This window comes from Gavia stellata, chromosome 1 (assembly GCF_030936135.1).
Source record: "Gavia stellata isolate bGavSte3 chromosome 1, bGavSte3.hap2, whole genome shotgun sequence".
Lineage (NCBI taxonomy): Eukaryota > Metazoa > Chordata > Aves > Gaviiformes > Gaviidae > Gavia > Gavia stellata.
Genome location: NC_082594.1, coordinates 4191260 through 4402770, shown reverse-complemented (window position 1 = coordinate 4402770; position 211511 = coordinate 4191260). Strand labels below are relative to the sequence as shown.

Below are 211511 nucleotides of genomic sequence, written 5' to 3'. Positions count from 1 at the left end.
AGAGAAGAAGCCTCCCTGCATGCACGCACTCAACGTAGCTGTAAAGGATGGTGCAAACTGCAAATGAGTGAGGGATCCTGTCTCTTTGGGTTCAACAAAGGATTTCTGTCACCATCTGAAACTGACTTTTTTTTTCCCTGAACCCTGTGAGGAAGCCCCTGCTCTGTTCTGCTTTCAGGAAAGCCATGTTTGAATGATGTGACTGGCACGGGGAACGACCAAGGAAGCCATAGCAGAGAGAATGGTGTACTTACAAACTGAGAAGATCTTGGCTGCTGGGGGAACTTTGCTTTGGATGCTCTTAAACCTTTACTTTTACATTCCAAAGGCATCCAAGACAACTAGTGCTTTTCTTTCTTTTACCATCTTAAATTTGTCTGGAGGATGCTGCTGAAAACACTGTCTGAGGTAGAGACATTAAGAGGGCGGAGGTCCCCAAATATCTTCTGAACGTTTGAGCCTCTTCTGCCTGGACATGGCCTTCTTTTGGGCACGTCTCTCTTCAGCAGTGCCTGGAATGCATGGGATGCTCGCTGGGTAGGATGGATTCCATCTGAAAAGACAACCTTCCCATCAGGTTACGCCTAGTATTTTTCATTACAAAAACAGAAGCTCACTTTTCCTATCCCAGTACATTGAGCCATTTTTTTTTATGTCATTGTGAAATGATCAGGTCACTAAGTTAGCATTTTACATGTATGCTTGGCTTTGGTGTCGGATTGTTGGAGGTAAGGCAGTGGGAAATCAGAGATGATGACAATGGTCAAGCTCTTTCCCACATGCCTGGTCTGTGCTACAGTGAAGATCATAATCCACTAGCTGCATGTTAGCTCTAAACACCATTTGTGCCACATTCAAAGTGGTTCATTCTAAGCTAATTATGTTTAAAAGTGTCCTAGCTGTCTTTCCCTAACCAGATTGCTACGTGTGCAATGAGAGACCTGCTGGAACATTTCCCGTTATCTCTAATGAGATAGAAGGGAAAATGCAATAACCAAGTTTTGTATTTAGAATTTTAGTGCTTCCAAAAGTTCTTAGCACAGGGCTGCAAAGCTCAGTATTGCTCATGTTCTTGTTTCCCAAAGTAACTTGTCCATCGTTACATTAAGCTGACCTGTGAACAAGCATAAAGAAGTGTTTTCTTACTGTTGTAAAAACCAGTGGGATAAATGTATTTCTACTGTTCCAAGCTGTAACTGCATGAACAACACAAATCAGGATGCTGACGGTAAAAACGCACATTCTGCAGCTGTTGGCAGCCTGTTGTAAACCACTGCCCCTGTCTGACTTGGTGCTAAACCAGCACCATATACGTGGGACCATGTTGTTAGGAAGCACTGACTTGGCTTGAAGTCCTCAGAACCATTACACCGGGCAAATTTTGTGAACTTTGATAATTGTAAACAGGATTTTGGGGCCAAATTCCAGCTTGAGTCACCATATTCTTCTAGTTTTAGTTGCATTAGGAAGAACTCTTTTTCTCCATTCCTGTCCTGAATTATAAAGCAGGAGTAATCTGTTCCAGGGGTTGCTGCATGCCACTGACAAAGCAAAGCAACTCCTGTGTGAATCTTATTTCTGACATGAGTTTGCTGGTCAGTTGGACATTCACAGTGATGATCTGTGCAAGTAATATGATTATGATCTGCAAAATACCATACATGAACCCTCTTTCATCAAATCTATGCCTTGAAACAGATACGCCTTTGCTGGATTTATGTTACCAGAGCTTTCGGGGGCTGTTGGCAGTACTTCTGTTTAGCCCACACCCTTGAGAGTAGATTTTAAATGATCTGTAACAGAAGTTTTTGTATGTCAGGACTAAAATAATACTTATCTGTAGTAATTTGTTTCCTGTCTGCTTGAATTTATCCAAGGGCAAGAGCAGTGGGCTTAAATTTCATTTAGAAGGGGGAAGAAGCCTGATCTACACCCTTTAGAGCTCTGGATCAGTACTGCTCCATTCTATTTCAGCAAAATCAAAATATTCCCCAGGAGAGTTGAATCATTACTGCATTTTCTGGTGAAAGGCACATTAAGAGGAGTCCCCAGAAGCACTATGCATAGCTTAATCTAGAGCATTTACTCTTCCCCTTTGCCCTCATCCCCTTTTCTTCGGACTGTAGCAGCACCCACACTAAAAGCAGTTATACAGTTTCTTAAAGTCTAAACAAGAAATGAAAAGTGCCCCAACCTGACCTAGACAGTAACTGGGGTAATTCTGCTGACATGGAAATATGGGTTTCAATCCCCACAGACTGAAGAGACAACTGAACCCAGGTCTTCTCCTGGAGTGCTTTAACCCACCCAGTCTATTATGCAAAAGATGGACGACATGAATACACCTTTATCTGTGCTCGTGTAACTTAATCAGACAAAGGTACGGCTGGCCACAAATCTCTGTCATTTATTAATATGCAGAGAGATGCAAAATGTCTCTCTTCTATACGGAGATGCAAAATTTCCAACAAGTATAAAGACATGAGTGAAAACAGGCTTTGGGAGGAATAGAAAAACTTGAGATACTTCTAAATTGCTAAGTAGAATAAATGTTTTTAAGCATGAGATACTATTTACAACGCCACGGTCGTTCTGCATGCTAATCGAGTACGTGAAATAAGCGGTAAGTGAATCACTTGCAATTGCAGTCAAACATACGTTACACAAACGCAGTTGCTATTTCAGACTACGCACTAAGCTAAATTTATAGCTGCTCCTTAATTTTGCAGTCTGAGTTACGTTATAATGACTGTTTATCGGAATGTTCTCCCTCCAAAACATTTGTTCCCTTTTTATCTAGATAGCTGGCTTTTGTTTACCTTCTTTTTCTGAGCCCTAGAGGTATGACTTGCTTTTGTTTACCAGTCAACAGCACTGATTATGATTCTTCTCAGGAGTTTTCCTGAATTAAAGAAAAGTCAACATGCAGAAAGCCATATTAAGTACAGCACAACCCCATCGCTAGTCATGAAAAGCACTTGGCATTTATTAGCAGTATCATCTAAAAGTTATTTCACTGTTGAGTGGAATATTCACTCTCAGAACAAACCAATTTTTTTCCGGTATGGTCCTGAGAACAAGGAAAGGATCTAATGAGGTTTTTTCCCTTAAAGTTTGAAGGGTGCTTTTTTTCCACATCTCGATGCTTAACTCCTGTTCCGATTCTGCCATATGCCTGTTTCTCTCAAAACCTTCATCTACAAAATGAGGCTAAGTCCTACACTTTTTTTTAAATGGTCTAAATGCCGAGAGAGCCACTGAATAGAGAGATCAATAGTGTTAAAGCAGGAAAATATGAGAGTTAGGGCAGATGATAAATAAGTTATTAGCTGTAGTCTAATGGCTTTTTCAGGTATGGGCTTGCATGTATCACAGTGGGATTTCTTATATGACAAAAAGATTATTATGAAGCATCTTCACAGAATCACAGAATCACTAAGGTTGGAAAAGACCTGTAAGATCATCAAGTCCAACCATCAACCCAACCCCCCCATGCCCATTAAACCATGTCCCACAATGCCATGTCCACACGTTCCTTGAACACCTCCAGTGATGGTGACTCCGCCACCTCCCTGGGCAGTTTATTCCAGTGTCTCACCACTCTCTCGGGAGAGAAATTTTTCCTAATATCCAGCCTGAACCTCCCCTGGCGCAACTTGCAGCCATTTCCTCTTGTCTTGTCGCTTGTCACTTGGGAGAAGAGACCAGATCTTAGTGGAGTCCAGAAAGAATCACTCATGGATTTTTAGGCTTGATAGCTCTTAAATATCTAACAATGTCCAGTTATAATGAAGGGACTAAAATAATACATAAATATTAAGACAGCTTTGGTTCATGCAGCTGTTAAGGGTCGGTAGGAATCAGTGGGAGGAATGTTTGTTGCTGTAGGCGATGGTAGGGAAAAAAAAAAGAAATAGGTGTAAAAAGTTAGACCTGAATGAATTCACATGTTAACAAGAAATCCAAGATTTAGAAGGGAGAGGATAAAGAATCTTGATGTGTTCAGGAAAAAAAATAGCAAGATAATAATGGAGACAAAAATTTTGCTATGGAAGGAAGCTGGGATCAGAATGACTCACTGGTCCTTTCCCATTTTAATCTCCTTTTATGCAAGTTAAATACTGGTCACGCCAAGAGTTACACTAGTAACTTGTCAGGAGCAGACAGTTTTGCTTCAATTTGCATGTGCTTTAAATCACCAAACATATGCACTGCTGTAGTTACCCATATTTTAACTGGGTTGCTGAGTATAAATTGCAGCATGAGTTCACTAGCAGTAAATACCTGCAATCAATCAGATTTATTCCCACTCTAGGAAAGGCTGCTGGGGTCCATATATAAAGTTGACGGGAGAGAGAAATACTGCCTTCGGTCCATGCTATAGACTGTGGAAAATAAATCTAGGATCTTCCGATACGTCACAGATAAACGGAGATGTTATGAAAAAGACTACTTTGGGGAGTTTCATTTTCACCCCATCCCTTTGAATTTGGTGTCACTGCTCAGAATTACAATATATTTTGAAATATTTAACTGCCATTCTGTAATGACTCCCATATTCACACACCGATGGACACAAACATGCAGGGTACAAGCACTGCTAATATGTGGCCCTCCCAGAAAAAGTCTTGTATGTGAATCAGTACAAGCAGTCATGTAGATGTTCTGTGCGAGAAGGGCTGGTTCGAGCATAAATGTGCAGATCACGCTCTCAGATTCACTCAGAAATAACATGAGGAATGGTTTCTCTATGGATTCAGAAAACAAGGAGCTATAGGGGAGGGCTGTATGGAAGAATTCCTTTTCTCTTCCTCCTCTTGCCACCTCCCTCCCTCTTATTTTCTTGCTCCTACTCCGAACTCTAGGATTTTAATTGGAATTTGGTCCCCGATTTACTAAAAGCCATGCTTTTGAATGAATGCTATTTGGAAAGTGCCAACATATAGGTTTTATTTCTTACCGCTTTCATAGAGAGCCTGTAGGGCTATCACATTTAAAACTCTGGTTGCATTTCTCTGCCTGTAACTCTCTTGTGAACTGTTACTAATATGTATTTTAGAGAACAGTAAATAAAATCTGAATGAAGCAGGAGATGTGCTACCTGACATACATTTCTTGAGGAAACAGCAGACAGTGATGTTTGCTGGATCTGTAGCTTTTCCTCTCTCTAACGATTTTACACGGTGCGTCTCCATGGCTGAGAATTGTAGGAAGCTCCCCAAAAATGTGCAGTTGTAGAAAACTTGGATAAATAAGCCTTCCTAAATAATCGAAACCACTTTAAATGCATTAGCTCATTTATGTTTCAAACATATATAAACAGAGGGTTCATTTCTCCAGTGAAAACCCTTCTAAACCCTGATGCTTTACTGCTGTTGAAGTTGTCTTTAGTCCCCGAGTTTGAACAAACCATAATATATTGCTGCTGTGCAGGAAAAAATAAGTTTAACGTATTATCTGTATGATTTCATGCAGCCCCTACAAGGTACCCTAGATAGATGAAGGTTTGATGTAAGGAAGCAAAAAGGCATCAGCCTTGCATGCATCCACCCTCCAGGCTGGCAATTTCTTCCAGGTGTTAAAAAATTGAGTTTGTTCCTCTGAAAGAGCACTTCATACCTGGAAGCCAGCTCAGACCCCAGTGACACTGGTTGGAGATGGCACCTCCCTGCAGGAAAGCTAAGCTGGTATCATAATTTGAAGTGGCTTCTGCCCGATGTCAGGCAACTGTTGGCATGGAGCTGCCATAAATTCCCCCATGCTCTTCACCCAACATTAACTCACCCACAGACACCATGTTTCTGCGCATGTGGGGGGACAGTGGTCTCTGGCCCAAATCAACAGGGTTAAGCCTGTGCTGATGGTGAGCAGCGTGGCGGGCTTCCCAGCACCCTGCCCAACATGGCAGAGAGGATGGAAAGGAGCATCCAGAGCAAGATCCTAAAAGATTACCCAGATCCAGGATGAGCCAGAGCTCTCCATCTCTTCAACCATATCCCAGGGACAGAGGAGTCTCCTGGACGAAGCAATGGCTGACGTTGAGCCCTGTAGGAACAGCATTTCTCAGCTCTAGTAAATACAGAGGAGGAGCACAAAGGCATGGAGTTGGGGCTGCACTTAGGTGACGCCAATCCTGTGTGAGGCCAGTGATGATGAATGTGGAACTGACACCCCAGCCTGTCCCCTCCTCACTGAGACAGTGGCCACTAGAACAGCCCAAGCCCAGTCTGCTTCAAGTACAGCAACACTGCAGCCCCACACCACCCAACCCAATCCCACATCATCCAACTCCATACCTACTCCCACAGCCTCCTAACCCCACATCACCCAGGCCTGACACCACCCAGCCCCACACCTGGTCCCACAGCCACCCAATTCCACATCACCCAGGCCCAACACCACCCAATTCCATATCACCCAGGCCTGACACCACCCAGCCCCACACCTGGTCCCACAGCCACATAACTCCACATCACCCAGGCCTGACACCACCCAATTCTGTATCACCCAGGCCTGACACCACCCAGCCCCACACCTGATCCCACAGCCACCCAACTCCACACCACCCAGGCCTGACACCAACCAGGCCCGCACCTGATCCCACAGCCACACAACTCCACATCACCCAGGCCTGACACCACCCAGCCCCACACCTGATTCCACAGCCACCCAACTCCACACCACCCAGGCCTGACACCAACCAGGCCCACACCTGATCCCACAGCCACCCAACTCCACACCACCCAGGCCTGACACCACCCAATTCTGTATCACCCAGGCCTGACACCACCCAGCCCCACACCTGATTCCACAGCCACCCAACTCCACACCACCCAGGCCTGACACCACCCAGCCCCACACCTGATCCCACAGCCACCCAACTCCACACCACCCAGGCCTGACACCAACCAGGCCCACACCTGATCCCACAGCCACACAACTCCACATCACTCAGGCCCAAAACCGCCCAACTCCATAGCTGGTCCCACACCAGCCCTGACCCACACACACCACCGCTCACCCCCAAACCTGGTCCCACATCACCCAACTGACGGCCCTCACTCCCACCCCATCCCAGCCCCACACACAGCACCTCCGCCACCCCACCCAGCTCCCGCGCATGCGCAGTGCTGCGCCCGAGGCAGCGGCCACGCGGCGGGCAGCGCAGCGCATGCGCACCCGCTGCCGTGGGCGGGGCCGTGCGCTTTAAACAGCCCCGGCGGGCCGCTGCGGCGCATGCGCGGCGGTTCTGGCAGCGCGAGGCGTGCCATGGCGGCGGGCGGCCGGAGCTGGTTCCGCGCCCTGGCGCTTGGCGTGTCCTTCCTCAAGTGCCTCCTCATCCCCGCGTAGTAAGGAGCTTCCCCGGGGCTGGGGCGGGTCGGTACGGCCTGTCAGCCCGCCGGGGCGGCGGTTGGCTTCCACCGCCCCTCAGGGCGGCCGGGGATGGGGAGGGGGGCACGGGCCGGCGTGGTGCCGCGGTTCCTGAGGGGGCCCTGAAGGCCCTTATTGTGGGGAGGGGGGTGGTGCTGGAGGGCGCTGCCCCCTCGTCCTCTCGGCGCTGTGGAATAGCTTTGCTTTTGTGGCTGAAGGCGCTTACAGCCCATTCCGGCCGGCTGTTGGTCGGGAGGGCCTTTCAATATGCTGAAACATTAGCGCTTATTAATTTTAAAAGGCACTGTAGCTTTTTTCCTTAAAAAAAAAAAAGAATCAAATTGCTGTTAAAAAAAATCAGTTAGAACCTGGAATTTTGGCACTAATTGCCAGAAAAGGACGAGCTGTAAATAATTCTTGTCCTATAGTCGCCTGTATATGTCCTTGGCACAAAGTTCATGCAGCATCTTTGTTAACTGTTTGAGTTACTTGATCAAAGTCTTGCCCTAGAGCTGATCAGCCTGTGGTGGTGTGCTCTGCAATGTTTCTCCTTTAAGTGCGTGATGTGACTCTTAATATAAACCTTCTGTAGTTACTCCACAGATTTTGAAGTACATAGGAACTGGCTTGCCATCACTCACAACTTACCCCTTTCTCAGTGGTACTATGAAGTAAGTATGTGTTTGGAGGTTTTTTAACTGTGTATAAATTATAGGCATATTGGGTATGTCAGCCTATGTGAACGCTAGAGGAGAAAGGCTTTTATATGCAGAAAGTACATGTCATGGATACGGATGGTTGGCAGCTGTATAGCAGTGGTTCAAAAACATACCAGTCATGATTTGTTGGCCCTGTGTAGCTTTTAGTTAAAAAATGAGAATTGTTTGGGGCAGCTGCTAGTAGTTGTGAAAGTGAAATGGAAAAGACGGGTCAGGCACATGGAGTATTAGAAAGGCTGTGTAACACAGGAGCAAATTGAATGGTAGTCTTAAATTTAGTCTTAAATTGCTGCTGTCTTCGCTCTTGTCATTAATGATACACAGTTACCACGATAAAGAATGAATCATATAAATGGGTATGTATATTATGAAATCAATCACTGTGTTAAAGTTTTAAGCCTCTGCTGGTGCGCTACTAGCATGCATCAATTTTACTCTACATGAATCACTTTTAAGTTGATGATAGACTCAACCTACACAATTGGGTTTTAATCTATCTCATGATATCTCCTGGAGTTCTGGGATAAAGATCATAGTCTCTAGTACTCCTCCACATAAGTGTCTGAGAACTGTGTATCCAGGAGTAAACGATTGGTGTGGGTCAGAACGTTCTGACAGGCTGGTCCAATACTGTAAAACAAATTTCTGCGATGCCAGCATGATCCCAGTACCAAAGCATAGGATGTCTTCTGGCAGCATGACATAAGCATTTGGGAACACACATGCTAACAAATACACCCCATCCCAACCTTCTTCCTCTCCTATTTCCATAGCCAAGGAGTTAATCATTCGTCAGGACATAATAACTGTCCTTGTGGGAAAAGATCAAATAATACTATTTGTTGTCGATAAGATCTTAATTCTAATAAGACTTGTTGACTAATGAGTAAAAATAATTTTGAGACTGTCACAAGGCTAATTGTGCTGGTGTTTCCTCCAATGTAGACAAATATTTGCTGTGAGCTATTTTATTGAGATTTTTTTAATATTAGCCCTATTACTGTAAGTTGATATATCAAGAACAGACAGTTATATATTGGCTAGGTGCAGATTCACAAAACGATGTTTAATCTCTTTCTACTAATGAAGAGATGTCCCATCCCTCTACCAGAACTACAGAAAACAGCTCAAATCATGGTCAGCACCATATAGCTGGCTACTTTATTGTGAAGTAGTTTCTGTTAAATAGAGGCTACTGGCATGCTGATTTGCTGTGATGAACTGTACCTGAAGGACTGTAAACAGCACGGATTATGTTAAACTACTTAACCTTACTTTGTCTTTAGGCAACTTCGGAATGGACCCTGGATTATCCACCATTTTTTGCTTGGTTTGAATATGCGCTTTCGCACGTTGCCAAGTACTTTGACCCCAAGATGTTGGTTATTGAAAATCTGAATTACACCAGCCGTGCAACTATCTTCTTCCAAAGATTTTCTGTCATCTTTACAGATATCCTTTTCATATATGCGGTTCGTGAGTAAGTCTTAATGTTTTAATTTTAAGGACAGTGGGTAGTCACTAATATATGGACTTTTTCTAGAGTAACAACAAATAATTATTCGTATAAATAAGCGTGTAAATGCATGGAAATAGCAAAGTTGCTTTAACCTGTTCAAGGAGAAATTTGGAACACGCTGCTAAACACAAGATAACTTTTTGTTGTTCTTGGAGATGTTATTGCTGTACAAGTGATCAGATTTGTACGCATTCAGATGTTAGCTGCTGTTTCACATGTTACAAGTATTTTGTTTCTGTTGCTGGGTTCATTTTGTAAGACTTGCAGGACAGCTTGTGTGCACCCAACTGTTTCTTCCTGTTCCTTTTCTTATTACTCTGTTCTTCTAGACTAGAAGCGTAAAGGAAACTTGTGATAAAATGCCAGTATCACCTAGTATGCTAAGTCACTCCAGTGGTTTTGATATTCTTGATGATAAACTGATTATTCCAAGTCTAACTTAACAACATCAAGATTGTATGTGTGCCCTGACTTTGTGAAGCGGAAGTCTTTATCTTACACCTAAAGAGTAGGGGGGGAGACATGTTTTGAGAATTATGTTGCCTACCTTAACCTGTAAAGGTCTTACCTCATTTTATTCTATCTGCTCAAAATCTGTGGAGAAAGTTCTCTCTTGCATTGGAGCACTACCTAAGCTCCTTTATTTACTTTCTTTCTTTGAAACGGGCTAGCTTTGCATTGTGACCTTTTTTCCTTTTATTGTTTTAACTCAGATGCATGAATGAGCTGGCTTTCTTAAAATGGCTCTGCTAATAGTATTTCAACACAAATCATCTACAGCTTTTTAATCTGATCTAACTTTACCTTCAAAAATAATATGGACCATATGGCTTCACACTGAGCAGTAGTAAGATTTTTTTAACCAACAGAAATAGCTCATAATGGGGGGGGGGGAAGCCAGGAAGAGGTTAATGTCCGACTGAGGACCTTCAATACCACTTGGTACGTTGTATCCAGATGTAGCAATACGTTGTTCATTCATGAGGAGTTGATAGCAAACGGGTTATGACAACTAAATGGTGGTTATTGAATGTGATGCTTGAACCTGAGGCTAAGTTACTTAATATAAGCTTTAGCATGTGGAACATACTACAGCTATTGAAATTTAAAATCCTCTTTTTACTAAAATTATTCATGATGCTGACTTCTCTTGATGAATTAAGCAGGAATTTTATCATTGCCTTCCATGCTAATAGAATAGTTTTCTCCAGGTTAAGTGTACTTCTCAACTCTTAAAAGCAACAATGTTTTTGTTGACTGTTTCAATTAAAACTTATGTTTCTTCTGCCCTTGTTCAGGTGCTGCAGATGTGTAAATGGGAAACGAACTGCAAAGGATATCCTGGAAAAACCAACATTTATTCTTGCCGTTCTGCTCTTGTGGAATTTTGGGTTGTTAATTGTGGATCGTATCCTTTCAAACCATTGTGGGTTGTTTGTGAGTTTTCTAATCTGTTACAATGTGTGGTACAAACCCACAAGTATTATTAGCATTACTTGCAGTGATAGTACTGTTTGTGTTTCTGGGGTTAGTTGAATCACTTCATTTTCATTAGAATTATTATTTGGCAAAATGGAAATTGTTTAGTTTTTGGTCTGATTTGCCAGAACTGCAGGAGGACCAGTCTGGCAGCAGCATGCCTGTTCCTGCTGGCTGCTTCTCCTCCACCTGCCTACAGAAGTATTAGCAAAGAGCCTCTTTTTTCCTGGGTGTGGTTCTAGGTTTGTCCCATAGGAAAATCTCTACAAGTGTTTTGTGTTCAGGCTGTATTCAGTTGGTTAATGTTCCATGAGAATTAGCAAGGTTTTTTAAAGAGGATATAAAAATAACTCTGGAAAGTCCAATTATTGTGAGTCAGTCTTGACATAATGTGCATTGCTCTAGCTGAGGGGGAACAGAGGGGGGGGAAAAGAACAGTAATCCTTTTATAGGAAGAACTAGTTTTGTCTGTCCCAGTCCTTGTTTAAGTTGCCTGCGTACAGGTGGTAGGTGATAAGTGGGGGCTGTCGTCTCCATCCATTAAGCAATGTGAGGCAGAAACTAATATTTAAAAATTCAAAAAGTGGAGAATTAACCTTTTATTTGTTCTGGTTTATATCATAAATTGCATGATACGTATGTCGTCAGATTGTTACGCTTCATTTCATCAAGATAATGTACTAGTATTAGTAGATTTTGTGTCTGTGCTTACAGGTATGGTTAAGTAATGACTTCATGTCTATGTGAAGTGAATTTAAGGTTACTTTCTTGATTTAAGTTCCATTTTAATTTGAATTTATAGTTTATAAGTTTGAGTCTTCCCCAGAAGACTCATAGTAGTAAAGGAAGCTTGCTTTATTCCTTGACTCAAGTTCAGATATTCACTTTCAGTACAACGGCTTTCTATTTGGGCTGATGCTTCTTTCTGTTGCCCGACTATGTCAGGTAAACTCAAGTGGCTCTTTCCTGTTGTCACCATATGTATTTTAGGTGCATTAATTACCTTCAATATGATCAGCCCCATAAAGTGATTGAGAGTGACTGGAAGTTGAGGTGTACTAAACTGGATGTCTAATTATTTGTTGAGTTTATGGGAAGAGGAGTACTGGAAACTCACCATAATTGCTTGCAGATGCTGCAGTGTTGCGGTTTCCTGTGAGAAAGCTAAATTCTGTGTTATACCTGAGCAATGTGGCATGGTTTCCTGCCATCTTACCTTCTTTCAAGTCACCAGTCCTTAGAAAAAGTACCTCTGAAGCTGTGGGGAGGTGAGGTACTTTTCCAAGTATTGTGTGACAATATAGTTTCCTTCTCCATACTGGTTGTGCATAACACTGAGTTTGTAGTTTGAAGTAAATACTCATTTGTTTCTATGCCTATGATAAATGTTCTGTCACCTTAGGAGTACAACAGAGGACCATTAGAAGTTAGTACAAAGGGAGAACAAGTAGAAAACCTTGGGGTTTGTTTTCTTTTTCCTTTTAGAAAAGATACTTGGAGGGTGCTCTTCTTTTTGCTGTTCTTCTGCATTTCAAACACATCTACATGTATGTGGCCCCAGCATACGGCATTTACTTGCTGCGATCCTATTGTTTTACTGCAAATAATGCAGGTAGGATGGGTTTTTCCTTGCTCACTTTTGGGGGATTTTGTTAATTAGTGGGGCCTGGGGAAGACTCAAGACATGCAGATACCATCGAAATGAAATGGCTGTGGGTCAAACAAAAATTCTGCTTGGGTAGCAGAGTTGGTAAGGTCTTTAAAGATCTTTGAAATTTATTTATTTACTTATGTAAAATTCATGTTTCTAGGGAGTTCTTTATTAAGGAAAACCAACATGAACAAACTGCAGGTGGCAGTTTGCAGCCATGAGAATTATCCTGGATATGAAATGATTAGATAGCATCAGAAGCTATTCCAAAGTCCTCCTTCAAGTTTCTCTCCACTTCTTAGCACTGAAACGTGTCTGGTACTCCTCACGTGAACAGAGAAGGTACTTCTCTTGAAAGAGGAAAATACCAAAAGGCTGTATAATGCAGGAACTGCAATTTGGAAGAAGTCAATGCAAACTGACTGTTGCAGGAAGAACTGAATGTATTGCCATAAAAGGCTATATGCTGCTTTTGGATAGGTGCTAGCAATTCACTGTTGGCATGGAATGCTTTTTCTCCCTCCCCACTTGCCACAGTAACTGTTTTCATAATCTGTTTGCTTCTTGTAGATGGATCCCTGAAGTGGAGAAGTTTCAGCTTTCTTCATGTAACTCTTCTGGGACTGATTGTCTGTCTTGTTTCTGCTCTTTCATTAGGCCCCTTCATAGTGTTGGTAATAACCCCCTTTTTCACCCATTATTCCTGTGAACTGTTAGAAAACTGTGTTATATATATAAACAGTGTCTCATCTGAAGAGACCCATCTCTTTCTTGTTTTTTCTTTTCTCTAGGGCCAGCTGCCTCAAGTCATTTCACGGCTTTTTCCTTTCAAGCGAGGCCTCTGCCATGCTTATTGGGCCCCTAACTTCTGGGCTTTGTACAATGCCATGGATAAAGCACTAACAATTTTTGGTACAGTATGCTAATCTTGCTATTTGGTGCCTATTTGCAGATAGAGCTCTCTGGATTTTAGTCTTCCTTCCCCATTTGAAATGCAGGTAGTAAATTATGTTTTCAAGTTGCCTTAAACCGCCTGATTGTCTGCAAAATCCAGTGCGTGGTAAGTTTTTCCAGCAGTAGGCCAGAAATCAGTCATTCCTCTCTGAAATCATTCCTTTAAAGAAAAGACTTGGCCATGTACTTAGTTCAGCTACTTCATTTTCTTCATTAACATTTATCGGTTTGTGCTTTTTTATCTTTTGTTTTCAGGTTTAAAGTGTAACTTTCTTGATCCCACAAAAATTCCTAAAGCCTCAATGACAGGCGGACTGGTTCAAGAATTTCAGCATACTGTCCTCCCTTCCGTGACTCCACTGGCAACGTTAATCTGTACTTTCATATCTATATTGGTAAGAACAAATAATATTTTTTGAAACTTGATGTGTTTTGTCCCTAGTAGGTTTTATTTGATTAGCATGCACTTCACATGAATTTTAATTCTAGGGCAACAAATAAATTTTCTTTAGAAACAAAAATAAAAACAATTATTAGGATAAATGTGGAATTAATATTTTTATTGATACACAATATAAATTTCTTCAAGCATGGCTAAAATTATGGCCCGTGTCAGCTCTAGAACGGTTAAAAGATTGCTAAAAGCAATCTTGGATCAAAACTACTCTGCATGCTGAACTAGAAGTAACCTTTTGTGATAGAAGGTAGATGAACTAAGATATGAGTAGAGATACTGATGGAACTGTTAGGGCAGCTTATGGTGTTCCTAACAGCATGAGCCACAGGTAAGCCTAGTGTTCTTCACATGACAAGCAAAGCATTGAAGGTTCTTTAAGTAATTACCTGGCTACAGAGTCTTTTTCACTCTAATGAGCAACTAGCCTTTATCTGGAAAGCTTTGTTGCAACGCTTTTATGTAGTAACTTTGATAAAATAAGCTTAGTGGCTTAGATTCAAAGACAGTTCTTGCAAGACAAGTAACAGGGATTTGGCTGTAGTCTTTCAGTCTCCTTTTTCCCCTCCTGTTAAGCCTTAAGTAGAGCCTTAAGGCTCTACTCATACATCCAGATAGATACGGTTCCTCCAGCACATATAGTGCATGTGCCACACAAACACAACCTGGGTGCAGTGGTGTTTATTAACATTGAAAAAATCTCATTGGACAATGGCTTGTGTTCAGGATTGCCAGACTTTTCACTGAAGTCCTGTTTTTGCCTGTTGTTTCTAGCCCTCTGTTTTCTGTCTTTGGTTTAAACCTCAAGGGCCCAGAGGCTTTCTTCAGTGCCTTGTTCTTTGTGCGTTGAGCTCCTTCATGTTTGGCTGGCACGTGCATGAAAAAGCAATACTCCTTGCTATTCTGCCTTTAAGGTAAGTGAATTTTGTATGTAGCAGTTGGCCAAACTGAACCTGCAGCCACTTGTTGAGGATTCCTCAACGAGGATCACTTCGTTTTCAGTATATTTCGGAAAATGAACATGTTTATAGAATGCCTTAAGCTGTAAAGTTTTAGTGTGCTTCAAGTAAATTAATTTCAGGCACAATAAAATGTGGTTGCCTTTGCAACAGAATGTGGTGATGCAGGTATAGCATATGTAGGAAACTGGGGTGGTGTTAAACAGTATCTTTTATGACATACTAACACTGACTTGAACTTTACAATAGTTTGCATTGACAGAAGCTTTAAGTAGAGCTTTATTGGTAGTAGCTGATTCCTGTATCAGCTCTGTGGGGCACAGCAAAGCTTTGTACTAATTTAAAGATCGGAAGAACAGAGCGTGTGGTGTTGGGGTGATTAAGCAATCAATTTAGGAGTCTGATACACAGGCCTACGCACTACATACACTCTTTTGTGTCTCTTTGAATGCTGAGTTGTATTAAGATGCATAGTATACAGAAAATCTCTGTGGTTTTGATTCAGATGCTTGATTGCTGTTAGAATAATGAAAAAAAATCCCCCCAAACCCAAAACAAACCATGCTTGTGAAAGAATAGGGTTCAGACTTTAGGCTGCATGTGGACTCACAGCTCTTAAAAGAATTAATTTAGTTTACCCTTGAAGCCTCCTTTTCTTAGTGACAGCTTGGGAGCAGGCTTGATAAAATGTTTCTCTCATGTGACGTGGTGGACAAAAGCAGGCTGCTTTCTTAGTCTTTTGTTTCCCCCACTGTTATTACTGCATTTTTGCAGTACTCTTATTGCACCTGGAAAGTCCAAGACCTATTTGTTGTGTGTCTTGTGGCTTTGCCTTTTGAAGAGAAAAATTTAATTGGTTTGCCTGGCTTGAAGCATTTGACATTGCTGTCATACTCGAGCTTGGCAAGCATTTGTAGTTGATTTAGTTCTTATTCTCTCTGAATAGTTAAGTTTAGAGATCTACTCTGGCAGGAACAAATGTAAGAATAATGTAGTCTTTTAGCTGCCAGGCAGTTCAAGCCTTGATGAGTGCTGTGGTTCATATTTAAAACACTAGTAGCTTGTTCAGGTGCCAGCTGAGGAAAGGGGCCTTCTGCACTATGCTTGACAAGAAGACTACACAGTTTCTACCAAAAGGACTTAAAATGCCCATTTAGGGTAGAAATGAGGCTGTAGTTCATAAGCTGCCTGACCAGTATTGCTGCAAATGTTTTTTTTCCTGTTCAAAGGTTTAGTGACGCTTAAACTCTTGAAGTGGGAATTGTGGGAGGGAGGGAATTAACACTGGAAAAACAAAAAGAAGAAAAAGTAGGGATGACAATGTTGGCAGCCAGCTGGCAAAGGAAAAAGACCATTTGTAGAAAACTCCAGGCCTTTCTGATGTCTGTGTTCAGTGGGTATATGGTTTTCTGGGGGAGGGTTTCCTGGCTGATTTTTCTCCTTCACTTTTTATCTCTGAGGCCACGTGGTTTGGAAGCAGGAGATTCCATCAAAGGTCCAGTGTCTGGAGGGACTGGGGTACTATGAAACTCTGTGACCTGTTCTTCAGTCTCTTGTGAATTGTGTAGTGTTTTGCTTAAATTAAGTTTCTTTGCTAAAAGACAAAAGCATAACAAATTCTTGTCATTTTTAGCTTGTTGTCTGTTCAGAGAGCGAAGGATGCTGGCATCTACTTGATTCTGACCACCACAGGGCACCTCTCACTTTTTCCTTTGTTGTTCACACCGCCAGGTAAAGTGTGTTCCTTTCTCTGCTTTCATCTTACTGCTTTGGGGTTTTTTGCAGAGCTGACATGCAGGTAATGGTTTTGGATTATTTCATGCAATAAGTTGAAAGTTGCAAGAGGCTGTATGTCAGCCTGTTTCCATAAATATAAACTCTCCAACTAGTGGAAAGAAACATTGGTTTAAAAAGCTGTGGAAGAGCCGTAGGCTTTGAGTTGAAATAGAGATGGGAAATAGTCATAGTCAATACTATTATGCCTCATTCTTCCACAGTTATAGAAATTTCCCCCTGTCTAACATAACCATGTCATACAAGTGATAAAGACAATTTGAAACCACTGTTTTCCAGCTGACTTATCCAGCTGACTGCTACTTCATGCTATCAGTAATGTGTTTAAGCTAAAAAAAAATCACACAGCAGCATCAGTTAAATCTATGTATAGGGACAGATTTGTCTCTGACCAAAGGCGGTTCCTTCCTTCCTCCGCTGCCTCCCCTTTCAATTAATCAAGGGTCTGTTTGCTTCACTTAAACCTTAGGCCTTCATAGCTACGACAGCGCTATAACTATTGCATAATGGTTGCCACCCTTCTGGGAGAGTTCAAATCCAGACACTCGCACTCTTTTGGTCTGATGCTGCCTATTTGCAATAGCAAAGCTGCTGCTTTGAGAAATGGGAAACTTCCTCTGCCTCTCCATTACTTAATTTTCATCTACCATGCAACCTAGAACTAGACAGCATTGAGCTATCTAACTAGATAGTGTTGTCACATTTGTTTTAAGCATCCCAGCCCAGTAATTTCTGATTTAATTTTTAATAGTAAAATCTTCTTTGCAGTGCTATCATATTGTAATTATAATCAGTGTGTTCAGTACGTTTATAGGTAATTGAAGTAAGTGTATTGCAAATGCTTGGCATTTGCTTTAGTGAATATCTATGCTTATTTTTAGGTGTCCTAAGCAGTAAAATATTTATTTCTGTTTGGAGAAAATAATTAAGTTGGGCAATGCATGTGTGACGAATAGGATTTAAAGATACTGCAATTTATATGGCAAAAGGTTTTTATAATTAATCTTAAAAGTACGTTATGTTCCTTGTATTTCAGAACTTCCAATTAAAATACTGCTTATGCTGCTGTTTACTGTTTATAGCTTCTCTTCGTTGAAATCTCTATTCAGGTAATTAAAGAAACTTGTTCCCAAAGCCAAGAACAAAAACATTTCTTCTGTCGCTGGGAACCGTGTTGTTGTAAGGGGCAAACAGCGCAGAAAACTGATGCTGAAGTATCAAATTGAAGTGTTACTAGCCAAAAGATGCTGCTGCCTCTGCTCTTCTCTCAGGAGGCAAGGCTTAAGTTAAGATTATTATAGCACATCCTTGTTATGTTTGAATTGACAGCTACCCAGTTAGTCCCAGCAGGCTCTAAATCCCCACCTGCGTGATGCACTGTTAAAGCACAAAGTTGTAATGTTCTAGCCTGTGAGGATTTAATTCAGTATTGGAGCACTTTACTACAGTGAGTTATCTGGAGATTGTTTGTCTCTGCTAGCAGTTACAAATACTGCTGTGGTTTTTTGCAGTGGTACTTAGTATTTTCATGTGTGGAAGGGGGAGGTTATAAATAACATAAATTTACAAGCTGTAATTTGTCAACAAATCTCCTGCAAACACTTTGGTTCTCAGAACATAAAATCGCCCAAATCATCCTGTGTATTTTTACAGGCCATTGATCTCTTACCCGCTTGACCAAAGATAACGCTTATCCTTATAACCCCTGTAGTGTCCACTTTCAGATTTCCTAAACTTTTCATGGCAAAGCCAAACTGTAATGAAGGATGTCAGAAATGCTATAAACCTGCATTCACTACCTCAGTCATCTGCTTTTTGTACGTCATCCTCTTTCAACCAGACTGCTTTTTTCCCCCTCGGTGTTCCAGAGTTCAATCATTCTGTCTCAAGAGCTCTAACTAAAAACCTCTGTAGAAGCTTAGTTTCTGCATAGAGATGGAGCTTTTGCAAGTTCCTTGTTCCTAACTTTCCAAAACAAATTCCTTCCAGAAGAACATGAATTCCCCTGCAAACTACCTGCAGTCAAAACCCTACCACCAATGCCCTTTGCAAGAGAGATTGGCTCATACATCCTACAGAAAGCTTGGGGGAAGGGGGCAGCGGTTAAGATAAATCTGACATTTCCAGTCTTTGGATGTAGAACAACTTCCATGGAACAAACCTGTGTGTGAAGGTCTCTGTTCAGTTGTTTGCTGGAATGATGTGAGGTGAAGCAGAGCGGCTGCTGGGATTTCTACTTCAATTCCAGGGCATCTTGGAACTTGGTGTGAAAGCCATGTGATAAGGAAATTAGCTGTACCCTGTTATCAGGGGTTTTCCTACCGGAACTCTTTAAATTGTTATTTAAAGCCTTATTGTGAACTAACAGGGGATATTCTTTGCACTGGTCACCAGTGATAGCTGAAAAACAGAACAGTTATTTTTAGTTAACATCATGTATTTTAACACTATCTTTTTTTTTTTAATTCATCTGACAGGAGAGAGAGGCCTCTCCTTAACTGGCTTGAAACAATCTACCTCATCCAACTAGTGCCTTTGGAAATCTTCTGTGAAATTATATTTCCTCTGACCACCTGGAAGCAGCACTTTCCTTTTGTCCCTCTGTTGCTGACCTCTGTATACTGTGCTCTGGGCATCACATACGCTTGGCTGAAGCTCTATGTCTCTGTCTTGACCGAACGAATTTCTGTTAGACAAAAGGCCGAGTAAAGCCGCAGTGTTGGGACCAGGCCCAGGTTTACGGGGATTATCCGGCACGGTCAGGGGTTCTCACAAGGACATACAACTCTTGATAAGACACAGCGTATGTGTACCATCGCCACGAGGTGAGGTTTTTCTTCCAGCACTTCTATACTGCCCAACGAGGATACCTCTGATCGGAAGAGCTCGTCACAACAACATGGGGTGTGGGGAGATGCCACTTGCCGTGGATAAACTGTGAAGCTTAACAAGGTCCAGACTTGTGTCCTGAGGGAAACCTGCCCGGCTTTCCCATTACTCTTGGTATTTGAATAAAAATTGCTGTGGCAAATTACAAGGGATCGTTGCTGTGTAGAAGAGAGCGTTGTAACTGCATTTTGTGGAATATGTAAATTAAAAACTTGATATTTTTTGTTTGAGCATTTTTTGTGTTTTTTTAATCTCAGTCTAAGCCCTACTTTTGAGTGACACCTGCACAAGTAAGGATATAGTGTCTAGCTGAAAGCTTGTCCTGAGGTGCTTTGTCAAACTCTTAAACATCTGAATCTCAAGCTTTAAATTAGTTGCTTAATATATCTGTGTCCCTGTGGTCTCCTTCTTTCATAGTCTTTGTGAAGAGGCTTTAATATTCTTGTAATCATACTTATTTTTGTAGACCAGATTACTAAATTGAGGCGTGCTTCTGAAAGGAAGAATTGTTTTAACACCATTAAACATATCAGCTAATGTAGCTGGATAATCGTATTTATTTGCAATTCATGTAAAAACTCTGCAACTGTGACAAAAGACCAAGTGTCCACAGTTGCTCTAGTAAACTAAGGAAGAGGTATACAGTGTTGTGCCTCTGCAGAATCATGTACCCTTAAAGATGACAGTCACCTACAGCTTGATGCAGTTCATCATTGTACTTTTTTTAAAATCTATATAACTGTCCCTAAAAGATTTTGCTCTAGAAATGGGGGTCTGGTCTGGCTTGGAGCCCAGTGCTGACACATGAAACTGGGAGGGGAGAGGGGATGGAGGGTTTTTTTTTCCCAGCAGTTCTTAAACTTTCTTCCATGTTAGTTGAAGAACATGCCCCCCCTCAGAAGGGATAGCTCATGGGATGGATGTGCTTTTTGTGTTCTTTGAATATTTTGGATGTTAAAATAGAGCATGGCTCTTGTTAGGACAGCGGGTGGGACAGTAGAGTAGTTGCTGTGGCCGTTTGTGTAACCAAATATCTTGCACATCTAAACTTTTCACAGCCGGTGAGCTCCTTTTCAGACTTCTTCATTCTGGTTTTCATGACTTGTTCATAGTTTCTGCTTTTTCTACTCCATTAACTGCTTTGCCACGTTCTTTTTAGCGGCTGTGGCTGCTGGCAGTGCCTCAGTGCCACTTCCACCTGTGTTCTACCTTCGGTTGAAGCCTCAGACCTCTGGGCAGGGGAGGGCATCCACAATGCTCATATTTATCCATCTATAGGTGCCGTCCTGCGTAGGGGAATGGTAATATCCCAAAAAAACCCTCTCCTGGCTCTTTTCCAGCAGCCCCTTTGCACGCGGAGCCAGAATTCTCCAAGGACTCCTGCTTCAACCTTGGCATCTCCTCCTGAGGAGCGGTGACAGCCCGACCTTCTCCTGTGCGGAGAAAAGCAAAGCAATAAATGTTTAGGAAAGAGGCTGGGAATCCTTTCGGACCTGTGATGTGTTCAAACGCGGTTTTTTAATGGTTATGTCAATCCCGGTAGTGTTGCAACTGGTTTAATGTGATTTTTATAGCAATAAAAAACCCCTAACAACACACTGTAGGTGTTAGTCTTTAATCTGTTGGGAGGAAGAGCTCTGAAAAGGAATTGGGTTTGATTTCAGGGTTTAATTAAACCCTTAATTTAATTACAGACCGGCCTGCCTGGCACTGCGCAGGCCGCGGGGCCGACCCGCTTCACCCGGAGCCCTCAGGACTGCGGGAACCCCCCCGCCACCCCGGGGAAAGCCGCCCGATCTGGGAGGGTGGGTCTGTGGGCTGGGGGGGGTTGGGGTTTTTTGGTGAAACAACTAAAAGCGGGGACGGGGGACGGCGGTCAGGCGGAACCCGAGTGCGCGGCGACGGGCGCGGCGGAGGGAGCGCGCTGCCGCACCGCTCCGCCCGGTCACCTTCTGGCGGGGCGGCCGCCATGGTGTTCCTCCCGGACGAGTCGCGGTCGCTGCCGCCGCCCCCCCTCCTCAACAAGGCCTCGGCCTGGCTGGGTCTGGCCGGCTGGGTGGCGGCACTGCTGGACAACGGCTTCAACTACCGCCCCGTCATCCGGGCCGGTGCGGCGGGAGGGGTGGGAGGGGAACGGGGGGGAGCCCTGAGGTGAGGGGCCGGGGGGGGTGGGAGGGGGAGCCTGAGGGGAGGGGGTATGTGGTATTTCGGTCGCTCTGAGGGATATAGGGCGGGAGTGAAGGGGAGAGGGCCCTGAGGTGAGGGGCTGAGGGGATTAGGGGGGTTGAGGAGGGGTGTATGTGGGATTTGGGGTGACTCGGGGGGATATGGGGCAGGGGGAAGAGGAGGGGGCCCTGAGGTGAGGGGATGGGGGCGTTAGAAGGGATTAGGGGGGGTGAGGAGGGGTGTATGTGGGATTTGGGGTGACTCGGGGGGATACGGGGCAGGGGGAAGAGGAGGGGGCCCTGAGGTGAGGGGATGGGGGCGTTAGAAGGGATTAGGGGGGGTGAGGAGGGGTGTATGTGGGATTTGGGGTGACTCGGGGGGATACGGGGCAGGGGGAAGAGGAGGGGGCCCTGAGGTGAGGGGATGGGGGAGTTAGAGGGGATTAGGGGGGGTGAGGAGGGGTGTATGTGGGATTTGGGGTGACTCGGAGGGATACGGGGCAGGGGGAAGAGGAGGGAGCCCTGAGGTGAGGGGCTGAGGGGGTTAGAGGGGATTAGGGGGGGTGAGGAGGGGTGTATGTGGGATTTGGGGTGACTCGGGGGGATATGGGGCAGGGGGAAGAGGAGGGGGCCCTGAGGTGAGGGGCTGAGGGGGTTAGAGGGGATTAGGGGGGGTGAGGAGGGGTGTATGTGGGATTTGGGGTGACTCGGGGGGATATGGGGCAGGGGGAAGAGGAGGGGGCCCTGAGGTGAGGGGCTGAAGGGGTTAGAGGGGATTAGGGGGGGTGAGGAGGGGTGTATGTGGGATTTGGGGTGAGTCGGGGGGATATGGGGCAGGGGGAAGAGGAGGGGGCCCTGAGGTGAGGGGCTGAGGGGGTTAGAGGGGATTAGAGGGGATGAGGAGGGGTGTATGTGGGATTTGGGGTGAGTCGGGGGGATATGGGGCAGGGGGAAGAGGAGGGAGCCCTGAGGTGAGGGGCTGAGGGGGTTAGAGGGGATTAGGGGGGGTGAGGAGGGGTGTATGTGGGATTTGGGGTGACTCAGGGGGATATGGGGCAGGGGGAAGAGGAGGGGGCCCTGAGGTGAGGGGCTGAGGGGGTTAGAGGGGATTAGGGGGGGTGAGGAGGGGTGTATGTGGGATTTGGGGTGACTCGGGGGGATATGGGGCAGGGGGAAGAGGAGGGGGCCCTGAGGTGAGGGGCTGAGGGGGTTAGAGGGGATTAGGGGGGATGAGGAGGGGTGTATGTGGGATTTGGGGTGACTCGGGGGGATATGGGGCAGGGGGAAGAGGAGGGAGCCCTGAGGTGAGGGGCTGAGGGGGTTAGAGGGGATTAGGGGGGTTGAGGAGGGGTGTATGTGGGATTTGGGGTGACTCGGGGGGATATGGGGCAGGGGGAAGAGGAGGGGGCCCTGAGGTGAGGGGATGGGGGAGTTAGAGGGGATTAGGGGGGGTGAGGAGGGGTGTATGTGGGATTTGGGGTGACTCGGAGGGATACGGGGCAGGGGGAAGAGGAGGGGGCCCTGAGGTGAGGGGATGGGGGAGTTAGAGGGGATTAGGGGGGGTGAGGAGGGGTGTATGTGGGATTTGGGGTGACTCGGGGGGATATGGGGCAGGGGGAAGAGGAGGGGGCCCTGAGGTGAGGGGCTGAGGGGGTTAGAGGGGATTAGGGGGGGTGAGGAGGGGTGTATGTGGGATTTGGGGTGACTCGGGGGGATATGGGGCAGGGGGAAGAGGAGGGGGCCCTGAGGTGAGGGGCTGAGGGGGTTAGAGGGGATTGGGGGGGGTGAGGAGGGGTGTATGTGGGATTTGGGGTGACTCAGGGGGATATGGGGCAGGGGAAGAGGAGGGAGCCCTGAGGTGAGGGGCTGAGGGGGTTAGAGGGGATTAGGGGGGGTGAGGAGGGGTGTATGTGGGATTTGGGGTGACTCGGGGGGATACGGGGCAGGGGGAAGAGGAGGGGGCCCTGAGGTGAGGGGCTGAGGGGGTTAGAGGGGATTAGGGGGGGTGAGGAGGGGTGTATGTGGGATTTGGGGTGACTCGGGGGGATATGGGGCAGGGGGAAGAGGAGGGGGCCCTGAGGTGAGGGAATGGGGGAGTTAAAGGAGGAAACAGGACAAGAGGAAATGGCCTCAAGTTGCGCCAGGGGCCGTTCAGGCTGGATATTAGGAAAAATGTCTTTCCTGAGAGTGGTGAAGCAGTGGCAGAGGCTGCCCAGGGAGGTGGTGGAGTCACCATCCCTGGAGGTGTTCAAGGAACGTGTGGACGTGGCATTGTGGGACATGGTTTAGTGGGCATGGTGGGGTTGGGTTGATGGTTGGACTTGATGATCTTATAGGTCTTTTCCAACCTTAGTGGTTCTGTGATTCTGTGAAAGGGGGCGTTACGTGGGATTTGGGGTGACTCTGTGAGGGCTGTAGGGGCAGGAGCGAAGGGGAGGGAGCCCTGAGGTGAGGGGTCTCTTGGCAGGTGCGGGGATTGGGGGTAATCGGAGGGGGCTGGGGAAAGGGGCATCGCATGAGGGTGGAGAGGATTTGGGGTGACTCTCTGCGGGATGGGGGGGGGCAGGAAGGGGAAGGAGCCCTGGGGCAAAGGCAGGGGCCATGGGAGGTCTGCAGGTGAGGGTGCTGTGGGGACCCACCACGGCGGCAAAGCGAGGAAAGAGGAACCGGGGCGTGCGGGGCCAAAGTCTCTGGGGGGACTGCAGAAAGCAGGGGTCCCGCCTGGGGCTGGGAGATGGGCTGAGACAGGGGGACATTCCTCTTCCTGCTGCAGGTGTTCACCGCCAGATCCTGTTCACTACCGTGGGATGGTTTGTTGGCTATTACCTTGCGAAACGTACGGAGTACATACATGCCAAACTGGACAGAGAGATGTTTGAGTATGTCAGGCATCACCCGGAAGACTTCAAGGCAGCAGGTATAATAAGTTGGTATTTTAAGAAGGACCTCAGTCTGCCCTAACGTGCTGGTTAGTAAGTGCTAATGTATGTAAAGATGTTGTTGGGCTGCATGCAGAATCTGTTCCTTTTCTGGCAAATCGTACTGACCACTAATTCTTTCCTGCTTATTCACAGTCTAAATTGCAACAGTATAAAGGATTTTATGGTATGACAATAGATATTTTTATTGAGCTGATCAGCTGCCTTGATGACCAACTCTTCCTCCTAAAAGCTTATTTACTATAAAAGTGGAAGAGCCAAAAAAAATAAGAGTAGACCAAACATGTGCCAGTGAAGGAGAAATAAAGTGACGAAAATTAGAAATGATGGGTTTTATTCTTGTAAAATCACAATTTTACTGATTATTCTTGTAAAATTGCAGTGCATAGCACTGCAATAAAAATTAGGACTACTCAGAAAATAAGCAAGGCAGGTGAAAAAAGAATAAATAGAAATGTCAGGAAACCTGAAGCACCGTTGGCTCTTGCTGGCTTAGAGCCTTGGTGAAGAACAGCTTTTTACTAAATGCGGTCACTAAGCCCAGCAATGCAATGGCAAATTTGGGTGAAAATTGTCTATTTTCTAATAAAATATAGTTAGGTGACTCTGTCTGTTGGATTATAAAACACATTATGCCATTTCGGAAGGAGTCTGTAGAAATAAAGGACTGAGTACTGGCATCTCTTCACACGGGTCTGCAGTTCAGCCCTATGGAAAAAGAAGTTAAGCATTTAGTTAATGTGGCAAGCTAATAGTTCGCTGTTGGAAAAAACAGGTTTATGGTGTCTTTGTTAACCTTAAGACTTAATATTAAAAGTCTTCAGAATCGATCTCGAACACTGAATAGGTTTTCCCACTTCTACCCCTTGCCTCTTGCAGAAAAGAGAAGAATAGGAGAGCTTTTGGAGGATTTCTACCCGGTTCGCTGAGGATTTCTCCAGCGGCGCCGTGTTGCAGGATGCATCTGCTGAACTAATTCCGTACCGAGAAGTTCAGTGGGCTGGCTGTAACTGTTCAACCGTCCATGGCTTGGAAAATGAACCGTTAATCACTTTCGTGTAATAAAAGCTATGATTAAATACTCAGTGGCTAATTATTTGTTCTTCTACTCCATTATGGTGTATCAATATATAGATGACGGATATCTGTAATAGGATAATAACTTTGATTCACCCCTTTTTCAGTTATTTTAATTGTGAAAATGGAAGATTGTTCATGCAGTATATATCCTATTAAAAAAAACCCAGAAAGTAGTTATATAAATTCCTCCTTTTTATTTCTCCTTGGCGTTTCTCCTAACTTGCGCATGCTCCGGACCAGCCCCTGTAGGCACTGTAGCCAAAGTCTCACTGTGAAATTAATTCTGTCCCGCTAACAAAAATAGATTAATTAATTCCCTAATTAATTCCCTCTCTACATTTTGCATTCTTATGTTGCTTTTTCTTTGCTGGGGATCAGGATCCAACCTTTTGACTTTCTCACGTGGTTGTTGGCTCCCGAATCCACATACTGAACCCAAACGTGTTCCAGACGCGCTGAGGGTCTGCAGCTCTTCTGAATTTCCTTGCGGGGTGCTTGGCGCCTCTGGAGCTTGAAGCACTTCCAGTTGTATCTAAATGTTCAAGGATGGAAAGGCAAAAGAAATGTTGAGGCTACTCCTGTTCTGAATGTTTTTTATCGAATTACCCATCTCCTGCGCTGGTTGTCAGCATCTGCCCTGGCTTTCTCCTGCACTGCCACGTTCCCCGTGCGTGCTCGGTGCGACTTTCTGCTCTCTGCAGCATCTCAAAGCTCCTTCTCGAGCGCCTCTTCCCCAGGGAAGCCGCTCACTGTGCTCTGGGTGCCGTTAATTGATCCCTGCTTTCAGCCTGGTGCCGCAGCGAGGTATGGGAGGGTTGGGTCCCTCTCCTTGCCTCATCACCAGGGCCTGATTCTGCTCCCAGGTGATGTTGCAGCAGAACGTCAGCGCTCCTTGGATCCGCTGGTGAAAGCGATCACGCCAGCGGAGCAACGCTGGCAGCCACTGCTGTGGCCGCTGGCTCACCTCGCTCTGTGCCCGTCCCTTGTGGGGCCTCTTCTCTGCTAGAGGGACAGGGACGAGTGTCCCCCTGAACATGCCACATGTCAGGGCTGTGCGTTCAGCAGGTCCACGCCTTTTTTCTGCCCAGAAAATGGGGATCGCGTTTTGCTGCCATTGCTGTCAACATGAGGAAGAAACTCTTTACAATGAGGGTGGTAAGATGCTGGAACATGTTGCCCAGAGAAGTTGTGGATCCCTTGAAGTGCTCAAGGTCAGGTTGGACGGGGCTTTGATCACCTCAGTCTAGTGGAAGATGTCCCTGCCCAAAGCTGGTTTATGTGAAAGAGGAAGACAACCATCAGCTGGATTAAATAGTGACCAGGGAATTATGAAAGGGACTTCTCAAACCAAGAAGGTGTCAGCCTGAAAGGAAGCACGCAAGCTCCGAGCGTGAGGGAGAGACCCTGGAGGGGCAATGGCAGGAGGCAAAGCCTGTTGGACACCGCCGAAAGCAGCCCTGCCGACATCCCAACCTGCGCCCGGGCCCGGTGGAGCATCGTCCCGGTTGGATGCTGTGAGCAGGCTGCAGCCAGCTCCTGGGCTGACAGCACGGGGGGCAGCAGGCAGGGACAGAGGCAGAGTCAGCACTGGAGAGGCTGGAAGGCACCTCTGGAGACACCCTAGTCCAGGGCCCGCTCGAGCAGGGTCAGCGACGGGACCGTGTCCGGTTGGGTCTCGGCTATCTCCGAGGATGGAGACTCCACCACCTCTCTGGGCAGCCTGTGACAGTGTTTGACCACCCTCAGTTTTAGAGGAAAAGAAAGAAAGCTTTTTCTTGTGTTCAGAGGGGATTTCCTTCATTTCAGTTTGTGCCCATCGCCTCTTGTCCTGCCACTGGGCACCACGGGGAAGAGCCTGGCTCCATCTTCTCCGCACCCGCCATTAGGTCTTTATACACATTGGTAAGATCCCCCTGAGCCTTCTCGTCTCCAGGCTGAACAGTTCCATCTCTCCCCGCCTCTCCTCGTAGGGAAGATGCTCCAGTCCCTTCCTCACCTTTGTGGACCTTCTCTCCAGTACGTCCATGTCTCTCTTGTACTGGGGCGCCCGGACGGGACCCAGCACCCGGATGCGTCCCAGCAGGGCTGAGCAGAGGGGAAGGATCCCCTCCCTCCAGCTCCTTCCCGGAGGCTGGTGGCCATCCTTGCCCTGAAGATGCCTTGCTGGGTCACGGCCAACGTGGCCATCCAGGGAGCCAGACCTGGGGGACGCGGGTGTGAATTTGTGGGGTGCTTTCCCCCGGCACCTGCACGAGCGGGCGATAGGCAGCAGCAGGGGGTTCGGCCGCGGCCAGAGCACCCCCGAATGCAAAGGCAGGGGTGTGCAGGCAGGGAACCTGCCCTGCCAGGGCGCCGGGGGTGCTGGCAGCCCACCCATCCTTGGGGGCGTGCGGTGTGTGGCTAGGACTTCTTGGGACTGCGTAGAGAAGGGTATTTGGACTTTCTTATTTATTTAACTTCTTGGTCGAAACTGTGCTTTCTCTCTTATCTTCCCGATACCCAGCCTGTGTGCCCAGGTCACTGCTTTCTGGTTAATTTGATGTCGTTAAACAGATCTAAATAAACCTTCAGTCCTGATTGGCTTCAGCGATGTGATCGGAAAAGTTTATTTCCCCGTGGCTGCTGGCAACAGTGCCGGTGCCCCGGGAGCCTTTCCAGGGCAGCGCGGAGCGAGCATCCCCCCACCATGCCGGAGAGGGCCTGATCTGCTCTGCCTGCCCTTGTCCTGCCAGGGACCGGTGCTGGGTTTTTCAAGGACAAAGGCCTTTTCTGTGACCACCTCGTGTCTCTTATCAGCGGTGGCCAGCAGCAGGGCACCGTCGGGGCTTGACGCATCCCCGGGGGCAGCGTGATGCAACGCCCTGCAATCGGAGCAGGCACAAGTTTCCCGTGAAACCGCGGGGTCGGGGCCGGCTGGCCAGACAGCAGCTCACGGAGAGGGACTTGGCCTGGGGGTCCTGGGGGATTGCAAGTGGCCTACAAGTCATCAGCATGTCCTTCCAGCTGTCCCACGTCACAGACCTTTGCCGGGAACATCTGGCGTCTCTTCTCAGTCATGTTCAACAGCGGTGGTGGGCACTTCCCTGGATGTCCCATGACGATACTTCCCCGGGGCACCACCAGCCTCTCCAGCTGCCCAGCGCACAGCCCGAGCCAGAAGCCCTCGATGGAGGTGACCGCAGGCCCTCCTTGCTGTGACCACCATCTTCTCCAGGCGACGTAAGTCCCATCCCTGAGCTCCAGCCAAGTAGAGCACCAGAGGGACATCACCTCCTCTGTGGTTCTCACCTCACCGGGAACCAACGTCCCTCCGTTCCTCATGGTTCAATGGAGGCAGAAGAGCTCCAAAGGCGGGTTGGAGACCCCACGTTCATCTTCCAGCTCCACTTTCCCCCTAGCCTGTGCTATTGCACCCCAACTTGAGGTGGCGTTGCAATGGGGATGGGTTGGGTGTCTCCCAGTATCCCCCTCATATTTCCCTGTTTCTGGTTAGGACAGAGGGCTGCAACGTTGCCAGGGCTGAGGAGCAACATGGGGGCAGTTCTGCTCTGAAGTCCTCACACTGGTTTTGGGTAGTTGTGTTTGCCTATGTTTTGGGGAACAGGGTGCCCGGCAGCTGCTTTCATAGATGCCATGGTTGCCCTTCCCAGAAATTGAGACATTCGGAGGCTTTTGGCCCAGAGCCAGAGTGAGCACTGGGTCCCATCTGCCCAAAGCGGGGCTGAACCCCATGGGACCCCCCACCTGCCCTGGGCAGCAGCTGGCCGTCAGCCCTGCGAGGACACACAAGCGACATTGCCCGGAGCAGTGTGGATGCAGTGCAGAGCAGGGTTGGTGCTGAGCCCACGGGAGGTGCAATGAGATCTTCAGGTCTCCGGCTGCTGATCTGGCATTTGGGAAAGCCCCACCCCGACCCCTATCCTCATGGGGAGCGCGTCAGCCATGGCTCAGGAAGGTGGAAGGTGCCACCACACGTGTCCCCACGTGTCCCCATGTCATCCCTGACACCTCCTGCTGTCAGATCCCCCGATGTCTCTGTCTCCACAGACACCACCAGGACTGTCCTTGTCCTTGCTCAAACCCACCCAGAACCCCCTCAGAGGTGGGGTGTCCCTCGATCCGGCCTCCGCTGCCCCCTCCAGAGCCCCTTTCCCCCCGCCTTCCATCTAGTGGGCCACAGGTGGCTGGGGACCATGTCCCCACTGCCTGTGAACGGGGAGGACAGGCTGAAGCCAACGTGGTCTCAACAGCCCGGAGAAATGGCCTGAACAGGCAAAAAGACATGTGAACCTCCAACACAGCCCAAATCAGGACATGGGGCTGGGGGTTCTGGGGTTGGTTGCTTTCTAGAGGTGCTGAGACCTGTATCTCTGCTGGCCCTTGGGGATGGTCCCCAGGCTCAGCCCCACTTGGGGCAGCTCCGGGGCAGAAACCCCGATGGCGGGGGGAAAGGCATGGGGAGCTGTGGGGTACAGGGCAGCATCAGCAGCCACGGGACACCCCCAGGGAGGTGTTTAAGGAGAACTGTGAACCTGGTGACTATATCTCTTGCGTGGGCTGATGTCAACCATCTTCCCTTCTGGGAGCACACCAGGGGGTTCAGAAGGAAGTTTTGAAGGATAAGGGTGGTGAGATGCTGGAACAGCTTGCCTGGAGAAGTTGTGGATGCCCCATCCCTGGAAGTGTTCAAGTTTGACAGGGCTTTGAGCAACCTGATCTAATGAAAGATGTCCCTGCCAATGGCAGGGGCCTTGGACTAGATGGTCTTTGAAGGTCCCTTCCAACCCAAACCATCCCATGACTTTGTGATTCTTTGTCCCTTCAAATTCCCCATTGTTGCACGGGAAAGTCCCCTCCCGGCAGAGCCAGTGTTCCCCTGCCCCACACCAGGGCCCCCTCCAAGGTCTCCGGCCGGGGGAAAGCACCACACTGACAATGGCTTGACAGGGCTTGTTTTATTAGCAAAGGGCAGAGAAAACACCCCTTGGAGTCCAGGTACCAGCTGGAACGGGGCTCGGCAGTCGCAGGGGAACTTCGGAGGTTGGGGCCACCACGCAATACCACCACCTTCGTACCACTCTTTGAAAATAAAGAGGAGGGCACGGGGCATGCAGCTCTTCCAATGGACCTCCCAGCACGACCAGACGCTTCTTCCTATGAGGATAAGGCACCGTCTGGTTCTCGGGTGGTTGCAACTGTCGCTGGCGTGCAGTCCCAGCACTTGGAGATCAGCTGCCGCGGTGCGGGGAGGGCGAGCGGGGCTGGGGAAGAGCCCGTGATGGTCAGCGATGGGGACGTCCTCTCCTTCGTGCCACCAGCACCCATCCTGCAACGACAGCTGTCCTTAACTCCGAAGGCCATCCCGGGGAGATACGTGGGCCACCAGCCCTGGGTCCGTAGACCCCGAACCCCCAAAGTCTCTGCACAGAGGGATGGGATGAGTCCCCTCCTTCAGCATGGAGATGGAAATCTGCCACATTTGAGGGGACAGCCTTCATGTCGAGGCACTTCCCAGGAGGTCCCCACCCCTGCAGTGCTGGGGACCTCCCCGTGGCCATCGGCCACCCCTTCCGCGGTGCCCCTGATCTCCGCGTCCCCCCAGCTCTTACCTGGCAGCCAGGGCAGGGTCACCAGCTGGGCTGCCCCTCGCTGGGGCTGATCTGCTCCAGGATCTGGCTGTACCTCCGGGTGAGGGCATTGGTGTCCCTGGTGAGGTGGGTGAGGACCTGCTGCAAGCCGGCCAGGTGGTGGGACAGGCGCTCCTCCAGCTGGGCGTCCATGGTGTCACTGTCGTCCGAGGACGCATCGGTGTCGGTGCTGGTCTGGCTCTGGTCGTTGACAGAGGCCAGGCCTTTCTCCACCACGGGCTTGATGGCCTTGAGGAGCTGGTAGCGCTCGTAGAGGTCCGTGTGGCCGCTCTCGTCCGGGGCCGCCCCCTCCTGCTGCGGGAAGACCCCTCGGAGCAGGCTGGGGAACATCACCTCCTGCTCCATCTTCTGGGTGGCCGAGAAGTACTGCTCCATGGCCCCGCTCTCACGACTCTGGTAGTGCTGGTCTGGGCTCTTCTCGGGGTGCTGCCTGCTCCCCGTCCCTGCGGAGGGCTTTTTATGCGGGGCCGGGGCATGTCCCTCCCCTGCTGTCCTCTGCTGTCCTCTCCTGCCAGCCCCGGGCCGGGCTGGACGGCCGTGGGGCCGGGCTTGGCTCCAGCCCAGCTGGGGCTTGGCCACACCATGTCCCGACTCTGTGCAATCCGTCCTGGTCCAGCCTCCCCGTGGCCTTTGCCCGAGCTGGCCGGGGGTCCCGCTGCATCCGCAGGCAGGGAGCGGGGCAGTGAGGAGGGGAGGTGCCCGGGGCCTCTCCTTACCCGTCCCATATCCCCCGACACAATGGCTTCTGGGGAACTGGGAGAGCGGAGCCAGCTCCTGCCCGCCAGTGCAGGCAGGCTGCAGGCAGCAGTGCTGCCAGGGGGGCCGTCACCTCTCCCCCTTTCTTGCTGCCATGCGCTCCAGACGTGAACCCTCCAGGGACATTGAGCAACCCCCTTCTGCAGACATATGGAAAATCTCACTGGGGATGCGTTGCAACGTGGGGTCCCACGTGGGGGCCTGGGGACACTGCAGCCAGCTGGTGCCCAGCCACAGGGGTCCACAGAAAACATTCCCTTCTCCCGGGCTCTCCCCCAGCCAGGCAGGGACAGGGATGCGGATGCAGATGGGGACGTGACACCATGATGTGAAACTCCTACGTCCACGGCACGGAGCCATCGCTGCCCATGGAGGAGTTCAGATGTGGCCGTCCCCTACTGCCCCTGTCCTGGGGCAGAGCGCATGGCTGGGCCACAGCCAGCACTGCCCGTCCCCGCGTGTCCCTGCGGCATGTGGCAATGGGGGAAGATTGTTCTATTTGGGGAAAGGCCACTGGGTCCCTCATCGATTGTGCAACCTGCGGTGGTGGCAGTTCTCCCACTGTCCCCATGTGTCCCAGCCAGGTGCCCACACTGACGCCTGCCTTCTCCTGCCCAGACCTGTCCCCACCACACCTCTTCTAGAATCATAGAATCATTTTGGTTGGAAAAGATCCTTAAGATCATTGAGTCCAGCTGTTAACCAAACGCTACCAAGTCCACCACTAAACCATGTCCCTAAGTGCCTCATCTACATGTCTTTTAAATACCTCCAGGGATGGCAACTCAACCACCTCCCTGGGCAGCCTGTTCCAACCATTGACAACCCCTTCAGTGAAGAAATTTTTCCTAGTATCCAATCTAAACCTCTCCTGGCGCAATTTGAGGCCGTTTCCTCTTGTCCTGTCACTTGTTACTTTGAAAAAGAGACCAACACCCACCTCACCACAACCCCCTTTCAGGTAGTTGTAGAGAGCATTAAGGTGTCCCCTCAGCCTCCTTTTCTCTTGTCCCTTGCCAGGTGTCCTTGGCATCTCTGGGTGTCCTGCCATGGGACCCTGTGTGTGGGTGCTGCTGGCCCCGTGCAGGTGCCAGCCGGGAGCTTGGCCATGTTGTGAGTCTGGGCCACTGTGGAGCTGCTGGGAGGTGCAGGGACATAGCAGAGCTCTGGGGGCAGAAGGACACTGGGGACATTCCGTCCCCCTGCTCCCTTGTTTTAGCTTTGGCATCATCCTCCAGAGCTGACACAGCGCTTGGGGCAGCAGGTCAGGGGGTTATGGGGGCTCTGCAGCCCCAGGTCACTCCCCAGCGCCCCGTCCCTGGGATGTGAATCATCCCCAAACCCTCCCTGTGCCTCTGGGGACTTCATCAGCCAAAAAAGAGCTCCCCACATCCCACTGGGAGAGGTCAGGGGGAGCCGCCACCACCAGCAGTGATGGCAGGAGCAGGGGGAGAGGGGCCAGGACTGGAGCCTGGCACAGCCACCGCAGGGTTGCAGCAGGGCTGGGACCAGGCTGAGCAAAACGGGGTGCCCAGCCCTGGGTGGGGGCCCAGGGAAGGCTGCTCAGGGCCATCAGGGACCCCGGGAGGTGCAATGAGATCCTCAGGTCTCTGCTGCCACAGACCTGGTGTTTGGGCAAGCCTCCCCCGACCCACCATCCTGCTGGGAAGCCCATCCCCAGCCACAGCTCAGACGGGGAAAATGCCACTACACGTGTCCCTGAGTGTCCCCATGTCATCCCCGGCACCTCCTGCTGTCACATCCCCCCATGGCACCACTGAGAGGCAGGGGGACCAAAGTTCCACAGCCCCTGGGGTGCTGAGCACAGCCGTGCCCCGGGCTGTCCCTAGCCCAGCTACCCCAGGGAAAGGTGGAGATACTGGGTCAGAGTTGTCCCCATGGGCTGAGGACATGTCTGGGGTGGGACCTCATGTCCCAGGGAGTCGTGGCACCAAGCCCCCTCCCAGAAGTTGGCTGGGGTGACACCTGCCCATATGTCTCCACGGGGAAGGACAGCTCCCAGCAGAGGTTGATGGCTGTCACCACAGGCTGCAGACCAACATGTCCTCCAATGAACCCCACAGTGAAGCTCCAGCCCCAAGGCAGATCCATGCCCCCACCCTGGGGGGACACTATGATGTCCCTGCACCTCCAGGAAGCTCCATGGTGGCCCAGACGCCCCAAGAACACAGGGCTGACAGTGCCGGCACACCTCAGTGCAGTGCTGGTCCGCATGGCAGGACACTCAGAAACCCTGGGGACATCCGGAAAGGGACAAGAGGGGCGGTGGGGGCAGGTCTGGTGGGGAAAGGGGAGGCAGCAGCACAGGCAACTGGCTGGGACACGTGGGAATGGTGGGAGAGCTGCCAGCACCGAGGGTTGCAAAATGGACCAGGGACCCTACAGCCTTTCCCTAAATAGGACAATCTTCCCCGATTGCCACACGCTGCAGGGACACGTGGGGACGAGCAGTGCTGGCTGTGGCCCAGCCGTGGCCTCTGCCCCAGGACGGGGTCAGTGGGGGTGGTGGTTTGTCCTTGCTCCCCCATGGGCAGTGATGGCTCCATGCGGCGGCTGCGGGAGTTTTCTGTCTTGGCGTTTGGTTCCATCCCCGTCCCCATCCCGTGTCCCCAGGCCCCCACGTGGGACCCCACGTTGCAGCGCATCCCCAGTGAGATTTTCCATACGTCTGCAGAATGTCCCCAGAGGGTTCACGTCTGGAGCGCATGGCAGCAAGAAAGGGGGAGAGGTGACGGCCCCCCTGGCAGCACTGCTGCCTGCAGCCTGCCTGCACTGGCGGGCAGGAGCTGGCTCCGCTCTCCCAGTTCCCCAGAAGCCATTGTGTCGGGGGATATGGGACGGGTAAGGAGAGGCCCCGGGCACCTCCCCTCCTCGCTGCCCCGCTCCCTGCCTGGGGACGCAGCGGGACCCCCGGCCAGCTCGGGCAAAGGCCACGGGGAGGCTGGACCAGGATGGATTGCACAGAGTCGGGACATGGTGTGGCCAAGCCCCAGCTGGGCTGGAGCCAAGCCCGGCCCCACGGCCGTCCAGCCCGGCCCGGGGCTGGCAGGAGAGGACAGCAGAGGACAGCAGGGGAGGGACGTGCCCCGGCCCCGCATAAAAAGCCCTCCGCAGGGACGGGGAGCAGGCAGCACCCCGAGAAGAGCCCAGACCAGCACTACCAGAGTCGTGAGAGCGGGGCCATGGAGCAGTACTTCTCGGCCACCCAGAAGATGGAGCAGGAGGTGATGTTCCCCAGCCTGCTCCGAGGGGTCTTCCCGCAGCAGGAGGGGGCGGCCCCGGACGAGAGCGGCCACACGGACCTCTACGAGCGCTACCAGCTCCTCAAGGCCATCAAGCCCGTGGTGGAGAAAGGCCTGGCCTCTGTCAACGACCAGAGCCAGACCAGCACCGACACCGACGCGTCCTCGGACGACAGTGACACCATGGACGCTCAGCTGGAGGAGCGCCTGTCCCACCACCTGGCCGGCTTGCAGCAGGTCCTCACCCACCTCACCAGGGACACCAACGCCCTCACCCGGAGGTACAGCCAGATCCTGGAGCAGATCAGCCCCAGCGAGGGGCAGCCCAGCTGGTGACCCTGCCCCGGCTGCCAGGTAAGAGCTGGGGGGACGCGGAGATCAGGGGCACCGCGGAAGGGGTGGCCGATGGCCACGGAGAGGTCCCCAGCACTGCAGGGGTGGGGACCTCCTGGGAAGTGCCTCGACATGAAGGCTGTCCCCTCAAATGTGGCAGATTTCCATCTCCATGCTGAAGGAGGGGACTCATCCCATCCCTCTGTGCAGAGACTTTGGGGGTTCGGGGTCTACGGACCCAGGGCTGGTGGCCCACGTATCTCCCCGGGATGGCCTTCGGAGTTAAGGACAGCTGTCGTTGCAGGATGGGTGCTGGTGGCACGAAGGAGAGGACGTCCCCATCGCTGACCATCACGGGCTCTTCCCCAGCCCCGCTCGCCCTCCCCGCACCGCAGCAGCTGATCTCCAAGTGCTGGGACTGCACGCCAGCGATGGTTGCGACCACCCGAGAACCAGACGGTGCCTTATCCTCATAGGAAGAAGCGTCTGGTCGTGCTGGGAGGTCCACTGGAAGAGCCGCATGCCCCGTGCCCTCCTCTTTATTTTCAAAGAGTGGTACGAAGGTGGTGGTATTGCGTGGTGGCCCCAACCTCCGAAGTTCCCCTGCGACTGCCGAGCCCCGTTCCAGCTGGTACCTGGACTCCAAGGGGTGTTTTCTCTGCCCTTTGCTAATAAAACAAGCCCTGTCAAGCCATTGTCAGTGTGGTGCTTTCCCCCGGCCGGAGACCTTGGAGGGGGCCCTGGTGTGGGGCAGGGGAACACTGGCTCTGCCGGGAGGGGACTTTCCCGTGCAACAATGGGGAATTTGAAGGGACAAAGAATCACAAAGTCATGGGATGGTTTGGGTTGGAAGGGACCTTCAAAGACCATCTAGTCCAAGGCCCCTGCCATTGGCAGGGACATCTTTCATTAGATCAGGTTGCTCAAAGCCCTGTCAAACTTGAACACTTCCAGGGATGGGGCATCCACAACTTCTCCAGGCAAGCTGTTCCAGCATCTCACCACCCTTATCCTTCAAAACTTCCTTCTGAACCCCCTGGTGTGCTCCCAGAAGGGAAGATGGTTGACATCAGCCCACGCAAGAGATATAGTCACCAGGTTCACAGTTCTCCTTAAACACCTCCCTGGGGGTGTCCCGTGGCTGCTGATGCTGCCCTGTGCCCCACAGCTCCCCATGCCTTTCCCCCCGCCATCGGGGTTTCTGCCCCGGAGCTGCCCCAAGTGGGGCTGAGCCTGGGGACCATCCCCAAGGGCCAGCAGAGATACAGGTCTCAGCACCTCTAGAAAGCAACCAACCCCAGAACCCCCAGCCCCATGTCCTGATTTGGGCTGTGTTGGAGGTTCACATGTCTTTTTGCCTGTTCAGGCCATTTCTCCGGGCTGTTGAGACCACGTTGGCTTCAGCCTGTCCTCCCCGTTCACAGGCAGTGGAGACATGGTCCCCAGGCACCTGTGGCCCACTAGATGGAAGGCGGGGGGAAAGGGGCTCTGGAGGGGGCAGCGGAGGGCCGGATCGAGGGACACCCCACCTCTGAGGGGGTTCTGGGTGGGTTTGAGCAAGGACAAGGACAGTCCTGGTGGTGTCTGCGGAGACAGAGACGTCGGGGGATCTGACAGCAGGAGGTGCCAGGGATGACATGGGGACACGTGGGGACACGTGTGGTGGCACCTTCCACCTTCCTGAGCCATGGCTGACGCGCTCCCCATGAGGATAGGGGTCGGGGTGGGGCTTTCCCAAATGCCAGATCAGCAGCCGGAGACCTGAAGATCTCATTGCACCTCCCGTGGGCTCAGCACCAACCCTGCTCCGCACTGCATCCACACTGCTCCGGGCAATGTCGCTTGTGTGTCCTCGCAGGGCTGACGGCCAGCTGCTGCCCAGGGCAGGTGGGGGGTCCCATGGGGTTCAGCCCCGCTTTGGGCAGATGGGACCCAGTGCTCACTCTGGCTCTGGGCCAAAAGCCTCCGAATGTCTCAATTTCTGGGAAGGGCAACCATGGCATCTATGAAAGCAGCTGCCGGGCACCCTGTTCCCCAAAACATAGGCAAACACAACTACCCAAAACCAGTGTGAGGACTTCAGAGCAGAACTGCCCCCATGTTGCTCCTCAGCCCTGGCAACGTTGCAGCCCTCTGTCCTAACCAAAAACAGGGAAATATGAGGGGGATACTGGGAGACACCCAACCCATCCCCATTGCAACGCCACCTCAAGTTGGGGTGCAATAGCACAGGCTAGGGGGAAAGTGGAGCTGGAAGATGAACGTGGGGTCTCCAACCCGCCTTTGGAGCTCTTCTGCCTCCATTGAACCATGAGGAACGGAGGGACGTTGGTTCCCGGTGAGGTGAGAACCACAGAGGAGGTGATGTCCCTCTGGTGCTCTACTTGGCTGGAGCTCAGGGATGGGACTTACGTCGCCTGGAGAAGATGGTGGTCACAGCAAGGAGGGCCTGCGGTCACCTCCATCGAGGGCTTCTGGCTCGGGCTGTGCGCTGGGCAGCTGGAGAGGCTGGTGGTGCCCCGGGGAAGTATCGTCATGGGACATCCAGGGAAGTGCCCACCACCGCTGTTGAACATGACTGAGAAGAGACGCCAGATGTTCCCGGCAAAGGTCTGTGACGTGGGACAGCTGGAAGGACATGCTGATGACTTGTAGGCCACTTGCAATCCCCCAGGACCCCCAGGCCAAGTCCCTCTCCGTGAGCTGCTGTCTGGCCAGCCGGCCCCGACCCCGTGGTTTCACGGGAAACTTGTGCCTGCTCCGATTGCAGGGCGTTGCATCACGCTGCCCCCGGGGATGCGTCAAGCCCCGACGGTGCCCTGCTGCTGGCCACCGCTGATAAGAGACACGAGGTGGTCACAGAAAAGGCCTTTGTCCTTGAAAAACCCAGCACCGGTCCCTGGCAGGACAAGGGCAGGCAGAGCAGATCAGGCCCTCTCCGGCATGGTGGGGGGATGCTCGCTCCGCGCTGCCCTGGAAAGGCTCCCGGGGCACCGGCACTGTTGCCAGCAGCCACGGGGAAATAAACTTTTCCGATCACATCGCTGAAGCCAATCAGGACTGAAGGTTTATTTAGATCTGTTTAACGACATCAAATTAACCAGAAAGCAGTGACCTGGGCACACAGGCTGGGTATCGGGAAGATAAGAGAGAAAGCACAGTTTCGACCAAGAAGTTAAATAAATAAGAAAGTCCAAATACCCTTCTCTACGCAGTCCCAAGAAGTCCTAGCCACACACCGCACGCCCCCAAGGATGGGTGGGCTGCCAGCACCCCCGGCGCCCTGGCAGGGCAGGTTCCCTGCCTGCACACCCCTGCCTTTGCATTCGGGGGTGCTCTGGCCGCGGCCGAACCCCCTGCTGCTGCCTATCGCCCGCTCGTGCAGGTGCCGGGGGAAAGCACCCCACAAATTCACACCCGCGTCCCCCAGGTCTGGCTCCCTGGATGGCCACGTTGGCCGTGACCCAGCAAGGCATCTTCAGGGCAAGGATGGCCACCAGCCTCCGGGAAGGAGCTGGAGGGAGGGGATCCTTCCCCTCTGCTCAGCCCTGCTGGGACGCATCCGGGTGCTGGGTCCCGTCCGGGCGCCCCAGTACAAGAGAGACATGGACGTACTGGAGAGAAGGTCCACAAAGGTGAGGAAGGGACTGGAGCATCTTCCCTACGAGGAGAGGCGGGGAGAGATGGAACTGTTCAGCCTGGAGACGAGAAGGCTCAGGGGGATCTTACCAATGTGTATAAAGACCTAATGGCGGGTGCGGAGAAGATGGAGCCAGGCTCTTCCCCGCGTTGCCCAGTGGCAGGACAAGAGGCGATGGGCACAAACTGAAATGAAGGAAATCCCCTCTGAACACAAGAAAAAGCTTTCTTTCTTTTCCTCTAAAACTGAGGGTGGTCAAACACTGTCACAGGCTGCCCAGAGAGGTGGTGGAGTCTCCATCCTCGGAGATAGCCGAGACCCAACCGGACACGGTCCCGTCGCTGACCCTGCTCGAGCGGGCCCTGGACTAGGGTGTCTCCAGAGGTGCCTTCCAGCCTCTCCAGTGCTGACTCTGCCTCTGTCCCTGCCTGCTGCCCCCCGTGCTGTCAGCCCAGGAGCTGGCTGCAGCCTGCTCACAGCATCCAACCGGGACGATGCTCCACCGGGCCCGGGCGCAGGTTGGGATGTCGGCAGGGCTGCTTTCGGTGGTCTCCAACAGGCTTTGCCTCCTGCCATTGCCCCTCCAGGGTCTCTCCCTCACGCTCGGAGCTTGCGTGCTTCCTTTCAGGCTGACACCTTCTTGGTTTGAGAAGTCCCTTTCATAATTCCCTGGTCACTATTTAATCCAGCTGATGGTCAACTTCCTCCTTTACACAACCAGTTTGGGGCAAACACCCTTCAGACAAGTATCACCTCTTCGTTATCACCTTCTTCTTTTAGCAGGGGTTGTTATCAAGGCCATTAGCCGAGGGTGGGCTGAATGAGCCCCCCGCACCAGACCGGAACGAGGAGGGTGGCTGGGACAGGGCTTGCGAGGGAGTCCCCCTCTCCAGAAAAAACATCACTTGGCCTCCTTCCTCCCTCCTCAACACTGCCCAAATCAAGGCAGCTTTCCCATGGTGCTGCCTGCAGCCTGCCTGCACTGGTGGGCAGGCACTGGACCCACTCTCCTGGGGCTCCGGGAGCAGTGGGGATGGTGGGGACAGGACAGAACTGGACAGGAGAGGCCCCGGGCACCTCCCCTCCTCGCTGCCCCGCTCCCTGCCTGCAGATGCAGCGGGACCCCCGGCCAGCTCGGGCAAAGGCCACGGGGAGGCTGGACCAGGACGGATTGCACAGAGTCGGGACATGGTGTGGCCAAGCCCCAGCTGGGCTGGAGCCAAGCCCGGCCCCACGGCCGTCCAGCCCGGCCCGGGGCTGGCAGGAGAGGACAGCAGAGGACAGCAGGGGAGGGACGTGCCCCGGCCCCGCATAAAAAGCCCTCCGCAGGGACGGGGAGCAGGCAGCACCCCGAGAAGAGCCCAGACCAGCACTACCAGAGTCGTGAGAGTGGGGCCATGGAGCAGTACTTCTCGGCCACCCAGAAGATGGAGCAGGAGGTGATGTTCCCCAGCCTGCTCCGAGGGGTCTTCCCGCAGCAGGAGGGGGCGGCCCCGGACGAGAGCGGCCACACAGACCTCTACGAGCGCTACCAGCTCCTCAAGGCCATCAAGCCCGTGGTGGAGAAAGGCCTGGCCTCTGTCAACGACCAGAGCCAGACCAGCACTGATGCCGACACAGCCTCAGATGAGGGTGCAGGCAGCAACCTGGAAGAGCGCCTGTCCCATCATGTCAACGGCTTGCAGCAGGTTCTGACCGACCTCACCAAAAACACCAAAGCCCTCACCCGGAGGTACAGCCAGATCCTGGAGCAGATCAACCTCAGTGAAGATCAGTCTAGCTCTTGAACCTGCACCCCCAGCCTCCGAGGTAAGAGCCTGGGGAGTTGCAGCACCAAGGACAAGCTGACTGAGGGGTAACATACTTTGCTCTCTTGCCCCATCAGCTGGGTGGCTTTCCAATGTTTGCATCATACCCCCAAATCCCAGGAGTTATGAGTCTGCACTTCATTGCTCAACAGATACATCCTCCTGGATTTTTCTTTCTCAATTGCCCACTGGTGTAAGCTGTGCCACTGAGCAAAGGTCATTTTGTGAGGTCCACATTGTCCCCAAGACTCCCCAGATTGCAACATAGGCAATGTCTGGCTGCTGTTGGGCATACACAAAGATCCCAGGGAGAAAAGGGCTGCCTGGTTGAAGGACCCTGAGGTCTGGACTCCAGGAGCTGCCAGACAATCATGCTCTGGCTGCTTCTCTTTTCTCTGTGATGGAAACCGCAACAGAGTCATTTTTAGGGAGCAATTTGGCACTTTCATGTCTCCAAATGTCTAAATTTGACACACCACCTGCAAACATCCCAGATACATCAACTCTCCACTAGCCTGGGGGATGGAAACCCATCCTCCATGCTGGCGGGACTTTCATCCCTGGGAACCTTTGGGCAGACATCCCTGTGCCCCACCAGAGACGGGGCTCATGGCCAAGCTCCTTGTAGTGAAATAAAGAGTGTAGAAAGGTGACAGCAACAACAGGGAGCATTAACAGGGACTTTGCAAGGTTAACTCTTGTTTTGGGGAAAACATGGCCAGGAATGAGGATGTCCAAGCCAAACCATGTTCATTATGCCCACAGGGTGATCTGTTGTCTGCAGCCCAGCCGCACTTTTTCTCCTGCACCAAGTCCCACCGAGGAACATCCTTCGTGAGCAGCACAGAGCTTGGCTGTCTGCCCACTGGGCACTGCCTATATCATCCAACTTGCCCTGCAGCCGATCCCACCGGCAACTTTGCTGCTTCGTTTCACCCCTGTCCCAGGGGGATTTTGCGGAGCAGAAATGAGTGTTTCATGTTATTGCTTTGTAGAAGGCATCTGTAACTTTGAAGCGATGCTTTTTTCTGCGTGTGCCTACGCCCCCTCCCCCCCCCCAGTCTCTTTGATAATGTAAATGAAAAACAAAGCCTTGTGCAAATGTGTCCTGTGTTTCCTAACAGCTGTCGCTTCTACATAGCTACTGTCCCCCAGCCCATGAGGATGAGGTGACCTTGGCTACCGAGGCCACGCTCCAGTGCAGGGATGTGAGCTGGGTTTCTCCAGCAGGGAGTTGGAATTGGGTTTGCATTGGGATGGATGTTCCCCCAGCCCTCTGGCTCTCACACCTTGCAAAAGCTTGGTGTAATCCTGCCATCATCCTGTGCTGGGTGCTGGAATCCCAACCTGCTGTCCAGCACCCTTCCTTACCTTCCCCAGCATCCCCTCCTCTCCTGGACTCCCAACTTCTCAGCTCCCCTACCCCATCAGTACCTGCCCATCCCTTCCCTTGGTCCACACTCATCCTGCCCTTCAGATGCAGCACCGTCTCCATCATACGCAGCCCTGGGGACAACGTGCCACAATCCCCACCAGCCCCAGCAATGCTGGGGGGCAATTTTGCCTCCTCCCCACTTGGCCATGGCACCCTCCAGAGCCAGGGTCAGAAGAGGAGGTGGGGATGCTCAGCTGGGGTGAGCGGGAAGGCAGGGCTTCGCTCACCTCGATCCCTGTGAGCTGTGGGGAGAGCAGGGTCAAAGCCCTAGTTGGGTGGGTGGGCAGGGGCTTGCAAGCCCTTCGCAGGGGTGTTGGAGCCCTCAGCACAGGCTGGGTCCCACCTCCAGGTGACTCCTTCCCTCCCAGACACACCACCTGGGGAAGTCCTACTGAGCTGGGCACTAGAGGGAGGTGTCCCCTTGTCTCTTCAAGCCATTTTAAAACAAATTCAACTGTTGAAACAGTGCTGCTTTGACTAAACAAACACTGGTCCTCCATCAGCTTTGCAGTTTTGATTAAAGAAACTGGAGATCTCTGAGCATCTGTGGTGAGAGGAAGATTGTGACCCTGCCCTGGACTGTAGGCTCCAGTTGTGTTGCGTGTGCTGCTGCACATGCTTTCTGAATTTGCCTTATCACGAGAGTGAAATAACATCCTTCAGACTGAAATCAGAGACTCATCAGCTCTAAAAGTCTCAGTCCAAAATGAGCAAATGTTCTGCAAATGGTTCCCCTGTTTTTTCCCATGACCTGGAGGCAGCTCCATGCCTTGGTCAGGGATTCACGTTCATGTTAACCCCCACAGTAGAGCCCTGATCACTCAGCAGCACTTTGAAGCTCTACAGCACTGTAAAGAAAGAGAAAGGCAGGAACTCCAACACTTGCTTTTATTTTAGTGAAATTCTAATAGCACAGAAAATAAAAGAGAAAACTTATTTCACAATTTAATAACAAAACACACTGCAGCTTCAAAGCATCCCCCCACCACACTCCCTGCCCTGACATTTTGAGCAATGGTATGCTGTCTCAAAATCAGTGACACTTAAATCTCTGTACAGTCTCAAAAACACCCCAGAAGCGTTGACTGATGGTGTTGGGCAAAAGCAAAAGACACACTATTTTTTGCCCAGTTTTCCCATTCATTCTTACCTTCCCTGAACCTTACCACCCACCAACGCTGAAAAGATAAGACTGTGCCGTGTAGGGCAATGGGACTGGGAAAGTGTCTCAGCAAGGAGGATAACTCGGGCCTCATGGTCCCACTATTGCTCTTCAGGCTTGTCCTGCTGTGGCCATGGGGAAAGACCCAAGGGCCGGAAGACCCAGGTCTGTCTGTAGCCCCTCTACCAACCAGGCAGAGGTCTGGGAAAAACTCCCATATCTTGCCCAACCATAGCTCTGAGGATGCTAATGTAAGGGGTAGAGAGGCTTTACCAGTTTGAAGTGTACGGTTGGTATTAAAACTTTATAACTGGGCATGTTTGGGTATCTCTGACGGATGCAGCAAAACACTGCAGCATCTGCAGCTCTCCTGGGCTTCGTTTTTTCCCTGTGTGCATCCATGTGATTAGATGAATATCTAGTCATTTGTTTAAGACAAAGACTTGTTGCCCCTTGTGAAGGGAATTCTCTTAAAATGTGCTATACAATCATTTTAAAGCTCAAAACAAGAATGCAAATAAAAAGGACTCCCACACATACCCGGGGACAAAAATACTTGTAAGATACATATGCACATCTTACGCAGAGATACACTCCATATGCATATATATATGTGCATACATGTTAATCTTTGTTTCAGACAAAACTTCTCATGGGGAGAGAGCAGACTCAGATTTTGAAGGAGGAGAATTTATGACATAGAATTCAGGAACTTGAACAGTATTTTTTTTGCCTAGCACTCCTTGTATGATTCTGGTCAACCTTTTGCCCATCTGGTCCTCAGCTTCCTCTTCTCCTTGCTTAAGAGTTAATGCTCATTCAGAGCTTTGACTTAGGGGGAAGACACGATGTGCAGAGCAAGGGCAATTTCTCATTTGCTGCATCTTGTTCTCCCAGGGTTTCTTAGAGAGAGACACTCCCAGAAAGGCCCAGCACTGCACAAGGACAAATTACGGTACCCATAAACCGTTGCTAATATTGTGTCCAAGCACCCATCAGGGAAACAGGGCAGGAAGGGATAGAAACCAGAGCTTATCATTGTACTGAAGCTCCCCAAAGGGAATAATGCATTTCCGCAACAGTGTGAACATTGGGAAATGCCCCTGTTCCACCCAGACTGAGCTGCTGTAATGTGGAAAGTGTGAGCAAAATGTGAGTAATATGTGAAATGAGGACTGTATAAACCATCTAATTGCGTGAACAGCCCAAGTCAAGGGAGGAGGTGCTGGAAAAAATACCCCTGAAACCATATATCCCTTTGGCAGGAGCATCTCACCAGGGGACAGGGATATCTGCCACTGACACCCAGAGGGAGTCCCAAAAGTGTAGATCCTTTCTCTAGGTCCCCAGCAGCTTATTTCCACAGCAGATGCCCAAGGATTTCCTCTTGATCGAAGCCTTGATCTCACAGGGTCCCAGAGATACACAGCCAAAGTCTGTCTTCTCTTTTCCTCCTTATTTCTGCATGTCTAGCTGGCAGCAAATGATCTTAACTCTCAGCCTTGCTTTTCCATGACCAGCCCAGCCTCTCCTCTCCTACCACCGGCTTGGGAGAAGTGAGTTGTAGCTTCAGCAACAAGACCAGGCATAAACCCACTGGTTGGGCTACCGCCCTTCATAGACTAAATTGAAATAATCCTCTTTTCTGCAGGTCGTCCTTTTTCTGACTAGATTGACAGCAGCAGCCTGAACTTGGACTGGAGACAATCCAGTGTCCCTCAAGATGGAGCAACCAACTGAATGGACCCATGCCAACACCTTCAATAGGACTGCTGTGTGACAGGGACCTGGGAATAGTGGCACTCATACACTCAGCTCTGCCCCACACCCTCCATGTGGCATGTCAAGAGTTGGGGGAGAGCTCAGGAAGGGAAAGCACATGAGGAGATAGAGAAAGATGGGCAAGAAGAGAGCACTGTTGCATCTAGTTTGGCTTCTTGTCCTGAGAAAGCCTACAACCTAAGCTGAATGTGATATAAACATGGGAAAGAAGTCAATGGGCACCAGCATCAGGAGAATAATGTGGTTTCTCAGGAATGTGGACACTCATGGGCCTGTTGGGTTGTTTTAACTGATGGCAATATGAGTGGTTAAGTCTGTATCCTGAGGATGCCCCCCCACATTCATCCACTGGGGATGGTGCATGCACTTGCTTGGCTAGGAAGCATTTTGCTCCCTTGGCTTTTGATGGTGTCCTGGGGCCTGTCCAAAGCCAGCTCAGATCTCGATACAAGCCACCAGCCATGCATTCCCCAGGTCCATGAAGGTGAGTGGAGCTGATAAACGGTTGGAAGGCAGCGGGTAGAAATGCCGACGGTGTTTGCACAGCACATGGCTGTTTGATTTAGGAGTGGCTCCTGGACTGCAGAGCCACCAGCCCAGTTGCACCAGTGCAATTCCTGAGCAGAGCTAAAGTAAACTGCTGATGGTTTTGCTTTTCAGCCACATCACACTTCGCCCCGCTATGCTAGAACTTTGCCCACATGCGAGTTTCCCTCTTGCTGGGCACTGCTGGCTCGACTAGGAACAAATCCCCAGGATCTGGCCATGCAGGACGCAGATGGAGTGATGTCAGTGAGAGCTGATGTGAGGACAGTGAGCTCTTAGATCCCAAGTGCTCGTGATTGGTGACAAAGAGACGCTTCACAAATTGCACAGGCTGGCTGCTGGTCACCAGAGCAACCTGCCAATTTGCAGGAGTCAGTGAATGTGCTTCAAAAGGCAAACCAAAAATCTGTTTTTCCTGTGACCTTTGCAAGAGACCTGGCTTGTCTTAGTGCATCCCCTGGCAAACTCCAGGACAGAGACAGGGATGCCCTGCAAAGTCCCAGCTGGAGTGAATACTATCCACATGGGAGTTCAGGAGAGCTGCGCCAAGTTTGTTGCCTCTCTTCTTTGCTAACCCATCCACCACTGTTCAAAATAACCTGGCTCATTCCCTGGCTTTCCACAGGAATGTCCTCCACTGAGATGCCCTGGAGCAGATGGGTCCTGGGAATCAGCTTCTTTAGGTGCCCCTTCCCTCGATTTATCATCACTCCCAGCAGTGATAATGCTAAGTGGCTGTAATACACCATGAATGGTGGAGACCAGCTATGGATCATGACCTCCATATTCCAGGCAAATGCTCCAGAGCAAAAGGGCTTTATACCCTCGAGAAACTTAGATACTGGAGAAGAGGGAATAAGAGGAGAAAGGCAAACAGGACCTGCTCCCAGCTGCTTCCTCACATCCAAACTTCTCATTTCCCTTCCTGTTTTAAGCATGTAATTCCTTTTTTTCCCCTTGGATTTAGTGTATTTACTTGTACTAGGGCATAAAACCCAAATCCGAACGTTGTTGATTTTCTTAAACAAAAGGTGCCAATTCAATGTGTTAAGGAAAGCTGTTAAAAATACTTTTATGAATAATACTCTTTTCCAAACTGATGTAGGTACCAACACAGAGATGTTCCAGTTCATTGTTATGTACGTATTTATACAATTTTCAAACAACATATATCTATTCCCCACAAAGCCACTGTCAAGTTATTCATTCTTTGGCAGACACAAAGTTCTCAGCATTAGTATGATTATTCTTATGATTCATACTGTGGTTGCTCGTACAAGGTCCAGGCACAGGCTAATCCTTTATGCAAAGACAGTGAAAGGATGGTCCCTGCCTGAAAGAGCTTACAGTCTTGGAAATATCGTTCTTCCATTAAAAAACATGTGGGCAAAGGGAAATCTACTCTTCAAGTGCCTACAAAAGAAATGTCAGGGCCAGCGGCCGCCCTAAGCAGAATAGGCAGGAGGCTTGAAGCATCGCTGTGCTCGAGGATTCGGGAGAGGAATGAAGAATATTTAACTGATTCTTCTTCCTTGTCCTCCTCATGGCTCCATGACCCATTTGGGCAGCTGGCCTCTCCAACAGGTCTCAGCAGCTTCTCCTTTGAGGACAGGACCTTGCTGATCCTGCTTGATCTCCTCTGCAAACATCCTTAGAGCTCTCTCTCGACAGCAAGCAGGTGGATCCCCAACAGACCACCAGTGTGCATCAGACGCAGCTTTAAAAGGTCCAAAGGATGAAGGATTTCAGGGATCCAGGCCAACTTGTTACAAATATAAAGCCCAACAGAGATCCTGGGTGGAAATTTCAGCTTAATACAAATCAAATCCCATTCCCCAAAGGGAGAAACCCCCCTAACCTCCCTGAAACAGCACAGCCGTGGCCAAGACCTCTCCAGGGGATGTGGAGCAGCAGCTACAATGGAGCTGCTGGTTGTGGGAATCCCAGGACCCTGGTCGCCGGAGGCTATGGAGACTTTCATGGTCTTGGCTTTTTATTTCCTTCCCAAGGGAAGAATGAAATTCAAACCAGTCTCAGCTAGCTGTTACCAGCAGCATGGACTGCTGAGAGCCTTGTCAGAGCTGCCTCTTCTGGTCCCCTCCAAAACCCTGATCCCACTTCTGCCTTTCATGTGCTGCTCCCCCACCCACTGGTTTCCTCAGCATGGCTTTGACCGTGGGGTAAAAGGAGGACTGACAAACTGCAAGAGTGACTGTTTCCACTTAGTTCAGGCACAGAGGGCTTTGATGCAGAGTCAGATGCCTGCCCAGCAAAGCTGTGACACCAAACAGGTCAGATGTGTGGTCCCAGTAATCCAGAATGCCACCTCTGGCATGACCACCTAAAAAAAAGGCTCCAAATCCCCATGGGCAGGCAGCGATATGCCAATGGCTTGGGCTGTGAGAAGTTCTTCCTAAGGCCTCTTTTGAAATCAGAGGAATCTGAGAGTTTAAATCAAATCCTTCTTGAAAAGGGGAAAAAAAAATCCAACTGGGAGTAATTTGTATAGCAGGACTGAAAAATGCCATCTTAAAGCAAGTCATGCAGTTGGTGGGATTAAAAAGTCCCAGAAGAAGCACAAATAATAACAATGAGACTTTTCACATACATGGTGACTTGCAGCCAAAATATTTCACAGACTTTCAGGCTGATTCTTTGTCCCATAATGTGCCAGTAAAAGTGGCCAAGATATAAAAAAGGAGTAAAAGAGCGGGGGAACCAGACCAGTATGTTCATCAGACTGAAGGACCAGCTGTGGTTGGCCTAGCAGCAGAAAAGAGTTGTGGACGTCAGCTAACAACTAGTCCTTTTACTGAAGTGGTGAGGATCTGCACTGCGGCATTGAAGGTTTGGCCTCAAATCCCATCAGCCACCCTTGATTCTGGTTTGCGGAAACCTTCCAGATGAGCTTTTGAACAAAGTAACCTCTTCTACTGCCCTAGTGAAAAGCTTGTGGGAGCAGAGAGGTGACAGTCCACCCGTCTATCCAGTTCTGCAGCTGCAGAAGGAAAGGTTATCACCTCCAGCATCAAACACGTGCCATATAGAACGAGTCTGAACTCCACCTCTCTCAGTTGTATCCAGGTTATTTTCTGAAGCACCTACATAAGCCAGTCCAAAGAATGGGATTTGCAGGAATCAAAGGCACAGAAGCTGCAGATCTTCTAGCTCTCCTTGTTTTCCAGTAAGCATTGATTTTTAAAAATTTATTACAGGTCACAAAACCTGGGCTCCCAAGCAGACCTCACTAGTGCATCCAGCACTATTAATTCTTCTGGTCTAGCAATGGGAAAATCCAAGCCCTTCTATTCAAAGCAGCAGAGATAACTCAGACACAGGTTATTATTGAGGGTCCCTCAGGATGCTTTAGAGCAGCAGAAGCAAAATGTAAGTTGGGTTCGATGAGAGATTCACCCAAATGCACAAAGCATTCAAAAGAATCTGGGTCCAGCTTTGATGGAGCCTTGGGTGAGGACTGGCTTTATCTCAAAGTGAGTGAATCAGTGCAAATCATAACACTTTTTGCTCCGTGCCTCAAGCTTCTGGTCAGATTGATGCTGTCTCCTGGGAGGATAAAGATCCAGCAAAATCCTTCGAGGATGCAAAACCAGCAAAGCTGGTGTCCATGAGCACAATGCAGATTTTGTGCAAATGATTTCCTTATATACCACACTGTCGTTTTTCATCATTAAAATCTCCCCCAGGAAGATTTTTAGGAAGCGCTGTATTTGTCTGAGATTTTCCCTTTGGTTGCTGGTATCAGGAAGCAGCTTGAAATGAAAGAGAGAGAGGCAAGGTTGGTAGAGGAGATAACACCTTTTATTAGACCAACAGAAACTGGAAAAAAATGGAAAAAAACCCAAGCAAGCTGAAAGAGAAGCTGACAGACCTGAGAAAGCCTCCTGTGCCCTAAAGCATGAATGTTTTTATCCATCTGTATCAGCTGATCTAATAAAAGGTATTGTCTCTCGTTACAAACATTGACTTGTACCTCTGGACAATCATGACCACCGTAATTTTGCCACCGTAAGGGAACAAAGACACAGAAATGATGAGTGGCCTGAAGACAAATTTGAAAGCAACACTGCACTCAGAAACACCTAGAATAAAACCAAGGAGACTCTGCAGGCCTGTGGTCCAGATCTGGAGAGGTTATATAGGCTCACTCTGATTTGATCCTCTGCATTTAAAAAATGAACACAGACATCTTTGTGAGTGTTTCAATGCTGCGAGAAACAGTCCCACTACCACCAAATTTGTGGTGCTCTCCACTTTTGATACTTGGTGGATACAGGATATTAGAAAACAATGCCATGCAAAGATACTAATCAAATATTTCTGAACAATTGAAAAGAATAGTTCAGGCTCAAGCAGAGATTCAGGTTTGGTTTTATTTACCTTGCACAAATTACTTGTTGCCCAGAGATTGTATTGGCAAGGAACAAAATGCCACCACCTCGGACAGATTGTAGACACCCTGATCTGTCATCGATGGGTATGACAAATGGGATCAATGAGATGGTTTGGGATAAACCGTGCTTTAAAACAGCAGCGCATGGAAGCCAAAAGCTGTGAAAATCTTTACTGGTTTCAATACAACCGGTTTGTGAGGCAGAGGCAATCACACTGGCACACATTGCGGGGCTCCTTGGAGGTGTTCTGGGCACTGGGCCTCATTTAGAAAGGATTATTTGGCTCTTAGTCACTGCATAGGTAGTATTACAGGAGGTGTGTGCTGGCAGCCAGCCCAAGTCCACCCTTCACCTCGCTGATTGCCAGAAAACTAATGAGCAAATACTTCCGCTTTCAGGCTGTTCCCTTCCCTCTCCCTACACCTGCAACCTGTACCAGGGCTGTGCCTGGAGCAAACTGGAGCCTCCGGGGCAGCGGCTGGGCTGGGAGCTTGGAAAAAAACTGACCCAAAGAAGAAAAAACAAGTGAAAGAGGACTGGAGCACAGCGGGGAGTGATCCTGCGTGTGGGGCGGCACCGGAGCACTGAGCAGCAGGTTTTCGTCCCAGGGAAGATGAGCATTTCGTCGGAGCACAAGTCCCTCGGGAAGCAGGTCACTGGCAGCCTGCATACGGTGAGTAAGGTACGGGCTCGAGGGCAGAGTTTCCTCCTGTGGGATCAAAACATCCCCTTTGGGCTACATTAGAGGGTTTTTTTAGCCCCATCTGCTATTTTGAAGATACCAGGGCTTGCCAGATAAGTGACGAAGAAGAGGACTCTAGGTGAAAATCTGTGTCTGACTCCAACCTGTTTGCACGAGTTTGCTTACACAAGGGCCACGTCTCTCACAGGCATACAAGATCTGGCAACAGCAAATAACCAGAGCGGTTCTTTTTCTCCTTTGACAAGAGTTGGGATTAATTTAATATGAACTTTAATTGGTCATATCCCTAAATAAAAGCCTGTTGTGAGTTTTGGGGTTTTTCAGTAGTTCTTAAGAGTCTCTAATGATGCAAAAGGTGCCCTGTGTCGCAGATGTGCAGAATCATCAGCTGGGACCTGTAGTTTTTCTAGCTCTAAGGAAAATTAATGGCAATCTCAAGATGAGCAGTGTACTACTAGGCAGAAATCAGGGACAAGATCAGATGATGTTTTCCTTTTCCACTCCTCTGCCCTCAGTCTGTTGCTAACCAGTTTGTCTTCTCTGTTGTAGCCATACAGCTTCTCTCCCAGACCTCTCTGTCTTTGAAAGACCCAACCCCGTGTTGCATTTTTCAGGTGCAGGTTGCAAAATGCTTGCCCACTGGCATAACTGTTTTGCAGATCAATAAACTGAGGCACAGATAGGTGGAATGACTTCCTAAGTGTCACCTTGCTGGCTAATTACAGAGCTGGGAATCAGCTGGTGCCAGTCTGCTGGGAACCAGTTTGGTCCCACGCCAAAACCATTAATCAAGATCTGAGAACATAAGGTTAGTTGGGCTACTGTATTAATGAAGAACATGTTATCCATTTGTACTAGCGACAAACAGCATGAAGCATCTGACCTGCCATCTGAAAAAGGAGCAAAGGCTCCAAAGCATGAGACCCTCCTATCAAATGATCCCCACCAGGGAAAGCTGTTGTTATCACTTGGGCTAATGGCAAATTTCCTAACTGAGAGGCTTTACTACAGAAACAGCTTTGGGCCATGTTCTTCGGTGGGTGGAAATCGCAATATAGTCTCAGACAGAATAATTTTTTATGTCTCCTTGGCCCTAGTGTGAATGACTGCCCTCGAGATGAAGCCACCCACTAGAGCAAAGCAATATTTCAGCTGGGTCTTTGGCCTGAATCTTCTGTTGTTTCCCTGGCTTGCCTAGGCTGTGAGCAAATTTCTGCTAAATCTGATAGCTTAATGCTGTTTAAAGGGAAGGTCTCCCCCTGCTCTGGGTTGTCTGTTCCTAGTCCCTTCCTTTTGCTTGTTAAATCCTCTGTGAGCCTCAGCTCAATAAGATAAAGGAGAAGCAGAGCTAGCACGAGGTGAGCCACACAAACACGTAGGTAGGTACAAGGATGGAAAGGGGAGAGGGCAGCAGGAGCTCTCCCTTCTCTTGCTGTGAGCTGTGAGATCAGCTCACGTCATCCTGTGGGTCTGTACCTGTGGGATCCAGCTAAGCACTTAAGTACACCCTTTACTTGAGGCATGTGACTAGCAGCACCGAAGCAGATCCTTGCGTGATTGGATCCGAGCATGTGAGCTCCTGGAAAAAAGGGTTGTTTATTGACTCATGCCTTCCCAATGGCAGGTGTGGTCCTGGCCAGGCATGTGACTTGCATTACAGCAGTGACGACGGGAGGGAAAATAACTGCCTCCTTTCTTCCCTCTCCTTGTTCTCTACTGAGTACTGTAAGAAACGACTGAGTGCAAAGAGAGGCTGTTAAAACTCTTCAGCACTGAACCCTCAGGAAGGTCAGACTAGACACCAGGTCCAGCTTTCCGGGCGTTCAGGCCTCCTCCAATCCATTTCAGGTAGCAGTGGTGTTAATGTATGGTGAAATAAAATAAATCCAACCAAAAATCCAAACTTTACAGTCTTCCTTCTTAGATCCATGTCAGTTGCATGAATTATTTCCTTTACTTCCTAGCTAAAGCTATCATATATTTTTAAAGTGCTTTGACAAACAGTTTCTGTCCTCCACCCCTGACATGCTGGATTTTTGTGTCTTACTTCAGTATTTATAACTAAACCCCCAGATGAGTGGAAGCCAATTCCACCCATTTCTAACATTTCAAAGAGCTTTAGTTCCTCCTTTGAAGAGAAGACACCAGCTCAGGTGAGAGGAATGGAATTGCACAGCTTTGAGCTCGGTCCTTGTCCCTCTGCACGTGGGGAGGGTGAGAGCTCACGGACCGCTCGTGCTGGAAGGACAGGGGCCAGTAGGGACAATGCTTGCGTGGGACTTAGGAGATGGATGTCGAATCCTGTAGTCACCGACAGCTTCCCTGGGCAGGGTACTTCTTGTCCCTGTTCCCCACTGGCAAAATGACACTTTCCTACGTCCCAAAGGTATGGTGAGGACTCAGCCGTTTAGAAATGTCCAAGTCTTTGCTGCTCTGGTTATGAGGGATGTATAAACACCCTGCATCTGCTTTTAGCCATAAATGGGGTGGATGTTCCCATCTGATCCCCAAGAGATGGGGGCTCAAACCACTCTTCACACTGTCATTCCAATTTCCATCTGCAATCGCCTTTTTTTTTCTTGACACTTCCATGTTGACAGCCTCAGATGGGTAACACACATGGCTTTTTGTCCCCTTGTGATACTTGCAGATATCACCAATTGTGGAGTTAAATGTCGGCGGGGAGATGTACACGACAACGCTAAGCACCTTAAAGAAACACCCTGGCTCCAAGCTGGCAGAGATGTTCACTGGCCAGCCCAAACTCAGGACTGACTCCGAAGGGAGGTTCTTCATCGACAGGCCAGGCACCTACTTCAAATACATCTTGGAGTACCTGCGCAGTAACCAAGTGCCCACCCAGTGCATCCAGGATGTCTACAAGGAGGCGTTGTTCTACGACATCGAACCTCTAATCAAGCAGCTAGAGGACTCCCCCCAGATCTTCGGGGAGCTCGTGGCGAGGAAGCAGTTTCTGGCCCGTGTGCCCAACTACAGCGAGAACATCGAACTGATGATCCGCATTGCGAGGGCGGAAGCGGTTGCATCCCGCCGGTCCAGCGTCATTGTGTGCGTGGTGAGAACTGAGGAGGATGCAGCCAGATGTCAGGATGCCTTGAACAGCTTGGACACGGATAAAAAATCCGTGGTGAAGTTTGGCCCCTGGAAGGCAGCGCCAAGTATTTCTGATCTGCTGGACTGCATTCAAATGGATGTTGAAGCCAAAGGGTACAAAATATCCTTTCAGCCCTACGTTGCTGAAAAAGGTTTTCGCTTCAAATCGCACGACTTCTTCTACAAGTTCCTGTTCACGTGGTGGTAGCAAAGTGCCACCATTGATGGGGAATGGAAGAAAGCAATTATTAAAACAAATTAACTTGGGCTGTGGAGACTAAGCCATGGACTACCGGAGGGACAGACAGAAATGCATGGGCCAACGAAAGGATCTCCTTTGGTTGTTTTCCAAATTAAAGAGCGCTTAAGAGCCACTGTTTTCTTGGGCTTTAGGGGATAACTGCACGATTTAAAAGGTATCAGGAAAAGGAGGACTTTTACTCTTTCAGTGTTGCTGACTATTAGTTAAGTTCAGAGAGCCAGATCTGAGGGTGGAGCCAACCTCACTCAACCTAAGAGAAATGAATAATCCCAAATGCTTCTCGTGGACATGTGGAGTTGGTCTCTCAGTGAAACGGGAACAGGTCACATACGCGCAATTCCCGATGGAAATACTGACAGATGCATTAACACATGCTCAAATTAAATTTGGATCCTTAATGAGAAGGCAAAAGCTCTTCTTCTCATTGCTTTTCGCACTAGAACCTAGGTTAAAAAGAAGGATTTCAGTGTCCCATGCTCTCTTCATGTTCCTCCAGTAGACAGCCTACCCTCTAGCCAATATATTTATTACTGTTATTTATTATTTATTCTGAAGGAAAGACAGAAAACCTCAGCTATGGTCCAGGATCAACAAAAGTCAAAAATACCATTGCTGACCTCAGGATTTTATAATCTAAGTATACACACTCCTCTCTCAGGCCACACTATTTTAATCTTTTTCTTAGGACATTCATTATTATTACAATACTATTTCTAAATATGTAAGCTTCTGGAAGAATAGGGAAAACCCACCGTGATTTGTCGGGAAGGAAGCACTACTGAAGCAACAGCCTGGGACATCACTGCAAATTCTCCTTTACAGAACATAAGTTGAGTTCTACATTGTGTTTTAAAAATCTTAGTATTCAAAAGTTTATATTTGTACTGGAGATGGCTGTTAGCTTGATTTTAATCACTCTGAAAATCATAATGGCTAATTTGATTATGATCGTATTTCCTTTACTTCTCAGAAGATGGATTTCTTCCAGTTAAAAACAATAATTTCTGGGAAACATCAGTTAAATAAATAACTTTTATAATAAATAAATAACTGTTAACAACAGTTAAATAAATAACTTTTAAAAGCTCTTCGAATGATACAGAAGTGCTTTATTTATTGATATCTCCCCCCCCAAATCCCGAAATTTTAAAGACCTGAAGTTTTGTCTTTATGCTTAATGAATTTGAATCATTCCTAATTAAGCTTGGTTTCAGATGTGCTCATCCTAGCACAGATTTCCCCCCAGTGAAAGTTGGGAGTCACACCACCAACCTCAGGGCAGTTCTGCTGTAGGTGTGAGGGGACTCTTTGAGACCTCTCACATTTATAACCTTGGTAAGAACAGACACAATCAGTGTCTGAGAAGACAAAAAGGTTCAGAAAATAGGATCTATGATCACATCTATGATCGTAACCAAGCGGTCGGTGGTGCTTAACCTAGAAAAGAGAGATCAAGGAGGCCTCTAAATAGACAAAAGTCTGCTTTAAAGAGACCTGTTACTCTTTGTACATACTAAGAGTAGAAGAACTGGCTTAAGTCGCAACAAAGGAGATTAAAATTAGATGTTAGAAGAAAAAAATCTGATTATAGGGTAGTTAAAGCCTCAAATCAACCAACCTCCTAAGACTACAAGACTGCTGTCATGAGAAAGTTTAATAGTTTTATCAAGGATGGTCTCATAGAACAACCCAGGCTGGAGGGGACCTCGAAGGATCATCTGGTCCAATCTCTGGTGGGAAAGAGAGTCTGGATTTGACTATCAAGCACCCTGTCCTGTCACGTCTTGAAACTGCCAGCGATGTGTACTTCACCACGTCCATGGGGAGGTTGTTCCAGTGAATGAAGGTTCTCACTGTAAGAAATTTCTTTCTTATATTGAGAAGAAACCTCTCCCAGTGCAACTTGTACCCATTGCCCCTTGTCTTCTCCACATGGCTCCTCCCGAAGAGAGAGACGCCATCCTCTTTGTGGATACCCTTTAAGTGCAGGGAACACTGTGCTCGGGTCCCCCCCAGGGAGAAGACACTCAACTCCTTCAATCTTTCCTTGTAAAACAGGTTCTCCAGACCTTCGATTACCTCCCTGGCGCTCCTTTGGACCCTTCAGCCCCTTCCCAAATCACCTTGTCCATAAGATGCGACCAAACTGTGACCACCCCAGTCTACCTCTAGCCCCGCAGCACCACAGACGTAACTGCTGCCTGTGTCTCTTGTCATCTAACTAGACATAGGTCTGTCGGGGGGCTCCTCGGTGCTGAGGCCTCCTTCCCCTCTCCTCGAAGGAGACATGTTTGAAGGCCGTACTAAGCTTTCGTGTGTCTTAACACAAGCTTGCCTGGAAACGTCAAGCCATGTTATTTATATTTTGGTCTTTATACGGTGTAACATCAAATACTAATGAAACTGGTGGGTATTTTGGGGGGAAATCGAGTCTTTGGGCCCTCGCGGAGACCCCCTGGCAGGGTCTGGCTGCGGGGCGGGCCAGGCCGCAGCCGCCATGTTAGGCCCGCGCTGCCATGGCAACGGGAGGCCGTCCCCTCCGGGGCGCCGCCGCCTGACCATAGAGCGCGACCTCCAGCGGGGAAGAGAAGACGCTCCTTCTGCCCACTCCCTGCGGGCGACTCTGTGGTTTCTCTTCCGGGTTGCGCTTACGGCGGCCGCGGAGGGCCAAGCGGCGGTATGGCGGCGCACCTGAAGAAGCGGGTGTACGAGGAGTTCACCAAAGTGGTCCAGGTAACGCACCGGGTCGGGCCGAGAGGGGCGGGGGGGACAGCTCTGAACTCCGCCGTGCCCCGAGTGGCGCCGGCGGGTGAGGCGGAGCTGCGGGAAAAGCCGCCGGCCTAGCCCGAGGCCTAGCCCAGGGGTGCCCGCCGCCTTGGGGTGGGGGCCTCCGGGCCGGGGCGGCCCGTGAGGGGTTGGGGAGGAGCGGGACGCATTGGTCCCGGGTTTAGGGAGGTCGGAGCTGCCTGGAGGGAAGGGGGCTGTCTCCGGGTGTGTGCGGGAGGGGGAAAGTGCTCCCCTCAGGGCGGGCAGGGAGCGACCTGGGGAGGGCCGCGACTGCCCCCAGCTCGGGATGGGGGCGCGGCAGCGAGTTTCTCGGATGCTCTAGGCTGGTCGGCATGGGAGAAGCCGTGTTTGCCCTGGCGTGGTTGTCTGGGGTTGGAAGAGGCAGGATTTGCCCCAGGCTGGGGTGGGGAGAAGCGATGTTTCCCGGGGACAGGGGTTACCTGGGTAGGACGGGAGGTGTCCCAGGGGGCTGGGGATGTGTTCCTTCCTAAGACAGCTGACGGAGAGACCAGTGGCTGCTATGGGGCACAGGACCTTCCTTGGGCTTGGTACTGAGACAGCGTTCACTCTGAGAAGTAGCGGATCAGGATTTGTTCTGTGTTTCTGAACCATTTCTCTGCCCACAGCAGCAGCACGAGGACCTGTCTGCTAAGAAGCTGCGGCTGACCAAGCCCAGCAAGTCAGCGGCGCTCCATGTCGACCTGTGCAAAGCCACCTCACCTGCAGATGCCTTGCAGTACCTTCTCCAGTTTGCCAGGAAGCCCGTGGAAGTGGAGAGCGTGGAAGGAGTTGTCAGGATCCTGCTGGAGCATTATTACAAGGTGGTGAAGCTGGGAGCCAAGCGTGCTTCCAGAATCCTCCCTCTGGTCTCGCTTTCTTGGGGTTGGATGTGGAACAGAGTGTCACAGGCTCCTGGTCCTGACTCAGCTGCCAACAGCCTGGGCTGTTGGAAGCCCTCTGTGAGGAGAGTGGGTGACTGTAGTCCTTTCCCCAAGTGATTTCTGATTATGTTACTTGGTCCCTTTGCTGATGGTTTCAGGAGTCTGTGACAGGGATGTGACTCTGTTATCTCTGCAGATGGTCGTGTGATTAGTCTTAAATTAACAAGGGACAAAGGCATGACAAGTATTCCAGGGAACCCGGCTGTCCAAAGCTGGCTCAACTTTATCCGAATCATTTCTGACTGATTTTTCCTTACTATCCGAATCATTTCTGACTGATTTTTCCTTACTTTGCTCTTAATTTCCTCTCACAGTGGAGAAACTTTTTAGCTATTGCTTATGCTGCAGAAAAAGCACTTTTAAAATGACACTTCTGAAAAACTTTTCAACAAAAAATTCTTAACAGCAAAATAATAAATAAATAACAGAAGTAGTATATGCTTTGAGGTATTCAGATACTGATCCTTCACTTGATAAAGCAAAACTTTATTGCGGCTGACAAAGCTGCACTGTAGGCTGAAACATTTCTCATAAAAGTCCTTGTGCTATTCTGTTTTGTTTTGGTTTTTTTTTTTTTCTTTACAGTTGAGTATATTTTGTTTTGAACTTAGACTAAAACTCAAAGCTGCATTTTATCTGTTTCTCTACTCTGCCTGCTTTGGCTTGTGTGTTGAGACTGTTTTACTTTTTTTTTTTTTTGGATGGGAACTTACTTTCATGATTGGACTAGTCCCCACTCAAAAGAGTGTACCACTTATGGAACTGCAGCAGGTTAGGTTCCTTAGCTTTCTATGAAGAAAACTGTGGTTCCTGATCAAATGATGCAAGTTATTTGGTGTTTGAAGTTTGTATTGTAGCCTGTATTAGGAGAGACTCTTAAATCTACAGATGAGGTCGCATTTTCAGTGCACAGCCTGTTACAGAAACCAGCTTTTAAAAAGCTACAGGACTGCAAAGCGTTGTAGCAGCAGCGGGGACAGGATACCATAAGCTGGTGTTGCGGTCAGCAACAGTGTGTCCTCAGGCAGTTGCCTGAGGTGATTCTGGAAGTCCCTTCCTGATTCCTGAGGGTGGTCAGGACGAGGGCTTAGAGGCACCATCAATTACTGGTGTTTTGGTTGTGGAGATGGTGATCAGACCTGTAAACTAAAAAGATAAAGTTTCTCTAATTTCCTGCTCGTGAACCATTAAAAAGAGGGAGAAAATGCCCTCTGGAGCGGGAGGCTGCTTGTAACTCAGTAATGAAAATGTTGCAGACATTATTCACAAGGCTTTAAAAAGTGCCTTTATAAGTGTCCTTTTTGAAATTATTGATTTCATCTGTATTTGTGGAGAGAGTTGTCCTTTTATTAAAAGAATGTGAGTAATGGTGAGTAAACATCAAATGCATTACACTGTGGAAATCTGTGCATCCTACCACTGATGTGAGTAGTCCAATGACAGTAACCATTGTTCAAGTATGTAATTTTGGCCCTGAAAAAGAAAATGCTTCTCGGATCAGCTGAGAAAGATTACACCCACGGGTATCTCATCTGTCACTTGCGTGTGTGTGATGCTGAAGTCTCTCCTGAACGCTGTTGAAAGACATGGAAGTTGTAACTGTAATATTTCTGCACCTGTTGAAAGATGTAATATTAATATTTGCAATATTTTTGCACCTCTGTATTCAGCATTGCACAATTGCTTGGTAAGATCTAAGTAAGAAATCCAGACTTCTTTTTGTCTTTCTACCCTGTATTGGATATCCTTGACAATACAATGAGAGAGAGAGCTTCCAGTTATGACCAGAAGTCTTGTGTGCACAAGTCTGTAGAAGACTCAAAATAATAACTTGGAAATTTTTAAAATTAATTTAAAATTAATACTAATTTGTGAAGCTTATTTCTGTAATTATCACCTGTGACAGCTTTTGCTGTTACTTAAATGAGCAGATGTATGCTGCTAACATGCTTCTATTATTATTTTTTTTACCTTGCTGTGTTGGGTTTCTTTCTTTTGAAAAGTATTGGCAGGATTTCTCCCCACTGTTAAGGAAAACAGTTGTTTTCTGTAGCCCACAGACCCTGCTGCTTAGCAGAGGTCAAGAGACCACCAGTCTCAGTTCATCTTCTAAAATCCTCCCATTTGCTCATTAAAAACTTGCTAAGATACTAACATTAGCAACACTGAATTTTCCGTCATCTTGAAAACCCGATTTATTTAAACTTTAAATTTTCAAACAATATGAAGGTAATATGGAGGAATTATGAGTAAAAGAATCATTTTGAAATGTACTGGAAGCTGCCATGTAAACATTCTGGTATGGTTAATTTTCTGAGGGGTGTGCTGTGGACATATGGAGGAGGAAATAGCCTGACAGTAAAATTCAGACCCTTGTGCTGAATTATAGATGGGCCCTGCCTGTGTGTAGTGTTTTATGCTCTTCAAACTGGAAAATGAATGAGGGTGTCTGCTGTTTCCTTCCAGGAGAACGATGCCTCTGTAAGATTGAAGATTGCTTCCTTGCTGGGCTTGTTATCGAAGACTGCAGGATTTTCCCCAGACTGCATTATGGATGATGCTATTAACACACTTCAAAATGAGAGTAAGTCTCACTTTTCAGGTGGTGCTTGAGATCAAGGCAGAATCATGTAGTCTTTAAGCATTTAGGACAGTGGCAAGGCCCTTGCATCTGAAGTGTATAATTAGGAATTGTTGCTCAGAGTATTTATTTTTTGCTCTTGTGAACAGTTACGGACAACACTGTGTTCTGAGGAGGAGAAAAACGTTCCACAGGCCTGCCTACTGTATACCTTTGTTTTAAGGGAGTACAAAGTTTGCTTTTGTATCTCCATGTGCTTCTGAAGTGTTCTGTTTTGGAGGACAGTCTTGCTTAAAGTGGAACCTTCTTTGGTGTATATTTCTTATCATGCTGTGGTCCAGCTCATCAGAGCTAATGCAGGAAGGCATTAGTTTATTATCATTGGATTTGTAATACACAGGAAAGTATAGGTTGTCCTGTTTGTGGCGTCACTAAAGTCCACTTTTATTTTCTATGTTATATTCACAGTTTGTATATCTTTACTTGATGCACTTCAATTTTTTTTTAAATGTAATTTATAGAATCAAATAATGGTTTGGGTTGGAAGGGACCTTTAAAGCTCATCTAATCCAACTCCGGTGCCGTCGGCAGGGACATCTTTCACTGGATCAGGTTGCTCAAAGCCCCATCCAACCTGACCTTGAACATTTCCAACGATGGGGCATCCAGAACTTCTCTGGGCAACCTGTTCCAGTGCCTTACCACCCTCACTCATTTCTTCCGTATCTACATCTACCCTCTTTCAGTTTAAAACCATTGCCCCTTGTCCTGTCACTACAGGCCTTGGTTAAAATCTCTCTCTGTCTTTCTTATAAGCCCCTTTTAATTATTGAAAGGCCGCAATAAGGTGTCCCCGGAGCCTTCTCTTCTCCAGGCTGAACAACCCCAACTCTCTCAGCCTTTCCTTATAGGAGAGGTGTTCCAGCCTTCTAATCATTCTTGTGGCCCTCCTCTAGACCCACTCCAACAGGTCCATGTCTTTCCTGTACTGAGGACTCCAGAGCTGGATGCAGTACTGCGGGGGGGGTCTCATCAGAGCAGAGTAGAGGGGGAAACCCACCTCCCTCGACTTGCTGGCCACGATTCCTCTGATGCAGCCTGGGATACGATTGGCTTTCTGAGTTGCAAGCGCACATTGTTGGCTCATGTCCAATTATTCATCCACCAGTATCCTGAAGTCCTTCTCCTCAGGGCTGCTCTCAATCCAGTCATCCCTAGTCTGTATTGGTACTGGAGATTGCCCTGACCCAGGTGCAGGACCTTGCACTTGGCCTTGGTGAACCTCATGAGGTTCACATGGGCCCACTCCTGAAGCCTGTCAAGGTCCCTCTGGATGGTATCCCATCCCTCAGGTGTGTCAGCCTCACCACTCAGCTTAGTGTCATCCACAAATTTGCTGAGCATACATTCAGTCCCACTGTCTATGTCATTGATGAAGATACTAAACAGTATTGGTCCCAGTACAGACCCTTGAGGGGCACCCCTTGCTACTGGTTTCCGCTTGAACACTGAGCTGTTGACCAACTCATTGGACACAGCCATCCAGCCAATTCCTTATCTACCTAATCGTCCATCTGTCAACGGACCTTACCAATTTAGAGGTAAGAATGTTGTGGTGGTCCAGGCGAACGGTAGGCTAAATGTGAGTGAGCAGTGAAGGCTCGCTGTGTACCAGGCTGTGTCAACAGGAGTGTAGCCAGCAGGTCAAGGGAGGGGATTATTCCCTTTTACTCAGCATTGGTTAGACCACATTTGGAATACCGCATCCAGTTTTGGGCTCCCCAGTGCCAGATAAATGCTGGTAAGGTTGAGTGAGTTCTGCAGATGGCCACTGAGGTGATCGGGAGCTGGAGTATGTGATGTGAAAGGAGAAGCTGAGGGAAGTGGGCTGCTTCTGACCTTGAAAGGAGAAGGCTTCAGGAGGACCTTCCAACCTGGATGAGTCTGTGATTCTGTAGCTGGTGAGGAGCACAGTAAAGAGGTACATAGCCTTTCACTGTTTGGTTTTGCAGAGTCTCACCAAGTCCTTGCTCAGCTGCTGGACACCCTGTTGGTGATAGGCACAAAACTCACAGAGAATCCGTCTGTCAGGATGAGACTGGTAGAGGTAGCCTGCAAGGTAAGACGGCCTCCCTGGGATAGGAAATTTTTATTACTGCCACAGGCAAAAAATATGTAGTCAGTGTTTAAATTATTTCCATTTTTCTCATCAAACTGTTAAAATACTGTTGTTTTTTAACTGCTAGGAATCTCAGTATGGCGAATTGTTTCGGAGGGGTGAAAACAATAAGAATCAAGTTCTGTCTGTTCTTCTGTTCCGTTCCACAGCATCTGACAGATTCTTCCCATGGTGTTAGAAATAAGTGTCTTCAGTTAATTGGCTGTCTTGGACCAGTGGAAAAAGGTGTTGCAAAAGAAGTTGAAAGCCAGGCTGCCAAAGATGTCCAGAAGATAATAGGAGATCATTTTACTGACCAGGACCCTCGTGTTAGGACTGCAGCTATAAAAGCCATGGTAAGGATTGCTGGTACAGAATCACAGAATCATTAAGGTTGGAAAAGACCTGTAAGATCATCAAGTCCAATCACCAACCCAACCCCACCATGCCCACTAAACCATGTCCCACAATGCCACGTCCACACGTTCCTTGAACACCTCCAGTGATGGTGACTCCACCACCTCCCTGGGCAGCCTCTTCCACTGCTTCACCACTCTCTCAGGAAAGAAATTTTTCCTCGTATCCAGCCTAAACCTCCCCTGGCGCAACTTGAGGCGGAATAAATTGTTTGGGGTTATATAAAGAAGCTGCTAAGGGGTTGCAAACTAATCCAAAAAGGTTTGGATTAGAGATTATTTAATTAATTTAGCAAAAGTCTATTTAGCATATCAAAATTACCAGGAAAAATAAGCTAGGTCATGAAATATGAGACTAATGTCAGATCTCAAAGGGCATTTTAGTGATTCATACAAATTTCTGTTTCAGCTATAGCTGAAGAAGCTTTTTAATTTGTTGAGTTTTTTGACTGTATGTAGGTTCTTTCTTTTAGTGAGAAATCTGTATTTCTTGATTTAGCATTGGTTACCACAATTTCAATAAGCCACTAGTACTCCAAGGCACAGTAGAAAGCTGGTTATGACAGGAAACCTGTGTGATAAGTCCAGAAAGAATTTTGTTTGTTTGTTTTTAAACAACATTTATGTTTTGCTCCGTGGTCACATTTATTAGCATTCTCCAACTGTTTATGAGGTTAACTGGTTATGAGGTTAACTGGATTTCCTGCGAGCTGGAGCGTGGGGACCCTTCAGAAGATTTTAGCTTTGCAGAAAAGCAAGCAAAGAGCATGCGCTTGAGAATTTTGCTTGTGAGTATATAGAAGTTCCTCTGTTACCCTTAAAGTTTATAACAATATGCCATCTAACCTGATGGTGACCAAGGGTATTGGAATTAATGATATTAAACTCCAAAAAAAGAAGCAGGATGCATTTGAGGAGATCAGATTGCACTTGAATCTGCCTGGGATCTCCCTCTGCTGGAGGTTACATTCATCCTTTCTTTTTTTGTTTCAATCTGGTTTTTCTGGTACAATTTTTTTTTTAAAGTCGTTTGAGTGACTTTTACAATAGCTTTCAACGAAGTCCATAGCAAGATTTATGACCTTCAATTTATAATTACAGCACAAAGTTAACTGTCTTTCTGTCGTTTGAAGCACGGAAGCATCCTGAATGAATTCAGGGTCACTAACCACTTCTAGGTTTCTTGATCATGGTTTCCTTGCTACTGTGTATGTGTCTTTGCTGTATTTTGTTTTGTTTCGGTTTTCCTTGAATTTTGTCACTGGCATGCTTTAATTTTGAAGAAGTGGCTATAGAAAAGCAACTGTTTCCTTTATTGTTGACAGTATTCAACCAGATATTATCCCTTTGTTTATAAGTCAGATTCATGATTCTACTTTATTCCGGATAGAAACAATGTTTAGTGGGACAGTTTTTGCTATTTCTCTGGTTTGGTAATTGAAAAATTTTACAGGGCATGAAAATTCTTTAGCAATGCTACTTTTGGGTCTGTGATTCAGGAGTGGTAGTAAACTAATTATTTTGAAGATACCTATGTCTGTTGTAGTGGAATATGGCTAACACTAAACAATTGTTTGAAGGTTGGGAGAATGGACAGACAGTGTATTTATATAAATTATATTTTCCTAATCAATCAAAATATGAATGCCTGTGAAGTTTAAAAAAATTATACTGAAGTCAAGATTATTATTTAAAATACTTATGGCCAAAATAATGAAATATTTTAATTAGAGCAACTAAGTTTACTCAAAGCAGAAAAAACAGTGGTGAAAACTTAGTCTGTGTCACTTAAACCTATAGTTATACTTTCTTTCTTTCTCTTTTTTTTTTTTGTAGCTGCAGCTTCATGAAAGAGGATTAAAATTGCAGCAGGCTATTTACAGTCAGGTAAAACCTTGTATTTATTTCGTACTTGTTTGCATATCTTGCTTTTTAGATTTTGTGGCAATGTGCTTTGAGAGGAGGAGGGCATTGAACGGAAGTGGACTATTTTGCACTTCGGTTGCCTATATTCCTTATTGCCTTATGGCAGTGGATATAAACATTGGTTTTGCATCTTGTTGTGCTTAAACGCACTAAAGCATATGCTTTGATTGGAACATATTGTTTATTGGGGGACATAATCATGGGAAGGGCAAGGCATTATTACTGTCATCTGGCCATCTCAAAGTCTTAAAGCCTTGTTCATTGGACAGTACACGTGAAGCCTGTGTTTGTTATGTCAATAAAGTTGCGCAGCTGAAGCCTGTCTCAAAGTAGTTCTAGTACAGATTCACATTTCATGCTTTCCTGCGTAGTACAGGCAACTCTGGAGTTTTACAGCATGTTCCTGATTGACTTTATTAGGACTAGTCTACCTGATCAAACTTGGAAATACTAGGGAGTAGGAGGGAAGACTGAATTCATCCTGATTTATAATCTGTCCTAACTGATTTACGGTAAGGATCCTAAATCCACTGTGGGAAGTGAATGACAGCTCAGGTGGAGATGTTTCAGGTATATTGGACTGTGAATCTTCTTTCAGGCCTGCAAGCTGTTGGCAGATGATTACGAGCAAGTGCGCAGTGCTGCAGTTCAGCTAATTTGGGTCCTCAGTCAACTTTACCCTGAAAGGTATGTGCTGTATGAAAAGTGAGTCAAAGTATTGGCATAGTAATCATCCTAATCTTGAGAGTTTTGTGCTAGTAAGTCTCAGGAGTAGCTGTTAGAAAACTCGTGTGTGCAAATTGCTGATACCTGATAAGAACGCATTGATCCGGATGAAGTTTTGGTTCTTGATATTTGTTGCACATCCGTAGGAATTCAGCATAGTTGTTTCTTGCTTGATGCCATCCAGCATGGCATAAATCAGCATGCTGATCTTATGTTTCTCTGTGTTAGCATCGTCCCGATTCCTTCTTCTAATGAAGAAATTCGCTTGGTTGATGACGCATTTGGAAAAATTTGTCATATGGTTAGCGATGGTTCCTGGGTTGTTAGAGTACAAGCTGCTAAGTTATTGGTAAGTTGCATTCTTTTTTTTCTCTATCAGAAAATAGTTCATCTTACATTACTTTACTTTTCATGTATATTTGAAAAGAAATGGGAGGATGTTTAAAAACTGTATAGGTAAATTTCTACCAAAATTCTGAGACGAAAGAAATGAGAGAGGTTGAGGAAACCCGAAAGTTTCTCAGCTGAACTCTGCAGTGATTCTTTCATTGAGAGTAGAGGGTTGGATAGCCAAGAAAAAAACAAGTACTTGTCATAATTCCCTCCCCCTGCTTCTTCAGCGCAGGACATGTAAACCAACTGAATTCAAGTAAACCAACTGAATTCAAGAAACACCATATTAACCTCAGTGGGAAAATAAGATGTTTTGACCATGTTAAGTAAACTTCTTTAGACTCTGATATATGGTAGTCTCAAGCATTGTATAAAGCTATTAGAATGAGTGGATAAGACCGGACGCTGCATTAGGATAAATCAGGAAATTATATGGTGTAATTTAGAATAATCCTGTTTCTTCCTTTTTTTTTTTTTTTTCTCTTTAGGGTTCTATGCAACAAGTTAGCTCCCATTTCTTAGAGCAGACCCTTGACAAGAAGCTCATGTCAGATCTGAGGGTATGTAAATGTTTGGGTTTGTTTTTACCGTGTGTAGTGTACTAAAATCACACAACAGGTATGTTGATGTTGAGTGTGTTTATTTACCATGTCCTTGCCTCAGGGCTGCTGAGAGTTAATTGATGATTACAGCTTTTCTTTTAGATTAAAGTCAATGAAACAATTGTTAGTTTTAGATTTCATTATCTGAGCGTGTAATAAACAGCTCTAGGCTATTCAGGTTTCACAGGTAAGAGGTAAATGTTTGTGTTCTTCTGACAGCCTTTTGGCTAAAAGCTTTATTTATTGTGTACAGAAAGATCACATCCTAGTTTTAGGAGCAAGCTTATGGAAAATGCCTGCAAGATCCAGCCAGTAGACCTAGACATTTCAAGAGACATGAGTAGCTAGAGGCTGGGACTCCTGAGCCCTACGAGCAATACTTTTCAGTAAAAATCCTTCCTTAAGCAATTTGCTTGAGGTATTCCATTCAGTTTTTCTGTCTACAAAAGAATGATGAAGTTAGAGCTGCTAGTTTTTGTGGGCTGCTTTGTAAAGTCTGTTAAAGCTTTCTTTACAGTGTAGGGGGAAAGGAGATGGACTAGTGAGCATGGTGAATGAATATCGCATTTTACACGTTGCTGAACACGGTATAGTATCGATAGTCATTAAAGTATTTAATTGCTGTTTAACAAGTTAAACTGCAAAGTGATAGCATCTATTTTTGCAGATCAGTTATTGGTTACTTAACTAGATGGGCCTTTGCTCTGACCCAGTTCGGCTGTTCTTATAATGGATGTCTAAGAATATGTTAATTAAATGTATTAGTTACTATCCTTTCCCAACATCAAAAGTACAAAGAATTACTGGCAATCAGAAATACTCATAGAAGAGGAGGTTTTATTTGCTTTTCTTACCATTTGCCTGTCTCTGTCAACCTCTAAGCCTCTAGCTACATCTATTTTCAAATCCAATAAAGCTATTCAATATTTTGTTCAGTCATCTTTAAAGTTTACTGTGGTTGTAACTGAAAAACTTGTTTGGACAGAGGAAGCGCACTGCACATGAACGAGCCAAAGAGCTCTACAGCTCTGGGGAGTTTTCAAGTGGAAGAAAGTGGGGAGATGATGCTCCCAAAGAAGAAATTGATACAGGTGCTGTAAACTTGATTGAATCAGGAGCTTGTGGGGCTTTTGTTCATGGCCTGGAAGATGAGATGTATGGTAAGTGTTAACTTATTATGGAATGGCTAAAGAAGGAGATGTATGCTGGCTAATAAGCTTTGGGGGTTTTTGGGGGGGGCAGGTTTGGTCAAAATAGATCACTTGGCTGTTGTGTTTGGGTTTTTTTAACGAATCGTGGACTTCAGGGTGGTGGGGTTTTATTCCATTGTGATCTCTGATATGGCATTTGTTTCAAAGATGCTACAGTGTTGCACAGAATTTTAGATGGAAATATTCCACTGAGTAGCCAAAACCAAATAGCTTCCTATAAATGGTAAAGGTTTAGTGAAATATCTGGTAAGAAGTGGTTGCTTATGTTATTCAGAAACCCACTAGGATTATTTTTTATTTTTGTTTATTGACTTAATTTTAACAGTTGCATGTGGCTCTAAATTGGCAACATCAAACATTGCTGTTTGAAATTGGTGTTTTCTCTGTAGGAAGGAAAATCAAATTTTATAGAACTTGTCGTTTAAAACATGGCACTACAAGGAACCTGTGTCCATGGACTCCAGTAATCATTCATTTTGTAAACATAGCAGCTTCCATCCTAACAAAGATTAGAACTAGTGGAGACAAACCCACATATTTTTCAAAATATTTCAGAATCCACCAGCTCCAACAAACAGAAGTTTTCTTTTAATTTCCAACCCGATTTTTTTTCCATGGCCAATTTATACCCATTTGTTCTTAGCCAGTGGTAGGTTTCAGATTAAATAGTTGCTGCTTCGCTTGGGGACTGGCTTACCTAATGAATTAATAGACAGCTTTCATTTTGCAAGGGGCTAAGCAGGCTGGGCTCTGCTGCTATAAAGCTTTCCTCTTGGCCAGCTGGAATGCATTATTCTTGAAAATTGTTGACTGGATCTGTATGTATTCAGGTACTCAAATTTCAGGTGAGGTCTTGCCTACATCTCTAGCTATGTTCTGAGGTCACATTTACCTATTCCATAGTGCTATTGTACTGGTCTCTTGTGGTCTTCCTAAGATGGACTTGGAGGCTGTAGTCTCTTTCCAGCAGATTATATCTGATCTGTTCTTTTAAAGAGGATGAATTAGGAGTGCCAACTGGAACACAGATGTTCTTGAGCTCCTAGGTTTGGCTGTAGCATTGACCATGCTGACAGCCTCAGGAAAGTCTGTGTGCTACACTTCCCAGCCCAACTTTCCCGTGGGTAAAGTGAAAATTTGTATTTCTTAAGGAGAGAATGGCTGGTATTTGCATAGAACTGTGAAAATGCCGAGCTCTGAATGTTATTCCTGAATTTGCTTTTAATGTTACTGGAAGGATGAGGCTAAATTAGAAAGTACAAAACTACCATAAGAAAAATAATCGCTGTAGATTGTGTTGCACAAGTTGGTTTATTGTTCCATGACTTCTGCAAATAAAAGCGTGTTTTCCTAATAGCTAAACTCTCCCTGAAGCTTGAAAATGCAACTTGGTTTTTTTTCTGACTAACAGTAAACAAATTTTCACTGGCTCAGTCCATTGACCTGTGAAACATGTTCTCCACTTTCTTGTGCTGTAGGTCTTGTGGTAGTATGGTGCTATTGGGGAGTGTTGATAAAATGGACAGATGTGGAATATCCAAAGATCTTTAAATAATGTAGATCTCTCCCTCCAGTGCAGCATTTTAAAATACTGCTGAGCTCTGTTCTTCCTTACTCGCAGCGCTACTTCATTTCTTGAATTCCATGTTGTAACTTAAATCTAAGTTAGTGTGTCAGCTCATGAAAGTAATATTGGCAAAATGTTCTTATTCTCTAATACCTTGGTCTTAATGACCATGGAGACTGGTGGTTGTGACAAAAGCTTTGTTACTGAATAAGCAGGGGTCTTGCTGTGTTTGCATTTTTCTACTTAATCAGAATCATCAGGAATCGAGTATGTTCTTAAAGAACAATAGGCCTAAGAGCTACACACGAGTTTAAGTAAATGTTTTCAAGATGAGTTGATTTGAATGAAAAATAAAAGTATGTTTAAAACAATAATGATTGCAAGACATCAGATTAATTCTTATTTTTATGATCCCGGCACATAAATGTTACAGAAGCTAGCGAGGATGGCTGCAGGGAAGAGAATCTCATCTCCACTTAAGCTTGTTATATTTGGGTATTCTTTAAATTCCTGCCACTTCTAGAGCTTGAATGCACTCTGAAAACCTTTTGATGCTTTTTTCACTTAAAATCTGAGTAATCTCAATAACTAGGTGGCACCTTTTTCCTTTCTTTTGAGGAATCCAAAGTCACGAAGCAGAGGAATTTCATTCTGTTTACTGCCGAAATGCTGATACTCTAGGGCTTCTCAGCAATTCATAAAGTGCTACGTAGCGAGTTAAAAATGCAGTGAATGCTCTGAGCAATTAAAATGTCAGGAAGAATAAAACAAGCAGAGTTTAATTATCTAAATTAGTCTGCTTAAGATACCAGGGTTATAGCTACACTTGCAAAACGCGCTATGAAATACATAATATTTATTGCTGGATAGGGGACCTATTTTTCACCTGCAAGTCCCTCTGCAGAGGCTTACAACAGCAGCATGCGCTGTATTAGAGGTGAGGCTTTTGATTTGAAGACTTGCCTGTGAAACGGTCCCTAATGACGTGGGTCCCTGCTTAGCCTCCGTCATCCTCCTTGTTTCCTTAGCATCTCCTGCCCTTAGCTCAGTCGTTGAATAGTATGAGGCCTGGCTGTTGGGTGGTATGTCCTTTTAAACAGCACTAACAATTACTTCCCTCCCTCTCTCTTAATAGAGGTTCGGATCGCTGCGGTTGAAGCCCTCTGTATGTTGGCTCAGTCCTCGCCTTCTTTTGCGGAGAAATGCCTGGATTTTTTGGTTGACATGTTTAATGATGAAATTGAGGAGGTGAGACTGCAGTCAATACACACAATGAGAAAAATTTCCAACAACATCACGCTGCGGGAAGACCAGCTGGATACTGTGTTAGCTGTCTTGGAGGTAAGAAATTCTTAAGGGGGCGAAAGATTGCATACCTAGGTTTTCTTGAGGTGTTACAATTGTATAATGCTAATCAGCCCCTTCCTCTGAGCTGGTGGACAGTTTTGTCCACCTTTTCTTTTTTTGTTGTTTTTTTTCCTCTCCTTTGAACACCCCCAAAGGCTCCTAAGGTCTAGCAGCTTGTAATCTCCAGGACAACAGAATACTTCTGAAGTAGATGAATTTCAGATAAAATCTCTTCCCTTGATCACTGTGCTGTTGCCTCGTGTGTGTTTCCTTCTGTCTTTTTTTTTTTTTTTTTGTGGTCCAGCACTCTGCACCACTTCATGTTGAATACAACTTCATTTTCTTTCTGTTTCCTTTATTCAGCTGCTTTGGCTACACCTTTGCTTATCAAGCACAGACAGGGCACGTGCCTGAGATCTCTCTTCTGACTGTTTAGAGGATTTGTTAGCCTGCTCTGCAGTATAGATTTGGCCTTTCCCAACCAGTTAGTGCTCAGCCAGGATCCAGGGGACAGCGCGAGTCAGCTGCTGTTCCTGGTTGATGGCTTTGATCCATGAAGGGGAAGAGATATCGCCTGTATGAACAGTGCTGTCCCAAACTGCTTCCCCTCAGACCTGATGTATTTGCTGAGTTACAGCCCTTGAGGCATGGGTTTTTTGATTCTGCCACATGTGCTAAGCAAGTTTCTGCTTCTTTTGGGTAGTCTCCCAGTCTTGGGCGGTGCTACAAATCTGCTATTTCTGTCTTTTCATCTGCTGTTTTCTTGACCCATGGCAATGTTGGCTTCTTTCAGTTGTGCCCCAGGAAGAAGCAAACTAACTAACCTATTTTATCAGTCTGTAACAAATGCTGTGGAATGCGATCTCAATTTGCAAACACAGCAATGAGTTTTAGGCACCTCACATTTTTATGTAGTTGATTTACGTTTGTTCAAGCTGGGGACTTGTGCATCAAGGTATAAAAACGTCCTAGTTAGACTGGGGTTCTGTCTTACGTTTCTGTGCTGACTTACCATGTATTATGGTTTATATTATCATAATTGTTATCAGGTATTAGGATAGCTAGAGTGTGAGAATGATTAGCATTTTGATGGGTTTGTCTGATTCTGAAAGGTGCTTGCTTGCTTTCTATAAAATCTACCTTCCAGGACCAAAATAAAGGATTTGGAAAAATAGCATTGACTTTGGTGCCTAAATTTGTTCCAAGAGTGTAAATATGGAACAGTTGGGAACCGGGTAACTTTTGTTTTCACCCCACCGCTATGACTTTATCAGAATAACTCCACCAGCTATTCCTTGCTTTTCTGACCAGGCTTTGGATTCTGCTTTCCCTGTTGTCCTTGATCTCAGTTTCTGCTGACTTGTGCTCCTTTCTGTCCCTTCATAGTCTTCTTCCTCGCTTGTCTCCGTACTGCCCTTCCGGTGGTCCATGCAATTCACCTGAAGTATTTTATCTCCATGGTCATTTCATTCCAGTCCTTGGTGTAGGTCTTCTGGTCATAGTCTGCCTTCCACCACCAAAATAAGGAACGGCTGAGCAGCCCTGCTGTGCTTTTCTCCTTTGATCTTTTATGTGTGTTGGCCGTCATTTAAGAGCCTTTACAAGAGGATTGCTCTTTCTTCTTTTGTGTAAGACAGTGATGAATGAGCTGTTGATACTTAGCAAATTATAATTTAAAAAAAAAATAATACACCATTAAAACACATCTAGTTCTTGTATCCTGTCAAATTTTCACATTCTATCCACCAGTGCCACACCAATGCTCATAGCAAGGAAGTATAATACATTGATATGGCAAGGAATGGCAAGGTGGTTTTTGGCAGAAGGTATGTAATTAATTAAGCTGGAATTCAGCCACAGCGCTTCTAAAAATACTGCTTGGTGATTGCGTAAGCTCCTCTGTACGACATCACCCTTGCCTAAAAAATAAAATTAGTGCAGTGTGACTTTAAAAGCGGTACATTAGGGATCCCATACAATCTTAACGAAGTTCCTGACCGAACTTGTGTGTTTTATTTTTTTTATTGTCCATCTTTAAACCCATAGTTAGGTCAAGTTCCTTTATCCTATAGATGATCACTGTTAATCCAGTCTGTCCACCCATCGACACATTCTCAATGCTTATGCAAACCCTCTGGAGGCTGGTGACTGGGTTAAAGGCTTGTGGAATTGAGCTTCAGCTGTTGAATGATAAAAGGCTTCTCCGAAGACGATAAAACAATCTTTGGTGATCATTTTGCTGAGTTACCCAGCGCCTTCCCTTTCTGTTACTGCCTATGGCTAAGGGTACAACATCACCCAAACCAAATAGTGATTCTTGCTGTTCTTGAGAAGGTCAGCAGTGAAGCAGTTCCCATTCATTCCAGTAAATGAAGCACGTGGGTGGATGAGACCGGTAGGAGACCCTGCAGCAGTTGCCTGGTCTGTCACTTCATCTGTGCTTAGGTATGATAACTAGAAACATGCGCTGTTTTTCAGATGCCTCTAGTGCTAATTCAGCCAAGGAACAGGAGCTGCTACCTTTAAAGTAAATGTGTATGCAGGCACATCTTCTCTCTCAGTGCTTAAAGGTGTCTGGGTTGGGTGTTTGGTTTTTTTTAGGATTCTTCAAGGGACATTCGGGAAGCACTTCATGAGCTGTTGTGTTGCACCAATGTCTCAACTAAAGAAGGCATCCATCTTGCGCTGGTGGAGCTGCTGAAAAACCTGACTAAGTATCCCACAGACAGAGAATCCATATGGAAGTGAGTGTGTTCAGTGTCCTTGTGTGTCTACTTATTTTCCTATTCTTTTTTAGTAATTGAGGTGTTAGGCAAATGTTGAGCTAGCGAAGGAGGTAACAGGTATTGCAGGTATACAATCCTGTTATTCTATAAATATTTGGAATAGTGGCTATACTAAGCATTGTACACATTCATGACCGATGTAGAAACTCTGTATTGTTCTTGCTTGTCAGTACTCCTACTGGGAATCCAGAACTGATGACCACTCCTGGAAGTAGCCCTCTATTATAAGCACTCAAAGCATTCCCAGAAAAGATGACATCAACCTTCAGTTTAACACCTCATCTCTTCTGTGCAACTAGTGTTTTGTGCTTACTTGACACTGTGTTAAACAGTAATATTTACCAGCAGTTGATCATATCAGTGGTGACAAGTGGATTGTCTGTGTGGCATTGCGCTGTTGGAGGGACTTCTTCTGTCTGAACAAAAATAATGAATGTTTGTGTGGGTTTTTTTGTGGTTTAATGGAAGCAACAAAGGAAGTGATGCTCCAGCACACATGGTTTGAGATGGAATTTTTGGGTATTATTTGAAACACTTAATTTAGCCTTCTTTGTCTTCCAGTGTACTCTTACATTGTTTTTGGAGTTTAGTGGGGTTTGGGGTTTTGTTATGTGGTTGGATTTTTACCTCTTAACTCTGAAGAAAAAAATACACTTGTTTGTTAGCGTTTAGTATGAAAGCTTTTCTTGGGTTGTATAGCTCCAGGTGTTAAGTATTTCTTGGACAGTTTAAATAAACAGGTTTTATTACTGCTTGCTTTTTCAAACCGTCCTCTCCGTTTTCTTGGATCCTATCAAACATTAACGCAAATCCTCAGCTGTGAAGAGACAGTGTTGCCATGAGTTTACCCATACGCTTGGACCGTAGGGTTTTGATGCTGACCAGCGCCTCAAAGTGCCTCTGCAACATAAAGTAATAATGCTTTAAAATGTTATGTTTTGCAATGTACGTGTTTACTGAGAAATGTTTCAATCTGTGTATTTTCAGATGCTTGAAGTTCTTGGGAAGCAGGCATCCCACTTTGGTGCTTCCATTAGTCCCAGAGCTGCTGAGCACACATCCGTTCTTTGACACTCCAGAACCAGACATGGATGACCCAGCCTGTATCTTTTTAATGAAGCCAGTTGATCATTTTGACTGTAATAGACTTTAGCCCTGTTTTCCTGATGCTCACATTTGTAAACTGTTTCAAACTGTAGCAGACAGTCCTGTAGCTATTTCTGAATCCCTTTGCCACTTAGTTTTATTACTCAGCAAGTGATGGAATAACTGTTATCTGGAACCATCTTCATAAATACCAATGTGGTATAACTGGCCTTTTTTTATGCTGTGATGAATAATCTCTTTATCAAGCAATTTGTCAAGATTTGGGCGTTGCAGATGAGTCCTTTGATGTGAAAACATTTGTCTAGTTTGCACTAATTTTGAAGATGCTTTAGCTTTTAAATAAGAACAGTGGTTTTCCTTGTCTGTTTTCTTTTTAGGTAAAACTTATGCTGTCCTCACTGTTGTGCAGTGTACAGAACAGCATCGCCTTTTAGTACAGCAGTGGCTGAATCCCCAAAATGCTATAAATTTATTATCTTTTTGACATAATTCAGAATCAGAAATCTTTATATTAATGTTAGCTCTCCTAGTGCTTTAGAATACAAACTATTATTGTAATACCATTATCCTTAACAATAAGAGATGCCTTGGAAATGCAAAATACCATTTTTCTGTTGTTCATTCTTCTTGCTTCCCTTCTGTGTGATTGCAGAATGTAATGTTATTTCTGATGCATGCTGAGACATATTAGCCTGGAACACCTCTATTCCTCTGTGAAGTTACTCCTTCTTTCTCTTGCCAGTCACAGGCCATCAGCTAGAAATTTTATACAGATTAAACAAATACCTTGTGAGAATTGAAAAGGGCTAGAATTGGGTGGAGAGAAAGATTAATCCATAATCAGATGGTTGAGTAATACTTTGAATAAATTTGTCCTATGAGTTGAGAATTGAAGGAATGTTGGGGCGGGGAGAAAGCTGTTACTTAGCTCCATGCACCTTCCTGCCCTGAACCGAAGAATATTATTTTAGAGGATGTTCTGGAGGTAACTTGCCACCAAATTTTATGGAGATACATTATGTAAAGATGGGCCTGGGAGCCAGAAACTACAAGGTAGACCTGAATGGTATGTTTCCAGTGTAAACTGTTAATTAAAAACATGGTTGTGTTTAATTCAAAGCACTTAGCCAATTTGAATCAGGTTAGTTGAATAGCTTCAGCTGAAAATTTGGAAGGAATTTTGGGTAAAGAAGAGAAGTTGGTTTGTCAGGTGGAAACCTTTATGCTTGGCAACGCATGGATGCAGAACATTTTTCAGGAGGTGAAAGATGTGGATTCAGTCCCTTCTGCGGCTGAACCTACTTCTTCCCCGTGCAGTCAAGTGCCCAGACCGTCATAAGCTTTGCATTGGGATCCTTTCATGCTCTCCTGTTAGAGGTCTTATGCTTGGGGTCAACCCTGTTGCAGGTGAGTGCCCCAGCCTTTGGGCTAACTGGTTAAAGCCTTTAGCTGCCCTTTGTATTTCTCGGGCTCTCAGACTGTGAAAATGTTTTTTCTGTTCCAGAATCATCTTCCTGTGTTTGATTCTTTGGTTTGTTTTATGTCTGAGTAAAAGGGATGTTTTTCTCAGGGGCTATTATCGTAGGAAATCAGCAACTTTCAAAGTCTCGGAGGTAAATTTTTAATTCTAGATGGTGTTTGGGTACTAAACTGGTAAGCGCAGTGTCAGCTTTGAGGAAGAGTGAAAGTCCTTCTAATGAGCATGTTCTGCATTTATAATCCCTGGTTCCTATCCTTTGTGTTGCCTCTGAGCCATCCCATGTTGGCAGTAACATCCTTCCTCCAATATGGCCCATCCTGTAATGTTTGTGCTTTGTACTTTGATTTCATCTGCTCAGACAGCTGCCTCTTTGGGTTTTGCTCAGCATTCTCCAACTGTAAAGAAATCCCTAAACAATCTCCAGCAAAGAAAGGGTTGTTGAGTTGTTGTTTTAACTTGCCATCCCCAAGGAGCTCTTCTTGCTGTTGTTTATTTTTCTTTAACAATCCATTTCAATAGACATTGCTGTTCTGGTTCTGATTTTTAATGCTGCTAAAAGTTGCCCAACAATGCCTGCCCTGTTCTCTGATCATACATTCAGACATTACGCCTATCTTCGGGACAGTCTCTCTCATCTGGTCCCTCCGTTAAGGGTAAGTTGAACCGCTTCGGTTTGCACTTCGCCATTCTGTTATGAGTATTGCTGGTCTCTTCCATGTCTGTCAGTGTGTACCACTTTGGTTCTAAAACCTTTTTCTCCCAAGCACCAAGCAAATGAATATTGAAACGTACATTAAGTAAGGAGAGCCAAATATTAAATTGTTACAATATGGATTTTGTAATATTTTGGGGAGAATAATAACATTATTGCTCTCAAGTGAGAACAGTACATGGCTTCCTGGTTAGGAAAGAATACTGGGAGGGCAGGAGTCCTGGGAGCTTTCTGTAGCTCTGACTGTGTGGGGAAGGGGAGCTTAGCCTTTGCGGATCTTCCAGCATTTGACCTGTGGCCTACCTAAACGATTTACTTACGGGTGGGATGTGTTCCCTGCTGCTTTGAAGCATGTTTTTCCTGCATGGAAGTACAGGTTGGTCGTAAGTCCTATTACAGCTCATAAAATGAATTGCAGTTTGTGTGGTCTTGGACTTCCCTTCACAGGGAGGCTGAGGAAGGTGTTTCCCTCAAAGGGATGTTGAAGTTTAACCTGAAGATCTCTAGCTGCAAGTGGATTATAAAATGGAGAGTATTAACTAACAAAGATAAAAGATGCAGTCTTGAAGTCCTTGATATAAATTTTGAATTTGAGAAATAAATCAGAGCTCTCAACTGGTAGTTGTTAAATAATGCAGCAGCATTTTGCAGTGTTGTTACTTGTGTTCAACTTTTCTGTATGCATGTGTTTCTTCTTGCTTAGTTGCCAGGTAGAAAGCTGGTGTCCTCCCCTGTCTCTCCCAGTATTACACCACATGAAGATCCTTCCCAGCAGTTCTTGCATCAGAGCCTGGAGAGGGTTTACAACCTTCAGCACCTTGACCCCCAGGGCATACAGGAGCTGCTGGAATTTACCATCCGGTAAGGCTGCAAGCTGACCTGTTTGTGGGAAGATCCGGTAGGATTCCCAGTTCCTCTGAAGCAGAGGCTTTGCTTCTGAATATCAGGGTTGTACTTTGCCATTGAGCACTTAGTCTGCGCCGCCTTCTAGAGAGCATTGTGATAAAACAGCATTCATGGCCTATTTAAAACAGAACTGATGGTCTCAGCTCTGGCTCTGCCCCATTGAATAATCGGTGTGTATTTTGGGGGAACACCTTTTCGGAGCATGGCAAGAGTCACGTAAGGGGGCTCTTCTTGGACTGTTCACTGTGGTAACATACGCTTTCATTTTTTATGGATGACAGCCTTGTGTGTCATTCTTAGTTCTCTGTCCCTGTATGAGTCCCTCACTTTGATTGTATTATTTTTAATGTACGTGCACAGAGGTTTTTTGTTTCGTTTTTGTGAGAAGAGAGAGGTTGTCCCCTTTGCTCTACCAATTTCCACGTCCTGCGGCCTTTCATTCAGCATGAGAGGACCTGCTTCTGGTGCTTTGTTGGGTTCTTAGCGCCAGTCCCACTTACAAAGGACTTCGGCCTTCTTCATCAATTTGAAAATCAAAGAGAGATTTTCCTGGAATAGGCAATATTGTTGTGTGTTGCTGTCTGCTGTTGATAGATAAGGGTGTACGATACGGCTTCTGAATGTGGGTTTTATGCTGCCTCTTCTATTTCATCTCCAGACTGATTTACACAAACAAAACACTTGAAAAGGATCCTTTCAATATGATTCCTCTGCTTGGAAAAAGGAAAAGACCCTTATTTTGAGAGTTAGAGAAGCAATCAGAAATGCTTTGTTTGGAATATGGAATTCCAAAAAGCTTTATTTTTTTTCCTTCCTCCGAAATAGCTGCCTCTTCTGTATGTATAGCTGTAAATTGCTTTCACACCCACCTGCAGTGGAGAATAAACAGTGTGCTCCTCACTGAAAACCCAACTGTGAAAACTCTATGGTTTGTCCTCAGCTGTTCTGAAGCTACTATGCGCAGCCTAAAACATAGTCTCAAAGCATTTAGTGCACTATAAATGCTTGAAACAGGTCATCTCTTGGCAGAGCATCCCAAATCTTACAGGCATGATGAAGGTCTGGAAACCTCGCAGGCTGTGAATGTTTTCAATTTTGAGTGTAGGAATCGTGTCAGAGATGGCTGCATGCGTAACATATGCAGTGAAGGACAGAAATGCTTTGGAGTTGATGGGAATTATTAGCTTGGCTTTTTTCCTGCTGGGATCACCACCCAGGAACTGTACTAAACCAGCTACTGTTTTCCAACCTTAAGAGAAGGGAGGATTTAAGACAAAAACCAAAAAAGAGTTAACGGTTATTTTGCAGAGGGCAAGAGTTTCCTGCACCAACAGTTTGGTTGCTGAGAGGAGAGGGATAGAAGAACCTCAGCAGTGGATTCTGCAGTGGGACATAATTCCCGCCTCCTTTATCATTATTGTCATCAGGGGAAGTAGAGCAGACCTCGTGGAGCTGGTGTCTACTTGGGACTTAAATTTCTAACCACGCTCAAGACTGACGCTCTTCCCCCAGGCTCTGCAGCTGAAACTGCAAGACAGGCTTTTTAGCAAATCGGTCTTTGTGGTTTAGTTTCTCCATCTATACAACAGGAATTTTTTTTTTTGTCTTGCAGGGATGTTGAAATCTGTTTAGGATTTGTAAGGAAATAGAATTAGTGGAATTGGGAACCGTAGAAGACTGGGAAACGGAATATCTGCCTAGCTGTTGGCTGAGAGATGACATCCTGTTCCCCGTTAGTGTGTTGTGATGCATTAAGTATGACATGGGAATTAAGCACCCAGGAGTCTGTTCTTTTCTCTCTGGGAAAAGGTTAAATGGAGTCACTATGTAGGGCTCAGGCTGGCTCTGCTGTTGTGTTGAAGGAAGGCACAGCCCCTCTGCTTAGGAGAGATTTTCTTTGGCTGCAAATTATACAGATAATCTTATGTTGTTTTTTTTTTAATTTGTCAGCACTCAGCAACCTTCTGGTTTGGCAGAGTCAAAGTTTCGGAATCGCATCATAAATTTAAAGATAAATCTAAAATAAACAAAAGGAAAGGGTCATCTGAAGAAAAAACATTCTTTTTAGTAATACCAGAGGAAACATGAAAGTAGGGTGACAATTTTAGTACACTTTGGATCAAAGCAAAATACAGAGAAGAATAGAGACATGTTGAATCTACATCATCCAACCTATTTTCAGTTCTATAACAAAAAATTAATTTTGTTTCTTTAATACACACTTTTGATTTTAAAATACGTCTAAGAGTAGAGAACTAAAGCCTTTTTTGGGTTCCATTAACTGTCTTCTTTTTTCTGTGAAGTTAAAAGCTACTTCTATTGCTACATGATTTACAAGAAATACTTACACCAGACAGCACACAACAGCTACTTGGGCAAGTATCAGTACATCAGATTTCAGCTTGTTTTGAAAAGGCAGCTATATTTCAAATACGCTTGGTTGCGTGAGCCTGATGTGTTCCAAACAACCTTTCCTAGCCAACATGAATGGTTAGATTTCCCAGCAGCGTAACACAAATGGGTCGTTAGCTGCTGTAGAAGTCTGGAGTGTTTTAAGTTAAATCTGGAACTGCTGTGCTGTATGGTTCCCATAGGGCTGCAGAGTAATGTGGGTTGACAGACTTACTGCTTCCACTGCTGTGCTCGTGTCAGCCTCCAGGAAGAAAGGAGATGCCAAGTCCCAAGGTGCAAACTGTTTTGTAGTGCATGTTTTGCTTCTGTTTCTGGTGCTCGTTCTAAGGATAAGAAAAAGCAAGATGCAGGAATAGCTGGCTTTATTGTTGCTGTTGTTGTATTTTGAATGCATTTAGATTAACTTGCTGTCTCAAAGGGTGGGTTATTTTTTTTCCTTTTTTTTCCGACATGCTTCAGTGATCTTCAGAGGCTTGGAGAACTGCAGTCAGAACTGGCAGGGATGGCCGATTTCACTGCAACTTACCTTCAGTGTCAGCTGCTCCTCATCAAGGTTTGACTTCATCTGGGTTTTTTGGGCTGTTCTTCAAAAATGCTCTCCGTCCCTCTTAGTGGTGTGCTTTCACATTTTGATGTTTGTGCTGAAAACTGATGTATGATGAAAGCACAGGTTCCATGGATTTCTGATATTCCTGCTTCCCTTCTGTGGCAAATAATTTATGCAGTAACTTTGCCAATGAGTACGCCAGTGCAGATCTCTGCTGTTGTACCTAGGGCTTATGTTGGTTCATGTGCGTTTTGCCAGTGTGGAGGTTATTTTCTGACAGAAATCACAATGGAGGCAACTACTCTGTAGCCTTTTACATTACGAGAGTAACTTTTCTCTGCTAGTGGCCACTGGAATGCTTTTTGCTAAATTGCTGCTATAAGTGGAGTTTTTATACACAGTGTTTTGTAGACAGCTTTTTTGGCACCAATGCCAAAGGAATTCTTTAGACTCGATTGAGCAAAATATCAGTCATGCTTTCTTCTACAGTGCTGAAATGATCTATTTATTTAGTATTAGCAGATGAAGTGGTTACTCTGACACCATGGCAGCAACAACCCTTTTCATAGGCAGCTTCTTGCTGTAAACAGGAACTAATTTTTTGCTTCACTTCTCAAGCTATAAGCTGGCAGTAGTATTTAAGTTTGTCTCCTGGCATTCTTTAGGTGTTTGAATGTAATTTGTACACATGTAAAACAAGAACTAAAGCAAGCAACAAACCAGTTTCCAGAAGGGACTCAATAAAAGCTTTGTTATGTAAAACCAAGAAGGGATTTCAGTTTCTTTGCTAAATGCGTAGCTGCCAGTTGGCATATCTCATGGCAGCTCTCAGATCTTTGGAATACATGTATCACCCAAAGAAGGTATTTTAGATGAGTAGTGTTACAGTTCAGCACATTCCTAGCTAAATCCAAAACTTTTGCCAAAGCAAAACGTGCTATCCAGGCAGAGGAACAGTATTTGGAGGTGGCTTTGTTGCCCTTCCCAAGGGTTTGGCTGGAGTGAGCCAGCATATGTTAGCTAAGAGAACAATGGCTTGTGTATCTGGCAAAGAGGAGTGCTCTGTTTGGAAGAAGGGGGTAAATGCTGCACCAGCCATGCTTGGCTCGAGCTGTAGAACAGACAGTATATCAGTGATGTAGAGGAGTCAGTAATGTGGCTGAAATAAAAAATAACTCATAATATCATACAATTAGAAATTCTGATATGGCAGAGAGAACCTGAATGTCAGAGCAGCCCTTTTCAGTAGATTTCTTCCCAATTGCTTCTTTCCCCAACAGAAAGAAGCTGTTGGGGGGAAAAAAAGTATCTTCATTTCCCAGCCTCTTGAGGCTCAATAGGTTCCAGACCTTCAAAGGCTCTACATACCCTGTGATTTTAGGGCTAGTTAGCTGGGATTCTGGGGCCAGCCTAGGTGAAGGATATAGTCTGTATGTTCTTGAGCTTCGGCTACAGCCAGCTTTGTGTGTGTCTAGGGACAGGCAGCTTTGAAGAGGAGGCATACATACATACAAATCATCCAGTCAAGCTTTCTTAATCTTTTCAAACATAAATCAGAAAAGCAAATAGGGTGTAATTGGGTGGGGTTTTTTTGTCTTTTGGGTTTTGGGGTTTTTTTTAATATGAATATCAGTAGCTGATTTACACGCAGTATTTTTAGTAACACCAGGATCTTTGGTGGGGCAGAGACTGTCAGCAGGAAAGTTCAGAAATACGACTATGTAGGTATGTTTCTGGGAACAGTTGTTATTGTTTCCACTTTTTGCCTGCAATCTGAGATTGCCCTGATCTTGGTCTCGGGGAGGTGATAAAGCAGTGGGCTATTGTTTTTCTAGTAAGTGCCTTCATTCTGCATAAAGTTTTCCTTAAAAAGTACTGAAGAGTTTGGCTCAGCCAGTCTCTAATTCATAGCTTTGTTAATATTATTCTCAACTTCTGTTTTATATTTTATAGTTGCATAGGTATCTCTGTGTATTTGTAGAACAGTGTATGTTTTGGAGGCCTTGGTTCCCCGTGTTGTATTTAAAAGCATAAAAGAAAATTTTGGCCTGCTTTTTCAACCAACCCATTGGTGTAGAGCCAAGACACGGGGCATCTTCCCTGCTCCCCAGCCCGCCTAGTGCAGGGTTATAAAGTTTAGACTGAACTGGGTATTTATCATCATTTCATGGTTTTCTTCTGTAGGCCTTGCAGGAGAAGCTGTGGAACGTGGCAGCTCCTCTGTACCTGAAACAGAACGCATTAGCATCTGCTGCAGCAAAACAGGTGAGGTAGAAGCATCTGGGACTGCGTGCAGGCAAGTCCTTGGATACGAGCCCTTCCTTGGCCTCGCAACAATAACACGCTTCTGACCTTCCGCTGCTGTAGTCTGTCCAAGTAAATCTTAGTTCCCCGAAGTGGAGTAGTTTCTCTCATCTTGAAAAGATGAGTGGTGAGTGGGGGAGGTTCATGACAACTGTAAAAAGGCAACCATCACACCCGTCTTCCAGAAGAGCAAGAAAGAAGACCCAGAGAACCGTGGGCTGCTTGGCCTTACCTCATTCCTGGGGAAGGTTATGGACCAAATCCTTTTAAAAGCCTTTTCTAAACAAGTGAAGGTCAACAAGGTGATTGGGAACAGCCAAAATGCATTTCCCAAGAGCAAATTATGCCTGACCAACACCATGGCTCTCTATGATGAGGGGCCTGGTGCTGTGAACAAGGGGAGAGCGATGGATGTCGCATCTCTTGACTTTAGCAAAGCCTTTGATGCAGTCTCCCGCTGTTTCCTTTTCACCAGACTGGCAGGATTCTGGCTGAGTAAGTGGGTGATAAGGCTCCTCCAAACTGAGGAGCCAGTTGATACGCTGAAGGGACGCTGGTGTTCAGGCTGGTCTCGACAGGCTGGGGAAGTGGGATGACTGGAACCTCACGATGTTCAGCGTGGGGATCCTGGTGGACAACACGTTGAACATGAGGCAGTAAAGAAGGCCAACTGCGTCCTGGGCTGTCTTAGCAAGAGCATAGCCATCAGGTCTGGGGAAGTGATCCTTCCCCTCTATTCAGCTCTGGGGAGATGACGTCTGGAGGGGTGTTTTGTGTTTTGGCCTCCCCAGTAGAAGGAAGATGCTGACAAACTGGGGCAAGTTAGCAGAGGGCCACCAAGGTGGTTAGGGGCTGGAGCACATTCACTGCAAGGAGAGGCTGAGAGAACTGGGCTTGTCCAGCCTGGAGAAGCGAAGGCTTCAGGGTGGATTAGCTGCTGTCTACCACTGCCTCATTGTAGGATATAGATGAGACGGAGCCAAGACTGCTCTGGACAAGAGGCAATGGACATAATTTAGAATACGAGAAATTCTGATTAGATGTAAGGAAAAAAACCATTGCTGTAAGGGTGGTTAAATACTGGAACAGGTTGCCCAGAGAGGTGGGGGGAATCTCCATCCTTGGAATTGTTCACAGCTTGACGTCACCCTGAGTAACTGGATCTAATTAGACCCGCTTTAAGCAGGGGACCAGGCTAGATGACCTCCAGAGGTCCCACCCAACCTGAGTTAATCTAAATCTGTGATGTATAACTGATCTGATCCTGGAAAAACTGAAGCTAAGCACTAAGAAAAGGTAAAGGAAAAAGCAAGCTATTAAATAATCCGGAAACAAATCTAGGGTAAAAGCAAGTTCATGGATCTGCTGGGAAACTATGCTGACATTTTGAGTCTTCAGTTAATTAAGATGTAATAAGAGGCTGGTACTGCTGTGCATCAAAACCTTCTATGCTGTTGACAGCTGTCCCCAGGGATAGTAGAAACAAAAGCCTATCAGCTTTTAAAATCTTCTCTAATTGAACTGTCTGTCTTGGGTGCCCTTCTCAGTAGCATGTGAACCCCCGGGGAAGTTTTATCTGTTGTGATTGTGAATGTAGATCACTTCACATCGATGCAATATTTCCTATTAAATAACTTGCAAGTTCTTGGCTTCTATACAGTCATACTGAACTCAGCTGTATTAATTTGAGCACTTCTCTCATTTACTTAAGCCCATCTATTTGACAGATAAAGTATGATGAGTAAAACTGCGCAATGTCCTGTCTAAGCTTTTAACCATGCATCTAAAATAACCCAGAATGGTACTTATCTTGTGATAGTTCCCATCTTTAGCTGCAGTACATGAAGCGTTGTTGAATATAAAGTTGTTTTCAAGAGAACTTGCCAAATCTAGCTCCAAAAATGTAAACCTGAGCAGGACCACTGAGGTTGCTCTGTTATGCTGCTCACGTTTTGTATTCCAGAGTAGCTAGTGGGAGTCGGTGACCACTCCACCCCTAGAAATCTAAACTGCAATGTCCAAAGATAGACTGCCGATGGAGGGAGTGCTTGATTTAAGGCCAAGTTTCGTGAATTGTTTCTTTAATATAGCCAAGATAATCTTTTGGTATTAGGTGTCGCTTTACACTGTGAAGAATTTCACCAAAAGAATGAGACTCGTGGATTAATGTGTTCCTCGGTATGAGGAAAAATACCGCAGTCCTGTGATCATGCAAGAGTTTAACAGAGCCTGATGGTTTTTTACCCCTGTGGTGTCTGCCTGACAGATCTTGGAAGAAACTTACAAAATGGAGTTCATGTACAGCGGAGTGGAAAGTAGACAAGTGGTCATTATTCACCACATGAGACTGCAAGCGAAGGCGTTACAGCTTATAGTGACTGCACGTACCACTAGAGGGTAAGGATGACCTGGGAAAAGGAACTTCTTAGGGTTAACTGTAAGCTTAGTTTCCTCAAGCTTTGTTTAAAAAAAAATAGCAAGGATAAATTAGACACATAAAACATCACGGCATGCCAATAACTGCTTGCTAAACTAATTCAGAATGAAGAGCCTTCTTTTGCCTTTGGTGTAGCTGTGTAGTCACACAATACTAAATTAGATGACAAAATTATTAGGAAAATGTGTTTAGGGGGTTGAGTTCTCTCTCTGAACATACAAATAGGTTAAAAACTTTGTAGAGTGTGTCTTAGAGTTGATATTTGGGACCTATTTAAATGAGGAAAAGTCACGTATCAAAGAATGCACTAATCATGTTTGCTTCATTAAGTATTAGTTGCTGAGTTTTTAGCGTCAGAAAAGATTTGTCTTTTTGACTGATCTACAACTAATGTTCGTGTGACTCGGACACAAAATGCTCATGTTTATGCTTGGCTTAGGTAACACGAGAGGCTCTGTGTGGTTTGTCTTGGCTGCTGAGGTCAATGAAGTTACACGTGGGTTTGGATGGTTGTAGAATTAGAGCTTCATCTGGTGGAGTTAGAGCAGGGTGGTTAGTGTCCTAATTTGTTTAGTTTTGTTTCGAGTTTGTTGCCATCAATTTACTGTGTTGCCATAGAGGTCCATAATATATTTGCCTCTTAACCTCCTGTTTTATAGGTGGAAAGTTAATATTTTCTAGCAGTGGCTTTGGAACCTTAATTAGTGCCTTATGCAAATGATTTTTTGTGGGAGTAGGATATGGATGTGGGGAGCAAGATGGCAATTTTTATTTTTTTCTCTTGTGGGGAACACCTTTCTGGCCTTAACATTGTAAGATCATTTAGTTTTTAGGAGCTTGAACTGGATTCCAAAACACCTAAATGTTTATAACCATAGAGCCAATTTTCTTTATTCAAAACTAAAACAAGGAATGTTATCTTCATTACAGAGTGGAACCCCTTTTTGGGATGTGTGAAAAATTCCTACAGGAAGTGGATTCCTTTCAGAGGTGAGAAACTCTGTTGCTTTTTCACTTTATGTTAGAATGTCCGCCCCACCATTGTCCTCAGGGAATATTACGTTTGTTTTTCATCTCTTTGCATCTCCCTTCCCCTGTTGCTGTCCTACATTGGAGACTGCAATCATGAGATGATAAAGCAAGAAGTAAACTCCCTTCTGAATATGGGCTCAATGGAAGAGCTTTCCTGGGAGTATGACAAAAAAGGGAATTTCCCTTCTCTTTGTCACAAATTTCTAAATTGTAAATGAGAGAGCGAGTGAACCGTCTACATGCTGAAAGTGGGAGTCATCTTGCCCAGGTGTTGACATTTGCTCTGTAGACCACTGCTTATGAAGCACTCACCCAGCTCGCCTCTCACTGGAGAGGTGCTTCTTTCATCTTACCCTAATCTAGATGTCTAAAATAGGTCAGATTAAGGATGTCCAGTTTTTTTTTTCTGTCAACTGAGACGTGAATTGGATAGCTAGCCCAGAGCCATAGGTATCCAGAGTTGGCTGAGCAGAATTCCGTCTCTGTTTCTGATTAGATTCCTGTTTATTCGTGGTCCATATGCTTGGCAGTTGTGGCTGGTTAAATGATGAGAAAGGGAGCCAAATCTACCCATTCCCTAATGTTTAGCTTATTTGGTAGCTAATGACTAGAACTGTTCATTTGCTTTGTATCTTTTCTTCACACTGAGTCTCAGGATCGACAAAACTCATCACTATTTCTCAGGAATGTAACTCCTACAGGCAGTGATGAATTCCACAAAAGGAAATCTGGATAATGGTAGTTCTTGTCAGTTAGCTATAAGGTCACCTATAAATGCTCAGGCACGTAAAATCCCCATGTCTAGGTCGTGCAGCCTCAGTGTACCAAATTTTAGCTGCATCCCACGACAGAGTAGTTGAAATTTGCTGTCTGTGTAGTGGCAGTCATAGGAACACAAGCACGTGTATTCTTGCGTAGCTCTCTTAGCATGTACAGAGGAGAGTGTGATTTTTCTCCACCCTTGCAAGCTGCTGGTGGAGGCTTCTGTTTATGGATTATGAGCTCCTGTAGAGCACCACCAGGATCCTGTAAAGACTCTCACTTCTGGGGCTTTAGGACCTGAAGCTCTTTTGGGCACGTCCGGTATTGCTGTCCAGGCTATATAGACTTGACTGTAGGTGAAGATACAGCGCAACACCGGGCTTGACAAGCGGGGAGGAGAGCCCGTTGTTCAAGAGGCTGTTCACCTACACAAATGGTGCATTTCTTTCACTAAATTACACAAATATTTACTAGGCTTCCAAAACTGTCTTCCTAAACACTGCAGGAATGTTGCTGATAATAACAGATAAGCCACCAATGACTCAGTCTAACGAACCGTCTTCTGCATGCAGGGATGTAGGGTAGTAGCCCAATTTTACTTCTGTATAAAGAATAAGAAATATCAAAGGCTATTCTTGTGAGAGGCTGTCATCCCAAACTATAGAATGGATTCTATTCTCTGTTCTTGACTCTAGAACTGGCGCTTTTTTTCTCCGACTGATTGTAGTCTACTGTTAAAATTTCACTCCTCAGATGTAATAAGTAATACTCTCATAAATATTGGTAGAGAAGAAACATTCTGGAAAGTTTGCTGCAGCAGCAGGTCAGACAACTCACATACTGGATGTGTGGGTATGTTAGATCCTGTAATGAGTCAGCTATTTAGTTAGCCAGATGAAAGTGCCCAGCATAAAGAATTGGGCATATGTATGTCTTCCCTGAGAAGTACCAATTTCAAAAGTTTGCGAAGCAACTATAGGAGGAATGGGTCTTTCAGCCAGCTGTGTTTCTGTGTTGAGACATCGAGATTGAATGCAGTGTACTGGAATTGTCCGTAGTCTCATTTAATTAGCATTCTTACTAGCTGAATAGCATTACAATTGCACATGCAGTCTGAGCGGACAAATCCCTACAATATCTGCTTCTCATTATTGTGTTGTTGATGGGCACCTCAGCATTTCTAGCTCCTTTATTTGTGAATCTAGATTCCTTTGCCCCCTAGGCTCTGTACTGAGGAAGGACTGAGTGCTGCAGAGCCCTTGGTGGTGTCAGTTTGAGCACAAGGTATGGTCCCAACATAACTAGCCAAAATCGTCTTTATCCTATGTATGAGACATGCATCAGAAGATGAATCTACATATCTAATTCTGTCACTGTAACTAAATATAAGGGTTAAGTAGCACGGCTGAAAATAACAATACTGTTGAAAATGTTGAAAAAAGTATTTGATTTTTAATTTAATCTTAACACAGATGTTTCATCTCTGAGCTCCCACATATGCAAGGCAGTTTTGTAGATAAATTGCTGGACTTAATGCCCAGACTCGTGACATCCAAGCCTTCGGAAGTGGTCAAGATTCTTCAGACAACACTGCGACAAAGTACCTTCCTCCACCTTCCTCTTCCAGAGCAGGTCAGTTTAACACGGAGAAGTAAAATGCAGTATCTGTCCCGACTGTCTTAGCATCTGACTAGTTCCTACTATACCGTGAATCTTTTAGGATTCAGGTTCTCGGTCAGTCTCAAGTGTTATTTCTCCAAAGGCTTTCTTCTTACCTAGCATCCTGAGAGGACTACAGCTAAAAATGCTGAAGACTTAATAATTCCTGGCAGTATCTAAAAGGATCCAAAGTTGATGCACGATTTCTCCATTCAGAACAGTAATGATTGTCTTTTTTTATTCCTCCTCCTCCCCCCGCCTTATTTTTGCCAACTGCTTTGCCCCTAATAGCTCCATAGAGCTACTGCAAATATCATTGAGCCTACCGGTGAATCTGACAATCCTCTGAGGTTTACATCGGGGTTGGTAGTGGCACTGGATGTTGATGCAACTCTGGAACACGTGCAGGATCCCCAAGGAACCGTTAAAGTTCAGGTAAGCAGTCGCTTGACATAAGCACAAACAAGACTATATCTTGGGGGAAGTTTGCTTAAGGATGTCAATACTTCTAAATTGCAAATAATTGTATACTTTGTTAGTAACAGTGTTGGATTTCTGTGTTTTAGCCACACATTCAGGCTTGTATATAGTGTGCTGAGTTGACTTGTGTACAGTTCCTAAGAGTTTGCTTTGAGCACTTTGATGCCATTCTGTGCTCCACACACGCTATTTCTGCTTTCACATGCTCTGGGCACGTTACAGACATGAGCACAAAAAAATGCTGGTGAACTTCCAGCTTGTGTACTGGGAGAAGGAGGAGCAAGAGAAGCTGTTCTGAACGGTACGGAAATATGCGGGCTCTCGGCTCTGTGTATTTACAACTTAACTTTCTTCCTGCTACTGAAACACTAGTTTCAAATGCAGCTGAGGTGGTATGTGTGGTATGATGCCAAGTAAAATATGCAAATTCATTGCATAACAAAGAATTTAAAACCTCTGTTTACAACGCAGAGGAAGAAGCTGATGTCAGTGTACATTTTTCTCTGCTGTGGGTCTGAATGGCTCGCGTGTGGCCATTTAAATCTAGGGCAACTGGACTCCTGGCTCCAAGGTAAAGCACACCTTCCTGCCTTCCAAACTCAAAACAGAAAACACCAAAATAATGCGCACTGTGCAAATCCCCAGTCCAGTTGTCATTCAGTTGTTTCCTTTTTTCTTTTTTTTCCCCCTCCTATAGGTATTGTATCCAGATGGACAAGCACAGCTAATCCATCCTAAACCAGCTGACTTTCGAAATCCTGGTCCTGGAAGGCACAGGCTGATAACTCAGGTTTACCTCTCACACACAGCCTGGACAGGTAATGTTAATGATGCAAGTTCATGTGATTGTGTTGCTGCACTTTTTTAAGATAGGAGTGTGTCTTGCTTGATCCCAGTCTCCTGCAGATAAGACATACGTGCCCACGGTCTTGGGCATTCTGGGGATCCTGGAGACTACGGCTGTTGTTGATGCTATCCTTAAGTGTTGCTCAGATTTCTGTTCTCGCAGCCTTTGAGCAGCTCCATCTCCCTGGTTGAAAGGGCACTACTGCTCCATAGGTGACTAGAAGGGCTGCTGTCATGGGAGAAAAGGCGCTTGCCACGTGCTGGGGGCTTGTGGCGGGTTGACCCTGGCTGGATGCCAGGTGCCCACCAAAGCTGCTCTATCACTCCCCTCCTCAGCTGGACAGGGGAGAGAAAATACAATGAGAGCCTCCTGGGTCGAGATAAGGACAGGGAGATCACAGCAGTTACCGTCACAGGCAAAATGGACTTGCCTTGGTGAAAATTAATTTAATTTATTACCAATCAAATCAGAGTAGGATAATGAGAAATAAAAGCTAAATCTTAAAAAACACCTTCCCCCCCACCCTTCCCTTCTTCCTGGGCTCAATTTCACTCCTGAATTCTCTACCTCTTCCTCCCGCATGGGGATGGGGAACGGGGGTTGTGGTCAGTTCATCACACGTTGTCTCTGCCACTCCTTCCTCCTCAGGGGGAGGACTCCTCATACTCTTCCCCTGCTTCAGCGTGGGGTCCCTCCCACGGGAAACAGTCCTCCATGAACTTCTCCAACATGGGTCCTTCCCACGGACTGCAGTTCTTCGCAAACTGCTCTAGCGTGGGTCCCTTCCATGGGGTGCAGTCCTTCAGGAACAGACTGCTCCAGCGTGGATCCCCCACGGGGTCACAAGTCCTGCCAGCAAACCTGCTCCAGCGTGGGCTCCTCTCTCCACGGCTCCACAGGTCCTGCCAGGAGCCTGCTCCAGCATGGGCTTCCCACAGGGTCACAGCCTCCTTCGGGCACATCCACCTGCTCCAGCGTGGGGTCCTCCACGGGCTGCAGGTGGATATCTGCTCCACCGTGGACCTCCATGGGTGCAAGGGGACAACCTGCTTCACCATGGTCTTCACCACGGGCTGCAGGGGAATCTCTGCTCCGGCGCCTGGAGCTCCTCCTCCCCCTCCTTCTTCACTGACCTTGGGGTCTGCAGAGTTCTTTCTCTCACATATTCTCACTCCTCTCTTCTCCTGCTGCTGTTGTGCAGTTGTTTTTCCCCCCCTTCTTAAATACGTTATCCCAGAGGCGCTACCACTGTCGCTGATGGGCTCAGCCTTGGCCAGTGGCAGGTCCGCCTTGGAGCCGGCTGGCATTGGCTCTATTGGACATGGGGGAAGCTTTTAGCAGCTTCTCACAGAAGCCACCTGTGTAGCCCCCCCTGCTACCAAAACCTTGACACACAGACCCAATACAGGGCTGCGCGTACAGTCTTCTGGCACCAGGAACCTTTACATGGGAGCCCATATTGAAGGTGAGGTCACCCGTTTCTGTGCAGAGCAAGATTTGTTGTAGGAGTCAGGTCTGCATCCTTATTTAAAGGCAAGGAGTCATGGTAAACTGACTCATTGTAATTCATTGGTTTAGATCCAGCAGGTATTTGAGCATGGCAGAGGACCTTTGGAACTGTGTGTACTCACCAGTACGGTTTCACTGCTGATTAAACTGCCACTCTTTTAATGTCCTAAAAAACACCCTTTAGCTCTGCTGAAATACGCGACTCCAACATTCACGTTCAGTCTCAGTTGGCATTCACACTTCCCCATGAAAGTGCTTCAGTAATTGGGCTGTGGACTTCAAATAATAAAAGCGGAGAGTATTTGTTCGCAGCTCCCTTTGTCCTGTTTTCTTTTAATCCCTTCACGTTTATTCAAATGCATTTTTTTCCTGAGCAGTTTGTTTTCTGAGCAGTTTATTAATAGGATTTGCTGATTATTTTTTTTTTAACCAACAGAGTGTTGTTTAGTGCGATGTTCTTTCACGTACTTCTTTTTATATAGCACTTCCATGGTGTACTTGTTCATCCTGCTATCTTTGTTTTGTTTTGGAGAAGAAAAAGTGTTTCTGAGCTGAGTTAAGTCCTTATTTCTGCTTCTGCAGCGTTCACTGGAAGGACGTTTTTAAGTACGGCCCCAAGGGATTCTGTTCTGGTGTCTCCGCTAGCCATTATTTTAACTATTAACTTTGACGTTGGCACTTAAGCCTATAAAACATGGGGAGGACACCGAGCTGGGAGGGGTTCAGGGAACGAGGGTCAGAATTCAAAATGGAGAAATTGCCTTAATTCAAGACATTAAAACTTATTGAAGGCCAGTAAAAAGTGTGTGCTTAGGAAGGAGAATGCCCAAATAGAAAGCATGGATTAACTTGACGGGTGTATAGCAGAAGCGATAGAGGTGGCTGCAAGCTACAAATAAAAGACGAGTTGACAGTATGGCAAAAAGGTGAGTCTCAGGGAGGTGTTGGCTGAGCTGCGGGATAACTGTGGAAAAAGGTTATTTCTTGTGTTCTGTCTGGCGCTGATGACGTCTCAGCTGGAGTGCCACTGCCGTTCTGGGCATCGCGTCTTAAAATAAAATGGTTTTCATTTAGGTTTCAGTAATGTTGTCCTGTTATGGGTTAACCCGGTATAAAGTTAAGCCCCACACACACCCCTGGTGCTCACTCGCTCCCCCCCGGTGGGATGGGGAAGAGAATCAGAAGGGTAAAAGTGAGAAAACTCGTGGGTATTGCATTGTTCAGCAATAGCTAAAACATCGTGTGTTATCAACGCTGTTTTGGACATAAATCCAAAGCGTAGCACCATGCGAGCCACTATGAAGGAAAATTAACTTTATCCCAGCCAAAACCAGTACAAGTCCATACGGCAGCCCTAAAGGAATCATGTTTTTCAGTCTAGAAAGGAAAATTTTGATGGGGATATAGTCCAGCATGCTGCTCAGACACATTCTATATAGACTGAAAGCCTGTTTTTGTTATGACCAGTGGGAGAAGAACAAAGTGAAATTGCCTTTCACAGTATTAGGAATATCTGTCTAGCTGCTGAGGTGGTAAAAGAGGGGAAAAGGCTGTCTTGCAGTGTAAAAACCTCCAGCAGAAGAGAATCTTCAAGTAATCCCCTGTGCTGTGAGGCTTATCAGACATCATCTGGATTTACTTGATCCTGCCATAAAAATGTAGGTAGCAAGACTTGCTAGTTCTATGGTTTTTTTATGATTATTATTTGGTTGGAAGAACTCTTAACAGTTAGTTTTGAAAGTTGCTATTTTTAAGTTACTGGTGAGATTCTCTTTCTAAGCAATGACAAAGAGGGGGGGAACCTAAAAAAGTGCTTAGTTTTACTGTGCTGAATGTAAGGACAAAGTTGTATTTTCAAACACCCAGTTGGATCCTGGTCAGCCCAGAGTGGCTCTGTATTTTACCCAGCATATGTGAGGTACAATTTCATTCAGTGTGGGTTGTTCGCTCTGTGGTGACAGTCATGTTGGCATTGTTCTGTTCTTTTTCTCTGCAGAGCCATGTCAGATTGAAGTACGGTTGCTGCTGGCTTACAATTCCAACAGGAGCAAGGCATCCGCTAAAATTCCTAAATCTAACTGGAGCGAGAGCTTGGAGGCTCTCCCGCCATCTGAAAACGGTATAGAGGGGACCATACCCTTCAGCAAACCCGTCAAAGTTTATATAATGCCCAAACCTGCCAGACGGTGAAGTCTATCGCTAAAAGAAATATATTTATGGGATCGTTGGGTTACATGAAAACAAGATGCTGTGTTCCAAGACAGTGAACCAAACCAAAACAGTTTTATACTTGCGTACAAAAAAAAAAGTTACCATAGAAATAAAGCTGCTGAAGAACAATTGGTCTCCTCTGTTAAGAAGCAGATAGACTGATGGAGTTATTCAGCTGGTCAAGAGTCCTTTCAAGAAAATGGAGGTGTTTCTATATTGAATCAACAAAATCAAGACAGTTCTCAATCAGCACTCCAGTAGTAATTTCATTGGGCCCTATCTTCAGGTTTTACTTATCAAAAGTTTTTCTTCAAGGCCTCTAGGTTTTCTGCTGTGTATTTACTATGTAAATGCGTAGGCACATAAATCAATATTATTTTTACAGTACTCTGAAATGAAGCTAAGGAGTTTTAGGTTTTTGTGGGGGTTTCTTGGGGTTTTTTGGGTTTTTTTGAAAGTGTAAAACTTGCATTTGTGCATTGGTACCTAAATTCTTAGTAAAAAAAAAAAAATTAATTCTAAAGTGCCGTTGTGCTTGTGTAGGAACTGCACCTCAAAGTGAAACTGCCAATTGCCGTAGGCTAAATCCTGAGCTGTTTTACATCCTGTACAGCTGTACTGAAGCTAGTACAGTTTTGGGGAGGGCACGGGTTGTTCTCGTCGTGGGGCGGAGGGGAGGAGGAACCTGTTGGTGCAAGCAGGAGAACTTCAGTTAGCAGGACGTGGAGTTTAACTGAGTTAGAGCAACAAAGCAACGTTACTACTTTTGTTTGTTTACATAAAATGGAGTCAAACGTACTCATCTCTGAATTGTAATCCCGCTCTCCTGTTGCACATTTGTGTGTCTTTAGGAACAATGTGATTAAATACCATGGGTTGGAAAATTACTAACCCCGTTCTGCTAAGTTTTGCAGAATCTGTTTCTGTGTCATGATCTTGACCTGAACCAGTCTTAACGAGATGAGCAAATCCAAGTTTTTCAATTCAGCAGCCGTTTTGGCAGTCGAAGTTTTTCTGATCAGCTGAAGTAGCCAAACGCGCTCTCAGTTAAGCAGCAGCTTGTCAGTGTTCCCTTAAGCCCGTGAGCTGGGAATACAGAGGGACAGGAATTTACGTGATCCTACTGACATTCCTCTTGGAAAGTGTGTCTGTGCAAGGCTGCAACGGACTGAGGAACCTCCTATGATTTGTAGCAATCCTTTGGTAGGATTTTCTAGGAGCACTTAATGTGTGAAACTTCATAGTGCAGCAGCCAAATGTTACCCGTGTTCAGAAATCAATTGCTTTTTTTTTTTAAAAAAAAAAGGGTGTATTTTTAGCAAGTAAACAAAGCAGTGAAAAAATACTTCCCAGTTGTACAGCGATTAGTGTAAATAATAATCCCTTATGTGCTTTCCTACAATAAAATTGGAAAACTCATGCTAATCTGTTTCCTCTTTATTATATGAGCGAACATGCATGCCTGCATGGTGCTAGGCTAATGAGAGATTACCGCAGGTTTTTTGTGATTTTTGTTTTAATTTTTTAGTACTGACATGTTGTGGTCCAAAGACTCATAACCATAAAACTATTCAAACTATTCAGCTGCTTTAGGTATTCTTGAATTAAATACACTTTCTTAGTGCTACTGCTCTTACAAACTGGGTTTGGGTGTTTTGCCTTTAGGGCAGTGCTTTGAAAACCTCCTGCACATGTAACGGCTGAGCTATTGCCATCTGACTTCTCTTCGCCATCCTCAGCCCAGTTCCCAGCAGACAGGGGTTGATGTACGTCTCATTATGAAGCTGTATCCGGGCAGATACTTGATGAGTTGAGCTAGCTCATTAAAGACTTTTTTTTCTTTCTCTCTCTCTCTCTCTCTGTTTTACACTTCACCAGTACTTCTGCAGTTTGTCATCCCAATAAAGACTTCTAATTTAAATGGTGTCCATATGCTGCAGGCCACGACTGATGCTTTGGTAGGCAGAGCAGAGAGCAGGGGCCGAGGGAACGCCTGTTCAGTCCTGAACGCCGCCCTTCTCTGTCAGCGCAGCGCAGTATTGTTGGGCAGCACAGCGAAGCTTTCGTGCTCCTCCCGGGCCTGCAGATAAACCCTCTGGGTTAACAAGCTGTCTGGCATAAACTCTGCCTTTCCTCAAGGTACCTTGGCTGCTCTGCGGTTATCCGTGTTTGAGTTACGATTTATCATTTGTTCCCAGGCCACAGGTGAACAAACAGCTACTCCATTCTGGATGTAATTTTTTTTTAATTTTCAGTATCAAAATCTTGGCATCTTTCTTTCTTTTTCTGAGGCAATAATAGATGAATGTCTACTTTCTGAGACAAATAGTAGACAAATGTCTATTTTCCTCCACTCATGCCATGCTTGAGCTCCTTTCATATAACATTTTAGGCAAAGATCGCTCACCTGTATTACCACTGAGAATTAAATACTAAAGGGCTATAGAAAAGTTATTCTATCATCTCAGATGCCTAAAACCACTTGAAAATTTAAGACTGCTACGAACATTTCCAGTCTCCTAACGAGAGTATTCCATAGTTGGCTTCTCTTCTTGATACTGTCCTGTAGGTTTTTTTTTCTTTGATTGCTAGTTTGAATCGTGGAAGATACCATAGGTTCTCCTTTTCCTCTTAGGTTTCATCTAGTCAAGCAGATAAGTAATTCATCATCATTTTAGCTGAACTAAAAAAAAAGTGTTCTGTAACTCTGATGATCTTAAAATTCAGTGTCAAGTGCTGTTTCCTTCATACCGTACTCTTTCCAAGATTCAAACCGACCTTTGCTTTCCCTGCTGTGTGGATAAGCAGACTAATAAACATAGAATCGTGAAGCGGTTTGGGTTGGAAGAGGCCTTCAAAGGTCATCTAGTTCCAACCCCCCTGCCACGGGCAGGGACATCTTCCGCCAGACCAGGTTGCTCAAAGCCCCGTCCAGCCTGGCCTTGAACACTTCCAGGGTTGGGGCATCCACAACTTCTCTGGGCAACCTGTTCCAGGGCCTCACCACCTTCATAGTGAAGAATTTCTTCCACCATCTTTCATCTCTTGAAGAGGGAACAGAGGCCTTCAGATCACAGTCGTCCAAGTAGCGGGAGTTGCTGTTCTCTCAGCTGTTTGCAAGTGTAGGAATATGGTGCCAGTACAGAGCTGCAGCCACAGGGAGAGTGAGCAATCTAGAAGCAAGGGCAAATAATTTGCTGAAAACTAACCACGTTCAAACACCCCTCACCTCCTCATTTTACCTCCTAGTTAGGTGTAAGGGAAGAGAGTCAGGAATCTGGCAAAGAGAGGAAAAGGCTGAACTCTCAGGAAAGGGGTGTGATTTAGTGGTTTGAAAATGTGTTGTCCTATTTACCGTTAACTTTTCAGATACATGTAATTATTCATGTAATTATACACAGCATCTGTGCGTGGGGGCAGCCTAGCTCTGAATGCTTTTAATGGGAAATGCATAATCGGATTGCTGAAGTCCATTGAAATTCATTAGGCCAATTCTTAGAACTTTGCAAGTAAATAATGCAATTATCAAGTCAGGAACGCGAACCAATGCATAAGTGTACTTGGAACAACGTTGAAGCTTATGAGCTACAAACTCAAACCTGGTGTGGCTTTCACGTGTCTTATTTTAAAAAGTACAGAAAAACTAAGTGGGCGGGTACACTCTGCAAAAAATACGAAGCAAGTTCTTGGGAAGACGAAAGAACAGGGCGTGCATTTAAATCAGGACCATATGACATCATCTTGGGTTCCAGCTCACAGCCATGGGTTTCCTCTGGATTCCCGTCTTGCTTGTCTGAGCTCTCAAATCTTTTGACCAAGTCAGCAATAAAATTGCTACTTTCATCTTATTTCACTTGCAACTTCCAGTTTATTCTTAGTAGGAAAGGGGGAGCAGGCTGTCTTTTTCCTTCACAGTTTGCTAATGCAGCAGTAGTGGGACTTCAAAATGAAGTCTGAAGGCTCATAGATGCTAGGCTTTGCACAAATACTGCCTGATGGCCCTTAAAAACGCCAGTTGTGTTGCATTTGCTGTCTGTGAGCCTTTTTACGGCCTGTTTCTCCTGGCTGCCAGCTCGCGCGTGCTGCTTCACAAAGATAAGAAGGGCCAGGGACCGACCGGCTCTGCAGCGGAGCAGCTGGGGTGGAATCTTCCTGGCACCCAGCCCAGCCGCCGCTCTGCTTTAATGAGAGCGTCAGGATGGGAGTTCACTGCCTACTGGGAGATCGTTTTCCTGGTTGGAGGCAGAGAAGTGGTGTATGTGCGAAATCCTGCCCTCTAAAAGCGCATTCCCATCATTTGGGCGATGAGCCCGTAATTTTAACAAATCATTTATGGCTCTAGCTGAAATCAGCAATTTAATAATGATACTGTATTAAGCTCTGGTTGAATTTTTTGATGAATCGGTCCCAGCTGTTTCCACCACGTAGCAAAGCAATTTCAGGCACCAAGAAGGAAATGGGGCTTTCAGTGACCGGAGCAGCCCAAGTGGACCAGACGCTTTTGTGGGAACTGCCAAAGCTGCCTCAGGAAGCTGCGACGAGAGCAGTAACAGAAGATACAGATAGAAAAGACTTGCAGCAGATTATCTCAATTTTGTACTGATGGTAGCAAAACTTAGCAGTTTACCTTTAAAAAGGGAAATCCCTTTCTTTGCCCACTGCAGCTCCCCGTTTTAGAAGTGGAATCTTCTGTATCCTACCGGTTGCCAAATGAAAGGAACAATTAAGAGGCTGCAGCACAAAGCCGGGTAGGGTGCACCTGTAAAAGTCACCTGGCAATGCTAAACAGGCCGTGCTCCTTTCATGCTTTTTGGGAGGACAAAACATGTAGCAGCAGTGTGAGGAGCCCACAGTATTTTTCTCAAATGTGGGACCTGGGCTGAGCAGTTTTGTTGAATGTGGCTTCATCATTATTATGCTACATTAATATGAAAATACAAAAAAAATTAAAAAAAACACCTGGAGGTGAAAGATAAGGTGCTCAACTTTTCCTAACACTTAAGAAACTGGAAATTGTCCTCTCAGTAAAAGCCTTACAAAGCCTCTTCCTATTTAAGGCTGCCTTAAGGCCCGAAAGCTCATGAAATAACACAAATACCTGACTGTGATCAAGAGTCAAACCACCTCTGCCACAAGATAACAACTCTTTAATGCAAAAAGTCTTCGTGCTCTGTGGATGGGTAGGAACTGGTTCTGCTGGCATTCTCTTGGGATGACGACAGTCTTCTGGGTCAGTAGTTCATCTTCTGCTTCACGCCATGGAAGTTATTCAGAACAATGTCATAGCAGTTCTGACGAGTATTATACTGGCTGCTGTGTCAGAGAACACAGATGCAGCTGGAAAGGCAGTTCTTGCTGGTTTAGATAAAATGTTGCCTCAAATATCGCTACACTAATAGAAAATATTGCTGTGATTAGGAGATTGCAAGATAAAACTTTCAAGCACTCACTTTCCCTTTGCTTTTATGCCAGGTTGTATTTTATCAGATACAAGGTTTTAAACTGTTACTAGAGCAAATAATAAACAGAAAAAGAACACAGTATTTTCTGAAGGGTTATTCTCGGGTCTTGGGAAAGTCGTGCTCTCATACCAATCTAAGCCTCTCTGCTACTACTCGGATAGCTCCGAGTGCCTCAGGGCTTCTCTAGTGGCATCTCTGTACTTTCATTAATAGACACAGACTTAATATGCACAGGTCAAGAATTAGTGAGCCCGGTGGGGGGGGGGGGGGGGGGGGAGCGGAATCTAAGTAGGTAACTTGTAACTGCTAATATTAATAGAAGCCCACCAAGAACGGCAACTAAGAGAACTTCTTAAGTAAGTTTTCAGTGTAATAATATGCTTGTTGGCACAACGTTTAAACCATCAGATGACAATGACCAGTAAGAATTCTCCCATCCATCCCCAGCTTGCTAGCAGCACCTTGCTAGCAGCAACGTAGACCAATTTCCTAAAGATCAACATTTTACATTGCAAACTGTAGTTTTGTGACAAATCTTTCTGATGGTTTTAAGCACGTAGGAACTTTTGAATATATATATATTGAACAACTCAATCCTCACAATTCACAGGAAAATTCTTTAAGGCCCAGATTTTATGTTTATTCCCTGTAGACATTTTTTTTCCTTTTTCCAGGTTCAATGTAAAATTTAAAAGTGCTAAATTGTATGATGTTCTTGAATCATCACAAACAGGTCTGCATAGCCAATATCCTGACTGAAGTCGCCAGCAGGAGGCAAAGTTGTATGTTCTGGGTTCGCTTTTTAATTTATTTTATTTTTAACTTATTTATACAGTAGTGGTAAAGTGCTTCTTTTCCACTGCCTTGTTTCTACCACTTGATTGTACTCATCAGCTGTCTTATGGCTTCATTCCAACAGGCGATAATATAATTTCAGGCCACTTCCTAATAAAAAGTATTCAAAACTAAAATCTTAATTTAGCCAACAGGTGAAAAGTTAAGTAACCAGAATATGGACAGTCTTCAGCGGAAGATTAGGTCAATCTCAAGAACATATGGAAATGGTTTGTAATTAAATGATTTCATTAACAGCCCCCTTTTGTGAGCACTCAATTTGTTTAAATCCTGAACTAAAACTGTCCTTGCATTTTAGATTGTCAGTGCACAAATGCCTTGGCACATAAGTCCACCCTCTGACTGTAACTTGATTCAGCGGAGAGGTGTGTCCATGGTTTGGCTGCGGACAAGGAAGGCAGAATGAGCTGCAACGCTTCAGCAGGTTGAATGGAAAACTCCCCCCACTTTGACACCCTGAGCAGCCAGGGCATTGTACTCTTCCACAGCCTTCTCTGTTTGCAAGACCAACACATCGATCCCGTTTTTCTTCAGATAGTCCACAGTAGATGGTGGAACCTCGGTAGAGAAAAGGAAATGGGAAGAGCAAGAATTAGAGTGTTTTCCCTCCACACCATAACGCTTGGAGAAAATCAGGCACTGATGGCATTTGTTAGTACATGCACTTAAGTAATTGATAGCAGCCAATCTGATAATAAGCTCAGATATTTCTAAGATTGATATCATTTTTTTCTCTTCAACAAAACAACTTGTATATACACACCTCCCATCTCTCCTTAACAAGGTTTAAAATGCAGCCCTTTCTTACAAAAATAAATAGAACTGGAGCTAAAGGTAATTAATCTCAATAAGGTGTTACCTCACCAAAAAGCTAAAGAGTTGTTCCTCATGAAGTGAAGCTCAGCACTTCTGAGCTTTCTGTAGCTAGTTTATCTGCTGAAATGACACTCTGCCAACAACAGTAACAAAAATGCCTAATTATCAAAGTATTTACAGCAGGCTAGAGAGGTAGTTCATAACCTATTCTAAAAGGGGGGGGACTAATGACACTGTAAAAAATTCTCCTTGTTTCAATTGCTCCTGTAGCAGAACGTAAACCTGTTTACCGCCTGACAGTGACGCTAACACAGAGGAGCTCAAATGATGTTTCCTTTAGGAAGAGAGGGACTCCTGGCAGGAGCTCAGCCGTGCTAATTCAGCATCCTGATCTTTTTTCCCCTCTTAGTAAAGCAGCATCGATTTTTTTTAGCCCCTCCCCTAATCGGAGGGAGAGGGAAAACAAACAGTTCTAGTTTTTGTTTATCACGGAACAAAAACTTACCTGCAAAGCCTCGCTCATGCCACGACCAATCACCACAGTTTTAACACCCTTCTTGACAACTTCTTCAAGGTCAGCTGGCTGCACTCCTGGAGAATGCTAAGTGTCAGAAGAAGAAAATAATAGTCTGTGTACTGACAGCACCAACCAGGAAAGCTTCGTCAGTATGCTTTGAAACCATCCACAGAGCAGCAGGGTAAATTAGCAGTACCAAAATGTAACACAACCCTCTTTTCTGCACACACAGAGTAGAAAACATCATTGGTAATTAAAAAAGGTATTTTATATGCAGGTGAAGGACGATAGTTAATCAATTGATGGCAATATTATCATTCTTTATTAAACAGTTAAAAAGATGCATTACACATTTCTAAAACATTTATGTCTAACAACTAGCATTTTATAAAGATTAAAAATTATAGTGAAATCAATAAATTGCAACATATTGCCATTTGTTTTCAAATTAAAAAAAAACATTTTGTAATAAAGATTGTGGCAAGCCAAAGTTTACTCACTTTAATTACAAAAAGCTCCTCAAATAATTAAAATGATTGAATTCTTTTCTTGTTTACTTTGCACATCTCATTTACCAAAGAGGACTGAAACATATTGGTTACCTTCATTTCAGTTAACAGTTTCAATTTCTGCACTATTCTTAATTTTGAGAAAGGAATATTTGAAAGCAAACTCCTCAAAGAAAAAAAAAGAGCTTTAACAGCATGTTGATTGAGTTTTTAAAGAAGTACACCCATTTACTACCAGTACGCTTTAAACATATGAATCCACAAATACACCTGTAACATTAAAATAAAACATTATTATGACACACTAACTCTCTGCCTGGATTCAATTTCTATGTACCTCTATATGGCCAAGAGTAAGATCTGTACAACCCGTGTTTAGAATTTGGCCCCTCTTTGGTGTGCATTTTTTTAAAACCATAAAAACTATTCCCCCCGCCCCCTTTTTTTTTTTTTTTTTGGTAGGATTCTTAAGTTCTTTTAGAGGACTGAGATGAGTTTCTCACTTGAAGCAGGCAACACCATGGTGGACTCCTGGACAATATTATTTTTATGGAGATGCCTATGCATCTTTATTCCCCTATACTTCCCGAAAATACTACATTCTTCCAATGAATTAAGGTCAAAGCACCAGCTTAACAATTGGCTTCTGTTGTTCCATTCCTTAGTGAGCTTTTCCCTTTGATGGCCTTGGGTGCTCTGCTATTTTTTTTCCCCTGCCCAAGTCGTCAGCAGCTGATGCTGCAGCCTCTCACAAGGTGTTGCAGTTCTCCTGTCAGCCCCGTCAATGCCTCAGCTTGCAGAACAGAGCAAGCAAGACTTTTCAAGCTGAAATGAACACATGAGGTGAAGTTGCAGTGAGGGAAACCTTCCACCGTACAGCACCACTTCCAATGAGTGGATTAAACTTATCCCACCAGAAAGTCTTTAGCCTGGCTGGTATCTGGAATTTCCGCAACAGAGATGGTTCACCCTTGTGTTTCTCCAAGTTGTGTTCCCCTTAGTCCATTTACTTCTGATATCCACACCTAGAACGCAGAGGTCACTTCAATACGCAGAGCTTTCTCAGACCAAATCATTGCAGGTACATCTTTATGACAGAACAGGTAATGCTCTTCCTTTGGGCGTTTTAAAGTAGACTCAAAACTTAGACAAAAAGAACTGGTATGGTTTACTGCAATTAGGATAATTAGATTGCTGGGGAAGGTTTGCTGTCATATGATAAGTACTCCTGAGACATTAAAGCCATGGAACAAAAGGATTTTCTTTGGTTACACAAGACAGTCTGATCTCGGGGCTTCCACATGTTTTGTGGCAAACTAGTGTCATTACAGGAAACACGTAACACGATGGAGTAACTGTACCGTTGCTGATTTGACAACTGGAAAGAGAAAGGGCAGCAGAATTTCTTGCCTGTTTTGTTCTCTGGCCTTCCTTTCAGGATTCCTACCTCTTTTCTCCCATTAGCAGATGGCACTGCAATGCAGCCAGTCAGGGAGGCTGCCTTTCATCCCCAAGGGTTAAGGCTGTAAGAACTATTAGTGCTTAGTTACAGAACCTTGCAGAGCCAGTTATACGATTTTCCCGATGAAAGAATTACGTACTATACAGCAGGCTGATAGCAGAGAAAGAAAGGAGGCAATTTGTTTCCAACTAGAGTGCAGGACATGACCAGCACTGCTTGTTCCCCAAAATTCAGCTCCACCTACCCCCAGGAAAAAACACGCCCAAAGAAAGTAGGCACAATGCAGTCTATCAGGAGGAAACGCGCAAAAAAATGCATCTGGTGAATCCTACTATTTCCACTGCTGATCAGATTAACTTTTTTATAGTTCTTCTAGAGTTGGAGATGCAGTCTAGGAAAGCTTAGCTCTCTTCTCACATTGCTTGCTATTCAATTTTAAACCAAATCACCTAATTCCTCATAGCTGCAGGGGGGATAGAACTGACCTAAAGCAGGAGCTTTACAAACGACCTATATAAGGCAAAACCTAAATAGGTATTTTTTACTTCCTGATGATATAAAAAGGATGCCAGAAAACCTGCCTCTCCAAATAACACAACTTCTTTTTTTCTCCTCTGATTTTCATTTAACATAGACTCGTTTTTCTTGTTTCAGTTGCAGGACTCCTCTAAGGACTTTTATGGACTTAAAGCTTTTATCTGTCACCCGAAGACATCCCTTGTTAGAAACTTCAAAAGGAAAGCACGGCCTCCTAAATGCTAGTAGGTGGTTAAAACCAAAGTTTTCAAGTGGCTGGAATGAAAATCAAAATGGGATTGAGCTGGGAACTAGTTGGGAACTTTTCAGCTACCACATCTGTTCTGCTTCTCTGGTCATATGTGCACATAAACCAGGAAAACAATATTGTCAATCAAACAAAAAATGACATCCCACACCACGCAAACTCACCCCTCCGAACAGCTGGTGAAAACTTCATTTTTCATAATGAGGCCATAAACAAAATATTTTTAAACAGGTTACATACACAGCTATCTTTCTCTCGGCAAGGTACAGGTATCTTTGCATGACAGCACTACCTTTCTCTTGGCGCTATATACTCTGTATAAACTGATCTCTGACAGCTTAAAAAAATTCTGTTCCCCCAAAGATAACAGATGAAGTTCCAAAACAAAAGGTTCTGCCCTTCAGTTGTGTCAAAATGAATTCAACAGAGCTGTATCCTCTGCGCAGATACAGCTGCAGGTGCTGGGTCTAAGACCTGACCGAGATGTAGTTCTTTTGTGCTTTAACTTTTGCTTAGGAAGTGTAGATTATTTTTTTTTTCTAGTCAATACAGCTATCCTAGTGCAGGCCCTAATATGGGGAGAATTATCATCGAGTTCTTAATGCAATAGACGTTATGCTGCTTCTAAATCTGAAACATCAATACTATTCCATGTACTTTTATACAATTCTGATAGCATATAAAGTTTAAAAATTGTGAGGGCAAGTACTTAGTATATGGCTACCAAGAGAAGTCATTGTGTGGTTAGCCAGACTGTGAGCTCTTCACAGAGAAACTAGCACGTATGACAATGTATCTGCATATTTCTCCTCTGAAATAAGCACAAGGGACCCCAAGGAAAAGGCTATAAACTAAACCACATGCATTGTTGTCTTCCAAGCACATAAGGTCAGTTACTGCCGATTTAACGTCTCACAAGTTTTTTTCCTATCTGGCTCAAGTCAGCTTCTGTCTACACAGTCTGAAAAAAGGTTGTTACCAGCATCTTACGACAATTGCACTCTTAATCAAACGCAGAATGCTGTTTGAGAGGTCTAAGGTGTGCGATAGTGGTCTGGCCAGGGCAGCTGTGAGGACTGGTGGCAACAGTTGCTGCAACCTGTCACCCGTAGGACGTTGAGTATCTGCAGTCCTGTCACCTCTCTGCACAGTCACTTCCTAAACATACCCTTAGTTCTTCCCAGGAAAAGTCTAACAGTTAGGTGAAAGCAAAAGGCAGCTTGCTGAATTTCTAGCTGGAACTTTAACAGCTGTTCTCTGGACCATTCTCAGAGTCTCGTTTAAAATGCAGGATGGATAGTAAACAGCAAACTTACATTAGTCCCAGTTTCTCGCCAATCCCAGGTTCGGCTTCCTCCCGGCCATACTTTGCAGTCCTTGTATGTTGTAGAGCAGCCTTTCACCTTCATCTGACCCCAAGAAAGGGAAGCAATTTCAGGGGAAGACATCATAAAGTTGAAGCAAAGTCTGGAAAAAGGATATTTAATACATAACATCAGGGTAACATATGCAGCACATTAATAAAAACAGAAAATTCTGTCCTTGCCCCAAGGAGCTAGGAAGGAAACGCTATTGCAGCCTTTATCCACGTGATTTTGTGACAACAGAATTGAACTGAGGATGAGCAGATTTGTTGAATTACCAGTCCTCTCGGGGATTTTGTGCAGGATTTGGGGCAAATCATTTTACATGCTAAATCTGAACAAGTATTGGGTGCTCAACTTTTAAAACTACCAACACGGATCAGGTCCCAGAATACCCTCTCACATTTGGGTTTTAATCTTCTCCCTAAAATGTACAATGAAGATGATAATAATTTCCTAAAATATCTGATACATACACCGTTTCTTTGGCCGCTTTATTAATTTAAAACAGTAAATGAGGTTAAAAAAACCCCCAAACCAACCAAGACAATAGAAAAGCCACAAACAAAACAATGGCATTGCCATATTGCTACAGCAAACAAGACTTTCAGAGACCTAAAGGGGTCAAGCCTTCTTTCCCCAGCCACTCCTGACAGAGGCCACGTGTCCCCATGTAATGTCTCAGGACAGTTAAACACCCAAATAATATCTTTTTTAATGTTTGACCTCAATCTTCATTGTTGCAGCTTAAACGCATTATTCCTATTCCTTTCTGTTGTGGACAAGGAGAACAGCTTAATCTCTGTCTTTTCCACCATCTTTTGTTTTCCTGAGGACTTAACTCTTAGTCTTTTTTTCCCTTCTTTTAGATTAAATAAAACTTCACTTCCCTTCAGTTGTGTTTTCTAAATCTCTGCTTATTTTATCTTTTTTCTCCGTGGCAGCCAACAATCGGCATGCATCTTTCTTTGATGCCTGTTGCCTGAAAGTAGACAGAGTGCTCCAGCTGAGGCCTTATCAGCGCTGCTATAGACCAACCGCTTTTTGGTATTAACCGCAGTAATTTTTAGATCTGCTATCACAATCACAGCTGGGCATCAGTAGGCCAGGGACTCTGCCTCAGAAAGTTACCGCCTCACCGCACCGTGAAAGCGTATGACCTCTTCACAGTCCTTCACGTTACTGCAATCTGATCGCTGGTGTGATTCTGGCAGTAGACGGCAAGAGAGGAATCACACAGCGATGCCCTGGAAACACGTTAGACTAGCATGGCAGTCAACTGATGCGTCTCAAGGGTAGAGTCACCTTTCTGCCCTTCCAGCTGAGAAGGAAGATGGTCTGAAACCCGCGTTGTGAAGAAAACTGGTTGTTTCTGCAGTAAAAAGAGCTCTGCTCCTGGCTCATCTAGAAAACCTCAGCGGCAGATCCTTCCAGAGATGCTGTTTCTCATCCTTTACTTTTTAATTGTTCAAACTCACCAGGGGGGGGGGAAAAAAAATAAAAATCAGTCATAGGAACCCTGGTGGCAGAGATGAAGGAAAGAGCCCTCAACAGAGAAATCCTTGGATTACCAGGCTTCCAGTCCCCCCGGAAGCCTTCCTTCCTGTCTTGCACGTGCTACAGCAAACCCCAGCACAGCCAGACAGGACATGCTCTTCTCAGGTTGCCAGGAGCGGATCTGAGTATCCCGCTTCAAACGTCACATGAAGTAAAAAACACGTTACTTTGGATTCGGCACAGGACTGAGCCTGCCAGAGGTGCTTCTTCCACAGAACAGCAGGGCGATTCTTTTCTTTCTTGCTCCTTTGTGAAGTTAGTGGCACAAGAAGCCAGGCAAGCAGCTACAGGGGAGCGAAACTTGCCTGGATTCATATATTCTAGATTATCTCATTACATATCCACAATGCAATGGATTCAAACAAAGGTCTGTAAGACTATTTTTCCAAAAAATCGTCTTGAAGGGAGATTATAGCAGAAGCAATAACCAGCAGTAGTCCCAACAGAATGAGATCACCCATCCACCAAGAGTAAAGGCTGAATAAACCACCCAGAACATGGCTCTGAAGAATGAAAATAATTTTTGCCTGTGCTAGTTTTGAGACGTAATGGCAGAATTAGACCTGGAGGTTAGACGGAGGTGAATGAACAACAAAATAATTAGGAATATCAGATTTTTCCAAACCAAATCGTATTACAAGGCTGGGGCTGTGCAAGCAAACAGACGCAAACTGGAAATGGGAGAGCAAGGGTTCCATACTATCTCTTCCAAACAGCACAAAAATAAGTAAACAGCAGAAACAAAAAAACCCCAAAACTTAAAAGCCATCAATAAAAATTTGTAATCTGAAACTGTTTCCCATAGTACTGCCAGAGAATATCAGTAAGGTCAGGTTATTTGAATTAATGAGGGTATCTTAAATTGGAGTAAGAATGAACTTTTCAACAGGAACTTTGGACATTCTTGGTGCAAGGCATGGTCCAGTCACCAATCAGCAAGGAGTAGGAAAATATTTCCCCAACAAATGATTTTTTTTTTAATTATTCCCTATGACAAATGTACAGTACCAAAATATACAGTACCACTGAAGAGCAAAAGAGACCATGAACTACATGACTTACAAGTATAACCTAAAATAGGAATTTCTGTAAATTGCAGTCAGTACTCCAAACACAAAGAGAAAGGGAGGAGAAATGGTTCAGGAATCTATAAGCAAAGTTATGAGGGATTAAAAGCACAGGAAATAAAGGAAGCAGAAGAGCTTAAAAGGAGGCAAAATACAAGTTTATGCAAGGAGATAATACTGAAAGAGAGAAATGAAGCAGTGGATAAGGATGGCAGAAGAGAAAAATAGCTGAGAATGAAATGGAAGAAACTTGAGATTGAAGTGCAGTCCGGCAAGCAGGTGGGTTTTAAAATTGCCAGCACACCTGTCTTCTGTGAAGGTAAATGTTGTTTCAGAGTAGCACCCACCAGCAACAAATAGAATAAAAAAAGGGGAACTAGAGCAGTGCACCAGAGAATATTTTATTGAGAGACTGCAGAAGGAAAGAATGTTTCATAAAATCCAAGGCGCAACCTGAGATCAGAGAGGATAAAAGCGAAAGAGTAAATTGGTGTATGTCAAGTTTCAGGCAGAACTGTAAGGTATCAAAAGACACGGTAGTTCCCCGGCGCTGCCTGGGAGCAGGGTCAACAGGCGAAGGTGGGCAACTTCCCCACAGCCGATGCGATTTCAGAAGTGATACAGCAACGAGAAAAGCAACCCAGGATTTAAAAACTGCCAGCAGGAAGGCAAGTGGAAAGGACACGCTAAGCTTAAATGAACCGGGCAGGGAGAGGGCAGATGTCAAATTTAAGAACTAGGAAAACATTCTTCAGAAAGTCGGTAATCTAATTTTGCCGGGGAGCTGAGGAAGGCGAGTTACTGAGGGAGGTCACGGAAGGCGGGGGGCTTGTAAGAGGTGAGGGAGAGGAACAGCATTTTAAAAACAAGGCGGGGGGGAAGGAAGGAGGAAAGGAGAGAGAACCGAGAGAAGCATCGCGGAGGGGGGTACAACCGCGAGCACGCAGCGGGCGGCAGGAGCCCGGGCGCGGGCGGCACAGCTCTTGAACCGCCCCCCCCCCCCCGCGAAACAAGGCCTTGCGCGAGGCGCCCCAAGGCCCCGCCGCCTCACGCCTCTCTCCCCCGGCGGGAGGGAAGCGGCCGGCTCCACAGAGCGCCTCCCCGTCCGCGGGGCCGGGAGAGGAGCCGCCCTGAGCCGTCCTCCCCCCGCTTCCCGCCGCCTCCCCTCACGCTGAGGGGATCCGTTACGCGCCGGCACTCACCGCCACGCGCACGACCCCTGCCCCGCCGGGCGCAACCTCCACCTATCCACGGCGGGGGCGGGGGGGCGGGGGAAGGGAACGCCCGCTGCCTCTCATTGGCCAGCGCTACCTGCCGTCCCCGCCCCTCCTCCCGCTCCGATTGGTCAGACCGGCGGCCTATCCCCGCCCCGTCACAGATTACCCCGCCCCGCTCAACCGCCGCTCCGCCTTGTTTTCATTCCCCTGGCCGCACGAGGCGGGGGGGTGTCGCCTTGCGCCGCTCTAGCCGCCGGCCCCCTCCCCTCCTCTCCCCGTCCCGCCGTTGCATTGTGGGATAGTGGCGGCGCGGCTCGGCAGCGCCCCCTCCCTCCCCCCGCCCCCTCCCCCCCCCCCAGCTCCTTCTCCATCCTCAGGTCCAAGATGGCGGCGGCGGCGGCTCCTCCGGCTCCATCTCCGCCTCCCCCTCCTCCGGCAGGCCCGTGCTGCCCGGGCTCGTGGCCTAACTTCGCCGTCGTCTGCTCCTTCCTCGAGCGCTACGGGACCTTGCTGGACCTGCCCGAGCTGCCCTTCCCCGAGCTGGAGCGCGTCCTGCAGCCGCCGCAGGAGCCCGGAGACCAGGGTGAGCGGCCCGGATACCTCCCCCCCCGCCTTTCCCCCTCTGGCTGGCTGAAGGGGGCCGCGGTGCGGGGTTGGAGGGGGGGCCGGGGCTATTCCCCCCCCGCCTCCTCCCGGCCCCGGGGGTGGAGCGCGCTGAGGGAGAGGAGGGGCCTGGGATTCCCGGAGCGGCGCTCCGGGGGGAGGGGAGCCCTCTCCCCCCTCAGCGCGGCCCTTCTTTTTTTAGGGGGAGCAGCTGTTTGTGTGTGTGTGGGGGGGAGCTGCCTCCCCCCACGGTGGAGCACGGGAAGGAGGTGGGGGACCTCCTCCCTCTCTCTCCCGTCCGTCCCCCCTCAGTGCCGGCTGTGACACCCCCCCACACACCCCCCCGCCCTGTTTCTCTGGGTTTGCTCCCGAGCTCTGTGCGGGTGGGACTCCTGCAGAAAGGAGGATAAGCTAAAATAACTATTTTTATTCAGCCTGGCGCTGGCAGAGAGTCTCTTCCACCTCCTCCCCTTCCCCCTAGCTTGGGGGTCGCTTCGCTGCCCCCCCCCCTCCAAACCCCCCATGTATCTGTTCGTTCTTACTTCTCCCCTGAAACAAGAAGGGGACACACACACAAGGCAACGTCCTGATCCTCTTTCACCCCCTCTCCTTTCCTCTCTGTGTATGTGGGGTGAGGAATGGCGGGGGGGGCACAGAGAAGCCCTGAGCCCTACCCACGGCTGCTGTTGTAGGCCATCTCCTCCCCACAAACACAGACAGCCATTGTGTGCCATCTCCATCCCTCTCTTCTCCTCCCCCTCGTCCCCTCTTGTAGTTCGGGGGCGGGGGGGGGGGGGTAAGCTCGCTGCTTGCTCCTTCTCCACCACCACCTGAGCTGTGCGAGCTGGAGGGATGGGTTATGCACTCCACTGTTTTCTTTCAAGCTGCTCCTCCTCTCCTCTCTCTCCAGTAGCAGATTTGGTTGCCAGACTCTCTAATTCCTGCTCCGTGCAATGGATGTGGGAGGGCCCGGGCCAAGAGAGCAGCCTGGGGAGGGCTGTGTGGAGGCGGCGGTAGGAATATAGAGGGGAAGGTGCTTGTTGCTTTTGGTCTCTTGTCTCTATTATTGGTTTGGTTGTTGCCTCTGCACTCTTGCCACATAGGGAGACGGTGGAGCTCACAGCGCATGCTCGGCAAGGCCCCATAGAAACTTCCTGCTGCTGGAGAAGACCAGCTCAGGGGCTGCTTTTGGTCTAACAACCCCTGCTTTTCCTCCAAAATGCACTCGCTCTCACCTCCCTCCCCACCAAACCCACCTTGTGTGCAGCGGGGTGTGTGTGTGTGATTAAATCGGCGTGTAGGTACTTCCTCATATAAAGGAGGTTGCTTTATGCAAAGTGCAGATGTCCTGTCTGTGAGTTCACAACAGCCACTGCTGAAATATAAGAAGATTAATGTACTGTCTTCTCATGTTGTCCGGCGCCTAATCGGTATGAAAAAGATTGTGAGATCCACGAACTTCTAAAAACAGGATTAACGGTCATGAAAATAGGTATTTATATACAGTTCCCCAGCGCTCCTATACCTCTTATGTTATATAAACGACTCATTAGAAAAAGCATTGTTTTGTTAAACTGTTGCAAAACTTATTCATAAAAACCACCAACACACTTAAAAGTTTGAATTTTTAATGAAAACACTCCTTTTAAAGTGATGTCTGTAAAGAAAAGTAACGCTTTTACTGGGTGACACAACATAAGTGGGTGTGTAAGAGAATTTTCTTGTGTGAACTGCAGAATAAATTAAAATGAAAGGATGAGTTGGTGACCTGTGTTTTAAGTATATGCATTTGATAAATTCATCAGGAATTTTTTTTTTTAATTGCATGATGGGGGGGTATCATTAAGACAATGATTACTGCATAACCCTTTTCTAAAAAGCTTTTGAGTAACTTGCAGTATGGAGTTTGCGTTATGGGTTGATTTGATATTTGCCAAATTTTTAAACTTTTTCTCTATATTGCCCTTCCTGTTTGGCAGAGGGCAGGTTATTCTCACTGCTTTAGAACAGCCCCCCCCCCCAATGGGAGCAGTTTTAGCTTCTGAAAATGTAATCTCTAAATTACTTGGGTTTTTTGCTTGTGTCTGGTGTAGATGATGTATTTGCTTGCATTTTCTCATCTCTAAGAAAGAAAGTGTGGAGGTGTGAAAGCCAAACTTGGGTGGTTCTTGACGCTCTGTGTGATAACTTGTGTGACAGGGATTTTCTTTTCCTTTGATAGAACCAGCTCATTGGGCTTGGTTTGTGGTGCCGGTAGCTGTTACCTGGTGTATTTCATGCTTTTGGAAAAACAGTTGCAGTGACTAGATTTCTCTATGTGATTTTTTTACTTCAGTTAGTCCCCAAAGTGGTGTTTTTAAGGGTACAAGTCATAAAATTGCTAAACATTGATTGTAAACTGAAGTGGTCCTTTTCTTTCTGAACATCTGTTATTTACCAACTGTATGTAGTTTTCCTTGGATAGCAAAAGGGATTTTGATTTCAGTTATATACAGTACGTTTCACTGTTGATAACAGCATTGCTTGACGGTGGATTTGCTTTGACAGTAATACATAACAAAATCTCAGCAGATAGCTAGAAAACCTCAAAGTGTTTTTTTTCTGAACTTCTTAGAATCTGGACTAAGTTTTAAATCTCAACTGTCATGTAACGGCTGTTTGGAACTGCTCTCCATATTCATTTTGCAACCAAGGAAGGGAATCAATAGTTTGGGGGTTTTGTTGATTACCTTTAACACTGTTTTGATGTTCAGAAGTGTTATGGGGGTGTTTTGTTGTTGTTTTTCTGTTTTTGTTTTTTATAAAAAAAAAAAAGCCCATGGCCTATATTGTCTTGTGTGAAGACTTACTCTTGGAACATGCCAGTAGATGTTATTTTCTTTATATTAGGAGCCTCAAGGAGAACTAGGAGCTCAAGTTCGAATGTTGTTCAGTAGTTGTATAACAGTCATACTTTCTTTCCTGTTAATAATTAGAACAAAGAGCTTGTTCATTATTAAGGAAACAAGGTATAACCTTCCCTTACGGGAAGGGATGCTGCAGCGATGCCGAGCAGATGTTGACAGCGAGGAAGCTATCAAATATTTCTTAGAGGGATTTTAGATTTTTGTTAATGCTCAGACAGCACTTGAACTTTGCCATATTACCTCTCCTACATGAGATTTTCAAGACAAATAGTAATGACAGCAGTGGTCGTGTATGAACAGTTTTCTGTAGTAGTCTGACTAGTTTAGATATCAAATTAACCTCTGTTAGTAGCGGGTTAGATGTTTTAACTGTGTGTACGCAGGTATGGTCTTGTCTTAAAATGCGCAAACCAATTTAAAATGTTCTTTGGGATTTGGTCGGTAATGTAAATCATGCTTCAATGGGAAAATAAGAATGTGTGGTGTTGATCTCGCCAGTCACTATTGAATGGTGGGATAAACTGGTAGCTGTGGAAATAGTCTGCTTCTTAGGAAGTCTGTACAATAAAACAGTTTTAACTTTTCCTGCTGGTGGTTCATTTGAATGTTGCAACTATTCAAACAGAGTAATGAGACCTGTGGTTATCTGGTGAAGATTTTATTTTGTGAAGAATAATTATCTTCCCTTTGAGAGAATGGTTATTCTTGCTTTATGTACAGTGTTGTGACTTGGGTTGCAATCATGACAATCTTAAACTTCTTTGGAAAGAATAAAGTTGAGTATCTGTCAAGGTGGTGGCAGTGTTAACTCACAAAATTTGCTAGCTGATATGCCTCAAAAAGTAAATTGTTTCTTGTAGGATTTATTAAAAAGCAACCCAATATATGATCTCACCTGGAACTTCTGAGGGCTGGGAGATGTCATTACCCCCATATTACTGTACTTTTAAATGTAAAAAACTAAGGTAACAATGCACATCATCCTACAGTCTGCTGCAGTACCGTGTTTCTTTTGCCTCTGCTTGCTTCCAAAGGCAAAAGTGCAAACTGGAACAAATCACAGGAAACCAAGACTTGTTCTCCTTGTTCTAACAAACATACACTGCCTTTTTTGCTAAGAGTCTTACTTGCAACAGAAGAGCAGTTGCAAATTTAAATAGTAAATGTATGGGATAGAGGGAAGCAAGAACTGCATCTGTACTTGGGGCTGTGTTTAAGGAACCATGATATCAAATCACCACCTCCTTTGTGTTGGTAAATAGCTTGAGAATCGGTATAAATGTTAATTAAGCACTTGGTCTCTTGTGAATGAAAATATTAGTAGAATGTTAGCTTGCACAACAGATCTAATTTTACACATGACTACGCAAAATGCTTGCTGGTTTGCCAGGTTCCCTAGTGTGTGAATGGGAGAACCTCTCCCGGAGGTGAATGGCATCTTCGGAAGTGTGTTAGGCTGTGGTAGCTCATCAATTTTTGCAGGCTTTTCTTAGCAGTATGGGGTTTGATTTGCTCTTGAGTGAAATGGTAACAAGTATGCGTGCTTTGCATGTTCTTTTAGCAAAATTGCAAACTTGCATCAAAATCTTGCCAGTAATGATTGTGCCTAAAGGTGGCCTTGAAAACAAGTGTGTTTTGGTGTGTGGATTTCCAGTCCGAGGCACTCCTCTGTATTCTCAGTGCAGCTCAGGCTTCTTTATCTCCTTTGACTCTTGACAATCTGACCCTGACAGATTGACCCAGCCTAGAAGTTTGTTGCTTAATTACAGCATGAATGTGTTGTGTTTGTTTGGAGTTTGATAATAAAAACACTCGTCACATGTTGGCTCGGTTTTAGGTGGTGTAAAGAAAGACACGATGAGATGCAGATGCCTGGTAGTAGGTCCATCTTTGTAAATCTTTTCTCCCCTTCCCCTTTTCTGTCTTTATAATGAGAACTAGGTTAATGGCAGGTAGCTTGTGGAAAATCTGTGCAAGCCGTTTATAGTTTCTTTAATTTTTTTTCAGTAGAGAATACCTGATACTACATCGTAGAACTGAAAAAATATGTAGTCTTTGGAGCTACCGTGCTTCAAAGCAGTAAGTTAGGTTTTACAAACTGCTGTATTTTTTCTAAATCTTTAGACACCTAACATCTTTTCTCTTTTCAAATTAATTTCAATGTTGAAGTAATTTGTTGCAGTGGGTTATGTCAGGTTTTTCTATTGTCATTTAAGCATTAAGCTTAAGGGTTCTTACCATTCTCTGAAGAAATTAATAGTTAATGTTGACTTAAACTGCTGTTGAGTATCTGTAGGGGAGAAACATACCTGAACCTTTGTAGCTGTTTAATATAGCAAGCAAAAGCCAACCATACCTAGTGACAAGGAGTTTGACAGACTTTCAAGCTCAAGATTAGGTATGTTCCTAATGAAGAGGGTAGTGAAGCAGAGTGTTCTGTTAATGGGATTGATTTTTCTTGTATTTAATGTTTGATATCAAGCATGTTTGTGTACTGTTGATCAAAAGTTATGGCGCTTGATGTGACTTTTAGGTAAAGTCATGGTATGTTGCAGTAACATATAATATCCACAGTAGATTGGTTAGTATTAAAATTAGGTGATAAACGTGATACGGAAGTACTGTCAAACACTATTTCACTTAAAATTTAATAATTGATACTGTACTTGAGATTTATTAACTGGTTTCAATGCAGAAAGACTAATTCATGTGGTGTCCTCTTAGGTAAACAAACAAGTTCTGACGTCGGATGTTGGTAGTGTCTGTAATGCTGGACATGCGGAGTTTATTCACACATAATGTATTGCTGAAGCTTCTTCACTAAACATATTAGGTGTGTGGATATATCAATATTACAACCTTGCTTCTGCCATATAGCTTTATCAGCTACTCAGAGGTAACACTTTTCATCTGCTCTGCAGGTCTGAGTGTTCATATCTTATCACACCCTTTCCTTTATGAGTAAGAAATTTAACTGCTCTTCTGAATCAGTCAAATAGTTATCACCTGAATGCAGGCTGAACTTGCTTGTGTATATGTGGAATATAAGTAGATTATTGCTTTCCTGTTGCACCTAGGGACCGAATCAAAACTTTTATGCCAAAGCCATTAATCCACCACCTGTTAGTAAAATGCAGTATTTTTAACTTAGCAACAAATTATTGGAGAATAAAAGCATATCTAGTAAACTTTAGAACATGGCGTATTACTTCCGTGCTTGTTTCATTTTAGAGTACAATGGAAGTTCTACACCTCTAATGTTTCTAGCCATCGAATTAAGTCATTTGTTGAAGGTAGACTCCAGCGACTTGGAGCTCAAATTCTCAAACAGCGTAACAGGGTTAAATTCTGAGAAAGTAAGTAGCACGGGTAATCATTCTTGTACCAACTTCATAGCAAATAAGTCTCTAATGCAGAATAAACTCTTCTTGTCTACACTTCAGTCACTTTAGATGAACATGGCTTTAAGGTCATCATGCCTTATTCCCATGTGCTTTTCAGTTATTCATTTAAGAAGTGAATTAAGTTTACCTTGGAATTAATTATCTTGTAATAGAGTAGGGATGCATATCTTTGTTTTAACTATTCCTATTTTGTTAGTTTTTCTGTGGCGAGACTTCATATCTTTATGTGCATTGAGCTGGCATGTCAGCTCACCTGAGTGTGGTCTTGTATTTAGGCTGGCAGTGCCAGTTTTAACTAGACTCCGCATCATCTTATGATCCTGTGTAGAAGGCAGAAAAATACTGTACTTCTGGGGAGACAAGCAGTTCTGTCTCGTTCCAGTAACGCTGCCCATGTGAAAGAGATGACAGAATGCCATGTGGAATGGAAAAAAGGGATGCGGGGTGCCGCTCTCCAGGCACAGATGAGCTGTGGCAGGACATCCTACGCCCCTTGCCAAAGCTCAGCCCCGCTATGGATTATGCAGGTTCTGTTGGACCATGTGCCTCCATCGAGGAAGGATGGTACCCTTTTGGTAGGTGGCTTTGTTGAGGTCCAGCACAGTTTGGATGGTACAGAATTGGAGAAGAAACTTCTGACATTACTTCCAAGTCACAGTCTTAAGGCTTATTTCAGGACAAGTGTGTAAGATCCGGGGATGCTGGTGGAAATTTTTCTGGCCGGTGCAAGATGATGTTTACTGAAAGAAGCGGTATTGTGGTATATTTGTATCAGAGAACTTTATGAACATCAAAGTGAGTTGTGTGTTACGCTGTCATCACATGTAAGCTGGAAGTTATGTTTTGTCCAGCAATCCATCAGCGCTGTACCTTGTTTGTGGCCCTCGCCAACTTCAGAGGTTTGCAGAAGCCTTAAGGGTTTCTCAGAACACTCTCCCTGCTTGTAGGGAGAGTAGTCTCCATGTTTGTAGCTCAGGGGCTTCTTGAGTTTTCTACACCTGCCGTGAAGGCAACTTTTTTCTCATGTTTGGGGTTACTTCAAACTAATATTGCGTAGTATAAGAACGGTTAGCAGATACATGTGTGCAATTATTAGTGCCCACTGCCTGGTACACACACTTCTAAGCCCCTCCCAAAGCTGACATTTAGGTTATCTTGTTTATAGCCTGTATTAAACTGAGAAGCTCATGGGAACTTCTGAAAAACTGGTAGTATTGTTGATATGAAGCTTAAAACAGAATAACTATTTGTGGTGTTTCTGTGCTCTTCAGGAGCTGATAGACTGCATCCCTCAGGCAGACACCTGGCAGATTTGGGGGGGGAAGAGAACCTGCTTAGTGACTTGGTAAAATTATCCTACTGGAGGCAGAAGACAGTGGCAGAAAAACTTCCTCTGTGTGGGGTGAAGGAGAGGACAGGAGCTACTGAAGGACTCAACTGGCAAGAAGGGGCAGATGATGAATAAATATCCTGCTGAAGAACATTGTGGCCATGTGCTCGCTGCTGTCTCAAAGCCCGTTGTCTTGCAGTTCTTTGAAAGTATCCATTTTAACGTCAGGATCTCTCTCTGGGCCGTACGACATTTCTTAGTGGTACAGCTGTGTTCCTCCAGGTTTATGGCAGTTGGAGTTGATGGAGATATTCAGGACTTCATGTATATCTGCCATAGTTGGGACAAGCGTCCTCTGGTATCATCACAGGCCAACCTCTCTTGCGCTCCTCTAGGAGGAAATGCAGGTGTAATGCTGGTGAGAAAGCTGAAGCGTTCCGGGAGTACCTCCTGATGCAGGGAGTCTGCACTGGTGCGCTGCAGAGATCGCCCATCCCATGGCAGGGAAGCTGTCAGGCTGCCTGCCCGGGCTGCAACGGTGCAGAGCACCCTCCCCTTGTGCTGCAGGCTCTCTTCATCGTTCCTCATCTGGAGCACAAGTCTTGTGAGGAGCGGCTGAGGGAACTGGGGTTGTTCAGTCTGGAGAAGAAGAGGCTGAGGGGAGACCTTATCACTCTCTACAATTACCTGAAAGGGGGTTGTGGTGAGGTGGGTGTTGGTCTCTTCTCCCCAGTGACAAGTGATAGGGCAAGAGGAAGTGGCCTCAAGTTGCGCCAGGGGAGGTTTAGGCTGGATATTAGGAAAAAATTCTTTACTGAGAGAGTGGTGAAGCATTGGAACAGGCTGCCCAGGGAAGTGGTGGAGTCGTCATCCCTGGAGGTGTTGAAGGAACGTGTGGACTTGGCATTGCAGGACATGGTTTAGTGGGCACGGTGGTGTTGGGTTGATGGTTGGACTTGGTGTTCTTACAGGTCTTTTCCAACCTTAATGATTCTGTGATTCTGTTCCCTGCTGGGGCACTGGTGCTGGGGCAGAATAATGCATCGGTGGCTTTGGTTGTGGGGTTCAACAAAATGGTCTGGTTGGTTCCAAATGTTAAAATCATTGAGAAATAATAAAACTCATACAAAGGTGTGTATATTTCTTTGTTTCCTCTAGCCTTGCAGTAAGAGTGTAGTTTGTTCCAGCTGTAGAATAGCAAGGTCTGTGGCTGTTCATAACACTAAGATGATCTTTCCACCCTATTTCATTACCCTATCTCCTCTCCCCCATTCTCCCCAAATCAATGAACTCTCCTTTGCTTCAGTTGTTCTACAAAGCTCAACAAACATTTTCACATTAACAAGTATTTCTTAGTAGCCTCTAGCATTTGTCAGTCTCTCATATATGCACTTTGCTGTCAGCCCGATACAGTTATTTCTCTTCCTCAGAAGCCAAACAAAGCTCTTAAAGCTCAAGCAGCGGAGAATTTCTCAGAACTGCAGTAGAAATTGTGACCTTGTTGATGTCTGCAATGGTCTGGGGAAAACAAACAATTTCTCAAAGTGAAGGAAGGCCTATTTCTAAAGATTCTAAAGATTTCAGCAGCTGTGCTTTAGTATTAGATTTCTTTCCATTATGATCATTTAGATCTTGTAGTACCTTGGAGAAAAGCACTGCTTACCCTTGAACTCGCAGGCTTGATTGATATTTGAAGAATGGATAACAAGCAAGTCGTACCTCACCAGTCCCAGCCTTGCAAATCCCCTTTTCCAAGAAAATGGTGGTTATCAGGGTGAAGTTCTGTGGCTTTTTTGGTTGTCGTAGGCTATACTGTTTTTCTATCCTAATGGTCAGTTCCGGTTGGCAAAGTCCTGAACCGGTAGTATGCTGAATGAAGTTGGTTGTTAAAGTTTCTGTGTGAGTAATCACTTGATTTCTTCCTCCACTCAGTGTCCCTCTGGTACTGCCCTGGCTATTTTCCAACTCATCTACAGCTATCTAGTAGCACAAGTGCCAGAGCACGTTCATTGCCTTTTAGTATTAATGACTACCAGGATTATAATGGTGTCCTCCTGAGAACAAACTACGATGGTTCACAAAAGCTGTATTAATTAGTGGATGATAGAAGTGTGGAAATTCTAGTTTGATCCCAGAGCTTGCGGCGTAGTGTTCCTGCAGTTATCAACAATACATTGCACGAAAGCATCCAAGGTGGAGAGCTGTGTGGCAGGATGCTGCTCTATTGGGTGTCTACCCAGAAAGTTTCACCTTTATTTGGAAAAAAAATACCCCAAAACCCCCAAAAAACCGACCGCAAAAAAACCCAGTGTTGCCTGGAGGTGGTAGTTGAAAGGGAACTAACTTAAGATGGCCTAAAGTGGCCACGCGAATGCCCTGCTTTGCAAAAGATGGTTCCAGTAAGTTGCAAAACTATCCCTTGAACTGCATTTTTAAGCTTAGACAAATTCTGTAGCAGATAGTATTAGCTGACCTCCTAAACAACACGTTAACAATCTGCATGAAGGTTAAGAAAGGTTAGCAGCAGGTAAGAAAAATTGATATGATAACAAGGAAGCTTTTGGAAGACCTAATATTTGTAAGAAGGGAGACCAGAAGGACTAGTCATAAGTCAAGGAATAAAACCGCTGACTATGTCCTAGATGCGGCATGCTTGCAAAGCTAGTAGATGTCTCCGAATGCCTATTTGTCTGACAAATGGGAGTAGGATGGTGAAGATAAGTGTAAGGGCTAAATGTCCAAGTTTTCATGCCAAGTAGTTGTTGTTCGAAAGGTGGAAATCTACCCCTGGTGAAGTCCAGGAGGAGAACATACTCATAGCTGCCAGTAGAAAGAAGGAAGCTAAAAAGTCCAAGGTGGATTTGGAGAGCATGTGGTCTTACGTAAAAAGAAAAAAATCTAGGAAACTTGGGTGTCTAAAATCATTAGCTACAATACAAGGATTACAATAAGTACATAGCTGAAAACTTAAATAACTTCTTTGCTTAAGGTGTCATTATTAGGCTAATTTGTGATATCTTTATTCCAGTTAATGCTGCCTTTCTGGCAATAAAGATGAAATACGATAAAAGTGATGCGTTAGGAAACGATGTACTGGAACACGCTAATAATGTGAAAGCGTACTGAGTTGCCAGGCTTAGATACTCATTCGGCTTTCTGAAAAAGTTAGAAGTACAGCTGGTAAAAATATACAAACTCCTATTAGAGTACGGAAGTGGAAAACAGAGTGACTAGCACGTTTTAAAGAGTCTAACAAAGATGTAGGGAATCAAAAGCAAGGAAATTTTACGTCTGGTTTTGATAAACTTTATGAAATTGTAATTTCATAGTTCTGATAGTTGTATTGGTTATTCTCCAAAGAAAAATATTCTGCTGTTTTCTTCTGAAAGCATGGATAATTCTTTTGAAGCATGGATAGACGGATCATGCTTGACAGATACTTACATTTAGATGCAAAGTATTTGAAGGAGGTCGCTGATTAAAGCGGTTGACTTGTGTTCCGCAGCAACCTTACCCGGTATGACCAATACAGTAACTCTCATGCCCAGCCTTTTCTTTGACACTATTCTCTGTGGCAGGAGGAATCAGGTGAGCCATGGAGTATGTTTTTAGCCATTGCAGTCTACAGCCCAACACGTTAATGCAAACTGATGTTGCCAGTGGTCTGTGTTCATGCTGTCGATTTTAAGTTGGGACTAGCTGAGGAGTGGATTCGCTTTCTGTTCATCCCTGATAACCCCCCCGGTAGAGGGTTAGAGGAACATCGAGGAATGCATCACTCAACCATTCCAGCTAAGTCAACCACTGAATGTGAGTCAGCATCCAAAGCGATCATCGGTTGAGAGAGAAAGCATCATCGTAAACCTTAAACTGACTGACCAACAGGATGCTGGTTAGAAAAAGAGATTTTTTTTTTTTTTTTTGTCACTGTGGTATAAGTAAAGTAGAATTCCTCAATTTTTCTTTATGGCATGGGCCATAGGAAGGAGATGAGTTTAAAAAAAATCAAGGTGAAAGCTGGCTAATCCGGACTAAGGGTAAACACTGCTGTGGATAACATAGTGTTGTGAATTGACAACAAAACTACAGATGAAATAGATTTATAAGTGTGCATTAGAAAGGGAAAGTTTAAAAATTAATGAAATACCAGATAGCATGAAGAACAGGCTGAGAATCAGACATAAAACTTGGAGGATATTTTATTTTGTGTGTGTGTGTGTACGTCCCATCATGTCGATGGTTTGTTTGCCTTCGTCTTGATTTTAATGCTCAGCTCCATCTTGAAAGGTAATGCAGACAAATCAGTAGACTAAGGAGGACTGTATGAAAGTTTCTGAAAAAAAAAAAAATTTTTTAGAAAAAGTTGCTGTTAACTTCAGAGGAGATTTTTAAAAGTATACAAAGCAAGGCTCCTAGAGATTTGCGTTCCTTTTATATTGTAAAACCAGAAAAATGCTGTATTGAATGAAATTTAAAAGTATTTCAGATTTAAATGCCTTCTACGTGTTCCGTAATTACAATTGATTGCTGCAAATTACTCCTGAGGCCAGAGCTCAAAAAGATTTCGATACTAATGAATATTGAGTTGTAGTGAAAATATTTAAAAATATAACTAAGAACATGTAGTTTCTTGCTTCTACGTTAAGCCAGGCTGTAACTAAAAAGAGGATTTAAAGATAACCTGAGGGCAGGTAGTTTCATAGGTGTGCTGTGGGGTTTCGTTCTGAAACAGCAGGTAGTGGTCACTGTCAAACCGAGTGCTGGATTATACGTGCTGCGGCTCATCATTTTCTTTTCCAAATGCTATGCACACATTTTCTACTGCCAAGGCTTATTCTCCCTTTTTTCTACCTGTTTAGTGCTGGACAGGCAGGGGAGGGATCTTCTGATGTCACAAGCTTTCTGTTTTTCAGATACTGTTGCATTTTTGGTTCAGTGGGAAGATTCAGGTGCGCCTTATACTGTGGCACTTTCCTTCTGCCTGCAACGCGAGGTGCCGGGCTCTTCCCCACTCCTGATTGCATCTAGGCATGGTTGTTTAGGTTGGAGGGTTTCTATCTCAAACAGGAGTTTTAAGTGATGGCAATATGCAAATGGTACCTAGAAACTCATCATCCCTTCAGGCTGTTAGGCTTGTCTTTCTTTCTAGCTCAGATTAAAAGTTGTGTAAAAGGTGGCTGGCGGCAACCGAGCGTGTTACAGAGAGGTAACAGCGCTGCCAGTCTGGCAAACTGGTCTGTGGCTTTGAGTCTGCCTAGACAGACAGTAGATAATGTCGACCCCAAAGCTAACAGTCTTGGCTACCCCTGTGAAGCTGCAACAGCCCCAAAGTTATAACTGTTTCTTGCAATTAGAAGAATTACATTAACGGGGGTAGATATTTTAATAGTGTCAGCAGGTCAAAACATGAGTTTGCTCATAGAAGTTTATACTTAAGAGTTGGGTGTTTCAAGAAATGAAACTTTTGTGAATCCTCACTTTGTGTGAGATTCAAATATCAACTTGCATAAGGACATAAGTCGTTTGCCTTTTCTTTAAGTCCAAATAAGTCTTTATTTTAGACCTAAGCCTAAGAAAGTTGCTTAAAAACCACACCGTGTTTTTATGTGCTACTAGCACTTTGTCAGGCAATTGTCTTGGACATTTTTGCTTCTTAAATTTCTATTCTCACTTGCTTCCTGGGTTTCTTAAGAAATAACAGAGAAAAAGTTGCTACTAGCTGTGAAACCATTTAAAAGAAGCCTCAACTTCTGTGCTAATTGGATTAAACTTGTAAAATTTTAGGCTTGTGATCATGAATTCATCTGTAGAATGACTCTCTTCCAGCTGCGTGACTGCCGCCTTTCACAGGACTCTTCATCAGCTGCTAGAAATGTTGCTCCCTTATGACTTTTTAGCCCAAGTCTCTGAAACATGGTGCATCTTTTTCTGGATCTCTGGTATTTCTTCAAAATATTTTGAATTTTCGTATGCACTGCTGATAAGTTAGTGAACTGACATTACCTTAGAGGAGAACAAATGTGCAGTTACTTCTTTGCAAGTGATGAAGTTGTCTGTTGTGCATGACAGATTGACTCGTGTTGGCTTCACCTTCAAAGTTTGTTTGTGCTGATCCTTAAAGAAAACTGGTGCTCACATAATGCTGCTGTCTGTAAAATACCGAATGCTTACTGAGTAGTAGTTAATTTTTCTACAGAAATTAGTCACTGCTGAATGTTTGGCAAAATATAAAATGTACATCTTTTGTAGCATGGTTACATTCTTGTGCTTCTTTAGGGTCCAGTAAACTAAAAATATTTTTTTTTTTTATCGGGACACCTAAGTTTGCAAGACTAGGTTGTTAAGAAAAGGTGTCTGCGATATTTGACAGTTACGGAGAAACTGCCAAGAAACACTCACCTGTTGATATTGTTCAGTAAAGTTGTGTGATTGAAAGATGAAATGGTGAATCCCAGAGTATAAATGAGACTTCTTTGAAGTGCAGGTTGGATCACCAGTGACTAGAGAAAAAACATGCTATTTTTAAAGTTGAACCCAAAAAAGGGCAGAAATATCTTTGTAGTAGATCTCATCTGATACATGAAAAAGGATAAATTTTCCTGTTTGTTTTTTTTTTTTTTAACTTAGAGGAATGATAACCTCTAACCTTGGTAATGAAACTTGTTTTAGAAAAGTGATTTTTATTCAACCGGCTCTGATTTTTTTAATACTGCCTTTTTATTCAAGTGAGAGATGTGGGAGAAAGTGATTTTATAGTATAATCAGCATCCTTCTTGTGTTAATGCTGAAGAAAACTCTCAGACAGTACCTGAGAAATTTAGCAAAATTGGCACCAGGGTGGTGTTTCTAGTAACTAAACAAAGTAAGGAATTAAAGAGCATTTAAATTTGTCCTTGTTTTCATACAATGAACTAAAAACCAACTTGCATTCAACTTATCCTCTAACAGCACATCAAAAGAAGCTTGTTACATTTGTTACGTGAATAAAGCTAAATGAAGCTGAAGCCTCCTTAACTACTGATGTATGCAACTCTACGTTCATATGCTTAATCTTGATTTTCATTTATTTCACTGCGCTGAGGATACTTTAATTTAGTTTAATATAAAAGGATATATGCACTTTCTCTTGACGTTAAATGCTGCCATGCTTAGAGAATTGATTTTGTCTGCCAGAATTGTCTGTGTGTGGATAAACCTTGTGAACTAAGGTCAGATCTGCAATGGTAATTCTTTGTCTAAAGGGGAGCATAAGAGCTTAGGTAACTGTTTAAGAATGAGACGTACCCCCCCCAGTACCTGGTAACACTCTTGTATCCCCAAGGCCTTCCCCTAATACACGGGTTTTCACTGGAAAAACTTGCCAGACATTCTACAACAGTCTTAATCTCACCAAATGTATTTATCAGAACTCGGATACTTGCTTTAGGATGAGCTGACTCTTCCTAAAAGTGTCTTTCTCTCTGTGGGCTGTAACTGGATTATATGGGACTAGCTCAGGTGTAAATATCTACATTTACTTAGATGACTCCTACTGCTATGCTGCTGCCTTTTCCAAGATTTTAGTGGCAAAATACCTACAAAATTCTGGGAGCTAGGAGCAGGGACTAAAGCTCAGGCTCTTTTTTCACAGAAATTAGACTCATGCTTCCTTTTCTTCTCCTTTCTTTGGGCCCTTGAATGTTGCATTTCTTTTCTAACTGCTTGCCTTGTGGCTGGGCCACCCTCCTAGGAGTGGGAGTTGTAATTTTGAACCTTCTGAGAGTGAAGGAAGGCGTTGAATTCAATTTTACCATTTCTTGAATGGCTGTGTAACTACTTAGTGTTAGATCAAAAGGTAAATGTTGCCTTCTCAACTTCTTTCGCTTGCATCCTTTCTGATAAGCGTGAATGGGTCTCCCATTACTGTAATGGCCATCAGATGCCTCAGACCAGACTGAGATCTGGGTGTAAATCTTCGTTTTGCTACTGATCTTCCTGGAGTGGGGTAGTGTTTCCGATACATGCCTCTTCAGCATTTCCTATTGTAGAGTTGAAGAATCCTGATCAACCCGCTTTTTTTTTTTTACTAGGGCTCCTAACTCTGCTTGTGCTTTCTGTAAGACACCTTGGTGCCTAACACAGGCAAAACAGGGTACCTTACATCTTCTTACGTCCCTGCTGCGTGGGTAAGTGTATTCTGCAACATGCTCCAAAGGCTGGCTCCCAGTGCCTGAACAGGGCACACTGATGCCATCCACTGCAGCTCTTCCCTGCCTGGGTCTTCTTCCAGTGGAAAAAACAAAACAAGCTACTAAAATCTCTCTGAAGCAGACTTATCCCAGTGTATTAGGAAGCCACGGCGGTGCATACTTGCACTGAGGAGCTGTGAAGCACTCCAGAGTCCACTACTAAAGTGTAATCTTTGTGATTACCTTTCACCTTTGTCACACTTACTCTTTATTTGAGGATGATGATGACACAGTTCAGTGCTAAGGAGGGAAATGAGTATTCTGCTCATTGTCTAAAAGTCTGGGGTAATTATTAGTTATATTGGAGACTGAGATGCCTCAGCAGGCGAGAGAATCCCAGAGTAATTTTAGAAGATCTTATTTCCTGATTTTTGCTAGCCAGAATGAAAGATACTTGTGCTGCCCTGTCTTTGCTTTTATAGGCTGTGGTCCCAGCAGTTTCAGAGAGTCAAGTGCTTGCCTATGCATGAATTAAGGATCAGCAAGTCAAGTGCTCTTGATTTTAGATAGTTGAAATGCGCGGTGTGGTCACTGCAAGTGATTTAACTGTGAACGATGGCAATCTGTTACAATTTCAGATGTTTTCAGTACCTGTTTTTCAGTGCAGTCTGCTTGTTTGCACGTTGCTACCACAGCCTGATTTTTCTCACTCGCTGTTCATGTGTCCGGAGTTCATGGACTTGAGCCCATTTTTTATTCAGTACATTTTTTGAGGCAGTAAACTGGGCTTCTGTTTGCTGTCTTTTCCTTTCCTGGGCTATTTCCAGTTTCTAAAATAGATCATGTGCTATTTTTTCCTGCATTGTTTTCAAAGTAATTTTCCTTTTTTCTTTTTCTACCTCCATTTCTTTTTCATTGCACAGTACATGCTTTTCTTCCTAAGTTTTATGCTTTCTTCTAACATCAGTCTTGCTTTTGTTAACCCTTCTGCTGTTTTAATACATTAGCTTAAAAAAGCCCCAACATTGCTAGGAACTTAGTAGCCAGAGAATGAAACAGAGGGGACTTGAGAGAGATTAAACCATCTTCTAACTGCTAAAGGGCTGCTGAAAAAAGGCTGAACTTCTGTGTAGGGATTTTGTTTAGATCGGTATGGTCTTTAACTCTGGCTTCAAGAGTTATGCTGATAACAATGCATATGGTTTTTTTAATCTCAGTTTCAGGTATTGTGAGAAGGTGACTGATGGTAGTGTGGGCATTAGAGAGCACAAGCACTGTGGGCAATGGAAGAGGGTAGAATAAAAAAAAATGGGAGAGAAGGGTGCTCAGTAACAATTTTGATAAGTAGGTGATAAATTCTAAATATTTGAAAATCATCTCATAGCTAAAATTAGAGCTGAATTTTAAGGTCACATGCCGGTTGCAGTGAGGATTAAAGCAGTGAAGTCAGTATGCAACTCTGATAGCAAGGTCTATTAGGTTGGTGGTGCAACTTAGAGAACTGGGGGTGGAGAAGGCTTTTCGGTCCCAGTCCAAAGCACTATCCACGTTGGTCACAATTCATCCGCAGACGACAGGGAAAGAGGTGTTGTGCTGGGATCCTTGCATGGGGATGGGTGGCAGGGGGTTTATCAGCAAGATAAAAATCTGAACGTTGCTGAATAACGTTAGAGTGGCATGTGCTCTGAATAGTCCAGGCAAGCGGCGAGCCTTTTAATAGGTATTTGTACAGTTAAGAGATATAAAGGTACTTGGATATTTGTGTGGAAATGATCTAGCTGCTGAGCATCCAGATTTCAAAGTACTTTCCTAGGATAACAATGTCATTTAAATGTGAGCGTGGTTTGTTTGTTTTTAATGCCTGCCAAAATCTTTCCAGGAACAGGATATAAAACTGCTACTTGGTGACTTGTTCTTTCTGTTTTGATCTTCTGTTTAATTACAGCACATTTGATTGCTCTTTTCATTCACTCGGGAGGCAGAGCGGTTACATTTTTTTCCCCTTTCCTGTGTGTGGTTTTTTTTCGTTGTGTTTTTTTTTAATGGGCACACAAGTCATCAAGTCGCTCATCAAGTGACTTAGCTAGAAAATAAGATCTTTAGGTTGTCCTTTGGAACAGGAGCTATGGCTTTTTCATGTTGGGAAACACTATAAAGGTCAAATACTTCAATATTTTTTTTTTTTATGCCAAGCTTGCTGCATGAATATCGGGCTCTTTATTACCACAGTTATTTGTCAGAGGTTCACTGTAAGTTCTTGCCTGGTTCATACTAGAGGTTTTGTCCTTTCATTTATTTATCATGCCAAGTTCATACCAGGGCCATCATTTTTCTCTGTGGTCTATAAGCTTCTTAGTAATACATCTGAACTATAGGGATCTCCCATTTTCCTTATAGTAAGAGCTGAGATGAGAAACAAGTTAGATAGTTCCTAGACAAGAATATTTATGCTGGCATAAACCAGTGCTGGTGCTGAAGGAGATCCTATCCCATTTCTTTTCCCAAGTGTTTTGCTAGCTATTTAATGAACCAAATGAGGAACTTACCTTTGGTTGAAACTAATCTAGAAGACAAAGTGTTTGCTGCCTCAAACTGCTCATGGGACTTCAGACTTGCACACAAAAATGGAGGAGAACAGTAAAGATGTGAGAAATGCACTCATTTGCCTATTGGGTACTCTGGTGTCTTTCATAAGGGATGCAGCCGACTGGTTTTAAGCAAATTTATCTGTACGGGCTTGTCTGTAAAGGGAGTTAAGTGCACGGCTAGTGTGTGGTGTGGGCTGAGTGCTAAATTGGCCACATAATAACTCTTCACCAATGTCTGAGTGGATGCTCTTGCCTTTGCGTGTGCCTCTAGTACGGCTCCCTCCAGCACTGATAGCGGAGGGAGCTGAACGTGGTGAAAGCCATCTTATATTTGCTTGCCATTAAACTCTTTGCGCAGGGTGCCAGTAGCTAATACACATCAGTTTTGTACAGGTTACTGTGGGCTAGCTTCCCTTAGTAGAAAAGAAGGGGAGGTGGGAGATTATTAATGATCCCGTCGATCTCAGCTGTCCACCTGCTTGGCATAGTTTTATCTGACAGTGAAGTCATAGCGTGCAGAGGTAATTTTGGTCAAGGGAGAAAGATGAAAAAGAGCAAACTGTTAACGGAAATATTTGTCCTGTATATCTTATGAGTCACTTTTTTTCTTCCACTTGCCAAAACAAGTTAGCATGGAAAAAGGTTTTACTAGTGTAACTGGGAAGACCTGTTTGCATTTGTGAAGCGTGAAAACTGCCAGCAGCCTTCGCATCCCAAAATGTTACTTCTCATTCCCTTTCCCCTGCGTCCCCACAGCACGAGGCGTTCAGTGTGCTTGTCCCTTGTCCTGGAGGAGAGGAGGCATAGGCTTTGCAATCCACATGAGTACCGGGGACTCTGCGTACACCATGCTTCTGACCTTCCCCTCCATGTCCAGCACTCCAGATCTGATACCAAGCTTTTTTATTTGTAATAATTTTCCGAATAATGAGTTCCCCCTGTCATCCCTGCAGACCCAGGGCTTTGTCTGTCATCTATGTTTTCTGTTTCCGTCTACTTCAGTTTTGTTTATGTGAGTGTTCAGCTGTGAGTGTATTAATTTTGGCAGGGAAAATAAGTAGAGGTGAAATGGGGTTATGGTTATATGGGAAGGTGTTAATGGGTACTCACAACCAGGTCTTTAATCCACGGTTGTGCAGGTGTTTGGAAGTTGCAGTTTTTCTAACCAGGTGATGGGTTTTCCACATGTTCCTTTTTTTTTTTTCTCTTCTGTTTCAATTTTCTGTCCTTCCCAAATGTATTAGAAACGTGTGACTGATGTATGGGATGTTCCCTGAAATGCTGGAGTAGATAGGATAGTGTTCAAAGGATGTTGTATGAGGCCCAGACAAGAGCCTGCCCTCCAGGAAAGTGCAGGACTTGATAAATTGGCTTAACTCCACCAGCAGCCCTTTAATTGCATATACAGTGACTCATTCTCTCTGAGTCATGGCTTCTTCCTCTGAAAAGTCTGTATTTTTGAATATCTAGCAGATGGCACCATGGTTTAATTATACTTGATTCTTTGAAACAGTTTTTCTTTTACAATAGCACTGTTTCAATTTCTATAAGCCCTATGCCCAGAGTCCTGGCGTTTTCTCTGCCACTTCAGTGTATTCTATCAAGGTTTTAGAGAGCTACTTTATTACTTTCCAGAGAAATCAAAGTTTTGTAAAAGTTTGGGAATACCATTCAGATTTAAATTTTTTTATATATATTCCATCACACTATTTTGGCCAAAACCTTACAAAGAATGGCTATTATGCAAGAAAGGTGATATGTATTGTTCCTTCCCTTACGTGAAATTTTAAAAAATGCAAAATGTTACTAGGTTATTATACGAGTTCCTGAAATGAGTGATGCAGGTTCTGCTTGAATGGAGATGATACTTTACAAAGGAGATGATAGTCTACTGTTGTTGTTTAAAAAAACCAAACACCACCACAACCTAAAAGTAATTACATCTCATGTTCATTATCTTTGCTATGTTACAAGTAAGATTAGAATAGTGTTGTAAAAATGATCCTTATTGATGTCCTGCTTCAACAAACTCTTGTCAAGGATTCTCTCTATATTCTGAACAAAAGTACGTTTATTTAGAATTATGGAGGTTCAGTGCATTTCTGAGATGACTGAAACGTTCGTTGCATTTACTAGTGTGCTTCTACTCCCTGCCAAATAAGTGTTCTGGGAAAAGGAGAGATTTTTCCACCACTCTTTGGCCTTCCTACCACCCCTCCCTGAGCTGGTATTTCTGGGCAAGTCAGGTGTACATTGCTGCATGTGATCCATATATTATTTACAGTTACTTTCGTTTCAATACAGAGTTTGTTTCTCAGTCCCACAGGCTTCTGCTCCTGCTGTAGTTCAGGCACCCTGGCTGGTCAGGCTGTGCTTCACACACTCCCTAGTTTCTGCTTGCAAACTGGACATCAGTTTTCTTCTCCAAAACTCCCACCTCGTTCCTTAGAACAAGGAGGATAGTGTGCGATTCCTCTAAGCGCTTACTAGGGAACTGGCGAAAAGCCAGCCTAGAGATCCGGTCATTAATATTGTTATGATACATGAAAAACATCTTGAAAGGGTAATAAATAAACAGAGAATGGGAAGTTTATTTGTGAAAATAACCATATCGATACACCATCAAGATCCTAGAAATGCGAGAGCTGAAATGCTGGAATCTCAAAAAAGAAATGAGGTTTCTATAGGTACTAACACAGTACCTATCACAGTAAGTGCTGACCAAGGGTATTGAAAATTACTCTCCAGTTTTTGGAATTGTAATGTTCTCCTTTTCTTCTAAGCCTAACACTCTAGCAAAGATTTTTGTGGTGACTGGGGATCTGTTTATTCCAAACAAATCACCCATGCTCCTTTAAACTAGGAATCCAATCAGTATGTACCCATTAAAAAGAGATCTGATTAAAACCAACCAAACAAAAAAAGATGTAGAACGAAAGCTTTGATCCAGCGAGATTTTGAATACCCTGGCTCACTTCCATGTCACACAAACACAAGCTGAGGTTTAATTGTGTGAGTTGACTTTGATAGAATTGCTCATGTGTATGAAGTGCTTTGTGCTTAATTTTTTTAGTGCCAAGTGCTCGGCACCTATCAGGGTTGAGACCTTTGATCTTGTTCCTTTTAAAATATGTGGTAGTTTCAAATTATGAACTGCATCAATTTTCAGGAAAACCAAGGAGGAGATGTGCTAGGTTTCTTCAATATGTAATGGTAATGGAAAGAATATGAACGGAATAAAAGAGAAAAAGTCAGGGCTATTTAGAGTTGCTTATGAATTATCTACATTGAAAGGAGGTGTCTTTTTGGGTACCAAGCTGCTACTTTATGTATTTATTGAGGAAGTGAGTTTGTGTATTAAATTTCTGGCTGCGAACCAGCAGCGATGATTTCCTTCTGAAATGACATAAGCCTTTTCATCAAACTGATATTTTACCAACTCAATATGTTCACCTGAAAATAGAGGCCTTTGATTGAAAGACAAATATCAGTTACGTGAAATCAAGTTAAATATTGAAAAGATTCACACAGAGTCTCAAATGTTGTATAAAGAAATAGCATCTCAGAAATGTCTAGTTTAGAACAAACACGTTTGGTGTCTGAGCTGTTTGTCCTGTGTCAAGTAATGCTACTGGACCAGCAGAAAAATGGTAATCATAAATTGTGATCATAAACATTCTTGGGTTTAAAACTTCTAAAGCGTGTGTGCATAGAGTAATGAAAATGCTTTCAGAAAATAAAAGTGTAGGCAAAGAGTATAGAAATAAAAATACCCGAAAAGTTTGTTCCTTCAAGTTTTTCTCAACAAATTACAAATGAGAAAGCTCACGTTGATGGCCATGTAGAGTTGCATTAATAATTACCAGTTCCATATTTTTAAAAAGTTATACTACTCTAGCTTATAAAATTGATGTTCTGCAGATTTGCCACTTGGTGGTGCCAGATTGATTTAGAGATCACCAATGTGAGCTAAGACAAGATGTTGAAGTTGTATCTGAGGAGTGTACACTAAGAGATAAGTAAAATTTGGTTGGAAAACTTTGACTCTGTGATCGCAGTGGTGCAGCAGTACTCAGCAGCGGTTCTGGCCTCCAACCCTCAAGCCCCAGATCTCGAGTCCCTCTCTGTTCCTCCAGTACAGAAGAGAGTAAGTATATAGCAACGCTACATCTGCAAGGACAAAGTTTCTGGAACATTTCTCCCATACCACACACTCAGCCAAAAATAGTTTGGATTCAGCGATATTCCAGGCATGGTACAGAAGATGGCTTTGGGGTTTCTGGAGGCAGCTGCAGGTGTGCTGCTGGCAGTAGCGTTTTTGTAGGTGTTTGACTGGCATAGTTCCTCTCCAGTTGTTGTCTTATTACTGCCAAAATTTTTACATATTTATCACTGAGGTCTGTTTCCTTGAATTTAAGGAAGGGCACAGGAAGAGCAATGTAAATCTGAGCAAAAAGACCCATGCGATTAAATTAACCTTCCTCAGTCTCTCAGTTGTGGGGCTGCTCTTCAGCAGACTTTAAGTTAATATATTTTATTAAAATTTCTCAATTTGTCACAGTGTTTCAGCGTTATCAGTGTTGAGCATTGAAGTATATTTGCACCAGACTTCATAACTTTTTTTTTTCTCTCTCTCTCTCAATACTGCAGTTCCAAAAGAATTGGTGGAGCTTCACTTGAAACTGATGAGAAAGATTGGGAAGTCTGTCACAGCAGACAGATGGGAAAAATATTTGATCAAGGTACACTATGCGCGTTGTATTATTCTGCAATGCTGGAATATGGGTATGATGAGCTGTTGTGTCAGCAATACCTGGTACGATTTATAGTGAGCCTTGGGCTGCATTTGGCCAACGTCAATGTGCGTTCCCAGACTTCAGTTGCATGAGGTCCCCACTTAACTTTCAGTCTGCCCACTAACTTTCAGGCTTGTGTAAACAAACTTGCTGAAAATAGACAATATTTTGGTAGTATTTGGTATTCTTTGGTAATCTTTGTTAGAAGAGTGTACACCTTCATACCTGGTAGTAAGGACCTAAATAAAGAAGGAGCTTTAGCAGCCTGAAAATGGGCTAAATGGAGCAGAGATATTTACACAGTAACAATTCATTTGTATACTGATTGCTTGGATATGATTTAATTATTGTGATTTGGTTGGTATTCATACAGGGACTAACCATATGGAGTTCTTGTAGCATGTGTTAATAATAAATGAAAGTATTGCAGTGATTTATATCTGCATGCTCAGAATGGCACAGCTGAGATGAAAATGTAGTTATGCATCAGTAAAAACATAGCATCCCATTGTTTTACATAATTCTGTATTGGTATTTTATTTGTGGCTATACCATTGTTGGCATTTTACATGCAAATAGTTTTCCATTTAAAGAATTTACACTGCTTCAGAAAATAAAAATATACAGATACTCAAAATGAAGAGGTTATTTTCTCTCTGGATATGTCCCATGTGCCTTTTAATCCACAAAAATGTAGTCTTGGTATTGTCTATACAGCCATGATCGCATTTTGCTTAGAAATACAGCATTATGGTAAGAGCAACGATACAAATAATGGCACTTGGCAAATCCAGTTGCAGTTTGCCCCCTTAAGTGCTATCTATAAGCTTTACAGAGACAGGCATTTGTCTTGAGGTTTGTGTAGTCTTAAGATGATGTTTTTAGGACTGGGAGTATGTCAGGAAATAACCTGCTGAAGGGCCTTAGGTTAAATCTAACCTCTTAACCAGCTGTAAAGTATTTATGATGATGCTTTAAAATAATAATGTAATAATTTATGTAACTTCTGTGTCCTTCGTATATTACCGAGTACTGTGGTTACTGAATTGTGTGAAATCCCTTAATACACCGAAAAGCCATTGCAGCAAGCTGAGAAAACCCAGCTCGGACTAGTGAACTTATGTACCCCGCTGAAGCACTTACCACTTGTGTGGTGAGCAGAAAGCAGAGGGAGGAAACAAGTTTCTGAGGCAGTAGTTTGGAAAATCTTCCTTCAGCAGGCATTGGAAGGATGGGAAAGGGGTAAGGAAACCCTCCCACACACTCCTGTTAAGACCAAGTAAACGATAATAAATTCTACTTCATTTAACAGTCTCCAGAGCTAACTTGAAGCTTATTCTAGCCAGTAGTTCAAAGGAACCTGGAGGAACAAAGGAATTTGAATATAACTAATTAGAGAGGCGTGCTGATATTGTCCCCATTTCAAAGGGGTATAATTAATTTAAAAAAACAACGAAGAGTATTGGGAAATGCCACAAAAGCCAGGAAAAACTGAAAAGGTGTGGAATCATTGAGAGCATTCTTCCTAGATGCCTGCAGCATTGTTCGGCGTATTATTGACATACTCTGAGAGGCAATGTTGGTCTGTTTTGCCTTTGTTAGAAACTACTAATGTTTCTAATTGCTTTGATAAAACAGGGTTTGATACATTGTAGATGTGACCATTTTCTTATTTAGGAGGAAACTTTAAGTGGAGGACATTCAAACTTGCATGTTCTTAATATTTATGCACGTATATATTATTAATACATTATGTTTATATACCAACTTTTTATAAGTTATGCTTTATTTGACTGCTGTGCTTATAAAGAGCATCATAAAAAATTGTCTCCAAGCTGTGGCTGGTGTTTTTACAGTTGAGTATATTTTGGGGATAGTAAGCGAATGTGGCAGCTGAGAGTTCTTTCCCTTCCCTCTTCTGATGGTGACCCACCCAAGTTGGCTCACCAGCGTACACACTAGTCCTATTTGGAAGAAAATGGCTATAGGGCCCCAGGAATCTGACTTGTCTCCTCTGCGCAAGGAATGTATGTGGTCACATATGACCGAGGTAAAGAAACGCCTTGTCTTAAATGTTTTAACAACTAAGAGGAACTGTCCAGCTTAGCTCTTTTTTGAGAAACGCGTAGTTGAGTTAATTCAGACTGCACTGTCTCCTGGCAAAATGCTTTACTTGACTATTGCCAAACATGTTTTGCGTTTTCATACAGAGAAGATTCCTCTGGACTGGTCCGTCTGGAACCTTCAACCCCGAAATCAGCACATTCTGCACATGCTGTCTTTTCTGCCCCAATTGTTAGAATTCAAGTGACTGTAGTCCTACTCAAGCAGACTCCTCTGCTTCCTTCCTATTTTTGTTGTCTAAAGTGAACATTTGGAGCATGGTAATAGTAAGTGTCGGATGCCATTATAGCTGCTTTGGAAATATTTGAGAGAGATATGTTTCAGCATCTCTTTTGCAGGGTGGGAAGGTGCTGACCACTCTTTAGCATACAGAAGCCAGCTAGCTGCTCCCGCAAGCTGCCAGCTTTTGATCGCTGTCAAATGTCCCCTCTGTGAAGGCAAAGTCTAATATTTCAGCGGAGCCTGAATCAGTGAGATCTGTAGTTCAGGGTTGTGACAGTACTTGTTAGGAGAAAGCACGATCATCTGGTTTTTAACTGCCAAAATGTAGTCATCTCAGTTTGAACAGATGCTTCATCAGCTCTGATGTCTCTGGGCTTTTGCTTTGACAATTGTACACTTCCGCAGCACATGAAACTTCTCATTGTTGCTTTCAAACTTAATGAGTAAGTAATGAACAGCGACTGGCACATGCCCTTAGTGAGGGTTTTGATACACAGTTTCTCAGCGTTCTTCACTTTACACGGTTGAAAATGAGAGAGGAAGCAGAGTAACCTTGTTTTGTGAGCCAGCAGCGATTGTCTCTCACTGTGAGCTTTGGCTTTGCGTCAGAGAAGTATCCCTGTAATGTTCCTTAACCTTGGAGCAGGAAAAACTGCTCTCCAGCAGGATTCATTGTGACCAGAGAGCGCTCTCTTCACCGTTCTCTGTAGGTCGTAGTCTAAAGTCAGAGTATGATTTATGGCATGGCTGAGCCGATCTAATTGCAGGCTTACCCTTGGGTCGTGTAAGAAGCGGTGTCAGTACTAGGGATAGCGGAGGGTAGGTAGCACAGCTGTGGGGACAGAGGAGGGGTCGCAGCACTTTTCTTGGTTGTAGCCCACATGGAGTTTTACAACACAAATCAGCTGATCTGTACTTCTGGTGGGTGAAATTTAGGGTTATTTTTGCTGCTGTTTCCAGAGAAAGCTGCTTTCAGGTGTGATTTACAAGTTTTTAAGTAGCTTAGTGACTGTATCTTAATAATTTGGCGATTGGGAGACTACGCTGTTTTGATTGAGTCCATTCAGCAGGGCTTTGCTTCCTTGCAGATTGAAGGGCAGTGGTACCTTGTGTGCTAATTTGGACAGTCGTGATTTGACAGTGGCATTTCAAAATAATCTTGACTGGAGATGTCGCTGTGATTAGCTTTCGCCTCCTTCTAATGGGTATTTCCACTAGAATAGCCTCACTGATTGGAGATCCCACTATGTGTCCTCAACTGATAAGCAGCTTTTCTCTGTTCATGAGAGTTGTCTTAAGCACGTCCGAGTTGTTCAGGAGGAGAGGGAATTCCTTCTCCACTGCTATTATTGGAGCTCCCACTGATTCCATCTGTTTATCCTCTACTGCCACATTTTTTTTTGTGTTCTGGGTTTTTTCCTCCTTATTGGGTCATTGAGTTTATTTGCTTTAAGTAGATTGAAATTGGCTATACTTACAATATTTTAAAATATTTATCAAATGGCTTGAGACCCGAGATATTTAGCATTTTCTAAAGAACAATAATTCCGCAGCGTGGAGTGAATACCAGTTGCTTTTGTTATCTGCAGTACAGTACAGTTGTAGGACTTAAGCTGCCAAGCTCTCTTGGGGCCCCTATGTGCTAAGTGCTGTAAAGACACATAGTAAGAAATCATGTCTACTCAAGAGAATTTATATGATAAATAGGTAAGTCAGAAATAGAAAAGTGGGAGATTTTGCACAGCAAAGACAAGGATACCTTCCCAGTTCAGAGTTGTGCTGACTAATTTAAGAGGTTTAGAGAAGTCTCTTCCATGGAGATTTGCCAGTGCTCCCCAACCTACTCCGGTTTTATTTTTTATTTTTGTGTGAGGCTTTCTGACTTGCAACCCTGAGGAGATCATGTATAATTATTACTGCAGTAAGGTACTATTAATATAAAAGTTTAAAGTTGCTTGTATCCACTAACTCTAGCAATTTTATTATTTTGTTTGTGACAGATATGCCAAGAATTCAACAGCACTTGGGCTTGGGAGATGGAAAAAAAAGGATACCTAGAAATGAGTGTTGAATGCAAACTGGGGATTCTGAAGGTACGCATTCATCAACTAAGTTTCTAAACTATTTTTTCCATATTTGCTTAAATATCTTGGAGAGTTTACTTTCTCACTCACTTAAAAGTCTTGTAGATTTAGCTTGGCTGAACCGTAAGTAGATGTTTTAAATGTAGAGCTGATCTCGTAACAGGCATGATGCTCATGGTAGTGGGATGGGCCCAAACTGAATGTAACACTTTGCATATTTTTCACATTTCGTATGAAACTTCGTATGCAAATTGTTTTGTGCTTACTGTTTTGTCAGTTGCTATTTGCCTGTGCAGTACGCTTTTTAAAACGTTTATTAGCTTGCAGTTAGAGAAGCTTATCTGAATTCCAAAGGCAAAGGTGGGACTTCATCTTTTCAAGTCTTGAGAAAACCGTCAGGGTTGGTTCCAAGTTATGTATGTGTTTTACTGTAGAATGAGATCATTGTACTATGTAAAAAAAACCAACCAACCAACCAAAGAACTTTCTAAGCTGGCCAGGAAAGAAAAAAAAAAAACCAAATAAAAATTGTCTCTTAGTTAAAAACAACATGGTCTGGGAAAAAAAAAGGTAGCTATAGCTAACTCACAGATCCAATAGAGAGAGGCCTAAAAAGAAGTTCCAAATTACGCTGAAAGGAAATGAGCTGATTTTCTTATTTCAGTTTATATTTTGATATTTCAACAGTCTTTCTACTTTCTCACTTTTTCAGTATCTCTGTGAATGTCAGTTTGATGACAATCTAAAGTTTAAGAATATAATTAACGAGGAGGATGCCGATGCCATGCGTCTTCAGCCCATTGGCCGTGACAAGGATGGCCTGATGTATTGGTATCAGCTGGATCAAGAGCATAATGTCAGGATGTACATAGAAGAACAGGATGACCAGGATGGATCCACCTGGAAGTGCATTGTTAGGTATTCCTTTTTTGGTTTTCCTTTTTCCTCTTTTTTTTTTTTTTTTTCCTTATTTTGTAGGGGTTTTTAGCTATTTGTGACTGGGCTTCAGAAATGTATTTCAATAAATCTCCGTTTCTCACAGAGTAGGATTCATGACAGGGGGATTTTCTGCCTTCACATGTATATTTTAGTGAAAAACTATGTGCAGAAATAACTCACTGTTTTGTTGGTAATAGCCAACGTGTAATTTGTTTTCTGCTTAATCAAGCTACAATGAGGATATGGAAAGGGTACTGAGAGAAGACTCTCGAGGACGATGGGTCCATATTGCTCACTGGCCAGCTAAATGCCTCAGGAAATGGAGGAGGACTCTTGCTGCTTTAACTTCTGCTCTCTTAAGAGAATTACAGGCGGGCAGTTTTCGTTTTGGGGGAATTACATTGCAATTTTAACTTCATGGAGCTACAAAACTGTTGACAATACAAACAGGCACAAAAAAAATCTTCTGGAGTAGAATTCAGCTCAGATCACTGAAGATGGGGTGCGTGACATTGATGCAGACTGACATATGTACATGACTTGGTGCCTCTGGGTCTCAGTTGCTGCAGATAGGTCTGATAATATTTTCATGATATTTTAGCTTCAGATCTATGGGGTTTTGTGATTCTTGTTACATATTTTGTTTTTCACTTTCCTACTGTATGCAAAGTATATGGGATCTTTCTTACTGGAAAAAGAATTAGCTTGAAATTTGTTTCATATCTACCAGTTATCTGTTTTTAGTTTATCTCCATGTAAACTTCTTTTTTTTAAATTTGATTAGTTCCAAGTGGATTTTAAACTGGACTCAGCAGAGTCAACTCTGACTTAAAAAGTACATAAAGATGTAAAAATAGATCTAAAAAAAGTCAAATCATATATATTATTGTTAATTTTCTGTTTGTAAATTCTGATTTTTATATCTGCAGCTTACTTACATATCCATAACTTCAGTAACCAAGGGAATCATACAAAACTGTTTAAACCACTATCAATGGGCCATGAAATGATAAGCGTTACTACCAGTGAAATTTAGCTGTTGAGGGTCAATAAAGTAAACGTATCTAAACAAACCAATCGAGAGCTGAGCAGTGTTTCTCTCTCTTCACGCATTATAGACTCCAGAGATCAATGCCAAAAGTGGAAGAAATCAGGGTTCTGCTGGGGAAGTTCTGACACTCTACACTCAGCAGAAAAACACAATAATGCATTATGAAATTGAAATTGTTTTAAACCCGTGAGATTCCACATCTCAGGGTTGTTGCATTTCCAGGCTTCCTTTTTTTCTGTGAAGCTGGGCAAAAAAAATTGCTGAATGTTGACTTGGAAAAAAGAAATGCGAGTGTCGTCTTATTCTAGTCTATTACGAAAACAATGACTCTGTTTAATCATAGCTCAAATTCATTATACATTAAGGTGTTGTTTTTTATAGTTAGATGTCCAGTTTAAACAGGGAGTTACAGCGCACTGAGATTCACATGCATAGAGATGCAGGAATGTTTTCTCGCTATCATAACTTGAGTAGCTGGAGTTTTCTAGACAACTTTGTATTGTTTGCTACATGTGTTTAGGATGGGTACTTGCAAAAAGTATCTAAATTACTTAATTGCTTGTGAAAGTTTCCCTTGAATGATGTGGTTGCTCCTTTGGTGCATGAGCAGAAAACTACAGCTTCCTCTCTTCCAAGAGGAAAAAGAAATTGCAAAGGAAAATCAGTGAGGATTGGTAAGAGGATAATAAATAAAAGAATAGTAGTAGCAGCTTGGATCCAGACCCAACAGGTCTTCCAAAAAAATGATTTTATTTTGGTATGGATACATTGGAAGTTTTCTGACTGCGGAGTTGCAGCCACACTGGTGGGACAGGCATTTTGCTATGCTTGTATATAAGGTTTTCAGGGCAGCGTTCATTTAAGCAGATGGTGTTTGTTTATTTTTTATGAATCCCTTTGGGGTGAGTGAGCAAGTGGCGTATCAGACATTATGGTTTTTCTTCTGTCATCTAGAAACCGCAACGAGCTTGCCGAGACCCTTGAGCTCTTGAAAGCACAAATTGATCCTGCCCTGTTGAAAAACAACAATTCTCAGCAGGAGAATTCATCACGTGAAAGCCCGAGCATAGAAGATGAAGACACCAAAAAGGGTGAAGAAGCATCTACACAAGGTTTTCTGCCTTCTTTTCTCAAATTTTAAATGTTGTGCTGTGGCGATGTTAGAATTTTCAACTTCATGAAAAGTTACTGTGTTAGATTAGGGTTTAAAAAAAAAAACCCACAAAAAATGTTTCTGTTCAAAGTAAATCAAGTAAATATTGAATACTTTGAAATTACAAATATTATTGGAGGTTTTTTAGTGCATATTTAAGCTCAAGTGTTTATTTATAAGAAGAGAGCCATGTATAAAATGTTTTCTAAGTAATTTTATTTTTGCTGTACATTTGTATAATATTGTATATACTCGTCATTGTATGTTTTTGTGGAGCGTTGAACTGTTGCCAAACTTTTCTTGTTTTAGCAACGTTAAAATTTTTAAAAGAAAAAAAAAATCTGTTTGTGCAATGCCATGATTGAAATCAATACAGTATTGGGTGTGTTGTTTATTTTTGCTTTTGAGTTTGAATCAAAAAATATAGGTTGCTTCCTCAAATGTGTCAAAATCTGCACGTTTTTTCGAGAAGACATGAGCTTAAGTTAAAACAATTTAGAAGTGAAGCGGTCCTTAGCTGCCTCCACTGTTCTTATTAACAAAGAACCTTTTTTCCTTCCTTATTATCATGTCATTGCACATATTTAACAACTTACCTGACTTGTTGGTTTGTGCATTGGTTTTACTAAGTATCAGTATCAGTTAGCCTGAAACGCTTTGTGTTATAAGAATCTGATCTTTTTTAGGTTATGAAGAACTAAAAGCTTGTTATCCCAAGTAATTTTACGCCAGTTACTACCTGGTATTATCATTTTGTTAAAATACAGGAAAAGATTTTCACAATCGGAAACAAGACTTAAGGATTCCACTATGTTAGTATGTGTTTCTTCAAATCTGTTTACGTTAATCTGATATATGGGATTAGCCAAGGCCTGTCTTGGTTCTCAGCATCAAAGAGAAAGGCTTGTTATTTTATTCTCATTCTTTACAACAGTATAGAACAGAAGAAATAAATAAAACACTTAGATAAAATTTGAGTTGTTGTGGAAGCATTAAAAGACTACCGTAGAAGTTGCAGTAAATTGTGATGGATACCAGCAGAATTGCCTTTCAGTTGAAGGCATTTCCAATATCTAACTCTGCATATAAGTGACAACATAACCTGCATGGTTACTGACACTGCAGAATTAATTCCAAGTACTGATCTTCCCTTTGTCTCACTAAAAATTGGTCAAGCCAGCTTAAATCATCTAATCGTAGATCTCTACTTCAGATACGATTTTACTTTACATTGAATTCAGGAGGAACATTTGGAAAACATTTTAATGAATGTGCCCACTGTAGATCGGTCCCCAAATCCTATGGCACACTCACCTGGGTCAGTACTTGCATTAGGCTGTGTATTGATGCAAAATCACTCCTAGGCACTAGTTCCATGTATGTAACGAATAATGAAATTGTTTACATGTGCGGCGATTTAAGCACAGTCAGGGTATTCACAGAGCACTACTTAGAGCCTTTCAGATGGGAAGCTGTAGTAATTCTTCCTATTAGTCCAAAGACTGCACTCAAAGCCCTTCTAAGGTACAGGGAAAACAGACTGCAAGACCTGATACCTGTTTGCTATGGCCACTTCCCAAACAGCATTAAATTAGTTCATGCCAAATTAAGGTAAACTGAACCAATGCGTACATGTTTTTTACTAGTCTGATTGATTGACTCGAATAGCATTAAGACAACTTGTGCATCAACTGGGCCATTTTGTATATAGGAAATGCTTTACGATCAGTTCAGGGAGTTAAACTCTAGAACAACTGCTGATTTTTAGTATAGAGCAGTTTTGGGGATTCTGGCGATCCTTGATGTTAGAAGTTTGGGAGAAAGCAGTAGGTGATGGGAAGAAATGGTTGAACAAAGTTTAGACAGAAAGAAGCGAAGGGAGGATGGAAGAATTTGGGCACAGAAAAAAATATCTCATTCTCACTGTTGCAGACAAATGTTTTTAACGAGGCAGCTTTGGTGTTACAAGGGCTCAGAGTGGGGACCATTTCTGTGAAGGGGAAAAAACAGCTTTGAGCCTTCAAAATGTTATCGCTTTGGAGCCTTAGAGATGCATCTCTCACTGCTGTACTAATTGCTGAGACTTATTTGGATACATGCTTTGTATTTGAAAATATAAAATGTATTAATTCGTCCACTCTTCTCTAAAATACTTATTTTCTTTAATGTAACTAAGTTAGCTGTCACGTGCTTTCCCCTGTATTTTTCTAACCACTTTGGGAAGCTCTCATCTTGGAAGAGAATTACTCTAGTGTGGAGGGAGTGGGGTAAGGTAGAATTAAAAATCATCCTTTTGTTTGGAGTTAGGGCACACTTGCAATAACATCTTCCAGATGGTAGAAGATGCTGTTATTGTATATGTAGTGCTATTATATTTGCTTTTTTCTAATTAGTTCTATCCCTAGCTGATTCAAAAAGTATGGTAAAATAAAAAAACCTGAGGCATTAAGAGGCTGCAGTAATGGTAAATAATAGGCTTAAGTACATAATAACAAAATAGATGTATGGTTTCTTCTGAACACTGGAACTGTACTTTAAGCCCTAAGCCTTAAAAATGACTTAGCAAAGTAGGCATAACCTAATTCTTTAAGCTCTGCAGGTTTTTCTGGCGTTTGCTGCTACTCACTGTGCTTGTTTTAGAAATGACAGATGAAGTGAATGTAGACTGTTGTCTGTTACTTGTGTTTTGATAGTACTTAGGAGATGTAGTCATTGTCCAGAGAATCTAGGTGAATTTTGCCGTAAGCTATAACGTTGAATCTCTTCTCTTTTCTCTGGAACTGTTGAAATACAATACTTGAGTATTTCTTAGAATAAAAAAACATGTACAAACAAGGGACTGATTTCTATGTGGAATTTCACTTGAAGACCATGGAATCTTACAACATGTTCTGGTTTGTGAAATAATTCAGAAACTCAAGTGAGACTTCAAGTTGATGCTTTGTGCAGTCTCTCCTTGGGTTTTATGAATCCTCTGAAAGTATTGTGGTACTGCTGAAGAAGGGGCTGAGATGTCTGTACAAAGTAGTCTAAAATTCTGCTGATAGCTTCTGAAATTTAGGTTTATCTTGGTATAGAATTAAACTGAACTGTGATTCTATAGCTAAAAATTGGCAACCCACTCATTTAATGACAGTGCTAGACAAGCCAGATTCCTAATAATATTCCATGAGAGAAGATTCATTTGCAGGGGACTTTGGGTTGTTGGGTTTTTCAGATATGCCTTTGTTCTGATGGATGCTCTTTGTAATCCTGTAGGTCCCCTGGTTGTTTCATAGTTGTTTTTCTCTGTCAACAGAAAATCAATTAAAAATCAAAGAAGAAAAAGAGGAGGTGAAGGAACAGTCAATGGAATTGGAAAGCCTTCCTCTTCCTGTGGTCAAAGAAGACGAAAATACGCTGAAAATGGAGAAAGTGGAAGAAAAAGAAATTATAAAATTGCCAGTAATAGTAAAATTAGAGAAACCTTCAGAATACAATGAAGAAAAGCAAACTGTCAAAGAAGAAAGTGACTCCTTTAAAGAAAATGTCAAGCCTGTTAAAGTAGAGGTGAAGGAAAACAAAATAGAATCAAAAGACTTAAAAGAAGTAAAAAGTTGTACGGACAAAATAGCAGTTCATGAGCCGGAGAGGTTAGAATTTTGTGTTAATGTCAAAACTCCCCAAGAACTTGTGGAGAAATCTGTGGAAGAAAGTGAGAAACTGAAAAATGATCAGCAGGCAAAAATACCGCTTAAAAAGCGAGAGATCAAGCTGACGGATGACTACGACAGTCCGATAAAGGGGCCTCTATGTAAATGTGTTACTCCAACAAAGGATGTCTTGAAGGAAGAAGGGAAGCCAGAAGAAGAAGCTTTTAAGAGAGTCCCTACAATTACTGCTTTATGTCCTGATGGAAAAGTGCTAGTAAATGGAGAGGTTAGCTGTGAAAAAATAACCCCAAGTGTCATACAAAATAATAAGTCAGAACACTCCGCTAGCACAAAGGAAGACAGCAGCTCATTAAAAGAGAAAAATGGGAAAAGTGGGGAAAAGGTATCAGACTCCCTAAATTCTGTTAGTAAAATTATAAAAACATGCGAGGTTGAGAAAAATGCAGTAACTGTGGTGAAAGAGACAGCGGCTGTGGTCTCTGAGGTTTCTAATCAGAAAGTGCCTTTAAAGGAGGAATCTAGTCCTGTGGAAAAAGAGTCCCTTGACAGCACGACTACTGAAATGGTAGTGGAAGAGTCTTCAAACTCTGAAGACTGTGCCAAAACAACTGAAGAAAAACTAGCCGTGAAAGTCAAAAAGGACAGAGTACCGCCACCCAAAGAATGTTTAGAGAAGCTGGAGAAGTCCACAAATGCATCTGCTCCTGCAGAACTGCCCCAGCTCGCACTGTCTGATGAAGAGACTTTGAAAAGTAAAGGTGAGTCTGAGGAGAAACCTGACTCTCCAAAAGCTGCTGAGATACCCCCTGCCTCTACTTCTCCCATTACTTCAGAGAAGCCTGTTGTGGAAAAGGAGGGCTCTGATAGTAAAACGCCTCTACCTGAGGAGAGCAAAGTAGAAGAAAAATCCAGCCCTGAAAAACAAGAGGAAGAGCTGGAAACTGCCAAGACAGAGCCAGACAGATTAGACGATGCCCATGCTTCTAACCTAGAGGACTCCTCAGAGAGTAAAAAGGAGTCTCCACTACCTAAAAGCAAATTTAAATATAAACTAGTTTCTGAGGAAGAAAGCTGTGCAACAGATAATAAAGAAATAACTTCTGAAAGACAGAAAGAAGGAATTAAATTAACAATCAGGATCTCCAGTCGGAAGAGAAAGACAGAAACACCACCAGAAGAGGTCAGCATTGGCCGCACATTAAGGCGATCTCCAAGAATATCCAAGCCTACTCCAAAAGTTGTGGAGACTCGGGATCAGAAACCTGACAAAAAACGACCTGAAGAGGAAGAGGAGAAACCTGCAGCAGCACAAAAACCGGAACGAAAAGATGATGCAAAAAAACAAGAGAAGGAGTCAAATTCTAAGGTTAACAAGGTAATACAGTTTTATTACCCGGGAATAAAGAATATCCACAGTCTTTATCTATAAGGAGAATATACGCTTACATAGGAATATTGAGGATTTTGTTCCTTTGGTCAGCTTTTGCAAGGAACTGGCTTTGCAATCCCGTTAGTGGACTCGACAAATCTATAAAACACCCCCTAAGAGAGTGTTGACTTACCAGTTTATAAAATCTGTCATTTAACCTAAACTAAGTAGACCAAGTCAACCAGAGTGAATTCTTCTAAGAAATGAAATGATCAGACCTGAGTCAGTCTGGCTGAGTGGCTGAATGGAGACTTCTAGCTCCTGTGGATTTACTAGATGGATACTTGGTGTCTGGTTGGTCAGGATGATCGTAAGCCAAAAAGGAACCAACAAATGGTGAAGAATAAAAATATTATGACTTCTGTTTCTAGGTGAAGCTAAAGTTATTGTCGGGGTGAGTTCATGATATAATTTAGCTTTTCTCATACATGGGATATACATTTTACTTTGGGTGGAGGTGTCTTTTTTCATGATAAACTTTCACTTAGGCCGCATAGATCTTAAAAGTATGTCAGGTAAACATAACACAAAAAGTTAAGCGTACATATGTGTAGTGTGCTTCTAAGTCTATGTGGTTATAAACACCTTTTATTAATTTATCTTCCATTTTTCCTGGATATGGAGCACAGAAGAGAAACAAGGAATAAAGAGTCTGTATTTTTAAGTGTACTCTTTTTATATCAGCTTGAAATCCTGTTAATTTTTCCATTACTGCACATTTCCATACTGATTTTTGTAGTTCTGCCAAGACATTCACTTATTTAGCAAGTTTTCTTTCACATTTCTTTCACATGTTGAATAACTTTCATAACATGAACAGTTAATTTTACAATCTATGGTAACATTTATACTGAAAAATGCTGTCATGCATATAAAGAAATGAAAGAAATTCCAGTTTAAAAATGAATTTAAAAATTTTCATTGAAAAAATCATATAGATTATAAGTTCTACATGTAGTTTCAATTTTGAAGTACTGTCGCTATAGGAGTTTTAAGTTGGTTGTTTGGTTTTTTTTTTGAAAGATAATAGAGATCTAAAAATGCTTACTTCTCTAGAGAGATTTTAAAAGAAATATGGTAGAGGAAGAAGTGTGAAACTAGTAAGCTTCTGTCGTTTCATCAAAACAAAAAATGCCCAAATCTTTAATAGGATATTTTGTATTTTGTTTTCTTTTAAAAAAGGGTGTTTAAAAAAATAGATTTGAAATTATGATGACATAGGATGAAGCCTAAACTTAAACGGATACTGTCATGGATTTAAAGTACATTTGCTACTAAAGTTTAGTGAACAGTAAAATCAGTAAAAAGCTGAAAATTAATGTTAAGAACCTGAAACAAAATTTTATGAGTATGTCAAATACTGCTTTGGTACGAGTCTGTCCTGCAGGAGAAATAGAGTGTTTTGTACATTTTAGTTTATTCAGCTCGTTCAGGTCAATTAATAGTTTAGTCAAAATTGAAAAATGTTTTGAGTTGAAAAAGATAGAAAAGTGATTTTCCTTTTTCAGTGTCTGGGGCGGGGGAAGTTGCTGTGAGAGAATGACGTCTATGAGAAACAAGGCAGTTAATGGGAAGAAAAGTTTCTTCCGTTTCATATGTGGCTTTAAATATAAAATATCCTAGTTGCAAAAAGTAGTTTTAATGATATTCTGAATTTTAATTGAACCCTGTTTTTATCCAAAATATATTTTAAACAAATCACTAGTAAAACTTAACACATCTAGAGAGTAAGAGATGTCATTTTCCATTTTGTAAAATAGAAAGGTGGAAAATCCAAGTAAATGCATGGTAAGACATGTGGTTGCTTTACTGAGGTCGATATGATACAAAGGGGTAGATGCCCCTTTGATTAGCAAAAAAGAAGCATCAGCTGAATCAGTTTTCACTTAAGAAAAATAATGGAAAAGGATAAATGTGAAAGAAGACTTTGATATAAGTTATTCACTTAAAAGGTGCAGTGATTTTGTTTCAGAAAAGTATGCCCATCTCAGAGGAAAGCACCAGAAACTCTTGAGTTAATACACTTGTTGGAGGGCAAATATGTTTCCTAAAATGAAATAAAAGACATAAAATGTACAGGGGGAGGAGGGGGAAGAAAAGATTCTTTTTGGATTGAGGAAGGCTGTCATCAAAAAGTCAGAAAGTTTAAATGAGGAACTGACCATGTTCACAAGCAAGTGTACCTTGTCAAAATAGAAAAAAGGGGTTGAGTGACAAATTTGTCTTCCTACTTTTAAATCTTACTTGAAAATTTCTTTCTGCAGGTAGATAAGAATTTTTCTCCCTTTAATATCCTGTTGCATTTCAAGGCTCTTTGAAAGACAATCTTTTCATTGAAATGCTCTGTTTTAAGTTTACTGCAACTGCTCTGACTGAAATTAATCACTTCACTATAGAGACAAATATTTTTTAAGATCTGGGAAGAAACTCTGTAAGCTTCCTTTGTGTTTTCTCTTTGAAATGGTATGTCTCGTAGAGAAGCAAAGTTCGGTGGACGGGTACGCGAACACGTGGCAGGTGGAAATACTCAAGTAATGAAGAAAGTGAGGACTCAGAGAGTGAAAAAAACTCTGATGAGGAGGAGGAAGAGGAAGAAGAGGAGGAAGAAGAAGCTGCACCTGCTGATGACGATGAGCCGTGCAAGAAGTGTGGCCTTCCCAATCACCCTGAGCTGGTAGGCTTTTGCGGAAAGCTTCTGTTGGCTGTTGTGTCAGATTTGGTGGATTGACTTTGGTGGTGTCTGAAGGCACATCATCCTTTGATTTGGCTGTATGTAGGAGTTAGATGAGTTTACTTTTAACAAGGAGGGAAGGAAGTTATTTCTTCTGTTTACCACCTCTGAAATGTCGTCTTTTATGAGATATAACACAGTTCAGCCCATTGAGAATTAATCTGGGTGAGGCTTTGAGGTTGTGCCTGCAATCTCAATGAATACAGAGGAGACAACATTAAAAAAACATTAAAAAAACCCAACAAACCAGCAGTGCAATATATATGCTCCAGTGTCTTGTGACATGGCCGCATCTATATAGTCATCCCCGTTGGATACAGCTGCACGTCACCCTGAGGACTGACTACAGCAACATCCCATACAGAGAGAGCACAGCGAGCTTTCGCTATTTCTAATGTTTATGGTTCTGGTTCATCAGCAGTAGATGTTGGCATGAATTCTTCTGTTTATCTGGGAAATCATAGTGTGCAGTCCTGCTGTGAATCCACAAAATAAGCATACTCTCAGGTGTGTGACAGATATCCTAGCATAGTTGAGACAAAGTTCAAAATTTAGGATGTTGGAGATAAATATTCCAGTAGATACCCACAGCTTATGCCAGCTTCTTTCCTCAGTTTTAATGGAAAGGGATATCTCAAGCTTCACCCAGCTACGTATGAACTCTAATATTTGCCTAGTTCTGTATACCTCTAAGAGACTGCAAGGCTTTTTCTACTGTCCGGGACATAAAATCATCCTGATTGAGGAAATGGCCAGGTTTCCTTCGTGTGGATGTAAGTGTACAGGGAAAACAGTTCACACCACATCTTGTCCAGATGCAGTTTTCCACTTAGTCCAGGATCTGGAAAGCATTACCAGATTCCACACTATGGGCACACAATCTACTTAGTCCAGTAGCACTGTGTGCCTGAGAACTCATAGGAAATCTGGTGTTAAAATAGAAAACTGTGATAAGTAAACATTCCCATAGAAGCCACCCCTGGCCCCAGAAATATTTAGTGATAAGTGTTACAAGATTTTTTTGGGTTTGGCACAGTCTGAAGTATTTATAAAGCGCTTCTGTGTTGGCTGGTGAAATAGGTCTGGAGCTTGTTACATGTTGTGAATGCCAAAAGATCCTCATGATTTATTTTGTTTCTACAGATTTTGTTGTGTGACTCTTGTGACAGTGGATACCACACAGCCTGCCTTCGCCCTCCTTTGATGATAATCCCTGACGGAGAGTGGTTCTGCCCACCTTGCCAGCATGTATGGTTCCTATTTGACTTCACTGTTCTCCTTCTCAGCTTTGTTTGCAGTTGTGGAGATTTGTTGAGATTTTAACAAGTTTTTCATCGGTTTTCTGTTAAAAATAGACTGTGATGGATTGTAGGGATGCTGATCTTCCCTCTCACCCATTAGTAAAACTGAGTTTTGTGAGGTGGTTTTCCTTGCCCTTTGTTTTTTCTGCTAGTGATGAATAACTGACATGTACATAGGAATCTCCAACCACACTTGGTCTTCTCCCATCTTTGGTTAAATTACCTTAATACTAACACAGTATTGAAAATATAATGTCTTAATTTTTCCCAAAAGAAACATCATATTATCATCCTGGAGGGGGAAGCAGTAGGCAGTGGTCAAAGCAAGCAGCTGTTTCTGAAGTGCTGTTCCTTCTTCAGAGACATTTGCTCAGAAGCTGTTTAGAGAAAGCTGCTATTTTTAATGAGTCTCACAGCATAGTTTGCCTCTGCTGGGAAAGCCAGCGTTGTCCTTGTCAAGTAACAGACAAGCAGGAACACTTTTTTGAAGGTTAGAAGCTGCTTCTGCCAAAAAAAACCCAACCCATAGTGCATGTGTCCAGTTTCATTTAACATACATCTAAAATAGCAAGATTTGCAGGGATGGTGCTTGGGACGTTAAACCTGAGAGTGTGTGATGCTGCTCTTGTGAAATGAATGGGGAACCATTTATGCACATTTTCAGAATAATCTGCCTGATCCCAAACCCCTTCCTTTTAGAAAATTTTTTTGCCAAAAGGGCTGTTGCCCTGCAAAAAGCTAGCCGCACCGGACATGGCGTGATACGGCTGTCGTGAGCATTGATTGGTAGTTGTCTTCTGAGAAGTATTTTTAGGTAGTGATGATCTTGAATATGTAAGAATGTTTTATTTCCACAATTTGGGATTGCAGTTTGCGATTAGAGCATCTCCTTGCTTTGTTGCTGTTCAGTAATTTTTAATACGAAACCCGACAGATTTGTAAAAGCATGAAGATCATCCTTGGAAATAGTACAATGAGGACGTGACCAGGGAATAAGGCACAATTTGTCTATAAAAAGTAATTTTTACGTATGGCTCCTTGAGTATTAAGTGGTGTTCTAAGATATGGAACATTTGGTAAGAAAAGGATCCTGAAATGTATCTTTACTTTTTACTGCGGTGTCCACAGACTTGTGCATTCTCCAGAGATTAAGATAAGGGACAAACAGATATCGCTGTGTGTGTACGCGCTCAGCTTTGTGTGTGTGTATTATGTACGTCTGTGAAATCCTCAGGTTTCTCTGAAGCAAAGTTGTAAATACCAACAAAAATGTGGTACTAATACCAACAAAAATGTGGTACTAAGTATGTTTACTCTAAACATGTTTAACACTTGCTTTAGACACCTTGCTTCCTACAGTAAACGCCAGTTACTGGGATGATGCATCTCTCTAGCAGTTCATGATGACGCATGCCTGTTTTAGGAGGACAGTCTTTGTTGTAAAGCCCTGTTCATCGAAGCGGAGCCTTCAGCATAGCAGGGCACTTGTCTTTCTTCTAGACAAATATAGAAATAGTGAATGAAGTGTCTGAACATTAGTTCAGCATGAAAATAGTTGGTTATGAAAGAAACTAATATTGTGTTTCATTCCCTTAGAAATTACTCTGTGAGAAATTAGAAGAACAGTTACAAGACCTGGATGTTGTCTTAAAAAAGAAGGAGCGTGCAGAACGCAGGTACTGCTGTTTGGTTGCGGTCACAACAAGCTGCTATGCAGAGGGGTAGTAATACCTGAACAAACATTAAAATAACTGGGGAGGAAAGTAGTGATGAGACTGGGAACTGGTAAGACCAGTTTTGACTTCCCACTGATTATTGGTGGGAAGTGCCCGCTGAGGATTGGCACAGTGCTGGGAGAGCTTGCAAGAAGGAAGAAAAAGTCCAATAACTGGAAAAGATAAGCAAATACATTTGTATTAAACTTTGGTTAAGGTGCCTGAACACAGATTTGGCTTTCCTATACCAGTAGTGAAAAGGTTTTCAGCACTGGTTCAGCTGCATGTGTTAGTAATACTGTCAGCTGTGTGTAGACTTCCTGCTGTAAGCAAGCTTCAGGCCTGACTTTGTTACAAAGGTCATCCAGATTAATGTGGTTTTTGAGTCTTGTTGCTTTAGATTCTGTTAAATTTTGCCAAACTTATAAGATCATACAATTGCTGTAGTGCAGTGGGTCAGCTAAATTACAACTTTGAATGACATTTTGTGTCCGTCCTTGCCGTTACCTAAGGCTAAATGCAAACCGGTCTACTGCATTTATGAACAACATCCTCAATATTTGGAACATCCTATCTGTGTTTTCAGACCTGAAAAGGAGGGACATAAAATACGGTCTGCATAATTTACACCCTTTAGGACATATGTTGAGTACTTTGCAAAATTTAATAACATCTGTATGCATTATTAAACAAAACTTTGCATGAATTATATCTTAAAAAGCAAATTTCACCAGAAGGTGAGACAGTAATTGAGCAGACTTATATTTGTAGCAGGTACAGGAATATCACATGTGACGTAGTGATTCAGTGCTGGGAAGAGCGGAGCACAATCCGTGTCTGTTTCCAGCATCCTTCAAATCTCCCGTTTGTTATTGCTGTTGCAGTAGCAACGATGATAGTGACAGGTCAGGTACCGACTGTTCCTAACATCGCTGCTTCTGCTCAGCGTGGATCTAGATCACACTGTGGTAAAATTACCCATGGCTTGCCAATTCTAGTGAATTTGTAGCTTTGGGAACGAAACTATCAGCTATTTTTATGAGTGAGCTCAGCTTGCACACAGCCTCCATCTGTGCATGAGTAGCGGACACAAAGGAACTGTGTCTGCTGCCCTGCCTTATGGTGGGAAGACGCATTACTAGTGCACAATATTTTTGGACCTACTTTGGTAAATATTCTGCTGGCAAACATTACGTGGAATGCAAGCTTTTCCAGTCTGTTTTGCTTTCTTGAAATCACTAGTGTTGCATAAAAATACAATCTTTTAACAGTTACAGGAGAGCATACAACTGATGTTATAGCACTTTTCAGTGTTTGAAATGGATGTTTAACAACTGTTTTGCAATCTGATCCTCACATCAAATGAACCTAATGTTTTCTATTGTACATCATAAGACTGATTTTTTTTTTTTAATTTTTTTAAGTCTCTAAAAAGGGAAATGAGCTTGGGTTATGAAAGATTTCATGATACAATAGCTGAATCTTGAAGTCTTTCAACTTATCGGTGGGGGTGTTTTTTTAGCAAATTGTAAGGTAAAAAGGCTGAAGAATTATAATGCTAGAAGAAATTATAGTCCTTATTACAGCTTGGTGTAAAAGTTAAAGCAGGTTGGTTGTTCGGGGCACAGAAATATTTTAATGTAATGTTTCTGTCAAATCACAGTACGTGTTGTCTGTCTTTTTGGCAAAGAGAAGAAACCCAACTGTCTCATCATGGGCACACACACTTAATAGATTCTTTGAACCAGTGTTGTTATTGTGGTTTTTGAACTAGTGATGCTGTCATGCTCTTTCCATTATTCTCTAGCTTTCAGGAATCTGATTGAAATGGATTCCGCTGTTCAGCTATATTCTTCCACATCCCCAAAGCATTATGTCACAGATTTTTTTTAATGAAAACTTTAGGTTTCACGTTGACTTACAAATACATAGATCAAAGTCATACTTTTTTTTTCTCTTTTTTTTTTTTTCCTTCTGTTCATGAATTCAGGGTGCTGCCGCAACCACGTGGCTGAATTTTAGGTTTCTCACATACACATTAACTTCTATAATCATGTCCTACCACCAGCTAGGGGGATTGAACATTAAAGCTTTTATGGATGCCCCTTTTAGTTCATGTTAGAGACTCTCAGACTTCTTGATAGAAAATCCCTCTGGGGACTACTTCTCTACTTCTCCCAGGCCAAATCAGGTGGAGTACTTCCTTACATGCACACTTTCGTGACTTCCCTGTAGCACCTTTTGCAGCTGCTTACATGAGAGAAAGGGTTTTCTGGATTCGTCTAGGAGGAGTTTATAACTTGTCAGTGCTTATCTGCATCCTGCCGTTGGAGACTTGTTGATTCAAATGTTTAAACTTCAGGTTAAAGTGCTGAGCTTCTGTGTGCTACACACTAATAAAGAATACATTTGAGATTTCATTTTAAGACCTTTACCTCAGCAGGATTGGCTTCTTTTATTTGCTGATTTCTTAAACAGCGTGTACTCGAGCCAGGGAGAAGAAAAGCACATCTTGAAAGATCATGTTCAAAAACAGCTGAATTTTTCTCATCTCTCTTGTCTCTTGATGTTTCGCATTACAAGAAACTATCAAAGACACTTGCTGAATACTAAAATGTTTACATTTCTAGTTCTTTTCTCATTTTAGCAGTTGCATTCCTTGCCTTAAGATACTTAATTAATTTTAAAGAGCATAGTGGTTTTGCACAGTGCATGATAAAATTCTTCGTCTAACCAATCTTGTGATGTTCAGATGGATGAAGATTTCTTTTCATCTGTCGGTTTGGAGAACTGACATTAGGAGACAAAACCAATTATTTTTATACACAGCCAGAAATTTCAATTTAGATACAATGAGTTGTCAAAGTTCATGGTCTTTTGGGCTGTAAAACAACCTAAAATCCATTTTTACTCTGTGTCAGTATTACTTTAGGAACCGTGCTTATTCATGTTATTTAAGAAAAGAATATTATGCTAGATTCTTTTAGTAAAGAGTTCTCCAGGAGGTTATTTGGATAAAAATGTATAGTGCAGAAGGCTAATCAGAAGACTTTTAAAGTTCACTTAGATTCTTTAGTAATTAATGAAAGTATTGGAAACAAAATTTGTGCACGTAGATGCCTCTATTTGCAAAAAATAATGCACATATGAAGTAAACGTATCTAAAATTAATACGCATCTCAGGCGTTTGTGTACAGGTCTAGATGACTTGTGTACATGATGTATCCTGTTGCGACTCAAGTGCGAAGTGATACGTGCTCATACAACCACTCGCTGTAACTTCAGAAGTCTGATTCTGGTTGATCGAGACTCTAGCTCAGAAACCCCGAAGAGGTTAGCATTGGTTCTTGCAGGATTTCATTTCAACTGTAATGATTCGTCACTAGATCCTGAAAGTTGGAGGTCTGCTGGCAAATGTCTAGTTCATACCTTGCCCCCACACAGCATCGTTCTTCAGCATGTGTGGTCTAAAATACTGTTATTCAAAGTAATTTTAAAATCTGGAGAGATGTGGCTTGCTTTTAGAGTCCTTGCAGAGCCCAATAAATGCCACCAACTTTCTTTGATGTGTTAATTTGTTTAAATTATCCCTTGTTTTCCTAGAGAAAGGCTAGTAGGGACCCATGGTGATGGCAGTTTGGTTACCCACATTGGTCTTTTTTAGTACCTGGTTGTTCTTCCTGACAGACTGCTTTTTTCAAAGCTCAGTTCAGTAGCCTGAAGATCAGCACGCAGTGCTGTTTGCGAGGCACTAGGATATTCAAGGCATCTCCACTGACAGATCTGACAAGACCTACAGGAGACTTGTGTCCTTTGAGAGCTGCAAGTAGAGGCCAGGAGCCGGAGTTGTGCCCATGGCAATTCAGATGATACAGAATGGTAGTGTTGAAGCAAGCTAAGCTTGCCAATACTGTCTAAACTGAGTTTTACTTACTTTGATTTAATCCTGTTACCTACTGTGGACGAGGAAGATGGCCTACTTCTCCTTACAAGTGTCTTTCCTGTATTTGAGTATTATTCTCTCTCCTGTCTTTGGTCTAGCGTTGTCTAGACCAATCTGTCCTATTTTTTCAGCCTTTCTCAACAGGGCGTGTCTGCTGCCCTCCAAAAAATCCTTCTGGCTAGCTCTGAACTCTTCAGCTGGATCACATCTTTCTTGAAGTATGTGTGGTGCCCAGATGGCACCAAGTACTCCAGCAAGGTATGAACAGGGCTGACTACCGTGGCAAGCTTCCTTCAGTTCTCCTGTAGGCTGTTCTCCTCTTCGCAAGTCCATCTGTCACCATTGTTTCTGCAGCAGCTTGACTCTGTTGATCTTTGTTCGGGCTGTTCTCCTCTGGCAAAGAATTGCTACGTAGGCAGTTATTTGTTCCCTGGTGTTTCTAGAATTGATTGTTCCTGCCAGGGTCTAAAATCTGGCACTTGTCCGTTTTGGATTGCATCCCGTCTTTACATCATTTTTCCAGTTCAGTGTGATTTTGAGTTTGCATTTTATCTTTCAGCGCCTCCAAGGTTGGTGGTAGTTACGGATCTGACAGCATAATCTTGATCACAACAGTATTATTTTTCAGTTGTTTTTTAATTGCTTTTTACACCCCAATTCAATCATTTCTGTGGTGCCCGCAATCCTCAAGTACTGTTGTTTGTCAGAACTCTTTGGAAATCTCTTACATTATGCATGCAGGAAAATGTAATCGTGTGAGATTTAGCACATAATTCCAACTAAAATAACTGTTTTCAGTTGGCATCCTCTTGGGATGCTTGTGCCTAGCGACAGTCAGAGCTTCAAAGGGTGCTAATTACAGCATTATTTTAGATATCTGCAGTCTTTCTGTAAGCTTATTTTCATTTTTTCTCTCCTAAAGAAAAGAGCGATTGGTGTATGTGGGTATCAGTATTGAGAACATCATTCCACCCCAGGTAAGTTGCTGTGTCTGTGCTGTGTTACTGTTTTATTTTCCAAACTTCTCAGGGAGGAAGTTTCTCAGTGGTGTGTTAGAAGTGCTAGTAGCATCTTGGACAGAAAAATCAATCTATATGCAGGTCAGAAATAATTCTAGATCCTTCGTTTTAGACTGAGATTGAATTTAGCAGAGAAACCAAGGGAGCTTTATCGTGTTTATTAGAGCCAACTGGTGCCACACAGAGTCCTCTGTCAAGTGAAGGATCGCAGAATCACCTCCCTACCCATTACAGTTGGCTTTTGAGTAGAGCGCTCTACCATTCTGTAATTTATAAAGGTGGGATTCAGTTTATTTAACTCTGGTGTCTGCTGTATATTTCACTCTGATGTCCGCTATATAGTTACCTAGGTCTGAGCTAATTGTCGTAGCTTTCCTTTGGAACAAATGGAAACAAATGTTTCTGGCTTATGATTCAGAAGGAATATGTAGTATCTGTTAGAAGCATAACATTTGCCTCCCTCAAATCTATATTGAAGTCACAGAATCACATGTGGTTAAAAACTATAAACATTGAGTGTTTTATTAACAGATGCTTTTATATGGTTTCCCTTTACAGAAGAGGAAAAATGTTTTTATTCATGTGGACAACAGCCTCTTCTCACTTCTTAAATACATTTTAAAGTGATTCTCTTGAAGTCTTAGCCAAATGCCTTTGTCCAAAATTATATAATCTGTTCCTTGTTCCTTGCATGAGAGTTTAAAATGCAGCTTTTGTTTGTTTTAAACGTAGACTTTCCACTCCAACTGACTGTAATAAAGCCAACTTTCTTTCCCTGTCTCTGGATAACAGAAAAATGATAACTGGTTTTACAAACTTGCAAAAGTTTCTATGTCTGGGAGCAAATATTTGAAAAATTCAGCCCAGGGGCAGATTTATTTTTTTTTAAATTAGTAACTTGGAAACTTATCATAAAATTAGCCTGTGTGGCACTTTATTGACACTGCACCATGTAAAGGTGTCCCTGTGCTCAGGGTGTAGAGATGCTAGCAACAATTTATTCAGCTGCTGCTTTTACTAGTCCTGGGAGTATCACCTGAGGCATGATCTCAGTGTTGTAGTATAAACACAATGGTACAATAGCCCGAGCCCTTAAACTCTGTATTTGTGAAATTATGTAGCCAGTAAGGGCAATATGTGCAAGTGTTCAGGTGAATTCTGCTGTAACAAGTCATTATATGAGAAGCCAAAATGCGTTGTGTTGGGCATACGGGCTTTCTAGATCGTATGAATATCTGCGTCATATGAGTTCAGTCATAATGAGAGTGGAAGGAGCGGGGAGATAAAGCTTTTTTGACACTCTGTCTTATGTGAACAGGAGCCAGAAATACCTGAAGGTCAGGAAGAGAAAAAGAAGGATTCCAAAAAGCCAAAATCAAAGCTGCTTGAAAGGAGGTCTACGAGAACTCGCAAGTGCATAAGCTACAGGTTGGCAGCTTGTTTAAATACCTTGTAAAACAAAGAAAAGACATGCTGTTGTTTTCTTTCTCAAGCAACCCACCACTTCTCACGCACACATTGAAAAGAGAGGCCCGACTAAAGTGTCTTTGTTCTTTCCTCCGAATACTGATTATGCCTGATGGTTGTAAAAGCCTGTGAGGTGGTATAGGGAAGGGATGATGCATAAAAAAAATAAAATGTATGTGGTACTTTGTTCAGGAATACAGGAGAAGGTTTTGGTGTTACTGCAGTTCCTGGAGTAAGTTAAAGCGAGTGAATCACACCTCTCCTTTCTGTTGAAAGGGAGACTTACGCTTGTGTCTAAAGGCTGCCTTTTGGGATTAGAGAAGGATGTGGTTGCCTTAGGGCTTGTGGGTTTTTGTCCCAGCTGCATTAGGAATATAAAAAAAACCCACTACCTTTCCTGTACTTGCTCTGTGTAGACCTTTATCATCAAAAATTAGAACATTACAACTTTCAAAACCTTCCAGTAATAACCATTATTAAACTCATAGTCAGCCTGGTTTTGCTGTTGAGGAGAGGCATGGTGCTTGTATACGCTGTTCAGAAAACGCAGTCTGACCTTGCTTAGCTGTTGATTTTCGGTAACTTTTTAAATTAACAGCAGAAGCCACGCTAATGAAAATGCCATTGCTGCTTTGGGAAATTAAGTATTTCTGTAAGGAACGTTATGCCACGGGCAGGATTATATAGATTTGCTTTTATGTTCATGACAGGTCAGGCAGCATCTGACCAGTAGAAAAGAAGTCTTGCCTGTAGGGTGTCTGGCACGACTTCAGCAGGACGCATGTTGTGCAAAGACAATAATTTTTATTGGAAATAATGTTTCATATAATGTTGCTCTGGAAAAATCAATCTTCCAATACAAAATTACAGAGTCTTTCTTACAGATTCCATCATGCACATAACTTTGAGCTGGTGAAAATATTACACGTGTCAGGGTGTCACTTCAAATTTACATGTCCGCAGTGAAGTCCTACTAGTGTCAGAGAGAATTGTGTACGCTTTCCTTCAGCGGGGGAAAATAAATGCTAAACGTCTTATTCCGCTTACAGACAAATCTGTATTGTGTAGCATTCTGGTTCTCTAAAGACATGTAATCCCTGAGTCAACTGTTGAGTCCTCTCGTGAGGAGGTTAGCAAAACTCTGCATGATGAATAAAGCAGCAGCAGAAGAAATGATGTTCCATTACACCTAAAGGACAAGCAGCTCACGTTTGAGCTCAGGTCATTTGTTAGCGGTGATTTGAAAGCGTAAAGTGATTTCTCACGTTTTAAAGACGGTTTGGGGGTTTTCTTTGTTGGGTTTTTTTTAGCGGTCTGGAGGGAAAATAGTGTTTGAGTAATGTGGAACTAATCTTATTGATGGAATAATTTTAGAGTTATTTCCTTGCTGTGTAAGGCTGCCTTGAACGTGACATGCAGTTGTTCTTCGGGAATATAGAAAGACCAGAAATCCACCACCTTATTTTTAAAGGAGAAAGTGTTTTATGCTTGTTACAGAGTAGTATTAGATGTATTCTTTTCTTGTTCTGCTGGACGTTACTATGGAGGACCAAGATAAATATAACTAATCTTTCTTTCGTGACTGAGAAACTGAGCCTTTAATGAAAGTATTGTCCAATTGTTAGTTGTATTTAAAAATAATACCAAAAAAATTAATTTTTTAAAAATGAGAAGAACAACAACTTGCATCTAAATAAAATGTCTTTTCTATATAGTTAATAAAATTTGTACTTTTGCATGTTATATCTCAAGGCATCTGGTGATACAGGTAACAATCCTTTTGTATGGGATTCGAATTTGTAACTGAAAAAACAAACTGTGGATCCTTTTTCCTTTGTTTGCTGTTCCCTTTAAATGAGTTACTCAGCGTGCAGAGATTGATGTAGTTTTATAAAAGCTGCTGCAGGACAAACGTACTCAAATATTTTGCTTTTGTTTGTCCTATTTAGTTATGTAACGTGACATTATAGCTTATTTGTAAATAATTACAAAGAACTGTGTAAAGTATGTTTTATCTGTTCAGATTAGGTTGTTGCAGATCCATAAAGTATAATTACCGCGAGCTTTAAGAAGAGAAAGAAGCTATCTGAAATAAATTTTCAAGGAAAATTTAGACAGGATGAATAATTTTGCTTTGACTTTAATAGGTGCTTTTCAGACAGTCTGTTTTGCAGATTGGTAGTGCGTATGTCATCTAATAAAAGGTGTGGAAAAAATGACTAATACTTTGTGTGAAAAATGCCACTGATACCATCTTAAAGAACTTTCAAATTATATATTGTTAAATTCAGTGATATGTTATGTAAAATGGAAGTGGTTTTGTGTTCACATAAATCAATATTAAGACAGCCAGGCAATGACAAATAATCTGCTAGCAAGTAGAAATAAGAAACATACCTTTTAAAAAATGGCTATTTTATCGTCAATCCAGCCCATTATGTTTGTTATTTTATTACCTATCCAGCCCATTGTCTGTGCAGTGTGATTTCTTAAAGCAGTTCTAGATTTTGAGGTATGTTTTCATAATATAATTTAATTAGGGTTCACTTCAAAGTGGTAAATAAAAGCTGTTACTTTTAGGTTTGATGAATTTGATGAGGCAATTGATGAGGCAATTGAAGATGATATCAAGGAGGCTGATGGAGGAGGTATGTTTCTGATGTTTTTTGTTTTTCATTGCAATGGTGATAAGAAGATTTTTGTTTTGATATGAGAAGCAACAAATATAATCCTCTCCCTTAAATTTTGTAGTTTACAGTTTTTACTGCTGTATTTTTGGAATCAAACTAAATAATTTCCCTTGGGAATGGCCATCCCAGGCTGCCAAAAGATGCCAAAAAGTATTTGCTCTTGATAGGTAAATTTAGCTTGCACATGTTTTGATACATGAATGCAATGAATAAGCACAACAAGAAAACTCTTAAAATTAATTTGCTCCGTTTTGGATTTGAGATTGGAACGGCAGCTTCTGCTATTGACATTTGTCCCCTGTAAAAATTGGGCTCATAAATTGGTTGGCAGTTGGGACCCCCTAAAGACTGGGTCTATAAAGTCGTCTTAAAAATATTAATCCAGATCTATGAACACTTCTCCGTTGAACGTGAATAAAGTGAAATTACATTCTTTGTTGCCTGTTATGGCAACACAGGAGACCAAAAGAGAGCTCTTCAACACTATCTGAGATGTAGATGGATTTGTGCTTCTGCATCACCTTAACTTGCATGGAGAAAACTGCCATGAAACGTTATCCCTCAGATGTTTGGCTTGTGGCATCTCCATAAAGACACCAGTTTTCAGAAGCTTGGTGGATGTATACAGACGATCTGAAAATCAGGTGTCTGTGGACGTGTAATGGAAGATCCATAAACATAACTAAGTCTCATCAGTAAAACCAGCTTTTCAGAAACCGCTCCCTGGCCAAACAGCAGCTTAGTAACTTCACACAGCTGGGGCTGTGTGCGTGTCAGGAACAAGACTTCAAACAGAGTCTTGCATGACAAAAAGTTATTCTGCTTTACAGAAAATAAACTGAAGCTAGAGGCATGGAAGAAAGATATGTATAAAGTTAAACAAAAAATAAACTTACTCTTTTTTCCCCTTTCTATCACTGAATTCAGGCATTGGAAGAGGCAAAGACATGTCTAATATCACCGGTCACCGTGGAAAAGACATTTCCACAATCCTAGAAGAAGAAAGGAAAGAAAACAAGCGACCACAAAGGGCTGCTGCAGCACGACGCAAGAAACGACGGCGACTGAATGACCTGGATAGTGACAGTAATCTGGATGAAGAAGAGAGTGAGGATGAATTCAAGATCAGCGATGGGTAGGTCTGCAATATAACTTCCACCACAAGTCACAGACCACTACAGGCTTCTGTGACTCTGCAGTGCCCCTGAAATGATCATTAGGAGCATGTGCCCAGTGCTGGAGCAGCACTGCACAGTGCCAGCAGAAGTCCTCCTGGTCTAGGGGAATGTCATTGTACTGGAAAAACTGCACTCCGGATCCATGCGCTGAAATCATCCCATCTGTATTTTAAGCAAAACGTGTTCCTGGAATGTTACTGGTGTGTTTGAGGCCACACTGTGGGGTTCTGTACACGGTTATGTTAGTGGAGGAGCCAGACGGGCTCCGTTCTCAGACTGATGTGACTGTGTAGTAGAAATCCGTAACAAAGATGTAGCTAAAATGAGGCTGGTTGTTTCCTTTTAAAAATACGTCCTATTTTGTGGGATTTTTATTGGGCCTGATTGTCATTTAAAAATTGGAAGAGTAAAATGTCCCCATTTACAGCATACAGAACTTGAGTTGCAGATTCTGAAACCAATTCTTGATTTCTGCTCTCTAGCAGATCAGAGTTTGAAAACAGCCAAAGAAGTGGTTTATACTGTAGAAAACAAATATGTGTCATATGAAGCTTTAAATGCTAACTGAGCATTGCTCTGGCTAACTGAAACTCTCTTTCCATGGAATTTCTCATCGTTCAGGCTGGGGAATTCCTAACGTTAAAAGATTTAATAATAATTTTAGATGTCCTTTATGCCTCAGTGAAGAAACATAATGGAGCATGAGGTCTAGGCTCTTTACTGTCAACATTTAAAGCTTTACACCAGTCACTGAGTCAATTTACTACGTGTATGGATAATCTATACAACATAGATACAAATTTTGAGCTTTGTTTTTCACCTGCGACCATGCTGAGGACATTTCAGTGGCACCCTGAATAGTTGAGCTAAATGTGCTGGAAATTTCCAATCAATGAGTGTAGCTTGTGGAAATCTCACAGAATTAATAGTGCATTGATCTGTTAAAGTGTGCTCATGCATTTTCAACTCCATCCTCTGCTGAATGCCTTCTGGATGTTATGCTGGAATTTACATTCGGCTGGCGGCCAAATGCAAGTGACTGTGTACCTTCAGTGCGCAACGGTTTTTAAAAAAGCATTGGCTCCCTTTTGAAACGACGGGAGTGTTACAAGCTGATAAGTTTGTGAGATGCATGTTTTGCATGAGAGCAACAGTTTTGTGTTAAGACACGATATTCTAATTCTCAGAAATTGCCTAGGACAGTGCTTGGTTCGTGAAGGGGAGGTCGTCTCTGCCAGAACACGGTGGGTGTTTTTTTCCCCTCGGCAGGTGATGCTCATCCATAGTTATTGCTATGCAGATGTCATGTTGCAGTGTACTATATGAACACTCCAGAATTTGTCCTATGTAAATGTCACCTGCAGTCTCAGTTTGACAGAGTGTTTATATTCACCTGCTGTTCTAACCTGCTGTGTCACGCACTGTAAAGCTACATCCCAAGTATACAACTGAAACCTAACATCAGTGGTGGCAGTTTGCTCTCTCTGGATCTTTGCGCCGCATTATTACTGTAAGATTTGTGCGGGGGTTTTTTTGTGTAAGAAAATACTTATTTTGCATATATCACTTGCTCGTAAAATACAAGTACCGTTTCAGTCCCTTGTTTCCGATATCTACCTCTGTTGTCTGTGGTCTCTCTTTGACCAGATCTCAGGACGAGTTTGTTATATCGGAGGAAAATCTGGATGAAAGTGAAGATGACCCACCATCAAACGAAGACAGTGATTCAGAGTTCTGTGCCCGCATATCCAGGCGACACCTCTCCAGGCCCATGAGGCAAAGCAGGCGGTTACGAAGGAAAACAGTCAAGAAAAAATACTCTGAAGATGACGAAGACGAAGATTCTGAGGACAATTCAAGCAGAGAATCTGGTGAGTATAAGAAGCCTTGGGTATATTAAATACTCTATACTGGAGAGAGGAAGAGTGGAAGTCTCCGTTTCCTGTCACGACTGACACTAACTTGTTTGCTTGCTTTGGGCAAGTCAGATGTCATCTTTGCTGTAAAGCAGTTTGCTGCTTGTTCTGCTGTGAATGTTCTGCAGGAAACTGTTATCGAGTACTAGGTTCTTGGCATTTTAAGTAATTACATATTTAAATGAATGCTTGTGCTATGATTCAAAAGGCCACCTTCGTGGATAGTTTCAGCTACCCCGTACCTTCCTGTTTGGCAGATGATTGCAGGGAAGAGAAAGGACGGAGGCAAAAATGTTACTTCTTTATAGCTACTTGAAGACCTTCTGAATACCTTTGAAAAAGCTTCTGAAAGAAACATTTTCCCTCGCTTTGCATGGAAGAAAATTCCTTCAGTTGTATGGCAGTTCTCTGGCAGGCTTGAAGGCAAATCTTGAATCTCTCTCTTCCACGATTATGCTTTTTGATCTTTGGTAACTGAAGGCTTTTGCATCACAGGAGAACCTAATAATTCACTTCATTCTATTTGTCCTTCAACCAGTTCATTTTCTGTTTGCACAGTTTGAAGTATGAGAATAGTACCTATGCAATACTTAAACATTTTCATGACGAGCATCTTTCTCTGAAGACTGTCCTCCTTATTTGTGCTTCGTTTGAGACCCAGTCCTAGAAAATGCCAGATATATAAGCACTTATTTTTACTTATTTTTATTGTGAATTTAAGGTACTAAGTACACTGGAGCGTTAACTTATTGCAGTGTATGTTACCTTTCCAGTGTTTTATTTGTCTCTCTAGAATATAGGTGATGAACATGTTGGAGTAAGTTGCTTTGAAGTACTGGTTTCCAAAAGGAGGGTTCATGCATGGGAGATGAAGATAGCCATACACACTTCAAATGGTTGCCGTCTCCCTGTCCTGAATGCATCATTACGCTAATCGTAAGCTGTTACCAGTGAAGATACTGTCAGAAGTCTAAAGAGATTGCTCATCTATTCTATAATGCCCAGGAGCAACTCTTTGTTTCCTGGTGGACACACATCTATGATAAAATCAGCTGATTCCAGTATCATTCCCTGTATATCTAAGAGTATAGTCTTAACTATGTGTTTCTCTCTTTTACCCCGTTATTGTCCCTCAGGATCCTGCTTTAAGCCTGTTTTGAGCTAAGGAAGTAAGGTACCCTGCGAGTGGCTTTCAGTCTCCAGAGATGGAGTTTCTTTCTGAAGGTGGTCATTCTTGTTGACTTGCTCTGATTCCTTCTCCGATATTTTAGGAAGTAAAGCGGATGCCACTTTGATCTGTGACTCATGTCAATCTCTAACTTAAGAACAGAATGTGACATGTACAGAAATGTATCTTGGGATAATTGTTCTGGCACAGCTCAGTGAAAAAGCAGCTAAAGTTGATTCAAGGCTATTTTCAGCTGATGTAAATAAATTTGATTTTTAAAGACAGTAGCTGCAGTAAACTGGTGCAGGAAGAACTGTAAATGATGGTAAGTTTCTTCTATATGGTTTCTGTTTTAAGAAAACTTACAATCGAGTGAGACTGATTTTTGTTGTTAATTTAAATTCTGTAACTCGGATCTTACCTGGAGTTTCATCTTGTCAGTGGTTTTTCATCCGCCTATTCTTAAAAGTGTTTGAATAGAGTACAATTTACTTAAATTTTAAAAACGGAAAGGACTTTCCAGTGTCAGTGGTAACGTGCATCAACTCTGATTCAGTAAGGTTGTTTCAACTGTCGGGAATTGTAGAGGAGGCATCTTTGGCACCAGTAGAAATGAGGGAACAAAAACACTGGAAGGAAACCTTCTTCTGGAGGAGTTTGAGGGAGACAGGAAAAGGGTTTGTGAGAAGATTTTGAAATCAAGCAATTCTACACTGGCGATGAATGGGGGATCTGATGTCTGAGTCTGGAATGGGTCAGGGTAACGAGGCATGATGGGTGAGACTCTCCTGTGCTGGAAGGACACATTATTTTATTGGTGCTGGTGTAAAGCTTATCTAAATGGCACAGTTTTGCTTTAATGGAGTAACGCACATCACTGTTTTCTTCTGTACAGAGAGTGGTGATTACACAGATTACAGTGATGACGATTACCTGGAAACTAGGAGGAGAAGATCAAGACGGAATCAGAAGAGACAAGTTAATTATAAGGAAGATTCAGAAAGTGATGGCTCACAGAAAAGTGTCCGATATGGGAAGGAGTTAAGAAGAGTTCATAAACGCAGGCTCTCCACTTCAGATAGTGAAGGTAAAATAAACAGTCCACCATTTGCAGGAGCTGGTGTATGTCAGCATTAGAATGAAAGGAAAATGGTATATAATTCAGAGATTTCGGAGAATCTTCTTTCTAGAGTTCCTTGATGTTTCTCAGAAACTGTTTCCTTCTAAAACAGTTTACTGGTACTTTATGATGGACTGTTACAGTCGCTTCTCAAAGTCACCACTGTCCCTAATCCTGACTTCCAGGTCTGAATTTACTGTGTCTGGCATGGAGTGCCGGGATTCCAAAATTGGCACTAATGTAACTGTTTCACCACTTTTCTGTTACGAGGTTACAAAGCTTCATCCCACGAGTTTTTAAAGATTCTCTTTTGTAAGAGAAAGGGTATTCCTTCTGGTGCCCTGATTGTATTTGTGCTGGTGGGTAAGACTCATTCAATCTCCTGTTTGAAGGCGCTGTGATAAGTACAGAGGAAGCCTGCTCTCGGTAGCGTCAGTCACGCCATGACGACTGGTGTGCATTTTGATGTAACATCACCTTTCAGAAAAACAACCACTGACTTTGGCTGCTTTGCATTCTGAGTGCCCAGCTTACGAGACCTTAGGTCCGGCTTTCAGAGACGCTGAGCTGTACGGGTTGCAATGGATGCCAGGCTTCCCCAGAAAAATCAGCTGCACTTGACAGGCCGAGCGCCTCTGATTTGTAGGTGAGATTGGGAAGTGCTGGCCTGAGTTTACAGACTGTTAGAGGATCCTCTTAGGTGAAGGGAAACAAGTAATGCAACCGTCTAGTAACTCAAAAACTTGATCTTACACTTCAATACAGTCTATTCTCAGAAGTACGATGTGTAGGCTCTCTGCTAAGAATTGCTATATGGTGGCTGAGTTTTTTGCTGCCTGCACTCGTGACTTTAAACAGTGCTTGACTGACAATGTCTTTTCTCCATGAAATCCCATTTCCTCAGGTATTTTTGGTACTGGCTTTTTGCATATTAAAATCAGCACCATTTAGTACCCTTCCAGTACGCTCCCACAGTTCTCGCAGCGTGTTGTAAAATACCTAACAGCATTACTGGAAATGTAATTGTGTTGAAAATACAGGAACTCTGACAGAGTCTCTAGCAACTCGAACCTACATTAAATAATACCTTTAAAATGACAATTCACATGCATTTCTAATGGAAATCACAAGGAGACAGCTAATAGTGCTTGCCATTTGATTTTTCAGTCTCCATCTCTTCTCACCTAAAGCCATCAAGGGTCACTGTAAAGGCTGTCAGTGTGTAGGCAATATTCCAGTTGGCCAAAAAAAAAGGTCCCCCATGAAAGGGCAGCAAACTTCAGGTGACAGTTAGGCAGTGTTCATATGCCTTGGAAGAAGTTGTATATAATTTGGGGGTGGCAGGGCTATAGTACAGGTGTGTGCATGTGTACATATGTATCTTTTTACGATGGTGCAGCCATTATTTGGGCTCTCAGGTTCTGGAAGGGTGTAAAGCAGGTGCTGTGAGATGAGGGATACGGTTCTGCGTTATTCCTGGCACGCAGTTAGCACTTTTAGTGGGGAACACACCTGCCTCCAAAGCCTCTGGTACTCCTCAGATTGGAAAGAGAATATCAACAAATTGTTGGTCTTTGCTACTTGAGCAGTTTATTTAAAAAGTAAAAAGAATGCAAGTGTTTTGACATGGTGGTGGAACCTGGGGAAGGAGATGGAAATGTGTGTGGTGAGAGAGAGAGATGGCTTTTTAATGAGTGTGAAAGATGAAAAATAAAAAAGTGTAATCGTTTCGGTTGCACTCAGATTTGCTAACGGCTTTAAGTCTGCTGCTTATTCCAGAGAGCTACACATCTAAGAACTCTGAAGATGACGAATCCACAAAGGAGTCAAAGCGATTGATTCGAAAACGTCGGCGAAGTACAGACGACTACTCTGAGGAAGAAGGCGAGGATGAGGAAGATGAAGGGAGGCCAGTCCGCAAACGGCTGAATCGAATCGAAACAGATGACGAAGATAACTGCGAAAATGCTAAAGATGACGCAGAAAACCCCGCTACTGCAAATAAGCTGCCAGCACCACAAGCTCCTCAAGACAACACCAAGAAGCACTGCTACCGGATAGAAAGCGATGATGAAGATGACTTTGATAACGTAGGGAAAGTAGAGAGCCCTTTGGACTACAGCCTGGTGGACTTGCCTTCCACCAACGGACAGAGCCCAGGTAAAACCATTGAGAACTTGATTGGCAAACCAAGCGAGAAGACCCAGGCCCCCAAGGACAGCACAGCCAGCGCCAGCCTGGCGCCCAACGGGACGGGGAGCGGGCAGGAAGCAGTAGGGCCGGAGGAAGATGAAGACGAACTTTTGAGAGTGACTGACCTTGTTGATTACGTCTGTAACAGTGAACAGTTATAAGACTTCCATTTTTGTGCTAATTTATTCCACGGTAGCTCATACCAGCGGGCCAGTTATTAAAAGCTGTTTTATTTTTCCTAGAAAATTCTCCACTACAGTATCACTTTTTAGAAGCAAGAATTTCACCAGTCCTGCAGTCTTTCTGTGAAGTGACCAGTTTTGAACTTTGAAGATGAATTGCTGTAAATTCCCTCTCTTACCCCTCTCTTCTTCTTCCAAGTCCATGGTCCTGGGTAATTTCACTGACAAAAACCTTATAACAACAAGAGATTTGTATATTTTTGACTTTATATTTCCTGAGTGCATACAAATTTGTGGAAATGGGTGGCCTAAGAAAGCATTCCAAATCGGTCAGGGCCCAAACCAGAACTGGGGTGGGTTTGGCTCAAGGGGTGGGGGGGTGCAGAAGCACTTGTGCTTTAGCTTTTTCATATGAGATATATATTATATTTAAATGTTCACAACTTAGATTACAACTTAACAGACAGTTAAAAAAAAAATTAATGTCTGTACTGTCGCATTTTGTGAGTTGTAGGTTAACATACCATAGCTCATTTTAGTAATCACCTTCATGGAAACAGTTTGATTTTAATACTGGAGGCAAAGAGAATTATTAGAGGCCAAGAAGGTACCATAAACAAGAACTCTACTATCCATTATGACTTGCAGTCTTTCCTAATAAACATCCTTTAAAGTGTTTGTACAGTAAAGTGTACTGTAATGAAGTTTTTGACAGTCGAAACACGCTAGCCATGAATTTATAAAGCTATCTCATGCATAGTTCATCAGACGGTCTTCGATGCACAGTGTCTAGCGGGAGGACGTATCGATGTGAAGTCAGTCTGTAAGTTGGATGGCATCTTGACGTGCTGCAAACTTTTACAGACAAAAGAACCCTGCGGTAGCTGCCCAGCCACTCGAGTCACCATCTGTTGAAGTATTCTGAATGAAGTACGTTTGTACAAACGGCATTGACCACAGAATGACAGTGCATCAGAGGATTGAGGGATTTTCAAACAAGCCGTGACTGGTCCATTCATGTCCTTAATATCTACTTCAAATTGAAGTAAACAAATGGAACAGTTTTCCTTTTGGAGGTTTTCTGTTTGGGGTTTGTGTGTGTTTTTTGTTTTGATTTTACTTATCTGCCTGGATGTATTAGCAGGTTTTGAATGTAGTGTTGGCCTTTGGCCATTAGAATTTTCTTAAAATACATTTTAATAATTGTCATGTGACCAACTGATTTCAAGAAGGCAGTACTTCTGAGAGAAAACGCTTGACTCCAAGACATCTCATCAACTTTTGAGCGGGCATGAAGTGATATGTGCTTTTATTCAAGGAAAAAAAAAAAACAACACAGGGCACACAAAGTGCAGAGCTGAAATTTGTTTTGGGTAGCGTTCAGTTTTCTCTTTACTCTGAATTAAATGCAGGCTGTAGCATTTGTACATGTTGTAGCACACAGACAGCTCAAACAGATCTGCCAAACACTGAAATCCAAAAAGGTCACATCTGTTAATCCTTTTGCTCTGAGATTTGGATTTTTGACTGGTGTTTATGTCCATTGCCGGCAATGGATGCACCAAAACTGCTGCTGCCGCTGAGGAGTGAGTTCTCCTTTCCTGCCCCACCTGATTCCCTTCCATTATATTGTATTCACTAGTCGGTCATTAAGCACTTCTGTTTTCTTGTAATAAAACCGGCATTAGGTCTTTACTAAATACCTCTCTAGAAAACCTAGATCCAAAAATTACCTACCTTCTGGCCTTGAAAGTCTTGATTTTGTTTCCCCACGTCTTTCTCCACGAGTTCTATCAGAACCACTCCATGACTCTTACTCATTTGGGTTCTAGCAGTGCACATATCCTGCTATAAAACCAGAATCAGCAGAGATGTGCAGCAGAGAACTTGCTCATTATCTGCTGCGCTAAGCAAGCTTGTGTTTTAAAAAAATGAGAAATCACTCTCTCTCTAAATGAGAACTTAATTCCATGAAAAATTAAATGTTTCCACCTTATCAATGTTAACTATTAACAGTTTTCAGGAGCAGATATTAAAACAGGGTAGTGAAAAGCCACGGAAGTTTAGAATGAGTTCTTAAAAGCATATGTAGCATTTTAAGCTACTCTAGTGTTTTTCTTTGCCTAGGTGATACATAAATGTAGCGCTTCTACATTTCTAATATACTTGTGTTTTAAAACAAGCAAGAACATACGGCTTCCAATTTTCAATATTAATAATTGCTGAGCATTTTTAATACTTGCAGTGTAAACTGTCTGATTCAGATGCAACAACGCTCTGCAACCGATGGTTTCTCATTTGTTTTGGCAGTGCCATAATCTTTATTTGCTGCCTAATGGCGCCTTTTAGTATCTGATCAGCGCTGCAACAAACATTCTTGCTTGTAGAGTCAACCCCAAACGTTAAGTACTTAGTGGGCAAGTAATTGCGAATGTAGGAAAACACAAGTTACGATATCAAACATACCAACCAGGAAAAAACAGTACTGAGCTAGGGAGCGATGTAAAAGCAGGAAAGACCTGGAAGTAGAACTGGAGCATTGAAGCTTAGATCGGGCGCGTCGCGTTTTAAAAATGCGGAATGACAAGTTGTTACCAAGTTTTACTTTCTATAGGTCACTTTTCAGAAACAACTCTTCTGTCTTCTTACAAGTCACCTTTGGTACCGGAGACAGCTTCATCCCCCAGGATCCAGAGTTCCCCCTTAGACCAGTGGGAATGTTGTGCAAGTAAAAACTGCAAAAAAAATGCCATAGGAAGTCTTAATGTTTTCAAACTCATATTTTTCTCATTTCTGAGGCTTCCTGCTTGGTGGAAAATGTACAATCTCCTATTTGGAAAGATGACATTTTCTGACATGGGGCCAGCTGACTGCCACACAGGGTTCATGCCATCGTAGTATGTATAAGTGACTCTAGAGTGGACATGTCCTCCTGGTGTCCTTCCAATCTTGTGCTCTTCTGTACTCATCGTGAGATCAGAAGTTAAAAGTCTTTGAGTAGTGATCTTCAGGCGTGGCTTTGGACTAACAGAAATCTCAAACCGTATGAGAAACAGAGTGAAAGCTGGCCAGGGATTTTTTAACACAACGGATTTAAAAGTACAAGAACAAGCAGCTATTGGCTGAACATACAGAGCATTTATTCAACAAACTTGTTTATTCCACACAGGTTGTCACTGAAAGCTCTGACTTTTTTAACTGCAAACTCTTCAGAGTATAACTGATGGGGAAGAGAGTGAACTGATTTCTATGTGAAGTTTAAGTAGCATTGGTGAGGGGAAGAACCTGTAAATCGAGTGGAGGAATGGACTTTTTTTGTGTCATCAAGATAAAGGATGGCTGTTTGCTTTCTTGCACGCAGCTTGTGTGACTATCAGTGACACAAAGCGCGCAGTAGATCTGCTCTGTAATTAACGAATGTGGTGTGTTAATCTAACCAGAAGGGTGGTAGAATTAAGAACTCAAAATTTCACCACAGTTGCTGTCTTCTAGTTATAGAGTCTTCTAAACCTGAGCATGTTCTTGATTTAAAAATGGAAAATTACATCACCAAACTACCAAAAAACCCTTTAGCATTGAAATCTTGTAGGAGGATCAGTGCTGAACAATCAACTCTGACAGTTTTGACTTTGTACATGTTGAATTATATTATAAAATCACTGCATCTTCCTGATTTTGTTTTTTAATGAAAGGATTGCTCTAACAGCACTTGAGAGAAACAGAGATGCTTTTTTCTACATTGCTAATTTCTGAAGTACGTCACCGTCAAGATTTCTTTGGATTAAAGCGTCTCAGTTACTCTTCATAATAGCGGGAACTAATTGACTTAGTTGGGCTTGTTTTCTCGTCACTTCTGTTTTCCAGTTGCTGTGTCTGAACTCTTGGCGAGAGACCTTACTCAGAGAACCTCAAGGGGGAAAAAACTGTATGTTCACAAAAGAAAAATTGTATGGTAGTGGTACACTTGTGAAGACAAATCAGAACATCTATCATTTGAACTACGCTGGTATCCAGATGCTGCAACTGTTGAATGATTTTAATAGTTCGTTATCAGGGTGTCCACTTTATACCTCTGTTTTCAGGCGCTTACAACTTGGTTTTCAACGCTCTTCAATAGGAAGGCCTGGTCTAAACTTTCAAGTAATTGTTTCAAATTACTTATTTTCACAAACTTCTTTCATGAAAAGTAAACGAGGAATTTTTACGGCACCTGCTTTTTTAATTCACTTTGTACACAGTAATTTAAATAAATTATGGCAGTAATGCTAGTCCCCAGAACTGGTCTGATGAAGAGATTTGTATAATCTAGTTCAAAATGGCAATATATAGGCCTTGAAAATTGGTTTTGGTACATGTGCAGTGACTACTATTCACAGGCTTGTGTTAACGGATATCATGTGCAGTGCACACCCTGGATATGTATTTACATTTGACATATGCTTCCGATTCACTGGGTATATTAAAATCCTTAAATATATAAATATATCTATAAAAGATCAAGTATCTTCAACCAAAACAGTAAGCTTCTGAAAAAAATTGTGTTGAATATGGTGGGGGAAACTCTAGCAATTCATGTGAAGGAACACAATTCTGCAATTCCTTAAGTGTTTAAAACTTCTCTAGAAGCATTTAGAATCTCGCCTGAAGTAAGGATTTGCAGGATCAAGCCCACATTTCCCGGTAGTCTTTTCTTCCTCCCCTTCCCTAACAGTTGGGGTAGGGACTGTGCCTCACTTAAAATGTTGGAAGGCAGAAAATAAAAAATCCAACAGAAATGATCCTTATTTTTTTTCCAGTATATACTGATGTAAGAAAAATTCTATGACTAATTTTTGGTGCTTTACAGTTGAGTACCCAATCTGAGACCTAGCGGAGAGCTCTGGCTTCAGAAATATTTGTCAATTGGAAATTATTTTTGAAGTTGGACGCCCAGGAGTTGGGGTATCGAAGATTACTAGTCATTTCTGAAAACATGCATCACTTATCAAGCTCTTATTTTAGATTAGGTGTAACTAACTGAGATAGTTGCAAACGGCAAAATCGTGTGCTTGGGAATTGATTGTCCCCACGCTTCAGAGTAATTTAACTTATTTTGTATATTGCAAAAGATGTATATTGCTTAGTATGACACTTAAAAAAAAGATTGTGTACAGCTTCTGGGGGAAAGAATAGAACACTCTAAAGTAGATAAGAAGTTTTTATAATGGAATATGTGGTGTAAAGGCTCCAGATTTAACTGCAATTAAAAGGAAGTCCTGCAACTCGGGTTTTTGACTATCATTTTGTAAATGCTGGCACCCCACACCTGAGCTGAGGAGCAGGAGAGGGGACAGTACAGCAGTTAGAGGGGACACGTGCTTAATGAAGGCACGTGTGTCTGCAAAAATATCTACTATTGCTACATATAACCCCAAAGGTTACTAATGAGAACTGAACGATAAGAGTCACTCTGTTCGTGCAGTTGGTTTACTTTGTGCACTTTGCAGCACTTTGTGTATAGTCAGTCTCACTGGTTCCCCAGGTGCAGACAGAGTCGCTTTCTCCTGCTGCTTGAATGCTCGTTCAAACAACAGCAGGAGATGGGGAATGGATGGAGGGAAGTGGAATGGAAAAATGTGTATGCAAACCCATGTCAGTTGCAAGACAGGTCTTGGACAGGCCTAAAAACTACTTCTGACTTGCCCTTTAAAGACTGTATTTCCAATGGAAGGTCTCCATTTAGGAGAATCGTCCTGCTACCCTCCTTATCTCATCCTGACCTTCAGAGTACCATGAAAATCTACTTGAGGTCTCCTTCGTTGAGGGAATCGGTAAAGTTCCACCAGCACAATGCGGATGTGGAGAAAATTAGGATCAGTCCATAGAGTATTATGACAATGTTTGCCTCTGGGGACGTCGGTCGGAGTCCGCACAGTTTGCTTTGTTGTTTGTTCCTGTGTCCCACACAACTAAACTTAGATTAGTCTCTCAGAACTTAAGTGATTATATGGGGATAAAGTCCTTCTACTAAAACATGATAAGCCTAGTTACCAGTGCACCATTTGTTAGTTAGAGCAGTTAAAAGTCCTTACTAGATACTAATCTGCTACTCAAGTTAGTGGTAGAAAAGGAAATCAATCCATAAAGCTGTAAGCCTTGTTTAGTTTTCCATGTCATACTCATTATATGGACTCTAAAATCTTGTACAGTATCTTATTCCTATACTATATTCATTAAAATGGTACTCCTCCCCCTAACTCACATTAAAACTATTGTTCACGCCAGTGCGGTTGCTAGTTCCTACCTGCGTTTCACAGCCCTCCTACAGCAGCCAGGAGATGGTATGTGACCGATTCAAAAGCATAACGTCACCGTTCTCGGTATGCACGACGATTGTCACATAGGCACAGATCCCGTACATAAGTCAAACATCGGGTATATCCACTGTCCCAGGTAACACAGAACAGGTTACTTGCTAGCAGAACAGCTATCCTCCAATACTCCGTGAGAATTGGATCAAACCTTCCAGATAGGTCTCATAAAATCTAAGATATACTTACATGAAATACAGTTTTGTCTTACGCCTGTGTGCTGTTGATATGTTTGCAAAGAAATCTTGAGTTCCTAAAAAATGGTCTCATTCACAGTTGGCCTCATTTTTGTTTTCTTTCTCTAAAGAGTTAACACGGTAAAGTTCCACAAGCTGAGCTCTTTACGTAGAGTTTAACCCTTGCGTTTCTTGAGTCCTGAACCTTGTTTTTTCAATCTCTCTTCAATCGTGACTTGCTACAATATCAAAGGGAAAGGCCAGAGGGGACACACACTGTGTGTGTGGGAGGGGGGGGAGATACGTTGGAAAAACTGGAAGTGTTATTCTTGTTGCACATAAACTGGGTGGTGCTTTCACTGTCTTTCCCCCCCCAGTAATATCACGTGCATGTAAAACACGATGCATTGAAACTTTTTAAAATGGAAGTCATGGTGGCCTCAGTGCTCCAAGGGTTAACTGCAGTTTATTAACAGCTAATGTTTTTAGATTTGCAGTACACAACTGTTTAAATACTGTATTCCTTGTAAATGAAGTAAAAAAAAAAAATGTTAAGGCTGGTGCCAATATTTTTGTTAATGAATTGTTCAGCGTTGTCTCTCACTACAGTCTGGTCAGAACTCTTTGTGTATAAGCTGGGCCTGAAGCCATTTTATAGCTTGTAGGCCTAATTGTGTAACTTTTCTTTCATAATGTTTTTGTTATAATATCTACTGTCATTTCTTTCATATAAATATGACATGTAAATTGTCATAATAAAAAAAATTGAAATAACTTGATGTACAAAGTATAATGTGTATTGAACAAATAAGTGCTTTTTAATGGTGATCACATGTGCACATACAGGAGGGATTTCTTTTTTACTTTTAAAATAAGCAGAGTAATGGCTGCTGTGTTTCGTTCCAGCCTGTGATGGTGACACCGCCTGCCCTGGGAATGGAGAACTCGTGTTTTCTGTTGGTTTTGTTATGGCAGCTCAATTGACAAAGAGTTTTTTGTTCTTTCACCAGCTCTGGCTGACATTGGGGAAGACCTGATGGATTTACTTTTGCAGTTGTGGTGATTTTCTGCATGTGTTCCATCTTCTACATAATTTTCATATCTAATTTCATAGTGATGTTGCAGTCACTTGACAAAATCCAGTAGCTTGAACAGGGTTCAGTGCTTGCCTTATGCTAGAACATCCATTTCATTTGCTGTTGGGAGTTGTGTAATTGCTGAATTAGTGGTGAATTCTTACAGCTAGGGAGAAAATCCGCCTGGTTGTTACCGCTATTTGTTTGCAAGGCTCATACTTGCAGCCGGCACTGTACCCAGCTAGGCTGCTCCAGCATACATCTGGGCTGTTCCCACGTGGTGCTAAAGAGAGAGGAGCCAGGTTCATTTATTTAGGCTGAGATGTGCAAAACCACTAGATGGAAGCCTGCAGAGAAGCACTGAAGCTGTAGATGTTCTGACACGTGGCTGTGCCAATGGACATCGATGATGTTTTAGGACTTGAACAGGAAAAATTCAGGGAGAGAGAAGTGAATCCAAGAAAAGGGTGATTTCTCTCCGTGTGAATCACTGAAGCCTGTCAATCTTTTTTTTCTTTGAATGGGTCCGTGGGTATAGTCAAGCTTGTGTTCCTGTAGTGATGAGAACCTGCTGTGAAATCCATCCTCCTCCTCCAAATGCAATGCCAAAATTTTACATTTGCATTTTTGATGGACTCTGGGTGTTTAAGTCTGAACTTACACCTTACAGCAAGCAATGCCCTGTAGTCCGTGGAGAGAAACAGTCCCCCTTGGGTCGTGGGTCTTACCTTGTGTCCTAAGATGACTTAATCACCCTGTGAAGGTACCTGCTGCTCTCCGTTGCCTCTAAACACAGCCCTGGTTGACTAAATCACTCTTGGCCATCCAATGTTCAGGCGTCAGTGTAGAGGTGGATCCTAACTCACTTTTTAAAGCTCTTACAGCTGAGGAAATGAGCTTTCAAATAGTGCCATTCTTTTTCGTTTGTGAACTTGCAGGAAATGTCTGCCTGCCCACTCTGAACTTCTGTTAGATACAACCTCAGTACTGGGGTATGAAGTATCTGGATCTTGTAAACGAGGAAGATGCAGATTTCTCCTTCCCCCCTAACGCCTCGGCCTCAAAACCAACTTCCCAGCCTGGATTTAAACCATCTTTTTTCCTGTCTTCTTTTGGAAGAGCGGTATGTGACGCAAGAAAGACTAGCATTTCTGTGCAGGAGGAGAAATGAACTCCGTACTACTCTGCTGCAGTGGCATAATTCAACTTCAATCATTCAGAAATTTTAATTCAAAACAATCTATAGGAGTTGTGCGATTTCCAGTTAGCTACAGTGGTGGTGAGGGCTCTCCATGGCTGACACGGACAGCCACGTTAGGTAACAGGGGATGGACATGAGCAGGAATATTGATTTATAACTGCTAAGTGTAGTGAATGGGTGTTTCCACATATTTCCATCTCTTCCCACCAGCTGCTGCAGTCTGATCTGTATTCACGGATGAATCATGGATTTTTGTTTCCAGATGAGCACTTGTCTTGGCGTGGTAAACTTGAAGATTGTCGAGAAACTTCCTTTTCTTCATCTCCTATTGCTTCTTGGCGTTTTTTTTCAAGCTATTCCAGCAGTGTTTAAATATCACTCCATTGTGGAAGTTGCTTTGATTTCAGTCAAGGTGGTTATTTGTATGAATAATAATTATTTGCGTAATTAGAATCCAAAATGGGTAGACGTGGCTGAGGAGCTTTCCAAGACATTTTAGAAATCTCAGCCTCCAAGAACCACGTTACGTTCTTGTTCCCCCTGGTTTCTTCACATGTTTTCCTTTTCCAGAATGTGCTGCTTTGGCTCTTTGCTATCCAAGACCGTAACTGGGGAAGCCCAAAGAAGGGAAAGATGGAGACCAAATTCTGTTAATAATCGGTTCATGTTTGTGAGAACCTGGGTTTGCACACAGGCAGGTAAATGACTCCTTAGAAGTAAATTCAAACTGATGAAAGGTAAGATTGAAAACCGTGAAAACAAGGTAACCACTGCATGGGCTTGTGGTGAGTACGTTGCTATGGCAGGAGCATTTGCCAACCTGAAAAGTCAGGAAGAAGAGATCCTTTGCAGTGGTGCTGCCTCACTGATGGAGTTAACAGGAGTATCCCCTGACAGAGACACACTTCACCGGTGCAGATTGAATGTAACCATTTATTTACCCACACTACTGCTGTAATCCCCGTTTCTCACATGTTGTAAGAGAAACTTGCTGCAGAAATGGTGTAAATGCAGGGAAAGAAGCGGGCCAGTGCTTGTCCTGTCTCCCACAGTATTCTCCCGGAGAAGCTGGCAACTCGTGGCTTAGACAGGTGCAGTCTTCGCTGGGTTAAAACCTGGCTGGACGGCCGAGCCCAGAGAGTTGTGGTGAATGGGGTGAAATCCAGTTGGTGGCCGGTCACAAGCGGAGTCCCCCAGGGCTCAGTTTTGGGACCGGTCTTGTTTAATATCTTTATCGATGATCTGGATGAGGGGATCAAGTGCTCCCTCAGCAAGTTTGCAGATGACACCAACTTGGGTGGGAGTGTTGATCTGCTCGAGGGTCAGAAGGCTCTGCAGAGGGATCTGGACAGGCTGGATCGATGGGCCCAGGCCAATTGTATGAGGTTCAACAAGGCCAAGTGCCGGGTCCTGCACTTGGGTCACAACAACCCCATGCAACGCTACAGGCTTGGGGACGAGTGGCTGGAAAGCTGCCCCACAGAAAAGGACCTGGGGGTGTTGGTCTACAACCGGCTGAAGATGAGCCAGCAGTGTGCCCAGGTGGCCAAGAAGGCCAACGGCATCCTGGCTTGTATCAGAAATGGTGTGGCCAGCAGGAGCAGGGAGGGGATCGTGCCCCTGTACTCAGCGCTGGTGAGGCCGCACCTCGAATGCTGTGTTCAGTTTTGGGCCCCTCACTACAAGAAGGACATTGAGGTGCTGGAGCGTGTCCAGAGAAGGGCGACGAAGCTGGTGAGGGGTCTGGAGCACAAGTCTGATGAGGAGCGGCTGAGGGAGCTGGGGTTGTTCAGTCTGGAGAAGAGGAGGCTGAGGGGAGACCTCATCGCTCTCTACAATTACCTGAAAGGGGGTTGTGGTGAGGTGGGTGTTGGTCTCTTCTCCCAAGTGACTAATGACAGGACAAGAGGAAATGGCCTCAAGTTGCGCCAGGGGAGGTTCAGGCTGGATATTAGGAAAAAATTCTTTACTGAGAGAGTGGTGAAGCACTGGAAGAGGCTGCCCAGGGAGGTGGTGGAGTCACCATCACTGGAGGTGTTCAAGGAACATGTGGACGTGGCATTGTGGGACATGGTTTAATGGGCATGGTGGTGGGTTTTTTCTTTGGTTGATGGTTGGACTTGATGACCTTACATGTCTTTTCCAACCTTAGTGATTCTGTGAGGGGACCGCTGCCTTCCCGTCACTGCAATCCGCTGTCCCAAGACCAGCCCTAGCTCCCTGATGGCAGTTCAGCAGGTACATACTGTAGTAGCATCGGGCTCCTGATCCCCAGTTCATCACTGCTGAGGGAATCAACTGGATATCGTTTGAGCAATTTAGGTACTTGTGATCTACTTTTTCTTCTCTGTGTATATCTATCAGGCATTATGTGCTGGCCATCCACCTAAAATTCCCTTTCCAGGTTCTGATAATGGTCACCGGAAAGCTGCTGTGTTTGTTTTTTCCCTTTGTCACCCGTCCAACAGAGATTTACAGGCCAAAATACGTATGCTGCTCATCACCTGTCATCGGGCGGTACTGTCAGTGATCACCTCAGCGCTCCTCTCTGCTGCTCTTCCAGATAATAAAAATTTTATTCAAAAACTGCCAGAGACAGATGCTCCCGGACCACAGACCGCATCGCTCCGGAAATACACCACGACTCCCCCTCAGGAACATGGACGTTTTGGGGTGAAACACCGTCGCCCCCCCCCGCGCGTCGATGCCGTCCGCCGGCAGGGCGGGAACCGCTCCAACATGGCGGCGGCGGGGGCGCGCGCCACCATCGAGACGTGCCCAGAGGGGCTCGGCAGGGGCAGGACTTCCGCTTCCGGTGGCCGTCGGGGCGGTTCCGCTTCCGGCGGCCGGGGAGGAGGCGGAGATGGTGGAGGAGGGAGGCGGCGGCGGCGCCATGAGTTTCCTCAAGCGGTTCCCGCCGCCGGCCGAAGGCGTTCGCCACCAGCAGCCCGACACGGAGGCAGTGCTGGCGGGGCGCACCCTGGGCGCCGGCACGTTGTACATCGCCGAGAGGTGAGGGGGGCGGAACCGGAGTGTGTGTGTGGGGAGTGCCGGTTCTCGGGACTCCGTAGGCCTCGGGGTGCGGGGGCTGCCCTGAGGGGGTTGTGGGGGGTCCTGCCCGCCGAGGATACCGCTGTGAGGGGTCTGTACGGCTTCTCCTGAGGGGGCCGACTTATGGGGGGCCTCCCTTGGGGGCTGGTGGAGACCAGGCCGGGAGGGCCGCGTGTGTGGGGGCCTCTCTCCCGGGGGGTTCTCTCCCTGGGGGGAGTGTGGGGCCCACCCTGAGGGGCTCTCTCTGGGACTGGGGGGGGTCTCCCCTGAGGGGGTCTGCCCGAGGGGGGTCGTAGGGGACTCCCGTGAGTGGGGCCGTCGTTTGGGGGAGGCCCTCAAAGAGGGCTGTGAGGGGCAGGCTCTGAGGGGGGTCACAGAATCGCTAAGGTTGGAAAAGACCTGTCCCCGCTATTCGTGCTCTAAATGGTGTTTTAAACAACGCAAGAGAACAGCACAGCCCGGGAGCCCGGCTGGCTGGGCGTTACACGGCGCACAGCATCTGCTCTCAACACGGATAATGTTGAGTTTCCTTGTAACTTGCTTTCAGTAGATTTCTGTGTGAGGCGCATACAGGTCTGCCAGCCTCCTCCCAACATGTTTCAAGTGTGTCGCAGAGCTTTTACCAGAGCCGCTTGCTGGTAATGAATAGAAGACGCCAGCGTTTGCAGGAGTGCCATGCTGTGGGAGAACTGGGCACCCGGGAGGACAATGCGGCTTTGGATCCATGTACTGACTCTACGTCAGCAGCTGTAAACATTGAGAACTGACCGATCGAGGCTAGGAAAGAAATTCCTCGCTCCCACTTCACTAGCTCTTGCTCGCAGCCTGATTTCCCGAGGCGAGGAGCCTTCTGTGACCTTTTCATTGTTTTTTTCACTCCACAAAAGCTTGTGGACGCTGGGTTTTGCACGTGGTGGAAGTCTCGCTTTCTGCCCCTCAGTATGTCTGTTCACTGTGTGACCTCATTGATCACAGACACCCAAAACTGGTTTGGGTTTGATTTCTCGGCTGCTAGAAAGACATCGATCTTTCTGATATGAAGACGATAACCTGTGCTGTCTCTTGCTGTGGTTAGGGATGAGAGTGAACATGGGGGTAAGCAGAGGTTATAGCATGTAAGTTGTGAGGGGGAAAAACTATAACCTGGCTTTGTTAGCTCTGCTGATCACAGAACCAGTTGTTTTCCTACAGGCAGGCTATACCCACATCAGATCTATAATCCTCCAGAAATTACAATAGTGACTTTCCTTTCAGAGTATTCTCTTTTATCTTGAAAAACTATGGAACATGTAATAGTTTGAGTTTTAAATCATACTCTGAAACCTCTGTAATTATCTTTGGGATGATGGATATCTACAGAGAGGAGAAAATGAAGAGGTAGGGAGAGAAATTTAGGCTTTAGTGGAAATGTGATAAAGCTGAAATGTGTTTAGGGTGCTGAGCTTTATGTACTTTAAGAAAAGGTTTCTTTTACCTCAGCCATCAGTTGATGCAGTTGCAAGGTCCTGTTAGGGCAGGTCCAGGACTGTGTATTACCTGAGAGTGGGGTAAGTGCCTTGTCCAGAATTACTCACTTTTTTGGGGGGTTATTTTGCTTTCCTGCAGGTGTGAGTCAGGTACCTTAGATTCCTCTGTTAGTTTCTAACTTGTCTTTTTTTTTTTCCCCTCCTTGTTAGTCGCCTGTCTTGGCTAGAGAACTCCGGAGTTGGCTTCTCCTTGGATTATCCCACCATAAGTTTACATGCTGTCTCCAGGGACCTGAACGCCTACCCATGGGAGCACTTGTACGTCATGGTGAATGCCAAATTTGAAGGTATGCCCAAGTGCTGCTTGGTGTTCCCACGGAGTCCTGAGCGGCACGCTTTCTTCTTCAAAAAGAGTAAATTTTGGTTTTAAAAATGATATGCTTCATTCAAGTAATAGCTTGTATTTCCTTTTTCATTTCCCTGAAGGATAGTTATTTTAAAGTATAGCTTTGCCCTTGGTTAGAGTCACTTCTGCACTGTTCTGCTCTCAGCATGTGAATATGTACAGCTGGAGCCGCTGAGAATCAGTTCTCTGCTCTCTTACACTCATTTTAAACAATTTAGTTTCTCTGCAGACTCCTTGTCATTCCAGCTTTTAGGTATCAGTTTTCTTTATTGGATTTATGTTAATGTTGCTACCCTCTCCAGGCTTTATGAATTCCTGCTGTTTCACATTAGCCTGCAAGCTTTCATTCATTTTCTCCCACAGCTTGCTAAAAAAAAAAAAGACAATAGCTCATGTTACCGGCCTTAATGGATCTTTGTAGATTTCCCATAAAACCAACCTTCTGACCATTCTTGCTTTGACCTGGAGAAACCAAGCTTTTCTGTTTCATTCTTTGTATGAAGATTTTCTATATTTTTGATGTATCAATTTTTTTCTTCTGGCAGATCTGTTAAAATATTAAGTCTGTCATAAACTGCCATCTCAACTGAAGAGTAATGGGTGTTAAGTCTTGCATCCTTTCCCCTTCATGCCTACTAGTCATTGTAGTTAAAGATTAAAAGCTGGCATTTAATTTTTCTTTAGCTAGTCTATACACTGCAAGTGCTCTGAGGAGGCAGAGGTGTTTTTAAGGTTTTAATACTCTTCATTATTTCCTTCTCTCATGTTACTAATGTTCTCGGACAGTCTATCACTACAAATAATAAGAGAACGTGTATGTACACCTCTTGGTTCATCTTCCTCACTTACCTTTAACTGTGCTTAATTCTGAAGTAAACTGAGCCTAGTCTGAAGAAAGATGTTGTTTTCAGCTTTTAATTCATTCTGATAATGGTGTTTGAACATACAGATATCCTGTGATAGTTCCTACCTATAACTCCTTAATAGACTGATTTTCGTGTGTGGTTTTTTTTTAATATATGAACTCTGGCTACAGTAAATCTTCTACAGTAGAAGATTTTGTTTCGTTTTCAAGTCTAACCCTGGTCTGCGATTTTTAACTGTTGAACAGCGTTAAACCCAAACCTCCCCACTTCTTTGGCTGCAGGAATCTTCAGTTCTTAGTTGAGCAGGGTACATTTTGTTCTTCCTCTGAAAGTTTTTGTTGCGCTCTGCGTGTGTGTATGTGCCTTATCCTCACCCCTTTTTTGGAAAAGGCACTTGGAGGTTGACTTTGTTGAAAACAAAGAACTGGACTCAGCAGTAACAAGCTGTGCCTGCGGGTGTCAGTTGGAAAAGGACTGGGCAGCTTTCTTGGACATTTCATTTCTTTGGGGCGGCTGGCTGGCAGCTTCTTGGCTTCTTCGTATTCTTGGTGGTGCCAATTTTGTATGTGATAAAAGCGTAAACTGTATTGCTTTTTTTCTGTAGAAAACAATTACGCATTATTGAGGCTGTCAGTGCAGTGTCCCCAGCCACAAAGTGATGAACTGTAGCTATCTTCTTTGTGGTTTTTATATTTACGGAAAGTAAAACCTCACGCTGTTGCTTACGTATTCATGTATGTAGTGCATGGAAGTCGGGAAGCACAGTTTTGCCCACAGTTGTCATTGCCTCTGGGTGCACTTTCTACCTCTGCCGTTGTGCTGGCTGGCTAGGAACGTCACAAATCAAGTCGAGATCTTCTGTAAATGTCCCATTCCACTGTGAGAGCCCGCCCTGGAAGGGAGTTGATTTCATGACAGTGGTGTGTGTTAAGGATCTGTGAAATTCATGTGATATAAAAAAATACATATATAGCATTGTGCAAGTAAATTATAATGATTGTGAATTGTGGTTTTTTTGCAGTACAGTTGTTTTTAATCAGAATCAGGCAGTTGTCCTGAAGTACGTGGATACATCCCGTGAACATTATCGAAATCTAAAGTTCTAAAATTGTAAATAGAGAAGTGTTTGTGTGCGTTGCAAGTGTTGTTGAGGTGCTGTGGGAGGACCTCCTATATCCGTAATGTGGATGGGAGTGGGTTGGTTTGTGCCTCTCACAGGTTGTGTCCAGGTTTCTGATTTGATTACGCATGTGTTCCTGAAGGAATAAACAAATGTGACTTTTTTTGGACAAAATAAACATGTTTCTCTTAAATCTTTCAATTTACCGAAGAAGAGGAGACAAAAGAAGCTCCCGTGGCTGAAGGGGAGGAGGAGGAAGACAGCGATGACGATGTTGAACCAATTGCGGAATTTAGATTTGTACCTAGCGACAAATCAGCCTGTAAGTGAAGAGGGAAATCGCATTTTAGCTTAAAGTCCTGGCTATATGTGGAAGACATCTCTGGTATAGAGATGTAAATGTTGGGATCCTTTAATGTCCTTCTCTAATTACTTGATTTCTGTGTGCTGAGAAGAACAAAGCAGATTGGTTTATCTTGCTTGCAACTGGAATATTTCAAGCAGCCACTTCTCAAGGAAAATTCCAATGTTTTAAAATAGAGACTTTTAAGTATAAACACGTGACACAGGTAAGTTTATCTACATACATTTGCAGAGAACTTGTATGGGAAACATCTTTTTAATTCAGTGCTATTTGAGTCACCGACAGTTCCATGAGGAACATGCCAATGTCCAGACACTACCACTGGAAAGCAGTCATATCCCATCCAGTGTGGAGCTTACAGTTGGATCCAAGTTTTAAGAATCTTATGTATTAGGTGCTGCAAGGAGTCCTGTAGTGGGTAACCACAGACTGAATAGTCCAGAGATAAGCCCTTATCATCAATGAAATAATGGAAAAGTGCTGTTAAGAGAATAAATCACTAGGCTGGATCTGGGAAACCGGGTTTGTTTCTTGCATGGCTGGTGGCTTGTTGGATGATGTTTTCAAATCTGAATTCAGTGGTGATTCTGGTAAAGGAATATTCTCAATCTCTCTGATCACTCAGTCTGGGATTTCTTGCCTGTTGCTGTGGGGTATTGCTGGAGAAACGAGGGAGGTTTTTCTCTCGATCTCTGCAATTCCTGACCAGCCTCATGTACTTGGGAAATGCTGCCTGTAGTAACCCTGTAATTTCAGTATCTGGTCACGGAGAGTTGGTTATAAAGCATCAGCTGTTTCCTTAAATTTCCTAACGTTGAAGCGCTGGCTTCTTGATTTTTGACACATGCAAATGGACAAACAATTAAGATACAGTTTAAGTAGCTGCTTCTAACAGCATCTTAGCCGAAGCTGCCCTTTTCCAGCTGGGATGGGAGCCCGGCTGCACAAGCATGGTTCCTGGGAGTCCTGGTCTCAGCTGGTGGGAGACTTGTGGTTCATGGCAGTCGACTGAAAGCACTGGAAGTTAAACTATTACCATCTCTTTTTACGGCCGCTTGCCCAGAAGATAATTCTGTTTTGTTCCTACAGTGGAAGCCATGTTTTCAGCGATGTGTGAATGCCAAGCTCTGCACCCAGACCCAGACGATGAAGATTCAGACAACGATTATGAAGGGGAGGAGTACGATGTTGAGGCCCACGGTTCGTAACAGTTGTTTCTTTTGAAATACCTGCCAGCACGTGGATACCTGGAACTTCTACGGTATCTGTCATGAGAATGGTTTGGTCTATTAAGAAGTTCCATTTCGCCTAAGCATTCTTTATGCCATAGGCACAGCATAAAAACTCGAACTCTAATTTAGCTGTCACAAATTGCTGGAATTCAGCAAAAACATTGTTCTCATTCTCAAAAGCCCCAAGACACAAATATCAGCCTTTCCTGTTCCCAGCGGATGTGCTAGCAGAAGATCAGTGCCCGTGCTGTGGCGTGGTCAGTTCACATCACTGTGTATATTCCATAACTGATGTAAGCAGCCTTTTAATCTCAGTCAATTAATCTGAGCATAACTCGCCTAGCTGTTGTCCTATTCCTCCACCCCTGCTTGGTCCAGGCTCCTAAACTCAGGTCTGATAAACATAAACTTGTTTTTGCAGAGCTAGAACAAGGCGACATCCCAACCTTTTACACTTACGAAGAAGGATTGTCGCATTTAACTGCAGAAGGTCAGGCCACTCTGGAGAGGTTAGAAGGCATGTTAGCCCAGTCTGTCAGCAGTCAGTACAACATGGCTGGAGTCAGAACAGAAGACTCGATAAGGGAGTTTGAAGGTAAGAAATGCTTTTGTTTTACTAAAGAATATAAGAAATCAGTGGTTCTCTAGTCTGGCTAATCCACAGACACCAGGACTGAGCAAGTGTCATGCTGTGGGTGATACCTTACCACACTCTGTGCATCAACAGCGGTTTTATCTTTGTTGACAGTCACAGGTTATAAAAATGGCTGTGGCCCTACGGGGGTGGCATGTTGCCTGCTGTGGATTGAGGGCTGCTTTGTTAAAGAATGAGGACCACTGCATTAAGAATTCTTGATTCTTACTGGTATGATTTCCTGAAATAGTAGTAGGGTGATGTTGATTTAGGATTAAAAAAAAATTAAACTTGTCAGTCTACACTTGTGATTAGGAAGCAATTTCCCCTTTAAACAAGTAGTAGTATTTTTCTTGAAAGTACCCTAAATTGTAGGTTAATAATTCTCTTCACAGAGTTCAGTGTGAGTTCAGAATCATTGAAATACACTGGAACATATTTAAAAAAAAATAAATCTGCTTTTCGAAGGATGCCATCTCTTAATGCTACTGATTGTTCAAATGTGTATTTAAGGAGCAAGGTTTCTTTTTGTCAGGAAAAACCCCAGTCTCTCAAATTTTGCCTTTTCTGCATGCTGTGTTCACTGGAGCAATATGTTACCTGGGAGAAGAACAGGGAAGTAGTTTAGTAGCATTGCTGCTTTTTTTGATATAAATCTCAGTGTTTTAGTATGGCCTGACGTTTTTGAAGGATGAAAAATGATGCAGCTGTTGTAGATTTCTAACTATCAGCTTGCCTAGAATAGTCAACACAATAATAACTAATCTGTTCTGATCCACATGGATGATTTTTAATCTTTATTTGCTTTGTCAGTTTTTTACATGTTCTCTTTGTTCTACAACTTTGAATAAATTTATATAATGTAAAGATAACCTTAGGTGATATACTCATGTTTTAGCAGTGCCCTTCATGGGAAAATTTTGTCAGGTTTCCAAACCTCCAAATTTTGAAAATTAAAATAAATTGAACAGCAAGTATGTCCTGTGTCTCAAAGACATCTCCATCAGTTTTATTTGCCTTCCTGATCTTACTTGCTACAGTACTGCTTCTTGGTTTGCTACAATTATTAATATTCCCAGGGCTGCTCAGTTCCAGAATTCTGTTATTTTTTGACATTGTAGCACAGAGCGATTGTTTCTTTTTTCAACTTGATGATGACTGAGAGCGGTTTCAGAACAGGATCCAGCCTCTTTCTGTTAGAGCATCATTAAAGCTACTAAAAGGAATCATGGCATTCGTTACACTGAAACTTCATTTAAAAAATGACATAGTTTAAATCTGGTATTTAAGTCTTCTAATAAGATAGGGTGAGGTTGTAGGAAGCGGTGACAACTTTAAGTGACCGACTGATAGAGCTGGAACAAAACCTCAAACTTGTGAGTGCATCAGTGTTTCCTTAGGCTGCTTTCAGAAGTTCAGCAGAGGAGTTTTCTGCTCTGGCCAGCTCTTGTCAACAGAGGGCACTCGCTCTCTTTCCTGCGATGGCATCGTCCGGTTGCGAGCCTGCGGTGTTACCGAGCGTTGGCCGTTGTTTTTCAGATGGGATGGAGGTGGACATCGCACCAGTAGTTGCAGGGCAGTTTGAAGACGCAGAAGTCGATCACTGAGGAGGATGTAAGCTGCTGTAAGTTCTTCTGTTTTCCAACACCAACGCTTTTCAGTTCTTCAGAGCCTTCCGTCTCTGTAATTTGTGTAACGCACATGATCCCAGACCTCCTACGGGAAGTGTCTTGTGATATCAGGATGATGGTGATGTAGAGAAGGAAAAGGTAGCTGTAGTTATCACAAGTATGGAAAGATGTTCGATGATCTGTCCAAAATTGCCTGTCGGCATAAACCATCACGCTGCGTGGGTAACCTGCATGGACGTGTCTGGCTGGAAGGCAGGTCAGCCCTTTAGTAGATGTTAAGAATTGTCTGATCTTGAAGCCTCTTAGATGCTGATATATGAATGCTGGAGCCGTTGCTGGGAAGTTACTGTCCTTAGTATCCATTATTTTGCCCTTGCATGATTTCCCAGGCGTTTCAAGGGGGCAGAACACTTCACAGCGCTGCAAGTCCATCTCTTCCTTCACTGTAAGCGGAGCAGGAACAGTTCCTGGTAAAGTTACCGAGCAATCCGGATGGGATTGTTGTCAGAAGTGCACAAATTAGAGACAACAGCCTGCTTAGGTGGTTGTGCCAGTGTGCCATCTTGCCTACCATCACCTGTACTGCTTTTGTCCTGTCAGTGGCATTACAAGATGTGCCAGCGTTTCCTCGCTGGTGCTGGGTGGGAGAGGAAGGAGCAGCTTATGCTGGGACTGTGTTTGCAGTGATGCACAGGCACAGCGGGGTTGTGATTCCACTCTGCTTCAGCAGTGCCCGCTGGTGAACGGTTTGCACGTGCTGCTCAAGCAGTGGTGCGTTGTCCCAGTTCTGCCTCTCTCAGAAGTGAGACTGCCAGCTCTCGCCTTAGAGTGAGCGCGGAACTGTCCCACTTGAAATGCCGGAGGAAACAGTTGTGGAGCAGGCAGCCAAAAGCTCGGGGGCGGGGGGAAAGGAAAGGGGCAGGGGAGGAAAGGGCCGCAAATAGGAAGACTACACGCTGAAAAAAATCAATGGCAGTGGGTGAGAAGTAGTTGGTTAGGGGTTACAGTGTCACTGAGAAAGAGGCTGCTGTCCCCAAGAAAGGCTGTTGCGGAGGGGTGGTGCGCATCTGCTTTCCTCCTCTGTTGCTTATTTTTCTTTGTTGCTGTTAATACTTGTGCAGTTCCGAAAGTCTCTGAGTAGCCCTGTGTTCACTTACTGATCTGAACTGCTGCCACTGGTCCTGAATTAGTATTTTTTGTTTGGTGTAAGAGCTCAAACTTTTCTTCAGTTGCTCTTCCTACCCTGGGAAAGACTTTGCAGTATGGGGAGGAGTTCTTCCAAAACAAAGTCAAGGTACTGGTTGCCCTGCCACTGGATGGTTATCTTATTTGATAAAGGACACATTTTAAAATTAAGGAAAACTCTTCAGCTGTAGATGGGGTGACTCTTAGTGAATGGAAAGCTTGGCTCTGACTCCATCTCCAAGACAATTTCAGTCTGTGGTTTATAAGAAAAAAAAAAAAAGAAATAAAAATCATGCTGTTGAAAATTGAAATTTGAATGCGTATTGTCCTGGTTTAAACTTGAGCAGGATTAAGGAGAGTTAGTGGCTGGTAGCAGATCTGCTAAGGAGCCTGAAAGTGCTAGTGGAAGTGGTGTTGACTAATCTTCTGGCAAAGCACAAAATACACCCTGCAAGAAGTAGTTTCGGTCAGTGGAATTCTTCCTGCTGCTTATTCCGTGTGTTCCACGGTGCGGCAGGTGCCTGTGGGAGATGAATGCTGTGAGAGGTGACTGGATAGGAAGTCCTTCTGCTTGTGCTGCTCGGAGCTGATCCCCATCAGGGCAGATCAAGTGATCTGTACGTGCAGTGCCAAGCGTTGCAATGACGTCGCTCCGGGTGGCAGTTTGGGAGCTGTGGGTGCGATGGGCCTTCTTAAAGTAACCACCAGCCTGAGTGTGGTGATGTAATTTCAGTAAGTTGAAAAAAATCTAGGATATACGGCAGCAATGAAGAACTGAAGGTGTGACATGACAAGAACAGCTCTTGCAGGTCTGTGGTAATCACCCTGCTAACAAGTTAGAGCACAAGGGTGGCTTGGTTCTACACTCTGAAAATAGGGGCAGAGAGGGAGCACGCTGTGATCTTTTCGGTACTCTGAGGAGCAGCTCGGCCCCTTTAACCTTCTGAACTGCAAAAACGATCTACAAGAACATCTTATCGGTGATCCTTTAGAGAGCAACGTGCCGCCCTGCCTCTAAAGCGATGCCCTTGTGGGTCGCTTATGTTGCATGTCACTGTTTGTTAACCAAATGAGATGCGACAGTTGCCCGCTGAAGCTCCTGGAGGACTTGCTGACAGTTGATGTGGGACACTTCCACTGGTCTTGTAATAAGCGGTGTTTTGTCTGTCGCATCACGAGGTTGCAGTAGTTGTTCTGAAGCAACCGGTGTGTCTGTGTGTGGCGATGCAGCGGGGCCTTCCCGGGCGCAGGCGTACAGCTGCGGGTTGTAAACGCATGCTGTCCTTAGCTGACCTGAGGAGCCGCTGCCAAAGGCAGAGATGCTCAGCCCTTCTGAAAATTAGAGGGTTTGCAGTGAAGTGCTGTCCTCTGTGACTCAAACAACAGATAGCTACTACTTTGTAAAGATTAATAAGCTTCTATTTTAATGCTAATTATGTAAACTTGGTGTCTTATATCTTTCAGATTCCTCTTGTGGCACTTCCAGAATAAGCTGTAAAACTGAAGGCATTGCAGTGACTATCGGGAGTTAACCTTTCTTTTAATGACCTAAGCTTAGACATCTACGTCTATAAATGCTTTTATAGATGTTTAAAACAGGGTTTGACATTTGTGACCACTATGGGGTTATTTAAAAAAACAAAACAAACAAAAAACAATAAAACCTCTTGCATCTAACACTTGAATGGGGCTAATCAGGGGTCGTTTCAAAGAAGCCTTTGTAGGAATTCTAGGACTTCAGAAATACAACTGTAAGAAGAGCAGAATTTTAGGTTGTCCTAGAATTTTCCATATTTTTGTACCTATTCGTTGCCTCGGTGGAGTGGAATGGAAATAGAAATGTTACAAAGTTCGACTAAAAGGAAATAGGGTCGGCCAAGGATTAAAAGCAAAGCTAAATTTAATGCCCCTCAAGTAACTGGCTTTATCAGTTCAGTGCTATCCCTTTCATTTCTCCGAGAGCAGAGTTTGGGTGGTAGAGGAGATGGAATAAAGTCTGTAAAGTCCTGAAAAAGAGAACTGTTTTGTGTCTTTGTATTAAATGTTAACAACATTGTTAAATAAACTAAGATTTTTGTATCTCACAACCAACTGTGTGTTGCAGTTCTCGGTCCTTTACTTCAGCAGGCGTCTGGCAACTCTGAGCTGACGTCCCCTGAGTTTTAGCACTCTTCTGTAACAAAAAAAAGTCCGGTGAAGCCATTTCCGTCATTAACCTGGCTGTGAGAATAAAAAGGGCAGAACGTGTGCAGAGTGCACCTGCAAGATAGGATTAGTTTGACACATCCCAAGCTTGGGAACCCGGCTTCAGATTGCCAAGAGCTTAGTCCTGCTGGAGCTTTTACTGTTTCATCTCTCAGTGTGGTGGTGTGTTTGCCATGGGGCAACGGCAGCAAATTTGGGGTTTTTTTCCCCCCCAATATTCAAATGAAAGTCTAATACTAAACTTTTTCCATTTTCATTTCATTTGAAGTTGACTTGTGAATTTTTTTCAGTATTATGTTGGTATATGAACAGTTTTCTTTACCAGCCCTACACTCTTGGAATCGTATTGAGTGGTCCTGCCCTGTTTAGCACGTTGGGATATGGTTTGGGTTCAAGGTATGTGAAAATTATAATCCGTCTTTGTTGAATATTCATTAGGAATGCCAGTCGAATTAGTAATGATTTAATAGTCTTGTGAACTACTGACGTTGCTGAATAAATGAAGTATTGAGCATGTTTTTAACAATGTCTTCTACAAAGGGGCTAGGAAAGACATTCTTGTATACATATACGTATATATTTATGTAAATGCGTGCATGTTTTTGTTAGGGATGCAGAGTACCAAAGGAGGGTACAGAGCGATGCTTTAGTTTTTGCATTGGGATTTGGAGTCTTCACATGGTGAGATTTTGGGACAGCGAAGGAGTACTTAAACTCTGCCAACACCGTAGTTTAGGAAAGCAAGCTCATACAATTCTAAATCACTGTTCATCATTAAATGACTGGTTTGATATTAATTATTTTTTTTGGTGTAAATCTTAATTGTTGGAGTGTGGTCTTTCTATTGTTTTTCATATGAAACTGCAGACTGCCTGTCACGTATCCTGGCAGCTGGGCACAGTTTAACCTACAGGGCAGCTGGACTAAACTGGGCTGCTCTCGGAACTCTCTCGCTGTGTCCGAGCAGTAGGGAGCTGCAGAAAGGAGAATTTGTGTTGTATTGATGCAGAGCTGCAAGAGCAGATGTTTTTATGATGCTTCCAGTCAAATCAGTGGAGCAAGATTCATTTTGGTCAGGCGGAAACAAACCTGGATGAGCCCTGAAGGTAGAGTTGAGAAGTGTCTTGTGTGGATTTACAAGCTTTATTTTTAATAAAACTTTGTATTTAAGCTACATGTAAGTGTTCTGGGAACACTTATACTTCATATGCATTCATTACTTTGAATGTGAAGTGTTACTTTTTGTCTGTACTACCACAAATAGTTAAATTCTTCCATTCCTAACTTAGTTTTCATTCTTTCTGCTACTTCAGTCAATTTAAGGTGTGTCTATTTCTTAGTGATTTTTATGTTATATTCTACTTCTAGTGGCTACGAGTAGATCAACTACTTGTTAATCACCCAGATTTGCACCAATTTTTTTTAAACTGTATGTTATGCCAAAATAAACAATGTAGACATACAGAAGTCAGATCTGACCTCTTTGCTTTACGGACTTTGCTTTTGTAGGCCATCAAAAATGACGTGGAAGTAGGGCCTCGACAAATCTTGGCTGCCTGGAGGTTGGTATCTCTGCTTTCTCTTTTCCCTGGCTGCCTGCTTTTGTGGTCTTTGAGGTTTGAGACCTTTATCCTGTGGGTCTCATGGGCTCAAAGGAGACATGCAAATCGGTTCATTATGTAAGGCTCATTTCCGTAAGAAACGAGGCTAAAAAGTGGACTTGAATACACCAGTAAAGGCAAAATCCCAGGGAGAAAAAAAAATATAAGGTATGGATCACTTTAAAAATAGGTAAAAGGGATAAAAAGCAGTAACGCAAGAAAGTGGCAGGTAGAAGCCTCCCAAAGCATCTGTTTTAGAAGCAGTACACAGTATAAAAGTACATTTTCAGTCTCGTGCGTCGGGTTTCTGTTCTAGCAGCCCTCTGTGGCAGAGTTATAAATAAGCGGATGAATGTACAACCAGCTAAAGGATCGCATCTCATCAGGCTGACAGTGTGGCAGTGTGTGGTCCTTGCCGCGAAGAGTTTTACCAAAGATAAGTTTCCTGTAGCAGGCCGGCTCACACTAGGATCAAAGAGCTGCTGAACGCTAGCCCTGCAGTTCTAGTTCTCTTTAGTCTATTAGCAGGCTACTTTTTTTTTTATTTTAATGACTGAATACAGGGTCATGGATAAGATTTCTATGAAAAGCATGTCCAAATAGTTTATTTCATTTTGCAGTATCATCTTAAAGGTACCTTGGAAGATTAAAACGAGAAAAGATTTTATTGCAACAAGTCAGAAATTACATGAAAATATCTGCTTCCTGAATTCTTGCAAAAAAGACAGCTGACAACAGTAGCTGTTTAAGACTTGGTTCATAATTTTACTGTGGAAAAAACCCCTGCCTAGTTCCCTCCCTTTCTCTTAGAACATGGTGTCCAAGGTGACCTGGGTAATGAGTTGAGGGGCCTATTACTGGGATCTTTGTAGAACTTGTTAACCATCTCTCCTTTCAAACCTAGTAACTATAAACTGAAAAACTGAATTTAGTCTTAAATTTGAAAAATGTATTTGGGCATATGTATAAATTAGAGGCATCCGGAAGAAGAAACCTCATGCTAGAAACAACTTCAGAGGATGGTACCTATCCGTGCTCTTCACCTCAGCTGAGGCTATACAGGGCATGTTTGTGCATGTAGCTTTCCTGTGGTTTTAGCTCTTTTATTTATTCTCCTATATTGCAAATTCATTTATTTCAAGAAAAATCTGGTAAAAGTTACATAAAATCAAGGACAAATTAAGTTGCACATGGACACAGTATATAGCGATGAATCATTTTACTAGATGAAGAGGCAGCAGTAATCTCGGATAAAGTAGGGTGAGGGTTTTCTTTGCCTAAAAATGCCCTTTTTTGTGTGTGTCTAGAGAATTTTATGGTACTTTATTACCGCCCTTTCTTTATTACCAAGATAAACATTCAATAGGCTATAGCAGGACAGGATGGGGCCAAGCCTTCCCAAAAGGAAGTGAGGGGTTACTTACCTGCACTTGGCTATTATTAAAACAATGCTGGTCCTACAGACTTTTAATTTTGGTGTAGGGTACCTCTAGAATAGAGCTGTGGAGACTCTTCTAGGGAGTAGTGTAGCCTTTCTTCCTCTCGGAGGGACGTATATTGCAAGTAGGAGTATGATGAGGTCACTATAAGAATGAAATCTTCAGCTCCTTTTTTGCAGGTGCCTTCTATGGGAAGAAATCCAATAAAATCAAACCTTGAAAGGACTGGGTATTTCTCTAAAACTAGTTTTGCATGCTGTTGTAATAAAGGTCAGCAAATGGCACTTATGGCTAAAGTGACAAAGTTTCAATGTTTTCAGTCCTTCACATTCATATGGCTTAACTGAAAATGTTGGCAGGTACTCTCAAAATCTCAATATGCTATTACAAAATAAGTATTTGAATACAAAGTTGTAAGTCAAATATTTCAAACGTGAAATCTGAAAATACAACTGAAAAGTGGCGTGGGAGTCAATGTCAACAGTTTTCTGAAGCTTCATGTCTGCAGCTGTTGAAAGTATTTTTCAATGTAGTACTGCTAGGTTTCAGAATTTGATGTCTCAGGATAACCGAGGAAGGATTTCATCCCATATAAAAGCCACAAGTATTGTACCTGAAAAGAGATATTACAGAAAGGACTTTTATTTAAATGTATTTGAGAAGGGGACAGTACTGGTATTGAAAATAAACATTAAGTTCAAGTATTTGAGTGTCTTAACGTGCAATACAGCAGGGATTGCAGAAGAATGGAATTTTCTGTCAGAAGGGCTAGAGGCAGTCAGTACTTTTTTTGCAAACACAATCTTTTTCCCAAAGAAAGCTTCAACAGACCATGCAAGTGACCCTTATGAGTTGTTAATCTTGGGGTTTTTTGTATATTTAGTATTTTAACTCTGATCTGTGTAAGCCAAACCAAAGGCAGAGCAGTTTGACCAGGTGCATCCAACACGTACACCTTCCTGTTCCTGTATCAGGCCTCCTTTCTTTATAGCTGGATGTATAAATGACTGAACCAGCAACTAAACCTCCGTTCCTCAGCCGATAGGATAAGGCTGAGTTTGCTAGCAGTGTCTGTTTTGATAACCACATCGGTTTTAGGGGCTGCAAGCAGGTATAGGATAGTGGGGTATTTTTGAAGATCATTCTCGTTTAGGGTTTATGCTGAAGCTGAAAAATGGTAAAGTTAGAGATTGTAGGTTCTTCGTGAGAATCATAGAATATCTCAAGTTGGAAGGGATCCATAAGGATCATTGAGTTCAAAGAAGGGCACCTACCTACAGTTTATTAAGAACGTTCTTTTTTTTTTTTCCTCATGGAAAAAATCAGTATATTCTGTTTTGGAAGTGAAGAGGGTTCTGGTTGACATGCTTATTGGAAGGGCTTTTCTCTAGCCCCGTCTGCCACTCAGTGCAGGACTATTGCCTATGCTAGCTAAGTCAGTGTGGCTTTGTCTAGCTGAGTCCTGAAAACCTCCATGGAGGGAGACTGTAGCACTTCTCCAAGTAACTTGTTCCACTGTTGCTGCACCCTTCTCCTGAAGGTTTTCCTGGAGTCTAATCTGACCTTCCCAAGCCACAACTTGTGGCCTTGCTGTTACACCGTCTGCCAATGAGAACAGTTCATCTCTGTCACCTTTGTAACTACTCTTCAAATAAGAGTTGACTGCTCTTAAAACACTCTTTCACCTCATTTTTGTCAGCCTAAACAAGTCCAGTTCCCTCACCCTCCCCTCACAGATCAGGCCCTTTACCATCTTGGTAGTCCTCCACTGACTGCATCCTCTATTTTCTCCACATTGCTCTTAAACTGGTTGATGGCCAATAACATTCCCTGGCTTCTCTTCCTCCTCCTCCTTAAAAGCAGGCATACTATTAGCACATTTCCAGTTGTCAGGAATCTCCTCCAACTGCTGTGACTTCTCACAAATGATGGACAACAGTAACGTCAATCAATTTTACCTGCGTTTTTAGATGAATCCCAGAAAAACCAATGGATTTGCATTCATCGGGCTTCTCTATGTTGTTCCTACCCTGTTGCTCCCTCACTGTTTATTGCCTCCTTTCCAAAACCTTAGTGTTTTAAACAGAGGTTTGGGAGCAAATTTTGCTTGGGAAGACTGAGGGGAAAAAAAGAAGACATGGAGTACCTCAGCCTTTTCCATGTCATCCATCACTAGGTTGTCTCCCCCATCTGCCAATGGACCTGCATTTTCTCTGGACTTTTTTTGTTATTAGTATATTTGTAACTCTTTATGTCCCTAGTCTTAGTTCCAGCTGAGCTTTGACCTTCCTGATTTTGTTCCTAAGTGCCGGTGCAAAGCTTTCATACTCCTTTGCTGCCTGTCCCTGTTTCGACTCCTTACGTGCTCTTCTTTGTTCGTAGGAAGCTCCTTGTCTAGCCAGCAGGGAAAAGCTTTCTATCAAAATTCCCAGTCTAACTATACAACAGATTGTTCCTGCACATCAAAATGTGCTACTTGAAACATCACCTTTCCATAGGATGCTTCTGCCATTTGTGGCAGCTTCCGAGGGAGTTACTACTGACCTAGCAATTCCCTAAATAAGCAGAATTTTGTTCTCCTGAAGTCCAAAGTCCAAACAGCTCTGCTATTTGCCTTCCCAGTCTTCCTCTGGACCCTGAACTCTTGGGAGGACTACAACACAAGTGGCCACATTCACCACAAGTTCTTCTCCGTTTGTAAGCAGGTCAAGTACAGGATTACCACTTGCTGGCCCTTTAGTATTTGAATTAGACTTGATTAGTGACAGTTTTCTAGGAACTTCTTGCATTGCATTCACTCACTGCGTAAGAGTTTTGCTCTGTCAGATGATGTCTGCATAGCTGAAAACCCCATAGAGGACCAGGGGCTGGGAGTAGGAGACTTCTGCTAGTTGTTTGTTGAATGTTGAAACCCTCCTTTGCTACCAAGTCCCTGAGATGCTCATCACTTCACTGCACATGGACTTGCAATTCTTGTCTCTTTGCTAAGCTCCATGCTTAAGTGTACAGAACTTGATGGAAACCTATGAATGCCCTCTCCTCCGAGCAGAAAGGTGAAAGTTTCACCTGTAGCCTTCTCCCTTGCTTATCTCCTCCATTTACGTCTACTGCTAAGCGATTTTTGTGGCACTTATTTTCTACCCTGATGGTGAAAAAACTTTTTCTTCTAAGGAATAGTATTAGTTTTTCTGGTAAAACGGATCTAAAGAAGTGGGCATTGATTCTGTTTTTATGGTGTTCGAAACCTAGCAGGATGCTAAGCTGGCACCTGTCCAGGAACAAGCATCCCCTTTTATTGCTCTCATGTCCAGTATCTTGTCACCAACTCTTTCATTCATAGCTGCCATCTCCCTGGTACTGAAAGGGAAGCATCAGCTCGGTCCCCATCATTACTAATGGTATAATCCTGCCTGGAAAACTAACATGAACGCCTTTGGCAGTAAAACAGAAACTATCTTTGTTCCACTGGTACTTACTGCTTCTACGTTCACAGTGCAGAATTTAGGCCTGCCTGTGCTAAGTCATAAACACTTGCTGGCAATTTACTCCAGGAATTAGCTGTTTTAATGCTACTGGAGAATCACCTTTTCCAAAACATGAGTGAAGCCGTTTTGAAAAATGAGTTCTTAACTACAGTTCCAAGATTACATTCATGAAAGACCATAAACCACCAGTATATTTGTTTATCCTAAAAGAAGACATCCACTTCCTCTTCCTCTTGTGAAGGTTATGATAATTAATCTTCCTCTTGTTCTAAGTGTCCTTTCTAAGAAAATTGTTTTAAAGTTGACAGTTAAGAACTGGCTTATGGCTAGATCAGGGTATCTGTTATACACTGAATGGTCTCAGTCTCCTTGTCCTCACGGGTATTTGTAATTTTTACAACTAAATTTAAAATACCGCTTCCCTCATCATCTACTTTTATGATTCTGATTAGAGGTTCTTTTCACAAGAATTTTATTATCATGATAACAGGTCATTTTCCTACATGTCTCATCATTTGATCCAATTTTGGAAGAAAAAATTATATTCCTATTATTTTCTTATATTCAAAGCATTTGAAAAATTTAGTGTTAGATTTGTAGATCTGCGCTCCTGTATTCATCAATTCAGTTTTCAAATGTAACTATCTCCTCTGTACTTCCACCTCAGACATCTTATGTGTGTTTACTGCTCCTGGTTTATAAGAGAAGGTCTATATGTATTCATGAAGCTCCCTTGTTTTGTAATGAGATATTTTTATTACCGATAGACTACTCGGCCATTCAGGTGATCCACAGACCCGAGATCTGTAACAAAATGTTTGGCTACAGTAGTGACACTGCACAAAAAGTGATGAGTCCCCAGTATTCACATCTTTACAACTGCTTGGTCTGGAGTTCCTTTCCTTCATAAATTAAGAGACAGCATTCAATATATTCTATATGTATTTTCTATATGTTAACTAACGATAAACCGCTGTTCATGAATTTTCACAGAAATATAACATTACTCCCTAACCGCATTCTAAATTCCTCAAGTTGTGGTTCCATTTGTGTTAACGTCTGCTGATTTTCTTTCTCAAGCTGAAATCGGCCTGAAGGCTTTCTGCAAAGCAGTTCTGTAGGATGCACCTTGCTAAGTAAGTAGAACATGGTGTTTCTTCTGAAACATGTTCTGCCTCCTGTTTCTTTAGATCACTTGTCAAAATATTAAAGCCCAAGTACTTACAACCCAGGCAATCTCAAAATGGCTATCAGGCTGAAATCAGTTAACATACCAGAAAGCTAAATGTGAGATCTAAGGAATATCATATGTTCTGCTAGGACCCAGCTTTGCTGAAGACATTTCATTAGCTACTAACTGGAGCAGTGCATGGGCTTTTATCAAGCTTATTCTATTGTTCAGTCATCCTGTTGAGATGTCTAATTTAAAAAAAGTATATTAAAGTGAATTTTAGTTTAACTAAAATTCTGTCTCCATTTTTGACTGACTGAGAGTCACTGTAAGTAGAAAATGCACAGACATAGACTCAAAGAAAAAGAAGTTATTTGTTATAACTGGAGCCCTCTGAGATTTTTCCTCTGAGTGTTTCACAGCCCACCTTCTTTCCAGTACAACTGTTGTACCTTCTAATAGGATTAACAGTCATGAAAGAACTCGGGATTAGCAGACTGCTTCTTTATATACCCTCTAAGCAGAAAGCTCACGATTTGTAGGGGCTAACTGTAAACAACCAACATCATGAAGTTTTACATGGAACATTTTCATCTGCACACAACTAGAAGTTAAAATCAATAGCTCCCAGATTGAAACCGTAATTTAAGTTAGAAAAAATCCAGTTGCTAATATTGCTTATTCTTAAACTAAGAACAGATTGTTTCCAACAGTGATTGGGGGAAAAAACATAAAATGGAAACTGCAAAGTTTAGACACTACGGAGATAAAAAAGAGTTGATATTATAATAGTAATAATTGAGAAAGCATACTTTAAGCACTTGTCCTAATACCTGTGGGGTTTTTTTTTAATTAATCATCCCCCTGTTCTTGTGTACTGTCACAAAGCAAGACAGAAACTGCATGCTAACCAGTGTGCTTCTCTTTTTGAACTTAATCAGGCTAATATTTACTTTCAGGTAGCCTCTTCTCCTTTTTAATATTCCGCTAGAATCTACAAGTGGGTCTTTGGTCAGCGTGAGAATTTGCAGCATACCTCAGACAGGCTGGATTTTAATACCAAGGCATACAGTCCCAAACAATAGGCAGCTTCGAAAGGATCACACTCCAGAGTAAAGAGCTGTTGGTTTATAACTAACTAGTTAACCCTAACCTAAATGCTAACCTTTTTCCGTTTAGAATTATGGTGTTGTGGTTTTCTGTTAGGTACATCTTCTTGCTTGAAGTATCTCAAAAGTACTTAGACTTTGAACATGACATCTAAACTAAACAATTATATAACCTAATATGGTTATTTCTTAAAATAAACTCATTAAACCAGTAGATATTATCTTGTGAATAAAACTGGTGTTTAAAACTCAGTATTAGATGCTTGATTCACAAAACAGAGTGTTACAGGTGCTCTACATAGAGCACTAAACAAGTTTAAAATACACAGCCTACACTTGCAAAACAAAACCATGATTCTGAATGACTTCTACATGTAAGTTATAACTGACTTATTTTCTGGATTTTATTTAAAGCAGAAAACGAGCAGACTATCAAATAAAGAATACCTATTTCCTGATTTTTGAACCATGTACTAAATAACACTTTCTCAAACACACGAAATACTAATAACTTACCTAAGGATGGTGCTATCCAATATACTAGTGTGTAACTCAAAAATTTGTCATAGAAACAATTTGCATGTAATGAAAAAGCCAGTGCTGGGTTAAATATTGCTCCTGTGAGATTTCCACCTGCAATAAAATGTAAACAATATGAAATCAAACCGTCTTTCTTAATATTTACTTTAAATTAATATTGAAATGCACATAGACAATACTACAAGAAATGTACACCCTGCAATAAAATGAATCAGCAGAAACCATTTGAACAGATAAACTCTTCTGAAGGCATTTACCCCATGATATGTTTAACAGTTTAACTGTTTTCTAAAATGCTTTAAAATATGCAAAGCATAGGCTATAACTTCCTTTAACTTTTTCTAGCAAATACTGTTTGAAGAGATGGGTTTGGCTAATGTTGAATGTTTCTGTTGATAAAGCTGTAAGCTGCTTTGCTAACAGTCTGTATCATGCTTTCAGAAGAGAGAGAAATTACACAAATATTACTAAACAAATACTGAGTTTTCATTACATCCCCACGTCGCATGTAACATGTACGCAAGATGATGGAAAAAACTGTCAAGCGCTGCTCTTGCTAAGCTGACCTCTGTACTTTCTTATCAAAACACTAATATTATCATTTTCTAGAACACTAAGATCATCATATGGTAATTACTTGGGAAAAAACATTCACAATCATTCTATATGTTATTTGAAGAAAATAAAAGCAAACCCCACTCCACTCTCTTGAAAAAGGAAGCTTAAAGAAGCCAAGTATCTTTCCTTGCCTCTGATTTCAGATGTAAATAAAGTTGCCTGAACATTCTCTTAATAACTAGATCTGAACATATTACATTGTGGAGACTAAACTGTAATTACACTGCAGATGAACCTGGAAGTAAGTGTTTTTAATTCTGACATACACTGTTCCTCTCATTGCAATCCTGCAGAAAAAGCATTACGCATAACAAAATTATCTGTATTTCTGTACTATTAGTTACTAACCACCCCGTATCTGTTTTATCTATTAATCTATTCCCATAAAATATTATCTAATTGTGTCTATTTATTTTCTTAAAGCTTATTCTTGATTTTCGCAAATAAGCTAGCGTGAGCTTTGAACTTATCCTTTGTACAAATACCACCCTGCTGAAATCCTCATTTGTTATGAGCAAGCAATCATTTCCCGAAAGTTTTAGTAAGGTCTTTGTCATTCTCCTGTATTTGTCTTTCTATATACTCATTATTTCTTTTACCGTTATTACAGTTTGGGAAGGTTTAAATCTTTGTTGACCTACTCAGTTTACTCTGGTTTTACACTGCAACTCAGATTCACTATGCAGTCTGTTGTTCTGCACGCTGACACATTACCAACTTCCACTGTTGCCAGGAAGGCCATCCACAATAATTTACTTTGCTTTAATCTATTTATGAATTCACTGCTTCTGCTTTTATATCCACACACACACATTCACGAGTGGAATTTCGCTCTCAGGAGACAGTTGCTGTTTCTGAACATTGAACATTAGGCAGTGTTTTAACTGCTGTTTTTCTTCAATATTTATTACTAATAACTACTGGAATATCAACCATAGGCCAGGGACATTAGTATAATCTTATTTAAAAATATTAATTAAACATCTCAGCCTGCATACAGAAAAGATAATTGATTTTAAGGCAAAAGAAGTGTAACATCTTTGCTGTTGTACACATAAAAACTTAAAAAAGGTGAAGTAATGTGTGCTCCACACAATGTGTGAGAAAGCATTTTTAACTTTTGAAATTACTAGAGGCAAACCCAAAATTAGGAAGAAACTTGGAATTAAAAATACGTATGTCATTTTTACCTTGATATGTTAGGCTCAGAAACATCTAACCAATTTCATACAATTCTGACTTCATTGCAATATTGGCTGTAAATGAAAAAGCCCTCAAAAGGTGTATTTTTTTTCTTGCCTTTATTAAATATTTTTCTGAAAGGAACTATCCAAAAATATTCTTTACCAACATGTATATGGTCTGCATCCTTAGCTTCTGAATCATTCCCTTAATATGCAAAGACATAATGTTCTCTTTTTCTTTCTACTTAGTAGAAGAAACAGAGTGAGTGCTATATCGGAGCTTTTGTGTACAGTATGCACTATTATAAAAATTTGGTCTGTGTAAGACTAGGTGAAAAAAAAAAAAACACCCAAGTATTTTTAACTATGAAAAAGTAGAAGAAAAACTAAGGGAACAGCTTGTAATTTTGAAAATACTATATAATCTGATGTTACTTGTTGGAGTAAGTTGCATGGCATACCTAAGGACCTTTTATGGGGTACACACAACAGTGACATATCAACTTCTTTTTTTTTCCCAACAACTTCACTTAGTCAACCGTATAAATAGAATTTCATGGGTTTGAGCCCTCTATGTGTATCAGTACATTTAATCGGGTATAAGCCATAGGGATATGGCTATCCTTCAAAATCTTTCCCAAACCAAATTGGAATAAGAGATATTCCTTCTTGCAGTCCCTTTTTAGAGAGCAATCATTCTTCTTACAGGATACAGCTTTCAAACTCATAGTAGAGCATAATCCACGGAATGAAATATGATACACTATGGACAAGATGTATTTTCTGACATTTCTGGTTCATTCATAACTGTAATAAACTCAGATCCTGAAGGCACAATTGATTTGGTTTTTAAAATCAGAGTGTAAAAAGAAATCATTAGCATGAATTTTATTTTGTAAATTTAATGCACCTTTCTGAGTTCCTAGCTAGAACACTGTATCTGTCAAATTAAAATTTGAAATATCATTATTCATACAACATTCTAAACTATTTGATATTTTTGTAGGAAAAGGGAAGAATGCTACCAGTTTGCCTAAATTTGCACTGGTTGCCTAGCCCTTTGGTGCTGGGTGAGCAAGCAAGATCCATTCCTCTTAAAGAAGCACTCAAGTTCCTTATAAACAAAGAGGTACAGATTTCCTGAGAATGATCCAGCCCAGCTAAGTTAAGCGACTGCCTGTCTTCAAAGCCTGTAGAGAACTTGGCCTGCTGGAGGCCACTATCTGTAACACCCAATTTGGAAATCACTCTTCCTACTGCGTGTACGGAGCACCGTTTCTCAAACTGGAGGTGGAACAGACATGGCTAGGGCTACGCCACGAGACCCACAGGATATATGGGTCGTATATATGCACCAGACACAGGTCGTGGCCACCCACCAGGCCCTTCGCTGTTGCCTCAGCTACCCGGCATGCTGTCAGGAGGCTGTGCTGAGTGGCTGTGGGAAAGGGGTGCTGATCAGCGGCCCTCAAAATGGAGGGGGCAGGAGAATGGAGGATATCCTGGGGAATGTCTGCGTGTAGATGTCGGCAAAGGGAAAGAGGCAGCAAGAAAGGTTTGAGAACCTCTAAGGTGTCCTACACGTACCTACCTAACCTTCCACTGCAAAAGAGATCCCTTACAGTGCAAGCCTGTGACTTCATCACAAAGAAATTAATAGCAGCAGCCTGCTCCCACACTTGTATAGTAGCTCAGTGATAAGAATCTTGGCTTTTAAGCTGTCCTCTACTTCAGGAGGCTTCAATCCACATCTCAGGAGCGCACAGTAAACACCGGGCTCATGACTACTGCAGGGGGAGGACGGCACGTTTCACCTCTCCTTTTGAAACTGAGAGTACAGCAAAGAATGCAACCCTTAGGAAGCCTGGAGCAGAGTGAACAAGAAAGAATTAGATTTTCCACTAAGCAGGGGACAAAACTAGATTCAGGATCTGCTCCCCGGAATGCATATATATTTTCACAGTAGACTTGATGCTAGATGAAAAGAAATGGAAAGAAAAATGTCCAGGTAGCACAGGGTGTTCTGCACACGATACAGACAAACTGTGCATGTGAAAGAGGCCTGGGCGCAGTAGGTCTGATGTTTCCTAGAAGTACATGCAGACTGATTGCACTGGGTAGTCGTAACAAGTCCAAGTTCATGACAAGCAAGAGGACTTGGGACACAGCCTTCTCCTGCTAGGAAAAGATAAGAGGCCAGCCTGGCCAATGATACTGGGCACGAATTCTTCATAGGAACTAGTGCAGAGGAAGGCAATGTGACACGTATTATTTTATATGACTATTTGCTAAGCAGGAAAGGAATGTTAAGAATCAGAAATCCATGCTTGTAGAAGAGGGAGGATAATCTTCGGCTACACTTTTACTGAGCAATTCAGAAATATATTTAGTGTGCTAAAATGCCTTGACACCTTGCCTCTGCCTTTAAAAATTGATTTTAGAAAGTAGTTCAAATTGCTAAGTTAATTCTCAAAATTCTCCACGGACTTCTTTTAATGTTTCAGGTATTAGCTAATTTCAGCCCAACATAATGAGTAAAGGTTTTTGTTGGTCTCTTCTCCCCAGTGACTAGCGACAGGACAAGAGGAAAAGGCCTTAAGCACCAGGAGAGGTTTAGGCTGGATATTAGGAAAAATTTTTTCACTGAGAGAGTGGTGAAACACTGGAACAGGCTGCAGGGAAGTGGTGGAGTCACTATCCCTGGAGGTGTTCAAGGAATGTGTGGATGTGGCACTGTGGGACATGGTTTAGTGGGCATGGTGGGGTTGGGTTGATGGTGGGACTTGATGATTTTACAGGTCTTTTCCAACCTTAGTGATTCTGTGATTCATTAAAACATCTGAAAATTCGACCATACTTTATTCTACTATATGCTATTTACATTAGATAGCATAATACAGTTAAAACTTTTGGACAAGACATCAATGACATCCCAGATGTTTGCAGGTAAGAAAGTGATCTCCCTCTCTCAAACAGATTTGATCGTTTCCTACATGACTTCCTCTGTGGTGGGGGCTGTAGCACAAGCAAGGAGTTCCGTAACCATCTCTCTCTCACCTCCCTGTACCCCAAACCACAGAATCTCCTTCCCAGTACAACCCACTCCCTGCAGGGCAGTCCTCAAGTGACAAGTGACATACCTCTGGCACTTCACTGGGGACAACGGGGAGCATCAACAGTCAGCAGAAAGAAGTTCAGACTGACTCCCCTCACCTCCTCCTCCCTGCTGATCCAGAGAGGCTGCACAAGTGCTCCAGCTCTGGGAAGCGTGAGGTGACAGTCAGGCAGAGGCAAGGACATGGCCACACAGGGCGTTACAGAGACAGGAGACTCTTGCAAATGCTACGGTACAACAGGCGCCTGATTTTTTTTTTCTTTTTTTACATTTGGTTTCATGAGGTATTATTTTATCATTTCTGCATACATTCTACAAATAAGCATTCCTGCTCCTGATTTAAGGATTTAATGTAGTTAAATAAACTGCAGTGATATGAATTATGCATTATTTAAATGCAGAACTTCCATATTACCGGTCTGTACCCTGCCGTTGCACAATCAGCATTTTTTTCCTGATGTAGACAGCGGTGCTCTCTCGCAATGCCACTTAGAAATCAAAGCCCACTGTATGAAATCTCTCACGCTATATAAAGTCGGATTATGAAATCATCCTTCACGGAGATATTTTAACAGTGTTCTGTGAAACTCTTAACGCTATTTACTTGTAGATTTTACATAATTTAAAATTCATAACTCATTTCATTCTTAACCCCACAGCTGCCTGGAATCTAACCAGGTAAACTACATGAACTCCAAATGAACTCTGCGTATGTAGGACCAAAGACTTTCCTTGATGCATTTTTTTGTACTCTAAGAAAAATAATTTTGCATCTTAACACTTTTAAGAAAATTAAAAAGCCCCTTCTGTTACAACTTCATTGCAGGAACAGAGAGGAAAAAAAAGACTCACCTGCATACACAAGCATGGTGATGAGAAGAGCGATCAAATGGACTCTATATTTGGGATTAACGCTTTCCACTCGCAGGATGGTCAGCTGGAAAACGACAGAAAAGAGCAGTTCTATGCAGAATGCCTGTGTCTCTGTAGTCTGCATGGGGTTGCTGCAGCCCTGTGAGAGTGCTTCAAAATGTGGCTCTGCCATCTCCAGGCTCCAGATAAAGTGCATAAACACTCTGGCAAGCGCTGCAGCCACGAACTGAGCGCCGATCTTGAGTCCACCCATCTTGACCGATATCCCACCGCCCCACATTGGCTGCAAGGTGCCACAGGGATTGCATGTGCTGCCAGTCAGAGTCAAGCCGTGCAGGACGGTGAAACCGTAGGTGAGAGTGAGGGCCGTATGCGGCTGCGGCTCCACGTTGCTGAGCAGGCAGAGCTCGTTAGTGCAGGCGCAAATCTGGAAGGTGCTAAACATCTCCAGAAAGAAAGTGCAAAGGCGCTGGTGGGAGCGCAGCCGGCGGCGGGTCAATCTCCGGCACAGCCCCACTGTTACCATGATGCCGGCCATCAGCAGGAGCGAGGTCCCGACCCCACCGACAGCCATGGCGAGGGCTTCACCGGCTGAAGGACTCGGAGGAGGAGTTCACCCTGGTCCAGCCCCACCACCTATGGGGAGGAAGAAAGCGGGAGAGGGAGGGAAAATGACCACCCTCTCCCTCTGAGGTAGGAGCCAGCTTCTTTCCCCACCTGCTTGCCGCCTGCGAGACGTCTGACTCACCCTCCGCTGGACGGGGAGCAAAGGGCAGGGGAGCCCGGCTTGACAGGGGTGAGGGCAGGGGGATCCCTCTCCCCTCCTCTCCTCGCCAGGGAAGGGGTTAGGAGAAGGAAGGTCTCTCCCTGCGGTGGAAAAGAGGCAGCGGGGGAAGAAGGGGGCTCTGCTTTCCCTCAGCCCCTCCGCGGCGGGGCGGACGGAGCTCCCCTCAGCCCGCGGTAGGCGGGGAGGGCCCCGGCCCCCGCTCCCGCCCACGGGAGAACAGGAGGCGAGCCAATTTCTCGGTCGGGTTGGTAGCGCGGCCTGTCTGCAGGCAGGCGAAAGCAGTTAAAGAATAAGCTCCGTCCCCGCGACGGGGTGAGGTGAGGCGGAGTTGCCGTCGCCGCCTCCTCCTCCGCCGCCTTCTCCTCAGCCAGGCGCTGCGCGAGCCGCAGCGGCCGCCGGCGGCGCGCGAGAGGGCTGCGGGACCGCGCATGCGCGCGGCGCCCGGTTCCCCGGTGGGGCCGAAGGGAGCGAGGGGTCGCGGGCGGTTTCCCGCGCGCGGGCTGCGGCCCTTGGTGCTGAGGCGAAGGGGAGGCGGGGGGCCGTGGGGTGAGGAGAGGAGGGGAGCGGCGCGGCCCCTGTCCTCCAGCCGGAGGGCCCGGAGTTAAAACTGAGGTGGTGCTGGCAGCTGCCGCTGGCCTCAGCCCGGCTGGAGGCTTTTAGAGTGGTTTCCCTTGTTCTTGGGAGCCTCGCTGTGCACGAAGCAGGTGTGTGGGTTAATTCATTCTCTTCCTGCCACTCTCATGCTGGGAGAAAGGCGTTTGACAGAGCGTCAGGAGGAGGCAGGTGGTGATTCTTGGGCTTCTCCAGTGGAAGTAATGCTAAAAATAGGCATTGTCCTCATGCTGCAGAAGGTGGTAATGTTGGCTTGCACAGCAGGCCCCAAATGGCCTCGGGACGGCCCTGAAAAATAGGCATGGCCTCTTCTAGGATAATTTTTTTTGTGCCTAGTAACTGAGAAGGGTGAGTCCAGTGTGAGGTAATTGGCGTAAACGCTTCCTGTCCTGTTCGGCTGGGGCCGAGTTTTCCTTCAGTCTCTACCTGCAGCGCTATATTGCAGTTAACGCACCTGGAAAAGGTCGTACCTCTTGCTGGGAGTGTTCTGCAGGGCGGAAGAGAAATAAATGCATGGGCTCTGAGCACGCAAATGGTTGTGCCATGTGTCCTTTGATGCACCGCTTTAGTTTTCACCCTGTGGAAAGAATAAATGCGTTTTCTGGTGCTTTTTCCTGCTTTTTTGTCCTCTCCGTCACTGACTTGGTGCCGCATTTTTAGGAGTGCTAAATGCTGTGTTTATGAACTGTAAAACTGAAGCGCTGCTGGCAGCGGTTACCACTGTGCTGCAGTGAAATGCACCTGCAAGGAGGGACAAATGCTGAGTATTTCCAGGATCCAATATTTTTGCCACAAGGTGGTATCAAAGATGACAGTTGATCGGACCCGGCAGGAATGACTTTTGCCCAATCAAGGTGTGCACAGTGTATTTCTTGCGAGGAGGCAGTACACGCATATATTGCTTCCAAGCAACAAAAGCAAACCCTTACTTCTAGTTGAAGGTCAGCCTACCATAAAGATCAAAGTTGCAAAACAGAATAGTTTCTGTAGGAGGGAGCGACATGACGAGCTGTTCCTCATTTCTAGAAATGTAGGACCATCCAGACATCTGGTCTTAAGAAATTTGGGGATAAAAGAGTATTTGGAAGGCTCAGCTTCCAAGAGGATCATTTGGCTATGAGAAATAGGGATGTTTTTAACAGGACGGGGAAAAAAACCCAATAGTCAGACAGTGATAATGTAAAGAGAGGAAAGGAGAAAATGGCAGAGTGGTTAATATTTGGCTTTTATTGTTTGTGCAAGATTAGATGTCAGGAAATGTGAGTGAGGCAAGGCACGAGACACGATGACTGTATTAAGTCATTACATAAGTCCTGAAGCACCTTCATGAAAACCCTGAATTGAAGCAATTGCCTTTCTCAGCAATGATGTTCTTTAACTGTAATATGGAAGAAAAAAACCAGTTGTATCCTTTATGTATCTAAGATTTTGGATGAAATTAAGGAATGTCCTGTTAGAAGTAAGGCTCGGAATAAGAAAGCTGGCTTTCAATATGTGTATATATAGGCTCCTCTGTTGTTTTTTTTTTCCCTGTGACCACAGCTTTATGCACTCTGTTTTCAATTCACTGGTGGTGATGTACACAATTATGGATGTGGTCAGCACTAACTTGGAAAAATTATCTTCCATTTTTCTTTCCTGCAAGCCGTATTGTAGTTTTTATTAAATACTTGTATTAAAGTGACATCTAGAGACTGGAGTCTGTTGGTCTAGGAGCTCTTTTGCGCACACTAGAAGTGAATGTCAGTTCTGAAGAGCTTATTTTCCAAAGAGATAAAGCAGAAAATTGCTGGTAATAGCTTTACGTTTTATTTGGGAATTTAGTATTGTGTTATTTTCTTTACTTACATAGCTAAGCACAGCCATGTGTGTTGTTTCTATTCTTGCAAGTTGCCAGAGAACACAAAAATTATTGCCAGTCTGTTTCAGAAGCCTCAGTCAGTTACTTGTGCTTATGACCAGTCAATGCATCGTTTTAAACCAGACTGATAAGGTGGATGTGTCATTTAACAGCATGGTCTCAAGGTGGATTAACTGAAGTGTGGATTGGAATTGATTGCTTTTTTTTTTTTTTTGTTAAGTATAGTTGGTGCCAATGACATGAATAAGGGCTCAAACAAGCCACAGTTGTCTGTACGACCAGCTCCAAACGTTTTACCTTCCTGCTGTAGGTATAACTATTTTTTGACCACCAGAGGGTAGTGTCATTCCAAACAATTGCTTTTGGTGTGTTCCTATAGCAGCTTTATTTTGTCTTTTGCCACTGATACGTGAGAATGTAGAACTTCTAGATACAGGTGCAAGCCCTTAATTTTGTAAATTGTAAAAACGAATGTTCAAGCCTGGAATGTCTTTTAAAATTCATTTTACAACATATAGTTTCTTGAAACTGAATGAGCTAGACTCATCAGTTTCTTCTTCCTTGTGGTAGTGCTGGCTCCGTGTCTCATTCCATGTCATCCTCGTGTCTGCTCTCTCCTCCATGTACCAGATTCCCTTATGCTCCTGCCTGCCCTACACCAGGATGTATATAGTTTCCCTTTTCTCTGATACTCCCCACTTTCTTTTCTCCCTGTTTCAGAGTCACTTCACATCCTTTTCTCCCATTTTCCCTTCCATGCATATCAGTGCTTGTATTTTCTTTCCTA

The 211511-nt window shown here is 43.7% G+C and overlaps 10 protein-coding genes across 11 annotated transcripts; 7 read left to right on the top strand and 3 right to left on the bottom strand.

The window, feature by feature from the left end:
- The first annotated feature begins 7269 nt into the window (after nt 1-7269).
- Nucleotides 7270-19685, top strand: ALG8 (ALG8 alpha-1,3-glucosyltransferase). The gene is made up of 13 exons (XM_059820133.1): nt 7270-7349; nt 7964-8042; nt 9377-9570; nt 10908-11017; nt 11966-12033; nt 12574-12700; nt 13310-13413; nt 13531-13651; nt 13949-14088; nt 14922-15061; nt 16740-16837; nt 17937-18009; nt 19378-19685. The coding sequence occupies exons 1-13, from the start codon at nt 7270-7272 to the stop codon at nt 19607-19609; spliced, it is 1566 nt and encodes a 521-aa protein (XP_059676116.1). The 3' UTR covers nt 19610-19685.
- Nucleotides 19686-21751: 2066 nt separating this feature from the next.
- Nucleotides 21752-25974, top strand: NDUFC2 (NADH:ubiquinone oxidoreductase subunit C2). Its single transcript, XM_059823851.1, has 3 exons — nt 21752-21897; nt 24728-24871; nt 25773-25974. Exons 1-3 carry the CDS (start codon nt 21759-21761, stop codon nt 25820-25822), a joined length of 333 nt encoding a protein of 110 aa, XP_059679834.1. The 5' UTR covers nt 21752-21758; the 3' UTR covers nt 25823-25974.
- Nucleotides 25975-31600: 5626 nt separating this feature from the next.
- On the bottom strand, nt 31601-32019 carry LOC132318165 (thyroid hormone-inducible hepatic protein-like). The gene has a single exon (XM_059824519.1). It carries the CDS (start codon nt 31994-31996, stop codon nt 31601-31603), a length of 396 nt encoding a protein of 131 aa, XP_059680502.1. The 5' UTR covers nt 31997-32019.
- Nucleotides 32020-35557: 3538 nt separating this feature from the next.
- On the top strand, nt 35558-36430 carry LOC132318003 (thyroid hormone-inducible hepatic protein-like). Its single transcript, XM_059823937.1, has 2 exons — nt 35558-35994; nt 36278-36430. The coding sequence occupies exon 1, from the start codon at nt 35581-35583 to the stop codon at nt 35974-35976; it is 396 nt and encodes a 131-aa protein (XP_059679920.1). The 5' UTR covers nt 35558-35580; the 3' UTR covers nt 35977-35994; nt 36278-36430.
- Nucleotides 36431-51371: 14941 nt separating this feature from the next.
- Nucleotides 51372-54783, top strand: KCTD14 (potassium channel tetramerization domain containing 14). The gene is made up of 2 exons (XM_009812141.2): nt 51372-51431; nt 54112-54783. The coding sequence occupies exons 1-2, from the start codon at nt 51372-51374 to the stop codon at nt 54781-54783; spliced, it is 732 nt and encodes a 243-aa protein (XP_009810443.2).
- A 2733-nt stretch (nt 54784-57516) lies between these two features.
- On the top strand, nt 57517-95197 carry INTS4 (integrator complex subunit 4). The gene is made up of 23 exons (XM_059815607.1): nt 57517-57570; nt 58254-58445; nt 61032-61149; nt 63159-63265; nt 63475-63660; nt 65557-65607; nt 66245-66333; nt 66601-66721; nt 67254-67325; nt 68353-68527; nt 71281-71486; nt 74094-74236; nt 75266-75381; nt 77385-77518; nt 78281-78438; nt 81355-81448; nt 83627-83707; nt 86013-86143; nt 87114-87173; nt 89450-89609; nt 89928-90071; nt 90814-90934; nt 94469-95197. Exons 1-23 carry the CDS (start codon nt 57517-57519, stop codon nt 94660-94662), a joined length of 2907 nt encoding a protein of 968 aa, XP_059671590.1. The 3' UTR covers nt 94663-95197.
- Nucleotides 95198-100862: 5665 nt separating this feature from the next.
- AAMDC (adipogenesis associated Mth938 domain containing) lies at nt 100863-110309 on the bottom strand. The gene is made up of 4 exons (XM_059823163.1): nt 110279-110309; nt 106405-106555; nt 102322-102417; nt 100863-101558 (listed from the first exon to the last, which is right to left on the bottom strand). Exons 2-4 carry the CDS (start codon nt 106537-106539, stop codon nt 101418-101420), a joined length of 372 nt encoding a protein of 123 aa, XP_059679146.1. The 5' UTR covers nt 106540-106555; nt 110279-110309; the 3' UTR covers nt 100863-101417.
- A 368-nt stretch (nt 110310-110677) lies between these two features.
- On the top strand, nt 110678-169424 carry RSF1 (remodeling and spacing factor 1). Its single transcript, XM_059819181.1, has 16 exons — nt 110678-110876; nt 133943-134034; nt 138435-138527; nt 139231-139436; nt 141463-141620; nt 144960-146689; nt 149220-149417; nt 150618-150722; nt 152372-152451; nt 157356-157410; nt 158771-158880; nt 161500-161567; nt 162537-162744; nt 164435-164658; nt 166767-166958; nt 168771-169424. The coding sequence occupies exons 1-16, from the start codon at nt 110678-110680 to the stop codon at nt 169343-169345; spliced, it is 4293 nt and encodes a 1430-aa protein (XP_059675164.1). The 3' UTR covers nt 169346-169424.
- Nucleotides 169425-181032: 11608 nt separating this feature from the next.
- On the top strand, nt 181033-192211 carry CLNS1A (chloride nucleotide-sensitive channel 1A). Of its 2 annotated transcripts, none has more exons than XM_059819760.1 (7): nt 181033-181181; nt 182897-183033; nt 185293-185400; nt 186532-186642; nt 187096-187269; nt 188848-188932; nt 191589-192211. In XM_059819760.1, exons 1-6 carry the CDS (start codon nt 181033-181035, stop codon nt 188913-188915), a joined length of 747 nt encoding a protein of 248 aa, XP_059675743.1. In that variant the 3' UTR covers nt 188916-188932; nt 191589-192211. The 2 variants fall into 2 exon arrangements, with proteins under 2 accessions (XP_059675743.1, XP_059675749.1); XM_059819766.1 differs by having other exon boundaries at nt 181063-181181; nt 185290-185400.
- Nucleotides 192212-195929: 3718 nt separating this feature from the next.
- Nucleotides 195930-208038, bottom strand: AQP11 (aquaporin 11). Its single transcript, XM_009809217.2, has 3 exons — nt 207444-208038; nt 201651-201767; nt 195930-195982 (listed from the first exon to the last, which is right to left on the bottom strand). Exons 1-3 carry the CDS (start codon nt 208036-208038, stop codon nt 195930-195932), a joined length of 765 nt encoding a protein of 254 aa, XP_009807519.1.
- Between the last annotated feature and the right edge of the window lie 3473 nt (nt 208039-211511).

What these genes read in the sequence shown, in the direction of transcription:
- AAMDC (XM_059823163.1), bottom strand. Translation starts at nt 106,539, where the DNA reads ATGATGTCTTCCCCTGAAATTGCTTCCCTTTCTTGGGGTCAGATGAAG. An exon ending in GGCGAGAAACTGGGACTAAT is followed by an intron (nt 102,418 to 106,404) that starts GTAAGTTTGCTG and finishes TCTGACACTTAG; the next exon opens with CATTCTCCAGGAGTGCAGCC. An exon ending in GCATGAGCGAGGCTTTGCAG is followed by an intron (nt 101,559 to 102,321) that starts GTAAGTTTTTGT and finishes TTCTCTACCGAG; the next exon opens with GTTCCACCATCTACTGTGGA.
- ALG8 (XM_059820133.1), top strand. Translation starts at nt 7,270, where the DNA reads ATGGCGGCGGGCGGCCGGAGCTGGTTCCGCGCCCTGGCGCTTGGCGTG. An exon ending in TGGGTTGTTAATTGTGGATC is followed by an intron (nt 11,018 to 11,965) that starts GTATCCTTTCAA and finishes ACTCAAGTTCAG; the next exon opens with ATATTCACTTTCAGTACAAC. An exon ending in CTTGCTATTCTGCCTTTAAG is followed by an intron (nt 15,062 to 16,739) that starts GTAAGTGAATTT and finishes TGTCATTTTTAG; the next exon opens with CTTGTTGTCTGTTCAGAGAG.
- LOC132318165 (XM_059824519.1), bottom strand. Translation starts at nt 31,996, where the DNA reads ATGGAGCAGTACTTCTCGGCCACCCAGAAGATGGAGCAGGAGGTGATG.
- LOC132318003 (XM_059823937.1), top strand. Translation starts at nt 35,581, where the DNA reads ATGGAGCAGTACTTCTCGGCCACCCAGAAGATGGAGCAGGAGGTGATG.
- RSF1 (XM_059819181.1), top strand. Translation starts at nt 110,678, where the DNA reads ATGGCGGCGGCGGCGGCTCCTCCGGCTCCATCTCCGCCTCCCCCTCCT. An exon ending in GGGAAAAATATTTGATCAAG is followed by an intron (nt 134,035 to 138,434) that starts GTACACTATGCG and finishes TGTTTGTGACAG; the next exon opens with ATATGCCAAGAATTCAACAG. An exon ending in CAAGGAGGCTGATGGAGGAG is followed by an intron (nt 161,568 to 162,536) that starts GTATGTTTCTGA and finishes CACTGAATTCAG; the next exon opens with GCATTGGAAGAGGCAAAGAC.
- INTS4 (XM_059815607.1), top strand. Translation starts at nt 57,517, where the DNA reads ATGGCGGCGCACCTGAAGAAGCGGGTGTACGAGGAGTTCACCAAAGTG. An exon ending in AGCAGGCTATTTACAGTCAG is followed by an intron (nt 65,608 to 66,244) that starts GTAAAACCTTGT and finishes ATCTTCTTTCAG; the next exon opens with GCCTGCAAGCTGTTGGCAGA. An exon ending in ATCTGGTCCCTCCGTTAAGG is followed by an intron (nt 77,519 to 78,280) that starts GTAAGTTGAACC and finishes CTTCTTGCTTAG; the next exon opens with TTGCCAGGTAGAAAGCTGGT.
- CLNS1A (XM_059819760.1), top strand. Translation starts at nt 181,033, where the DNA reads ATGGTGGAGGAGGGAGGCGGCGGCGGCGCCATGAGTTTCCTCAAGCGG. An exon ending in ACGTTGTACATCGCCGAGAG is followed by an intron (nt 181,182 to 182,896) that starts GTGAGGGGGGCG and finishes CCTCCTTGTTAG; the next exon opens with TCGCCTGTCTTGGCTAGAGA. An exon ending in GGTGAATGCCAAATTTGAAG is followed by an intron (nt 183,034 to 185,292) that starts GTATGCCCAAGT and finishes TTACCGAAGAAG; the next exon opens with AGGAGACAAAAGAAGCTCCC.
- KCTD14 (XM_009812141.2), top strand. Translation starts at nt 51,372, where the DNA reads ATGAGCATTTCGTCGGAGCACAAGTCCCTCGGGAAGCAGGTCACTGGC. An exon ending in TCACTGGCAGCCTGCATACG is followed by an intron (nt 51,432 to 54,111) that starts GTGAGTAAGGTA and finishes TGATACTTGCAG; the next exon opens with ATATCACCAATTGTGGAGTT.
- NDUFC2 (XM_059823851.1), top strand. Translation starts at nt 21,759, where the DNA reads ATGGTGTTCCTCCCGGACGAGTCGCGGTCGCTGCCGCCGCCCCCCCTC. An exon ending in CCGCCCCGTCATCCGGGCCG is followed by an intron (nt 21,898 to 24,727) that starts GTGCGGCGGGAG and finishes TTCCTGCTGCAG; the next exon opens with GTGTTCACCGCCAGATCCTG. An exon ending in GGAAGACTTCAAGGCAGCAG is followed by an intron (nt 24,872 to 25,772) that starts GTATAATAAGTT and finishes TGCCTCTTGCAG; the next exon opens with AAAAGAGAAGAATAGGAGAG.
- AQP11 (XM_009809217.2), bottom strand. Translation starts at nt 208,038, where the DNA reads ATGGCTGTCGGTGGGGTCGGGACCTCGCTCCTGCTGATGGCCGGCATC. An exon ending in CACCATGCTTGTGTATGCAG is followed by an intron (nt 201,768 to 207,443) that starts GTGAGTCTTTTT and finishes ATTTTATTGCAG; the next exon opens with GTGGAAATCTCACAGGAGCA. An exon ending in TTGGATAGCACCATCCTTAG is followed by an intron (nt 195,983 to 201,650) that starts GTAAGTTATTAG and finishes ATCTCTTTTCAG; the next exon opens with GTACAATACTTGTGGCTTTT.